General features: G+C 41.5%; 3 protein-coding genes and 2 pseudogenes across 8 annotated transcripts in view; 2 read left to right on the top strand and 3 right to left on the bottom strand.

The window, feature by feature from the left end:
* Positions 1–23191, bottom strand: part of LOC116275835 (unconventional myosin-Vc-like) — an 80513-nt gene extending 57322 nt beyond the window's left edge. Inside the window, exons 1-9 of the mRNA XM_031668674.1 lie at positions 22231–23191; positions 18963–19128; positions 18014–18158; positions 14422–14578; positions 11462–11605; positions 10651–10732; positions 8736–8843; positions 3208–3314; positions 1–173 (exon numbers count right to left, since the gene is read on the bottom strand). The exon at positions 1–173 is cut by the window's left edge and continues 93 nt beyond it. Coding sequence (XP_031524534.1) covers positions 1–173; positions 3208–3314; positions 8736–8843; positions 10651–10732; positions 11462–11605; positions 14422–14578; positions 18014–18158; positions 18963–19128; positions 22231–22389 — 1241 coding nt within the window. The 5' untranslated portion in view covers positions 22390–23191. The remainder of the gene's footprint in view (positions 174–3207; positions 3315–8735; positions 8844–10650; positions 10733–11461; positions 11606–14421; positions 14579–18013; positions 18159–18962; positions 19129–22230) is intronic.
* Positions 23192–49246: 26055 nt separating this feature from the next.
* On the bottom strand, positions 49247–262722 carry LOC116268656 (unconventional myosin-Va-like). Its single transcript, XM_031668673.1, has 41 exons — positions 262596–262722; positions 179322–179432; positions 174288–174459; positions 171924–172068; positions 161959–162115; positions 156127–156270; positions 153841–153922; positions 153079–153186; positions 151046–151152; positions 142786–143051; positions 141889–141970; positions 131712–131852; positions 129068–129193; positions 127641–127724; positions 123976–124137; positions 122910–123007; positions 120332–120418; positions 120135–120243; positions 116848–117059; positions 115805–115961; positions 111429–111668; positions 109523–109771; positions 105119–105212; positions 102673–102821; positions 98046–98159; positions 91621–91764; positions 91355–91408; positions 89026–89253; positions 86291–86299; positions 83843–83943; positions 80569–80649; positions 77344–77542; positions 73064–73157; positions 66985–67131; positions 64076–64230; positions 59605–59694; positions 57818–57968; positions 55115–55397; positions 53090–53264; positions 51537–51617; positions 49247–51268 (listed from the first exon to the last, which is right to left on the bottom strand). Exons 1-41 carry the CDS (start codon positions 262620–262622, stop codon positions 51116–51118), a joined length of 5568 nt encoding a protein of 1855 aa, XP_031524533.1. The 5' UTR covers positions 262623–262722; the 3' UTR covers positions 49247–51115.
* On the top strand, positions 214438–215861 carry LOC116275833 (annotated as a pseudogene). Its single transcript, XR_004185154.1, has one exon. The product of XR_004185154.1 is annotated as a lys-63-specific deubiquitinase BRCC36 pseudogene (transcript).
* LOC116275834 lies at positions 239537–240677 on the top strand (annotated as a pseudogene).
* An 18174-nt stretch (positions 262723–280896) lies between the features above and the next one.
* The window catches only part of LOC116268508 (cAMP-regulated phosphoprotein 19), a 36807-nt gene continuing 29345 nt past the window's right edge, over positions 280897–288358 (bottom strand). For all 5 annotated transcript variants that reach the window (XM_031668668.1, XM_031668672.1, XM_031668670.1 and 2 more), the window contains one exon: positions 280897–285743. In XM_031668668.1, coding sequence (XP_031524528.1) covers positions 285573–285743 — 171 coding nt within the window. In that variant the 3' untranslated portion in view covers positions 280897–285572. The remainder of the gene's footprint in view (positions 285744–288358) is intronic.

The raw sequence follows: 288358 nt of genomic DNA, 5'->3' as shown, positions 1-288358 counted from the left end.
GCATAGATCTTTTTGGCCAGAGCATCCCTGGCATTGACAGCCTGAGGCCTGGTCATGGGTTTTACCACCGTCTCAGAGCTTGTGACGATTTTGCGATTGCACAGCCACTGAGCAACTCTGCCACTCTCCAGGCCCAGGAGCTCACAGAACACCTTCAGGTGACTGTCATCCTCCTTCAAAAACAAGCACAAGCCCCGTCAGGTGGCCCAGCCATCCAAAGCCACACAAACCCACCCGGCCCAGGCCCCTGTGCCCACACTCAGGCCTGTGCAAGAGCTGACTAGTAGCTGGCACAAGGATGTCCAGGCCTCAGGAGGTGGAGACAGACCTGGGAGTAGAGCGAGAGGGCTGCACCGGCACGGGTCCTGCACCTGGCCCTTGGAGGACCACCCCTGCAGCAATGCCGGGGAGTCCAGGGCTGCATCCCACACTGATTTTTCATGTTAACCAAAGAATGTCCGCGGTGACTAAGGCCATGGAGGTCATCCTCCCTAGACCCCGCCCTGTTCCTGTGGATGTGGATGCAGCCCTCTCTCTTCCCTTTGTACCATCCTGGGCCACTTGTCAAGAGTGTGCATTCACCCTGCCCCACCTCGTGTGGCCAGGGGTTTGCCTGGATGATGGCCCAGGAGGTACCTGGGTGTTGCTGCCAGGCAGAAACTGGTGCGGTTCCCGTGGCTGAGCTAGTGCCTCAGCTGACATGAGGCCTGGGGTGGGACTTTTCCTGCATGCACAAAGTGAAATCTTGCTTCTCCCCCAAGCCCGGGCATGAGAGCTGCCCCGCTGGTCAGCAGATGAAAAGAGGGAAGAGGTGCTCCCATTTCCCTTCAGCCGGTGTGGACAAAGGGCTCCTGTCCTCAGGCGAGGATGTGACTCCCAGCTCCTCTGTCAGTCAGGAAAACTCCCAAGGCAGGCTCCCCTGCAGGCACCATTCCAGCCCACCAGGACACCCACGTGATTGCACTAAAAAGCCTCAGGACACAGTGGAGGAAGCCATGGAAACAGCCCTGCCCCTCCCTGGCTCTACCCACACCCCTGCAGACCAGCATCACAGTAACACAGAGCTGGCTTTGACGTGCCTGACCTCATAAGGGAGGGGACTGGCAGAGGCATTTGGTTTCCTTCCTTCTAAGAACCAACGAAACCTTCTGAGTCAAAAACAATTCAGCTGCAGGTGCTGCTATGGGAAAAAAATGCAAAGGGCAGCAGCTTTTCAGAAAGTCAGACGGCTTTGTCCAAATTTAACGTGTCCAACGTTTCAAGTTCCTGATACAAATGGGTGGAAATGGATCCCAAATCTAGGACCAATAATTATAGGACTGGGAATTTTCCACAGATATTCTTAGAACACAGAAAGGATTTTCTGCCAGTCAATGTTAATTCCTCCTCCAAAATGCTACCTTCACAACAAGCTTCACGGGAGAGGGCTCAGTGTGGTGGCATTTGTTGGGCAGAAACCACATTTTTAGTCTTTGGGGGTTTAGGGGAAAAAGGGCAGAAGCCCAGCTTCTCTGAGGTAACTGAGCAAAGAAACAGAGGGACCTGCCACTTCGGACACGCCAGACTCTCCCCCAGGCCTCTCGTCACTTCTCTCCCTGCTTTCCCACTTGGGGAACTGACTCATTCTGGGAGGTCTGCACACCGCGGGGGGATGGGAGGGGTGCTGAGGTGAAAGCTGGAGGAGAAGAAGGAGAACTACTTCCTGGTCACAGTAACAGGCCTAAAACGCCGAGCCCAGGAGCTCATGCTCCACTCAGCTCTGCCCTCTCCCCAAACCGTTGGTAGCAGACAGCCAGGAACTCACCGGGTACACAAAATGATCAACTATTCCCATCAGTTATTTGAGGGACATGAAAATAGACATGGTTACGGACTGAATATTTGTGTCCCTCCAAAACTCAGATGTTGAAGTCCTAACCCCCAACGTGACAGTATTTGGAGATGGGGCCTTTGGGAGGTAATCAGGGTTGGCGAAAGTCGAGAGGGTGAGGCCTGCCATGATGGGATTAGTGTTCTCGTAAGAGGCATCACAGTGTCTGCTCTCTCTCCACCATGAGGACACAATGAGAAGGTGGCTGTCTAGGAGCCAGGAAGTCCTCACCAGAACCGAGCAGGCTGACACTCTGCTCTCAGACTTCCAGCCTCTAGAACTGTGAGAAAACAAATGTCTACTGTTGAAGCCAGTCAGCCTGTGGCATTTTGATATGGCATTCTGAGTTGACTAGGACAGACATGTCACTGTTAATGCAAAGCTTTAAAGGTAGGCAGATTCTGTGTTTCATAGAAACATTTTTTACTTGTGTTTGTTTTCTTCTTTACATGGACATTGATGAGACTAATTAAACACATACCCCTCCCCCAAGAATCACTACTCATAGTATGTGTCATAGAAGAAACACCCATTAAATTAACTTGTGTCCATTAAAGAAATCTATCACAAAACTTAAAACACATTCCCAGGAAGCCAGCACCACTGACGTCTGAGTCAAGCAGGTGTAAGGAGGTAGTGAGTGTCCTTCTGCTGAAAACTACCCAGCGTCCTTAAGGTCCTACGTGGTCTGCCATCCCCCTTCTCCCTCTGGTCTCATCCACACCCTCCCTGTCACTCACCCCTGCTGTATCTCAAATGACATCTTCTGCCTGGGAGTTTCCGCACTTGCTGTTCTTCCCCCATCCACAGGTACAACCTGCTTCTTCATCCCCTTCAGGCCGCTGCCCACCACCGCCTTCCCGGAAAGGCTTTCTCTGACCACCCCACATGAAAGGCACGGCCCCTCCGCATGCCCCCTCTGCTTTACTTTCCTCTGTGCCAGCCGTCACCAGCTGCCGGAGATCACATTTGCTTGTTGTGTCTCCTCCCTACCCCTGATCATAAGCTCTCTGAAGGGCTTCTTGCTTTGTGTCGTTCACTGCTGTTTCCCCAGATGCTATGACTGTCCGTGGCACTTAGTAGGTGCTGCATACGGACTTGTTGAATAAAAGAAAAACACACAGAAGACACATTTCCCCTCCTCTACTGTTGCAAGGGGAGGAGGCTTTACTCCTTGAAGGCAACCCCTGAAAAACCCTTGCTGCCTGCTTCCTGCTAAACCAGTCTACCCAGGAGGCCGTCTATGCCTGCTGCTAAAAAGCAAAGGCAGGCCAGCTGCGAACCGGTTCCACTATGACCCTCGGACAAAGGAAAAGTAAAACAAATGAGCATCTCACACTAACTGAGGACCTCTCGTTGCCCACCGCGGTGATCTGCACGTTGCCCAGATGTAGGATGGCTGCCAGGATTTTAAAAACGTCCATCTGAAAATCCTCCTTGAAACCTGAAAACAAACATTTTCCCAGATTAGGAATACTGCATCTCTTCTCTGACTAGTAAGATGGGCACCTGGATTCATTCGAGATATGCAGGTCGCATCAGTGCCAAGCTCTGGGACAGGAACGTGAAGTGGACCCAGGGGCCTCTGGTGCACTATTCCTTCTAGTCGACCTCTGTAGACACACGTCATATGTGTCTATACACAGGTTTTCCCTGTGCCATGCCTGCTAGGAAGTTCAACACAAAAATTAATACCCGAGTAACCGTTTCACTTCAGGTTCCTCAGACAGTCGTCCTGCCTTGATTCTGTGCTTGATTTTGAACGTTTTTCACTTTTCTTTTTGCTCACAAGCTCTCTGAATCCGTGAATTATTTTCTAGGTGGGATTGCTGGAGGGATGCCGTTTCGTCTGCTCTCCGCCCCAGGGGACTTGGTATAAACCAAGGCGATGGCCTTTCATGCCCTCTGGCCTTTGGTTGGGCTTGATTCATGGGGAGCCCCGGCAGGAGAACAGAGAGAGGAGCGAAGGTTCTGAGAGCGTCTTCCCCAGCCACTGTCCCTGGGAAGCTGCCTCCAGCTGGCTGCATGGCCCGAATGACAGGAGGTCACTACTCCTCTGGGGCTGACTTTACCCAACTCTCCTTCTAGGCTCCAGAAACCCAGAAACACTTGGATGCCCACATGGGAAAGAGCAGTGAACAGTTCTGCTGCTGCCCCCAGGTGCCCACTGCCCCTTGTATTAGTAGATCCCCTAGACTCCACTCACAACTTTGTAGTTGTAAATAATAAATAATCCCTCTTGTATCCTATTGTGAGCCTGCCCCATGTTTCCCATTGGGACTTTGATTGCAGTAAGTAGAATATAAATTATAACTACATACCATATTCAGTCACCATGAGGGCATTAGCACATTTCCTGGAGCCAATAAGAAAGCAAACCAGCTGCTAGAAAGGACTGTGTGTTCAAACCCTGCAAATCACAGTGTAGACCTGCACGCTGTGAGCCCGGTGATGCCAGGTCGGGATCCCCCCAGTGTGTGTTAATGACACTGTGGTGACCTGAGGAGCTGAGAGATGCGCGCGGGCTGGCAGGCAGGCTCATTCACACCAGACAGGCTGCCTGGTCCACCCTGGAATGGACACCGGAATGGAAGCCAGTGACCCCTCATTTGAGGATACCTGGAGTTTTCATTAGCAGGTAGGTCATGTTCTTTAACAATTTCAAAACCTACTTTTTTTTTTTTTTTTTTTTTAGACAAGGTCTCACTCTGTTGTCCAGCCTGGAGTGCAGTGGCATGATCATGGCTCACTGCAGCCTTGACCTCCTAGGCTCAAGTAATCCTCCCACCTCCACCTCCTGAGTACCTGGGACTACAAATGTGTGCCACCACACCCAGCTAACTTTGTGTAGAGATGGGGTTTCGCCATGTTGTCTAGGCTGGTCTTGAATGCCTGGGCTCAAGTGGTCCACCCTCCTCGGCCTCCCAAAGTGCTGGGATTATAGGCATGAGCCACTGCACCTGGCCCAGAGTCTCCTGTACTACAAAGATTAAATAAAATCAGTCTCAAAAGCTTTCAATCCAAGAACACAGGGAAGACTCCAGCTCCAGCTGAGTCCAGGCACTTGCTGCCTTTCCATGTGGAGGTAACTCCTCCATCTGAAGGACAGATGTGTCCAACAGAAGCATACCCCTAGGCCTCCACCACAGTAATGACAGGCAAGTGACCACGAGCAGCAACTAAAAACGCCAGGTGCAGGAGCCTCCATCCTGGCACTCCTCCCTGCTTTCTGTGATCCACAACTAAATCCCTCAACTACTCCAGGCCTTCCAGAAACGCAAAAGGGAGATGACAACTCCAAAGCAGTAATATGAAAGAAAGAATTCAAGACCTGTGTTAAGTAATCACCCTTAGTGAGCCTGTCACACAAAAGCAATGCCAGCCTGAATCAGATTTCCAGGGGGAGCTCACTGGTCAAGTTCCTAGCGCCTGAGGTCCCGGAGACAGCCTGATTCCAAGGTGTTCGTCCCATCAGAGAGCAAGGGGCATAGCAACACTCAAATGGCAGGGATCAGTGGATGAATCACGTGAGAAAGACACAGCAGAAGAGCAGAGGAGAGGGACTTTTTAATCAAAATGCATCCTCTCGCACTTCTCCAGGGGTAATCTCAATGCCAGCTGAGGGACCTCAGCAGCAGAAGCGAGGGGAAGGCGAACGGAACACCGCCTCAGGCACTGTCCTCGGTATTTTCCACCCATCAGCTCCTCTCATGCTCACTGCAACCACAGGAAGGAATCCTAGTATTGTTCCCATCTCACAGAAGAGGAAACTAAGGCACAGGAAGGTTAGGGAACTCACCCGAGGTCACACTGAGTAAGGCATATCTAAGCAGTTTAACGCCAGTGCCCACCACAGTATGAGAAAAGACCCACAGCATTCATGAGCCATCTAGCTTCACCCTAGCGTGTCTAAACAGAGAAGTCCCTGATGACCTCGTGCAAGGTGAAGGAAAAGTGTGAGCAGGGTCGCTTGCTGAGGTATCCTCATTTGACGGCAGAGGTGCAGGCAACAGGTGCAGTGGCCCCAACCTCTTACCACCTGCCCACTTCACACAGCACAGCAGGCGGCCATCACCATTAACGCTGTGAGAGGACACAGTACTCCACCTCTCTACAAAACTCCAGAGGGCTTTGTCTAAAACATCTAGGTCTGTGCACAGGCTAAGTGTCCAGGGCCAACCCCGCACATGCGGGGTCCTGAGGGTGAGTGCCTCTCTCGCCTTGTCTCAGTCTTGGCCCTGGGACTGAAGAATGTGATATGGAAATCTGTAAACATAACCTAAGTTGTGTGATACACGGGGGCAAATGGCTGCAAATTGCTTATCTCCAAAAATTAGAAAAGGTTTCATGGAAGAAGAGACGGTTTTACTCAGAGTATGGTGAGGGTTTGGACAACTGGGAATGTAGAGAGCTAGAAGGCAGGGAGTAGCAGTTACCACGCACCAGCTACGTGCTTGGCCTGGTGCTGGGGACTTTTACATACACTTCCTCGCCAGTTGTCACGAAAGGTAAGGTGTGCTGCCACTCACAGATCGAGACACCAAGTCTTGGCTGGGCACGGTGGCTCATGCCTGTAATCCCAGCACTCTGGGAGGCAGAGGCGGGTGGATCACCTGAGGTTAGGAGTTCAAGATCGGCCTGGGCAACATGGTGAAACCCCGTCTCTACTAAAAATACAAAAATTAGCTGGGGGCGGTGGCGTGTGCCTGTAATCCCAGCTGCTCAGGAGGCTGAGGCAGGAGAATTGCTTGAGCCCCAGAGGCAGAGGTTGCAGTGAGCTGAGATTGCACCATTGCACTCCAGCCTGGACGACAGAGCGAGACTCCGTCTCAAAAAAAGACACCAAGTCTCAGAGTGGTACTTAGACTCATACCAACTAGGATTTGAATTCACGTTCATTTGATCCCAAAGCCTACTCGATTTGCCCTACATTATCTTGCTGTGAGGAGGACATGATAGAGGTGAGAGACAGTAGAAGGATCAGGGAGATGACAGTGGGCAGGGCAGGGCATATCCTTCAGCCCAGCCAGAGTTTGGCCACCTGTCCCCTCCTCACGCACCGAGCCCACTCTCCATGCAGTAGATTATACAGAGATTGAAATGACGACTATAATTATTTTCAGAAAATGTGAATCAGTGCCAAAAGTGTTTATCTTATTATTACAAAATGTTCAAATTGCCCTTCTCCTTGAAGCAGGTTTGAGGGAACAGAGTCTGATGGTGATTTTGCTTAGAAAACCATCTTGTTTTCACTTTCCATTATCCAGCTGTGATCGTCTTACCTATTCCTTCGATATATTTAACCTGAAATTCTTAGCCTTTTACATTCAGATACAGTCAACTAGGCTACAAGAATGAAAGCACTTAGAATGAATTGGTGGGAGATTTCAGCAAGAGAGATTTCAGCAAGACGTAGAAATGACTGGCTGGGCGCGGTGGCTCACACCTGTAATCCCAGCACTCTGGGAAGCCGAGGCAGATGGATCACGAAGTCAGGAGCTCGAGACCATCTTGGCCAACACGGTGAAACCCTGTCTCTACTAAAATACAAAAAATTACCCAGGCATGGTGGTGCGTGCCTGTTATCCCAGCTACTTGGGAAGCTAAGGCAGGGGAATTGCTTGAACCGGGGAGGCAGAGGTCGTGCCACTGCACTCCAGCCTGGCGACAAAGCAAGATTTCGTCTCAAAAAAAAAAAAAGAAAAGAAGAGAGAAAGAAAGAAATGGCCAACGGCCTCACCCTGATCAAAAGCTTTGACTGGCAGCTTCATGTGGATGTCTAGACTCATACAGAATGGGAGAGCGAGTGCCTGTTTCTGTAAACACCATCTGGTAGACAGCCTTTCTGAACATGAGCTCTGTGTGGGAAAAGTAAGGCGAGAAGGACTGGGAGCAACTGGCTGTGCTGTGAGAGTCGTGCCTGCTCCACCTGTGCCGGCATCCGAGCAACAGAAGATGGGGTTTTCTGTACAAAATGAGATGCTTGAAGACCCTGGAGTGCAAAAGCCAGTTCTACTCTGAATCCGCCGCCTAACGTTGGGTAAAATCACTTCCCATCTCTGTGCCTTAGTTTCCCGCTTATAAAATGGGAGAAACAGCAGCACTGACTTCCTAGGGTGGTTGTAGGGATTGAATGAGTTCACACAGGGGTATGAAGTGCTTAGGATGGTGCCCAGCACATTGTAAGCTCCAGATAAGTGCTGTCATTACTGTCATCATCAGGAGACCTGTGAAGGCCACAGAGGGCCAACGTTCCACTTCTGAACCGAATCGGACCTTGGCTTCACCAGTCATCCTTGTATTCAGCCTAGAAGAGCTTACAGCAGTCACATGGCTTGCAGCCCATGCCTCTGACAGTGAGCCAGGAAGGCTGAGGAAAAAAAAGGGTTAATTTCTAGCTCTTTTAAGGGAAAAGCAGTCTTGACCACTTAGTCTCCAAATACGTTCTGATGGTTTGTCCTAAAATTAGAATTGATTAGGAGCCTTCAGAACACACATATGCTGGGAATCCCCTTTTAATTTTTTTTTTGAGATGGAGTCTTGCTCTGTCGCCAGGCTGCAGTGCAGTGGTGTGATGTCGGCTCAATGCAACCCTCCGCCTCCTGAGTTCTAGGGATTCCTCTGCCTCAGCCTCCTGAGTAGCTGGGACTACAGATGCCCACCACCATGCCCGGATAATTTTTTGTATTTTTCATAGAGACTGGTTTCACCATGTTGGCCAGAATGGTCTTGATCTCCTGACCTTGTGATCCGCCCGCCTCGGCCTCCCAAAGTGTTAGGATTACAGGCGTGAGCCACCATGCCTGGCCTTAATTTTTTTTAAAGAGAAAATGGCTACATCCTCGGATGGGATATTTGCTCTTACCCAGTAGCGTGAAGGTCTTTTGAGTCTCTACCATTTCAGCTCGATCATTCACACCCTCAATGACAGTATTGCCTCCCATTCTCGTATAATTAAATTCTTCGGCACTCCCTGAAATCAAAAAGTAAGATTTGTTATGTCTGTAACACAGAAATTTGGACATACACATTTATCAGAAGAAGGGAAATTCATACTTAATAAGCTGTGTCATGCACTTTACACAGTTTATTCTATTTATTCCTTAGAACTCTGCATTACAGCCAGGTGTGGAGGCTCATGCCTATAATCCCAGTACTTTGGGAGCCTGAGGCAGGGGCTTGCTTGAACCCAGGAGTTCAAGACCAGCCTGGGCAAAAGGGCAAAACCCCAACTCTACAAAAATTTAGCTGGGCATGGTGGCACATGCCAATGGTCCCAACTATTCAGGAGGCTGACGTGGGAGGATCATTTGAGCCCAGGAGTTCGAGGCTGCAGTGAACCGTGCTGGTACCACTGCACCCCAGCCTCGGTGACCCTGTCTCAAAAAAACAAAAACAAAACAACATAAAAAGAATTCTACATTACAGACGCAGAAGCTAAGACTCAGAAAAGTGAAGTAACTTTCTCAAGTTCCCATAGCCGATGGCACGCAAGAATTTAAATGCAGGCCTAACTCTAAAGCTCATGGTTTTTGTTCCTGCACCCAACATTTTTATGTAGCTTTACTGAAGTTTACTGAATGTACAATAAACTGCATGTTTAACACGTACAATTTGATAAACTTTTGACATGCATATACTCTTATAAAACCATTAGAACAATCAGGATGACTATACACACACACACACACACACACCCCTAATGTTTAAATAGTAGAGGATCTTTCAGAAAGCCCTTCTGCAAGTTCGCTATTCATATTCTGTTTGGTAGACAAGGCCAAGGATATTACCTTCATGTGAAATCTGCAGAAATTTAGATTCTAAGAGCACAAGCAATTTCTCCAAAACTAGAGAGTGTGTGAGTTCAACTCCAACATACTAGAAGTTATCTCCGACAATTCTCATCTACCAGCATAGCACAAATGGCTAAGGCAGGAGAGCCATGACAGCACAGGGCTCGGGGCCTTTTGTATTGAAGGACAAACAGCCCTATGCTTTAGCCATCTCTGGAATATAATCAATTATGACTACAAATAATGAATGACCTTGAGCCATCAAATTATGATAGAGGTGGTTTGTTTTAAAAAATGGGTTAACATGTCATACATGTTAGAAAAACAACTATCTATGCATGTTCAAATAAAATGGAAGGTTTGGTGACGCCATATGTTCCAGCTGTCAGGAGCTCTTAATCAGGTGGTTCTAGCTGGAGGAGCACAAACACACAATGAGCTATTTTTTTTTTTTTTTTATGAGATGGAGTCTTGCTCTGTTGCCTAGGCTGGAGTGCAGTGGTGTGATCTCGGCTCACTGCAACCTCCCTCTCCCGGGTTCAAGCAATTCTTCTGCCTCAGCCTCCCAAGTAGCTGGGGCTACAGGTGTGTGCCACCACACCCGGCTAATTTTTGTATTTTTAGTAGAGACAGGGTTTTGCCACATTGGCCAGGCTGGTCTTGAACTCCTGACCTCAGGTGATCCGCCCACCTTGGCCTCCCAAAGTGCTGGGATTACAGGTGTGAGCCACCACGCCAGGCCCAATGAGCTTTAAAAATAACCTCAGGCTTAAGAGTGCCCTCTCTCTCTAAACTCATCCCCCCAGCCCTAATCCAGCCCCTTAATTAGATGCACCAATTCTGTCCTTGAAACCAAAGAATCTTATATCTTTGGGCAAATACTTAAAAAAAAAAAAAAAAAGACATATTAGTATAAGAAGAAAGTTAACCTAGAATTTAAGCCCCCACATAAAAGAGAGACCCTTCCACACACGATCCATCACATACCCAATTTAAGATGTTTAAATTCCGACTGCTGTGCAGATGCACAAAGCTGATAGAAAATGTGGTAATTTCGTTCATTTTCCGACTGTAAGATAAAGAAATGTCCTCAAAATTACACCAAATCCTCACAAGCAAAAATGCCATGTTTTTAACTAGAGAATCTTAGATGTCTAACCTGGATGGATAATTATCTGTCTGGGATGTGATCTGGCCAGTCCACAAGAGGCCCTTCCTCTCAACTGAGAACCGGGTGGCCTGAGATGGCCTTCCAAGTAACGAGTAACCCAGAGAAAGTGTTATTAAATGAAAATATCCTATGGAATAGGAATGACATAACTCATCCTAGTGAAATTTTTAGAAACTTCCTGCAATACAAGGTTTACTGTTGCTCTCCTCCTGGGCCAAAACGGTGAGAATTTTCTCCATTTTACTGGCAGAAAAGCCTTTCTCTTAAAACCGCCTCGATAGCTCTGATCCCATTCCCTTTCTGATAGGAAAGCCAGTCTGTCAGCTTTGTCTATTTCAAACAGTTTTTGTACTCTAGAAAGAGATACTTGATTTTTAAACTATAAGGATTTTGTAAATCCCCCAAATTAAAAAGTCATAACCTCTTCCTACAGTCATACAACTCACCTGATACTACACCTATTCACCATCAAGTTTTAATCAACAGAAAAAAGAATCCAAACTGCAAATGAAAGATAAGAAAACCCTAGTCTTCAATTCATAGCATAGTGTAGCCTGCCTGAGTATATATAATAAGAATGTAATTGTAAATAATGCTCAAAAAGTTGGGGAAAAATTTAATACTTACTTGAAAGACAACTCTGGATTTCTCCAGGAGGTAAGTTCTCATGTTGGCTCCTATAATTTGATTTTGTTCATCAAAACTGATTTCTGTGTATTTCCCAAACCGACTACTATTGTCATTGCGGGTGGTCTTGGCATTTCCGACGGCCTAAAAAAACATAACTCTTCTGAAATAACAACATTAAAAGATTTTTGCCTCAACGTTATTGCAGGAGTTTTTAGTCAAATGCAATTCCGTACCCGAGGGGAAGGTCTGATTGGCAGAGGGAGGTCTGGGGAAAGAAAGCAACCCCAGGCTGGCAGGGAACATGACCAGTCCCGAGCCTGCTGCTCAAACCTCTCCTCGGTCCCACTGGCAGACACTGGGGAGGACCAGAAAGAGCACAGGTTCTGATGTTTCAGGGCCCTGGGTTCTATCTTTGCTATCTGTGTAATGTCTTACAAGTTAGTTCACTGGCTAGGTGCGGTGGCTCACGCCTGTAATCCCAGCACTTCAGGAGGCTGAGGCGAGAAATTCACTTGAGGCCAGAAGTCTGAGACCAGACGAGGCAAAACAGTGAGACTCCCATCTCTACAAAACACAAAAAAATTAGCCAGGCATGGTGGCATGTGCCTGTAGTCCTAGCTACTTAGAAAGCTGAGGTGGGAGGATTGCTGGAGCCCAGGAGCTGGAGGCTGTAGTGAGCTATGATTGCAGCACTGCACTCCAGCCTGGGTAACTCAGCAAGACCCTGTCTCAAAAACAAACAAACAAAAAAGGTAGTTCATCTTTCCAGGTCTTAATCTCCCTATCTGTAATATGAGAATAATAAGCAACTTACTGTTATGGACTGAATGTTTGTGTCCTCCCAAAATCCTCATGCTGGAATCCTAACCCTATGTGTCGGTATGGTAAGGTGGGCCTTTGGGAAGTAATGATGTCACGAGGATAGAGCCCCTGGGAGTGGGATTTTAATGCCTATATAACAGGGATCCCAGACACCTCTCTTGCTCTCTTTCTGCCATGTAAGGGTACCGTGAGAAGACAGCAGGCAGGCACCCAGAAGAGAGGCCTCACCAGAACCTGACCCCTGCTAGCACCCTGATCTTGGACTTCCAGCCTCCAGAACTGTGAAAAATAAATTTCTGTTGTTTATAAGCCACCTGGTCGATGACACTAAAGTATATTATACTAAAGTATATTATACTTATTATTGTAACAGCAGCCCAGACTGACCAGAACACTTACAGAATTGGGAGGGTTAAATGAGAGAATATGAGGTGCCTCAACTCACTCAGGCCCCAAATGCCTAGGATGCTCAATTAAAAGTTCACATCTTTCATCCAACCTTTATTCCAATCCTTACTCCTTACTGCTTCCCTACTCAAGCTTTCCACTTAACCAAAACACTGCTCCTTCTCATCCCTCCCACTCTCTGGGCAGGATTTTTGCTTTTTACTTCTGTTCTTCAATTTCATCTCTCCTCTGCCCCTCCCCACCCTCTCTTGAGCACCCTCTTTCTAGATGGACCCTGCCCAGGTCATCATGCTGCCTGTCAACATGTATTTACTGAGCACCTACTATGTGCCATGCGCTCGGTGAACCCAATAGATATAGTCCTGCCTTCGGAGTGTACAGTCTAGTGGGGGAGACAAACCCTAAATATTTACACAAAATTATCCACTGGGCATTTAATTTGCCACTGGCTCTTGATAACTTTTATTTTGGGACGGGGTCCCGCTCTGTCATCCAGGCTGGAGTGCCAGTGGTGCAATCTTGGCTCACTGCAACCTCCACCTCCTGACTCAATCTACCTACCTCAGCCTCTTGAGTAGCTGGGACTACAGACATGTGCCACCATACCTGGCTAATTTTTTGTATTTTTGGTAGAGATGGGGTTTCATCATGTTGCCCAGGCTGATCTGGAACTTCTGAGTTCAAGAAATTCACCCACCTCAGCCTCCCAAAGTGCAGGATTATAGATGTGAGCCACTGCACCCAGCCTTGATAACTTTTCTACTGGTATCTTGGATTGTAATTTATGTTTCTAAGAAGGTTATGCCTCTGAACTATGAGCTTTGCAGTGTTTCTTAGTACCCCCTCCCCACTTATGTTTCTATTTAATTTTAAAATATTCTTACGTTAGGTTAGAAGAATCTTAACTTGGAGATTGGGTCTCATTCTTTTCCATCACTTCCCACATTAGCTACACAGTGGCTTCAACAGAGTAGATGGTCTGATAAATATTCACTGAGGATTTTGATTTGAGAAAACAGGGAGAAGAGGTCTACGAGTCTAATGTTCTTAATTATTTGCTTTGCTTCCAAAGAAATTCAAATCAATCCTCTTCCCATTTTGCAGGGCAGCTGGAGTTGGCTTGCGGGGCCCTCCTCTGTCCCTTTTGGGTGCCCCTTCTTCCTTGAGGGCTGTCTCCTCACCCCAGGGCACTGTCACGGTTGGTCTTGCCCACTCCCTGTCCCAGTCAGCAGTGTGCTGATGAACTGGCTCTTGGGGAGGGCAGGAGGAAGAGTCTTTACATGTGGCCTTTGCCAAGGCAGAAGGTATAAATTTTCCTCCCATGACTGACGTCAAACGACCAAAGGTTTATCAATCAGCTTGCAAAACTCCTGAATATTTTAACAATCAGCTCATGAAAGCTGATGCCAGCTGGTTGGAGAACACCAGTGATTTCAGTGCACCAGTGATGTTTGGTTTTCCCCTGGGACGTAAATGTAAACAGAGGACTCCTGGAATCTGATGGTAGACTTCCAGCCCAGGAGGTATAGCAGGAGAGAGTCTTGAAAGCAGCAATTCTGCCCCCATCTCCTTCAAATCACACCAGCAAATAGGCTTCCTGGGTCTTTCCTGCCCTCACTTCTTTAGTCTTTAAAGGGTGGGAACTTGAATTAGCCAGGAGAGCACAGAACCCAACCAACCCCCATTTCCATCATCAACACATGGCTGCCTTCCGCAGCGGTACGCACCTCGGTGATGGGATTGGACGCCAGGACCTTGTCCTCCACGTGAGCGTTGCTGCCAGATTTGCTGACGGTGGCGAAGTACCTCATGGCATAGCGAGCTGACACTGTCTTTCCAGCACCCGACTCTCCGCTTACAATTATGGACTGGTTTCTGTTGTTTCTAAAGCAAATAAAAGAGTTTTCAAATGTTAGTTTCTTTCCATTAAAGAGGCGATGTGTGCTAATTAAGACAAATGCGGACAAGACAAAAGAGGGAAACCGTTTCGTCACTCTACTATTTTAAAATCTCAATCAAGGCTGGGCGTGGTGGCTCACGCCTGTAATCTCAGCACTATGGGAGGCTGAGGCGGGCGGATCACGAGGTCAGGAGATCAAGACCATCCTGGCTAACACAGTGAAACCCTGTCTCTACTAAAAATACAAAAAATTAGCGGGGCGCGGTGGTGGGCGCCTGTAGTCCCAGCTACTCGGGAGGCTGAGGCAGGAGAATGGCGTGAACCCGGGGGGCGGAGCTTGCAGTGAGCCGAGATTGTGCCACTGCACTCCAGCCTGGGTGACAGAGCGAGACTGTGTCTCAAAAAAAACAAAACAAAACAAAACAAAAAAACAACTCAATCAATTTCCTTCTAGATTTTTTTTTCTATCTTTCATCCAACCTTTTACTCCAATCCCTACTCCTTACTGCTTCCCTACTCAACCTTTCCACTCAACCAAAAAACTGCTCCTTCCCATCCCTCCCAGTCTCTGGGCAGGATTTTTGCTTTTAAACTCTGTTCTTGAATTTCATCTCTCCTCTGCCCTCCCCACCCTCTCCTGACCACCTTCTTTCTAGATGGACCCTGTGCAGGTCATCATGCTGCCTGTCGACATGTATTTATTGAGTACCCCCAAATTACTGAGGGGCCCCAAGACCAACCCCAGGTTCAATGTCCCAGTAAGAGAACTCACAGGACTCAGCATACAGTCATCCTCACAGCTAAGACTGACTGCAGCAAGAGGATACAGAGCAAAAGCAGCAAGGGGAAAAGGCATGCGGGGCGAGGTCCAGTGGAACCTGGGTGCAAACTTCCAGGGGTCCTCTCCCAGTCGGGTCACACAGGACACGCTCAATTCCTCCAGCAAGGAATTTGACGGCACATGTGAAATGCTGGCTGCGAGGAAAGCTCATCAGAGATGCAGTGCCCACCTTCTGCCTGGCACATGCCAACATTCCAGACTCCCAGAAGGAAAGCGGGTATTCAGCATAAAGCACATTGTTTACACAAACAGCTTGAGTTTAGGTAAAATGAGCCACTTTATCAACCAAGAAATGTCAGGAACCGTCATGAAATCAGAGGCCAGCCACGGGCCACCTTGCAAGCAGGCCTCTAAAGATAGCAGCCTCAGGCCTTATGTCAACTCCTTTCTGCACATCCCACTTAAATATAAAAACATTTCAAGGACATTATTTTGAGAGCAATTATTCAAAAGATGCTTGGGAACATATGCGCTCTGTAAGCCAACATGCTCTGTTATATAATTTAGAGATTTTAAAAAATGCACTAAACTTTTCATGTCATAAGATCGTGACGGTGGAAGCTTCTAACGCGGCTCTGTGGATGTGGCACCGCTCACATGCCAGGTGCTGAGTGAATACAGATTCTCATTTAAGCTTCACGAAAATCCTACGACATACATCTCTCTCTTACAGAGGAGTAAAATGGTGACCGTGGGTGGAGTGACTTGACCCAGAGCACAGAGCCACAGCCTCCCATGTGAATGCTGGAGAAGACTTTGGGTACACAGCCCTGGTCCAATATTTTCATTTCAGAGACAAGATGAAGACTCCGAGAAGGGGAATGACATGCTCAGTGTCCCTCAGGGCATAGAACAGGGCTTCTGTAATCCCAGTCCTGTTCTACAGCCCTGAGGGACACTCCCTGTCTAGCATCAAATAAGGCCAACACGAGCCTGCTTTAGGCTCTGTTCTGTTACTGCAGTTACACAGACCGTCAAGGAGAAACTGGCTCTTCAGAGCTGAACTGAGCACAGCCCTACAGCGCCCAAGAGCTCATCCCACTGATACCCAGACCCTAATCACCATAATACCTGGGAGACCTGCAGGGAGCCAGGGAAAAATCTCAGAACCGTGGAGGTTTTAGGGTTAGAAGGAATCTTGCTGCAGCAGAAGCTACTAATTCTCTATCCAGTATTCACTCGCATTCTCCTCATCCTTCTTAGGGACTAGGCCCCAGTGGCCAGGCAGTGCCCCGCTGTGCATATGAAAGACTGCACATCCCAGCCTCCCTGTGTGAGTGAGGTCCTGGCCGATGAGCTGTGAGCAGAAGCGCTTTGTGGGGTTTCTGGAGAATCTCCCTAACCTGGAGGGCTGTACCCCTTCCCCTCATATGCCTTGTCACCTAGAATATGGAAGACAGAGCTGAGCACTAGCTTATCCCTGAGAATGCCTGCCCCACCCCAGGGACAGGGAGCTGCACAGCACCGGGTCTCTGATGACTGTGAAGAAGCTCGGTCTATCCCCAGACTGCCCATTAGACGGCTCTGCAGGAAAGCAGCACATGTTCTACCTCATGGAAGCTACCACCTGCCCCCTCATTATAAGCAGCAGAACCAGGAATGGGTGCCCTCTGAGAGTCCAGCTCACGGACGAAGACATAAAGCAGAGGGAGCTCAGGAGCTGCGGCTGGGGTTATGCAATAAAGACTTAGCTAAAGAGTCAGCAGGTCCAGGTCCGGTGCCTCGGATTTCCTATCTGTGAAAAGTGCGCAATGAAGTCAGTCGACTTCACAGGAGTGCTGTAAGACTCAAGGGAGACCACTGTATGCGAAAGTTCTTTTGCAAACTGTAAAGGCAGCTACAAAGATAGGGTGGTGTTTTTATTCTCCATACTTTACAGATGAAGACACTGAAGCCAAAAGTGATGGTTATGGGAAAAATAAACTAGAGTGTAAACATCCAAGCACAAATCCCAGGATCTGCCTTTTACTTGCTGCCTAACCTCAGTTGGTTATTCCCTGAAACTGTTTACCACCCACACATCTGCATCATGGGCTATTCTGAGGCCATCCCAGATGACATATGGGAATGTGTGTGTGGTGCCTCATTCGCAGGAGGCTTTCCATACATGTGCGCTAGTGAAACAAGAACTCCATGGGGCCCTACAAACACCTAGCAGTGAAATCAGGATAAAACTCCAAGTCTCCTGCACCTAAAACCTCCTGCAGCTAAATCCCCTGTCATCAGATTCTGCTTCCTGGAATGGGTTAAAAAAAAAAGCTTAAACATCTCATAGCAGAGAATAAATCAACACTCCTCCAACCAAACACACTACAAGAAAAGGATCTGCTATTCCCAAACTGGTAGGACTGACTCGACTACCTTGAAGGAACAAAACCCAGGAAACTCAGTCTTGACAGGTCAGGTGCATGGAACAGTCGTTTGCTATTCATTCCAGGTAGTCGGCTCGACAAAGCACCATCTCTGGCCTATTTCTTTTAATGAGCCCAACCTAGGTATCTCCCCTCCACTGTGATGGTCTGGCAAATGCAGGGAGCATTGGCAGAGCAAGGGGAAGTCCAGCTTGGCAGGAAGCTACCTGGCCATCTGCTTGTATGCCTCTTCTGCCACGGCAAATATGTGTGGGTCCATATCGCCCATGTTCTGCCCGCTGTAGGCGTGGATGATGGCATCTCCGTATATTGGCAACTGCTTGTAAGGATTCATGGCCACCAAAATGATTCCTGGGGAAAGATGTTAGATGCAGTTAAAAGATTCTTACTGCCACCTGCCTCTCCAGTTTGTTTTTTTAAGAAACCCCAGCTCTGTCACTTATTTTTTTTTTTTTTTTTTTTTGAGACGGAGTCTCGCTCTGTCGCCCAGGCTGGAGCGCAATGGCCAGATCTCAGCTCACTGCAAGCTCCGCCTCCCGGGTTCACGCCATTCTCCTGCCTCAGCCTCCCGAGTAGCTGGGACTACAGGCGCCCGCCACCTTGCCCGGCTAGGTTTTTGTATTTTTTAGTAGAGACGGGGTTTCACCATGTTAGCCAGGATGGTCTTGATCTTGTGACCTCGTGATCCGCCCGTCTCAACCTCCCAAAGTGCTGGGATTACAGGCTTGAGCCACCGCGCCCGGCCCTCTGTCACTTATTAAACCTTCTGTGTGACTTTGGGCAAGTCACTTCATGCATTGAATTAATTCCCTGCTAGTCACCTACACCCTCCGGCTGGTCTGATGGTTGGATGACAGGACAGGTGGAAATGCTCCCAAACGGAGACCTTTTTGCAGTTCACAATGTAAGTAATAGCATTGCCCAAAATAAGTAATAAATGTATCAAATCCGATGAGAAACCCAAACACAAGCTTTGTTACATCTCTTTTTCTCGGTAGTCCAGTCTTAGTTCTTGTTGAAGACTCTCCCCACCTAGATACTTCTTTGTACAACAAACTCTGGGTGCTCAGTATAAACATAAAACAACCAGGAGGCTCCAGACAGCAAGCTTCCATTCCAGTGCCTTTCCTGACTTCCTAGAATTGCTCTCCTTACCACTGTAGGTGTAAATGAGTTTGGATTCTGCAAAGCGGATCCTGAGGTTGTGGAGCACCGCGGGCTCATGGAGATAGCTGAGAGCCGTGAGGTCATTCTCGCCCACGAGGATGTCAGGATTCCGAAGTGGAGGTAGAGATTCTGGATTGACGGAATAATCCAGCTCCTATGGACAAAGATAAAAGGAAAGCTCTGGAAATAGAAGATTTTTGGCGTTCTGTTGAAGCACTGTTTTTATTTCCAGAGTCATCACTGACACTAAAAAGCAAATGTATGTATAGCAACAAGAAAATCTTCACAGCTGACTCCTGGAATGATGAAAAGTAGGAGCAGGGGACTAGGGCACTGGCTATGTGCACTGGGGCAAGTCACTCGCCCTCTCTGGGCCTCATTTCTCTCATCTGCGAAGAGGAGCTAGACCAGACCACGGGTCCTTAGAGCTACAGAGGCCTCAATAAGGGGTGCTGGGGAAGCTACATGGGCAGAGATCCAGGTGCCCCATTCCTGAATCTCCCACAGGGGCTCTACCTGTATGTGGTTTCAATGTTGAGGTCATGCAAGTTTTCGTTTGAAAACAAGATGCTGCAGCTAAAATGACACAATGACCTAAGGTCCCTTTAACTCTAAGGTTGTTGAGTCTCTGCTCAAAGTTGACACACTTGGTGGTGACAGATACCTAAAGGAGTCGGTGCAGGTGGTGGTCTCTCCGTGACAGGCCCCTGGTGCAGGTGTCTCCTGTCTGCAGTCGCCCACACGCCCGAGGGCTCACGGCTCCCCCAGCAGGGCTGTCTATTCCTATCACTCTCAGCCCTGGGCCAGGGAATCTTCCCAGGCTTGCTCCTCTTCTGCTAAATTTAACCTAGTATTCCTAAAGCGGCTGCCTTCGCAGAATGAAGGTGAGGCGAGCAGGTCCCGTGGCATCTGTGCCACAGACGACTGGGCCTTTCCAATGTCAGAGTATTCTAATTCTTACACTCCTGTTTCACTGCTGGGGGACGTGAAGCCCAACTAAAGCGACTTCAGCAGGTCACCTAGCATGCTTGTTTCTCTTCTACCTTCCCAGGCCACCGCCGCCTTCCTGGTATTCAGTCAGTATCTCTGGATTCCTTCTGATCTCTGGTCCTGGGCCAGCTCCACAAGGTGGCCCAGCTGCCCCTTAGCAAGTGCCACTGTGCAGACCCCATGCCAAGCACTCAGCATGGATTGTTTCATTTAATCCTCAAAACTGCCTTCCAGGGAGGACGTGACTACCCCAACCAAGAAAGTCAACGAGACAGGTTCAGAAAGTAGGAATTTGTTGTCCAAGGTCACACAGTGAATCTGGGCCTCACTCTGAAGCCTGTGCTCTCTCACTAGCACAGTGCTTCCTTGTCGACGGCAGGGGTTTCGCTGGCTGGTTGGTCTGTTCTGCGTAAAGCGAGCAGCTCAGGGCAATCCACAACTGGACACAGATCCTCAGGTCAGCTCCTGCTCCCCTGTTACCAATGCAAGTGTATGGCGACCTAACCCCGACCAGAATATTCTCAACCTGAACACTTTTGAAAATAAAATCAGGAACAATGATTCTCATACCTACTGACTTTCCTTGTCTCTGTTTTTCTATTGTAAATCCACAACCCCCACTTCTGGTTTGGCCTCTGCATGTGTTATGTGTGAAAGCAACAGGGAGACAGAAAGGACAGTCTTTTGGAGGAGGGGAGAAAATGTAACGAACATTATGTTGACAGGTGGAGGCAGAGGTGACATTTTCCTACAGCACACAGGCCTTTTCTCTTACAGTATTGACAAAGGGTTGAGTTAGAGAGTGGTCTGGCTGTCCGCCATCCTACTCGCCTCTGCAGCCGGGTCAAGGCTGGGAATGTAGCCACCTGAAGCCCTGCAGACATGACCAAAGCAGCAAACTGACACCGCAGCTGCTGCCTGGAGATTTTCCTCCCCAGACAAAGCCACCTGATCCCTAATTGGAGCCCAGACTGTGCACAGGAGACACTCAATAAAAGCTGTGAGAGCTCCTGCTGGGCAGGGAAGCCCCAGGGAGCGAGAGGCTCTTCCCAGAGCTCCTGCCTTTCTTTACACATGCACACAGGATTGTCTCATCGCACTTCAGCAACCCTGGGATGGTGCAGTCATTACCTCCTTCGTACATATTGGGAAACTGGGGGCTTGCTGCCAAAGACTTAACAGGCGGCCATGCCAGGATCTGAAGCCAGATCATCTGATTCTAGGGGGTGTGTCTTTAACTGCTATGTTCATCTGCCTTCCCAGGATCTCAGGAAATGTCTCCCAAATCCAGGACAGTCTGATTAGAAGTAGTGTGCCCTGTCCCTGCAGAACCCATTCACGTGCTTTGTCAATTAATCCTCACATGATGTTCCCCAGACCCACCTCTGGGATCTAGATGGAGCACAAATCCCCTGCCCAGGTCTCTATCCAGATACTTGATTCTAAACCCATCCAGTCATCCTAGCTATAAATCCAGTGGAATGTCACTACAGCAATGGTGGGCAAGGACGACTCATGAGGGACACTTAGAGCAAATGCAAAGTCTTCAGAAGCTGCGTCATCAGAAGGTACATGCAGCCTTGCAGGGAAGCTCCTCACTAGCTCATCCCACCACAGGAGCAACTGCTGAAGTTCATCCTCACCTCCCCCTCACCACACCAGCACTAACAGAGGCACCTCATAATGTCACACAAAGACAGCGTCCCTGTCTTCTTGTTCCTGCCACACTCCCTCCCTTACACATTTCTGTACATCCGTGGACCAGCTCCCTCCAATCTCCTCCCACTCCTCCCTCTCCCTGCCTATTTTCTATCTCCCTCTTCTCATTTTCCTCCCCTTCGCATCTTGATGTTTTTCTTTACCAGTGTATGCCTTGGGCTCAAACGACTTCTCTCCAAGTTTTTCATCTTTGCCCAATCTCTGGGCTGAGACTCAGGAAGCCAAAATGGAGAATCACTTTTCAGCAGTCTCCCAGTAATGCTGGGTGCCTGGAAATGCAGTGCCGTGGCACAGACCTGGCTCCTGCAGCTGGGCCCTCTTCACAGAAAGAGGCCCGGTGGATGCAGGGCAGCATAGGGGAGTGAGGGAAGGAGTACAGACACATCAGTGAGTCCTGGTGCCAGGGGGCCGTTTGGGGATGGTGCTGGTGCCCACTCATGTGCCCTCCCTTGGGTGCCTCCCACGGGGTCCACGTGCCCCCATCCTCACACATACCCCAGCTACCACTTTACACATCGACGCAGCCGCAAACAGCAAGGACCCTCACCGTTCCATCCTCCAGCAGGAGTCGCAGGACCTTGTCACCAACTCTGTAGTCCGTGGCTATTTCAGCAGACTTCCAAACTTCTTCAGGATCGGGAATCCAGACCCTGTTGTACTGACCAACAGGATGAGAAAAGCTGAATTTCAGAACTTTCAAAAGCATGGATCAATGCATGGTTAGACGCAGGAAGGTTTCTTTCTGTCCACTAGGTCAGCTCCTTTATGAGGAATACGTCTACCTAATTTTGCTTATGAGGTGATCTTTCATGCATTTGCAACGCACTGGGCCTGGCTGCCTCAGTTTACAGGCAATGGAAATCCCAAAGCCTTCTAGATAAACCTTGAATGCTGAAAGCCTGGACGTGGGAAAGAAAACTGCGAGTACCTTAATGGAAACATCTCATGGCTGTCTACAGGGTTAGAGGAGAGGGATTTCTTTTACCACTGATTGACTATGGAACTCTGGGCCAGACACTTAACAGTGCCTCATTTTTCTCATCCACAAAATCACCACAATAATATCTATTTCACTAGTTCCCTGGGAGGTTAAATTAGACTTCGTACTTGAAAGAACTTTGTAAAATGCTATGAAAGTATTGTTACAGCAATGCCATCACAATCTTACCACACCAGTGGGCTGCCAAGGACTCCCACAGTGGGAAATGCAGAAGTCCAGACACAGCCACCCAGCTCAATTCCCAGCAGGCAATGGGCACGCCTGGCTCAGTGCTGATGTACAAGTCTTTGGGTAGAACCATGTTGCTGTGGGCTGAACTGTGTGTCCCCCAAATTCATACGTTGAAGCCCTAACCCGCAATTGACTACATCTGGAGATAGGGTCTTCAGAAGGTAATTAAGGTTCAATGATGTCATGAGGGTAAGGCACTCACCCAACAGGATTTTCTTTTTTTGAGATGGATTTTCACTCTTATTGCCCAGGCTGTAGTGCAGTGGCATGAACCTGGCTCACTGCAACCTCTGCCTCCTGGGTTCAAGTGATTCTCCTGCCTCGGCCTCCTGAGTAGCTGGGATTACAGGCGCCCACCACCACGCCTGGCTAATTTTGTTTTTTTAGTAGAGACAGGGGTCTCACCATGTTGGTCAGGCTGGTCTCGAACTTCTGATCTCAAGTGATCCACCTGCCTCAGCCTCCCAAAGTGCTGGGATTACAGGCATGAGCCACCATGCCCAGTAGGATTTTAAAATTAGTGTCCTTATATAAGACACCTGAGGCCGGGCACGGTGGCTCAAGCCTGTAATCCCAGCACTTTGGGAGGCCGAGATGGGCGGATCACGAGGTCAGGAGATCGAGACCATCCTGGCTAACACGGTGAAACCCCGTCTCTACTAAAAATACAAAAAACTAGCCGGGCGAGGTGGCAGGCGCCTGTAGTCCCAGCTACTCGGGAGGCTGAGGCAGGAGAATGGCGTGAACCCGGGAGGCGGAGCTTGCAGTGAGCTGAGATCCGGCCACTGTACTCCAGCCTGGGCGGCAGAGCAAGACCCCGCCTCAAAAAAAAAAAAAAAAAAAAAAAAAAAAAAGACACCTGAGAGTTTGATGTATTTTTCTACAATATGCATCTATTACTTTTATAATCAGAACAATAAATATTAATCTTTAAAGGCAAATATCAAAATATAAGCCCCCCTCAAAGAATGGTACATTAAATTCTGTGATATGGGACATAGTAACTTCATTTATAATGGACAAAAATTGGAAACAGACTAAATGTCCATTAATGAGAATTTTTAAAAATGCCTGCAGTATACCCATACAATGAAATACAACTTACCCATAAAAAGGAATGAACTACTGATGCAAGCAAAAGCATGGGTGAGTCACCAAAGCACGCTGAGTTAAAGAAGCCTTACACAAATGAGTACCTCCCATGTGAGTCCCTTCAAATTGAGAGGTGATAACAGGCTAGCAGCCCTCGCTCTCGGCGCCTCCTCGGCCTCAGAGTCCACCCTGGCGGAGCTTGAGGAGCCCTTCAGCCCACCACAGCACGGTGGGAGCCCCCCTCTGGGCTAGTCCAGGCCGAAGCCGGCTCCCTCTGCTTGTAGGGCGGCGGTGCGGAGGGAGAGGCACGGGCGGGAACCGCGGCTGCGCGCGGTGCTCGCGGGCCAGCGCCGGTCCGGGAGGCCGTGGGCTCGGCAGACCCAGCACTCCGAGCGGCCAGCCGCAGGTCCGGGGCAGTGAGCGGCTTAGCACCCGGGCCAGCAGCTGCAGAGGGTGCCTCGGGTCCCCCAACAGTGCCGGCCCGCCACCGCTGCGCTCGAATGCTCGCAGGGCCTCAGCTCCCTCCCTGCCGGGCAGCGCTCCGGACCTGCAGCCCGCCATGCCTGACCCTCCCCTCCTCTGCCCCTCCCCGAAGAGCGCCGCCCCCTGCGCCGCGGCTCCGGGTCCCATCAACAGCCCAAGGGCTGAGGAGTGCCGGCGCAGGGAGCGCGACTGGCAGGCAGCTCCGCCTGCAGCCCTGGTGCGGGATCCACTAGGTGAAGCCAGCTGGGCTCCTGGGTCTAGTGGGGACCTGGAGAACCTTAGGTCTAGCTAAGGCATTGTAAATACACCAGTCAGCACCCTATGCCTAGCTACCCTAGTGGGCATTTGGAGAACTTTTCTGTCTAACACTCTGTGTCTAGCTAACGCATTGTAAATGCACCAATCAGCACTCTGTGTCTAGCTCAGGGATTGTAAATGCACCAGTCAGCACGCTGTCAAAAATGGACCAATCAGCTCTCTGTAAAATGAACCAATCAGCAGGATGTGGGTTGGGTCAGGTAATGGAATAAAAGCAGGCTGCCGGGGCCAGTAGTGGCAACCTGCTTGGGTCCCCATCCATGCTGTGGAGGTTTTGTTCTTTTGCTCTTTGCAATAAGTCTTGCTGCTGCTCACTCTTTGGGGCTGCATTACCTTTATGAGCTGTAATACTCATAGCAAAGGTCTGCAGCTTCACTCCTGAAGCCAGCAAGACCATGAACCCACCAGGAGGAACAAACAACTCCAGACGCACTGCCTTTAAGAGCTGTAACACTCACTGCTAAGGTTTGCTGCTTCGCTCCTGAAGCCAGAGAGACCACTAACCCACCAGAAGGAAAAAACTCTAAAGACGTCCAAACATCAGAAGGAAAAAACTCCAGACACACCATCTTTAAGAACCGTAACACTCACTGTGAGGGTCTGCGGCTTCATTCTTGAAGTCAGTGAGACCAAGAACCCACCGATTGTGGACACAAAATCAGGTTCTGGAACAGCTAAAACTAATGCGTGCTGGGAAACAATTCACAGCAGTAGTTGCCTCTGAGGGTGGGTGGGGACAGGGAGTGACTCCAAAGGTGTGTGAGGGGGTCTTCTGGGAGCGATGGTAACAATATCTATCTTGATGGGGCTTGGGTTACATAGGGGCTAAGCACTTTTCAAACCTAAGACAATGCAGACTTAAGATTGGTGCATCTCATTGTGTGTAAATTTTACACACAAAAAATACGGAACTCTAGTTAATACGCATACTGAAATATTTAGAAGGTGTGTTGATATATGACTTAAAGAAGCTTCAAAAAAGTGAGATGAATTGAAGGTCAGATAGAACAGAAAGATGGATAGACATGGGATACAATGAATATGGTAGACTGTCCACACCAGAATCCAGGTGGTAAAACAGGTGTTCACTATAATTTTTTTTTTTAAAGAGACAGGATCTAGTTTTGTGGCCCAGGCTGGAGTGCAGTGACATGATCACAGCTCACTGGAGCCTTGAACCCCTGGGTTCAAGTGATCCTCCTGTCTTAGCATCCCAAAGTGCTAAGATTACAGGTATAAACCATCGTGCCTGACCTGTAAAGTTATTTCAACATTGCATTATGCTTAAGATGTTCATATAAAAATGCCGGAGGAAATAAAGAATAAGAATAAAACAGCCTGGGCACGGTGGCTCACATCTGTAATCCCAGCACTTTGGGAGGCCGAGGTGTGTGGGTCACATGAGGCCAGGAGTTAAGGACCAGCTTGGCCAAAATGGTTAAACCCCATCTCTACAAAAAATACAAAAATCAGCTGGGTGTGGTGGTACGCACCTGTAATCCCAACTACTCAAGAGGCTGAGGCAGGAGAATCGCTTGAACCTAGGAGGTGGAGGTTGCAGTGAGCTGAGATCGCACCACTGCCCTCCAGTCTGGGAGGCAAGAGTGAAACTCCATCTCAAAAGAAAAAAAAAAGTTCACGGTACAAGTACTAGACTAGGCCAATGTTGGATGAGGAACACATCTATTAATATAAATCGCCTTGCTTACTCAATAAAAAAGTCACTGGATGGATATCAATCGTGACTACCCCTAAATCATTTGAATTGCTTTAATCCTTAACAGCTAGCAAAAAGCAGGAGCTTGCAGAAATGTGACATGGATGTGTAAGTTTTGAGAGAGCGAGAATGGAAGAGGACTTTGGGAGGCCGAGGCGGGCGGATCACCTGAGATCGGGAGATCGAGACTAGCCTCACCAATGTGGAGAAACCCCGTCTCTACTAAAAATACAAAAAAATTTAGCCAGGTGTGGTGGCAGGTGCCTGTAATCCCAGCTACTTGGGAAGCCGCGTGCCCGGGGAGGGCGGGGGTTTCGGGGACCAAAAAACATGCCATCCACCCACGCCGGGGGGAAAAGGAAGAAAATACCACCAAAAAAAAAAAAAAAAAAAAAAAAAATGAAGTTGTGCGGCTGGCTAAGCGAAGCAGGCGAAAGTGGAGGTGTTCTGACGGAGCTGGAGCGGAGGGCCCTGGGGGCAATCCAAGGAAGCCTGGGCTCTGAGAAGTGATGTGAAAGTCACTAGGCCAGTCAATCCTTTTGTTTGACAGAGCCCCTACTTGAAGCCCAGAGAGAGCAATAACTCACCAAACAGCACACAGAGTCTCAAAGGACCAGGACTCCAGTGGAGCTAGGGCCTGTGACTCCTAGTTTGAACTCCTTGTTAATTAAACGAATCTGGCCCTGAAAGTAATCCTGAACTCTGAACTGCAACCATCTACTTTAGAGTCCATGTGCTCTCCTAACTATAGTTTAGGATTGGTTTCAGCTAAAAGTGGTATTAAATGGCAGGTAATATTAGGACATATGTAACCACTGGCGGCTTCTCTTCTGAAGACCAGTGACTCCTCAGCCCAGTACCCCAGGCTGCCCACACCCTGCGATCCTGGTGCCTTTGCTGGCATTGAGTGCCCTTGCAGCTGAAACCCAGCCTGGTAAGTAAACAAGGTGAGTTTACTCAGCTCCAGGTAAGTTCCACCCATTCATTCCCGTCCCCTCCTCCCTCACATTCCTCTACCCACAAAGCAATGCTTCAAACTGGAGGAAGACCTAACTTTACAGCATTCATTCAAATAGACACAGTCCACAGTCCATGCAAACAATGTAACCAGCTGTCAACTGACCTTCAGAATATGGGGCCTTCCCATGAGGCAGGAGCCTGTGGACTGGGATGGAATGGCTTGCCAAGCCCTTCAGCAGAGCCAAGAAAGAGAGGGCCACCTCCCACCTTCCCTGAGTGCCCTCCCATGCTAAGGCTCCAAGCTGAGGCAGAGCCTTGGGACCACTGAACCTTATGAGCTCAAGATCATGTCAGCCACGCCCCCAGGCACACAGGTGAGATAAGAACAGCATCTTCTCACGCCGCCCACTTTTCTGAGGGATATTCTGGCATCAGCCACAGAAATGACTTGAAGACTTATATGGAAGATGGGACAAGATGGGACGACATGAGTTCCCCTCCTAGAACCGCTTTCTGGACTGAGAGTGTCCACACTCCAGGTCGGCCAGGCCAGATTGTCACACCATGCCCCTCTCTTCCTCCTCCTCTTCACTCACTCCTCACAGGCCCCTTCCCTGGTTCCCCTGTCCCTCCCACTCCCCCCATGTCCGTGTCTCCCAAGGTCCTTCCAGCCTCTTCTCATGATGGGCTGTTTCTGGAGAGTTCCACCCAATTCCAGACCTTCTGCAACCACCTGGCACCTGTGCATCTGAGACCTCCCACCCAGATCGTGCACTGGAGCTCTACACCACATTTCCAATTGCCTCCAAGATGTCAGCCCCTAAATCTCCTCGAAGACTCATAAATTCCAAACTCCAGTGATGCGGACGCTCCTCCTTCCTAGCTCTCTTGCCCCTCATGTCAGAAGCCTGGGACAGTGCTGGATGCCCCCCGTGTCTCCACCCCAACAGCCTAACGGTCACCAGGTGCTGGAAAAGACTGCCTTTTAAAAGCTCTCTGCTGTCCGCCCGTGCCCACCAGCCCCCTTGCCATGGCCATAAGTCAGCCCCCAACCCTACTCCCACCGATCTTCTCTCGACTGGTGCAGCAGCCCCCAGGGGCTTCCTCAGCCAGGCTGAGCACGAGGTTTCTTTGAACAGACAGACTCTCTCAACTGTACTTGATTGGAATTCCTGTGGGTGGGGCCCGGCAAGAGAAAAGCTTTGAAAATCAACCCCCCATGGGTTTCGAGGAAGAGCCAGTCCTGGACAACCAGCATTTTGGCTGATTTTCCTACTTAGGCCTCACCCTCTTTTCAATCCACCCTCTGCCTGTGGTCACCCAAAACCACTAGCACTTTCTGGAACATGGCAGGCCTTCTTTGGCTTTCTGCTGTGTACTTCTGTTCCTTCCACCCTGGCCCCACCCATCCTCTCCCCATCCATGGGCAATAGTGTGGAGTAGCCGGATACAGTCCTCATACGGGCACTCTCCTTGCCACTTGCCTTCTAGCAGAGCTGATGCTTCCCCTTGAGCGCTCTCTGCCCCGCCCCCAGGTATCTGGGCTGCCTCCCATCTCCCCCACTGGCATTTGAACTTCAAGAGCCTAGTCTTTGTGCTAGGAATCCAATGCAATGACTTCCCATAGCTAGCACTCCATAAACAACTTTTGAACAAAAATTCAAATTCACAGTGGTTCAGTTCCACCAGTTAAAGACTAAACTTAGGATTTCAGTCTTTTCATCCCTTTTTTTCTCTTTGAACTACCCATACATAATACAATGGATACATTTAATTTTCCAGAGTTGTTAATGATATATAAAAGTCTAAAAACTATTTAGAATTAGCCAAAGTAAAAAAAAAAAATCATTACACTGAACTTTGACCTCATTTTAGACAGGGGCCCTGGACTGCTAGTCAAGACACTTCTTTGGACCTTGCACATCTGAGTTTCGGCAGACTTCGAAGATATTTGTGAGTTCCTCTTGCACAAGTGAAAGAAACAGATGGTGGAATGACTGTAGGGAATCTGTCACTAAACACTCATAACCTGAGTTCTAATTAATGAGCAAAGAGCAACCTTTAGAAAAACAAAAAGGTCTCCAGAGGCATGCCACAGAGCTCTACTGCCTCCCCTTTCATTCAACGCTTTCACCAGTATCGTAATGAAAAAACAAAACACATGTATCAAATAAGCAGATGAAATGATTGATTAGCTAAAGATGATCAAGATTCAAAAGGTTTTTACAAGCTTCAGAAACGCTGGGCGCTAAATAAAATGGAAAATTTTATAGGGATAAATGTAAAGTCTGTATTTAGGTAAAAAAAAATCAACTGTATTATGATAGCATCCGTATTCGAGTAACCTTTATTAAGCATTATGTGTCAGGTGTTGTGCTAAGGATTTTACACGCATGAATCTTCATAGTGACCTCCTCAGCTGGTAAGCACGATTTGGTCCATTATACTGGTGTGGAAACTCAGGTTAAGTAACTTGCCCGGTATCACTCAGTTAGTAAGGGGCAGGACCAGGACTTGATTTGACCCACCAGGGGCAGAGCATGTACCAGCTCTGCTGAAAGTACTAACATCATGCCAGGATGCACTGCGGGATGCTCACAAGAAGTTGCACCGTACTCATGGCTGAGTAGACCAAGGCTAGAGAATAGTGCCACTAAAATGGGCGTCAAGGTGTGAAAATTCACCCAGAGGAAGGTGGCCTGGATGCTGAGGGTCTCAAATGATGCTGTCAGAGAAAAGGTTGGTGGCACTGTCACTCTCAAGCCCTCCGTCCTACCCACCCTTCCTCCTCAGCAGCCGCCAAACTCTCTGGGCTGTCTTCCTTCTCTGTCAGTATCTCTGTGCCTTCAACTCCTGCCACTGCGGCCTCGGGCGCTCACTCCTTTCCAAGGTTAACCCGTGCCTGGTGCCTTTCTTACATCTTCAGACCGCAGTCCTCTGCCAGTTTCCCTCCTTTAGCGGGTCATGTCAGGGTCTCCCTTTCCCCTTCACAGTTCTACCTGAACAGAAACGATGCCGGGGACCAAACCTAGTGGCCAAACCTAACGACCCATCCCCAGCCTTCATCCTTGTTGACTTCTCTGCAGCTACTAGAAAAAAAGACCGTCCAGTCTTTCGGCAGTGATATATGTGGTCTTTTTCCTTTGTTTGCATATTTTATGTTTATCCTCATACAGTATATACAATTGTTGTGCCCCATTTTTCACATAACCATGTTTTCATGTTAGGAACTCTTCAGAAATAGTACTTTTAATGGCTTCGTGCTGTTTTATCATGTGAGTCTTCCATAATTTACTCAACTTTCCCCCTCTCGCTGGACACTGGAGTTGGTTCCAATTTAGTTATTATAAGGAATAATATAAAAAAGCAGGTGTCAGGAGAGGTAGCTAGAAAGTGGAGGAACTTCCCACAAGCCCACTGTGTGTGGGGAAAAGGTCAGATCCCTTGAAGAAGAGGAAGACAATAAAGGCGGTTGAACCAAGGTGGTGGTGGTGAGGGACACTAAGAACATAGGTTTTCACCTCTGGCTCCATCACTTGTATGTTACCTTAGCAACTTACTTGACCCGAGCCATTTCTGAAAGTGTGAGATCATCTAACACACAGAGTTGTTTATTCAGATTAAACGAGAGAGGGCACATGAAACTCTGAGGATGGCATCTGGTACATAGAAATAAAAACAACCACCATCCCCATCATCGTCTCCATGGTCCTAGCTATTTCTGTAAGCAGAAACGTTCAGTCATGCACACAGGTGCACAACACACACTTACGAAGCCCCCACTGTCCCCTGCTCACTGAAAGTTCTTGGTCAATGGGGGAGACAGAGGGTTCACGAGCTGTTAACAGGCAATATGGAAGGCACCGTGTGGAGGCGCTGGCTGCAGAGGCTTTCTCAGAAGAGGCTATGCACAAATTGAAGGTGGAAGGTGCAGGTGCCGTGGGCAAAGGTGACAGACAGAGCCTCGGACAGGTGGAGTTCCGTGCACCAAGGCACGCAGCGGCGACGTGCTGGCAAGGCATTGAGGGAATGGCAAGGAGTCTGGCAGAGCGTGAGTCCAGGTGAAGGCAGGGAGACAGGCAGGACCTCGTGGCTGGTCAGCGAGTCTGAATGCAATGGGAGCCGCTAGAGGTGGTCGAGCAGAGAATGCCAGACCAGCTCTTCTTAGAGAGATTTCAAATAGGGGAACTGCTGCTCTGAACATTTCTAAGGCATGGCCCCTGTAGCTTTTGAAAAGCGATGGATGATTTTACACCTCACCTGGCAGCGACTGCTGCCCTCACCAAGACTTCTCCTGGAGTTCCCTCTTCCCTGTTCCCACAGGGTGCCTCCCAGCAACCCTGTTTGCTCCTCCTCTGGTTGGCTCCATCTCAGCCCTTCTGCTTCCTCTCACTCCTTGCACAGATGCATTCCCCGCTAGTCTGTCCCTGGCCCTCTTCTCTGTCTGCCTTCTCCCACCTTGGTGCGGCCCTCAGTGTCTTGTTGGTTCAGTGACCACCTCTGGGCAGAAGACCCTTGGCAGGGCCCATCCCCTCCCTCTGACACCTCCCACTCTGCAAGGCACCTTCCCTTGGAAGCCCCCTCACCCCTTCAACCCCTGCACATACAGAACTTGCCTGATGACTTTTCTAAGAAATAGTTCCTCCTCAGGTCACATCCTTAATTCACTCAAGAGCACCACCCTGCTCTCTCTCATACAGACTCTGACCTCAAATGTCATCCTTGGCTGGTCCCTCCAACCCCCACCCCACTCCCCAGTCCGGCCTCTCAGTCTCACCTGCCTCCACCCTCCACGGCCAACACTGCAGCTCTAATGATCTTCCAACAGCTGGAAAGACCTGAGAATTCAGCTACGTGACCCCAGCCCCTCTCCTCCACAGCCCAAGGGCGCTGCTGGCATACATAACAAATCTAACAGTCCTAGCACACCACCCTTGATCCTGCCAGCCCCCACTCAAAACCCGCACTGGGGAATAAAGCCCCGACCTCGCTCTCTGGCTGCCATGGCCCTCCCCTTCCCACCTCTAGAACAGACAAAATGGGGGCTAACTGCCTACCAGGAAGGGAGGTGGCAGCCTAGGCACACAGGTGTCCACCTGGACACAAGGTCGGTGGGGATGGCCATCGGGCTGCGTCAGTCTCTGGGATTCTCAGATTCTCATTCCCTCCAAGCTTGTACCTTTAAACTCCTTCCTGTCAGCTTTCCTACGTTGTGCCTGGTACTTACTAGACGTTTAATAAATATTTGAAGTTTGAGGCACCTGAGGATGGGGCACTTGCACCTGTGTGCTTCTGCTTCTGGAAATACTCTCACCTCAAACAGGTTCCGCAGCAGCATTTTTCTGTGTCCCCCAAAGTATAGTCTAAGACTAGTCCAAGACTTTTCTTTCACTTCCAGTAAACTGAAGGCTGAAGAAGCGCTGTTGGCTATCTGAGGGCTCACACTCTCACTGGTGAAAATATTCTAGAACAAAACTAGGGCAATTCAAACACCGTCCATTTAGAACTCCAGTTAATGGAGATGCAATAGAGGAGAAACTACAATTTGGTTGCTTTGTGTCCAGACTGTTACTAAGTAATCGAAGTAGAAGAAAAACGTTTGCTTAAACCATTGAAACAGGATTATTTTCACGACTATCTTTTCTATCTACAGCAAAAGCGTCTTTTAAAGTAGAAAGCTAGAGCATATGTCCGGGGAAATGGATGGATTCTAGTCCCACTCGTCTGAATACTGAGGTCTCTAAATTTCTCCACTGGTGTATAGGAGGATCAGGCTTTATGGCTATTCAAACGGATTTTTTTTTTTTTCAAAAGTGCTAACACTGTCACACTCTTTATCCAAATAATTACCCAAGCCCATCTCAGAGGGCTTGGAAGCCCATCTCAGAGGGAACGCTGCCCTTCCGAGGTAAGAGGTGGAGCCCTAGCCAGCAGAAAGGAAGTTTCTGAGGAATGCTCTAGTGTTTCCCAGAGTCAGGGTATAAGAAAGGCGCTTTAGAAACTGTAGTGTTTGTACTGTTGCGAACAGTACAGATGTTAGGCAAAGAGCCTACGACTGCAGCATTTTTTTTTGTGCTCGTGGCCCCTGGGCTCCCCAAGCGCTTGGTGCCACTGCAGTGCCCTCAAGCCTGTGACCCAGGCTGCTTCAGCTTTAGGCATCTGATGAGCCTACATGCACGTTCACGCACTTTGAAGGCACAGAATTCTAGAAAGCAGCCCGAACACTGCTGCCATAAGCTTCTGTGCCAACTCGTTCAAGGGGGTCCCAGGAGACTCGCCGGCGTCTCAGCTTCTACGTCCGCATGGGCAACTCTGATTCCACCCGTGGTGTGGGAGGAAGGGGCCGAGGCGCTCCAGTCCCGGGAGATGGGGACGCACGCGCGACCCCTGGGGATTGGGGATTCTAGGCCCCGAGGCCGGAGCGGCGGAGGCGGCCCCTCCCACAGAGTCTTCCCTCCCAGGGTCTTCCCACCCGCAGGGCACCCAGGCGGGGCGGAGCCAGGAGGGGGCTTACCCGCGGGCAGGGACGGAGTACGTCGGGGCCCTGGAGGGGCGACGCTCGCTCGTGCCCCCGGTCCCCGCGGCCCCTCCGCGGCCCCCAGCGCGCGCCCGCCCGCCCTGCCGTGTCAGGTGCGCAGGTGTGGCCCGGGCGCCAGGTCGAGTCAGCCTTAGCAGGGCCGGCTCCCCCACAGCGCTCCCGGGAGCCCAGCGGACCCTCCTACCTGCGTGTACAGCTCGGCCACCGCCATGGGCAGGAGGGGTCGGGGCCAGGCCGGGGCTGCAGCACGTGCGAGGCTTGGGGGCTGGGCCTGCGGCGCAGAGGCCGGGCGCAGGAGAGACGGGCGCGGAAATCAACGCCGGGCCATCTTGCCCAAAGTTTTCCAATGGCCTCCTGCTCCCGTTCCCGAGTTGGCGGCGAGGGGAGGCGGCAGCGGCGGGATTGGTCCCTCCAAGCCCGGCCCGGCTAGTCCGCGCTGCCATTGGCCGGGGCCCGGCGGTGCACCTGGCGGGAGCGCGGGTGGAGAAGGCTGGGGCCCGGGGCGCGCTGCCAGGCAGGAACAGATGCATCCGGAGGCTCCCCGGCCCGAGTGTTAGCTCCTCAAAGAGCAGAGGATACGACCATTTAAATGGAAGACCCAAGGGAATCAACGAACTGAACACAAAGAAAAGTGTTAAGAGAGTCCAGCAAGGTCATCGTATTCAAAATCCAGTACAAAAATAAGTAATGGTCCTTTATATGAGCATTGGCTATGCAATACAAGATATTTATGGCCGGGCGCGGTGGCTCACTCCTGTAATCCCAGCACTTTGGGAGGCCGAGGCGGGCGGATCACAAGGTCAGGAGATCGAGACCATCCTGTGAATGGTGAAACGCCATCTCTACTAAAAATACAAAAAATTAGCCGGGCGTGGTGGCGGGCGCCTGTAGTCCCAGCTACTTGGGAGGCTGAGGCAGGAGAATGGCGTAAACCCGGAAGGTGGAGCTTGCAGTGAGCCGAGATCGCGCCACTGCACTCCAGCCTGGGCGACAGAGCCAGACTCCGTCTCAAATAAAGATATTTACAATATCGGTAAAAGTATAAAGCATCCAGACATTACACTCGCAAAAATGCCCTTGGCCTTTGTGGGAAAATCTTTAAAATTCTCTTAAATATCTTAAAAGGAGGCCCGAGTAACCGGGAGACATACCATTTTCCTGGCTGGGAATATTTAATATGGTCAAGGTGTCACTTCTACCCAAATCAATATATATGCCTAATATATTGGGATCAGAATCCTAACAGAACTTTTGGAAAATTGTACAGTGATTCTATATTTCATTATAGAATAAAAGCCCTGTATAACTAAGACAATTCTCAAAGAGGAGAGATGTGTCCTGCCATATATTTAGTGACATAACAAAGCAGTAGTCATTAAAATAGCGTGACACTTGCATGAGAACGGATACGTGAGTAATGGAACATGCTGGAGCCCCCCCAACAGGGCCCTACATTATACGGTAGGCTTAAGGACCAGATAGTGAAAGAAAAGAATATTTATTAGGTGGGCCTGTTATGTGGAAAAACAATAAAAGCAGATCCATGGCAAACACTGCGTCCAAAAATAAGCTCCAGATGGATTCACGAATAAAACTTAAAAACAGGAAATTATCAGGAATAAAAGAGAGATAATATCTTTAAAATGTTGGGTTATAGTAGTTTCCGTATATAAGAATTGTTAATTCGTTAAATAAAAGAAATCCGATTTTTTAAATTGACAAAAATTAATAGGCAATTCACAGATGGGGACACTTCAATGGCTTGTTAGCATATAAGGAGATGTCAGCTTTAGCAGTAATCAGATAAATACAAATGCAAACAACAATGAGATCTTGCTTTATACCCATCATATTGGCAAAAACATTTAGGTTAGACAATATCAGATACTGCCTAGGATGTGAGAAAATAAAAACTTGTTTTGCTCACATAACTGGTAGGGATTATACTGCCAGCCTAGAAAGCAATTTCAGAATACTTATGAAAATAAATGTAGGCAGAAAAATTCTCACATAGTCACCCAAAGAGACAGTTAAGTAGATGTTCATCACAACATAGCTATATCTCGAAGAGTTGGAAGCATCTAAATGTCAATAGGGGAATAAATAAAATAGTATATACATGGCAGACAGCAGAGAAAAACAAAAAAAGAAATAGTATATACATGTAAAACTCTACAGCTGCTAGTAGGAATAGACACGATCTACTTGACTCAGAAATAAAAAACAATGTTGAATAGATGTCTAACCCAAGTCTTTAATATTTAAAATCTCACAAGAACTGCAATACTGAATATTGTTCATGGGTACAACTATGTGTGAATAGAAGTGTGGAGGATAAATTACAAAGTCATTCATTAAATATGCAAGAGTGGATACTTATGAGGGAGAGAAATGGAGTTGGAGATTTCAAAAAGGAGATCAAAAAATATAAAGAGGGACCAGCATGGATCAATAATGATAAATGCCACAAAGAAAGGATTATGGTAAATTTAATATTGTATTTGTTTATATACAAAATTATTTATATTATTGCCCCCAAATAATTATATTTTATATAAAGAAAAAGAAAAGCTATAAGGTGAGTAGTGACAGCTGCCTGATTGCTCAGAGTTAAAAAGAGAATCTAGCTGCTTTTATTATTTAAAGAAAACTTTTATTGAAGGATAAAATTATATACAGAAAAGTGTACAAATAATAATTGTACAGCTCAATATATTCTTTTTTTTTTCTTTTTTTTTTTTTTTTGAGATGGAATCTCGCTCTGTCGCCCAGGCTGCAGTGCAATGGCATGATCTCGGCTCACTGCAACCTCCACCTCCCGGGTTCAAACGATTCTCCTGCCCCAGCCTCCCGAGTAGCTGGGATTACAGGTACGCATCACTACACCCAGCTAAGTTTTTGTATTTTTAGTAGAGACGGGGTTTCACCATGTTGGCCAGGATGGTCTTGATCTCCTGACCTTGTGATTCACCTGCCTTGGCCTCCCAGAGTGCTGCGTGCCTGGTCTAATATATTCTTATTCACGGAACACATCAACACACCAAAGTAACCACCACCCAGATCCAGACCACCATGCCTGGCTAATTTTTTGTATTTTTTTAGTAAAGATGGGGTTTTACCATATTATCCAGGATGGTCTCCATCTCCTGACCTTGTGATTGCCCGCCTCGGCCTCCCAAAGTGCTGGGATTACTGGTGTGAGCCACTGCACCTGGCCACTGTGCCTGTTTTTTGTTGTTGTTGTTTGTTTTTTTCTTAAATCCAGTCTGATAATCTCTGCCTTTTTATTGGGGCGTGTAATCCATTCACATTTAATGTAGTCTTTGATATGGTTGGATTTATGTCTGCCATTTGTTGTTTTCTATATGGCACATGTATTTTTCTTCCTCTATTTCCCCTTTCTTGAATTTTTTGGTGATAGTTTTTATTAAGTGCATAATTTAAATTCCCCCCCCTAAAAAGAACTCTATTTCTTAATTTTTCAGTGATTCTTTAGGGATTAAGTAACATTCCATTGTATTAATTAATGGATATTTGGGTTGTTTCCACCTTTTGGCTATTATCAGTAATGTTGTTATAAACATTTATGTACAAGTTTTTGTATGGACATATATGTCTTCATTTCTCTTGGGTATTTCCAGGAGTGGAATTGCTGGGTAATAGGGTAACTCTGTTCTTTAACTGTTGGGGGAACTACCAGACTGTTTTCCAAAGTGGCTGCACCATTTTACATTCCTACCAGCAGTGCCTGAGAGTTCTGATTTCTCCACATCCTTGCCAATTCATGTTATTACCTGACTTTTTGGTTCTAGGCATTTTGGTGGATGTGAAGTAGTATCTCATTGTGGCTTTCATATGCATTTCCCTCATGTCAGGCATCTGCATCTTTTTATGTGCTTTTGTATATCTTCTTTGGAGAAATGTCTATTTAGATCTTTTGTTCATTTTAAAATTAAGTTGTCTTTTTATTATTGAGTAATAAGAGTTCTTTGTATATTCTAGATATGACTCCATTATCAGATATATGATTTGCAAATATTTCTCCCTATCATACAGGTTGCCTTTTCATTTTCTCGACAGTGTTCACTGAAGCACAAAAGTTTTCAATTGTGATGAAGTTCGGTTTATTTTTTCTTTTGTTATTTGTGCTTTTGGTGTCATACCTAAGAATCCCTTGTCAATAGAAAGTCAAGAAGATTTATCCTTTTGTTTTCTTGTAAGTTTTATAGTTTTAGCTCTTACATTTAGGCCTGTGACCCATTTTGAGGTTTTGTTTGTTTGAGACAAGGTCTCTCTGTTACCCAGGCTGGAGCACAGTGGTATGATCATAGCTCACTGCAGCCTCAAATTCCTGGGCTCGAGTGATTCTCCCCTTTGGCCTCTGTAGTATCTAGAACTTCAGGTGCATGCCACCATGCCTAGATAAAGTTTTTTTGTAGGCCGGGCGCGGTGGCTCAAGCCTGTAATCCCAGCACTTTGGGAGGCCGAGATGGGCGGATCACGAGGTCAGCAGATCGAGACCATCCTGGCTAACACAGTGAAACCCCGTCTCTACTAAAAAATACAAAAAACTAGCCGGGCGTGGTGGGAGGTGCCTATAGTCCCAGCTACTCGGGAGGCTGAGGCAGGAGAATGGCGTGAACCCAGGAGGCGGAGCTTGCAGTGAGCCGAGATTGTGCCACTGCCCTCCAGCCTGGGCGACAGAGCAAGACTCCGTCTCAAAAAAAAAAAAAAAAAAATTTTGTAGAAATGGGGTCACTACCTTGCTAAGGCTGGTTTTAAACTCCTGGCCTCAAGTGATCCTCCTACCTTGGCCCTCCCAAAACACTGGGATTATAGATGTGAGCCACTGCATCCAGCTGAGTTTTGTTTTTTGTACATGGTATGAGACAAAGGCCTAACTTTATTATTTTGCATTAGCTATTCAATTGTGTCAACATTATTTGTTGAAAAGACTATTCTTTCCCCATCAAATGGCTATGGCACCGTTGTTGAAATCAATTGATCATAAACACATAGTTTATTTCCCTACTCTAAATTATATTCCACTGATGTCTCTGTCTATCCTTACTTTCAGAGCCAGATGGTCTACTTTGCTGTTGCTTTGTAGTAAGCCTCGAAATTAGGAAGAGTCATCCAACTTCGCTATTGTTTTTCAAGAGTGTTCTGGCTATTTGGTGTCCCTTGCAATTCCACCTGAATTTTAGAATCGCTTTGTAGACAACATGTAGTTGGGTCTTGTTTTTGATCCACTCTGACAATCTCTGTCTTTTAATTTGTGTACTTAGACCATGGACATTTACACTGACTACTGATATAGTTGGATTAATATCTACCATATTTGTTACTGGTCTATTTGTTGCCCTTGGTCTTGTTTCTACTTTTTGTTTTCCACTCTTTTTTCTGCCATTTGTGGTTTTCATTGAGCATTTAATGTAATTCAATTTTTTCTCTTAGCATATTAATTATACTTCTATTTTTACTTTTTACAGTGGTAGCCCTGGAGTTTGCAATACACATTTATAACCAATCCATGCCCATCTTCACAGAACATGGTATCACTTCAGTGTATAAAGTACAGTACAAGTACCTTATAATATCAAAAGGTTCCTATTCCTCCCTCCTGTTCTTTTATCGTTGTTGTCATTCATCAAATGTATTCTTTAACCATAGTTTCCTTTAGTTCTTTGAATATATTTATAATGGCCATTCTGAAATCTTTGTTAATCTAACACCTTGTTATTCTTATAAGCAGTTTCTGTTGCCTGATTTTTTTTTTCTGCTTATAAGTCACACTTCCCTGTTTCTTTGTATGTCTTGTAATTTTTTGGTTATAATCCGGATATTTCTGATAATATATTGTAGTAGCTCTGCATACTGGTCCTTGTTTTTGTAAATAAACTGGGCTTGTTTATGTTTTAGTGATCAGCTGGCTTATTTCAATAAGATCTATTTGGCCCTCCCCCACCACCCCATAGTGGGAAGCCTCTGATGTTGTTTCTCAGGCAGTGTAGCCTGTCAAACCTGAGATGACAATGGTTTTGGCTAGCTTCACTTTGACTGTGTTAACATTCAGCTGTTAAACTCCACCAATTACGATTTTCAACAATGCTATAAGGAACATATTGTTTCACAGACAGTATCCTATCAATTTTGGGCTCCTTTGAAAGGATAGTTCTTGAGGTCAATGTTTGAGACTTGTTCTGATCCTGCAAGGACTCCTCCTGGTGTCTCTTCTCCCAGTTCTCTCCAGGAAAGTTATAGCCTAAAGTTTAGCCTATAACTCTAATAAATCTACCAATCCCCTCCCAATCCCCAGTCATTGCAACCTCCACTGTTTTTGAAGTGCCCTTAGGCTTGAACTTCTTTACACTCTTTTGCAAATGAAGTCAGTTCCTTTAGGAAGAAATTTGGAGCTTTCTGCTCCTGGTGAAAACCTCTGAGCCATTGTTCTGGAGCTGGAGGTGGGGACAGTGGTTTGCATCTCTTTGAGTGATGGGAGCCAAATGCTCAGTGGATGGGGGATAGTGGCCTTAGGTCTTTTTGGTTGGCCTTTCCCAGCATGAGAGCACCACCTTACAAGCCTGAACGAGATCCACTGGGGTCCCAGTATTTTCAGCAGTGATATCCCCAAGGTAGGGCCTGTGAGCCATGAGTAGGGGCTGGGTAGTAGGGAGTCCCCACCTGTTGACTCCATTTATTTGAAACTTAGCTTAAGCAAGAGGTGGCTGGGAGCAGGATGAGAAGTGCTGACATCCTACCCCTCCCAGGAAGACAGCCCTCCTACTGTGAGCTGGCAGAGAGGAAGCCCTGAGTTCTTGGCTATACCAGTCTAGAGTGGAGTTTTTGTCTCATTGACCTGGGAAGATGGAAGGAGGGAGGTTCAGATACAACAAGCTTACTCTTCTTATCAAGCTTTAGTATGTTTTCTTGAATAAGCGTTTCTTCATTTAGTGTATGCCCTTAGGACCATTTCTAGAGACTTTAAAAAATTGCAGGTTTGGTTTGTTTTTAAAATAATTCTCACTGGTTTCACTGGTTTCCTTAGGGAGTTGTCTGCAAAGCTCCTTATGCTATCATGTCAGAAGTGGAATTCCTAAAAGCTACTTTTGAAATGTGAGAAATATTTCTCCTCTTGTATTTAATGTCAACTCAAGAATGGTTTTCCATGGGCTTTTGGCCTTTCTTTGCCCATTTCACTTCTGTTGACCAACCCCATTCCTACCTGTATTTTCCTCCATCCTAGCTAGGGTCATCCTAGATACAGGCCATTTAGCCCAGAGACCTATTTTTAGCAGACCATGGGTGTCCTGTGAAAAGCAACCATTTGTCTTCCTAGATTATAACCTGAAGATTTGACATAACCCAGATCTTCTCAGTGGAAATTTTTTTTTGGTCACAAGTAGCATTGACTAAACTCTCTTCAAATTCATTTAGCTTTCTTGATAATACAGACTCTTAGGAAATGAGTTTCAGAAGTCTATGGTTGACAACATAAACTAGTATTTTATTTCTTTTTCAGTAACTGAAGTTTCAAAATTTGTCTGTTTACCATATTTAACTTTTGGTAGGTAGTTCATGTTTTCCTTAACTGTGCCTAGCATAATTTTTTTTTGAGATGGAGTCTTGCTCTGTCGCCCAGGCTGGAGTGCAGTGGCACAATCTTGGCTCACTGCAAGCTCCGCCTCCCGGGTTCACGCCATTCTCCTGCCTCAGCCTCCCGAGTAGCTGGGACTACAGGCACCTACCACCATGCCCGGCTAGTTTTTTGTATTTTTTAGTAGAGACGGGGTTTCACTGTGTTAGCCAGGATGGTCTCAATCTCCTGACCTTGTAATCCACCCGCCTCGGCCTCCCAAAGTGCTGGGATTACAGGTGTGAGCCACCACGCTCGGCCCAACCAAGCATAACTTTTTAGTACTTGCCCACATTCTTACCTTCTTGGCATTCATTTCTCTAGGCTGAATTGTCTCAGGATTTTCAAACCATTCTTATGTGTAGTATCCTTTTCCTTCAATTATCTCTTTTATTCTCTTCTGAACCTCTTATATTCCCTTGCATTTTGTTTGAAACCCAATGACCAGAACTGCCCATAGCTGGCCAACATGGTGCTAACAAGCTCTGTATGGCAGGTTTTATTTCTCTCCTTTTGAATAATGTCCATTATATTTTGGTTTCAGCAGCAAGGTGATCAACGCGAACAAATCACATGTCTTCCCAGGTCCCTTTCTGGGGTGGTAAATTTGATTTCAAAATTCTTCAGTTGTGTAACACTTTGCTTACTTCTCTGTGCACTTATGCCGACTGCTAAGACCCAGGAACCCACCCAGCAGCTCCACACTTTCACATGCATGGCACATTCCCAGTGCTGCACGCAATTCGTGTCCCTTTCTTTCCCATTCAAGAAAAGCGTTACTGTAGACATACATTGCTTTCATTTCCTCTGTTAATTATACCGTTTTACCTCTGGTGAACTCCCACTACCACCTAATCAATCCTGTGTTTTCTGTGAATGATCCAATTTCTAGTTTCAGTGGGGGGTATGTCAGGCTAGGACAGTCAGAGCACTCCACTCCTCTGTACACAGTGATTATTCGGAGGATGCAGGTAGAACTCGAGCCAATGAGACTCCACCCTAAAATGTCTTACTGAGAATTACTGAAGGCAGAGCCATAGAATGAAGCCAAACACTACTGAGGGCCATCTTTGTCACTTGGGGGAGAACATGACTAAGAATGAAGCCAAAAGTAAGGAAAGAAAGGGAGAGATCCCTGATGTCAGTGTTTGGGCACCTGGATATCTCTCTGAACTTTAGTTCTGTTACATAATACATTTCCTTCTTTTTTTTTTTTTTTTTGAGACGGAGTCTCGCGCTGTGTCACCCAGGCTGGAGTGCAGAGGCGCGATCTCGGCTCACTGCAAGCTCCGCCTCCCAGGTTCACGCCATTCTCCTGCCTCAGCCTCCCGAGTAGCTGGGACTACAGGCGCCCGCCACCGCGCCCGGCTAGTTTTTTGTATTTTTAGTAGAGACGGGGTTTCACCATGTTAGCCAGGATGGTCTCGATCTCCTGACCTCGTGATCCACCCGCCTCGGCCTCCCAAAGTGCTGGGATTACAGGCTTGAGCCACCGCGCCCGGCCTACATTTCCTTCTTGGTTGGGTCAGTTTGAGTTTGATTTTTGCCATATGCCCCAGAAAGAATCCTAATGATCATACCAAAATGCAACTGGATGAGAGTGATTTTATTATGGGGAAATAATCTTGACTTGGTTCCAATTAATTTAGAAAAAGAAACTGTTGGCTGAGCACGGTGGCTCACACCTGTAATCCCAGCACTTTGGGGGGCCGAGGTGGGCGGATCACGAGGTCAAGAGATTGAGATCATCCTGGCCAATATGGTGAAACCCCATCTCTACTAAAAATACAAAAATTAGCTGGGCGTGGTGGCACGTGCCTGTAGCAGCTACTCGGGAGGCTGCGGCAGAATCACTTGAACACAGGAGGCAGAGGGTGCAGTGAGCTGAGATCACGCCACTCCACTCCAGCCTGGTGACAGAGCAAGATTTTGTCTCAAAAAAAAAAAAAAAAAAGAAAAGAAAAGAAAAACTGTTTGCAAATTTTGACATTTTATTGCTTGTAACATACTGGTGTTCTGCTGTGGTTCATGGGGCCAGTGATTGAATTTAATTTGGAAGCTGATATATTTCAAGGGCCTGTTGCAGTGCTCAGAAAAGTACTTAACAAATGAGTTGAATGAATGTGTCATGGAAGTAGGAAGTGTATAATCTACATGAAAACCATGTACAGTCATATAGTCATGCATTACTAACAAAGGAGATATGCCCTGAGAAATGCATCATTAGGCAATTTCATCATTGTGCAAATATCAGTGTTCTTACACAAACCTAGATGGTATAGCCTACTATACACCCTGGCTATATGGTATAGCCTATTGCTCCCAGGCTAGAAACCTGTATAGCCCATTAGTGTACCGCAAATTGCAGACAATGGTAAGTACCTGTTTTTCTAAACATAGAAAAGATAACAATAAAAATACAGTATTATAAACTTACGGGACCACTGTCATATATGCGGTCCATCATTGACCCAAAATGTTATGTGGTACATGATGATATTAATTCCTTCTTACCATCAATAAATATGAGACTAATTCCATCATCACAGGTCTGAATAACTGCTCTGTTTCCTTACCCAAAAAAGCACATCTGCATACTTCTTTGATCTATGTCCTACGCCAAAAAATGTCTACTCTCCCACTATATTAAAAGTAGAACTTTTGACACAAATGACACCCTCAACCTTTTGAAAGTCTAAGTAGATTATGTATCTCAAATTCCCCTTGGTTATGTCTATTTCTCTGTCAGAGAATTCCAACATATTTAGGCACGACTTTCCCTTGAAGAAAAGACACTACCTTTTCCTCAGCTGTTTCTGTTTGCTTAAGTGTTTGGCAGTTCTCTTCTTTATCATATATATTACTAGGTTGTCCAGTTTAGGAGGGGAACTCGTCAACTTTTAAATTTCCAAGACTTCTTAGAATATTCTCATGGGGAGAGACTGTATTTACATTCACCAGTCTTCAGGAAAACAACTTGTTTTGTTGTTTTAAAATGTGCAGTGGAGTTATTTATAAGACACTGACAAAAACTCTTTATATCCATATCTTTATTTAAACAAGTTTCTATAATAGCTAGGAGAATACAGCATTAATGACACACATTTACTAAGCACAACATTGGACAACTACAAATTTAGAGCATAAATGTAATTCTGATATTGTTTTGGTTTTTATCTTAGCACTAGGTGGTATCTAGTGAAAACCCATGTTTCAAAGGCTTTTTTGATATGAGATGAATTATTAACTTATTTTTTAAAATTGCACGTGAGATATGCTAGAACGGGTTCTAGAGTCTAGAGTTAGTTGATAATGCCTTTCATGTCTCAGTATTTCTGCTTCCTTTTTAATGGGTAAATGTTTCACCTAAGAACTCTCAAAAAATTGTATCAAAATTTTCTATGCAGATCAAAGTAGAATTCCTTTTCCAGACCCAACAAGGAAAATATTTGAAAACCGCAATGTTCAATTTCATTTTAGTTAAAAGGCATGTCAATTTCGTAGTAAATTAATGAACTTAATAATTAAAATACAATATGTTAAATGGCATGAACTCATTTCTGTGCAACATTGTTAGAGCAATTTAAATTTCCCAAAGACACAAAAAAGTCAATTTTACTGCAGGATCCCACAAAAATACATAACTAGGAACCATAAATTACAACATATATATCCACATTTAAAGAAAAAATTCACCATTTGTTGGGAAAAATAATGGCTCAAATGATTTAGGGAGCCTGAAATGTGGGCTAAAATTTTGTAACACAGTAACAATAAGATTTGAAACTGCTGACGCTGAAAAATGCATAAAAATATACTGACCTGCCAAGCACTGAATTATATATACCAGTTTCAACTAAAAAACAACATTTTTTCTTTCAAATATTTCAAGCATTACAATACTGAGGAAATGTTAGTCATATGAATCCAATAACATCCATTAAGTTAAGCTAATGAACATTTTAGATAGACCAAATTACAAATAAAAAAAGTATAAAAAGCATTTTGGAAGATATTTTACATAGTATTTTTCAGTTCCTGATCTACTGAGAAATCTACTGTAATTCAGGTTGGTTTATTTAATTTAGGGTGATACAACAGAACAGAACTTATAGAACGCTTTCCTGTTTTTACTCAACCTTTTATAGTACAGGGTTCTTAAAAAATTTTGAAAAGAATGTCCACAAAAAGTTTGAGTTATACCCTTTACCTTTAGTAACAAAAGGTTAGTAGAAAGCAAGACATTTAAGTATTACCAAGAATCTAACTTATCTCCATAATTTCTTTCACATATTCATTTGCTTACTTGTGACACAGGGTCCCACTGACTCAGAAGCATTCTCTCAGCTGGCCTCTCACTGGCTCTGAGACTGTCGCTGCCCCACAGTTCCAGTTCCCATTTGGAAAGGAAAGAGGAAGTACAGGAGAAGAAGGGTCATGCAGGGCCACACCCAATCCAAACTCTCACAAAACCTTGAGAAACAGGGCAAGATATCCCTTCCAGGCAAGATATCCTTTACAGAAGAAAAGTTCTGGAGAACTTAAGGCAGCTCTAGAAGGGAAGGGAGCAAGGGTTAAGGCGGCCCTCACAGCACAGCCTGAGAACAAATTACAATGCACTCATCCATGAGCAGAGGCGACAGCAATACAGAGCCTCTTCAACGTGCATGCACACAGCACCCCTCCTAGCACCCGTCAACACCTGTGGCATGCACACACTGCAGCGCCCACACACACACTGACATGTATATGGCCTGCCCAGTGACAGCTCTCAGAAGGTACTCGGTGGCTTGGGCTCCCCTGTGCTGAGGACCTAAATTGGGAAGGTGGCCTATAGCTGCAGGCCTGTCCAGGCTGCACAGCTCACCTGGTGGCTCCAACAGGGACTCTGATGGGTGTGTGGAGAGTAACTTTCCTCTTAATTTCAGAGAGACTTTTGCTGCTTCCTGTCTTTTTGGTTGAGATAGTCTGCCACCAATTAATGCCCAAACAGAATATTGCACCCTCCCAGAGAGCACTGATTCACGACAAAAGTCAAGCCTAGTTATAGCAAGTAACTACGACAAAAAAGAAAACCGCCGGGCGCTGAGCACTTGGTCCCCTTAAAACAAGTAACTTGGTACTCGGCACTTGGTCCGTTCCCACATGCCAGCTGCCACCTCGGACAAAAAACCACCCCTTGCTGGCCAGGTGCATTCCACATGTACCAGGAGGGGCAGCACGTGACCTCACGACTTTTTAAAGTCTCCTGCCTCACAGGTGCCCACACCACCACTGCTCCGTATGGGAAAGCGGGACAGCCAGAGGGCTGTGCGACATCAGGCAAGTCACTGCCCCTATCTCTATTCCCAAGCTATTATCGGCAAATGATTGTAGAAGCAACCCCATCCACTGTCCATGCTGCTGTGAGGATGAAACGAGGTAACAGAGAAAAGCGCTGCAGGAAAGCATATCTGGACCCAGGTACTGTTTCTGCATTACTTTCAACAGGATGCACTAGTTTTGGCTCTGTTTTATCATAAGCAGCTGACATTACCCGGAGGATCCTTGACTATGCCTGCTAAGGAACTCTATGAATTAGTGATGTGTGTGTGTGTGTGTGTGTGAGAGAGAGAGAGAGCGAGCGCACTGTGTGAGGACTTCTCAGGATGGTGGCAGGTGCTCATTTTCCTAGGGTTACCAGGAAAGTAATTTCTCACAACAATCACTACACTGAAATTATAATAATATAGTATTTTCATAGCCTCCCCTAGCATGTAGCTATAACCTTACTAACATATTTGATCTATATTCCACGTAGTCACCCAGAAAGAGCCAACTATCAGCTATCCATGGAAATGAAGAAATAACACAGCAACTCATCCAAACTGACAATAATCCCCAAATCTCCTATCAGTTGGCTTTGGAATATGTTTTTGTGCTTCTGCACCTGATGAAAGAAGCATTAGATACGTGGACATTTTTTAAACTTCCAAAGGAATTAGAAGCTGCACTTTGTGGATTTTATCCCATATTTATCTTCCCTTCTTTTAGAGTTACTCTCGGGCAGATCAAAGCCTTAACCTGAGGAAAAGCTGCAAGAAGGGAAATTACTTTTAATTCTTCAGCTTCAAGTTGTAAGGGTGTGAGGTGAGTCTGTATGTAGTAAGGTGAATGGGGAGGGGATTATTGAGATAAAGAACTGTTGTGACTTTTAAGATCACTTCCTTTGAATTCCCATTGTGTGTCACAGAGGAATTAAGAAAAAGTCAATGACTGATCTTCTGAAGGAATGTATTGCAGAGAAGCAAGAACAAGACCAGCGCAAAGACTGGGCTGATGGTAAGCACCAGGAAGGCCAGCCGGGGCAACTGAGGACTGACTCCATCCACCTGCCGTCAGTGCACAAACAGCAGGCAACGGGAGAGACTATTAAGTTGAGGGAAGCGGAAGAGTGAATGTGTAGGGGAAAGGGTGGCAGGGTGTGTCTGAAGTTGGGTGAGAAAGTGTGGCTGACAGAGAGAAAGAACCTCAGAGGGAAAGCAATCCTCAAACTGGCCCAAAGATCCCCATAGTCAGCAGAATCTTCTTTTACCTTCAATAAAATGGTATACAGAGTCATTTACTGGACCTTAGGGTTTCCTGGTTACAAGGATTCTTGTGAACGACTAAAAATCTCCAGGCCAATTAACCAAGAGAGGTTAATTCAGACCCTCATCTGGGGCTCTGGGTAGGCCTGGGAGGAAGCTGGAGCCTGGAGTAGCAGAACCTTTGTGCCACCATCACTGAACAGGAGAAACCAGCAGGGGCGGCTGTGGGAGCTCTGGCTCCAGCACTTGACAGGAGAAAGACAGGAGGAGGGAGAGAAAGGCTCAGACCATAGCCTTTCTTTCATGACGCTTCAGTACATGAGCTGTCTGGAGTGAAAAAAAGGGCTGCATGGCAGTGAGAGCTACAGCGTGACCTGGAAGACCTGAGAAGATTCAGGGTGCACGTGAGTCGTGCTACACAGGATGAAGCTGGGGGAGGTCTGGGAGATTTCCAGGGCTGAGGTGGACAGCCTGTACCACGGTTGCATTTTCTTAGCAAGTCCCCAACTTACAGCCTATCGGATGCTGTTAGATTCTGACACATTCAGTACAAACCAAATGGCTGTGACTAAATTGTGCACTGAAAACCGCCTTGACAACCAGGAAAAACTGGGAGAATCTGATGCAATTGGTAGTGCTTCTGGTTGATATTGCAAATAAATAAATAAATGTATTCAAACTGAATAAAGCAGTATATGATGTAATAAAAATTAAACTAATTATAATACAAATATAGTAGGACCTTCTAAAAGCATGTACATAAATCATGTACATTTAAGAAAGGTTACGGTCACAAACCTGTGATTTTACATTTGATTAATCCTAAGGAATTGACAGGCACTACACACTGGTCTTTCCATCAAAGAATGAACTTACTGAATAACTGCAGCTTTTTTTCTCTAGAATCTAAGGGCTGAGAAGAGAGAATTTTAAATGTGGAAGAGACATTAAGAATCAGTGTCCAACTCTCTTATTTTATAAACAAGGAACTTGAGGCCCACGTGAATTAACAGACAGTATTCATCTTTTAATAACAATCTTTATCACTGATATGAAGCTGTTTGACTTCCATAAATATTGCACATATTTTAATAAGATTTGTCATTTTTATAGACCATCTAACAGTTAAATGATATAATCTATGATTGTAATTCAGAACCAGAGTTTCTAATGAAAACTAATAATTTGCTTTTGTGCAACCTGAAGGATTTATTGTATAAGATTCCTAAGAAAAATGGTGAATATATTTAACTAGAATTTCAGAATGACAACTTACAGAATCTGGGTCTTAATGAACCAAATCCTCTGTAAAATTCAACAATCTTCTATTTCTTATATAAGTCTTCTTAAAGTATTTCTAATATGATGTTTTTAAAAGTATCTAGTGGCATCTGAGAACACTTATAGAAGTTGCAAAGCCTTAAAAACTGAATCATAATGAAATATTTATTATATACCTTCTTTTGCATAATCAAAGTTTCAAGACCTGAATCATGAATATTCTGACAATCTTTTCTGGATAGTGAGTGATATTAAATCTTTTTTTTTTTCCCCCAAGGCAGTGTCTCTCTCTGTCACCCAGGCTGGAGTGCAGTGGTTCAATCTCATTGCAATCTCCGCCTCCCAGTTTCAATCGATTCTCGTGCCTCAGCCTCCCAAGTAGCTGGGATTACAGGCACGTGCCACCACGCCCGGCTAATTTTTGTATTTTTAGTAGAGACGGGGTTTCACCATGTTGGCCAGGCTGGTCTCAAAGTCCTGACCTCAAGTGATCCACCCACCTTAGCCTCCCAAAGTGCTGGGATTAAAGGCGTGAGCCACCACACCCAGCCTAGATTAATTCTTAATAAATTAAGAAGAGAGAAAACCTGTCAAGGTTGAAAATATGCACTGAAGGAATCGGATCTGGTAATTAAAAATAAGTCACTGCACAGAACACTGTACCCTGATGCAATATCCACCCAGGGAAAATTAATGAGCACATCAGTGTAATACATCCTGAATAAATAATGACATCAACAATAGCCACTTTGTCTAATCCTACCCCTAAATGTCAAGCATTTTGTCATATTATTACATGACTTTCCAGTGTCTGCTACTTGTGCAGGTGAATCTGTAGGTATTTGCATATAATCCAGTTAAAACTGTGATCTGATTGAATTGTAAACAGAGTTGATAAGAGAAACTTATTGTTGTAGTGCCTAATAAGAATATCACTTACATTTTAAGAAGACAGTATGTAGCAGCAATTTAAAATGCTCAGTAAACTATAGTACAAATGGACATCTATACTATTTAGCAAACCAACATTCCTTTAATATCTCTATATAATAGTGACACAAATGAGGAATTACTTTACATATTGCCAGTTTATTTCTTTGAACCAGTTTGACAATATCAACATAATTGATTCCTAAAACTGATATGATATGTACTCAATGGAGACTTTTCTTTCCATTCTCCTGTTTAGTGCAGAGGAGATTCTTTGGTGCCTTCCTAACAACAGCTCATCTATGGAAGTTATGCTTTTTATACCATTCAAATGCAGTGCTAAGGATTTAAAATAAATGCTGCCAGCTGAAGACACATTTTTCTCCTCCTTTCCTTCCTCCCTCCCTCCCTTCCTTCCATCATTCTCCTGTATGTAAACTCAGGGTACCTAGTTGGTTAAGGATGAGTGTTGCTATAAAGATAACACAGCACAAAAGAGCCTATCTTTGTTTCCAAAGTGATGAAAGTATTCTAGGGAGATTTCCAGTTAATGACTTCTCATATGGGAGATAATCAGTACTGTCTCTTTAAAAATGCATTTTCAATAGCTCACTGGAAATAATGGGTTCTTATTTCAGGCAAGAGATGTATTGTCAATGTTTGCCTGGGCATCACTTTCAGACCCGTGAAATGAAGCCCAGGCCGAGGCTGGCTGGAATCTGGATGGTTTCTAGCGCGAGGGAAGATGGGTTGAAAGGAAAGGTGACAGGAAAGATGTGTTTAGCATCCATGAGCAGCTGGGGAGAGTCTTTCCTGTCTCGTAAACGCATCTGAGAAGATTAAGAAAAAAAATTAACAGAGCATCAGTTCTTTGAATCTAAAAGACTTTTTTCTACTAAAATTTCTACCCTCAAATTCTCAACTAATGAAGAATGTTTACCTTTGTTTTAAACTCACTTCATTTTCCCAATAAACTATTATCAAAAAAGTTAGTGCATTGTAAAATAAGATAAAAGATAACACATTATCCTTCAATAAATCACAAAATGTCCATTCAAAAGACTGTGTTGGTGAATCAAAGAAGATGGGAGCTCTTACCTGTATAGTACGAATGAATGACACAGAGACTCTTTCTTCAAACTCATTAACAGGAGTATACAAATTCAACACTTTCACAATCTGTGAGAAATGAAATGATCAAAGTTTTTGGCATATTATCAAATACACACTGGGCACCTATAATCTGGAAAATTAAAAGGATCTGTGCATACGGATTTCAGTTCTACTCAGTGGTGGGCTGGGACCAGAAGGAAGGAGGAGCTGGTCTGCACATTTACGTTTGTTATTTGAATTTTTACAGGAGAATGTATCAATGTAATGTTTGTGTAATATTGTAAAAAGCCGTGTACATTTAGAAGAATATTCAAACAGCACAAGAGAATAAAACATGAAAAATAAATGTCCGCACTCCCATCCTTCCAGTCTCCCAAAGTGGTAACTGTTAACCAAGGGTGGCCAGGCTGGTCTTGAACTCCTGACCTCAGGTGATCTGCCTGCCTTGGCCTCCTAAAGTGCTGGAATTACAGGTGTGAGCCACCATGCCCAGCCTACTGATTTTTTCTGTCGCCCAGGCTGGAGTGCAGTGGCGCGATCTTGGCTCACTGCAACCTCCGTCTCCCAGGTTCCAGCGATTCTTCTGCCTCAGCCTCCTGAGTAGCTGGGATAACAGGTGCCTGCCACCATGCCCGGCTAATTTTTGTATTTTTAGTAGACACGGGGTTTCACCATGTTGGTCAGGCTGGTCTTGAACTGATTTTTTACTGTATTGGGCAAAACTGAAAATTTCATGTTATAGGACATATGATGAACATTAAGAAAATCTAAGACTTAGCACAGAAAATAACTGGGCAAAAAGAAAATTGGGCATGTTCTTGCCTGTGCCTTGCTTCATGCTGTCACTATCATCCTCAAATGCCCTTCTCATTCCCTTACTTCTTTAAATTCAACACCCAGATTAATAGGATCTTTCCTGAATACAGTTATCTCCCCTCAGCACTTCCTTTAGACATCTTACTATAGAATTTGCTAGAACCTCTACGGTAGAGTCAGTTGGATACGACTCTGTCTGCCCTACTAAACCGTAAGCTCCTTGAAGGCAGGAATTTTTCCTTATTTATTGAAGCATCTTCCCCAGCAATAAATATGGTGCCTTGAGATGGAGGCTCAATTAGTCATCTGTTGAATTGAAGTAACAAGAATTATCTGTCTCTAAAAACAAAGTCATTACTTGATAATCCACTCAATTATCAAATAATATAGAAAGCTATTTTATGGAATAGAAGCTGCAGAGACTGTATACTCCATGAGAGCAGGGGCTTTGTTGTGCCTTTGGGTGCATCCCAGTGCCTTCAATGTTATATAGAACACTGTAAGCACTCAATAAATACTGGCTGAATATTAAATATATTTAACTATAATTAGCACTGAAATGTATTAATTTCTGGCAAAATCTCCTTGCTTTAAGATCGGCACAGGTAAATATCTTCTTGGACACAGATGAAGTCAGCTCAGAAATACAAGCAATAAGTAGGAGACTTCTTTACTTCCCTAAAGAATGTTAAATTATTTCATAACAGGGAAAGTTGCTCTACCTGGGCAGTAGTTAAAGCATTGCACATAGAACAAATGGCTTCTGCATCATCATCTGTTTTCTTTTTCACTTGCAAAAGTTGAGCAGCCTGAATGAGAGGTTCTAGGGTTTCTTTAGCCCCACTGTTCATCAGATTCTTGTCACGCAGCCATTCTTCAAGTTGACTGACATTGTACCTATTCCAAAAAAAAAAAAAAAAAAAAGAGAGAGATACAGAGAATGCAAATTTGCTGAATGTTGTCAAAAATGTCTTAATTTTTTTTTGTGTGGCCTTGTCAGGATTTATGTTAAAATGACAGGCAGTATTTTTGTTCAATTTTCTTAAATCTCATCAGCTGTGCTTAAAAATTTATTATAGTCATGAGGATTATAATCATCATTATATAAGATTAAATGACAAGATAATGTAATTCTCTTTAATGGAAGATGGAAGTGAAGTCATTATGGCAAAAGTTATTAGACTTGCTAATAAACAAAATAGAATACATAATGTAGCTCTGTCTTTATTGGTGGGCTGGCCAGAAAACACTTTGTAGCTTCTCTTACAATTTCAGAGCTGGGTTACTGTTGCAGGGTGAGACTTGATAATCCTTGAAGTACTCTCTCTTAAGACAAACTTCAAATCAGGTAACTGAATAACCAGAAGCCCTACATATACCTGTGCTCAAGCCTTAAGGGAAGAGCCTAGGAGATGAAGATGGTGACCTGAGAAAGCTCCGGGATGAAGGGAGAGAGAGGCAAGGGAGGGCCACTGGAAGAGACAAGGACTCCAAATGGGGACAGAGACAAACTACAAAGACACTGAGGTTTCACGAAGCAGCCAACCAAGTGGCAGCGGTCCGAAGACTGAGGCCAATGGACACACAATCAGCACTTAGCACCCAAGCAAATAGGGGCCAGCATAATATTACCACAGGCGGCTCCACACTTCCATGCAGACCTTATAGAGAAATATGTTCCACTATCTGAGAGGAAAGCATTATTGTCTTAAAATTCACTACAATTCAGTGTGAGTCAGGATGGAAAATTTGAAAAGAACACTAAGAGTTCCTGAGATTGAGTAACTACTAAGACTTTCATAGGAGAAATCATTTTTCTCTCCTCTTGGTGAATATTCTAGCTGTTTTAAAATAAAAATTTGTGTCCCAGTGCGGTGGCTCACACCTGTAATCCCAGCATTTTGGGAGGCCAAGGCAGGTGGATCACCTGAGGTCAGGAGTTCGAGACCATCCTGGCCAACATGGGAAACCCTGTCTCTACTAAAAATACAAAAATTAGCCAGGCGTGGTGGTGCATGCCTGCAATCCCAGTTACTTGGGAGACTGAGGCAGGAGAATTGCTTGAACCTGGGAGGCAGAGGGCGCAGTGAGCCAAGATCATGCCATTGTACTCCAGCCTGGGCAACAAGAGCGAAACTCCATCTCAAAAAAATAAAAAATAAAAAATTTGTAAAAAAAATTATGTTACAGTAATGAGGTTATGTTGAGGAGTAGTGGGCATAAAATTAAGTGTAGCTTTTCTTAAAATATAGAGGGGGGATATTGTAATAATTAGTAAAAGATCTATTAGACCTGTTCTTGTTGTCATAGGTACAAAAAGGTATTTTTCCAAAAATATGTTTCTAAAAGCAATCAAACAATACAAATATTCATTATTATAATTTAATAATTTCTTATTGTATAATTAAAACACACACATAAGGAGAGGAAGCAGCTATCTCATCTTTGTGTATGTTTGAATCATCTCTTCACTCCCCCAAATAAGCAAGCTTCACAGTGGAGTAGGGTTTCCTATCAAGCATGTGAAGAACCTGTCGGCAGGGTACAAACAGGGAGCAATAATGAGATGTGAAGAAATCCAGCCAGGCAAGGGAAAGTGGCTCCGTGCCAGGTTCCCCCTTGCCGCTTGGCCGCATGGCATCAGACATGAGATGCAAGGACTGAAAACAAGCCATCAGCTCTCCACAACCCTGGCAGGCCAGCCGGGCAGCAAAAAGAGACTGTCGCAGGTGTTGGCGTTTGCTCACCTGATCTGCATGCCTTTACTCCAGGAGCACATGTCCTTCCGCAGGAGTAGGTTGTTCAGGGTGATGGCCCCCACGATGTAGAACATCTGCTTGACCACCTGCTTGATCAGTTCAGGGTCCATGCCGTGCTGACACATAACTGAGTGGAAGGAGTTGAGCTGCCGGAGGATGGAGTCCAGTGTGTAGGTGCCCTCATCGGCGATACTGGAGGTTCGCTTTCTCAACCCCGTGGGCTTCACCCCAGACACGCCCTGAATCGTTTCATGTTCCAGCATGCCTGAGACTGCAGGAATATTTCAATTGTTAGAGGAGAAGATGTGGAAGGAAATCTTTCACGTGCACACATCCATGTGCACACACACACACACATTCAACTTAGGAAAATTAGCTGGGCGCAGTGGCTCACGCCTGTAATCCCAGCACTATGGGAGGCCGCCGAGGTGGGTGGATCACTGGAGGCCAGGAGTTCAAGACCAGCCTGGCCAACATAAGGAAACCCCATATCTATTAAAAATACAAAAATTAGCCAGGTGTGGTAGCGTGTGCCTGTAATCCCAGTTACTCAGGAGGCTAAGGAAGGACAGTCACTTGAATCTGGGAGGCAAAGGGTGCAGTGAGCTGAGATCGCACCTCTGGGCTCTAGGCTGGGTGACAGAGCGAGACTCCATCTCAAAAAAAAAGGAAGGAAGGAAGGCAGGAAGGAGGGAGGGAGGGAAGGAAGGAAGGCAGGAAGGAGAGAGAGAGGGAAGGAGGGAGAGAGGGAGGGAGGGAGGGAAGGAAGGGAGGGAGGGAGGGAGGGAGGAAGGAAGGAAGGAAGGAAGGAAGATCTGGGTGCCAAGATACAGGGAAAAGGAACTTCACTGCAAAAGGGCTTCTGGATTTTAAACTTTACTGAAGGAATAATTCTTAAATGCAAAAATTTACTATAAATTTAAGTAAACTTAATGGTGTCTCTTCTAAAATAAGAAGAGTAAGAAGCAGTAGCCTTGTGATAGCACAAGTGTGTGTGTCTTGGGTGGGCTTTTGAGAGTGATTGGTAGCAGTTAGGGTTAAGATAAGCATTCTCCATGTTATCTGAGCCCCACAGGCAAAAACAGTAAGAAAGGCAGGGCACTGACAATCATCTTGGAGAAGACATGGGAGAGGGGAGTGGCTGGAGAGCTGGGCCCTTCCTTATTCTGGGCTTCCCACAATAGCAGTGGGCCCTTGGGCTGACCTCCGTCTCCCAGGATTCGTCTTCTCACCTGTGGCCTGGCTGCTTCCCTGTTGTGCTCTCTTAGCATTTGGCTTATGCCTCCCCTAGAATGTTTCTGAGATGTCCACTCCCTGTGAGTCCCTTGAGAGCAAAGGCCACGTCTGGTTCATCTTGCTATTTAATTGTGCTAAACAGATTCCCTAGAACTGGCACGTTTGTTGTTGCTGTTAAATGACTGGGAGATGGGGGTAAGGATTTAGATTGGGGCTTCTTTGAGGTGAACTTCTTTTTTTTCTCTTTTGAGACGGAGTCTCACTCTGTCGCCCAGGCTGGAGTACAGTGGCGCAATCTCAGCTCACTGCAAGCTCTGCCTCCCGGGTTCACACCATTTTCCTGCCTCAGCCTCCCAAGTAGCTGGCACTACAGGCGCCGGCCCCACGCCCAGCTAATTTTTTGTATTTTTAGTAGAGACGGGATTTCACCATGTTAGCCAGGATGGTCTCGATCTCCTGACCTCATGATCCGCCTGCCTCGGCCTCCCAAACTGCTGGGATTACAGGCGTGAGCCACCGCACCTGGTCCAGGTGAACTTCTTATTCAGCCAATAGAAACAGGCAAAGCAACAGAAAAATTGGCTGAAGCTGACCTTCTTGGTATCTGTGTTACCTCCTATATTTTCGCCCACCTAGAGTGCTTTACTGACTTTTTAAGGGACATCTGAAGAAAACATTGCCATCTCCCATGGCTTCCTCAGCTTTTGATGTCTCAAATAGCTAGTTAACTGTGGCCTATGAAAGCAAAGGAAACACTATGAGCCCACAGAAGGGAAATGAAGAAGTTGTGGAAACATGGAAAATGCATGGATGGGGAAAGAAAGTGTAGCTGGAAGTAGCCTTAAGAGCCTGCTGATAGGCTGGGCGCAGTGCTGGCATCTGTAATCCCAGCACTTTGGGAGGCTGAGGTGGGTGGCTCACAAGGTCAGGAGATCGAGACCATCCTGGCTAACACAGTGAAACCCCGTCTCTACTAAAAATGCAAAAAATTAGCCGGGCATGGTGGCTGGTGCCTGCAGTCCCAGCTACTCAGGAGGCTGAGGCAGGAGAATGGTGTGAACCCGGGAGGCGGAGCTTGCAGTGAGCTGAGATCCGGCCACTGCACTCCAGCCTGGGCGACAGAGCGAGACTCCGACTCAAAAAAAAAAAGATAACAGTGTTTGGTAACTTAAAACAATTTTTTAAAATTCAATGCATTAAACTGAATTTAAACATTAAATATTAGGGAAGGAAACCAGAAACTACTGTTTCAGTCTTGTGGAAGCAGTGATTTTCATGCATCCCAGTTAATTATGGCTGGGTTTCTGGGATTCCTCGGCTAATTTTAGCCCTGTATCTTACTACTTTATGCTCCCCAAATGAATAGCTGCCCTGAAACATGTGCCCCTGGAGGCTACTTATTGATGGGCACGAATGATAGGCAGGCTGCAATGCCCAATGGGGCCCTGGCCTTACCAATCATTGGCTGAAGGATGTTCTCTAACACCCGCACGAGCTGCTGGTAGATCTGAATGGCCAGGTCACTCAGCACCTGCCGATACTCAGCCAGGTCAAAATTGGTGAGGCAGTGTTCATTCTGGCGAGATGTGTTGTGCTTCATAAAGCCCTAGAGTCATAATGCAAAGTTAATGATACACGTGAAGTAACCTGTCTCTTCAGTTTAACTATCTCCGATTTGATCAGCATCTTCATGTTCTTTTCTGCTCTGTCCAAGGAGCTTCCCCACTAAAATGCCAGGACTGACATTCTGCAATGCTGACGTGTGTTTGTTCGCTTCCATCACACCCCCCCTCCACTTCTTACTAGCTTTTCAACAATACCTAAACTTGGCAACCTAGCATTTAAGTCTTCCCAACAGCAATGTCAATGAAACAAATTGGAGGAACTTAACTAAAAAAATAAAATAAAATAAAAAGGTGTTTCACTTCTGAAACAGCAGGCTTACTGTCAAACACTAAATTATCTAGAGTACTAATCTCTTAACTTCAGTTCATTATAGTCCTGTTCTTAAAAACTACACCCAAAGGACATATATAATCTTGAAATAGACCAATTTCTACAGAGACTGGTGAATACATACAAAAAGTTCCCTTTACTCTATTTCGTGGTACCCACACCATGGTTTTCAGTCAGAGGTTAGAAGGGAATCTTTGGTGGTATCTGTTAAAATGGAACTGAATGGGCGGCCCTTTTTCCAGTCATTTTGCAGTTTAACACGTTGCTTGCCTGACGCTACCTGATAAAGGCAAGTGCTTACTTTGAGGATTCTCCCCACAGCCAAGCATCTGCCTCCTTACCACCTACTTAATGACTGGTCCAAAAGTGGGGACTGACAGGATGCGGTCAACAACTCCTCAGGGGGATTCTGGTCTGTTGGCCCCGTCTTCTCAAGGACCGGGCCTTGCTCATCTCTGTGTTTCCCATCATCTGCCAGGACAGGCCTGGGTCTTGGGGTGCTCGGGAAATGCTACTGGGCACCTTCTCTGCTGCCCTCCTGGCAAAGGGATGGGAGGCATGGAAGGCAGTTGGTTAGGGTCATGGGCCCTCAGCGGTGCCAGATCCAGGATCCCAGCTCTGCTCCTTGTGGCCAAGAGGACTTGGGCAAATCAATGAGCCCCAGTGAGCCTTGGCTTCCTCATCTGTAAAAGTGGGCTATAATTCCTACCTCACAGAGATGCTGTAAGAATTAATGATCATAAATAACACCATGTACAGTAAGTGCTGTCTGACACATACTAAGCAGCCCTTAATGATCATTATTAACATTCTACATAGTTTTGAAATATTTGAAGTCTATCAAACAACTAATGAACACATCCCTACAAACAAAAACAATAGAGATTTTTTTGGACAAATTGAAAGACATGATCTTTGATCACCTTTTAAGGTATTGTGGCAAGCCAAAATTGATTAGTTTCTTTAAATAGTTCACTATTCTGATACTAGCTCTTGAAATGCCCACTAAAACATACTGACAAAAAGTTTCACTTCTGGTAACTATTCACTGACCAATGCTCATTTTATTTTCTCTATGCTTTCTCATAATGTAAAGAAGAAGCTGTCATTCTCCAAATCACTGTTTCATAGAGAGTGAACATTGAACAAAGCAATGAACTTCCAAGCCACCTCTGAATTTGGGTTTCTAAATAAAGAAATGGTTAAACATTTTGTGCTTTTAAATTTTTCCTTAAAAAGGTCAGAGAAAGTATAACATGCTGGTTTTGTAATCAAGGTTTTCTCACCTCTTCTCCACTGTACTGCGTCAAGCAGTGCAAAAATCGGCATGTGTTAGAGAGCCAGAAGGAGACGGTTTCAAAATCATCACCTCTTTTCTGAAAGAGAGAATAATTCTAAATTTGCCTTTTCCTTAGGGAAATAACCTAAAAAAAATTGAACAGATACCAAAAGACCCATTTCTTTCAGTTACCATTATAAACAATTATAAAAATAGATCACATTACAATTGTAAAGTCTTATGTCATTGCTAGCAGAATGTCAGCCACCAGGTTCATTAGTTGTTGCTTTGCTTACCATTCACTTTTTTGGCATAGAAAATTAAACCGATGTGAATTTAGCTGTTCCTTTAAGCAGAAAAAAATTCACCTGGCCGGGTGCGGTGGCTCACACCTGTAATCCCAGCACTTTGGGAGGCCGAGGTGGGTGGATCACCTGAGGTCAGGAGTTCGAGACCAGCCTGGCCAACATGGTGAAACCCCATCTCTACCAAAAATACAAAAATTAGCTGGGCATGCTGGCACATGCCTGTAATCCCAGCTACTTGGGAAGCTGAGGTAGAAGAATCACTTAAGTCCAGGAGGCGGAGATTGCAGTGAGCCAGGATTGCGCCACTGCACTCCAGCCTAGAGACAGAACAAGACTCTATCTCAAAAAAAAAAAAAAAAAAAAAAAAAATTCCCCTAGCCACCGCTGACCCAACCTCATGTCCGTCTTGGGGTTAATGATGGGAGTCAGAACTAAAAGCAGAAAGAGGAATAACTAATATTGTGATAGAGAATTTGAAGCACTTAAACCCAGACTAGATTAAAAATCTTGTCAAGGGTAAGACAAAATTTCTGAGCTGTGAATCCAGAGATGAGATGGAGGAAGTCCTGCGATGAGCAGTACAGTCAGGGGAAAGCTGGTTGGCTCTTCACCAGGACTGGGCTACCGTGGCAGGAAGAAGAGAGACTCATTGTGCCTGAAAAAGCTGTGAGGGCTGGGAATACTTCCCAGGAGCTTCATGGCAGACATACTTGGAAGGACCATGCATTTGTCAACTAAACCATTTGGATGAACTAATCCCAGTTTATATATGGGAAGTCACAGAAATATCAATGTTTGCCTACACTTTTTCTCAGAAAACTTTGCAAAGGAAAACCAGAATAGTTTACCTAGGACAGGTGCCTAGCATTAAATGGTCTTAGAAGCTCATTTTTTTTTTTTGCATGAAATAATATATTCCAATAACTCTACTACCATATCACAACAAAACCCAGGTTCTTAGAAGCTGTGTGAGAATACCTGCCTTTGGTTTCTTGGTAGTGGCTTTATGCAGTAAACGTGCACAGGATATATCATGGGGAAAGATGGGTTTCTCATCTTTTTTTTTACATAAATAAAATCACCTTTTTAAGAAAGTACAAAGCACCCTTGAATTTTGTAGAATACTCCCCTAAAAAGACTTTTAAGAAAAAAAATCCTAGAGGATATCAAACCTAACTAAGTCTTTTCAGCTGAGACAGAATTACTGAACTCAGGTCCTGACTTTACCACTAAGTAAATATCCGAAAGACCTAGCTATGTAGTCTTCCAATGTCAGAGGACTGTGAATAAAATAAATAAAATAATAAATTATTTACTGCCAGTAAATACAATTTTATTACATTCCCAAACACGGAAAATCATCCTACAGTTTAAGTGCAGATTTGACTAAAAATAACTCTGCCTCTTCCAAAAATCTGGATTACAACTGTTCCTAGCGGAGGCTCTGGCCTAAGCTGACAAAAGCAATGAATGCAGATTGGGAAAATGTGCTGGTCATTGTCAGGCTATGGGAGAGCGTCACTAAAGCACCAATCTAGACTGTCTTCACTGACGTCTACACAAATCAAACTGCAGAGATCCTCAGAATAGTCCCAGCTGGATGTAACGGCACGTATACTAAACAGTTACCAGATAAAGGTGATTAAAACCTAAGGAGAAGACTTCATTCTAGAAATAATCCAGCATCTGTTTTCATTAGTGGGCTCCAGCCTTTGCTAAGCCACTTTTTTTTTTTTTTTTGGAGACAGAGACTCACTCTGTCTGTCGCCCAGGCTGGAGTGCAGTGGTGTGATCATGGCTCACTGCAGCTTTGACCTCATAGGCTCGAGCGATCCTCCTACCTCAGCTTCCCAAGTAGCTGGGACTGAAGGAACACGTCACCATGCTTGGCTAATTTTTTATGTTTTGTAGAGATGGGGTCTCGCAGTGTTGTCAGGGTTGGTCTCAATTTCCTGGGCTCAAGCAGTCCTCCCACCTCTGCCTTCCAAAGTGCTGGGATTACAGGCATGAGCCACAGCACCCAGCTCACTTTTAAACAAAATAACTCAACAAATACAATTTGAACACTAAGGGTATCCTCTGTCCTCATGAAAATGAGATACTCTATATTACTTCAAAATAAAAGAACATTTGCTTCTTTGGAAATTAAAAAAACATTAAAATAGAATGCCAACTCTTTACCTAAGAGAGGTTACTAGATTGAGTTTGTCGAAGTAATATTTTTTGCAATAAACAAGCTGTATTTGATCAAAATTAATAAATCCATGTTAGTTCCTACTCTACCCCATAGGAAAAACAAGTTGAACTCAAAGCTATTTGCAGTTTTTGATTTATTAGAAAAGATCATAAGCTAAAAACTATGGATTCTCTACACATCTTCGGCTAGTTATGCTGCTTAGGGCCGATGGCAAAAAACCAGTTGCCAAAGTTGAAACAGGTATGCAACACAAATATACAATTCAAAACTGGGATGTGAGACAAATGCACATTAATTTTAAATGGTATTAAAGAGTGTTATGTTCTAGTGCCCACTCACTTTTAATCTTTACAGAATTTGGTACAATAGTCAAACCAGATAAGTATCTTCTTGCAATTATGATGAGAGAAAGAAAACTTTATGATTTAGTTTTTTCTCTCTCTAGGAGTTGGTCTAACAAGTAGCAAAACTTGTAGTTTATCTAAGTACAATATTGCATCAACGCACTCAAAATAAAATGAGTTATGTTGGGAAGACATTCATCAACTTTTAACTGTTAAATCTTCAGAAACTTCATGCTTTAGTAACCACTGTAGAATGTTAACTACAGAAAGTATCTGCACAATAGGGACCAACAGAGAACCAGCATTTATCAAAAGTTTGCTCCCCAGGGCTGACGGAGGGAGGAATGGGGAGTTAGCATTTAATGGGTACTGTGTTTCAGTTGGGGAGAATGAAAAAGCTCTGGAGATGGATGGTGGTGATAGCTGTACAACAGTGTGAACACATTTAATGCCACATAACCGTACACTTAAAAATGGTGAATATGGCAAATTTTATGTTATGTATGTTTTACCTAATTTTTTTTTAAGTTCCTAAAAGAAGTCTTAGATTTGAAAGAGTGGCATGCTGACTATCCACTTATCTTTACCCTAAAAGCTCTCATTAAGTTTGATAATCCGAAAGCAAAGTACCTGGAACACATGATCTCAGCTCCTCACAGCAACACTGAGTTAAAACTAAGCCTGTGCTCACTGTTTCTCTGGAGTCAAGAGGGGGATTATGCAAGTGACTCAGTGACTACTGAGTTGTGTAGGCTTTCTGCTCAGTTATATAACTTTGCTGTCTTTTCCAAGTCTCCTCTCTGATTAGCATCTGTGTGTTGCTTCCCACATGGAACCAGGCATTTTAGGTAACAGGGAAAATTATGGGGTGAGGTGGAGAAAAAGTTGGAAGAAAAATTGTAATATTTTATCAGACATCTTTTTATATGAATGAGCCATATCTTAAACTTATTTAACATCTATTTTAATTTCAGCATCACATTCCCTGTATATATGAACTCTACTAAATATTTTTTAGTTCTAAGTAAAACCTCAAACTATATCTGTCCATGAATAAACTTAGTTTACTGCACAATTAAATGCAGTTATGTCAAGTTGATTTTGATTACTGTTCAACTTGAGCCCTGTTTTGAAAGAAGGCAGACAGACATGTTCAAGGAAGAACATTTCCTCCAGTGGAAGTTTTCACTCAAGACCGAAAAGTGGCTGGGTGCAGTGGCTCACGCCTGTAATCTCAGTACTTTGGGAAGTTGAAGGGGGAGGATCACTTGAGCCTAGGAATTGGAGACCAGCCTGGGCAACACAGTGAGACCCTGTCTCTACAAAACATAAAAAATTAGCTGGGCATGGTGGTGTACAACTGTGGTCTCAGATACTTGGGAGGCTGAGCTGAAAGGATCGCTTGATCCTGGGGTTGCACTGGGGCTGCAGTTGAGCTGAGATTGCACTACTGTACTTCAGCCTAGGTGACATAGCAAAACCCTGGCTCAAAATAGATAAATAAGTAAATAAAAATTGGAAAGTTAGTAACAAGCAACTTAGCTAAACTCTAAGGAAGGAAAAGCAATCAGTGCAGATTCTGTCATCATTAACAATTCATGATGAGAATTTTGTTGAACAGGAACTGACCTTCAATACTTTTTTGATGCTGTTAATTGTTGATGTTAGCAACGACCTTACTTTCTGATCATCATTCAGGTAGTCAGCATGTCGAACACACATAAACAGGATATATGCCGGTAATCCTGGAATCAAATTGACTGCTACACCACGTGGCTTCAGTTCTAAAAAAAGAAAAAATAATAATTTTATATAACATGGAAAATTTTCACAAGGCATGCATTGTGAGATATAAAAGCACAGTTGTCATGTAAGAGTTCCATCATTCAAGGTAAGTAGGTAATATAAAAAGTGTATTTTAATAGCTCTTTAAGCAGAAAAATTCTGGAGTGTGGGGCATGTCTATGTAATGACAACTCCCAAACTGATATCTCCTGCGCTGACTTTTCCCTTGAACTCCAGTCTCACTATCAACCGCCTTCTTGACAACTCTACTCAGGCACATGAAACTAAGCCTCTCCCAAACCAAACTCTTGCTTCCCTAAGGAACCTCCTTTTTTGGAAGTTGTCCCCATCTTAGTAAATACATGGCAGCTCCAGTCTTCCAATACCCTAGATTACAAACCTCATCCTCATTTTTGACTCCTTTCTCTTCTTGTACCACATATCCAATCCATCAACAAACCCTGTTGGTTCTATCTACAAAATACGTCCAAAATCCAGCTACTTCTCACTGCTTCTACCAGCTACAGATGTCCCATGGAGGCCACCATCATCTCCTGCTGGGCTGCTGCAATAGCTCCCTAACTGGACTCCCTAATTCATCTCTCGCTCCCCAGTAAGTGCATTTTCCATACAACAATCAGAACCATTCTTTCAGAAAATGTTGGTCAGATCATGTCACTTTTGTTCTGAGAATCCTTCAAGCAGCTTCTCATGTCATGCATTTATAAAAGCCAAAATCCTCACCATAGTCCATGGGATCTGGCCCTATTCCCCTTCCCCACTCCAGCTCACTCTGCTTCAGTCAAATGGGTCTCCTTGCTGTTGGTTAAACATGCCAGGTATGCTCCCTGCCCAGGGCCTACGTGCTTACTGTTTTTCTGCCTTGAATGTTCTTTCCTCAGATATTAGCATGACTTGTTCGCTTACTTCCTTTGGTGTCTGTCCAAAGATCACCTTACCAAAGAGTGTTTCCTGACAATTTTACACAAACCAGTACACCTGCCTTCACTCTTTATTCTTTTTATTCCATCATATATTTGTTTATTTTGATTTCTTTATTTCTCCACTGGAATGTAAACTCTGTAAGACTGGGTACTTCACTTTGCTCATTACCTAGAAAATGCTTGGCACATAAGAGTTCATTAAACATTTGCTGAATTGATAAATCTGTTAATTCTGTGCTTAAAAACCAGTGGCTCCTTAACATTTTTGCTAAATGAAATTCATGTTGAAACTTAAGCACCTGTGCAACTATATATAGTACTAAGTTTAATGCCAGGAACATTCAATCAGGTATAAGTGCCAACCCCATTGCTGTCACCTTGGCACCTGGCAGGAGGAATGCTGTGCAAAGGCTGAAAGGAGAGGTTTTTAGGATTTTCACTTCACAGCTTACGGTGTGTGCACTCTAATCATTTACCACCACCCTCTAAAAAGTCTTCTTGCAAAGCCGGTGGGCTCAGACCCAATCTTAAAGGCAGTGTGCTATTCTGAAATGCTTTTTCCACTCCCATCTCATTTGTTCTGTCCATTCCTTCCTTTGTTAGAATCTTTTCCTTTTTTTGTTTTTTTTTTTTTTGTTTTTTTGTTTTTTTTTTGAGACGGAGTCTTGCGCTGTCGCCCAGGCTGGAGTGCAGTGGCCGGATCTCAGCTCACTGCAAGCTCTGCCTCCCGGGTTCACGCCATTCTCTGGCCTCAGCCTCCCGAGTAGCTGGGACTACAGGCATCCGCCACCTTGCCCGGCTAGTTTTTTGTATTTTTTTAGTAGAGACGGGGTTTCACCGTGTTAGCCAGGATGGTCTCGATCTCCTGACCTCGTGATCCGCCTGTCTCGGCCTCCCAAAGTGCTGGGATTACAGGCTTGAGCCACCGCGCCCGGCCGCCTTTTTTTGTTTCTTCCCTATTATTACACTGCTGTACTTGACCTATTTAGTTGCAAACCTTTCTAGGGGAGTAAGGAAAAACTGAAATTCGGGAACCTAAATGGCCTAGAGCAGTTGTGCTCAACTGTGGTTACACTTGAGAATCTCTTAAGCTTTTTATTTTTATTTTTGAGACAGACTCCTGCTGTGTAGCCCAGGATGGAGTGCAGTGGTATAGTCATAGCTTACTGTAGTCTTGAACTCCTGGGCTTACATGATCCTCCCACCTTAGCCTCTTGAGTAGCTAGGACTACAGGCATGCACCAACACCTGGGTAATTTTTTTCTTTTTCTTTGGAGAGATGCGGTCTTGCTATGTTCCCGAGGCCGACCTTGAGGGGTTTGTTTGCCTTCCTTCCTTCCGTACTTCCTTCAGCCTTCCTTCCTTCCGTCCTTCCTTCCGTCCTTCCTTCCTTCCCTCCTTCCTTCCTTCCGCCCTTCCCTCCCTCCTTCCTTCCTTCCTTTTTTTTTTTTTTTTTTCTTTTAAAGTACTAGACATTGCCAGCTTCTTCTCTATAGAGATTTTTATTTAACTGGGCAAGAGGGAGAGATACATCAGTATGGGTCAAAGCTTCCAGGTGATTCTAATGTGCAGCCAGGGCTGAGAAGACCTGATCTTGAGCAATCCTTGTAGGTGGGTCTGAGGCATGTGTCCCTGCAGTTGGACTGAAAGCGCTTGGTGTGGTCAGAACACTACTGCAACACTAGAATACATGGTACATGATGATGTCTAATAAAACCTATGCTGAATATCTCAAAAATTAGAGACTAGTTTTTCCCACCATTGACCCATGTGCCAGAGGAACTTTTATCCAATGCAGAAAATACTTGCCCAGAATCAGGTTCTTAACAAGTTTTTGCTCATCCTCCTTCTTGTATTCCAGCATTCCTTGGAAATCCTTTTCTTTCCTGGGAATGTTGACTGGTCGAATGGGTTCATCAATGATCTGTCCTGGGGATATGTTCTCCATCTGGCCCACTTTATGAGAAGTAAGAAAGGAGAAGAAAATGTTTTCCATATAAAAAACATGAGAGGTCTCCAAGTTCCTATAATTTTGAATGCATTCTACAACAACTGAAACTTGCCATATTTGCCCCTTAATTGCCTCCTCTTAAAATAATTTTTTTTCATTAAAATTGGGTGAACAGATGGCAAAATTATATGGTAATCTTACTCTGAAAGCCACACCTGCCTAACTGTAAATTAACATCAAATAACCTTACATGATCCAAAACCTTTTTTATGTAATAAGGTTTACTTTTTAATAAGATTAAATGTCCAAAAAGTAAGTGGTTTAACAGATTTGTTAATTAATTGATACTAATCAGAAATGATTAAACATATTTTGACTTTAATTCACAGGAGGAACAATCAGTATCCTACAAAGGGGCAGAAGGAGCAGAAACAATTCCCCCTTGCTCTTGGCTCAATGACTTTAGTCGTTAAAAGCACAAGAATATTTACTTTAAATGTATTATTACAATCAGTTCAAAACACATACAGATAGCTGGTAGAAGAGTGTTTCTTCATACCACTTGGTCCAAAATGTATTATTTTTCACAAAGGACTCATATGGCAAAGACCTAATTTTCTCCTGCCACCCACATTCCCAGAGAAATCATGAACACATAAACTATCTCTATGTAGTATGATTTCCTAAATGTTATTATTTTTTATTTCTTTTTAATAGAATGTTAAAAATTCTGCTTATGAAGTTGCAATCAATGAAGTAAAACCACTGGCTTACAATGCTTTCAGATGTTAAAGACAGTCACTATTGTCAAGGGCAGCAGCTAGAGAAGAATTATGCTAAAGGTTCAAAAAAAAGGTCTCCAATTTCATCTCAAAATTGAGACTTGAGTGGGAAATCCAACGGAAAGTAAAGGGACATATGAGTTATCACAGCCGCTGTGGAGATACAGGCTAGTAACCAGGTTTTTTATCCTTTTATCTACAGGGAGGGAGAGTGGTTAAGAGATTTGTTTAAGGGCAGATTAAGTTTGAGTTCTGAGAGAGCTCTTAAACAAAATGCAGATCAGATGCAAAAACATTAGAAAGTTTAATATTGCTGACTCCACGAGGTGTCAGTAGTGCTTCTTGTGCCACTCTGGGTAATTTCCTGGGTTAGTTCTGAGAAGCCAGTCCTGCAGGAAGAGGTTATCCCAGAGAACATCAGTACCTGCCAGTGCTCTTGCTTATGTGGCACGGAGCCTGGTGACACACCGTCCACCTCATGCTGCAGCAGCACACACTGGGACTATCAGCGCTGAAAATCTGGTTTAGGTGAAGTCACCACCATCCAGCAACACTATGATATCTAAAGAGTGGTCAGATTGTGATTGGACAGATCAGGGCTATGGCCATCTCCCATAATCTAGTTTTTCATATGTATGATCCAGTATGAAAGCCACGGGACTAACTCTAAAGTGTATTCTTCCATACAAGAGAAGAGGAGACTCAAGCTATTTGGTTTTACGTAATTTCTGGTGTCAGTTTAAACATAATACCACAAGGACCTCTGAAGCAGCACACGGTGGCCTCTACAGATCATAAACCTGCAGCTGCGTGTAAAAAACAAAATAATAAAACCCCTGCCATCTATGCCACTAGTAACTTTAAGCTGCATGTACAATTCCAAAAGGGGAAACTGGGAGAAAACAAGTTCAACACACCAGGTTTATCAATAAATGCACATATTTGGACTCCATGTAACCCAAAGAGCATATTTTAAACCTACTGATTTATCAAATCTTTGATGCTATCGGTTATGAAATACAATATTTTATGTAACACTAAAAAAATTGCCAACTAAACTATAATCCATCAACAATTGTAAGATACACCCCAATTTCAGAGATGTTAAAATGAGAAACACTGTGCATCTCAGAATTTGTGAAATACGATGGATACTTTTACTAAGAAAGTTATGTTTTAAAAGGAAGCTTTCCTTTTGCAAAATCTCTAACCAGGACATTTTTGGTGCTGTATAAAAATGTCAGATAAAATTTACCACACTCTCATTAAAAATTTTCTCTCTGCCTCTGAATTCTCCCTAGGGACTTAAGTCTTTGCAAAGCTCACAAATGAAATATAGATGTCAGTTCAACATAACCTTGATTGGTTTAGCAGTATTATCCACTAATTAAAATAAAATGTTGGCCGGGCACAGTGACTCATGCCTGTAATCCCAGGACTTTGGGAGTCCAAGGCAGGCAGATCACCTGAGTTCAGAAGTTCAAGACCACCCTAACCAACATGGAGAAACCCCATCTCTACTAAAAATAAAAAAAAGTTAGCCAGGCATGGTGGTACATGCCTGTAATCCCAGCTACTTGGGAGGCTGAGGCAGGAGAATCGCTTGAACCTGGGAGGCAGAGGTTGCAGTGAGCCGAGATCACACCACTGCACTCCAGCCTGGGTGATGAAAGCAAAACTCCACCTCCAAAATAAATAAATACGCAACTAGCTAAGCCCTTTGCCTTTCTGCCTTCTGCCATGTAAGAACACAGCATTCGTCCCCTTCGGAGGATCCAGCAACAAGGCACCTGCCGTCTTGGAAGCAGAAACCAGATCCTCCGAACTTGCCAGTGCCTTGATCCTTCAGAACTCTGAGAAATAAATTTCTGTTCTTTATAAATCACCCAGTCTCAAGTACTTTGTTATAGCAGCACAAAGGGACTGAGGAGCCCAGTGATCAATTCTTCTAGGAAGGCCTGAACCAAGACTCTAGTTTCATTTTCTATATTCTTTATAAACTTGAGGGAACCATTTTGTCCTCAAAAAGGAAAGAAAATTGGACAGTTTTAAAAAAATTTACTTTAGTTTGGCACCAGGAAGATCTTCATCTCAAGTCTGAGACAATCAGATAAATTCCTAACAGCAGAAAATTTCTGTGGGAAAATCTGACACAAAGGAGAGAAATCAGTGGCCCTCAGAAGGTGTGTGTTCTAGTCCTGCCATCTCACCTGCTGCAGACATGGGTCACTTACAGGCCTTAGTTTTTTCCTCTTATGAAATAATTAATTTCTAGAATCCCTTCAGGTCTTAATTTCTTGATTCTATGAATATTAAGATGGATGACAATATAGCACAAAGCAGACTAAAGTTTGAAACTCTCTTCATTTAGCTATATAGTTTCTGCTAAAAAATTATACATGCTAGCATTTTTTTAAAAGTCTCTGTTGGTTTTTTTAAAAGCCTCCTTAATTAAATATAGCTTGTAGGAGGAGGCAAGAGTTGTGCTATTTTAAACCAAAAGGATTTAAGTGTATTGCAATACATTTAAAGAAAAGTATAAAACAACGTTTAGTTATTAGAAGGTGGCCGTACTTTCTGTGTAACAGGGACATACGAGGATGAAAAGTATCACCTTGATTCTCTTCATTTGGGGTAGAAGCAGGGACACTGCACTCAGCAAGTGCCCAAGTCACATAAATCTATTTCATTTCATCCTCTAGATATGTATCACTTAACTCAAAATGTAACTCTTCTTAAGAACTATTATAATGTTTGTTTGATCTATGAATTGCTATTCTCAAATGCTACTGATAGCTTTATAGCTGTCTGGATAGTTTAAATGATGAGGTTGATTTCTGACTGACAATGGCTTAAGAGTAGTAATATCTTAAAATAGTCTAACCTGTCTCTTCAATTAAAAATATATATATCAAAGAAAACTAATAAAAAATTATGTAAAATAATGAATGGCTTTTCTGTTTATCAAAATTTACTAAAGTATGGCAAAGGAATCATTAGGAGTTGAACAAAAAAAGAATCTCACATGTCAATACACTTAAAATCTGTTTTTTTCAAGCAAATACTCTGCTGTCTGATTATCATCTCATGATATAATTAGTGCAAAGTGCAAACAGTTCTCTGAATAAAGATTTTTAAGTTCTGCTAATAGACATTATAGCTTGTGTGAGATTGTGTGATTTAGAGGCTCAAATTTTAATGTAATACATGACTCACATAATGCTAAAGGATTATATATAAAGTATGACTATAAAAATAATCTTTCTGATTTCTAAACAAATATTTCAATATTTGTACATCCAACAGAGTAATATCCTTTACAAAGTAAATGTCGATGTTGCCATGTTATAAATATTTCTGAAACTTACTCATTCACTCAACAAACATTTATGGAATGACTATGAGATAGGTCGACACTATGCTAGGTGCTGTGAAAACCAAGGGAAATAGAGATGTTTCCTATGCTCAGGAAGCTCAGAGTCTATTATGGAAGCCAGTAATTCAAACAGAAAAATTGCTAAAAATATGACATAGTGAAGACCATAAAAGATGTCAGCCAAACTGTGGTACACGGAGAGCAGAATCATAACGTCTGTCTGGGTAATCAGGAAAGGCTGCTCTTGAGGATGTGACATATGACTCTGGTCTCAAAGGCTGAGCAGGACTTAACCAGGAGAAGCAGGACGACCAAACAGAAGGAGCAATTATGACAAGGCCTGGTATGTTGGAGGAATGAAAACCACACTTAGAGTTAATCATGATAGATTCTTTTGAACATCCTCAGTGATGGGGAATCTTCACTGCTTGAACCAAGCAAGAATTAGATGCAGAATGACAATGAGAGAAAATGATCAACATTTCACACAGGTTTGAAGGCAATTCCAAAAAGTGTCTCAAAATCCCTTAAGCAGTGAGAACACTGAAATAACCTTAAAATTTGGCTTTAGGCTGGGAGCAGTGGCTCACACCTATAATCCCAGCACTTTGGGAGGCTGAGGTGGGTGGATCACGAGGTCAGGAATTTGAGATCAGCCTGGTCAACACGGTGAAACCCTGTCTCTACTAAAAATACAAAAATTAGCTGGGCATGGTGGCATGCACCTGTAATCCCAGCAACTCAGGAGGCTGAGGCAGAATAATTGCTTGAACCCAGAAAGCAAAGGTTGCAGTGAGCCGAGATGGCACCACTGCACTCCAGCCTCAGCGACAGAGTAAGACTCTGTCTCAAAAAAAAAAAAAAAAAAGAGTTTGGCTTTAGTCTTGTTCACTGCTAGATCCCTGTACCTATAACTCTTAACAAATAAACACACTAATAGAAAAGATGAGATTCATTTCTATATAAATAATAACAACAACTGATATTTGGTTATTTCTCAAGGAGTTTTTTCATCTTCATCATACAGAAATCATGAGATGTTTTTTAAAATCTTATTTCTTTATCATAATTTATATTTTTCTTTTTTACTTCTCTTTTTTTCCCCCATTAGACTGTAAGTTCTTTGAGGACAGACTCTGTCATACTAATCTTAGTATCCCTAACACTAAGAATAGTAGTAACTAATAACTAAGTCGCATGAAGCATTTTTACTATGTGTTGATAACTCTTCTAAGTGTAATATACTTATTAGGTTGATGCAAAGGCATTTGCGGTTTCTGCCATTAAAAGTAATTGCCTTTGGACCAAACTAATAGCTCATTCAATCCTTATAAACCATGTCAGATAGATGCTATTATCTTTCTAATTTAACAGATGGGAAAGTAGAGGCATACAGAGGTTCAGAAACTTGGCCAATATCATATGATTAATAAGTAGAAGAGCTAGGATTTGAACCCAAGAAGCTTGACTCCAGAATCCACATTCTTAACTCCTATGCTATACTGCCTAGCACATTGTCTGGCATATAGAAGATATTCATTAGATGCTTACAGAGTAAAATCTGTAAATTATTACTACCATGAAAAAGAACACTTTTCTTCATCTAAAAATGTAAAATTCTACTTGACAGAGGTTAGGTTTGCCAAAAGTCCTATTTTGTTATTATCCCTAATATTTGCATGAAAACCTCATTAGGCCACTTATATAGCCTAAAGACTAGTCTTTAGGCCAAGACTCAAACCAAGACTCAGCAACTGTCATAAAAACATGTTTAAATACCTTCTAGTTCACCAATTTTTTTGGCAAATACTTTCAATTGCTTTTTCAGTTTACGGACCGTCTTATCCTGTTTTTCAAGTTGTTCCATCAAATCCTAAAGATCCAAAAGAGAAATATATCAGAAAGATTGAAGCAGGTCTTCTAAAATGCATCAAGGGAAAACAGACACATATCACAGAAACAACACTGTTAGTTTTACATAAAAGCTCCAGAAAAGCTCGTTGGTGGAGCCACCGCCTGGCTAAAACTGGCAGGCATGGGAAATGCAGCTACAATAAAAGCCGTATGTTAAGATATACAACGCAGTAAAATCCTTTACAGCGTGATGGACAGCAGGCTCACCGCGGAGTCTTTCCAGTAGACTCCATGTGGGAAAAATCAACTGAATGCTTTGTAAAATGTATTGTTATTCCAGTAGAATGTTTTTTTTTAAAGGAAGACTGACTAGGCAAAAATAAATTTTCATGAATGCACAAAAGGTCTGTGAGAAGAATGGTTGAACTTAGGTAGGAACTGACACTCCCCATGTGTGAAGCACTGTCTCTATGAGAGCCACCCTATGAGATTCTAAGAGTAGCCTTGAAACTTAAGAAGAGTTCAGAAGTTTTGGGAATTAAAAGTTAAGTTGAAAAAAATAATCACAAAGAACAGGATAAAGAGTGGTCTGTTTACCTAGGACCAAAGTGGCAAGTGGCATAAGGCATCTATAAAATCTCGCAGGTGATATAATTTTGCTTATACAGAAGAAAGGGGTATTTATGAATGCTTTATGCAAAAAGAGAAACAAAAGCAGTACACTTAAGGAGGAAGGTTAAAAAAAGTCCATGATTATTGGCTATTTAATAAAGAATTTGCTCAAATGACAGGCATGGTTAAAAACTCAATAATCAAAAAGAAAGTGGACAACAGAAGGCTCAGAAAGAGCTTAGAAGGGCTATGAGTCAGCAATGATGCGTGTGGTTTTTATTCAGATTATGGAGAAGAAAGGCATTCCAAATACAAATATTCATTTTCCAGTTTAGACAGGAGTAGATTTAGCTACTAGGCCAACCATTCAAGGGAATAGTTGCTATCTCTTCAAAGTGTTAAGTTGTGCTTCTTGGATTTTACGTGATGTTTCAAATCACATTTTGCTTCCATCACACTGTAAGCCTAGTGTTAATAACAAACCAAACATAACAATGGACTCAGGACACTGATAGAGGTGACACCACTGGCTAAAAGACAGCTGTGGGGAGAAACAGGTTTCGTGAAAAATTTGAAGAGACTTCCTGGGAGGGGGCAGGCAGCGGTGTGCTCTTCAGTTACAGAGGGCTAGAAGTAGCGAGGAAGACAGTGGAAAAGCACTATGGTTTTACATACAATCATCCGCTTGTAAAGGGAAATCCGATATGATTGATACTTCTTAGGTTCATCTGCATATAATTCCTCAAAATACTGAAAAAACAGGCACAATGGATATTTGTTTTTGTCTGTGTCTTTGAGGGGAATGCTATCTTTCAGCAAAATCAATTTTAAAATATTTTAAAACACAAATAGTGAAACTATATATACTCGAAAGGCTCTGATTTGTCACCTTCCATTACCCTTTTATCTTTCTAGTATAGACTATTATAATTATACATGTACAGATGTTTCTTGTGTGATCAAAGGAAAGAGGCTGTGGCCAGGATGCCATCACTTAGCAGGCCCAGATAAGGCTGTCATTTCCCTCCTCCAATCTCCTGCCTTTTTACTCCCAGCCTCCCCCACGCATGATGCTAACAATTTGCTGCACCCTTTTTTTTTTTTTGCTGCCAGCAGCAGTGGCAAGAATAGGGGAGGCAAATATAATAAAAGTGAGAATAATAGCAATGTTAGCGCGTGAAGTTGGAGAGGCTGGTGGGAAGCTGTGCGTCTTCCTTCGCTGAAAGACAGCATGGGGGAGGCTTGTGAAGCCTGTTCACTAGATGAGGTAGAAAAATCATTTTTGTGTTTTGTGTTGGTGGCAGGTAGGTGGGCAAGGTAGAGTTTCAAGAACACTAAGCCCAGGTCTCCTGCTGGGCTTTAATATCTTGCACAAGTATTTCTTATAGAAATGCACAATTAAGATTAAGAAAACAATGATTTTGAAAAAGCGTATCATTTCCTGTACTTATGTTTGAATCCATCCTCCTGAATTAGTAGTCAGAATAATGGCAGGAGAAGCAGTTGACCTACAAAGAGTTTTCCCCAAACTCAAATTCATTAACTGGGCTCTCTTAGCTTAGAATATAGGGGCTCAGTCTATTTTTTGTATTAGCTATGAAAAATTGCCAAGAAAATTAATATTGCAAACAAGGTTGCAAGGGAAATGTCTGACCAACTTAGTGAAAAAAACCCTGGAAATCTGCCACCCAGAAGCATCTTTATTTCACGATTTCACCTTGTATTTTAAAACAATAATTTAAAGCACAGAATTTGTATGCCAATCAATCAACTCATTATATTTTTCAGTATATTCGGTAATACTTAGTCATCAAAGCATCGTTAGTTTAAGCAACAATATACTTGAGCGTTGTAAAATGACACTTCAAAAATATTTTATGATTCAGAAAAATTTCCCCACAAATTAGTGAGATTTCAGTCACTTTGGAAAAAGCCCACACACCGCCCCCACCCTCCTCCTTCATTCCCTCCTCCCTCATTCCCTCCTCCCTCATTCCCACAGTGGAGCCTCATACAGACAGACAGACTGTGAAAAGAATAGCTTTGCGTTTTGCTTTTAATTCATATAAAAGATAGTTGAATAAATGACACTAGAAAACTATTTGTAATGTAAATTATCACTAATGGAGTAATGGAGGGATAATTCAGATTGTTAAATCTTCAGAGGAAATTCATACTATTTTATTATAGGTCATTAAAAATGTTAATTTAAAAAAGACGGCCGGGCTCGGTGGCTCAAGTCTGTAATCCCAGCACTTTGGGAGGCCGAGACGGGCGGAACACGAGGTCAGGAGATGGAGACCATCCTGGCGAACACGGTGAAACCCCGTCTCAACTAAAAAAAAAAAAAAAAAGCCTCCAGGCATGGTGACTCATGCCTGTAATCCCAGCACGTTGGGAGGCTGAGGCGGGTGGATCATTTGAGGACAGGCGTTCGAGACCAACCTGGCCAACATGGTGAAACTCTGTCTCTACTAAATATACAAAAAAAAAAAAAAAACTAGCTAGGCATGGTGGTTGCATGCCTGTAATCCTAGCTACTTGGGAGGCTGAGGCAGAAGAATCACTTGAACCTGGGAGGCAGAGCTTGCAGTGAGCTGAGAGCACACCACTGCACTCCAGCAACCTAGGTGACAGAGTGAGACTTCATCTGAAAAAAAATAAAAAATAAAAAATAAAAAAATAAAAAAGACACAAATCACCATCAATCCTAAACAACTTTTCTCAAAATCAGGCTAGCACTACAATATAGACTTTATATAGAAATGTGAAATTATCACTTTTTAAGGATTTTTAATATAGTAAATATATTTGTCAAAAAACTGTAAATCTGTAATAAAAGTTATTAGGTGACTGAGAGAAATATTTTAGAAAATATTTTTGGCAAAAAAAAAAAAAAAAAAAAAAAAAGGAACAAGGCAAAAAGAAAAAAGAAAAGAAAAAACTCGGACTCCATGCCAGGGTTTAGAATCTGACAAGGAAAAAACCAATTTCCTCATTTGTTATACAAGTTTTGTTTAAAATAACAGAAAATATGTAAACCTGAATCCTAACACACACCTCCCTGGCATGGGAGCTCCACCCAGCATCAACCAAAAACCGCTGCTGGTTTTGCCAACTGCCTTTCTCAACCTCAACTCTAACCGTACTTGTCTGCTAGAGATGGAGCCTGGCATGGCCTCAGTGGCTATTTGGGGACCAAAGGTAAAGAAGCCTGTCCCCAGTCGCAGTTGTGACAATCACATAACAAACCTCCTAGGATGGCAGAGGATCTGCAGCTGAAATGGAGGAAACAGATCACCTGAGCCTCAAGGCCATCAAAAACCCAGCCTGCACCCAGGTGGCTGTCTGCCTCCAGGGAAGGTCTAAGAGCACTCAGCCTTCTGTGATAAATAGAACTCGAGCACGTGCCTTTTTCCTTCCTACCAAAGTATTCGTATTTTCCTTACTCTGTCTCTGCTGGAGTAAAAGGGGTAACAAATACAGAGGGGTGAGTTTTTCCAGCAAGAAAAAAACCTGTGTTTGATAAAAAAGAAACTAGACTGTCGGGCAGGCCAGGTTAAGGAGCATGTGGACCCAGCAGCTCTCCTTACCAAGTTTTCGTTGGTCAGCCGGGTGATCTCATGCTGCAGGCTGGCCTCGATGCGGGCCTCTGGGGGCAGCTGCAGGTTCTGGGCCAGCAGCTGCTGCTGTCGGTTGTTCTCCTCCTTCAGGCTCTGGATCTCCCCACGGAGGGCCTCGGCCTCATTCTCATGGCTCCTCTTCTGTGACTGGAGCTGGGATTCCAGAAGCCTGTGGAGAGGACACACAGGTCGGAAGGGGAGATGACACCCCAAGTCGCTGCCTAACGGGTGTAAGGCATCATGTTCACTTGCAAGAGTAGGAAACGCAGATACTCTTTAGTATCTGTATGTCTTCTGGCTTGATTAAAGTCAAGAAACTTAAACAAGAAGCAGAAATAGAAATGGATGCTCTCACATTTGTGTCTTTCTGCATTATATAAAGTTCTCAGAGGCCCTAAGAATCAGCAGAGTTTTAGTTCTTTTGAAAGGTTCATAGGAGGCCGGGTGCGGTGGCTCATGCACTTTGGGAGGCTGAGGCGGGCGTATCACCTGAGATGACAAGTTTGAGACTGGCTAATACAGTGAAACCCCGTCTCTACTAAAAATAGAAAAAATTAGTCAGGTGTGTTGGTGCATGCCTGTAATCCCAGCTACTCAGGAGGCTGAGGCAGGAGAATTGGTTGAACCCAGGAGGCAGAGGTTGCAGCAAGCTGAGATCGCACCATTGCACTCCAGCCTGGGCAACAAGAGCAAAACTTCATCTCAAAAAAAAAAAAAAAAAAGGGGGGGTCATAGGAAATGAGGATGTGAAAAAAAAAATCAGTTGGAAAAAACAGCTTTAATTTGCCTTCCATTTGCATTTATAAATTAGCAAAGACAGTACACCTTTGCCACAAAACAACTCTGCATTATAAAGGGCAACATTACAAACTTCCAATCTAACTAAATGTGCCTTCAGAACTACAGAGTTACTAATTCCAGGCAGAGGGTGGGACCAGTTTCCCATTTTTATATTCTACTCCTATTCTGAAAGACAGAAAGGCTGAAACACCACTCCAGCCTTATCTATACAGATTTACCCAAATTCATACAAATAGTTCTGAAATTTCCTACACATATTTTAGATCTGTCATCTTCTCTCTCCCCATAAACGTACATATCAGAAACAGAATCCTAACAAGATGTGGTTTTAGAACACAAATATTAATAGGACCAACAAAGTGGTTATTGCTTCTTCAAGCAAACATACAGCCAGCTGTGCCCACAGAGCAGACCAGGCATTGGCAGTGAGAACACCAGAGTCAGAGCATCCTCCCTTTGCCACGCACCCCTGCTTCTACAGTCACTCTTTTCCAAATGCAAAGTTATGGTTAAGAACTAGCTAATATGAAGAAAGAAAAGACATTCTTTTATTTCAGTCCCTTGATTGCCAACTGCTGAGTAAAACTGATGCCATTGCAAGCAAACTGTTAACAGTGGACTAAAAATATTTTAGTGATTAAAAAATTTCAAAAAGATCTGCAGCAATAACACCCCAAAGTTAATGACAAGAGTTAATGATGAGAACAAACAAAGCAGAATAAGCAGAAGCCCCTTGAACAAATATTTGAGTATTTTAAAAATTTAATCACTAAAATGGAATTTTAATGAGAGTTCAAAGACAAATATCACTAGAGTAGATGAATGTCTGTGTTAGAAAGGTGCTGCTGTTTCAATTTTATTTTCTCTCCTCTGAACATATTTAACGTGTTGAATTTGGGTAATTATTCTGAGCTATAGCAATGCAGAAAACTCTCCTGATTTGCTGTTTCACAAATTTGAATTTCATAATAACCACACAGAGTGCCAAATCATGCATTTCATCTTGCTTTTAGACAGCATGATAATAATACATAAGAACGTAGGCTGGGCGCAGTACCTCACTCCTGTAATCCCAACACTTTGGGAGGCCAAAGCAGGATTGTTTGAGCCCAGGAGTTTGATACCAGCCTGGGCAACAAAGTGAGACCCTGTCTCTACAAAAAATCAAAAAATTAGCTGAGTGTGGTGGCACATGCCTGTGGTCTCAGTTACTCAGGAGGCTGAGGCAGGAGGATCGTTTGAGCCCAGGAGGTCAAGGCTCAATTAAGCCGTGATCATGCTACTGCACTCAAGCCTGGGTGACAGAACAAGACCCTGTGTCAAAAAAAGGAAAAGAAAAGAAAAAAAAAATGTAGCCACATTGCCATAGGCACATATATCCTGTAGATTTATCTATAGGATATGACAAGCCACTGTCTAAGTAATAAATCTCAATCTCTTCCCCAATAGTTTGTGCCCTAATTGAAAAATTTTGTTTTTCTTCTAACTCTCGGAATAGAGAGATTCACAAATTTTAGTGTCTGAAGGGGAGTGTCTTATATTCACCATGAATCCATTTTAGCTTTAATAGTATCTTGTAGTGAAGGTTTTTTTTTTTTTCTGAGACGGAGTCTTGCTCTGTCGCCCAGGCTGGAGTGCAGCGGCGAGATCTCAGCTCAATGCAAGCTCTGCCTCCTGGGTTCACGCCATTCTCCTGCCTCAGCCTTCCGAGTAGCTGGGACTACAGGCACCTGCCACCACGTCCAGCTAATTTTTTATATATTTTTTTAGTAGAGACGGGGTTTTACTGTGTTAGCCAGATGGTCTCGATCTCCTGACCTCGTGATCCGCCCGCTTCAGCCCCCTAAAGTGCTGGGATTATAGGCGTGAGCCACCATGCCTGGCCAATGAAGGTTTTTAAAGGTGTTTGGACCGGGTGTGGTGGCTGATGCCTGTAATCCCAGTACTTTGAGAGGCTGAGGTGGGCGGATCACCTGAGGTCAGGAGTTCGAGACCAGCCTGGCCAACATGGTGAAACCCCGTCTTTATTAAAAATACAAAAAATTAGTCAGGCATGTTGGTGCATGCCTGTGGTCCCAGCTACTCGGGAGGCTGAGGCAGGAGAATTAGTTGAACCCAGGAGGCAGAGGTTGCAGTAAGCTGGGATGGTACCACTGCACTCCAGCCCAGGCAACAGAGTGAGACTCCGTTTGAAGAAAAAAAAAAAAAAAAGGTGTTTGGCTGAATGTTCTCAGTTTTACTGAAAAGCTTTGGACAAATAACACAATTACTAACACTAATTTACCCAAGAAGACAATCAATGCACAAGAAATACAGAGGTGAAAGTCAGGAGGCCACTGTTAGTAAGAAAAACAACACATTAATAACATTCCATTTTGAGGAGACAAATATAACCTGTTGGCTTGTTTTAACCCTTCATAAACCAGCCACAGCTCTCCATCCTCATTCAACTCACGGTAATCCAGAGCAGATGATCTTCCATGCAAAAGGAACAACAATGCAAAACACAAAAGGACAGAGGATGGTGATGAGGTGACGATGGTCAACAGCAGCACACAGTATTTCAACATTTTATAAGTGAATAAGACTGTTTTTATTCATTATGACAACTTTAAGACATTACCACAAAAATTATTTTTGGTTAATTTTTAAAAATGGTAACATGTAGCATCACATGTAAATGGGTAGAAATTAAAGCAAAATAATCAAGGATGTAGAGTTACTTTTCCTGTAAAATAAGAAACTACTGGAAGGTGAGAAAGAGGTTTTGTTTTTGATGTTTTATTCGGCTAGCAAAGTGACCTAATATATCACATATTATATTAGAGGTTATGACACATATAGAACGAAAATTTCAGCTACTGTCTTTGTGTGGCAAACTTCATAATATTTTTCAAAATGAATTTTTAAATCTTCTAGGTAGGAACGTTTTTAACTTAATAAAACATAATTTCCCACATTAAAAATATCAGTTTAAAAAATTCTTATAGCAGTAACATAAATCAGAACATGTCCAAGGTTCTCAGCTTTTATGACATGATTTTTAAAAGCTTTTTTGTGTCAAAAATTAATTGTAGACCTGGAAAAACTGCTATATTAGAGATGTATCACATCTTATTAAAAATATGTGTAATTAGTAATTATGATAATGTTAGTAATCATTTATTTTCTACTTAGAATATAAACATAATATTTTTTGAGTGTTTGCTCAGTGTCAGATGCTGTTCTACATTCTTTCACATGTACTATTTCATTTAGTTTCCCTAGTAACCCAACATAAATCATTTGCCACATTGCAAAGGAAGACACAGAGGCTTAGAAGTAAGATACCCATAGAGGTTACACAGATGGTAAGTAGTGGATCCCAGCACTGACTCTGGAGTCCAGGTTCTTACTCCTGCTATATTGTTGTTACGTTTACATAACCCAAATTCCAGGCATTGTCTTCTACTTTACATCTAGAAAGTTCATCTCTCTCTAAAGAATTCATCTATTTACATGGTTTCCATTGTATTATTATATTCTGATGACTTCAAAATTTATATCTCAGTACACACTGAGCTACAGATTTACATATTCTCCTGGCTACAGATTTACATATTCAACTGCCTAATATATTTCTTTCTCTGGATGTTTTCCCGGCTCCTTAAATCCAGTATGTATAAATCTACTGATCACCTTCACTGTGTATTTCCCCGCACTCCAGTCCCACCATCACAAAATGGTATCACCACATCTAACCAAGATAGCAGAAACCACGGAGTTGCCTTCAGGCTTCTCTATCCCTCGCCCACACATCCAATAAGCCAAACATTTTTCTGACCTCATCTTCTTATGTATCTTTCAAAACGTTCCATTTATGTCAATCCTAACTGGTACCCGCCAAGCCCAAGTCACCATAATCCTTGGGTTACAGGCATACTCTCTGGTCTTTATGCTTTCAATTTTGTTCTACTGCAATCTATTCTCTAACATAACAGCCAGGGCTAGCTTTCCAAAAATCAAATCTCATCACACCATTCTCCTACTTAACACCTTTCAGAGGATTCCATTATCTTTGGAATAAAGTCCAAACCCTCTCAGCTGTCTCCCCAGCAGCCTAGAACCTCGGTGAGAGTAGGAACCGCATTTATCTTGCTTATTACTGTATTCCCAGTACGTGGCACAGGGCCTGGCATGAAGTAGGCACACTGGTGATTGAATAGCTAAGTGGATGGAAGAACCGTGTGAGACAATACAGCTCTTTCTATATTAACACATTCTTAGATATAACATATGTTTATAATTTACACTGATAAATTAAAATTTAAGTTTAACCATATACTTTTATAAGCATTCTCCACCTTTGTCCATAAAAGAAGATAAGAAGTATAGTCATCCTTCAATATCCATTGGGTTCCAGGTCCTCCCTTGGACAGCAAGATCTACAGATGTTCAAGTCCCTTACATAAAATGGCATACTATTTGCATATAACCACGTACATCCTCCACATACTTTAAATCATCTCTAGATTACTTATAATACCTGAAAATTTATAATATGTAATCTCTAGATTACTTATAATACTCTGTAAATAGTTTTGTTTTAAGAAATAATGATAGGGCCGCGCACAGTGGCTCATGCCTGTAATCCTAGCACTTTAGGTGAAGCAGGTAGATCACCTGAGGTCTGGAGTTCGGGACCAGCCTGGCCAATGTGGCAAAACCCTGTCTCTACTAAAAAAAAATACAAAAATTAGACAGGTGTGGTGGTGGGCACCTATAATCCTAGCTACTCGGGAGGCTGAGGCAGGAAAATCGCTTGAACCTGGTGGGGGCGGAGGTTGCGATGAGCTGAGATTGTGCCACTTCACTTTCAGCCTAGGCGAAAGAGGGAAACTCCATTTCAAAAGAAAAAAAAAAAAAAGAAAGAAAAGAAACTAGAAAAAAGTCTGTACATGTTCAGTACAAATGTAATTTAAAAAATTTTTTCCATTCTCCATTGGTTGACTCCACAGATATGGATCCAATGGATATTTAGGGCTGACTGCACCTTACTTTTTGTATGGCAATATTCTTCAGTTTATAAAGTATTTATGCTTACCAATCCTGAAACTATCCATCAAGAGACCTAGACCAATAGACTAAGGCTTTGCTGGAAAGGAGGGTGGTAGTAAGGCCAAGGGGAATTCCAGATATGAGCCTTCATTCTCCTATCCTAGAAGTCATGGTGCCCTTTTAGAGTTACATGGCCAACACCAAGTGATTCCAGATACCTCATCACTCCTCTTCACTCTAAGTTTCAACTATTGAAAACTGCAGTTGCCCCTACAAACCTTCACAAATAACCATCCTGAATAACAAATGATAGTGACTACCTAAGACAGTACAACCTGAGCAGGTGGTTTTCTTCACAAGGCAGCCCCTTAAAGCTAAGACATTAAATATTTTAAAAATCTTCCTTTGATTTAAAGCATATTTTCCCTGACACCTTTTGTCAATACTATTACCTTATATTATAAATGAAGATCTTAACTAGAAATACATTGGAAACCTTGGATTCCCTTTGAAGGCCAATTAATGTCTAATATAAAGGGATGTATACACACTTTTACTGTGCAAGAGGCTGGCTTGAAGGCTAAAGATCAATACAGTTAAACCAAAATGAATAAAAGAAGGATCAACTTACCTGTTTGTTTCTTTCAAACCAATGTATGCTTGTGCTATTTCACCTTTATCTTTCATTTTTTGTACATCTTCCAAAAGTATTGTGGAATCTGTCATTGTATTCTGAGGGGGGAAATAACACACTTATGCATTAAGATTCAACTCAAAAGCTGTGGACATATAACACATTTATTTGGTATAATTGGGGGACAGGGGTTATGTGCTCCACCACACCTGTGACCCACCAAAGCATCAGCCCCAACCTCATGTAACTGCAGAGGGGAGTTTGGCCCAGGTAGTTAAGAGAAAGGTACCTTCAGTTTTTCTCCTGAGAAACACTAGCACTCTACTACAAAGGTGGGAAGATTCTAGAGTGCCACAGCCCTGTAAGTAAAATCACTGATGGGCCATATATGTGTTTTACATTATGTGAAAAAATATATATATAATTTTTATAAAGTATATAATATAGTATATATACAGCATTAGAAAAATCACAAGGCACCAATTTAATGGAATGTACAAAGCCATTCTTTCTACTACTTTTTGACTAGTTACAATGAAGCAGATGCCCCAACAAAACAATGAAAGTTTAACATAAAGTTCGCTTTTTCATTAAAAACTCAGAAAAAGAAGGTAGTATTCAGATTATATGCTTCAGCAAAATTAAGGTTTTTTTCTCAACTTCAGTTCTTTTTTCCTCTAGTATAATATAACATAGTACTTAAGCTTTTGAAATAAACATCTGGCAGGTCAGAATTATTAATGATTTTATATAAAAATAACTTTTTTGCCAACATTTTAATTTTCTTTTTAATTTTCTCCTTTTAGTCAAATCTATCTGACAACCAATGTAAGTTCAAAGTCTTCTATTCAGCTACTCTATCTTTCCAGACAAGAGTAAGAGATAAGAATCACTGCTGTGCAAACCACCATGGAACATGTATACCTATGTAACAAACCTGCACATTCAGTACATGTATCCCAGAACTTAAAGCAAAGAAAGAATCCCTGCTCTGTAGCCTCTAAAAAATAATATACTTCAGAACCCAATGGCTTTGATTAAATGGAAACATTTCCACATAAAATTCAACTCAAAAGCTTTTGGACCACATATTTGTCTAAATAGTATACGTCTGATTCTTTAGTAAACATGATCTAAGTAAGCTCAGGCCTTGCAATGAAACAGACTTAATAAAATACACTTCAAATACCATGATCTTAAAGACAAGTTCCAAGATAACTTTAATGCCAACTAGAGACTTACAAATGCTTGTTTCTGAATTTCAACGTGCATTTTAAAAAGCCTTCAAAAAAAAATACCACTTTTCTCTTAATGTTATCCTTTTGTAAGTTTGTAAATGCTTCCTCTGAAAAGACCAACTATAATTTCACAAAATATACTAATACATAGTTTAGATTTTACTGAATTTTAAAAATCTTTCCCATTAATACCACATAATTTTTTTAGCTATATTTTATAAATATTTTAGTACCTGTTTTACAGAGAGCTTCTTTTTTCTCTTTCTCTGAAAGGAATAAAATCTTTCTGTTTTATAAAGGGCCATACTCAGATTTTTAAGACCCATAAGTAATAACTTTCAAAGACCTGATTGTTTACATCAAATAATGCTATCTGTGTGCTCTGATGTCTCAGGACTTACACGGTATGGTTTTGAACTTTTAGCAAATGAGGTAACTTGATCAAATTAGCTAATTCAAGACAAGAAAGCTTTCTTAGTATGCTTCTCTCCTGGGTAGTAAGTTCTTCCCTCATTCTGCCTACCTTAGCTAAAAAGTGGCACTTGGGGAATGGGTTCAGACTTGGGCTACAGCATTTAGGAAGTTCCTGACTCACTGCTCAAACTTTGTCTCTCTCAAGCCTGTGACCAGAAGTTCTAAAAGGGTTTTGCTATATAGGAAAATCACAGCAATATCTGTCACTCAGTATAAAGAGAAACAAGATATGGTAGAGAAATCTGACTTTGCAACCTCGTCACGAGCCACTTTTCATTCTAGCTGTGGACTCTACACTCAGGGAGATAAAAGTGGCAGCAAAGAACAGTGTGCTCAGCTCCTCAGGCTCCTCTTCACCCTTAGCCAACAAGCCTGCCACTGGTAGATATGAGAGCTCAGGAGAGCCTGTGCTTTGGAATGTACTCCAAGTTCAGGGCTTCCCTCCTCAGCCTCTGGATGGCCTACCAGAAATACGGCAATGAGTCATAGAGCTGCCTATAAATTAGAAGTCATGGAGTCCCCTCCATAATCCAGACTGGAGCCTACTACAACCACTGTTTCCCTACTGACTTCCCAAATCAGAAGGAGTCAAATTGGAAATTCACTTATAAATATCAAAATATCAAAATAGACTTGGTCAGAAAGCATCAACTGCTTTTATTGGGGGATATTTGTAAACTAAAGTTAGGATTAAATAGAAGTATTTACTAAAAAACCAAAAATGTATAATTACCTTGTCATCCTGAAAATCACAAGTCAGCAAGCACAAAAAACAGAGAAAACAATAAACCCTTAGTTTCATAAATAAATTTCATCAGAGTGCCTATCATAACAGATAAAAGCTAATTTAAAAACAGCCATGAGTTGTTTCTCTAAAATTAACTCTGTAAATACATTAACATTCCTGGAGCTATCATAAAACAGATACTAATATGTATTTATGTGTTGACAACTTCTATTTCCAGGAACAAAAGTTTGAAATTCTTTTAAAATTGTTTTGATTTTTCTGGTTATAAAATATCTTTGAGTATGGGAGAGAATGACCCTCCTGTTAAGGTATGTGGGTGAAATTCTTATCATAGGTCTGTGGAGTTAAAGTTATGTGCCCCGTAGGAAGTCATTTGTCCAAGGGAAGATTCCTAGAATACTCTAGAGGTGGAGCCAATACACAAGACCTGCCTGGGCTGGATCATCCCCTAGCTCTCAGGGTGTTGCTCATCACTGCCCTGAAATGGAGTGGTGACACGATGGGTCTCTCAGACTAGAAACTGAGAGGGACAAATAGCCCCGGGGAGTCTGGAAGATCTTAATTAGTGTCATGGGCATTTCTCCTAGGAGGGGACATGAGTGCTGCCATGTTTAGGCTGGGAGCTGAGCGAGCCGGTACGTCAGTTGGACAGGGTCAGCCCATTAGGGTCAGGAGAGCAGCTGTCACACGGGGTATGTGAGCTGGACAGGGAGAATGTGTGATAGTAGAACTCCATGCTCTGTTAGCTGGATTGTTTTTACGCCCTTTGCTTCATTTCTCTTTTCCTTTCTCTTGATTTTTACTAAAGTTTCTTGTGAGATTACCGCATTGCAACCCCATAAATATATACAACTATTATTTGTCAATCAAAAATTTTTTTAGAAAGAATACTAATTTGTGTCAACAGAACTAGAGAAAGGAATCTTGATTTTGGACTCTGCTCAACCAAGACTGCTAGCCTTGTTTTCTGAGGCCCAGCCACAGTGGTAGCCAAGGGAACCAACTGAGACAGCCCGGGAGTGAGGTGCGACCTATATGGCCAAGTCAAAATGGGGTCTCTTCTCATTTCTGGCTTAAGGTGTTTGTGATTATTATTATTATTAGTTTTTGAGACGGAGTCTCGCTGTGTTGCCCAGGCTGGAGTGCAGTGGCGTGATCTCGGCTCGCTTACAAGCTCTGCCTCCCGGGTTCACACCATTTTCCTGCTTCAACCTCCTGAGTAGCTGGGACCACAGGTGCCCACCTCCATGCCTGGCTCATTTTTTATATTTTTAGTAGAGATGGGGTTTCACCATGTTAGCCAGGACAGTCTCGATCTCCTGACCTCGTGATCCACCCACTTCAGCATCCCAAAGTGCTGGGATTACAGGTGTGAGCCACCACATCTGGCCTGTGATTTGTTTTAAAGTAAGAAAGCCCATTTCTCTATATAATCCACTACTACTGGAATTTTATTTCCCCAAATTAGTCAAACATCTTGTTTTTAGAATTTGATATTTTTTGGACCAGTGTTGATCTCAGGTGTGAGTTGCCTTCATCAAGTCCAAACATACGTGCCAGGCACAGTATCTAAACTGCACGCAGAAATACCATTTCTAAGAGGAGTACTCTCAGATTTTCAGGCATCCAGCTCATTATATATCATGGATTTTTTTTTTTTTTTTTTTTTTGAGACGGAGTCTCGCTCTGTCGCTCAGGCTGGAGTGCAGCGGCCAGATCTCAGCTCACTGCAAGTTCCGCCTCCCGGGTTTACGCCATTCTCCTGCCTCAGCCTCCCAAGTAGCTGGGACTACAGGCGCCCACCACCTCGCCCGGCTAGTTTTTTGTATTTTTTAGTAGAGACGGGGTTTCACCGTGTTAGCCAGGATGGTCTCGATCTCCTGACCTCGTGATCCGCCCATCTGGGCCTCCCAAAGTGCTGGGATTACAGGCTTGAGCCACCGCGCCCGGCCATGGATATTTTTTATATGACACACCACACAGCTGGGACTCTTGATTGCCTCGAGTCCTGTGATGCTCTGCTGCATGCACAAGGGCAGGGAGGCAGGCCAGGTTTTCAAGATGATCACTCAGATTCCCTCTGATGGCAAATGACCGAAAGGCCCATCTCTCATCAGCATATGGCAGCGCTGGGTCTCAAATGAAGGCAGGGAAGGACTTCAAAGGGCCATCTATGTCCTCAGGGCGGGAGTCCTTTCTGTTGAATCCTGAAACAGCCCCTCCCACTGGGACAGCACCCCCTACTAAAGAGAACTGCCTGAAGTGAGCAGAAATCATCTCCATGTAACTTCACTCACTGATCTCACTTCTAACCGGTTCATCTATTATTTCTCCAACTAAACCAGCTATTTTCAACAAATGATTTTAAAGTTGTATTTAATGCCTTCCCGCAGTAAGAAAATTTAGAGAGTTTTGTATTTAATGAAATTTTATTTTAGATCAAAATTTATTGTGGCCAGATTACTACAAAAAGATTAATTTTAAAACTCATGAGAGATGAAACTTTGATGATCATTTGGGATTCTCCTTGCTTTTTGCTCATTCCAATTTATGCTTACAATAGTTTTAAACAACACTGGGATTTTTTTTTTAAATGATGAATCCTCAATTAGATTAAAAATGCTCTTAAGTGTTTGCTGCACTATAAACTGGAGGGAAATGATAAGAAGACATTGAGGCCAGTCCCCGAACACCCAGTTTAGTTGTGTGCTTGTGCTTACCTTGGGATGGATGGCCTCTTTCTGGCTCACCAGTTGAGACCTTAAGATGAGGACTTCTTCCTTGCGGACATCAAGCTCCTCACTCACAGAGGTCAGCTGCTCCATGAGGACACGGTAGGCAGGTGCACCTGGGGCGGTCACCTCTGGTGCACTTTTCTCACTGAGGGCCTTGCGCAACTCATTTAGCTCATTCTTCAGTTTTTTGTTTTCCGATTCTAGTTCTTGACGCTGTATGAAAAGACAAAGAAAAGTTCATTGCTGTCATCCTCAACTTTATATTGGATGCTCAAACTTCTCCCAAGCTGGTAGAAGAATTCTGCTGAAAAAGTTCATCAGAATTATCCTAGTGAATGGCTTCCTAGGTTCTGCCAGGAGCTCTGCTCTGCAAATTAAGGAAGTCTGACATCAAGTAGAATTGAGCAAGGTCAATGGAAGTTTGCTTCATCAACCCAAATTCCAGAGACAAATGTATTCTGGCCTGCCCAGGGTGTGTTCACTGGCATGGAGAGATTGCTGAGTCCCAAGGGGCGAGTTTAGCCAGTGCTATGGAGCCCAGCTTTTGTTTGTAAACAAATATATGGGAAATCTGAGGGTCCAGCTGGCCAGGATATTTCCAATGAATGAATCAGATGGGTGGATCCCTGAAATCTTTAGTAGTCTCCTCTTATTTCCTTTATAAAGTAGAATGGAAAGACTATTGAAATGTTAGGCTTTAACTTCTAATTTTAAAAATTTACCATATCGTTCAAACTAGTAAAACTCCCTTTAGTGTCTAAATGACAATAAATAGCGCATTTTTCAAACTTCTTTTCTGTGTGACATGCTTGCGACATTGTGGGTGGAGCCTTGGGAGGCAGGAGGCAAGGTTGAAGGCCTTACTCCAGCCACCCAGAAGGATATGCACATCCTCATCCCCCCAATATTTCATGTCCTACCAGCCAGCCCCTGCCACCAGTTAGTGCCGCCCACTCCATGTTCAGTTCAAACAATGGCAATAGGAACCCAGAACAGAGTGACATTGACACTAGAACACAAGTGTCACAAGATGCTGGTTGGGAAACATAGATGTAGACAGGCACTTAAAAGCACCATGGTGCCTCATTTAGCACAGGACACATGGCCTGATGATACTGAAACACTTGTGTATAAACACTGCATATTTTAGTTTCTTCCCAGAGACAAAAGCTTAGGTTTGTAGCACCATATCAGTCCTTTCAATGTGTTATATTAAAACTATTTAGGCTGGGCACGGTGGCTCATGCCTGTAATCCCAGCACTTTAGGAGGTCGAGGCGGGCGGATCACAAGGTCAGGAAATCGAGACCATCCTGGCTAACACGGTGAAACCCCGTCTCTACTAAAAATACAAAAATTAGCTGGGCGTGGTGGTGGGCGCCTGTAGTCCCAGCTACTCAGGAGGCTGAGGCAGGAGAATGGCGTGAATCCAGGAGTCAGAGCTTGCAGTGAGCCGAGATCGTGCCACTGCACTCCAGCCTGGGCAACAGAGCGAGACTCCATCTCAAAAGAAAAATAAAAAAACTATTTAAAGTCCTTCTTTTTTCTAGTTTAAGAATATATAACCTTTCTTTCATGAATTAATCTATTCTTTTATAAAAATGAATGCTCCCTCCCTTCCCCGTTCTCCCACCAACTGGTAATCAGATTCTTATTGCTTATTTCTGTAACAGAAGACACATAAATGTCATTACTTTGACGTGTAAACCACAAATGTTTCCCAAGTTTACTGTGTATCAGAATCACCCAGAGGTCTTGTTCAAACACAGATTGCTGGGGTCCACCCTCAGAGATTCTGATTTAATAAGTTTAGTAGTGTGAGGCCTGAAAATTTGCATTTCCAACAAGCTACCAGGTGACATTGATCCTGCTGGTCCAGGGACCATGTTTTGAGAGCCACTAATCTAATGCTTTGTGAATCGCGGCTTCATTCATACTACAGAGAATGTTTTTATTCATTCATTATTGTGTGGGGCAGGAGAAGATCTGGAGAGCAGATTCCTACTTCTATGTCTGGTCTGCCCCATCACACCCAATTGGATTTTTATAGTGGCCGATGCTAGAGTCCACATCCTTTACTACCACAGCCTCGAATGGCAGCTACTTCTCCTGTTCCTATTTAGACTGAAGTATAGCTTATATGAAATGGAATTTATAAAAAGAAACAACAAGAAGTAATGTGGAATAAGGCTGAAGCTAGGACCTCTGGTGCAACCTCCAGCCCTTAAGGATGTTCTCTGAGAAAAAGAGAGGCTCTGAGTGGGCCTCTTGCCAAAACAAAATATTCAAGGTCTTGAGCAGAAACTCCCCATTACCTTGAGTGACTCATATTCCAGTTCTGCACCTCTAATTTGTGGTCTTTCTTCTTCCTAGGGAAAAGTTAAAGTTTTATATTTTAATCGTCACATTTTTACTCTTAAAATATTTACTTGCTCTACAGAAAACAGGGAAGAGAGTTTAGCCCTCACTATTTTAACCAAGTGCTGCTTGGATAGGCTGGGCTGAGTCCCCACTAAGGAAAAGACTGCTGAAATGGACATAAAGCCCCGCCTCAGCTCTGCGGACGGGCTGTGCTGTGCACCTTGGCCTTGCTGCGGAGCACCTGCTCCTCCTTGCGGTCCAGCTCATCCTGCATCACCTGCTTCTCCTGCTCCAGCTCTGTGACCCGCTTTTGGAGCTTAAGGAACAATGACATGTCCAGAGGTACCTTCTTCTCACTTGGCTCCTAAACATCAGGAATCACAAGATGGTCAAGACAAGCCAGAAGACATACAAGTCAATGAGAAAATGACAAATAGGTCAATGGAAAAATAGGCAAACTTACAGAATAAGAAATAGAAACATCTAGAGAATATATTTTAAAAATGCTCAACCTAGCTAACAATGAGAGAAATGCAAATTAAACAACACTGAACTGCTACTTCTCCCCTATCAGACTGGCAAAGACTAAAAAGATTCATGATGCTCTGTGTTAGCCACAGTGTTTCATATGATATTGGTGGAAGTAAAGGTAGGCCTTTGAAAAGGGCGATTTTGCTGAACTTACTAAAATTTAAATGTGCATACCTTTAACGTAGCAAATCTACCTTTAGGAATTAATTCTACAGAAATACTTACACAAGTATATAAAAATATATGGAAAAAGATGTTCATTGCAGCATTTTTTTTTTGTAATTGCAAAAAACTGGCAAAAATCTGAATGTCAGTCAATAGGACAGTTGCTTAAATAAATTACGGTATAGCCAAACTGTGAAATATTTTTTAGCTGTTAAAAAGAATGAAGTAGGCCAGGCGCGGTGGCTCATGCCTGTAATCCTAGCACTTTGGGAGGCCGAGGCGGGTAGATCACAAGGTCAGGAGCTCAAGACCAGCCTGACTGCAACATGGTGAAACTCCATCTCTACTAAAAATACAAAAATTAGCCAGGTGTGGTGGCACGCGTTAGTAATCCCAGCTACTCATGAGGCAGAGGCAGGAGAATCGCTTGAACCCAGGAGGCGGAGGTTGCAGTGAGCTGAGATCGCGCCACTGCACTCCAGCTGGGGCAGAAGAACGAGACTCCGTCTCAAAAAAAAAAAAAAAAACAAAAAAAAAAACAAAAAAAACAATGAAGTATATCAACATGAGCAGATAAATATGTCTTAAAGTATTATATGAACATACAAACTGCAGGACAGAAAATATACCTTGTTTTTGTTAATAAAACACAAACGTATGTGACTTTTAAATGTATACCTAGCACATGCATATAAAAATTTGGAAGGCCATCAATGGTTATCTCAGAGGATGGAATGTACTATGGGAAAGTTTCATTTCTTTACATTGTACATTCCTATATTTAAATTGTTTACAATGGGCAGGTTCTACATTTGCAATCAGGAAGAATGATTTTTGAAAATATGAAATGCCAGCATAAATATATTGAGATCACACAGAGAAAACTGAAATCTGAAAAACCAAAACATATACAGTCAGCCCTCCATATCCTTGGGTTCTGTATCTGTGGGTTCCACATCCTCTCAGATTCAACCAACTGTGGATCAAAAATATTCCCAAAAAAACCTCCCAAACAATAAAAATAAAAATGATTATCACATTTTTACTGTTAGATTATTTACTGCCTCTTCAGAAAACAGTGAAAAGAGTTTAGCCCTCACTACTTTAACAAAACGCTGCTTGGTTAGGCTGGGCTATGTCCCCGCTAAGAAGAGACTCCTAAAATCGACATAAAGCCCAGCCTTGGCTCTGTAGATAGGCCTACACTGCGCACCTTGGCTTTTTATTACAAATAAACAACAATACAGTATCATAACTGTTATACTGCATTGTTTACATAGCATTTATATTGTCTTAGGTACTACAATATGCTATATTTGTCTTAGGTATTAAATAATGTTTTATTTAACTATATATTTTCTTAGGTATTAAATAATGCTATAGTTACATAGCTTGTCTTAGGTATTATAAGTAACGTAGAGATGACTTAAAGAATATGGAAGGATGTGCATAGGTTATATGTAAATACTACTGCATTTTACATAAGAGACTTGAGCATCCTTAGATTTTGGTATTCATGAAAGTCCTGGAGCCAATCCCCTGTGGAAACCAAGGGACGACTGCATAGTTCTTAATAAACTGAAGAATAACCTAATAACATTTTAAAAGTGTGTCAACTGGTTCCAAAACAGAATCACAGTGAGACCTACTAGGATAAATAAAGGTACACTAATTAAAGCTTAAAAATAATGCAAACAACTAACCATCATCATGGAAGTTGTGGGTGCCATAATTGTTTTAACATGTTTACTTAAGGTTTTAATTTTTAATGAGGTAAGAAGAGAAATAATTGTACTATTAGAATTAATGTAGTAGAAGATAAAGAGTCCCTTTGTTAGAGAGACAGAAGTGAGGATGGAGGAGCAAGAGAATGACAGCAATCATCTATTTAACTAAACAGTCAATGTATAATTATTAAATGATTGGCAAATCTACCCAATTGTTTAAAAAGAGAATATTTACTTTTGCTTTTCTGATATGAGAGCAGAATAAGCTTTTATAGAAAATTTAGGAAATAAGAAAAGTTCAAAGAAGAAAAACACACCATAATCCTATCTCCACAGAAAAACTATAATTTTTTCTTAGTCTTTTTCTCTATGCATCTATAGATTTAAAGAATTAGAATAATATTGTCATTATAATTTTATATGATCTTTTAAACTTGGCATTGCATTGTTTCCCAAATTTATGATATTTAAATATACAGTCAGGTGTGTCACCATTTGCTTAGCTATTATTTGATGGGTGTTGAAGTTGTTTCTAATTTTTTGCTATTGGAATATTACTAAAATAAACACTCCAGTATACAAATATCTAAACATTAACTTCTTAAAAGTCCATCAAATTGGCCAATTTACACTTCTATCCGCAACCACCACCTTGAACAGTAGTGACTGTTATAATTAAAAAAAAACATTTAGCTCAGTTAATAGACCAAAAGCGGAACTTTGTTGTTGATTTAATTTGCATTTCTTTGACTTTTTTTTTTTCTTGGACGGAGTTTTGCTCTTGTTGCCCAGGCTGGCATGCAGTGGTGCAATCTCGGCTCACTGCAACCTCCACCTCCTGGGTTCAAGCAATTCTCCTGCCTCAGTCTCCTGAGTAGCTGGGATTACAGGCGCCTGCCACCACACTTGGTTAATTTTTTGTATTTTTAGTAGAGACAGGGTTTCGCCATGTTGGCTAGGCTCGTCTCGAACTCCTGACCTGAGGTGATCCACTGGCCTAGGTCTCCCAAAGTGCTGGGATTACAGGCATGAGCCACTGCGCCTGGCCTTCTTTGACTTTTGAAGAGACGGAATAATTTTTATTTTCAGGAATTGTATATTCATTAGCTACCTTTGGTCTTTTGTGAATTCAGAGTAGTGTTAAGTGTTATTCCAGTTCTAAAAACAACCCAAGAAGAATCAACTGAACAAAGAAGTAGGCATTTACAGGCTGTCAAAGTCATTTGTCCACAAATTAATTACACCTGAACTTTTTCTTTCCGCCTACTTTGTAATACTCAACAATTAGAAAAAGTTTAGGTATATAATCTTTATAATAAAGTCTGTCCTGACTTAGCAGAACAGATATAACATCTTGCCACAACATGAAATCACTATAGAATTTCATTCGTATAAAAATTCTTTTCTATATGTCCCCCATAAAAATTAAGCATAAAATACTTATATTGACGCTTATTTACAATTTAAACATTCCATATTATATATTTTAATGTTTGTTCATTATGAATGATGTACATGTCCCTGAAATTTTAAATTATTTCATCTTTTCTTACACTGTCATAGAACCTTTCGTTCCAGAAATGAATGTAATATTTCATTCATTATACCTAAAATATCATTTGGAAATCATTCCTTTGAGCCTTGAATGGGCACTTTTTGTTTAAAAGGAAGCCTCTTATTAAAATGGGATGGTGTTCTGACAACTAGAAGTAGCAAAAAAAAAAAATGAAAAGAAAAAAATATGATGGGGTAACTCTTCAGACATCAGTTAATACTACATAAACAACTAGTTGATTGCCGGACAAGAGCAAAATTCTGTGGATAAGAGTATTAAAATAGAAGATAGAAGATCACAAAAGATTACATGTGAAAAATGCAAAATGACTTAAGGCATAAATATTGGTAATTATTTAAGGGTGCTCCCGATGGTGCCCATTCTGAGCCCTGATGACACGTCTAACTAAAGAGATGTCCTCGCTATACCCCATGAACAAGAAGGAAGATTGGGCCATCTGTCACAGAGAAGTTTCTGAGGTTTTGTTTTGCTTTCTTGCCTTAGTAAGGACTTTGTCACCCAGGGCTTTTCTAAGACAGTGAAGCTCTTTAACTGACCTAAAAAATAACACTAGTCTCTCATCTGAGGAAAATCAAAATAACTGAATGTAGTCACAAAATTACCACCATTACAGGCCTGGCAGTCATTCTGAAATAACTCCTAATGATAGCTGAGAAAGTTCTGGTGACCCTTCCCCAGATGTGAAAGGTGTGAGAAAGCTTGAGAGCAGAAGCAGAACAGGGATCATCAGTGAACGGCTCCTAGAAGAGGTGCACACCAAGCAAGAGGAGCACTGGTTCCAAAGCAGCATCAACCCAGCCCGTGAAGATCTGTAAGCGCGGGAGGGCTGCAAAACAAGTGGGGCCGGCAGGGGAATTCTCCAGAGAGCTACAGACTGGTTTCCAGCAAGCACACCTTTTTTATTATGGCTTCCCCCTACCAGCAGGAGCTGCTAAAGTGGTACTACACTGGACTGGGCAGTTTGTAAATGTACTTCCCTCCGACTATTGCAAGTGAGTACTCCCACTGAGATCAATAGGATGCAATCCTAAAACCTTCCTATCTATCGAAGGCTCAGAAGTCCTAATTTTGAAGTCTTCAAAGTCTAACTTTGTGGTATGATGGCACCAATGATTCTTCTCAACATACAAGTCTTTCCTCCCAACAAGAGATGGAATCTATCCTCTTTGCCTTGAATCTGGGCTGGCCTTGTGATTTTCTTTGACCAGAATGTGGCAGAACTAACACTGGGCCAGTTCTGGGCCTAGCTCTAAGAGGCCTGGTATCTTTTAGCCTCTCACTCTTAGAACCCACCTACCTGCTGCTGAAGAGAGGCTACATGGAGAGGCCCAGGGAAGAGAAGCAAGCACTCTACAGAATGCAGCTACATGAGGCACTCTGACCACCACCACATGGAGCAGAAGAACTCCTCAGTCAAATCCCACAGAATTATGAGTAATAATAAATTAATTAATAATAAATAAAAAATAATAAATTACTGTTTTTAAAAATTTGAGATCAATTATTACATAGCAATAGATAACTGGAAAAACCTCTATCCTGCTATATACTGGCCATACTGTTATATCCATGGGCCCAGCCAATGTTAGCTCTAGATAGAAAAGGGATTTGGAGACTTGCAGTGTAGAATCCCTGGATGAAGTCAGTAGAATACAATGGCTTAAGAACATGAATTCTAAAGAGACAAGCCTCAGTTAGTATGCTGGATCTACCACTGATAAGCTGTGAACCTGGACAAATTCCTTAGCCTTCTTGTATGTATGATTCCAATGATATGACATTCCAACTATAGAACATTTTTCTTCAAAACAGAATGAGATGGCAGAAACTTCATTCTTAAGTAGAACTGAGACAAGAAAGGAAAGAATCACTCAATTTCTCTAGCTATTCTGCCAGAAGCAGTCTATTTCTGATTTGGTCATTTTCAAAGAATATAATATAAAAATAGTACGGTTGTATCTGAATTATCCATTATTGAAACTATATCATATTTAAAAAGATCTTAGAATTGGTTGGGAATAATCTAACTAGAAGTCACTATACTCTTGGAGTTACAGTAATACATCATTTTGGTTTCATACAACATAACACAAAACATTAAAGCAGATTTCTAAACTATTTTCCATGCATTTTGTAGAAGAAAGTTACATTGGTAAAAACTGGCAAAAAACAGGCAGCAGTTTTGCTAAACTCTGGGGCGCCAGTGTTTATGATATTCAAGGACAAAGGGCTTACTTGAAAAATAATTTACCTCTGTCTACAGCGGTGGTCTATAGATATAAAGTAAATAATAAATAAATAAATAAATAAAATAAAATAATTTACCTCAGTCTGAAATAAAATCCTGTATACACACCATGTTAGGGGTAAAAGAGAATTACAAAAATAAAATCTCACCATCAAAATTGCATTAAAAATTAAAATTAAAATTTGTATTGACAAAAAAATATGCAATAGGTATGTATGTACATAGCACTTAAGTGTACAAAAAGGTAAATAAGATAAGTTTGTATCTACAGGTCACTTATGAAGAATAAATGATTCAAACAAATACTATGTTTATGGCCAACTGGAGTCTGCTCTGCAATGGAAATGTTCCTTGTTAACAACAGCATGCTCACATCCTACTTTCAGTCTAAACTGTACCTCTGTCCTCGATGGAATGTCTTCCATTTCTGCAATTTCAGAGCTAAAGGTATATTCAGATTCGTTGCTGCTGTGGGTGGAGTCTGTCCTCCTGTGTCCAGGCTTAGGCACATGCTGCAAGGCAAATAACCCAGGTATAATTAACACAACATAATTAGTCTAGGCATAGTTAAGACAGCATCCACCTTGACTTGGTTCTTATCGCTACTGCCTGACTTGTATTGGTGCCCAAGTGATCTGTTCCATATTGTTTTGACCAAATAATTACAAAAAGGTCACCTCTTCAAAGAAAAAGGTACACTGGCATGACATGACAGGAACAGTTGCAAATCCAAATGCCCAAATAAGAATCACTTGTGATTATTAGTGGAGTACCCTTTGGGTGTTGAAAACTTTGAGCGGTCAGTCACACTGGGTGAAGCAGTGCTCAGTGAAGCACTGGGTAAAGCTTCCAAGTACTGACTTTAGTGCTATAATCAAATAAAACTTATCAAAAACCTCATAAAATATATTGAAATGGCATGCACAGTCATTTTACTGCATGGTAATTAGGCAAAAATGGTTTAAAGGAAAGATGAAGGAGTTCACACAGGCAGCTCTAATTTCTGTCACTTTAATACGTGCAGTTAAATCTTTGGAGTGAGCAGTGGGCAGGATGGACAGTACAGGGGAGGTAAGAAAGCCGCTCTAGTAATCCTCCGAAGAGCCCTCGGTTATTACCTCAGGACATCCGGGTGGCATTTTTATGACATGTAATACCTAGGAAATTAGTGTTCAGAAAGCTCATGGGGAATAGAAAAGTTTAGCAATGACACATCCTTCCCTCCTGTAGGAGAAGGGGTTAGAGAATAACCTGAGGGAAGAAGGAATTAAAAGGCTGGGCTCTTAGCATGTCCCCAGCAGGAGAGATGGAAAGATCCAGTGGCCTTAAGCTTTCAATGTTACAGTCCTGAGGGCTTCAGAAAGGCCTCCGAGAACTTTCTCACCTGTCCAGTTTTCTTTGTACCTTTCCCCAGCTGCTGGAAAAGAGCTGGAAGCCACAAAGAGCTTCTTTGTCTCTTCCCTTCCTACACCCAGGCTTATGGAGAGAAGACTCATCCAGAGACTTAAAAGTCTCCCAGGCCAGCCCAACCTGTACTGCAAAGCGAAGGGAAGATCCAAGAACACCAGCACCTCTGAAACAATCCAGAAGCTGGGGTGCACACTAAAGGGGGTAATCATCACAGATGAAGTCCAAGGCACTCAAATTCACTGTCTGTTTACAGACACAGGCACTCTTACTTAAAATTTCCAGCCCAAGACCACAGTTGTATGAATGGCATTTATTGAATAAACTGGTTGTATCACTAAGAAAAATAGGTAGTCCAGATAAACACCAGGACAAAGATTTTTAATAAGCTTATTAAAAATGAGAGAGATCCCTGTCTTCCCACATATATCTATCATTATACAAGGAATACCTTAAGACATTAATAGAAGCAACACTGCTTGTTGCTATTTAATGTAACTTTTGGATACAGGGCAGTGGTTAAGTGCTCTGGGTCTGAAAGGAGACAGAGCTAGGCAGGAATACCAGCTCTTCCACTTACTTGTCCCTTACCCAACTTTTCTAGGCCTCAGTTTCATCATCAGGAAAAAAAGGGTAGTAATTTCTATCTCATAGGGTCTGTGTAAGGATTAAATAAGAGTGTGCAAGTAAACAGTCTGGTGTGGCATACAAAGCATTCAATGAATGTTAACTGCTGCTGCTGTGATTGTTAGGGGACTGCAGTGATTCAACAACTTCCTTGTTGGTAACTTTTCAGTTCTCTGTTTTTAGGATTTTGCTCCCCTGTTTATATGTTTTTCAACTACAAGGATATATATTTGACTGGATCAATATGTTCTCCTTCAAGATCTGCACCTCCCTCCTCTTCTGCTCCTGATTTCTCCCATGATTCCTTCTTTTCCAGAACCTGTTTTATTCCCTTTGCCAAGACTAATGACCTCACGATTGACATGCTGGTTTCCCTCCACTCTCTGGAATTAATTTACCTTTAAACACTTCATAAGCCTGTATTCCCATGCCTTGTCATCTTTTCTTCATTGGCTTGAAACTCCTTAGCCCTAGATTGGTCCTTCCTCATTGCCTCTGCCCCTGTATTGTCTGGACAACCCAATGTTCTTGGAGAAAAATGCTACAACACTTCTTGTACTAGGGCCAACAACTCTAGAGGCTGGTAATAAGTGACACTATTAGCTTACTAGTGTTCTTTGGCCCATGTATCACATAGGTTATGGGAAGCGCTGGAGGCAGCTTATCAAGTCCCCTCCCTAGAGTTTCCTCCATTCATATGACAACTCTGTTTACGACCAAATGCTTCATTAGCTCTGGATAGAAGCAGTGAGAATGCCATTTCCAGAAGAGTGTCAGTCTAATATTAGTCAAGTACTCATCTGTTAGCTGTTCAGTTGTACCTAAACATTAAAATAAGATATTGTCGCTAATATTTTAATTGTCTTGGGTTATAAGATCAAGTTTTTTATTCTCTGCAATTCTGGGCAAATATTTTCTGCAAAACCTGTGATCTGGACTACATCTGGAGCTAGGAAATGAGATCTAGTGAAGAGATGAGTGGAAAGCAAGCGAGCTCTTATCTCCCTTCCTCTGCTTTCTCCTTTTCCCTTCCTCTGACCATTTTGTCTCCCAAGGCGAATGACAGTGAGTCACAGGCATACACAATGGAGAGGACACACGACTGAGAAAAAAGAAATTCAGGAACTAAAACTACCCCTAGAGCACTGCTGGGAACAGATGGAGAGCAGGCAGACTTGCTTAGAAGAAAGGAGGAGCTGTGTCAAGCTGCTGGAGGATGGCGTCACTGGAGGGCCCTTCTAGAAATGGCCACCTCCTTGACTAAAGAGACCCATGACCTCCTCACAGATGGATGTCTCTGGAATATGCTCAGAGAGGGATACATGTATGGTACCTGCTTCTCTCATTTTATTTTCTGAAATTCATATTGCATGCACTATTAAAGAATCCAAGAAATTCTGCAGAAAAGACATCTGTTTATCTCTGTTTAACCTGGTAGATTACATTTATTTTACCTCAGAATTTCTTCTCCAATGCCACTTATTAACATCCCAAATAACTAAGGGGTCTCAGAAACACCTACTTATAGGTTATAAAGTTTAGCTCTAACCATAACTGAAACAGAGATTAACCATAAATGTTGGCAAGGTCATCTAATAAATACAGTGAACAAAAATATACCAAAGAATGGAACTGGGGAACATAAACACTGAAAAAGAAGAAAAGAATTCTAGAGAAAGCTAAGAATTACAGAATGTGAAGGAAGAAAGGTTTCAATGGGACCAAGGGGAGCATGGTGATCAAGAAAGATGAAGCTTAACAAGGGTCTTTAGATTTGTCAATTATAAGAACAGTTATAATGGTGACTTGCATCTACTTCTAATTTCTCTTTGTCACACATAAATCAGAGTAGTGAGGGTTGAAATAATGGTCCAATGTGGGATTTATATTAGCTTTTTAGTCTCTTTTAGACAGGATTTTCTCATCTGCAAGGTGATGAGAGCCTATCTTTCGTATTACATAATCTCTTTTATTTTGACTTTTTAAGTGTCATATTGTAATGAACTTTGTCAGTAGGTCCAGATAGAAGCAAAATTTGAAGCAAATACTCTGCTCCACAGATACTGAATTATCTGGCTTTTTATGAGATATTTCAAAGTATTTCTGGTCATTTGTATAATTAGGTTACCTTTAAGGCTGGTACTCGTAGGCAGCAAGAGAACTTGGGAACTCTTTGTTTTCTGATAGCAGGATATGTGGAATAGGGAGGATGTGCAGAATTATTACAAGTATGAAAGGTACATTGGTAAATGCAGAAGAGTCCTTGAAATAGATAATTCATTATAAATGGAGTCTGAATTTTCTTTTCATAGGAATATGTCTTCGAAATTATAATCAAAATCAGTCTACATGTAAATGTTTCATTAGGCCATTCAATATATGAAACAAAGTCCAACTGACTGGGCGCAGTGGCTCATGCCTGTAATCCCAGCATTTTGGGAGGTGGCCAAGGCGGGTGGATCACTAGGTCAGGAGATCGAGACAATCCTGGCCAACATGGTGAAACCCCGTCTCTACTAAAAATACAAAAAATTAGCCAGGCATGGCAGTGGGTGCCTGTAGTCCCAGCTAGCTACTCAGGAGGCTGAGGCAGGAGAATCAATTGAACCTGCGAGGCAGAGGTTGCAGTGAGCCGAGATTGCGCCACTGTACTCCACTTGATGGCAGAGCGAGACTCCGTCTCAAAACAAAAACAAAAACAAAAATTCAACTGTACTGACTTTATACTATCATTTAGCCCAGTCTTTAAAGTGTTTGACTTTACTGAAGTACTTGTGCATAAAATTATATTATTTCTGAGATTTGCTTTAAAATAATCCAATCCATTGGATGGAGCGGGTTGGGGAGATGGAACGGGAGGTGAATATGTGTTGAACATTCTGGAATTGGGTGGTAGGCACACGGAAGATATGGAGGTTCATTCTACTATTCTATTTACTTTTGTATATGTTTAAAATTTTTCATTAAAAAAAGCAAAAGTGTTTGACTCACCACCATAAGGGTCATCTCTTCTTTGAGGTCATCATATCGTTCTTCTAGGCGACTGAACTCATTCAGAAGGTTCTGATATCTCAGTCTTTCATCATTAAGGTCGAGCTCCAGTTGTTTGGTTTCTTCTACTAACTTCTTCTCCATAGTTTCTGAAATTAAAAAAAGGATATGCATACCAAAGATGGCCCCTTGAAAATGCAATTGTGTAAACATGTATACTGATTTCCAGTTTCTCTGCAGGGAATTTTACTTTTAGTATCACTGTGATTCATGAAGAGTGTCTTAGTAAAATTTAGGTAAAGAAAAAATGACCAAAAAATGAAATAATTTATTAATATTAACAATCATCTACTGAGTTATTGCCCGTACTCTGGCCTTAGTCCCACTAATTGATACACTGGTTACAGCACATCCTTGAAAAACTTCCACTAGTCACTGTCTAGTAACTAAACTATATGTATTTTTATTCCAGTGGTATTTTATTCATAAAATTCTTTTGCCCAAAGTAGTATACTCTCTCCAAAAGTCAGAGATATTTCTCAAGAGAATGGCAACTTTTCAGTGGACCCAGCTGTCCTACTCTACAGAGTCTCTCTTCATTTACCATCTCATGGTTCTATCTTACATTTTCTATGACTTTAACCTCCCGTGCTGTCCTATTACTCTGCAGCTTCTAACCAGATAAAATGCTCAGGCTGGCCAGCTGTGTTGTGTGTTTCTTGGTCATCCCCCACGCGCTGCTGAGGAAACCTTGTCTTCTTTATTTACCTACCCCCTCCACCCTCTCTGTGGCTATGGTTTGTTTTTGGCTAGGACATGATCTGGAAATTGGAGATTAGCCCTTGACTGCAGATGAAGTAAAGTAACAAAACCTCAAATCTCAGCTATATGTCTTAACTCAATCAGTCAACCAGTCACATTTATAATATTAAGCTTCCTACCACTTTGCTCCATTTTACCCATATATTTTGAGGTTAAATCTTAATCTGCCCTGCCTGCTTCTATAGCTTCACCACTGCTTTCTCTGTGAGCACCATGAGGCAAGGGCTACAAGTGTCCTGTCACAGCTGCTTTCCTGGTGCCCACCACAGTGCTTCCTTAGAGTAGGGCTTTAATAATTTGTACATGAATGAATGAATTTCTTCTCTCTAAAACATTCTACGAGTTGCCTTTTATTCTCACCAGTTTGCAGAAGCTGTTCTGAGGCTACCAAAAAATTTTCCTTTGGCAAATTCACTGACATTTCTTTGTTCTTACAGTTCACTTTCAAATAACATTTTATATTTTCCTAGAAGATTCTCATCATTCTGGATCCTTCTGTTACATGCTGCCTCCCAGCAGCCTTCTTTCCAGGGCTCTGTTTTCTCCTTCACCTCTTAATTTTATTTTCTGACTCCTTTTCTTTACCTCATCCCTTAGTATGGTCATTAATTCCAGGTTTTCTTCTCTTTCCTCTCTACTACCCCCTTCAACTAGGAGAGGTGAGGCAGTCTCTCTTACCACCACAGTTTTAATGGGTATCTTTAGGCTCCCTTCTTATTTTTTCTCTAATCTTTAATCTGGATTTGCTTTCTGAACACCTCCATGTTGAGGTCCTGACTGACATCTCAAACTTAACACTCCAACAACTGGCCTCATTAATTTGCCTCATAAATGTGTACTCTTTTCTCAATATCCCTATTACTAATAACATACCATTATTGTTTTGTTATCTCATTGTAAAATCTTAGAACATTTTTGCCTTTTTTGAATACCAATGTAATCAACGGAATGTATATGAAAATGTACTATTTTCATATAATAAATCCCCATTCCCAACCATCTTTTCTCTTCCATTTCCACCGCTAATTACTGTATAGATCTGTATCTTCTTACCCCGTATTTATATATATGTGGATTCCTTATTAATTTATCACCTTTCTAACCTACCCCACAAACAGAAAACAGAAGAAATGTCCATATCTGGTTAGTTCTCTATTTAAAAAATCAGTGTTTTTTTAGTTTAATAGCAAAAAGTGGTGAATCTTAGAATAACATCCATTGATTTAGTCAAAAAAAAAGACAACATACACACACACACACACAGAAATATACACATAGTAGCTCAAAAATTCTTATTAAAACATTAGGAATCCTATAAGCCTTAACTAACGAATCGTACATGCAGAACAAATTTAATTTTTAAAAAAAATTACTTACGACACTGACTGAACCTGAGTTCACATTTGTACCTAGAGATACCAGATTTACAAGTTTATCAACCAACTAATTCAACCAAAATACATGATCTCTTGCGTCTTGGAACTTTGTAAATTTGCTGATGATAGCCTCAACTTTTAAAAATATTTAAACTCTAAATAACGTTGTGTAACTCATCAAGTAACACCGTAACTTATACAACTTTGGTGTGAGGTTGGTTGGTGTGTAGTACACGTGTAAGCTTTACCTGTCATCTCCTTAGCCTGCTCCACGATGCGGTGATTGAGGGCTTCTTTTTCTTGCTTCAGCAAAGTATTTTCTTCCTTCAGATTTGATACCAGCTATGAAATGAAACAATAAAGTGAGATGGCTGCAATGGACAGAGGAAGCCTGATGACCAAGGATAAAGACTATAAGCAGTCATTCCTTACTTCCACCACCTCTGTGCTTCCTGTCTTTGCCTGGTTATGTCTAGTAACCTTACAAACTGGCTCAAGCATTACTCCCTCCCAAGAGCCTTCCTGAAACCCTTTTTTCAATTAGTTGTCTTTTCCCTGTGCTACCACAAGACCCTGTATATGCTCTTTATATCCGTCACAAATGATTTACTTTCCTCTTTTACAGAATAGACTAGAAATTCTTGAAGGATAAGGATGGTGATGGTTTTTTACTTTACACCTTAAACATTAAAAAATTGCCTGGCACTAAAGTTAGCATTTGCTCTCAAAGGTAATTGATATTACCTTCTCATTTCAATGCTTTCACATAAAGCTTATGTGTACCCATGATTCAAGTGGAGAGATTAAGGAGGTTAAGAAGGATGTGAGGATATTTTAGTTTGGGAAATTCACTGAAAACCTTCTGATTCTCCCTGATATCTATGTTGAGAAAGAGAATTTCTTTTTCATCTCTCTTTAAGAGTTTTACAAGGCTGAGGCTGGGTGCGGTGGCTCACGCCTGTAATCCCACCACTTTGGGAGGCTGAGGTGGGTGGATCACGAGGTCAGGAGATCAAGACCATCCTGGCTAACACGGTGAAACCCTGTCTCTACTAAAAATACAAAAAAATTAGCTGGGCATGGTGGCGGGTGCCTGTAGTTCCAGCTACTTGGGAGGCTGAGGCAGGAGAATGGTGTGAACCCGGGAGGCGGAGCTTGCAGTGAGCCGAGAAGGCGCCACTGCACTCCAGCCTGGGCGACAGAGTGAGACTCTGTCTAAAAAAAAAGAGTTTTACAAGGCTGAGAACTAGTCCTTTTATTCCATGTTTAAATAAGCATTGACATTACAACAATGTCAGTGTACTTAATGCCACAGAACTGTCCACTTAAAAATGGTGAAAATGGTAATTTTTTTTATAGTTTTTTCTTTCTTTTTTTCTATATATATATATCCTTTTCTCACCAGGTCTTCTTTTTTTTTTTTTTTTTTTTTAATTATAAAGTTCTAGGGTACATATGCACAACGTGCAGGTTTGTTATATATGTACACATGTGCCATGTTGGTGTGCTGCGCCCATTAACTCATCATTTACATTAGGTATATCTCCTAATGCTATCCCTCCCCCCTCTCCCCTCCCCACAATAGGACCTGATGTGTGATGTTCCCCTTCCTGTGTCCAAGTGATCTCATTGTTCAATTCCCACCTATGAATGAGAACATGTGGTATTTAGTTTTCTGTTCTTGCAATAGTTTGCTGAGAATGATGGTTTCCAGCTGCATCCATGTCCCTACAAAGGACACGAACTCATCCTTTTTTATGGCTGCATAGTATTCCATGGTGTATATGTGCCACATTTTCTTAATCCAGTCTGTCACTGATGGACATTTGGGTTGATTCCAAGTCTTTGCTATTGTGAAAAGTGCCACAATAAACATACGTGTGCATGTGTCTTTATAGCAGCATGACTTATAATCTTTTGGGTATATCCCCAGTAATGGGATGGCTGGGTCAAATGGTATTTCTAGTTCTAGATCCTTGAGGAATCGTCACACTGTTTTCCACAATGGTTGAACTAGTTTATAGTCCCACCAACAGTGTAAAAGTGTTCCTATTTCTCCACATCCTCTCCAGCACCTGTTGTTTCCTGGTTTTTTAATGATCACCATTCTAACTGGTGTGAGATGGTATCTCAATGTGGTTTTGATTTGCATTTCTCTGATGGCAAGTGATGATGAGCATTTTTTCATGTGTCTGTTGGCCTATGAATGTCTTCTGTTGAGAGGTGTCTGTTCATATCCTTTGCTCACTTTTTGATGGGGTTGTTTGCTTTTTTCTTGTAAATTTGATTGAGTTCTTTACAGGTTCTGGATATTAGCCCTTTGTCAGATAAGCAGATTGCAAAAAGAAAATGGTGAATTTTACGTCATGTATATTTTAACAAACACACTCACAAAAGCTGACTCTTAACTTTCTAATTCTTTGCTGGATAAGGATTCCCAGGAAGGAAAAATCAAAACCAAAGGTAATTTTACAAAGTACATAATTTTCATCTTTGGAATAAAATGTGTGCTTATGATGAGTAAAATCTGAATTCCTTTTTCTAAGCAAAAGTTTAAGAAACTCTGAAAACAAGAGCTTTAATAATAGGGAGAAAGCTGGCAGGCAATCTCTCATCATGTCAGGGGGCTTAGGACAGGAAAAGAGGGCTCCGGGGAGCAGGAAAGTTGGATAACCACACTGTGCCACACACAGCAGACATCAGTCCAGAACGTATCCCTTCCTAGGGCTGTCTTCTCTCCGCACTGATCTTGCCTTAACATCCACTCTCAGTTAAAAAAAAAAAAAAAAAAAAAAGCCCCAGCTCTCTGTGGGCTTTCAGGAGAGGCTCTTGTTTGGTAGGGGTACACAAGTCACCTATGGCGCTTTTTCAAAATAATCTGCCTAGCCCACACTCCCAGAGTCTGGATAGTTCCCTTTTTATATAAAAACTCCTCAGCAGTTTTGATAAATGCTCTTGGTTAGGAACCATACATAAATCTACTGTAACTTCAGGGCTCCTTGATCAGACGGAGAATGTCATTTTCCTGACCATGAAGCTGACTGTCACAGTGAAATGTTTTCATTCTTTCCCTATCACTACATTCCATCAACAGAACTAATGGGGCCGGGTGCAGTGGCTCACACCTGTAATCCCAGCACTTTGTGAGACCAATGTGGGAAAACAGCTTGAGGCTAGGAGTTCAAGACCAGCCTACACAACATAGGAATGTCTGAATTAATGGTAGTCCCTACAGCTATCTCTGTGAAAAGAGGAGAAAATGAAATGAAATGAAAGAAGACATGTGAATCTGCTTGTGTGTTTATTCTACCAGACTAGAAAGGCAAGAACTTGGCTTTAAAGTGGAAAGGAGAATCTTCCCACCACACTTAAATACTGGACGGATTCTGAGGAATCAGAAGCTGGAAAGCTTCCGTGGTTTTGGGAGACTTAAAGGAAGAAAAGAGATCTTAAACATTCAAGAGTATCTTTATGAGTGCACGTCTGAGTTCTGAGGGAACAAACTTGCCGTATCAAAACAACATTACATAAAACAGAAAAGAATCTCACCTTTTGGCACTGCTGTTTCTATATATAGAGTACAGATCTAGAGATATAGCAGGAATTACTTTATTGGAACCTCGAATGCGATGGAAGGACTGCAATTTTACCAGCCACCCTACCCTAACCGACCTGCATCTAAGTTCCTGCTGTGGTTCTCACTGCATATGCTGCTATTCACATTTAGAAGCCAGTACAGACAAACCATATCAGGATTCTTGCCAGCAGTTACAGCTGACACAGGCAAGTCTGTTTTCATTTAAAGTTGGTAATACCAGTGGAATCTCTGAAAATTGATTACTTTTTTCCAGGAAGCCTAATGTTGAGGTACTTTTACAAATGTTTCAGCAGTACATCTCATTACTACTTGATAATCTTAATGTCTTCTATACTTAATAAAGTTTTGATATGTTAATACAAATTTGTAGCATGCAAGTACTGGTCAATCTGAAAGCATTTTGTGGGGAGGGTTCCATCTGCATAAAGCTATTGGTTGCAATCACTGTGCATTTAGATTTCTCCTGCTTGGACTTCTTAATATAGCCTTAATGCAGGCTTCCACAAGGATCCCTACCATTAGGTACTAAATATTATGCCTAATGTTCCATTATTGGAACACTAAGTATGTGGGAGTTATTTATATCCTACTGCTCAAGGTCATTGCCAAAGATTGATTCTGCAATTCAAAAAACTGCAACCTTAGGCATAAATGGGTTAATCACATTAACCTTACTGAAGAAAAAGGAGTCTATGCCCCAGACTGACTGTTTTTTTTTTTTTAAAGGAGTCTATGCCCCAGATGGACTTCTTTTATTTTTATTTTTATTTTTTATTTTAATATACGAGTGTTAGTAGGTACTTGGCCATTCTCTCCTAAAAATACTGCTCTGCCTCTGTTCTTATTAGAGTCAAAAGTTCTGCTAAAAGACCTGCAGCCCACTCATTCATAATGTGAAATAAACACTTAGGAAACAGTAATAATTAACAGTAATTCAACTAAAATTTGTACTACATTTCTAATAAAACCAACAGTGAGTCACATGGACCAAGTCATGATGACAGCACATTTCCTTTGTGTATGGAGTAGACAGGGATATGGACATTATTCCTACCTGCTCTGTTTCTTGTTTGTATTGATCTGCACGTTCCTCAATGCATTTTTTCTCTGAACGAGTTTGCTCCAGGTCTTTCCGGAGCTTGGCAATTTCTTCCTGCAGACTAAGAACCCGCCCAGTGGCAACTTTCGCTTCCTCTTCACTTAGTTGAAGACGTTCTAAGTCACTTCGTAGTTTCTCAGTCTCAGAGTTGTATATTCCTTCCAGATTGGTTAGTTTCTCCACAAGGCATTTGTAGTCTTTGTTCTTTAAACATACACACAAATAACAATATGTATTTAGTGAGAAAACCATGCTTATTCATCATATTCATGCTGTATCATCATAACACTGATATAGTATCTAACCAAAATACTAACTACAACATTTGCAATAGCACAACCAATACCTTCTAGGTGACACAAAGAAAGAGGAAAACAGGGACAAATAATTCAATTCTGTTTGATGGGGTAAGCAAGACAGATGTGATTTTCTCATAGTCACAAGGTGAATTACATAGTAAATTCTTAATTTCCTGATTCTTAACTCAGAAATAGGAGGATCTATACTTGTTTTTGAAAACAGAACAAAATGTTGCTAAAAACCATGTAGTAGCTTAGTGATGCATAAGAATGATTAAAACAGCCTCAAAATCACAAGTTGGCCAGGTGTAGGGGCCCACACCTATAGTCTCAACACTTTGGGAGGCCAAGGCAGGAGGATCACAAGACAGCAGGAGTTCAAGACCAGCCTGGGCACATAATAAGACCCTGTCTTTATAAAAACTTTTAAAATTAGCTAGACATGGTGGTGTGCACCTGTAGTCCTAGCTACTTGGGAGGCTGAAGCAGGAGGATCACTTGAGCCCAGGAGTTTGAGGCTGTAGTGAGCCGTGACTGCACCACTGCACTTTAGCCTGGGTGACAAGGTGAGACTCTGTCCCAAAAAAAAAAAAAAACACACACACGCACACACAAATTTCTCACAAATCTTTGTTTACTACCTCAAAATTTCTCCCTGCTACTCAGAAAATCTTTCCTCCCATTTCATTCTGATCTCTGTTTTGTTTTGCTCTCCTTAGCATTTTTATATTCTTAACTACCTTTATATCATTTACACGTGCTAAAATATTAGTAACTATCTTCAATCAATCAAACTTTTATCTCTGCAACAGACTGCAAGTTCATCAGAAGCATGAACATCTTCCTGCTTCTTTTGCTATTTCAATGCTAAACAACTCATCTGTAAAATAAACATGATACCACACGAAAATAAATGATAATTATGACAGAGCATTACAAAGTATAAAATACAGTATGCCTGGTTCGAGCTGGTGTTTGAAAAATAAATAACATACAATGTGACTCTTGATCATAAAGGTTTGAAGCATTAGTAGATCTGTGTTCTCAAAAATAATTTCCTGCCAGGCATGGTAGCTCATGCCTGTAATCCCAGCACTTTGGGAGGCTGAGGCAGGAGGATTGCTTGAGACAACAGCCTGGCAACATGAGATCCTGTTTCTACAAAATAAAAAAATTAGCTGGGTGTGGTAGTATGTGCCTGTAGTCCCAGATACTCAGAAGGCTGTAGTGGGAGGATCACTTGAGCCCAGGAGATTGAGGCTGTAGTGAGCTGTGAACATGCCACTGAACTGTAGCCTGGGTGACAGAGAGAGTGAGACCCTGTCTCAAATAATAGTAACAATAATAATAATAATAATAACAACTTCCTGCCTTAGTTTTTGCAATTGTGATCCACCTTATGAGTTATAATTACTTTCATGCTTATTATAGAAATAAATACGGTCATAATTTTACTTTTTACTAAGACCGAAGGGTAAAGTCAAAGAAAAACAACATTGAAAATAATCCCGGTGGATTTCTTCGGGCATACCCCACTCTCAGGGCCCCTCTGTGAAACACACCTGCTCATCAACTTTGCGCTGCAGCTGCATGATCTTGTTCTCCATGCCGATGTGCAGCTTCTTATAGCGCTCCACTGAGCGAGCCTCGATTTTGAGCTTCTTTAGCTCACGCTTGGCCATCATCCGCCGGAAGCAGCACTGAAGGTAGATGATGGCATGCATGCTCCTCTTGTAGTGTGTGCGGGCCAGCCAGCCCCGGACTCGCTTTTGAATGATGACTGCTTTGTGCTCACGGAGTATCTGCAGAAAAGGATAAGGGAAAGCAATGTCAAGACCCTGGACTACACTCGAGATTATCAATCTATGTTGGGCTGAAAATCCATACATTACCTAGAAGAAAAGACACAAAAGTTGAATTGACAATGTACTAGGTAGATTATACATATCATAGATATATGGAGGCCACAAAATTATTTTTAAAAGTGATCTGAAAAGTAGACTTTAGAAGGTGATTTCAGAAACATAATAAAAAGTGTCATATGCACATATTATGTGTTTAATTCTAAGCAGAACATAGATTTGGAAGCTGTCTAAATAAAAAGCACCAGATTACCAAAAGAAAAACAACTTTAATAAGAAAGAAAAAATATATTAGGTTTCTTATTAGTATATGACTTCTGCTGGCAACAGATGATCCTCTATAAAATTAACAGAATCAGGCATCCTGTAAACTATGTGCTACTAAAATAAGAGATATCCCCACCACCCTGACTGCTGATACCACCTCACTACGCATTATTAAGCCTGTGCATGAGGACATGGGGTATGGGCAGCAAACTGTCTGTAGAGGCCAACACTTGAGGTGCTAAAAAGTTTGTAGTGATTTATTGCTTTTTGTTTTTGTTTTTGTTTTTTTTTTTTTTTTTTTTAGAAACTAAAAGATGACACTGTTGTTTACCACATTTGAGGAATACCATTCTAGTGAGGATTTTCCACTGCTATTTCAAATGTAGTAAGGATTCACTTTTGGGATTCAAAGGCAGGAGGGATGGGGCTTTAAAATGAAAGGTAAAAGTAACAAGATGTGAAACAAACTAATCTTACTTTTGATTTCATGTTACATTTCCTAAAAACAATCATGATATTTCCCTAAACTTACAAACAACTTACAACAAAAGTTTGCCTTATGAGATGAATTTGTTGTCACTAAAGAACACCAAACAGAGACCGTGTAAACATTTTCTAGGACAGATGGAGAAGAAATTCTTGAATTTAAGAAGAGGTAGCCAGGCGCAGTGACTCACACCTGTAATCCCAGCACTTTGGGAGGCCAAGGTGGGTGGTTCACATGGGTCAGGAGTTTGAGACCAGCCTGGCCAACATGGTGAAACCCTGTCTCTAATAAAATACAAAAATTAGCTGGGCGTAGTGGCGGGCACCTGTAATCCCAGCTACTCAGGAGGCTGAGGCACGAGAATAGCTTGAACCCAGGAGGGAGAGATTGCAGTGAGCTGAGATCGTGCCATTGCACTCCAGCTTAGGCAACAAGAGTGAAAAGCTCCATTTCAAAAAAAAAAAAAAACAAGAAAGAAAATAAAAGAAAAAGTAAACTAGAAAAATCTGGCACCTGTAGATTTTTATGTTTATAATTTTATGAAGTAACTCTTCCATGATATAAATGATATTTAAATATTATATACTTAAATACTTGTTGGTGATTATTACAAATAGACACAATACACCTCCTATCAAACTCTTTTTTTTTTTGTCTTTTTGAGACTAAGTCCCATTCTTGTTGCCCAGGCTGGAATGCAATGGTGCAATCTCGGCTCACTGCAACCTCCACCTCCCAGGTTCAAGCGATTCTCCTGCCTCAGCCTCCCGAGTAACTGGGATTATAGGCGTGTGCCACCACGACCTGCTAATTTTGTATTTTTAGTAGAGACAAGGTTTCATCATGTTGGTCAGGCTGGTCTCAAACTCCTGACCTCAGATGATCCGCCTGTCTCGGCCTCCCAAAGTGCTGGGATTATTGGCATGAGCCACCGTGCCCGGCCTTATCAAACTCTTAAAATGTAAAATCTCTGAAAGCATCGATTCATATATATAGCAGTTTAATAAGATCATTAAAAGAATACTTTCTATTTTTAGGTTATTGCACTTGATAAAAATAATGACTAAAATGTGTCATCCTAGAAGATACATTTAATAAATAAGTGGTTAACTTTTAAACCATCAAATACAAAGTGAACACAGTTGTTCAGGAGATCTGAGTAGTGTCTTCAGCCCCCTCAAGCCTGCCTTCTGTGGTTGTTTTCCTAATGCGAAGGTAGCCTTCAGTTTTCCTTCAGTGTAGCCACTGCATCGCGCTGCACTGAGGTTGGGAGTTCTGAACGTTCACTGAACATCACAGTCTGGAGGGAGGCCTCTGTCTTATCCGGATGAGTAAGGAGCAACTGGATGAGTCTCAGTGATGGCAAATTAAAGACTTTTAAACTCAAGCAACACAGAGCAGCAAAGTTATTAATGCCAAGTTTCCTGTTCCATTTGCTTCTCCCATGCAACTTTGGACACTGGTCCATTTTTGTAATTTTAGTCAAATGGAAACATTATCTAATCAGAGCTTCCATTTTCAATCTCACTTTCATCATGAGTGAGAGAAATTAATCAACACCTGTACTCTCTTTAAGACCCCCCCCCAAATCTCATGAAGGGGAACCTTGGACCTGAAATACAGCTAGAAGGAGTACTAATGTGATGGCTGTTGGCTTACATGTGAAGAAGCCTCTACGCTGCTACCTTCCACCCTGTCCAGTCACAGTGGGAGCCTGAGCTGGCCAGAGGCTGCTACTGCTAAACCAGTGGCCTCAAAACTCAGCTCAAATGTTCCTAAGGAGAGTAGTGAGGAACACAGGAAGGTAACTAGTTTGGTATATCTGAAAAGCCAACTTCAAACCTCTTCCCTCCCTAAAATCTCACGCCTATATAGAAAGAGCATGAGACTACATAAAAGAGGGGTGAGCAGAAAGATCTGGAGTAGCTATCTTCAAAACACAGCTATTAAATACACTCATTCAAGCCTCATCAGTTTCGAATTTTTTTGTTGTCTAAAATCACTTCAAATAAAAAAGTAAAATAAATAAATAAATATATAAATAGGGCCTAGGTCACACCCATATACTGCCTATGCTTAGAGACCCAAATCACCCTATTAATGCTCCTTCTAATGGTAATGTCCATAGAGTTCTAACATCCAGGATTATATTTCTTGCTTATTTGAAATATATTCTATAGGATAGATTCCCAAACCTTGCCAAAATGAAAGAGATAAAAATCGTTCATCAATGGTCACAGGTGATAATTAAGACTACTCTGGTGACCCCATTAATTATCGCTAGATATAAGATTATTCGTCAAACACTTTTGGAGCATCATACCTGTCAATACAATTTTAACCACATTAATGTTGTAATTTGCCTCCTCTTCACCATGGTAAATTCTTCCAAGGTTGTCTCATTCTTGGAATAATCTTCAACCTGTTTGTCATATATTCTATCTATTCAAAGTTCTCTGTAGTCATCTGAGTAGTGGGCCCCAAAGAAATTAGGTGCTAATCCCTGGAACCTGCAAATGTTAACTTATTCAGAAAAACGGCCTTTGCAGATGTGATTAGGTTAAGGGTCTTCAGATGGGAGGATTATCCTGGATCACATGGGTGGAACCTAAATGCTATCATAATTATTCTTATAAGAGGCAGATAGAAGAATCAGATACACAGAGGAGAAAATGCTGTGAAAACAGAGGCTGAGACTGGACTGATGCGGCTACAAGCACAGGAATGCTGGCAGCCACTAGAGGCTGCAAGAGGCCAGGATTCTCCCCTGGAGCTTCTAGAGGGAGAGCAGCCTGCTGACAACTTGATTTTGTCCCAGTGATAATGATTTTGGACTTCTGGTCTCCAGAACTCTGAGAGAATTCATTTCGGTTGTTTTAAGGTAACAAGTTTGTGGTAATTTATTATAGCAACCATAGTAAACTAACATACTTTTTTTTTCAAATTATATAAACAAAGAGAAAAAAGGAGGTAAAAGATTTTTTCTCATTTCTTTTTTAATAACTATATGTGATTATTTAGTATTTTAAAATGCATTTCAGGCTGGGCATGCGCACAGTGGCTCACACTTGTAATCTCAGCACTTTGGAAGGCCATAGTGGGAGGACTGCTTGAGGCCAGGAGTCTGAGGCTGCAGTGTACTATGACTGCACCACTGCACCCCAGCCAGGGTGACAGAGCGAGATCCTATTTCTAAAAAAGAATTTTTAAAAATAAACAAATAGCATTTTAATAGCTGGTTGTCCCCATACAGTTCCTACATTCATCGTAGCCCCTGTAATGCTAATAGAATGAATAAACAAAGTTGAAAATAATGCCTCACCTTGCGATACCTATTTCTGGCCAAGAAGCCTCGCAAGTAAGACTGAAGAACGATAGTGGCAGCTCGTCTAATCTTGTACCTCCTGCAGACCACAAACATGCGCCAGTACTTTTGAATGATGGTTGCTGCCTTGGTTCTGCGCAGAAACTTAGCATAGCTGGCCAAAGAAAATAATATTATGTTGTCAGTAATCAGAAAAAAATGCAGGAATACATGCTAGAGAAACGTAAAGAGTGTCACTGTTTTAGGCATAAAGAGTAGTACCTCCATTGTATTATTCTAATAATGTGCATGCTAAGTCAACATTTATATTTACTTACATTTGTATAGCAATTTACAGTTTCCCAAAGTATTTCTGCATTTATTATCTCATCTGAGCCCTCCCTAACTCTGAAAAGTAGGATGGCCCACATTGCCAGATTTTACAAGAAAGCAAAATTCATAAAAGTTCATTCTTTCTACAACAGGATCCATTTACCCTGGGCCATGCCCTCTTTATAGAGCAGACAGACATACACAGTAATCTCATACTTAGTTATCACCATCTTTCTTGGATCTAGCCATTATTAATCTACCATATTTTTCCTGAATTTGTGAGGGTATAAGTTCATGATTAATTCATTTCTACTTATACTTCTCAATTAAAATTAACCTAATATGTAATCACACTAAAGTGTAACTCTCTTCCAGACCCTCTCAGTTAACTGCTCCTGAAAATTATTCAATGAAGTCATTGTTAACTAGCTCATATTCATGACTGTTTTAATTTATACACGATTTCCTCAAGCCCAATATAAAAGTATCAAAAATAAAAATTTTGAGGACATAAGTAAGCAGCAGTTTGTAAATGTTTTGAAGATAAATCTGAATCATTCATATAGCTGAGTGAAATTTTATTCTATTTAGCTGTCCTATGAGTTAATTTGTTGTCCCTTGGAACTAAGAAAAGGTGAGGTGTTATCTTTTCAGGTATGGTGACCACTCAAAACTGTCCTCCGACAGTCAGTTAGATGTGCACTCTAATCTGTCCCCAGGAGACCTACCATCGGGCCTGGTAGCCCCGCACGTATCTCTGCACGGTGATGGCTGCCTTCCGCATGCGTAGGTACTTCTTCCTCAGCAGCCACCCTCGGATGGTCTTCTGGATCCGGATGCAGGCAGCCCTCAGTTTGTCCGCTCTCAATTTTTCTAGATAGGCCACTTGACCGGCACGGAAAAAGATCTTTGTCTTACCAAACTGGTATTTGTCCTTGTCCTATTTTTGGAATAAATTGTATATTCAGAAATAATAATCACATAAATGAAATTTAAAAGAAAAAATGTCTAAAAGCAGAATCAGTAAAGGAATGAATCTATTAGCTAAAACTTGGGCTACATCACAATTAACTAATGGAGCCAGATTTTTAATCCTATGCAAGTTGAGCAAATAGAAGGGATTTTAAGAAAAACTGCAGTTTAAGAGTTATTTTCCAGAATTATTCTACCTGGAATTATTATCTGAGGCCCAAAACTTGGTTGTGGGTTATAGGCAGTTATTATTTGCTTGTTTGTGTTTTAAACATCTCAAGGAAATGGAGATGTTGACTCTCTCTGACTGACCCAGGTTGTAAGGATTACATCGGGCTGTATATTCCATGAGAAGCTGAAGGGACAAAAACACCAGTGTGAAGAATAAGGCAGGAAGAAACGCATATGAAATAAAATTCAAATAAAAACCAAAAACCAAAATTCTTGGGTATTCATATTGAGTTACATTTCTAAACAGTTATCTCTTGGCTTTATCAATAATATCTGAAAACAAACTAATAAAACCCCATTAATATGTTTAAAATCCTACAAATTGGCCAGGCGTAGTGGCTCACGTGTGTAATCCTAGCACTTTGGGAGGTCAAGGCGGGTGGATTGTGAGGTCAGGAGATCGAGAACATCCTGGCCAACATGGTAAAACCCTGTCTACTAAAATACAAAAAATTAGCTGGGCATGGTGGCGTGCACCTGTATTCTTGGAGGTACTTGGGAGGCTGAGGCAGGGGAATCGCTTGAACCCAGGAGGTGGAGGTTGCAGTGAGCCAAGATCGCGCCACTGCACTCCAGCCGGCAACAAAGCAAGAATCCGTCTCAAAAAAAAAAAAAATCCTTTTAAACTCCTTTTACAAAAATATAACCATTTATATTACATTGTGATTCACCTTATCTAGAAGTATACAAATCATTAACCATTCTTGCATTAAAGAATGGAATGTATGTATAAGAATCATCACTGTGATCTCAAATTCTTTCTTTTTTTTTTTTTTTGAGACGAGTCTCACTCTGTCTCCCAAGCTGGACTACAGTGCTGTGATCTCGGCTCACTGCAGCCTTCGCCTTCTGGGTTCAAGCGATACTCCTGCCTCAGGTTCCTGAGTAGCTGGGATTATAGGTGAGCACCACCACGTCCAGCTAATTCTTATATTTTTAGTGGAGACAGGGTTTCACCATGTTGGCCAGGGTGGCCACAAACTGGGCCTCAAGCAGTCCACCCGCCTTGGCCTCCCAAAGTGCTGGGATTAAGGGCATGAGCCACCATGCTCGGCCATGTGATCTGAAATTCTAACGGAAAACAGAGAAAACCATTTTTCCCTATAAGTAGATATCTTGTCATGTCTCATACATGAAACCAAAAAATCAAAAACATCCACATATACCTAAAAAATCTAAAATTATTTCAATTTAAATCAATAAAGTTTACATAGGAACCCTAGCTAGAAAAGCGGTCCTTACCCCTGACCCGCTTCACACCTCACACCAGTCCTGCCTCCATCTTTCAGCCTCCTCTGCCTAAATTCCCGCAAAGCCCTGATCAGGCCTGAAGTGGCCTGGGTGAGGGGACCAGGCATAGGCCTGTTCCTACTTTCTGCTCTACATTCCCACCTGAACACAGGTTAGAAGGGGATTGGGCAGGCTGTGCACAGTGGCTCACACCTGTAATCTCAGCACTTTGGGAGACTGAGGCAGGCAGATCACGAGGTCAGGAGTTTGAGACCAGCCTGGCCAACATGGTAAAATCCTGTTTCTACTAAAAATATAAAAATCAGCTGGGTGTGGTGGTGCACACCTATAATCCCAGCTACTGGGGAGGCTGAGGCAGGAGAATGGCTTGAATCCAGGAAGTAGAGATTGCAGTGAGCCGAGATCATGCCACTGCACTCCAGCCTGGGTGAAAGAGCAAGACTCTGTCTCAAAAAAAAAAAAAAAAAAAAAAAAGGGAATTGGTACAAACTTAAAAAGCCCCAGTTAAAAAAAAAAAAAAGCATTATTGAGGAAGTGAACTTAGCTCTTTCAAGGAAAAAATATTACTAACAACAAAGGGGCATTACATTTAGTTCAGAGCTAGTAATTATCATCAATTAGCTCAAAGTGAGGTACTCCATCTAGGCTAGTGTTAACCAAGTGAAAATATTTTTTTAAAAACCTTTCATGAATCTTTAATTCTCTAAGACCAAGATCAGTAGTTCTCAAAATGTAGTCCTCAGACAGCATCAGTATCACCCGGGAAATGCAAATTCTTGCGCCCACCTCAGACCTACTGAATCAGAAATTCTGATGGCGGGGCCCAGAAATCTGTATTTTAACAAGCATTCCAGGTCACAGTAAAGTTGCAGAACTCTTTAGCCTGGCCTGCAAGACTCTCTGTAACATCAACCTACATTTCCTAACCATTTCTCTACTGTCCCATACACAAATCTCACACTGCAAAAAACTGTTTTCTCAGCAAACCCTACGCTTACCTTGCTTTTTACTCCCTCTTATAATATTCTCCTTCCATTTTTGCATAACCTTACCCATTCTCAGGGTCTGACTTAAAACACACCTCTTTCATGAAATCTCTCCTTCCCATAGCTAGACGTGGCTTTGTCATCCCAATTTCTTGTTCCACTCATTCAGCATTTGATATAGACACTACGGTTAAGTATTATACTTGTCTTCAAAAAGTATTACTTTCCAAGTAAGACTATATTACCTGAGAACAAGACTTATTTTTTCTTAATCACACAGCATTTGGCCTGGTGTCTTCCAGAAGTAAGTACTAGGTACATTTTTATTAATAATAATCAAACTGTCTAAGAAGAATGTGTCTCAAGTGTGGGTCCAGGCCTCACAGCTCTGCCTCCTGACAGTGGACCATCATCCTCACTAGTTTCAGCATTCTAAACACAGTAGCGTGCCCCTCTCAGATCCCACCCTGAAATGATCTGGACTAGGAAAATTTTATACAAAAGTTCCTGGGGCTCTCCAAGGTCAGAACCACAAGGCCTTCCGCTCAGATGACCGTAAGTGAAATCTTTCTTACCAGTATCAGTTTCTCTAACACATTCTTGCATGTTTGCTTTCTGTCACTCAGCACATCTTTCTGCTTCATTAGGACACGGTAGCGGCTGAAAAATTCTTGGTAAGTCCACCTATTAAAAGAAAACCATCTGAGTTTACTTAAAGAACTAGGATCTTCTCCCATTAGGACCCCTTACATCTGAAAAATGCCAGGCTCACCGTGAGGGGAAACCAGCCGCACTGATTCGGATGGTTTCCAGGACACCGCAAGCTCTCAGTTGCTGCACTGCCCTCTTCTCATCAAACCTACACATAAAAATTAAAGCCATTAATCCACAAAGAACCTGGCTGGTGGCCACAAATTACTCTCCTCAGTCAGGGTGTAATTGCGCCACTGCACTCCAGTCTGGGCGATAGAGTGAGACTTTGTCTCAACAACAAGAAGAAAGTCCACTGAGCACATTTAAAACAACACAACATGGCCAGGTGCAGTGGCTCACGCCTGTAATCCTAGCACTTTAGGAGGCTGAGGTGGGCGGATCACGAGGTCAGCAGTTTGAGACCAGCCTAGCCAACATGGTGAAACCCTGTCTCTACGAAAAATACAAAAATTAGCCAGGCATGGTGGCGGGCACCTGTAATCCCAGCTACTCCAGAGGCTGAGGCAGGAGAATCACTTGAACCTGGGAGGCGGAGGTTGCAGTGAGCCGAGGCCGCGCCATTGCATTCCAGCCTGGGCGACACAGCGAGACTCCGTCTAAAAAACAGCAGCAGCAGCAACAACAACACAACATTCCTTTGTACTTTGCCCATACTCATTTCATGGCATGGCCTGACAAGAAGCTCTCAGAAGTCATTAGATCAGTATACAGAGCTCCCCTGGAATAAAGACTGGTCAACCCTGGAAATTTCTCTAACAGGAAGCACAAATTAAATATGCCTCATTCAGTTATATTTTTTAAAAAATTACTACAGTTCTAAACCTCGTGTCCACATCAATGAACAAGATTTTTATTTTGTATTACATTTTGTATTTATTTCACTCTAGGCAAATGGCATCCTCAAGCTAAATTGGCACTGAAGAGGAAGTATTAAGGTTTCCCTTCGGCCAAATGATTGCTCCTGTGACTTCCATAGTTAAGCTCTGAGTGATCCATCTAGGCCTCCCCTGTGCTATCTTTTCAGGTGTTCTGTTGGTGTGGAAGATGGGGTTGGTTGATAAAAAGTCATGGTCCTGAGGGCTGTCCAGGACAGAGACCCAAGTGTAGCAGCTTCTTCCTGCTTCCCACTTCTTCCATGAAGGACTTCTTGGTGATGAAGCAGACAGAAAGACAGCAGTCCTTCAGAACTGCCCTCCAGTCTAAGGCAGAATCTCCAGACAGCAGGACTGGCACAGGGGTATGGAAAAGTGCACTCATACACTATGGAGGGGGTGGGGGGTGGGAGCTATTACAACCTTTTTAAGTGTGCCTGGTCTTTGACCTATAAATTCCAGTTCTAGAATCACATTATTCCAATGAGATAATCAGACAAATACACAAAAATGTTTGGCACAGGATGTTTATTATAGCATTGTTGGAACAACTTAAATGGCCATCAGTAGGAACTAATTTAAATAAATGATACTATGTCTATACAATGGAATACTCTGTAGTCATTATGATTATGTGATTTTTATTTACCAAAAGGGAAAGTGTTCACAATCTATTAAAAGTAAAGACTAAACAGCAATCATAGCACAAGGCCCCTCCTTTTGTGTGTGTGTGTGTGTGTGTGTACTTTTAGTAGAGACAGGATTTCACCATGTTGGCCAGGCTGGTTTTGAACTCCTGACCTCAAGTGATCCACCTACCTTGGCCTCCCCAAGTGCTGGGATTACAAGTGTGAGCCACTGCACCCAGTTGATGGATGCTTTTTCATTTATTTTTATACTATTCTGTATTTCCTGAAAACTGTCTTTACAATGTACATGTATTACTCTTAAAATTAGAAAAATAGGCTGGGCATGGTGGCTCACGCCTGTAATCCCAGCACTTTGGGAGGCCGAGGGGGGCAGATCATGAAGTCAGGAGTTCAAGACCAGCCTGGCCAAGATGATAAAACTCCATCTCCACTAAAAATACAAAATTAGCTGGGCGTGGTGGTGCATGCCTGTAATCCCAGCTACTCGGGAGGCTGAGGCAGGAGACTTGCTTGAACCTGGGAGGCAGAGGTTATGGTAAGCCGAGATCACACTATTGTACTCCAGCCAGGGCAAGAAGAGCGAAACTCTATCTCAAAATAAATAAATAAATACATAAAATTAGAAAAATATTTCTGTTTTGTAAAAACAAATCTCCAGAAAGATTGATTCTCCCTTCATGCATGGTATCTAAAGCAGGAGGAGGTGTGGTAAAAACAGACACCCTTTGATAATTTCAACAGTGGAGAAGCAGCAGGTAAGCATTTGCCAAACAGCCTTGTCCTAGCCAGCGCTGGTTCCACCTAATGCCCAAATCAACAAAAATCCCAGAGAGATCAACTGAAGAAAATTCAAAACAGAAAACAGAACCAGAATGCTTGGTTGACCTCAACTTTTCAAATCTTCAGAAGGCTGATAATTTATTCTCACATTCTCAAAAGGGACAAAAACTGAAAAAATAATCTACTGACTAATGGTTTCCCTCTACAAGACATGAAGACTTACCCAAGTATTTTTTTCGTTATAAAAATGTAAGGAAAATATTGGTTTGCTTGGTTGGTTTGGCACTTCTTACAAGATATATACTTTTTCATTGGGTAGTTCAGAAATACTTACGTGAATGGGAACTTGAAGTCATTAGGCTTGATACAGCGCACATAGTGAGGGGTAGTGGCATTGAGTGTCTCCATAAGCAGGTGCAGGGAGTTTCTGAACTGCATGAAAAAGGGCAGAAGCGGGTATCAAGGATTTGTCCAAAGTCAAAGATGAGGTAAAACCATGGGAAATTCTCTTCCTATGACACTAATGGAGATAACTCTGCCACTTATAAACTTGACCCATCTTCAGAAGAGGAGCTGCCACAAAACAAGAATGCTAGGGCTTTTGGTTAAAATTTGCCTAAATTCTACCATTTTCATGCTTACTCTAGTAAATATAGATTCCTATACTCCCACTCCTTTTCCCCACAGGAAGCTACAGAAATCTGTTATGAGCTGTCATATGTAACTAACAATATAACCTTCCTTTAAGGCCATTTAATCACATAAAGTGGGAATTTTGATGGAAGATACTGGAAAACGTAGCAGATGACTTAAAAGAGTATAGGTAATGAGTGAGAGAATGACAAAGGATAGGCAGAGAGGAGTTAAAATTAGGGACCTAGGATCAGGACTAGAGGCTGTGGACCTGGGTCAGGCCCTGTTCCTATCTACACCAGGCACAGGGTCACATGCACAGGAGAGCAAGCTGAGGAGCGCTCAGCCTCCATTCAAAGCCCTACTCCCTGTTCAGGCACTAAGCATGTATGTAACATTTCCCACTCTCAGAGAACATAAGACATCAAAGAAAGGTGAGGGCCCTGTTCTGAAGGAGCTGACTGAGGCACCATACAAATACAGAGACAAAACAAACAGAAAACTAAGCAAAGATGGGGTGGTCTGAGAGAGATGACATGCACTAGAAGAATTAAACTGTAGAGGAAATTATTCAGGGAAAGGCTTATGCAGTCACAGGTCTAAAATTGGGTGGAGAAGAGTTTTAGTGGATGGTGTCGTATGATATTACAGTGAAAGCTCTAGGCTCTCCTTAACTGAGGATCCCACCTGGGAGGCTGAAGAGGGAAGATCTGAGGTTTCAGATGAGCCAGAAAGGAAGGAGCCTGGCAGCAGCTCCCTGAACTCACCTGATGCCCCACTGTTTTCTTGTGCTCTTTGGCCATCTGGCCTGGTCTGCCTTTGGTGGGCTTTGCAGGAATGCGTGTAAGGGGTGTGTGCCCTGAGGAGGTGGCTGAGGTTGGACTGATGGCCTTCTCATCATCTTGAAATAGTTCTGGTAGCATCTTAAACTAAGTCAGAAACAGTATAAGGAAATTACATTCTAAACCAAACTTGAACATAAACCTTCACAAAATACGTATTACAGAGATTCCCTTCCTTAAGTAATCACTGTCAGAGTTACAATCCAGAAAGAGTCACTATCTATGATAAGATCCAAGAATATGAGAGAAAGGTGAGCTAAAAGCTATAAAAAAAAAAAAAAAACATGGAAAAATGCAATAATTCTACAACCGTGTCTGGGGGAAAGCAAAGTCAGAACTACTGCACCTGGACTTGAAAACCTAATCCACAGGAAATGACAAATTTAAACATATTAATGGGCTTGAATTATAGTTATTTTATGGGGAAAATAGTAATTGAAAGCCTTATCACTTCATTTCCACAAACTGTTTTAGCATCAGGTGGAGAAAAACACTAGTCCAAGTTTGCATGTTATTTATCAAGTGTTTACTCACCTGCTTTATTTGTCCGCCTACTAACTTAAGTGCTGAGCACTAACTCAAAAACATCACCGAAAATCTCAGCAGGAAAGGGTCATAAACAAATTCTACAATATTAGAAGGTTTTAAAAGTTATGAATAATAATTTTTGGAAGATAATTTGGGTTACAGAAAAAAAAGTTTAAAACCCTACCCATATCCTATACATTTGATATTTGTTTTCGAGGGATTTATAACTTCAACAAATAATTCCTGTAATCAATTTTGTGTTCTATCAGGTTAGCAATGTGAAAGACTATTATAAGATCTGGTACTCAATAAGCAGGTAGATGATACTAGTCAATACGGTTGGGAGAAATTTTATGGAAAAAAAGAGACTTCAAATGAATCCAAAGGAACATCTTGATGTATGTATATACCTTTACAACAGTGCCACATCCCATATAAATAAAACCAGTTCTTCTAATTAGTCAAGCTATATTTGCAACTACAATTATTTATCTATTAACCTTAATACAACCCATTTAATCTTCATAACAATTCCATAAATTAGATGCTATCATGATTCTATTTTATAGATGAGAGATCTGAGGCATAAACTCAGTAGATGAACTGTGCTTCCCCTTATTAATCAGCTATACGGAAAGTTAAAACTCATTTTAATGGTACTCGGTAGAACTGAAATTTAGTGGTATTTAGTCAAGTTGCAATTTATTTATATGCTTCCTGATATTAGATGTGGCAATGGAAGATTTCTTTATGGTAGAAAAATATCAAATAAGGCACCTTCTGATAAGTTTATAATTCCATATATATATATATTTTTTTTTTTTTAATTCCTTTTCAAGTTGTAAGCTAGAGGCTGCAGGAAAAAAAAGACAAAACACATAAATACACAAACATACTCTACATTGTATTACCACAAAAATAATTCTACTCAAAACACATAACACAGATATTAATCTTCTAAAATTAGTACTTTCAAGAGAACACATTTACACTATGTGATACTGGCTTCTATCAGGTGCAGTGAAATTATGAAGTTCATACCCCTAGATTGGGTTTCAGCAAAGACTGGGAGCAGAGGAAGCCTCCAAGCTATGTTAGGTAAGTCACACACTGTCCCCACTTCAATGGCAACAATGTTACACAGACTGGTGGTCACTGCAAATGATTTGTCAGAACGCATACCCACTTTATGACGACTAAGGACTCAAAAGCCAATTAGAAAACTAAATCAGAATAAAGACAACTGATCAAGGATGCCTCAAGAATGAGAACCTGGCCAGGTGCGGTGGCTCATGCCTGTAATCCCAGCACTTTGGGAGGCCGAGGTGGGTAGTTCCCTTAAGACCAGGAGTTCAAGACCGGCCTGGACAACATGGTGAAACCCCGTCTCGACAAAAAATTAGCCAGGCATGGTGGCGTGCACCTGTAGTCCTAGCTACTTGGGAGGCTGATGTGGAAGGATCACCTGAGCCGGGGAGGTCGAGGCTGCAGTGAGTCCTGTGATCATCACATCACTGCCCTCCAGCCTGAGTGACAGTGAGACACTGTCTCAAAACAACAACAACAACAACAAGAATCAGATGAAAACCTGTGAATGTTCTGTTTCAGCTAAACTACTTTGACAAAGTAATAAAACTAGAATTTTATCATTATTTATAAATCAAATCAATAAAGATCTTTAACTGAATAATACTTAGAGACTGGCATTGTGGGAATTTTCTCTTACATATCAATCCTATAAAACTATAAACAATTAATGCCCAGTGACTGTTAGACACTTTAACCTTTTTTTTTTTGGAGACAGAGTCTCGCTGTCTCCCAGGCTGGAGTACAGTGGCACAATTACGGCTCACTGCAGTCTCAACCTCCCAGGCTCAAGTGACTCTCCCACTCAGCTTCCCAAGTAGCTGAAACTACAGCCATGCACCACCATGCCCAGCTAATTTTTGTATTTTTTTGTAGAGATGGGGTTTTGCCATGTTGCTCAGGCTGATCTTAAACTCCTGGGCTCAAGCAGCCTGCCTGCCTCAGCCTCCCAAAGTGCTGGGATTACAGGCATGAGCTACCACACCTGGTCTCACCTTATTATTTTCTGAAGGTTAAAACTGGGATTTGGTCTTTATGTAATCTTTATATTATCAAAATAATAGATAGGAAAGGTTTTTATTCTAAAAACAAGTCAAAATATTCATATACTATTCCACTGAAGTTAAAAGGATTCTCTTAGAATAAAATAGAAAAACAAAGACTGCCAGTCAGTAATCTAGAAGAATTCACATGAAAATTTTTTATTTTTAGCTGAATACCTGAATATTCATTTTGCTGATCTAAGTAACTGGCTTCCTGCTCTGCTCTCTGTGGGATGAACATGAGCCATGCTCCCCTCCCCATTCTTTCCAGATGGAAGGTCAAGGGATGGAGGAGGGGATCAACCTAGTCATCAATACAATGTAGCCATCACAGCTCTTACCATCTAGAACATTCTTTTCCCTCTAGAAAGCAGTGTCTCTAGTACCTATGCCTAAGAAAAATAACTTCAAAGTGCTTTGGGCCACACCTGGAACTGCACTCAGTGATGATCCAGAGATCAGTTTCCATCTTGATGGAGTGTGTAAGGCCATGTTTCTAGCACCTCCCTTCAAACTGACAGGGCAGAAAGACTGTTTTCTCTCATGGCCTCTCACCAAGGCACAACAGAGTCTAGAACCACTGTGGAGGCAATAATGTCACACAAAACTGAAAGAAACATTGCACAGGAGTTAAAAGCACAGACTCAGCAAGACAGCCTGGATTTTAATTTGGCTTGAAAACTCACTAGCCATGAAGTCTCTGTGTCTCAGGTGCCTCATCCATAAAATGAGAGTCATTAGATGAGTTAGCATTTTTAATACATTTAGAACAGGACCTGACATGCAGCTAAAATAACTTTGACTAACATACTAAGTCTTATATATTTGGTAAACTAAAAACTAAAACTGATTTTTGTTAAAAAATAATTTTTATTGTTAAAAATCTAATGCTTTGAATACCCCCTGGATTACAGTAAGCCTATCCATAGTTACCTTGCTTGATTTAAGAACTTTAATTTGTTCTTCAAAAACGGTGTCTTTATTCTTTTCGAGAAATCCTTCACACTGGTATTCCACCTGAAAACACATGGAAAAATCTCCTTAACCGATAAAACTTTTGAATAGTTATTATAATCATCAATAACAAGAATATTTATTAGTCTCAGGCTATACGATCAGCTCTCAACAAATGGGTATTATCAGTCTTTTCTAAGAAACCAGGGCAATTCCTGTTAAGAAGCATGTTAACTCTAGAATAAAACTCCTCAAATATTGTTTTTTCTAGGAAACAGTGGTAGTGCTGAGTAACTGTGATCTAAAAGATCCTTCCTCTCAGTTAGTGGGTGAGCAGATTCATAAGCAGATCCTCTTCTCCCATGCTGGCCAGAGAGCTCTTCCAAGGCTGACTCCTTGTATCTCCTTCCAACCTAGGTCACCATCAAGCAGGGGTGTTTCCTCTTAGAAGAGATTACAACAGGAGAGAGAATCAGAAGGAACAAATGAGGGTCTGATGGGGACAGAGGTGAAGAGCTGCTGATGGATGAAGGTGAAGGCTGGGGAAATATTGTATGATTTGGTAAAATGGGACTACTTGAGAAGGGACTATTTCTTTTCCAAAACTCCAGCAACTTCAGTTGTCTGCCACTCAAGAGGGTCAAAGCTTGCAAGATAAAACCTTTAGGTGGCCCTAGGGTCATCTCAAGGCTTCTAGATGGAATTAGGGCAGACTTAGAAAGTCCTCAATGCCTAAAGGAGACCCTGTGAAACTTACCCCAAAGCCTACACCACAATCTCCTTGAAATATAAATTACTCTCATTGCTTGTGATTTGCTAAGTACACTATAGAACTTGTGAAGCAGTAAGACAGTATGCCTTATTAGAAGGGACCCAGTGAATCAATTGCAGAGGGTGACAAAAGTCCACAATTGCTATTCTGAAACCCTTGAGATAAGCTATGCTTTAGGACTTGGAATTTTTCAGGCATTTAAGATGTAGTATGTACATGCACCATTTTTTCATATTTCCAGCAAAATGGAAGGCAATGATCTGTAACAAAACATATTCATATTTCTACTGTGAAATATGTAAATATCCAGCCTAACTGTGATAAAGATAGACTATAAATAATCTCATGTTAATTCAGATCAGAGATCAGGTTTAGCTAAATGAGTTATAAAAAAAAAACAACTTAGTTTACAGAGTTTCCTCGATTTCAGAATTATAGACCCATACTTATTTCACAAATAACTCAATGTAGGTTAAAGGAAGAGAAAACCAACATGTCAACACTAAAGATTGCTGTCCCTTGAGCCCTGAAGAATGCAAACATCAGCAAAAGGAAAAAAAAAGATACTCTTGACTATTGACTTTTTTCCACATTTAAGAATTCAAAAAGAAAAAATGATATAAAGCTTCCTTACTTTGTCAGCAAAATGTTGGATGATGAAAGCTTTGTTTGACAGACGAGGCTTTTCAAAGAGTGTACATTTGTTCAAATGTGTGTTGTACAATTTTTGGGCCCAGGTGTCATCTGTGCCTTTAGGCATCTATATTCATGGGAAAAAGGAAGAAAGAAAACAAGCTAAATACTGTGATTCTTCTAATGCATCAGCTGTCAAAAGATCTTTTTTTTTTGGCTTTACCTAAGAACTTTTACAATTCAGTTTAGGAGTTCATTCCTTCCACATTTCATTGTTAGACGCCAACAACCAATTACTAATGAATACCATGACTCAGACCTTCTCATGGGCAACCCAGCCCAATCTTGGGGCAGTTCAATCTGCCTATAAGAAAAATCATGAAACAAATTTTTTGTTGTTGTTGTTTTTTAAACAACAAAAGCTGGCCGGGCATGGTGGCTCAAGCCTGTAATCTCAGCACTTTGGGAGGCCAAGGTGGGTGGATCACCTGTCAGGAGTTTGAGACCAGCCTGACCAGAATGGTGAAACCCCATCTCTACTAAAAATACAAAAAACTAGCCAGGCATGGTGGCGGGCACCTGTAATCCCAGCTACTCAGAAGACTGAGGCAGGAGAATTCCTTGAACCTGGGAGGAGGATGTTGCAGTGAGCAGAGGTCACACCATTGCACTCCAGCCTGGGCAACAAAAGTGAAATTCCTTCTCAAAAAAAAAAAAGCTTCCCATGAAATATCAGGGCTATTATATATGTTTTCAAAATTTTTTTAAACAGAAAGACAAACATTACATGTTCTCATCTATTTGTGGGATCTAAAAATTAAAGCAATTGAACCCATGACTATAAAGAATAGAAAGATGGTTACCAGAGGCTGGGAAGGGCAGCAGGAAGATGGGGGATGGCTAATAGATACAAAAAAAATTAGAATGAATAAGTCCTAGTATTTGATAATAATTTAATTATACATTTAAGAACAAGAATATAATTGGATTGTTTATAACACAAAAGATGAATGCTTGAGGGGATGGATGCCCAATTTTCCATGATGTGATTATTATACATTGCATACCTATACCAAAATATTTTATGTACCTCCATAAACGTATACACCAACCAGGTACCCACAAAATTAAAAATTTAAAAAAATTCTGCCAAATAAAGGTAACATTTGTACATAGTGAAACATTTCTATAATTCAGAAAGATATAAAACGGAGAGTAGTCTTCTCTTGCCATTTCCTCCAACTTAATTATTTCTTCCCCTCTCTCTTTTTTTTTTTTTTTTTTTTTGAGACGGTTTCACTCTTGTCACCCAGACTGGAGTGCAACGGCACAATCTCGGCTTACTGCAACCTCTGCCTCCCAGGCTCAAGTGATTATCCTGCCTCAGCCTCCCAAGTAGCTGCGACTACAGGTGCACACCACCATGCCCAGCTAATTTTTTGTATTATTTTGTAGATGGGGTTTCACCATATTGCCCAGGCTGGTCTCAAACTCCTGAACTCAAATATCTACCCACTCAGCCTCTCAAAGTGCTGGGATTACAGATGTGAGCCCACCATGCCTGGCCTTCTTAAGTCTCCTTGAAGGCATGTATGTGAATAGGGTAATTTTACACACTCCTTGCATTGTTTTCAGCTTTGCAACAATAGCATTCTCTGCGTTATTTATGGCTACTAGATTGTTACTGATTTTTTTGTTATTATTATGACAACTGCCATAGTTTTCTTCTTACATGTATATACCTTAGATACTTTTGCAAGTGTAATCAAAGGTGGAATTCCCAGCAGTTCCATTCCTGGGTCAAGGGTATGTAGTTAAAATTACGATAAATGTTGTCAAATGTCCTATAAAGTATGTTGAATGAATTCATGCTTTTCATCATGAGTATATATGCAATATTCATTTAGTATTATCAAATGAAAGTTATCAAGTCTAAATTTGCCTACTGGATGGGTAAAGAGTGGTGTACCACTTTTGCTTTGGTTTGCATATTTTTAAATCTCAAGTGAGGCTGAGAACCTTTTTGTTACATGCATCCTTAATGTTGTAGGAAGTCTGGGTGCTTAGGAGGGTACACCTGTGCTAAACTGTAACTTCCTGCATATAAACTAAAGAAAAATAAAGAGAAAGAATAGGTTTGCCTAAGATCACTCAGTGGTAAAGCTGGGGATCTAATACTTTTTTCCAACATGCTGCACCTTTAAATATTAAAGATACAACTCCATCCCTTTCAAATATGTCAGTAATATGGAACAACTAGTTAGTTTTACAATTATAACTATTTAGAACTACTATTCAAAATATCTTCTGCACAGTTTCTTGCATTTCTTTAAATAAATTCTATCGCCGAACAAAAAGTATTAAACATAAACAAATTAATAACAAAAGTGGCTAAAATTGGTAGTATCTAGTGTCAATTTTTCATGTAATTTAGAATCGACTGAAAAGAGGAAGGAAATTCTCCTATTTTCACCTGTAATTAGAACTCTTGGGGTCTAGTGTCCCTTCAGAATGAAAGCATTTTCCCTACTTGTCACCACAATGGCATTCCATGATATACTAATGAATCTCTCCTTGAACCCCTTACCTTCTGACCTTGATACATCTATTTTGATAAACCAAGTACCCCAGGGAATCATACTTACCTTGCATTCCTCATCCAGTAAATCTAGAATGCCTAGTTTTGATTCTATAAGATTAATACAAGGCTGATTATCATAAAAATCTATGAGTGTCCATGGAATTTGTTCCTTCATATATTCTTCTTGCTCCAATTTGAAGACATGCTGAAATGAAAAAGAAAAAAAAGCAGTCATTACTGGATCATTGTAACAAAAAATGTAGTCAAGAAACAATGTTTATATAAAACACTAAGATGATACCAACATAATTTGAGATAATCTATGGCTTTCAACAACAACAACCTCATGGGAGAAGCATGATTTACACACAGAGAAAGCAAATAAAACAACAGGAAAACCTCAGCTACGTAGGATTCTTGGTGAACAAGTAAATCTAGGTATTTTAAATAGCTGATCAATGTAGCAATCTTTGTGATCTTTTGATTATGTGTATTTTCAAAGCCACACTATGTATTTTTGGCTTCTTCAGTTATCGTACTGTGCTGCTAACAACATGGGACACAGGAATGCCTTGGCTGGCATTTAACAACTATGTTGATGCCCTCCAGGCTACTGAACCACGCTGGGCAATGCTTTCAGCATAACAAAGTACTTCTCCTAAGGGACTGTGGTGCTGAAGTTCACGTGGCTCAGAATTAGTTAATAATTGGCCTTTCTCGTGACTGCCCTGATTATCTTTGATAGTCATGGAGTCTATGACTCATTTTTCTGGCTTCAGCCACTGTGCTCACCATTGCTTCTCATCTCCATTTACACAAAAATATATATTAACTGTCTACTATGTGCCAGTCACTGCACATGGTTAACAACACAGATGTGGATGCTGCCCTCATGGAGCTTGGAGACAAGTGGGAGAAGCAGACAGAAACCAAATAACCATAAGGAATATAATCACAAGCTATAGTAATATTACAAAGGAAAATAATATGAGCTATAAGAGCAAGAGTCCTCATCTAGTTTGGACACAGGCTGGTCAGGGGAGGGCTGTGTGATCTAGTCTCTAAAGATGAATGGGAGGCAAGCTAGTGCGGGTGGGAAGGGCAATCCAACCACCGCCACAGCTCCTGTTTCAGGCTGCTGCCCAGCCACTGCCCAGCCAATGCAGCTGACACCACCACTTCTAGTCTCTACAGATGCTAATGACTGCGACTCATTCTTAGGGAGTTTCTGCCTTCCTTTACTTATCTCTTTGATCTCCTTTGGTTCTTTCACAAATCTTGCTATTTTTGTGGGAAGAAAAGACTTTTGTGATGACGATCAAACAACCCATATTTTCTAGGACCCCATGCCCTGTGAAACTTACATGCCACAAGATCTCCAATGAATACTCTCCTCATGTGTCTGGAACTTTCCCACTTTATTCTGTACTTATTGTAATGCTACTCTTGGCTCATTTGCACTTTTTTTTTTTTTTGAGACAGAGTCTTGCTCTGTCACCAAGGCTGGAGTGCAGTGGCACAATCTCGGCTCACTGCAACTTTCACCTCCCAGGTTCAAGCGATTCTCCTGCTTCAGCCTCCTGAGTAGCTGAGACTACAGGCATGTGCCATCACGCCCGGCTAAATTTTTGTATTTTTAGTAAAGACGGGGTTTCACCACGTTAGCCAAGATGGTCTCAATATCCTGATCTCGTGATCCACCTGCCTCTGCCTCCCAAAGTGTTGGGATTACAGGCGTGAGCCACCACGCCTGGCCTCATTTGCAGTGTTTACAGTCTAACGAGCTATTATAAGCTTTAACAAAAAACAGTCATCCATAAGAATATTTATGTCATGCTAATAATGAAGAAAGAGAGAGACCCTCTCATATTGTTTTATACTCAGTACCTGTTTTAAGAAAAAAACAAGGAAGTAAAACTAAAGACAGGCAGCCCAGCGCCAGGCCCAAAACCAGGCCTGGGCCTGCCTGGCCTAAACCCAGTAGTTACAAAACAACTCATGACTTAGAAACCGATGTTCCTGACATTGTAGAACATTGTGAAACTCCCTGCCCTGTTCTGTTTCACTCTGACCACCGGTACATGCAGCCCCTGTCACGTACCCCCTGCTTGCTCAAATCAATCACGACCTTTTCACGTGAAATCTTTAGTGTTGTGAGCCCTTAAAAGGGACAGAAATTGTGCACTCGGGGAGCTCGGATTTTAAGGCAGTAGCTTGCTGATGCTCCCAGCTGAATAAAGCCCTTCCTTCTACAACTCAGTGTCTGAGAGGTTTTGTCTGCGGCTTGTCCTGCTACATTTCTTGGTTCCCTGACCGGGAAGCGAGGTAACTGTCGGACAGCCGAGGTAGCCTCTTAGACAGCTTAGGCCTGCCCTGTGGAGCATCCCTGCGGGGGACTCTGGCCAGCCTGAGTGACGCAATCCTAAGAGCGTTCCTGAGTAGGCAATTGTCCCAGTGGAACACCTCATCAGAGGAGCGCGTAGCAGGCCCCCACAGAGGATTAACACAGTGGCTGAACACCGGGAAGGAACTGGCACTTGGAGTCCGGACATCTGAAACTTGGTAAGACTAGTCTTTGGAACTTGCCCCACTCCATTTGAGTGGAAGCGTGGCCTGATCGCCCACGGTGTGCCTGTATCGGCACTTTTGTTCTGGTTTTGACTTGACTTGACTTGGTAAGACTAGTCTTTGGAACTTGCCCCACTCCATTTGAGTGGAAGTGTGGCCCGATCACCCACAGTGTACTTGTATCGGCACTTTTGTTTTGGTTTTGACTTGACTTGAATTGCTGGATACTTTGGTTTTGGTTTTGACTTGGATTAAATTTCTTGGTACTCGGATTTTGAATTTCGTGGTGTTCTGATTTTGGTTTAGTATAAACGATAAAAGCGTGTGTGTGTGCCCTCTTTACCTGTTCTTTGCTTTGTGGCGAGTGTGTGTGGTGTGAGTGTGGTATTTTGTCTTGCGAAAACATGGGTCAGGTGCAAAATAAGCCCACCCCACTAAGAACTATGTTGAAAAATTTTAAGAAAGGAAAAAAGCGGGGGGGAAGCAGAATTTATATAAAAAGAATGTTATATGGTAAATTCTTGTCCTGAAATAAATTAACTGGTTATTAAAAAAAAAAAAGTTTGTAATAAGTCAGAAGTTGAGACATGTCAAAAAAAATTGTCTGCAAAAGACGTAAAAAAAGAAAAGTTATAAAAAAAATTTTATGCAAAAAAGTTATATAATTTAGAATACTACTGAAAAAAAAAACCAGTTTATGTGCAAGGTGTATAAAAAAAGGTAAAATATACCTTTAGCAAAGAAATTATAAAGAGGCATAAGAATGTGGATTTTTACCCTACATTAAAAGGTCAAAAAATTATTGTTTTGAAAGTTTAGGCAAATTTTAAAACATTAACTGTAAAGAAAATTTTGTGTATAAACATCATAGCTAAAGTTAAAAAGGTATCATCCAGTTTTTCTGTGAACTGGACATTAAAGTAAAAATGCAACAGGTTTTTCTTAAAACATCAACCTGCTCTTTAACAAAAATTGTAAAAGGTTAAAAAGAGTCTATAAAATCTCACCTTATGGTGAAACATGAAAAATTAGATAACTATGTCTACAAAGTTTTATTAAAATTAATAACACACTAATATAAAGGTAAAATTTAGCTTATCTGGTATAAAAATCATACAAAAAGCATTATTAAATATAAAATGGTGTTTAGCTTTTTTTTAGTCTAAAAACTAATAAAAATAGGTGCTAAAGGAAACATTCATTTTACTAGAAGATCATAGAAGTTAAAGAATTAAAACAAACTTTGGCAATTAAGACAGCATACCAGGATGCAAATGTCTGGTTGGAATGGATCAAATAATCCATCTGCACGTTAAACAAAAGCAATTGTTATGCTTGTGCACATGGCAGGCCAGAGGCCCTGACTGTCCCCCTTCCACTGAGGTGGTCCTCCAGTTGACCAGGTGTGGGCTGCATCGTAGCTCTTTTCCAGAATTCTACAGCCTAGAGTAAGAAGTCATGCCAAGTTCTCTCTGCTATATCCTGAAGTCCCTGCGGGTCAGCCCCCGAGGGCCATCCAGCTTCCGTCTCCTAACACTAAGTTCACTTCGTGTCTCTCATGGCAGGGAGGAGACTTAGCATTCCTTGGAGACTTGAAGGGATGCAGTGAGCTTAAGAATTTTCAAGAGCTTATCAAGAGCTCTTATTCATCCCCAAGCGGATGTGGGGTGGTATTGTAGTGGACCTTTACTGGGCACTCTGCCAAATAACTAGAGTGGCACTTGTGCTTTAGTCCATTTGGCCATCCCTTTCACCCCCGCATTTCATCAACCAGAGGAAGAAAAAATAATAATAAGACATCGTAAAGCAAGAGAAGCCCCTTATAGGTCTTTCAACTCTCACATCTATTTAGATGCAATTAGAGTCCCGCAAGGAATACCAAATCAATTTAAAGCTTGAAATCAAACAATTACAGGATTTAAGTCAATATTTTGGTAAATGACAGTCAATAAAAATGTCAATTAGAATAAACTACATCTGTTACGACCAACAACAATGAGCTTTTCATGAGTTAAAAAGAAACTCATGTCAGCCCAGCCCTGAGGCTACCTGACCTGAGAAAACTCTTTACACTCTATATGTCAAAAAAAAAAAAAAAGGCAGTTGGAGTTTTAACCCAGACTGTAGGGCCCTGGCCAAGGCCAGTGGCCCATCTCTCAAAAAACTAAACGGGGTTTCCAAAGGCTGGCCCCCATGTCCAAGGGCCCTGGCAGCAATGGCCCTGTTAGCACAAGAAGCAGATAAGCCAACTCTTAGGCAAAACCTAAACATAAAGTCCCCCCATGCTGTGGTAATTTTAATAAATACCAAAGGACACCATTAGCTAATAAATGTTAGACTAACTAGATACCAAAGCTTGCTCTGTAAAAATCCCCACATAACCACTGAAGTTTGCAACACCCTAAACCCCACCACCTTGCTCCTGGTATCAGAGAGCCCAGTTAAACATAATTGTGTAAAAGTATTGGACTCAGTTTATTCTAGTGGGCCCAACCTCCGAGACCATCCTTAAACAACAGTAGACTGGGAGCTGTACGTGGATGGGAGCAGCTTCGCCAACCCCTGCAAAGTGACTCTGAAAAAGACAACAAGCCCTGCTCCAGTCACACCCGGAAGCTGACTGGTCTACGCATGGCTGAACCATGAGGAAACTCATCGCAGGACTCATTTTCCTTAAAATTTAGACTTGTACAGTAAGGACTTCAAATGACCTTCCTCAAACTGAGGGCTGTTCCCAGTATATATATATATATCAAATCACTGAGGTAGGACAAAAGATTGCTACTGTCCTATTATTTTATGGTTATTATAAGTGTACCAGGACTCTAAAAGAAACTTGTTTATATAATGCTACTTTATCCAAGGTATGTAGCCCAGAAAATAACCAACCTGATGCGTGTTATGACTCATTTTAAGCCTCCCATGATCACAGTTTTTAAAATAAGACTAAGGACTGATCCTTTTCTAAGTGACACAAGTAAAGTAATAGCTAGGACAGAAGAAAAAGGGGTCCCCAAAAATATAACCTTAAAATTTGATGCCTGTGCCGCTATTAACAGTAAGTAGCATAGATTGGGATGCAGTTCTCTAGATTGAGAAAAAAGTTACACAACAGAAAATAATTATATCTGTCAAGAATCATATTTATGTGAAATGTGTCAATACTGGTCTTGTGTCATTTAGGCTACTTAAAATAAAAATAAAAAAGATCCTGTTTGGCTCCAAAAAGAAAAAGTCAGCCCCTCCTGCACGAGTGGGAGCTGCAACCCTTTAGAGTTGGTAATTACAAACCCCTCAGACCCAAAATGAAATTTAAAAAATACATAACATTAGGCATTGATGAAAAAGAACTAGATCCTAGCGTATGCATCCTAATAAAAGGCGAGGTTCAAAGACACTCTCCAGAACCAGTATTTCAGACTTTCTATGATGAACTAAATGTGCCAGCACCTGAGATTCCAGGAAAAAACTAAAAATTTGTTTTTGCAATTAGCCGAATATGTAGCCCAGTCTTTAAAAGTCACTTCATGTTATGTTTGTGGAGGAACCGTAACAGGAGATCAATGGCCACAGGAAGCCCAAGAATTAGTTCCTACAGACCCAGTTCCTGACGAATTCCCGGCCCAAAAGAACCACCCTGACAATTTTTAGGTTCTAAAAGTCTCAATTATTAGACAGCACTGCATAGCTAGAAAAGGAAAAAGATTCACTCATTCTGTAAGGCAGCTTAGTTGTCTTAGGCAAAAGCTGTATAATAGCACTGCAAAAACAGTACCACCCAGAATTCCACCAGGACTAGACTGCCCCCACAGGGTTATACTGGATATGTAGACATAGAGCCTACTGTTAAGCTGCCTGACCAGTAGACAGGTACTTGTGTTATTGGCACTATTAAACCATCTTTCTTCTTACTGCCCATAAAAACAGTTGAACTTCTGGGCTTCCCTGTTTATGCTTCCCGTGGAAAACGAAGCATAGCCATAGGTAATTAAAAAGATGATAAATGACCTCCTAAAAATTTATACAATACTATAGGCCTGCCACTTAGACACAAGATGGCTCATGGGAACACTGGACCCCCATTTACATGCTTAACCGAATCATACGGTTGCAAGCTGTTTTAAAAATCATCACCAATAAAACCAGTCAAGCCTTGACTATTCTGGCCTGGCAAAACAAAAAACAAAAAACAAAAAACTCAGATAAAAAAATGCTATCTATCAAAATAAACTGGCTCTCGACTACTTGCTAGCAACTAAAAAAGGGTCTATAAGAAATTTAACCTTACTAATTACTGTCTACACATAGATAACCAAAGGCAAGTAGTTAAAGACATAGTTTAAAATATGACAAAACTGGCACATGTACCTGTGCAAGTGTGGCACGGACTTAATCCGAGAACCATGCTTAAAAATTAGTTCCTAGCACTAAGAGAATTTAAAACTCTTATAATAAAAGTTATAATAGTAATAAAAACCTGCTTACTGCTCCCTTGTTTGATACCTGTAGTTCTTCAAATGATTAAAAAAGCTTCATCACTACCTTAGTTCACCAAAATGCTTCAGCACAAGTATACTATAAAAATCACTATCAATCTATTGCACAAAAAGACTTAAGTAGCAAAAATAAGAGTGAGAACTCCCACTAATAAAAAGTGAGAGTCTCAAAAGGGGGGAATGAGGAAGAGAGAGATCCTCTCATATTGTTTTATATTATTTTATACTCAGTACCTGTTTTAAGAAAAAAACAAGGAAGTAAAACCAAAGATAGGCAACCCGGCGCCAGGCCCAAAACCAGGCCTGGGCCTGCCTGGCCTAAACCCAGTAGTTACAAATCAACTCATGACTTAGAAACCGATATTCCTGACATTGTATAGAAGAACATTGTGAAACTCCCTGCCCTGTTCTGTTTCACTCTGACCAGCAGTGCATGCAGTCCCTGTCACGTACCTGCTGCTTGCTCAAATCAATCACGACCTTTTCACGTGAAATCTTTAGTGTTGTGAGCCCTTAAAAGGGACAGAAATTGTGCACTCGGGGAGCTCGGATTTTAAGGCAGTAGCTTGTTGATGCTCCCAGCTGAATAAAGCCCTTCCTTCTACAACTCGGTGTCTGAGAGGTTTTGTCTGTGGCTCATCCTGCTACAATAAGAAAGCAAATTTCTTCTGTTCTTTTGATTAATGAGAAGGCAAATAGGGCACCATATGTCAGCAGGACACCCTGACTGATGGTATGAGTATCTTCCAAAACAATGCGCTCTGTTTTTAAAAATTTCATTAATTTATATGCAGTCTCAATATTGACAACAGAAACACTGCTCTAGACATTAAATAGAGCATTATTTCTCACACACCATGTCTAGTTTGGAAAAGCTCCTGGGGTCTTTAAAATTTTGGATGCTCAATTGTCAAAGAATACAGGCATGTAGTTCAATATGGCAAGAGATTCTTGGTCAATATAGTGATGCCTTCAAACACTAAGCATGCCAGTCACGGCGTTTCTCATGCTGACTGCCCCCAACTACATCCCCAGATCGGGTAACAGCCCTATGCAGTCAAGTTCTTTATACTATGAGACCCCACGTTCCTAGTCACAGCTGACTAAACCAGTGTGGGTATGTGAGGGCAGTCTCCTGCTAGAGACCTCTGATGAAAAACTCAACAGTGTTAATCAGATTCTCTCTCTCTCAGGTATTTGAACTGGGAAACAAGAAAATAATCAGGCAATTAGTAATGGGAGTTGAAGCTGAAAGAAGCCAAAATGAATGGGAGATAAGCGAGTTAAGAGGATGAGAAGAGTATTCCAACCACTGCTGGGTTCACAGGAAGTTTAAAGTGAGTGAGAAAGGAAAGAGCTTGAGGTGGAGAAGATGTATACAGACTAGAAGGAAAGAACCTGCCATAGGATAGGAAGAGGGTGCAGATCAGTTGTGCAGAGAGAATCAAAGATGCAGAATGTAAGGGGGTATGTGAAGAGAGAAGGAGAAACAGGTGGATAGAGACAGAAAGCAGGAAAGAGGAGGAGACGCAAGAGACCAAAACACACATGCAGACAGGAGGCCCCTGAAAAACACACAAACTAGCCAGTTCCTAAAGAGGCTGGCATTGCTTCTTCCATTCCAGTCACTCTGTGTGGAAACAATCAGAAAGAGTGGAAGGCTGTGGCATTAACTAAGTATTAAGAAACTCAGAAACACCTTGAGAAACGGTAATGCTCAGTTTAGTTTCTGATAGGTTTTTATTAATTTTTTTATGCAGAGATGAAAATCATATTAGTAGTCATCTTATATGGAAACAGTCATAGGCCTAAGGTTTTAAGATCACTTCTACATTATTTCACTGTGGTAGGAAGCTTAATTTGCTAAACAAAGATGGTTCAAGTTTTTATCATAGTATATGGAACATGTAATCAAACAGTCTAAAAGGTTTTATAATGACAAGCAGCAACTCCTTGTCCCATCTCTCCCCAACCCCAGCCTCGCTCCCTGGAGGCAACCATTTTTAATTCCCTTAGCTATTTCTTCTGATATTTACCTACATATTTCTAAAGAATATGCTTATCAGCTACCTTCTGATTTATCACTATGAAACATCTACTGATTACATTATGACACAAAAGAGGCTAAATTCACATACACCACCTCCGTCCCACTCTTCCACTATTCTCCCCATATTACTATTTTTAGACCCTCTTTTGTTTTTTACCAAATTTGTAACTTGCAATGTCTTTAAACATCTGGTTTTTGTGCATCAACTACAAACCATACCACTTGACCTCTCTCTTTACAAGTGAGGATTTATTAAGGGTGTCTTTCCTGCCCTTCGGCTCTATCTTCTAATTCCTATGGGTGTCTCATTTTAATACCCTCTTTCATCAACACTAAGAATCACTCCCACTCTTGCACTTAGAACTGTGCCTGGCACATGATGGACACTTTACATATTCCAACCCATTTAATCCATAAAACCACACACAGCAGGTACTATTATTACGTCCATTTTATAGATGAGGAAGTTAAGGCCCAGGGAGGTCAACTAACTTGCCCAAGATCTCCTGGATAACTGACACAGGGTAGGATTCCAACTCACACAGTTCACCTCTGGGCTCTGTGTCCTTCATTATTACAATCTGCTGACTCTGATTTTTAAGCATTTCTGAATCTCCCAACACCATGGTACTCCTCTAAGATATTTAATGTTACTACTTCACAAGAGCCACTCAAAATATTCCCATTGCCATTGCCTCAGTGAATGTCCCAGACTGTTGAAAAGAGAATATGTAAAATTCTGCATTTTAGTTCTGACATCTTGCTAATATAGCAAGTAAGCATTAAGAAATTCCACATACAATTAACTTAAAAACAACAAACTGAAAGATATCCCTGGGCTCAAAGCTTCATACTCCCAAGAAATTACCTAACACACTGCCTGCTTCTTTCAATCTATTTGTTCCAAATTTTCATTATTATCAGACAGCAATCCAAGGATAGCCTTGAATCCCACCTGGCCCATAAAACATTTTTCTAATGTTGTACCATTCATTAATCATCAGTTCTAAATTCCATATAATAATTATAATTCACAACTTCATTTCAGGGATAAGCTTTTAAACAAAGACTAGGAATTCAAGAGAATAATTTATAGCAGAATATTATTTAAGGAAGAACATTCTTACCATATTGAATTGTTGCTGTAGTTTTTCATTTGCATAATTTATGCAAAACTGTTCAAAACTATTTATCTCAAATGTTTCAAATCTGTAACCACGAAGATAATATGGAAAGGGGAGAAAAGGAACAAAAAGCTTTTTAAAAATATTCAAAATATACACATTAGGAAGAAAGAAATGGGACATCCCCCAACATTGTAAAACTTTCTTTCCATATCAGTGAAGATAAAGATTTATAAGTCAGTAACAAGAAATATGTACCCAGCAGATAAGCATCAGCCATGCAGTAGAGAGGCTTTTTTTGTTGTGTTTTGTTTTGTTTTGTTTAACGGCCCTAGCATGCAGAGGTGTTCAACACTATGAGTTTTTGAGGGCTCATTCACCCCCAAGTGGGGAACATCAGAATTACGATAAAACCATTGCTCTTGCCAATTTACTGACTCACAGTGTTACACACACATAGGAGGGAAATAGGAACAGAGATCCTACAGGTTCTTTTAAAAAAGAGAACCAGAGAATGAAAAATTAAGTATGAAACAAGCACAAATATGAGGGAAGGATTTTAACAGCTAAAGACAGGTACCCAAATAAGGCAAACTAGCAAATAAAATTAGATTTTTAGAATTTCAGTGATAATTTACCACATGAGCATCTGAAAACCAATTAAGTCTATGCACTAGCTAAGTAAATTAGCTTCAGATTTGAAGCATTTTTTGTTTGTTTTACTTAAATTTTAAGCAACATGCAATTGCATCACCATCATCAAGGTATTCTTCAATTGTCGTAGGCAAAGTCTCCCTTCTCTTTACCAGTAAGAAACAGAATCAAATGCCCACTTAGGCTTACTAGGTAAGTTCTAGAAAGGAATGCTCTCTGGCAGACCAATTAGCCAAATATACTCACCCGTAAATGTCCAGCACACCAATAAAAGAGTGCTGTTTGACAGCAGAATGGAGAGCCTGATTGACATTATCTACAATCCAGTTAAAAAGCTTGGCATAGATGTGCTTGGCCAAAGCATCACGGGCATTTGTGGCCTGCAGCTTGGAGATGGGCTTGATGTACGTCTCTGTGGCAGTAGCCAGCTTCCGATGGCAGAGCCAGTGACACATCTCCTCATAGTCCACACCCATGAGGTCACAGAATATGCAGAGAGGTTCATGCTTGGGCTGCCAAAAGATAATGAGTTATTTCCTATGACCAGATAAATCAAATAAGAATCTCCTAGAAAATGTTAACAAAGAGTTAACAAATAAAATTCAGCAATTTCTTTGTTACAGCAAACACCAAGATAACTCAAAGTTGATTCGTGATAATAAACACATTCATCCATTAAACTGGTATCCAGGCAGCATTTTGCAATCTCTTCTGGGGCTCACTTCAAAAATTACCTCTTCCTTTAACTCTTCATAGTATTTGTTTGTATCTCTCTTAAAGTACCTTCATTCATTCAATCAAAAAATCAGTCAGTTAGTCAACAATTATTTACTGAGTGCTACTATGCGCCAGACAGCAAAAACAAACATGGTCCCTGCCCTCCTAGAACTTACAGTCACTCGGGAAAAATGGATATTAATCAAATGATTGCTCCCTAAAATGAAAAATACCACAAAGACCAAGGACACTATGCTGAGTCCATGTGAGAGGAATATGCTCTGTTTAGGAAGCAGGAGACAGTTCTCTTGAGAAAAGGAAGGTGCTAACTGGGTGAAAGGGGGAGAAAAGGACTTTCCAAGCCAAGGAAACAGCTGGCAAAAATATTCTGTGGTAGGAAGGAAATCACCTATAGGAAGGATTGAAGCTGAATGAAGGAGAAAATGTGAACTGAAGTCACAGAAACAGACAGAGGCTATACCCCAGCTGGTCTTTATCCTTAGAGAAATGGGAGACCACTGAAGGGTTGTAAGCAGGTAATTTGACAGTTATCTGTGTGGCTTTTCAGATCAGAATGACTTTCATGACTTACATATCCCTGTACCCCCTAGAATATCTTCCAGGAGCCTTGCATGAGTAGGTGTTTGATAAATACTTGTCTATTTTAATCCATGTTAGTACATTATATTTTTCAACATCTTCAATCACATGTGTCAGTGGAATCTGACAACATTTCTGGGGAACAGGCAGGGTGAACATTGTCTCTGGTGGATAAATGAGGAAATAGGATCCAAGATAACAAATAGCTTGTCAAAAATCAGCTGGCAATTGACGTCAGAGTTGGCATTAGAACCTGAGTCTCCTGACACCCTCATCTGTAGACTCTTCACACTCAAGCACCCCTTCCTTCTTTCATCCCCCTTTCGCCCAAGTAATCACTTTAGATACAAACCAGCACCACTGCCTGCTCAACTCCCTTACATAAGCAGCCATATACATGTACGTGTTTAGAGTCTGACATCATTTAGAAGTGGGTCAGGCGGGGCCAGGTGGCTCACGCCTGTAATCCCAGCACTTTGGGAGGCTAAGGCAGGAGGAACAGCTGAGCTCAGGAGTTTGAGACCAGCCTGGCCAACATGGTAAAACCCTGTCTCCACTAAAAATACAAAAATTAGCTGCTTGTGCTGGCGGACACCTGTAATCCCAGCTACTGGGGAGGCTGAGGCAGGAGAACTGCTTGAACCTGGGAGGTGGAGGTTGCAGTGAGCTGAGACAGCACCACTGCACTCCAGCCTGGGTGACAGAGTGAGACTCCATCTCGATTTTCTTAAAATTAAAAAAAAAAAAAAGTAGGTCAGCATTCTGTAAACATATTCTACTTGAATGTTGTTACCATATTGTTCTATTACATCAAGATGGTTAACTGGTTTAAATTCTCCACAGCTTTACTCATTTTTGGACTTCACCTATCAATAATTGAGAGAAGTCAATCATCTCCCACTCTGACAGCAAATTTGTCTCTTCTTGTGGTTTCTGTTGATTTTTGCTATATATCTTTTGAGGCTATGTCATTAAGTACATAGAAGTTTAGCACTATTACATACCCCTGGTGAATAAAATCTGTTCTCTTTAAAGATGGGATTTCATTCTGTTGCCCAGGCTAGAGTGTGGTGGTACAATCGTATCTCACTGTAGCCTCAAAATCTTGGGCTCAAGAGATCCTCCTGCCTCAGTCTCCTAGGATTACAGGCAGACACCATGCACAGTGAATAAAATCTTTATCATTGCAAAGTCACTCTATTTCCTTCTAGCACTGCTTTTGGCCTCAAAGTCTATTTTGTTCAATACCCGCACAGTGCTGCCAGTTTTGCCCTAGCTAGCATGTCTTTTCTAAACTTTTTTTTTCAAACTTTCTGTACCTCTATAGTTTAGGAATGCTTCTTTAAAAAGTATATACCTGAAACTTTTTTTTCTTTTTTCGACATTTATTTTAGAATCGGGGGGTGCATGTGCAGGTTTGTGCACGAGTACATAATAAAGGAATATTGTGTGATGCTGAGGTTTGGAGTATAAATGAATCCATCACCTAGGTAGTGCACATAGCCGCCAACTGGTAGTTTTTTTCAACCATTACCCTCTCTTGTATTCCCCCGTGTCTGTTGTTCCCATTGATGACCATGTGCAACCAATGTTTAGCTCCCACTTACGTGAGAACATGTATTTGGTTTTCTGTTTTTGCATTACTTCGGATAATGTTTTCCAGCTGAGTCCATGTTGCTGCAAAGGGCATGATGTCATTTTTTTTATGACTGGGTAGTATTCCATGGTTATATCTGAATTTTTTTAACCAGTCTAACAATCTAAGTCTTTCAGCTGGAGCATTTAGTCCATTTTTAATTATTTCTATCTTATTTTGTTCTTTTGGTTGTCCTGTTATTCAACATTTCTTTTTCTCCCTCTTTCTTGCCATATTTTGATTTTTTTCAATGCATTTTCCTCTCCACTAGTTTGAAAGGTTTACTTTGTTACTATTCTGTTATATAATTAACATAATGTAACTAGGTAACACTAACTCCAAACACCCCATCCCAATTTATCCTCTGTTATTCAACACTTTAGTTCTACCTTTTGTGTGTGGGGGCAGGGTAGGCGGCTAGAGATTCATTTCATATTTTAAACTTTTTATCTAATTTTAGACTAACAGAAAAGTTGCAAGAATAGTACAAAAAATTCCCTTCACTCAGATTCCCTAAATATTAACATTTAACCACATTCCCTTTTATCACTCTCTCACTTTTTAACACACACACACACACACACATATATATACACACACACACCATTACTTTTTCAGAACTTTTTAAGAGTAAATTTCAAACACAATGCCCCTTTTATCTAAATATTTCAGTGTGCATTTCCTAAAATACATGGACATTATCTTACATAAGTGCAGTATAATGAAGAAAATGAGAAAATTAGCAATGATACGACCCTATAATATAACCTGCAGATCTAAATCAGTCTTTGCCAGCTGGCCTAACAGTGTGCTCTACAAAAAATAATTAATTTTTATGGTCCAGGATTCAATCCAGGATCATGCATTGAGTTTAGCTATCATGTCTCATTAGTCTCCTTTAACATGAACAGTTCTTCATTCTTCTTTGTCTTTTGCGACCTTGACTTTTTGAAGAGTCCCTCAGTTTGTGTCTCTATGATATTACCTCATGATTAGATTTTGGCAGAAATACCAGAGAAGTGGTGTCGCACACATCCAAAGCTATGTGATATTGATTGGTCCAAATATTCGTACTATCAATTGTGATCACTTGGTTAAGGGAATGTCTGCCAGGTTTCTTGACTGTAATGATAACTATCTTTCCCTTTGTAATTAATACATGTCTTGCGGGGAATTCTATCTTTTACCAGATCAATATACTATTATTATTTTAATTAATCAAATTTTACCTACATTTGCCCACATTTTACTAACTTCTTAGTTCATTTCTTCTTGCATCTTAGCTCTTCTAACTGGGATCACTTTCCTTCTGCCTAAACTATATCCTTTAATATTTAATATTTCCTCTAGTGAGGGCTCACTGGCAACAGCAGATTCTTATAAGCTTTTTTTTTTTTTTTTTGAGACAGTCTCACTCTATCCTCCAGGCTGGAGTACAGTGGCACGATCTCAGCTCACTGTAACCTCCGCCACCCAGGTTCAAGCAATTCTCATGACTCAGCCTCCCATGTAGCTGGGATTATTGGCATGCGCACAACGCCCAGCTAATTTTTGTATTTTAAGTAGACAGAGGGTTTTGCCATGTTGGCCAGGCTAGTCTCAAACTCTTAGCCTCAGGTGATCCACCCGCCTCAGCCTCCCAAAGTGCTAGGACTACAGGTGTCAGCTACCACACCTGGCCGCTCTTAAGTTTTCAATTGTCTGAAAATGCTTCCAACTTTAATTCATTCTAGAAAGATATTTTAACTGGATATATAATTCTAAGTTAATAGTTTCCATTCTAAGAACACTGAAGATATTATTCCACTGTGTTCTGGCTTTTATAACTGCAGCTGGAAAGTGAGCTATCAGATTAACTGCTATTTCTTCAAGGGCAATCTCTTAATCTCTCTGTTTGAAGTTTCCTCTGTCTTTGATATCATTATGATGTGCTTAGGAGTAGATTTCTTTTTATTTATCCTAACTGGGATTTTCTGTGGGTTAGTCATTTTCACAAGTTCTAAAACTTTTTAGTAATGATCTCTTGGAATATTATGTCTGCTTCATTCTCTCTCTTCTCTCCTTTATGAATTTTCATTAGATTAAAATTAGACATGATTACTCTATCCCTCTCTCTTGATTACTGTTTCAAGTGCTCTATCTTTGGGTCTTATCTTGCATTTTGGGCAATTTCTTCACATCTATCTTCTAGCTTATCAGTTTTCTCTTCAGTTGTGCCAAATCTGCTGTTAATTTATTTTGGCATTCTTAGCAGGTATGACTCTGCTATCTGTCATTTCTCCTAGCTCCTTCTATTTTGTTTCACTGGGGGACTTGTGATTTCTGATTGTGAATCAATACTTCTTGTAACTTTTCTGATGGGACTCCACTGAGGCCTAGACTGAAGGTGGGTCCTCCAAAGTAGATTTGCAGTTGCTTCTGTCAGGTGCCTAGGCCACTACCGGCCCAGGATCAATTTAAGCTATATTTTCTTTATGTAGTTTTTTGAGACCTTCCAGGAACTGAAATCAGTCTGGGAATGAATATGTGTGAGAGTCAGTTTGCTGTTATAAATTTTTAGGGAGCTAGTTTTCTGCCTCCACTTGGCACCAAAGTATGGGTCAGGTTAAGTTTTCTTTATACTCTTGGAGTGGGTGGTGGGCAAACTGATTACTAGCTCCCCACTTAGGGTCTCAGCTTTAGGCAGGAGTCTTTGTGTTCCCCTGTTTGTATGGGTCCTATGCTTTGTCTTTGTCTTCTGTAGCTCACTTTGCTATGAAACCCAAAGCTCAAGGTCACTGGGTTCAGCAAATGCCTTCAAGGTGGAGCAGAACTATCAAATAGATATGTCTTACCAGTAACTTCTAAAGCTCATTTAAGGCCAGGCACAGTGGCTCATGCCTGTAATCCCAGCACTTTAGGAGGCCAAGGCAGACAGATCACCTGAGGTCAGGAGTTCGAGATCAGTCTGGCTAACATGGTGAAACCCCGTCTCTACTAAAAATACAAAAATTAGCTGGACGCGGTGGCACACACCTGTAATCCCAGCTACTCGGGAGGCTGAGGCTGGAGAATAGCTTGAACCCAGGAGGTGGAGGTTGCAGTGAGCCGAGATCACATCACTGCACTCCAGATCAGGCGACAGAGAGAGATTCTGTCTCAAAAAGAAAAACAGGAAAAAACAAAAAACAAAAAGCAAAACAAAAACTCATTTAATCTCCGCCTACCCCAAATAGTGAAACTGTAGTACTTATAGCTATCATCAAATCAATAAAGTTGACAAGCACTGGTTAGAAAGTAAAAATAACAGAATTACAAGAACTGAATGGAAGTAACTTCTGGACAAGTTCCATACATTGTAAATACTATTCCTCCAAGATGATATTAATAACTTCTAGACATCTCAAATAGGAAAATAGTACACTCAAATTTTAGGTAAGACTCATAGTGAAGTGATACATGTGATATAACATTAGTCACGACTTTCTTGATCAGGAGAAGCCTGACATTTGGGGAAAGGTCACAAGGGCAAAGATGAAAGATGGTGATGCAAAAATCAATTGAGTTCTTTTTTAAAAATCCAGTTTGTATGCCAACATTCAGAGTAGGGTTATTCATAACAGCCAAAAGGTGAAACAACTCAAATATCCATCAATCAACCAATGGATAAACAAAATATGGTATCTCCATATAATGGACTATTATTCAGCCATATAAAAGAATAAGTATTGACACATGCTACAACATGGATGGATTTTGGAAGAAGCCAGTCACAAAAGACCATATATGATATGATTCCATCTATATGAAATGTCCAGAACAGGCAAATCAGCCAGAAAACAGATTTATGGTTACTTAGGGCTAGGGAAATTGACACATAGGTAACAATAAGTAAAGGGTACTGGGTTTCTTTTTGAGGTCATGGAAGTATTTTAAACCGACTATGGTGATGGTTGCACATATCTGTGAATATACTAAAAGCCACTTAATGGTACACTTTAAATGAGTATGATATGTGAATTATATCTCAACAAGGCTTTTAAAAAGACTAGCAATATTTCATTAGAAGAAATCGGGGTTTAAATTAGAATTATCATTTTGCCTTTTACAAAATCACCATTAGAAAAAAACAGGCTGGGAGAGGGGAGGAGGAATCATGCATCTAAAATTAGGACCAATGGCTTAGGAAAATTACACCTCAAATATAATCATAAAGAAAATAATGAGGATCAAGCTTTCTGAAAACCAAACTCTCTGCCCATCTAGCTCTTGGCCCTTGGACTAATAAATAAGTTACAGGGCTGGATGCAGTGGCTCACACCTCACACCTGTAATCCCAGCACTTTGGGAGGCCAAGGTGGGCAGATCATCTGAGGTCAGGAGTTCAAGACCAGCCTGGCCAACATGGTAAAACCCTCTCTCTACTAAAAATACAAAATTAGCTGTGCATGGTGGTGTGCACCTGTAGTCCCAGCTACTCAGGAGGCTGAGGCAGAAGAATCGCCTGAACCCAGGAGGCAGAGGTTGCAGTGAGCTGAGATCATATGCCTTTGCACTCCAGCCTGGGCAACAAGAGTGAAACTCTGCTTCAAAAAAAAAAAAAGTTACAGAAAAAGTTTTCTTTTCAAATCATAAAGTCACTTATTTTATATTATATCATGTCTCACACATCTAATATAGTATCAAAGTAGTATATCCAGAAAAGACAAGAAATAGATTCTTTTCTTACAGGAGTAGAGAATCTGTTTTTACACAAGAGGCTACAGATCCAGAGAAAAAAGGCAACTGAGTTGAATAAATGCCATTTAAATTAAGGCCTTAATTAAGAATGCCAAAATGAATAGCATGGCTCTTTCCACAAGGACCTCAAATCCTAGTAGGTAAAGGCAAGCAAGAGAGACCTTTATGGAACAATGTGATTTGAGCTACAATAAAGGAAAGCAGAAGGGGGAGTGTGTATCTAAGAAGACATGCTAGAGATCTGCCTGTGAGAAGTGAGTAAGAGCTGGCTAGGGAAGAAGAGCAATCTACGAACCCCAGCAGGGAGAATCTGAGCAAAGCCAGGAGAGACAGCCAGCCTGGCATGGAAATGGCTGGATGTGGAGTGTGCAAAGCAATGAGAAAGAAGCTCAACAGGAAGTCAGGTGTCAGTCATGAAGGCCTTTCATGTCATGTCATGTCATGCCAAGTAAGGTGTTGGGTCTGCTTCTGAAGGCAGTGGGAAGTCCTGAAACATTTCAGTAAGGGCATAATATGATCCCTTATAGCTTTAACTTCCATGAGTTTCTGATCTTGTGGGGCCACAGCTGCATCACAGTCACTAATCTCATCTATCCAACCCTCTTTCTTTCACTCTCTATCTCTGTCACACACACCACAAAATCACTATGCACCAGGGATTAGAATCCATATTTCTTTATTCTCAGTTTGAGATTCTCCTTTTGATAATATATGTCTTTGATAACTATATTTCTGATAATATTGAGAGAGAGACTTTATATTGCTTCTTTACACAATCTACAAATCTAAAACACAATTCAACTGCCATCCCACTAAAGCTTATTCTGAACTTACAGGTATTGTGCAGCTGTCTGCGTCTCGGGATGTAAATCCAACATTGCCTAAGTGAAGGATGCCAGCAAGTATTCGGAAAATTCCCATTTGATGAGATTCACTAATTCCTGAAACAAGAGAGTGAATGAACAAGTGATTAATTTCAGAATAGCAACTAAACAATTATAGTAGACAATTTTAAGCCTATTGTTAATTCCTGAATATTGGCAGATGTTGTGCATATTATAATGTGTCATAGCTAACAACACTTTCATCTTTGTTGACATTAACACATTAGGCAGTTTAGCATCATGGATGGATAACATGGCTGCTGACTGTGGCTGATCTGGCTTGAGACCTGGCTCTAGTACAGACCTATCATCTCAAATGGACAGGTAACGTCAGTATTCTATGCCTCCATTTTCTCATTTGAGATATGAAAATAATAGTGACTATTTCAAAGTATGTGAAGATTAAATGAGATAATGCACATAGCATACTTAATACACAATGTGACATACAGTAAGTGCTAAACAAATTATTGTCATCATTGTCACACACTGGGTTTAAAATTAATAGTATTACCATTTCTATTTATCTCTGCTCCAAATACAGCCCAATAAAGCTGTTACTTCTTAAGGCTGTTTAAAAAGTAATTATTTAATCACTTCTTTAAACTACAGACCAAGTAAAAGTCAAAGACACCAAGATTAGAAGCGTTTGGGCTGGTGCTATATCCCAGCCTGATGAGTATGCGTCCAAATACAGCATCAGAGCAGAAGTTGAAGGATAAGGCAAGATGAGAAAGCTGGACAGCTTTTGGCTTTTATCAGATCTGGCTTCATTTTTAAATAACATAAGAATCTCATGAAAATTAGATACAATTGCATGCAAATAGAAGCAGTGAAATCATTTCCAAATATGTAATCTAAGAAAGGATAATTCAGTACTGACCCTATAATAATAATAATTATTATTTTTTACCATCTCCTGCATTATGACTTTTTCTTTTTTGCTTTTCGACACACAGTCTCACTCTGTCACCCAGGCTGGAGGGCAGTGGTGTGATCTCAGCTCACTGCAACCTCTGTATAGCTTTTTCAAATTCACAATTTACTGTTTACAAATAGATTTAGCCCGAGAAGAAATGCAGCGATTTTCAAACTTTTAATATGCATATGAATCACCAATAGATTTTGACAATATGCAGATTATGTTTCAGTAGGCCTGAGAAGGGATTCAGGATTTTGCATTTCTAGCAAGGCCCACAGTGGTCCTGGTCCATACTGTAATTAGCAGTGCTTTTAAATTAAGTTAACTCACCTGAGGGTACTACTCAAAATGCTATCATATGATTTTAGAGTTATTTATATTCTGAGGTTTTTTTTTTTTCTTTAAGTTGTTGATGACAAGTTCTAAAGATTAATTTATTCATATGTAGGCCCAACATTTTTTAAATCCCAGAAACAAGATAGTGACATCTGAGCTGCTTCAGAAGTGTTGGAACAGAAAAAAAAATGCTGGAATAAACTACATGTAATGTAATATTCTGTCATGATGCCAACTCAGCCACATTTCCCAGCCACAGAAAGATCCCCAAAACCAAACAAACAAACAAACAAACCAAAAGCTCCTACAAAAATGCGAGCTTGTAGAGGAGCCCATTTCACTTAGCTTCATGTTTCAGATTTTGTAAAAATTTAAGCAAAGAATTACAAGTAGCCCTCCCCTGATGCCCCAAATATATTTTGAACAGTTTTATTGAAGGCTAATTTGCATACTATAAAATTCACCCATTTTGAGTGTGCAATTCAATGATGTTTTAGTAAATTTACAAAGTTGCACAACTATTACCACAATCTAATTTTAGAACAGTTCTATCACTCCAAAAAGAAACCTCCTGCCCATTTGCTGTCTAAATGTGTTCTATGTGGAATATTAAATCTTCTAGCAATACTCGCCACTTAATATAAAGTCAAGCCAATATTCTAAACAAAGGTTGCTTGAGTAAAAAAGCTATTCCTCAGAAGAGCTCAAGAATAAAGTGACATTACCTAGCAAAGTGCAGGCCTGTCTGGTGTGTGCCATCTCCTTTGCATCATCCACTCCTTCAATCACAGGACTGCCTCCTTGTTGCGTGTAATTAAAGTCATCTGCATTTCCTGTAACGAAGAAAAATAAAAGTTTTCTGGTTTATGAAAAAGCCTTGACTTCTACCCTTATGTCCACTCTGAATCAGAGGTGGTGATAGCACAGTTGAGTGTACAGGGTCTAGAGTTTGACTGCCTGTGTTTTCAATTGTATTTTAATAAAAAACTAAAAATTAAATAAAATTTAATTAAATGGGGTAAAATATTTATAGTTTATTTATGTTAATTGGTAAAACAAATAGTCCTTTCCTAAAGGTTTTATTCCAATCTACACACTAGAATAATTTCCTCAAATCCTTTACTCCCCTCATAAGAAACCCTACTGGCCTCTAACAAATCAACTCCTTTAATTTTTTTTTTCTTTTAATCAAGGCAAATATCAAACATATACAAAAGTAGAGAGACTAACATAATGAGCCCCTAGGTACTCATTACTCATCTTAATCAGCCATCTAAAATCACCTCCAGGCCAATACTGTTCCATTTATACAGCTACTTACTCCTTCTCTACCCTATGGGTTATTTTGAAGCCAACTGCTGACTTTTTATCATATTATCCATAAGTATTTCAGCATGAGATAAGCTCCTTTTTAACAAGTAAATTCAGGAACTTGGAAATTAACAGAAAACAATACTAGAACAATAAATTTAATGCCATATTCATACCTAATCGTAGCATTTTAAATTCAGGTAACTTTGCTGAGGCACAAAGCTGATAGAAGATATGATAGTTTCTCTCCTCTTCTGCCTTTGAAATAAGAAGAGTTTTCAATTACAGCATTTTAATCTAAAATTCAGAAAATTCTATCATAAAATAAGATTTTAATATTTAATTATCTCAGTTGGTTAAATAAATTATACTCTCCAATATTTCCTAATACTTATTTCTGATTATTAAATCTTCTGATTTATAGTCTATATGCATATATATGAATATGTGTGTGTTGGTCAAATTCAACATAAAATATTGGATAGTAATGCTTTCTGAACTAGTGAACAGCTTGATATATGTCTACAATCATAAGATAATCAGTGCTTTTGGGGGGAAACTAAAACCATTTTTTTTTTTTTTTTTTTTTTTTTGCCATACTCAATACTATTTTCTAATGGTACCTCTTAGATTCACAGTCTTCCAAATGCTTTGAAAAAAGAATAATCCCATTCTTGCCATATTGTAGACTGGACCATCTACTGTGTTGTTTGTAAGAAAGCCACAAATGTACATCTTCTATATCATTTTAGTTTATACATTTTAAATCAATAACTTTTATAAAATAGAAAATAAATCACATATAAATTCTAAGATAATTTTTCAGTATTTCCTGAGAGTCTTTTCCACACATATATCTAAAAAATACAGTTGCAATAATATTGTTCATACACCTAATAGTTTATCACTATATCCTTGATTTTTACAGTAGACTAAGTTGGCTAATGAATCTTATTAATAAGGCCAGGGTCAGGTTTGATGCCCACAGGGGGCTGATGTCTGGAAAAGAAAACCTATTATAGGGACAGAAGCCACTGAACAAATTACCAATATACTAATGACCACAAGCATGATTAAATAAGAGATCAGGTGGTTCAGCACACAGAAACTACAAAAGCCTGAGAGTCTGCAGAAATGCTTAGGTCCTCTTTGTACATAAAGGACAGTACAAGTATGCCTCTTCTGATTGTGTGATTCATTTTGACAAGCCAAACATCCTTGACATTCTATATCTCTGGAGACTGGGAAACTGCTAGAAATGGTTCAGTGTCTCTAAACAAGACAATAAGGATTGGGCCTTACCATTTTATATTAAGCACTACTAGCCTTTGGTCTCATACTGACCAAGGACCATCTTTCCTCCCCGCTTACTCACTTACCTATCAATCAAACCTCTACTATTTGAACTCTAACATTTGAATCTTCTCTTAGATCTACCTCTGTTTCACCCATTCTTTCTTCTGGTTATCAAAGTAGACACTTTTCAAAAAAACCTACACAAATGGCCATCAGTGTAGTAACACTGTTCTGTATGTACCTAAATATTAAATATAATACTTCATTTGTATTGCCTTACTATACAAATCAAGTATTATATTTTAGGTGGCGACAAACCAGGCACAGCCCCAAAGTCAAAGCCAGAGCAACTTCAGACTGCTCAAATTATCAGACACTTTCAAACCTATGACAGACCTGGGCTATGGAAATTGTGGATGCTGTTACATGGCAGTGCCAGGGGCATTTGAACCTCAATGCAGTGGGCATGCAGTTGAGGTTAATGAAACCTAAATCTCACAGCATGAGGGAAGCAGTAGGTCTACAGAAGCCCTATACTGAGAGTGTGTGATAAATCCATACCTATAAATATATAAATGTATGCCTGTTAGTGATGTAAATATATAGTATCTCCCACTTTCCAATCAAAAGGGATCAAGAGCTTACATGTGAATGTAAACCCTACACAGATGCATCAACTGTTTTTTTTGATAGCAGTTCACAATTGGGTTGTGAAGATTTTTGTAACCCTCACTATTCTACCTGAACAATAATATATTCTAAGAGAGGAGAAGAAGGAAGGAAAGAGGACAAGATAATTTTTTTTCTTGAACCAAGTTCAAACTGTAACTTATTGAAAGCATGGAACAATACCTTCCCTATCATTTGGAAATATGAGAGACAAGACTAAACTAATAGCACCTGTTCTCAACTAAGCTTTCCTGCAAGCACCTGTAGGGAAAAGCCAAACCTAAAAGTGACCAGCCCCAAAGACTATTAGCGTTTAAGTGGTACTCCCCTGCCTCTAACAGGCACCATTTTCCATGCTTCAGTCCAAGTGTGGTTGGAGGTAATATTGTCATAATATGCTCAAAACTATCTAGAAATAAAATGCATACCAGCAAGCATGGACTCAACAATTATACAGCAATCTAACACAAGTACATTTGTGAACATGGCTGGCTTACCTGGAATACCACTCTGGATTTCTCTAAAAGATAAGTTCTCATATTGGCACCAATGATTCGATATCTCTTATCAAAACCAATCTCAATATACTTCCCAAAACGGCTGCTATTATCATTCCTGGTTGTTTTAGCATTTCCAATTGACTAAAAAGCAAGAGAGAAAATAAGATTTTAGACATGTAATTAACAACATGACATTTACAGAATCTGCTCAGAGAGAGAAAAGATGGAGTAGAACACAGGTCCTTAAAACTGATTTTTTTTTTTTTTTTTGAGACAGAGTCTTGCTCTGTCACCATGCTGGAGTACAGTGTCACGATCTCGGCTCACTGCAACCTCCGCCTCCCAGGTTCAAGCGATTCTCCTGCCTCAGCCTCTGGGATTACAGGCACATGCCACCACGCCCAGCTAATTTTTGTATTTTCAGTAGAGATGGGGTTTCACCATGTTAGCCAGGCTGGTCTCAAGCTCCTGACCTTGTGATCCACCCACCTCGGCCTCCCAAACTGCTGGGATTACAGGCGTGAGCCACTGCACCCAGCCAAAACTGATTCTTTTAAGAACAGAAACACTTTTGCCACTGCAGGCACAGGTGTATCTTTTGCTCACTGCACAATCACACAGATATATACTAATAGTTCTTATTTGTCTTGTTAGTCTCACAAAAATGATTTTCAGAAACAGCAGACCTGAACTCAGAGGTTAGAATATTTTCATAACACCTTTTGGGTTATCTGAACGTTCACGCCAGCAAAGAGAACAAATGACAATGACAGCTGCCAAGGCATGGGCTTTGTTAGGTAAGTTTCAGGTTTTTATATTTTTCCAAAAACTTCACCTGCTTTACATAAATAAAATGGTTAACACCAATTAACATTTCCTGGAAATGCTGCTCTGGTGCTCAGGGTCTCTTTAGCCTGATATTTCTATCACCTTATCCTGTGGCAACAAAGGTCCAGTTAGACTGTTTATTAGCAGAGTATTAGTATTACCCACTCAATTTAAAGGCCATTTTCAGAACCAGAAAAAGAAACATTTGGCTCTGGATTTTGACAGTTAAATCTAGCTTACAAAATATCAGCTACAGAATGCAGAGAATATAACTCACTGCTAAATGTTTTATATAACCTTAAAATTTTTAATGCCATATGTCTTTCTGATTTAGGTAACTCGCTTCTGTAATTTTTTTTAAAGGCAAAGCAAAAAAAAGGTGTAGTCAGAAAAGCAAGTGTTTACATAATGCATATATTAAATGTTTAATAAGCAAATTTCATAAAAGATTAATCTCTTTCACCTTCACAAAGCCTATGTTAGGATTAGTATATTGAAACTACAGCAGAGAGAAAGATGTGAAAATACAATGTAGTTTTAAGAGTGATACAAATGTAAGTAATGAAAACAGTAGTAACATAGCCATACAAGTCAGCACATTAGATTCTTTGATCAATCAAAGAAAACATATTTTCACTTTCTGAAATAGAGTATAGATATCATCCTATTTTGTTTTGGCAGTGAGGACACTGCTATATTTTATATTAACATTTTAAAATCTTTTCTAGAAAAATAAGAATAAGAATATCTTCCTGGCAAAATTACAGAAGGATCTAATGTAGCCTGAGATAATTTATCTATTCATTTACTCAGATGTTACCCCTCTTGATATTACAAAACACCACAGCAAAAAACAGTCTGTACACTGTCTCACTATTTTATTTAGAAAAGGAGATTAATTATAAATGCAGACTTTTCTCTCAACACAATATATTCTTCCAAAGAGCAAACGAAAGGTCACATGCGGTAGAAGTAGCAGCAGCTACTCAATAAACACTCAGCAAATATTAGTTACGGGCCTAAGCACTTTCCTGCCAGTAACTAAGCAAGTGGAGCAAGGGTGGGCCACAGCTTCTCCTCCTTCCTCAACTCTTACCCCACCTTCCACATATCATCTCTCTCCATCTACTCAGACTGGGCGTCAGAGTGGCCCACCTGTCGAAACACCACCACATTGTGAGAAGAGGCAGGGATTGACTAGAGTTGAAGCAGATCCTTTTGTTTTCAAGTAAAATGCATTTAAACATAGACAAACAATGGTGGAAAGAACAAATGAATTAAAAGCCCGAAGACCTATCAGACCAGACCCTATTATCAACTTGCCATTATTTAATCTCTTTGAGGACCATTAGTATCCTCAAATGTAAATTGACTAGGATAGTGGAGCTCTAGGATTCTTTTTAAAAAATAAAATTATTTTATTCTAAGTCCTGAACCTGATAGCGAAAGAAATTTCTATACACAAACAGTACCTTTTGTCCACTCCCTCAATTGTTGCCTCGGCCACATAAGCACTGTATTCACAAGAGACTCCCTAATACTATTTTCACTTTAATTAGCAAGAAGCCACTAAAGGAAAAAATAAATTTTATAATCTTGGTAATCTTGGTTTTACTATTTTAATGTAATGATGCATGAGCCACTTCTTTGCTAAATGGAGAGGAAAATCTTCAATTATGGTTATTGAAATTAAAAAGGAACAATTGGCCAGGTGCGGTGGTTCATGCCTGTAATCCCAGCACTTTGGGAGGCCAAGGCGGATGGATCACCTGAGGTCAGGAGTTCGAGACCAGCCTGACCAACATGGTGAAACCCCATCTCTATTAAAAATACAACAGTAGCTGAGCGTGGTGGCATGTGCCTGTAATCCCAGCTACTCAGGAGGCTGAGGCAGGAGAATAGCTTGAATCCAGCGGGTGGAGGTTGCAGCGAGCTGAGATCATGCCATTGCACTGCAGCCTGGGCAACAAGAATGAAACTCTGTCTCAAAAAAGAAAAAAAAAAATTAAGATCCAGGCCTGGTACAGTGGCTCACACCCATAATCTCAGCACTTTGGGAGGCTGAGGCAGGAGGATTGCTTGAGCCCAGGAGTTCATTTGAGATCAGCCTGGGACAGGCTGAGACAGAGCAAGACCCTGTCTCTTAAAAAAAAAAAAAAAAAAAAAAAGGTTTCAGTGTGCTATTCCCATCTTATGATGAAAATTTCCAGGAAAAAATGAAAACATCATGAAATGGAGCAAATAGAGTAATTATCTGTACATCATTCACATTTTGCAAAAGAAGCCTACGTTGAGAATGAGGAGCTTCCTTTTTGAAGAATAATGTGCATATCTCTTTAGACACTGGATTATAATGTTAACCGTGTAGGATGCTCATTATCCTATGAGGAGTTTCAGCAGATCACTGGAGACGCAGATATATCTTTCCTGACATCACAGCAAAGGGCTCTGATATAGGGACATAGTCTTGAAATGATTTAAAGCTACAAATTTTTCAGACTACATACTCAGTATTTTACCTATGTTTTCTTCCAGTAACTGATCTTCAGCTCCATATTACATTTCCATCTTTCAAACTGAGATGCCCTTTTTTGTAGTTATTGAAAATTAGTTCAACTCTTTACCAAATTTTTCTTAATCCAAATTCTTATAGATGAACAATTTCAAATTATTTAGACAGACTAAATAACAGAGAAGGAAGCAGGTGAGCATAGCTGATCCCTTTATCTTTTACGTTCATCCCAGCAAGCAGGGCATAGTCTTTATAATTGCGTATTGTAAGTATTATCTTTGACTGCTGTGGTTTGGATATAACATGTCCCCACCAAAATTCATGTTTAAATTTGATCCCCAATGTGGAGGTGCTGGGAGGTGGGGTCTAGTGGGAGGTGTTTTGGTCATGGGGGCAAATCTATAGTGAAAGCCTTGGTAAAGTTCTCCTGCAGTGAGCTCTCCCTCTGGTGAGACTGGATTAGTTCTCTCGGGACTAGATTCATTTCCACTGGAGTGGGTTGTTATGAAGTCAGGAGGCCCTCAGGTTTCCCCTGTTTGCGTGTGTCCACTTGCCCTGTGACATTCTCTGCCATGTTATGCAGCACGCTGGCCCTCACCAGAAGCCTAGCAGATGCCAGAGCCATGCTTACTGTATAGCCCACAGAACCATGAGCTAAATAAATCTCTTTTCTTTATAAATTACCCAGCCTCAGGTATTCTGAGGCTACAGTTACAGCAACACTAAATGGACTACGACAGTGGCTATTCCAAATTTTTAATATCACTCCTACTAATACAATTCAAATCTGTGTTGCAGAAAAACCAATAAAGTTTTTTTTTTTTTTTAAATAAAATAGTTCACTCTACTCATGAAAAATTCTAGAAGGTTCATTCTAGACTTCAGTTATCCTCAAAGACAACTTCAAATCCTGGTATTATATGGTCCAGGCCCAGAAGAAATGGGATTACCTAATGCTATCACATTCAAGACTTTGGGATATTCCAGTGCTAGGGACTAAAATGGCTGGAACTGTTGTCAAATACCAAGAATCTGTCATGACCAAAACCAGTCAAAACAACAACAGCAAGAAAAGAAGCCATACTGTTTGCTGACCCCAAACCAAAAACTGGCTCCACAGATTCTATTTCCCCAGTATTAACACCAGTGACATCCAGCACTGTATCTGTAGCTTACATTCTTTCAAAATCTTAACATCTGCTTAACATTTTCACTATTCTCTTTTGGTGCAAGCATCTGTTTCTTCCTGTTCATCCTATTTCAGAAAGCATTCCCAGTATTTTTTTCCATAGCACATCCAGCCCAGGAAACCTCTGAATTTCCCCATCATATCTTGTTTTTCGATCCCAAAAAGTAGAAGTCCTGCTGCTCTAGAGGGCAGCCCTACAGATAAGAGGTCACAGCACTCTGTTCTGAAGTGTCACACGCAGCACTGCAAACCAAGCACAATTACCTCTAGATAGATTATTGCAAAAACCACTTGTACCACAGGTGCACCAGGCCGATTTTAACTCCATCTGTGTTTGGGTGACAAATAAGGCTTGACAAAGGAAAAAGACAGGAATAAAAAAATGCCGATTTGAATTTTTAACAAGGAAAGTTTGCTTCTGCATGTCCAAACTAATTTCTCTCCATTTAACAAAATTAATTTTTCTCCATTTAATAAGTCTTCATATAAAACTATAACTTTCCAAAAATCATATTAATAGATAAATAATACTCTACAAACCCTAAAATACTCAAATTCTCACACAATCAGTTCCATTTTCATTGGCGCAGGCATTTCTACTTTGTATATGGTGCACTCGAATTTTGAAAGCACATTCTTTCATAGTTCTTCCCCTGTCAAAACCTTATAGTTACTGAATGTCTTTTACAAACCTATAGCTGTGTTACATTCTTGACAGAACAATAACAACAACAAAAAAGCTTATAGAGATCATATTTAAGTTTACAGTTCAAATCTGGAAAAAAATTAAAACTTTAGCTATATTAAAATTTAAGCCAACTTAGGTTGGACTAAGTACAGAAATGAAATATGGGCAAAGGAATAATGAAACTCATTCATACTTGAGCATAACAAATCTTATGTTTTAGAAGGAGCATAAATAAGAACTCCGGACTTGGGGGAAATGAGTAACTTGTACTTCTGGCACAAGGAAAGGAACAATAGATATGAGTCAGTTAATGAGGAGAAGGAAACTTAATTGTTGCCTGGTATTTAGGGGCAACAATTTCACTAGTAGGTCAAAAATTCAGGATTATAGACTAAAGCAGATTCCGCTATAGCTGGGCTTTATTAAAAACGTCTACCTTACCAAATTTTTACTTTTCCTAGATTTTTTTATAAACATGTAGAAAAATATTTTCTTAATTTTAGTGGCTGGGAGACCCCGGGCTTTCTTGAGACATGCTGTATCAATCAGTTTTTTGAGCATGTTTCTTATCGAGAGAATATAGGAAGAAAGCCGAAGACTCTGCTGTCTTACCTCCATGATGGGGTTGGAGGCCAAGACCTTTTCCTCCACGTTGGCCTCACTGGCAGAACCACTCACAGTTGCAAAGTATCGCATGGCATACTTAGCTGAGACTGTTTTTCCTGCCCCAGACTCTCCACTTACGATGATGGACTGATTTCGTTCATCTCTGTAAAATAAAAAAAAAAAAAAAAAGGAACTGCCAGTGCTGCCTGTAGCAGGATTGATAAGGGAACCTATGGTCTCTATGGAAGTAGGGGGCCAATTAATGGATTTTTTTGGTCAATACTGGTGCTGATAACGCCAAGGTTGCAGGTTCAATCCCCATACCAGCCACCAGAAATGTTTCAGGAATTTTTTTTTTTTAAGGAATCAGAGAGACACATGGGGTTGAGGAGGATATTTATTATTTAGGTGCACTAGCCCAGTCGGATTAACATCCAAAGGACAGCCCTGAACAAAGAGTTAAGTTACCTTTTAAACATTTCATGGGGTTGGGGGGAGATCTGTGCAGGGGAAAGCATATTACAGAAGCAAGAAACAAAGACAGTTATTCAATTAATTGAGACATACATTACATCATTTCTTACTTTTCAAGAAAAAATATGTTTTATGACTTGGGTTTATCTGTCTAGTGACTTTGCAGCTGCACAGCTAGAGAAACAGGGTCTTCACAATGCCTGGGAAAGAAGGAGAGATAAGGCTCACTAGCCAAAGAAAAACAGGCAGTTAATTTTTAAAGGACTCCAGCTCTTTCTCTTTCTGAGGAGGAATTGGGTTTTCTTACATACAACTGAGTTTCTGCTTACACATTCTTTAATTTCTTTTAATTCCTGTTCCACTGCCCACTTGGGAATGTGATTAACATTATTTCTTCTCTGTTCTTTGTGATAAGGCACAGTGAGTTTTTGCTGGTTCATACATGCAACAATGTGGAAAGGAACATAAGAATGATATTTCCATTAGCTGGGTGCGGTGGCACAAGCCTGTAATCCCAGCACTTTGGGAGGCCGAGGCAGGTGGATCACCTGAGGTCGGGAGTTCAAGACCAGCCTGACCAACATGGAGAAACCCCGTCTATACTAAAAATACAAAATTAGCCAGGGTGCTGGCGCATGCCTGTAATCCCAGCTATTTGGGAGGCTGAGGCAGGAGAATCGCTTGAACCCGGGAGGCGGAGGTTGTGGTGAGCCAAGATCGTGCCATTGCACTCCAGTCTGGGCAAAAAGAGCGAAACTCTGTCTCAAAAAAAATAAAAAGAATGATATTTCCTAAAAATAATATCTACTTATAAATTAAAAAGTAACAGAGAAGAAGAAGATATCAAGCATTAAATTAGAGAGCATCACAACTAAGGATGAATCTGCAATAGAGGGCCTCTGAATTCTTACGCATACAAATTTCAAACATATTATTTCGTTACTAAAGAATTACTTCAATGTCTTACAGTACTGTTGTCAACCACTTCAGGAGATACTCTCTGGAGCCACAGAAAAGAAATTTAAATTTATACTATTTAATTAAAGTTACAAAACCATTTAAAATATTTTAAATTATCTACCAGCTAACAATCCGCAAAATAGTGTCTTCTACAAATTCCAGTTCCTACTAAAGTATCCTCATCACTAGAGAAGAAATAGTCCATTTGCTGGCTTGGCTTCATTCAACTATAAGTTAAGTAAGGTCATGATTGTATCCTCATGTGGTTGATGGATGTTGTGGTTTGAATGTTCTCTCCAAAATTCATGTTGAAATTTCATTGCCAACATGATGAAATTGGGAAGTGGGGCCTTCAAGAGCTGATTAGGTCATGAGGCCCCTGCCCTCAGGAATGGATTAATGGCATGAATGTAGGAGTGAGCTAGTTATTATGGGAGTGGGCTCCTGATAAAAGGATGAGTTTAAGCTAATTTTCTCTCTGCCTCAAACGCTCATGTGCCCTCCTACTACTGAATGACCTTCACCAGATGCCAGCACTGTGCTCTTGGACTTTTCAGCCTCCAGAACAGTGAGTTAAATAAACTTCTGCTCTTTAGGAATCACCCAGTCTGTGGTATTCTGTTATAGCAGCAGAAACTGGACTAAGACAGTCATCTAATAGGAAAGACAGGCCAGTAATTCAAGATTGTAATACACATGATGGGGCAGTGAGAGGAAGAACAGGTTATCAGGGAAGGTTCCCTAGAGATGACAGCTGTACAAGGTCTACAAAAATGAGTAAGAGAAAGCAAACAAGGACTACAGAAGGCAGGAAGGGTACATTCCAGGCAAAGGGGATAGCATAAATGAAGGCTCCGAATCAGAAGTTTGGAAAGAACAGATCACTCAGTTTATCTGGAAAATGAAGTAATGACAGATTTATGATTTCTGGCTTGGCCACTCCTTTCAAGGGCCTCCACAGTGATCCTAAATAGGCTGGGTACTGGCTGCTTTGTAGTGGAGGTGAGCTCTTCTGACCTGTTTCCAGAAGCTCTAATGTGAACTAAAAGCCCTCACTTAAAAATACAGCTTCATTCATTCATTTAACAAACACATAATGAGCAGCCACAATGTGCTAATCACTTTATGGAAATAAACGACTCTAGGGTCATAGTCAATTGAGAGAGACTAGAAAGGACACAGTTAAAATGCAGTTGGAAGTAACTGCTATAAAAAAGGCCTATCTAAGATACTATGAAAGTAGAAAGGAAGAGTATGGAACCAGTAGGAGATGTGAGGAGAGATGTCAGGAAAGCATTTCCAGAGAAGGTAATACCAGAATTGAGAGGGTACTACCAGAATTGACTCACATGATCATTAGGAGAAAACCAGGTTCTGTGAGAATAAGGAAATGGAAGTTAAATTATGTAGAAGCACTTGAAACCCCAGGAAACAATTATTCAAGGATGAGCAAGAGAGAGAGAGAGAAAGAGAGAAAGAAAACGAAAGAGAGAGAGAGAGAGAGGCAGGGTTGGAGAGGGTGTCTGTTAGACTTTATTTTCCTCTTATGGTCATCAGTGACCTTATATCTATTTGGTCTGTTGGGTCTCTCCTTATAGTTTTCATTTTATACAACATATATTATTTTATAGATTTTCCTTTTGAATTTTATCCTTTAAAATATGTAATCCCTCTAGTTTATCATGGTCATACCAAACACTATTCATATCTTCCAAGATCATCAACTTGTCCTCTGTAAAATTAATAAACATACTTTCAGTTACATCTATGGCATTAACACGGAAATTAAGTAATGCGTGCCTCAGACCTGAGTAATGCAGAACACAATTTAATATCTCCACCTATGTTGATGTTAACTCTCTGATAACCACCCATTGAGTGTTGTCATGTACCATGATGAAGTGTACACGCATCTGCACCTAGGTCTAAATTTTTAGCTTATAAACAAACATGGCCATGTGAAACAAAATCTACAGCTTTACATTTTTGCAGGCAACCAATCTGTTTCTCCCTTTATTTGATCCCTTGTTAAAAAGAAAAAATATTAAGTTAGTGTAATAAAATGCTTTCTTTCAAAACTGTGTTTTTACCGTGGTGTCTTAAAGATGTGGCTTCACTGAGACTTTAATCTCTCTCTTGTTAGAGAGATGCTAAGTTTTTCTATATTATCACTCATCAAAACAAGCTGCTCTGCTCTCTGTGTCTCTCTGATTTCTACTTTTAATTAGTCTCAAAAAGAAAATGCTTAAACCCTAAAGTTAATACTAGACAATGAGTTTACAATTATAATATTAATTTTATTTTTGAAGCATAACTATTTACTATGAAAAAGGTTGCTGGCACTGTTGAATGCTATGCTATAGAGAGGCAGACAGACTCCTCAGGAAATGAAAACAAGTGTTCCCTAGAGATACTTGCTGAGGTCACTCAGTTCCTGGTGAGAAGCTTGTCACATGGCTATCAGATCCCCTCAAATCAACCCGAGTTTTCTATTCCATCAGTACACAGCCTATACACTATATAAAGATGCTACAGCAGAAATAGCCAATTATATTTGTTTATAAATTTTACACACTCTAGTGCTCTAATATGTACTGTATTTTATTCCTACTGTAACCTTCTGGGGGAGAAAATAGTCAGTAAGTCCCAAAGTAGTAGTTTAATGTTATGGTTTGAATGTGTTCCCCAAAGTTCGTATGTTGCAAACTAAATCCTCAACGCAACAGTGTTGAGAGGTGAGACTTTAAAATGTCACTAGGCCAGGCATGGTGGCTCATGCCTGTAATCCCAGCACTTTGTGAAGCTGAGGCAGGAGGATCACTAGAGCCTAGGAATTTGAGACCAGCCTGGGCAACATAGTGAGATTCCATCTCTACAAAAAAGAAAAAATTAGCTGGGCATCATTGCACATGCCTGTAGTCCTAACTACTTGGGAGGCTGAGGTGGGAGGATCACTTGAACCTCGGAGGTTGAGGCTGCAGTGAACCATGACTGTGCTACTACACCCTTGCCTGGGTGACATAGTGAGACCCTGTATTTAAAAAAAAAAAAAAAAAGGGTGACTAGGTCATCAGGGCTCTGCCCTCATGTATGGATTTATGCAGTCATAATGGAAGTGGGTTAGTGATTGCAGCAATGGCATCCTGATGAAAGAATGAGCTTGGCCCCCTTCCTGTCTCTGTCTTACATGCTGTCTTACCCTTCCACCTTCCACCATAAGATGACGCAGTAAGAAGGCCCTCAACTAGATGTAGCCCATCAACCTTGCTCTTTCCTGCATCCAGAACAATGAGCCAAACAAACTGCTGTTCACTATAAATTACCCAGTCTGGTATTCTGATATACCAGTATAAAACAGACTAAAGTACTCATAAAAATGGAGAACTCTAAAGAGAAATCATTTACTGTGAGCTGGGGTCATCTGAAAGTAAAACCTGAGTGGAATAATGAAGTATAAATATAAATTAGACAGATAAAAAAGCATGGAGCAAGATATTCTATGCTAAACAAAAGATGCAGAAATAGAACTATGCCATCTTAATGTGAGGGAACAGACCTGTTAGAATAGGGCCAGGTAGTTGAAAGTAAGAAAACTAAATGACAAAGAAGAAAGGCTTCAGAGTCTCAAAGCTGGATTCAAATTTCAGCTCTCAGATACCATTTATTAGCATATGGCCTGGACAAGTTACTTTCCTTACCTGTAAAGCAGTGGTGATCTGCTCCAGGGATGTAATGAGGATTACATGCCTTGCACCATGTTTGGTACATAGTAGACCTCTAAATATGGTAGCTATTTATTAATTTAAGTTAACCCACCTTTATATAACATATATAAAATTATCCTTATGAGGTACCATGTATTACTTGAAGTCTATTTGCATAAACGGGATACTTAGCATCACAGGGCAGCTGAGTCTCAGCTGAAACAGAAGAGATTTTATCATCTGTAATAGCGTGCACTTGGCCAGTGAACCTCTGCACAGTGGCGCACCCTGAGACCACATAACCAAATGATGGAAGGGGCCACTCTAAGGAAGGGCCTGGTAATAAATAAATTCAGAAATAATGAAACCAGATGAGAGGCTCAAGTCAATGAAAAGAGAAATGTAGACATAAGACCCCATAATGATGACAACTATGATGATAAGAACAGATCATATTTGAATAGAAGTTAGTATTTTTCGAAGGGCTTCTGTGTGTATCACCTAATATAATTTTCACCTCCAAAGTAAGCAGGAGAGACATGTTTTCCTCTTTGGAGGACAGAGTAACACCAAGAGGTTAGATGGTTTGTCCAAGGCTGATGACTGGCATAGAGTAGAGCTGGGTTGTTACACCCCACATCTCTTGATTTCCAGGAGAAAATCTATGTAATGCTGCTTCTGCTTTGTTACACAGCTACCTACAATGGTCTCCCCTCAACTAAAAAGAAAAATGTTTATGCATTAGTTCTCATCAAATATAAAGATAACAAATGCATACCACAGAAACCTATACATGTAAAACTAGACCATCACTGACACTGTTCCATTTTATAGATGATAAAATGGAGACAGAGGGAGACTAGATTTGAGCTTATATGGTCAGTTATTGGTAGATAGTGACTAGTACAGATGTCTTTTTCACTAGACCAAAGTTAATTGCATATAACTAACTTATTTCAAGAAAATTTAAATAAATGAAACTTAGTCAATGAAACTGATTTACACTATCACTCACAGTGGAGAGAAAACACAGCAAAAAAATCCATCAGCACTACCTGGTTTTAAGGAAACAACACAAAACAAAACAAAAACCCTAGTTCCAGCATGAGAAAAGACTGGCAAGAATGTCAAACAAGAATAAGAGAAAAAAATAGGTATGGCAGTCCACTGAGTTTTTCTCCATGGTAAGTCAACAAGGACAGTTAAAATTAAAAGGCTATTCTAGGAAGGTATTTTATGAGGGCATTGTACTCTCTAAGGAGCATGTTTAAAAAGAAGCCATGAGTCAAGGATCCTGCTCAAGGATCCTGGTTATTGCTGATGTCACCGGACATAGATCTGCTTGGAAAGAATCCCTAGTATGAGTTTTGTTTTTACGATAGATGTCAAAAACATCTTTTCAACCTTAAAGATCTAAATTAGAACTCTGCTCCTTTCCCCCTACTCCCCACCCCACAACACACACAAACTGCTCTTCCTGCCATCTTCTACATCTCAGTAAACAGCAACTCCAACCTTCTAGGTGCTCAGTCCAAATCCTTACTGTCGTCCTTAACTCCTCTTTCTCTCAAATAACCCCACATAAGCAAGCCTTTGGCGGTTCCGTCTTAAAAACATACCCAGAATTCATCTATGTTTTACCACCTCCACTAATTAAATGATCATCTCTTGTATGGATCAAGGCAATAATCTCCCAACTAGTCTCCTGGCTTCTAACCTTGCTCCAGCACAGTATGTTCTTTAATTTTTTTGTAACTTTACTTTTTAGTTTTTGTTTTTGTAGATAAGGTCTTGCTCTGTCACCCAGGCTGGAGTGCAGTGGCGCCATCTTGGCTCACTGCAGCCTTCAACTCCCGGGCTCAAGCGATCCTCTCACCTCAGACCTCTGAGTAGCTGGGAGTAAAGGCACATGCCACCAAGCCTGGCTAATTTTTGTATTTTGTTTGTAAAGGCAGGGTCTCATTATGTTGCCCAGGCTGGAGTGTAGTAGCACAATCATAGATTACTGTAACCTTGAATTCCAAGGCTTAAGTGATCCGCCTACAGACGCGCGCCACCATGCCCAGCTAATACTTTTATTGTTAATCACGCCTGACTTCATGGGGTAGGAATTCCTGTCTATTTAATTTGTATCCCCCATGCCCAGAACAGTGCCTGGTGTTTGGACAGTGTTCAGTAAATCTCTATTAGATGAACGATGAATTGTACCTTCCCTGAAGACATGAGGGATCCCTAGAAATGATGGTAATGTGAAACACCAGGATTTGCATCTGGAAAGATGACATCTTTGTTTGACAAGAAAACAATGGCAACAAATGATCCTGCAGCAGTTATTCCCTACTGTAAGCCTAAACAGATACAGTCTATTTAACTGTTGTGGCAGATGTTATGGGTACAGATCTATTTATATAAATGGTAAATATAATACCATATCTGATTGAGGCAAATTTTAAAACTGTCTGAAAAAGAAAACCAAGCAAAAGGAAAAAAGACAACCTGCAGTTAAGAAATCACCTTGAGTGACTGAGTCACAACAGATCATAATGAGAAGAAGAAACTACAGGAAACCAAGGTAAATCTAAAGGTAGAAAGCCATAAATATTCATATAAACCTAATACTATCTGTGAATGACCAGTAACAAAGATGGTAAGAGCTATGCTTTTGTATTTAAGACTACTACTTTCCAAAGAGTCATATAATTCTCTGAGCACTATACAATTTTCTGAGATTATTTTTAGAGTCTAGCCCTCCATGTGATTTTTTTCTCTGCCCAGTAGTTCTCAGGTTGTACTAAGTGGTGTTGAAACTGTACTGCAATGCTCTGATACTATACAAATCAGCTATTGGTAGATTTTTCCCTTATAGATGGAATTTTCTAATTTTAAGCTTAAAAAGTAATTTTTCTTAAGCTTTGAACCCTAATTACTATTTTATAGCAGAAGCTGGCATAATATGACATGTTTTGTAGTGCTAACCTATGTTTAGTCATTTTATATTTAATACATTAATATTTCATAATGTCAGACTAATTGAATTTGAAAACTGGTCTTCCTAGTTATGTGACTTTAGAAAAGTTACACAACTTCTCTGTGCTTCATTTTTCTCATTTGTAAAATGAAAATTAATAATAATACCAAATTCGGAAAGTTGCTATGAGAATAAAATTAGTTAATAAATGGAAAACAATTAAATAATGTCCTTCACAGAGCACATGCTAGCTGCTATTAGAAGTATCCACATTAATATTATTTTATTATTAAAAGGGCATAATGATTTCTAGGGCTTTGTCACTGAAATAATTCTAAAATTCTGTCACATGCTGGACCAATCATGTATACTCTCCCTGGCTGGACAGGAGAAAATAAAAACCTCTGCAGTATTCGTTTTCTTTCCACCTTATAAATTACTCATGGGTTTCCCATATTATATTTATAATATGTTCTGCTTTACAGGCTGGAGAAATGAATTAAACTTAAGCTATTCTTCTACACATTCACAGTTTTATATTTTATTATGTTATTAAGAGCATAATCTAGTCTTGAAAGTAGCATTTTTCTCCCATTTTCCACCCTCAAAATTTTGGGGTTCCATGGTTAATATAAGAGACATTTTGCCAGGTGCAGTGGCTCACGCCTGTAATCCGAGCACTTTGGGAGGCCAAGGCAGGTGCACCACGAGGTCAGGAGATCAAGACCATCCTGGCTAACACGGTGAAACCCCGTCTCTACTAAAAATACAAAAAATTAGCCCGGTGTGGTGGTGGGCACCTGTAGTCCCAGCTACTCGGGAGGCTGAGGCAGGAGAATGGTGTGAACCTGGGGGGTGGGGCTTGCAGTGAGCTGAGATTGCCACTGCACTCCAGCCTGAGCGACACAGCGAGACTCCGTCTCAAAAAAAAAAAAAAAAAAAGAGACATTTTGTAGATGCTGTTCAGGATAACTGATGCCCTATCATAGCATACTAACATTAAAATTCACACTTTCAGTTGGGCATGGTAGTGCATGCCTGTAGTACCAACTACTCAGGAGGCTGAAGAAGGAGGATCACTTGAACCCAGGAGTTCAAGTCCAGCCTGGGCAATATAGCAAGATCCCATCTTGAAAGAAAAAAAATTCACACTTTCCTTTAGATTTAATTCCTTAGGATTCAGAAAGATTTTTTTTACAGCTCCTAGGCCTTTTAGTTCTGGTCTATTACTCATTAACTGACTGACATTGGGTAGGTCACTACACTAATCCCCTCATCTGTAAAACATAACATCTGCATCTGTCTTTTCCTAGTCACAGGATTATGATGAAATTTCAAAGGCAGTTTTTAAAAACTCTATGTCCCTTTATAAATGTGAGGCTTTTTTTTGTTTTTCTTGGGTTGGTTGGTTGTTTTTGAGATGCAGTCCTACTCTGTGGCCCAGGCTGGAGTGCAGTGGCACAATCTCGGCTCACAGAAACCTCTGTCTCCCAGGTTCAAGTGATTCTCCTGCCTCAGCCTCCCAAGTAGCTGGGATTACAGGTGTGTGCCTCCACACCCAGCTAATTTTTGCAATTTTAGTAGAGGCAGAGTTTCGCGATGTTGGCCAGGCTAGTCTCGAACTCCTGACCTCAGGTGATCTGCCCACCTTGACCTCCCAAAGTGCTGGGATCACAGGCATGAGCCACCGTGCCCGGCCCACTTTATTATTTAATATAATCCAAGCCACCTGAGACAAACTTGTCAAGGCTGCTTATTTAGTAATTATTTACAAGGTTGCTATCCACTTTAAAATATATATGACTCAGCAAGAAGAAATTATCATATCTAATAGCCATAAAATAACAATGAAAGCTTCTACCAACCTGGCCATTTGCTTGTAAGCTTCTTCAGCTACTGCAAAGATATGTGGATCCATATCACCCATGTTCTGACCACTGTATGCATTAATAATATCTTCTCCATAAATAGGCAGCTGTTCATAGGGATTTATAGCTACTAGGACTATACCTGGGAATAGGGTGGGGGACAAGAAAGAAAAAGAAGTCAATGATACCCTAATGGGCATATCAAACTTAGTAAAGTCAGACTCACAGTTAACATAATCTTTCATTTCAATTTAGTTAATATTAAACCAATAAATTGAGGATCAAAATGTATCATAGTCTTTGCCTCTGAACCCATTATACATAGTTCTGCCTAAAACACCATTTAAAAACTGGACTAGGGGGCTTAAAATAACGTGGCAATGTTATAAGAACTTTAAATATCTTCATATATTTAATTCAAAAATTCCACTTTACGTCTACAATTTATCCAAATGAAATAATCAGAAATTCATGCAAAGAGGTTTTTTTTTTTCCCCCCCACAAAGATGGTTATCATAATGTTATCTGTAACAGTGAAAATGGAAACAAAATATTTAGGGCAAGGAGACTAGTTGAATGCATTCTGTTACATCCATATGATAGACTACTAAGCCACCACCAAAAATCATGTTTGTTTGTTTATTTTGAGACAGGGTCTCACCCTGTCACCCAAGCTGGAGAGCAGTGGTACTGTCTCGGCTTACTACAGCCTAGACCTCCCAGGCATATGCAATCCTCTCACTTCAGCCTCCCAGGTAGTTGGGACTATGGAACATGCAACACCATGCCTGGCTAGTTTTTGTATTTTTTTGTAGAGACAGGATTTTGTCATGTTGCCCAGGCTTGAACTCCTGGGCTCAAGTGATCTGCCTGCCTCAGCTTCCCAAGGTGCTGGGATTACATGAGCCACAGCACCTGGTCCAAATCATGTTTTTGAAGGATATTAAATGTCATAGGAAAATATAATGCAAAACTATATATAGACTGATTCCAATTGTATATCAACTTATACCTCTCATGCATATAAAGAAAAAGATGTAAGTCAATATTAATACTGGCTATTTTTCAGTGGTGAGTTACATATAATTGTTTTTCCTTTTTTATACTTTTCTGTATCTCCTAATAATTTTTCAGTAGGTATATATTAACTTAATGAAGTCGTTCATTCAACAAATGTTTATTCAGTTCCAACTACATGTAAAGTCTTTTCTAAATGCTGAATTTACGACAGTAAACAAAACAAAACAAAAAGGCTAATCTTTACCCTCATGGAACTTAAATGCTAGTGGGAAATTCAGACAATTAACAAGATAAGTAAGAAAATATATATATATACACACATAATCACAGATTAAATAGTAAGGAAAAGAAGGCAAAAAATAATGCAGGGAAGAAAGACAGTAAGGAGGGGTTTCTGCCTTGATAGGGTGGCCAGACAAGACTTCACTGAGAAGGCAACACATGTGCAAGGAAAAAAAATGGACGAAAAATAAAAATTGAGAAAAAGAAATAATTACCAGTAAAGAAAAGTTACTATCAATGATATAAAGGATGTCAATTATTTTAAGAAGAAAAGGTGGCTGTTCCTGTCTAAAACAGGAGAGTAATGAAAAAATCATGAACACTGAGTTGGGTATACCACACGAATGAATGAATCCAGATTTGCGCTTCAGAGGACAGAGTGATTAGTGAAAGAACGATAAGACGTCAGTGGAGAAAACATAGCCAGAGGAAAGGGAGAAAATAAAAGATAAGAACAAACCAGGAAAGAGAGAAAAAAGAAGGAAAGCTGGAGAAGGGGGAAAGGAACACAAACATACACACATGTGGAAGCTTTATTTCTTGGAGAGATAAAAATCACCATGAGCTGGGTGGCTGGCAGCTAACACTGCAATGAGCAGAGGCCCAGGCAAGCAGGAGTGAGCAAGACGAATCACCAGAGTCAAGTTAGTTCTGCATGGCGAGTAACTGACCACAAGATAACACTAAATCTCTTGAACCTGCTCCAAAGATAAGTCCTTGGACATCTACTCTTCGTGTAGTAGTTTTTGGAAGAGAAGAAAATAACTGATGAATTTGGCACCAAATCTGACATATGACTTCTGTGAGGGAAAAAATTTCCAAAAGATGGGCCCAGTCTTTTTTACTTTTAGCAAAATTATGTAAGCTCACAAGTGAGTTTATTCAGCATAAATGTAACTTGGCTAATAAATACTGGTAAATCTTTCAGATAATGCTCAAGTGATTTTGTCTCTCAGAGAAAATCCAGCCACAGCCTGCTTTCCCCATGTACAATATTTCCATGGCTATGTCCATTCAGGAAAGAGTACACAGTCTATTCAGAAAGCAAAGCATACTTACCACAATATGTATAAATAAGTTTGGAATCAATAAAGCGGACTCTGAGATTATGGAGCACAGCAGGCTCATGAAGATAGCTGAGGGCTGTGAGGTCATTTTCACCAACAAGTATGTCAGGATTTCGTAAGTGAGGCAGCTCCTTGGTCTTTGGATCTAGACGGTATTCCAAATCCTGAAAATGCACAAGGCACAGAATCTAGATAAATTATGGCAAGGACTATGAAAAAGAGCCATGAATTTTGCTCACTTCCTATTCCTGATTTGCTTCTCAGCTATCAAATGCATTATTTTCCTAGCACCTTCCAATATCACAGAAGCTGGTGGAGATGGAAAACAGTATGAATTGCATTTTCATCAGACCTACTAATTTGTATTAACAATTTTTGCTAATATAGTTTGAAAAGTTATAGCCTAGACCTTTTTCACCCACCTACTGAATCAGAAGTTTTAAATTTTTAAATACGTTTCTCTCCTCCATCCCCTTTTACCTATAAAAAAGTGGCAGACAATACAAAAGAGTGGCCAAGAGCTTGACTCTAGGATCAGACTGACCTGGATTCAAATCCTAATACTAATACTTACTTTTTATGTGGTTTTGAATTACAGTATTTAACCCAAATCCCTCCTTTGTAAAATAAGCTAACAGGGTTATGGTAAAAAGTAAATGAGGCAAGTCTGGCATGTGGTAAGTACTTAGGAACCCCTAAACCACGAGACCCAAGAATCCCCTGAAATTATGTGCAACACTCTGTATGTGCACGTGTGTACTTTTTTTGAGGCAAGGCAATTCATAGTTTTCATTAGATTTTTGTTTTGTTTTGCTTTTTTTCTGTGCATAAGCTGATTCATTCATTAGAGTTAGGCTGGGTGCGGTGGCTCACACCTGTAATTCCAGTACTTTGGGAGGCCAAGGTGGGCGGATAAACTGAGGTCAGGAGTTCGAGACCAGCCTGGTCAGCATGGTAAAACTCCGTCTTTATTAAAAATACAAAAATTGGCCACGTATGGTGGCTCACGCCTGTAATCCCAACACTTTGGGAGGCCAAGGTGGGTGAATCACCTGAGGTCAGGAGTTCAAAACCAACCTGGCCAACATGGTGAAACCCCATCTCTACTAAAAACATGAAAATTAGCCAGGCGTGCCAGGCGTGGTGGCTCACGCCTGTAATCCCAGCACTCTGGGAGGCCGAGGTGGGTGGATCACAAGGTCAGGAGATCGAGACCATCCTGGCTAACACGGAGAAACCCCATCTCTACTAAAAATACAAAAATTTAGCCAGGCATAGTGGCAGGAGCCTGTAGTCCCAGCTACTCGGGAGGCTGAGGCAGGAGAACGGCGTGAACCCAGGAGGTAGAGCTTGCAGTGAGCTGAGATCACGCCACTGCATTCCAGCCTGGGCGACAGAGCGAGACTTCGTCTTGGAAAAAAAAAAAAATTAGCCAGGCATGGTAGTGGGCACCTGTAATTCCGGCTACTTGGGAGGCTGAGGCAGGAGAATCACTTGAACCCTGGAGGCAAAGGTTCCAGTGAGCCAAGATCACGCTACTGCACTCCAGTCTGGGTGACAGAGCAAGACTCCATCTCAACAAAAACAAAAACAAAACAAAACAAAACAAAAATGACATTTTAATGGGGTTCCTGGTCCCAAAAGTTAACAAGCATTATTCACTTAACTTTTAATAGAGATGGGGTCTCACTATATTGCCCAGGCTGATCTTGAACTCCTGGGCTCAAGGGATCCTCCGACATTGGCCTCCCAAATGCTGGCATTACAGGTGTGAGTGACCACTACTAGCCACTACTCACTTTAAAGTCATGGGAATATGGCTTTATGGCATAGCCAACCACGAATATTGTCACTTAACTATATATTAAGGGGAAAATAACATAGGACAAGTGAATAGGAATAAAAATTCAATTTAGTGGTAGGGAGGGACAAGGTTTTGTGAAAAGCCAGTTTTGTTAATACTGAAAATATATACAGAGGTCAAACAGTCAAATCATATTTGAATGAATTATGCTAAAGGAGAGAAAAATTAACAATTTACCCCTTAGCATTTCTTGCTGCCTGCTTATCAGAGAGTATCACCCTTGCCTGGGGCTGACTGGTCCTTGCATTGGCCCTGTAAATACACAATTGTCTGTTCTGGTGTTAGCGAGAAGACTCCAGGATGGCAGAAGGGCAACCCAGAGCTCTTTTCTCAGTCTTCATTACAGGGTGGGGTTGTTTGTGGCGAGTGTGGGGAGGAGCTGAAATTGAAATATTAGAGAAGACACTAATTTAAAAGGTAGAGAAGATCTGTAACATCTTCACAGAAATTTCTTTCTTGGAGTTAGCCTTTAAATGAATATAACCTGCTCTTCTAGAATCAATGGACATCATTAAATAAATATACTCTTCTACTATTACAAAAGCCATGCTTTCTCTATTTTAATCTAGGACCCTAAGTGACTATAGTTTCTAAAAAGAGAATGATTCTTGAATAGTTAGTGAATTTCATAATTCTTCTTGTTTGACCCCTGTCCCTATTCTTGCTTTTATTAAAGGTATGTATCATTCTATTTCTATATTTTTAAAAAATACTAAGGATTAATAAAATTAAACATAGACACTGTACTCTGGTTGGCAAATCTGCTTCTCATAGGGGTATGGATTAGCAATTCTGAAATAACTTTACATATGTAATGAATAAGTAATATATTATAGATAATGAAAACCAAAGAGAGAAGTTACAGTATACATAATCAAAGGAAGAATAATAGAATGAACCTGGTGGCATTGGACTGGAGAAAAAAGGATCCCTATTAACTCACGGGTTTTATTTTTTTAAAAGAAGGTCAAGGCTGGGTGCGGTGGCTCACGCCTGTAATCTCAGCACTTTGGGAGGCCAAGGTGGGTGGATCACTTGAGGTCAGGAGTTCGAGACCAGCCTGGTCAACATGGTAAAACCCTGTCTCTACTAAAAACACAAAAATTAGCCAGGCATGGTGGCATGTGCCTGTAATCCCAGCTACTCAGGAAGCTGAGGCACAAGAATCATTTGAACCCGGGAGGGGAGGCGGAGGTTGCAGTGAGCAGAGATTGTAGACTCCATCTCAAAAAAAAAAAAAAAAAAAAAAGGTCAAGTGCGTAGCTACTGCCTTTAATCCCAGCACTTCGGGAGGATGAGGTAGAAGGACTGCTTGAGCCCAGTAGTTCAAGACCAGCCTGGGCAACACAGCAAGACATCCATCTCTAAAAACACATTTTATATATATATAAAATGTATATACAAACACATACATATGTAAACATAAAGTAAGTATAGATGGTTGAGTATACATTAGTATAGTATGCATACATATTAGTATCTATCTATCTATCCATGTATATATTTTTCACGCTCTGTATGCTAAGAGGGCCTAGAAGTGGTGTCATCTTAATAGCAATGAGCACACCTAGTGCAGAGATCTTGGTTGTCAAATACTATCCTCCGATATAAGGTACCAGGGTTGGGAAAGGGGAAATACAGGGTAAGTGTCTTGGGGTACCAGGAGAAGTGTTATATCTTTAAAAAAAAAAAAAAAAGCCAGGCACAGTGGCTCATGCCTATAATCCTAGCACTTTAGGACGCCTAGGTGGGGGGACTGCTTGAGCCCAGGAGTTCAAGACTAGCCTGGGCAACGTATTGAGACTCCATCTCTACTAAAAATTTTAAAAATTAGCCAGGCATGGTAGCTCATGCCTGTGGTTCTAGCCCCTAGGGAGGCTAAGCTTGGGAGCCATGATCAAGCCACTGCACTCCAGCCTGGGTGACAGAGTGAGACACTCTCAAAAAAAATAAAAAAGGATAGGGACCTGTCAAAAAAGGCAAAGGACCCAATCTAAGAGAGATCTCAATGACCAAAGCTGGAACAATGTAACTAATAAAATAAGTAATGACAGTAATGAAGAATAAAAGAAATACCCATGAGTCCATAATAAACACATGATTAAATTAATAAATAAATGGGACAGAAGAAACAATACTTCCTTCCCTATAGAATAATTCTAGTTAATAAGTATACAAGGAAGGAAAGAAATGGAGAATCACCACTAGAACACAGTAATACTTGCTGCAGGCAAGACACAGTAATGAACACTGGGCAAATATTAGCAGGCAAAGTTTAAGGAGAAGCACGATATATGAGTGGCCTCAAAATATCTGCCCCAACACAGTGACATTCACTAATTACAAAGGGAAAACAGTAACTTTACAGTGAATAACATGGCAGACATCACCTTAAGCAACTGCTCATGACCAGTAATCTGCAAAACTCCAATGTAGTCAAATAGTATAAGCCCTCATCTTAGAGTCATCTGTGTTCAAATCTCTCTTCAAATTCCAAAAGCCACTTCCTGGCTGTGTGACCTTGAGCAAAACTACTTAAGGTCTCTGAGGTTTGGCTTTCTTATTTGGAAAACAGTGATTATATCACCCGCCAACCCATAGGGTTGGTGTGAAATTTAACATGAGAAAATCCACTCCAAAGTGCCGGACATTTTGCCTAACACGGAGCAGATGACCAATAAATGTTAAATAAGTTAATTCCCTAGTTTGGTATTCAATGCCCTCCTAATTGGCCTAATTCTTCCCTGCCTTCATCCCAGCTAGTGTCTTCCCCTCAGTTTTGCTCTCCATGCTGCCACCAATGAGTCTTCTCTAAGACCTGGCAACATGCCTCTTTTTAAAACCACTACAAGCACTCCCCATAGCACACCAGTTTAAATGCAAGAGTTTTAGGATTAGATATGAATCTAAACCTGACAATCGTAACAAATTCATAGGTCAAAATAAAAGCTTTTAAAAGTATCTGCTATTTTCACTAATCTATGCCATTAAAAACGCTATCAGGATAGAAAATTGAGTTTGCCATTTTTACGAATTTAGTAAGTAAAAATTCTAGGTAAGTTCAAAATTTAACTTCCATTGAGAGTTTACTTCACAGTAAACTTACTCTTTTGAACTCCCTTCACTTTATGCCAAGGACGACAAATGAAAGTGAGATCTCACCTTTCCTTCCTCGAGGTGAAGTAGCAGGACTTTATCTCCTGGCTTATAATCTTTGAGCAGCTCTGCTGACTTCCAGACTTCCTCTGGATCAGGTATCCAAACCCTGGCAAACTAGAAGACAAAAAGAAAAAATTTAAACTAGCAAACCAATTATTTTACAATAATATGTAAACATATAACTATTTATAATTAAACAATTTACGAAAAAAGACATCTTGGCCAATATGAAATTTCCTTTTTTTTTTTTTTTTTTTGAGACAGAGTTAAGCTCTTGTCACCCAGGCTGGAGTGCAGTGGCCCGATCTCAGCTCACAGCAACCTCCGCCTCCTGGGTTCAAGCAATTCTCCTGCCTCAGCCTCCTGAGTAGCTGGAATTATAGGCGCCCGCCACCACGCTCAGCTAATTTTTGTATTTTTAATAAAGACAGAGTTTCGCCATGTTGGCCAAGCTTGTCTCCAAACTCCTGACCTCAGGTGATCCACCCGCCTTGGCCTCCCAAAGTGCTAGGATTACTGGTGTGAGCCACCATGCCCGGCTGAAATTTACTTTTTAAATTAGTAAACAAAAAATATTTTAGCCCTCATAGCACCACCATTCCCAAATTATACAAAAAGTGTGTTCTGACAAAACAGTTATGATCAAAGCTTGACTTTGCTTTATACAGTAAATGCCACCTGAAAGTATAATTTTAGATTAAAATGTACATATAAGATCTATTTTTGAAGCTATGGTATTGTGGTTCTGCCAGTTTCAATAGCTCAGATATCTTTTTATGGCTGAGTTTACAATTTGGAATTGTTTTTTTCTTTTGAGACAGAGTCTTGCTCTGTTGCCCAGGCTGGAGTGTGGTGGCACAATCTTGGCTCAATGCCACCTCTGCCTCCCAGGTTCAAGCGATTCTCCTGCCTCAGCCTCACGAGTAGCTGGGACTACAGGCATGTGCCACTGTGCCCAGCTAACTTTTGTATTTTTAGTAGAGACGGGGTTTCACCGTGTTGGCCAAGCTGGTCTCGAACTCCTGACCTCGTGATCCAAAGTGCTGGGATTACAGGCATGAGCCACCATGCCCCGCCCACAATTTGGATTTTTTATTGTGGTTTGCATCCTGTGTTCCGCAAAGCCTTAACGATTTCTCAGATATCCTTCAGGAGCCATCACAGTAGGGAGAAGAGGAGAATAAAAATAACAAATTTTTAAAAACTGAAAAAACACTGTTGTTCAGCATTTTGCCTTCATTATTTTATAAAGATGAGTGGGAAATGGTAAAAATGGCACAGCCAGTCACTAATAAACTTAGCTCCTGCAGCCTCAACACCATGAAAAAGGCATGGTAATCATCAGGGATTCCTAAAGCAGCAAATATTTTGCCTCAACTAGACACTCTCTGGACATAAGCCAGAAGATTATGTGGTCAATTTTGAAGAAAAAGAACAAAATATACTAACATGCATAAATCTTTCAAATACCTCATTGAAGAAGTGTTTTATGTGCTTGGACTCTCTGGGAAGAAATTTCCCTTTAAAACACGCATAACACTAAACCTAAATGCCCATTTTCATGAACAAATCACATATGAAAACAGGAATCCTAGATTCAGCCAGCAAAGGAAAGACATGATACAATCAATCATGGCTGGCATGGGCCCGACTGAACCTGGTCTCTGGCCTGTATCTGTATCCGCATTTCATGTAAATTCACCTCTACATTTCATTTTTAACAATGATCAGGGTACTAATTTACTTGGAGCTTTGAGAAGGAGCATCTGGATTTGAGTATGTTAAATGTGGGGCAACTTCCCAAAGAATTGTGATAATGTAATGACTATTCTAAGTACTGGGCACAAAGTTCTGGAAGTTTGTAACAAGGTCATTCCCAAGAACAAGAGAAATTTATATGACCCAGTGATGAACTTACAGATAGGAGAAAGCGAAAAGAAAGTGGGTGAACGAAAGTACAGGTAGATCTGAGATTCAAGATAATTTAAATTAAACGTCTCCTATAAGAAAAACATTTCAGCATGCCATGCCACTGTCCTGGATATTATGTTAACCTCTTCTTTTTTTTTTTTCTTTTTTTTCTTTTTTTTTTGAGACGGAGTCTCACTTTGTCACCCAGGCTGGAGTGCAGTGGCGCAATCTCGGCTCACTGCAACCTCCGCCTCCTGGGTTCGAGCGATTCTCCTGTCTCAGCCTCCCGAGTAGCTGGGACTATAGGCACATGCGACCACGCCCAGCTAATTTTTTTATATTTTTAGTAGAGACAGGGTTTCACCTGTTAGCCAAGATGGTCTCGATCTCCTGACCTCATGATTCGCCTGCCTTGGCCTCTCAAAGTGCTGGAATTACAGGCATGAGCCACTGTGCCCAGCCTATGTTAACCTCTTTACTGACAAATATTTTCAAGCCTTCCTGTTAGGAAGCTGCTGTGGTATATTGCCGTAGTTTCCAAACTACCAGATTTCATGGCTGGTAAAAATTTTTTTTTCAAGTTTGGGGACTGATATAAGGTTATTAACTAACTTTTAGTCTTGACAAGTAAGATTACAAAACCATTAATTATTGGCAGCACTTACAGACAAGTAGAGGCTAAGGCCCTCACACTCAGCACAGGCAACATAAATACCAATCTACTATCTAATATCACCGTCGTTTTATAAAATGAAGGACATTTTAACAAGAAAACAGTAGGACAAATAGCCATCATAGTTTTTTCGTTTTCTGTTTTTCGGACACGGAGTTTTGCTCTTGTTGCCCAGGGTGGCTCACTACAGCCTCCAGTTCCGGGATTCAAGCAAGTCTCCTGCCTCAGCCTCCCAAGTAGCTGGGATTACAGGTGCCCGCCACCACGCCCAGCTACTTTTTTGTTGTTGTTTTATTTTTAGTAGAGACAGGGTTTCACCATGTTGGCCAGGCTGGTCTCAAACTCCTGGCCTCAGAGAGTGATCCTCCCACCATGGCCTCCTAAAGTGCTGGGATTACAGGCCTGGCCCTCACAGTTAACACACAAATCCCTTACCATGGTCTACAAAGGCCTTCATGACCTGTCCTTTCCTTCCCCTGCCAACCTCTAAGCCGGAGCCATGCAGATCTTATTTTAGTTCTTCAGGAACACAGTTTTGTTTGCTCCTGTCTCTAGACCCTGGCCCTTGTTAATTCCTCTATAATGTACTTCTCCCAGATCTGCTTATGCCTGCCTCCTTCTCACTTACATGATAGCTCAAATGTAAACCTCTTCAGAGAGGCATTCCCAGATCTTTCTAGCTAAAATCAATCCAAACTACGATTACCGTTCTCCATTTTACATTCTTCAGCGCTGTTATTCACTATCTGAAATCACTTGCTGTTATGTTGTCTATTTACTTATTTACTGTCTCTCTTCCTTCATTAGAACATAAGTTCCGTGTCTGTGTTGTTCAACACTCCAGGCAGTACTTAGAAGAGTACCTGACACACAGCTGGTGCTTAGTAAGAATTTATCAAAAGAAGATCAGAATAAAAGGCATCTCTTTAAATTGAATATAAGTAGTACGATTAAAAGCTCACTCAATTGCTTTAATTTTATCTTATTATTACCAACACATACAAACTTTTAATCTAAACAGTTTGCAGAGGAAAGAGTATGGAACTAGACTATGGGTTCTAGTCCCAGGGCTACCGGATGGGCCTTGGCCTTTATTTCAGGCAACAATAAAATGAGGATGACAACAATAGTCTTCCAGTTTATTGCAAAGGCTTACACATATAGAAACTTCATGAAAAGCATAAACCAATATATAAGTACAGGGTGGGGTTGTTACTGTTTTTTCCCATAGGAAGTGATTTCTAAAGTCATATATCAAACATGTCACTGAAATTTGTTTTACAACTTTTTTCCCAGGTACACAGTCCATAAACTGAGTAATATCTGTACATATCACTAAAGCCTTACTCATGCAATACATATTTCTATGTACTAACTGCTCCCAATCTGAAGCTTATTTACAAAGACAACATTTTTGTAGCTTTCTCTGGAAGGCATTACTGGTTCCAGAAAAGATATATAAATATAAAGAGATTAAGAGTCGGGATGGGCACGGTGGCTCACGCCTGTAATCCCAGCTCTTTGGGAGGCCGAGGTAGGTGGATCTCTTGAGCTCAGGAGTTGGAGACCAGCCTGACCAACATGGTGAAACCCCACCTCTACTAAAAATACAAAAATTAGCCAGGCATGGTGGCTCGTGCCTGTAATCCCAGCTCCTCAAGAGGCTGAGGTGGGAGGATCACTTGAGCCCAGGAGGTGGAAGTTGCAGTGAGCTAAGATCACGTCACTGCACTCAAGTCTGGGGAACAGAGTGAGACTCCATCTCAAAAAAAAAAAAAAAAAAGAGAGAGATTCAGAATCATGAAATGACCTATTACATTGACTGATGAAAACACAAAAAAGGAAAATGTGTCCGAGTGAGTTTGTAAAAGCATGACTGACCAGTGCCTAAACATGAGGAGACTTGAAATCTAGAAAGCGCCTTCATGCTCTGTGTCAGTAGGGAGCTCCAGCTCAGATTTCCACAAGTATTTTGCAAACAGTAGATACTTTGCCAAAGACTAGATTTCCAAGGGCTAGATGTTAACAACACTTACAGATAAGCAGTAGAAGGCTAAGGCCCTCACATTCACCAAAGCAAGATATTTAAAGACTGAACACCACTCTCTGTGCTGCTCACTTTTATCTTAGCTTTACCTCTGGGAAAGCATACAAGGAAATAGGTCGAAACCATTCTATTGTTGTGCCTTTCTGTGTTTCTTTTCCATCTTAACCAATGAGATCAGTGACTGCAGAAACAAGCTATGCCAGAGAAGGGATGAGGTGAGGATATAGATGCTGAAGCAGAAATCTCAACCTGACCGCACTTCCTACTGCGCTTGTCTTCCAACCCCTACCTCCCTCTTCCATCCAGGCAGCGATGCAAGACCTGCGGCAGGAATAGAACTAAACTTGTCCAGTCACATCCAGTGAGAAGACCGGGGGAAGGGAGGCAAGAAGACAAGGCCACTGGAACGCATGAGAAACCTAGAAATAGGACACAGTGTGAGTCGGGCAGGAATCAGAAACAAGGATAGACACTGCCCACTAAGTCTGAGGCCCTCCTGATGAAAAAGAAGCAGTTATAAAACGATAACCCTGGCCAAAGTGAATCAAACTGGACACAGCCCCCAGCAAGGCAAGGGAAGGCCCCTGTTGAGAGACAGGACTAGCTGGATTTCCTAGGCCCACTAAGAATCCCTAAGCCTAGCTGGGAAGGTAACCACATCCACCTTTAAACACGGGGCTTTAAACACGGGGCTTGCAATTTAATTCACACCCGACCAATCAGAGAGCTCTCTAAAATGCTAATTAGTCAAAAACAGGAGGTAAAGAAATAGCCAATCGTCTATCGCCTAAGAGCACAGTGGGAGGGACAAGGATAGGGATATAAACCTAGGCATTCCAGCCGGCAACGGCTACCCTCTTTGGGTCCCCTCCCTTTGTATGGGAGCTCTGTCTTCACTCTATTAAATCTTGCAACTGCACTTTCTTTTGGTCCGTGTTTGTTACGGCTCAAGCTGAGCTTTCGCTGGCCATCCACCACTGCCGTTGCCGCTGTGGCAGACCGGTGGCTGACTTCCATCCCTCCAGATCCGGCAGGGTGTCTGCTGTGCTCCTGATCCAGCGAGGCACCCATTGCCGCTCCCAATCAGGACAAAGGCTTGCCATTGTTCCTGCACGGCTAAGTGCTGGGTTCGTCCTGATCGAGCTGAACACTAGGTCACTGGGTTCCATGGTTCTCTTCTGTGACCCATGGCTACTAATAGAGCTATAACACTCACCACATGGCCCAAGATTCCATTCCTTAGAATCCGTGAGGACAAGAACCCCAGGTCAGAGAACATGAGGCTTGCCACCATCTTGGAAGCGGCCTGCTGCCATTTTGGAAGCTGCCCGCCACCATCTTGGGAGCTCTGGGAGCAAGGACCCCCTGGTAACACAGTCATGTAACTGGATTCTGTCATGATTAGCTAACAAAGGGTTAGGCTCTCTTTCAGTGATCCCCGTTTCCGCTCTTTCAGTGATTCCCGTTTCCTCTTCTCCACTCACACTACTCTAGATCTAGTCCCTCATTATCTTGTGAGAGTCTCTCAAACATCTCACTTACGCTACCTGAGACCTTATTTTAGTTATTCATGAATCTACCTACCTTCCATACCAGACTATATACTCTTTCAAAGCTATCTTTGAATCCCCTCTGAAGTCAGCCAAGTTCCTGGCCCACAGTTTGTGGGCAGCACATATACGTTGATTTTATTTAAGACTGAGATAAGGCAAGGCAAGGAAGAGAGATGAGAAAAATTGGAAACATTCCACAGGCTTAGCTCAGGAGTTTCCATGAAGTCATACCAGAGTTTGAGGCCACCAAACAGGGTTGGGACGGGGCATGAATCAGAGGCTTAGAGAAGAGAGATTCATGAAGTAGTAGGTAAAGAAAGAGTAAATAATGATGTAGAAACTGGTAGAAGAAGGAAAAAGAAGAGCCTGAGATTTGAGGTACTGTAATTAAAAAAGCCTAGGGGAGGGAGAAATGAGAAAATAAACTTAAATTACATAAAACTTAAGCACACAAAGATTTGTGACAATTCAAATGAACCACTTGATAAAAAATGAGAATAAGAATAAAATGAAGATGGACTAAATTTTATAATAGCTAAAATCTGATAAAATAATGCTAACACAGATTTAACCTGCATAACAGCTTGCAAGGAAAATAAGGAAAATAAAAGACATCTGTCCTTCCACAATACAATTTAATGAGGCCTGCCTGGCAGCAATGAGGTAATTTTGACAGAGTCTAAAAGAGCACTAGAAAGGCAGGTTCAAGGGACATGCTGGCACTGGTACATGCCAGAGAGGGGCACCAGTGTTGGCTCACCTAGCACTGCCCTTGCACCTTCTTGGGGGTTACACTCAGCCTTGCACATTTAAGGAGGCACCAGTCTGTTTTTGTTTTTTTTTTTTTTTGAGATGGAGTCTCGCTCTGTTGCCTAGGCTGGAGTACAGTGGCACAATCTCCGTTCACTGCTACCTCTGCTTCCCAGGTTCAAGTGATTCTCCTGCCTCAGCCTCCCGAGTAGCTGGGATTACAGGTATGCCCCACAACACCTGGCTAATTTTTGTATTACTAGTTGAGACGAGGTTTCGCCATGTTGGCCAGGCTGATCTTGAACCCCTGACCTCAGGTGATCTGCCCACCTCGGCCTCCCAAAGTGCTAGGATTACAGGCATGAGTCACCGTGCCTGGCCCACCAGTCATCTTTCTTTCGGTATCTTACCACAATGACAACACGGAAGAGGCCCTTGATTGATGCAGATGACTCACTGGAAGTTTTGCTAACTTGCATTTTGTCTGTCAAGTAACACTGAGGGTGTGGGCACCAAAAGCAGTTGCTTCTGATGCCCCAGACACTTTGGGAACAAGACTAACAGCACTAACAGAGTAAACTGAGCAGCCCTCAAAACCTAAAGAATTTGACCCATATGATTCTCTCTTCTTCCCCTAACTCCCATATACATTGTTTGCTTTATAGCACATGTGCACATCTTTATTAGCTTCTGTATTAAATCATGAGCAGCTTGGCAATTCGGAATCTGCCATGGCTCACTTTTGACAGCCCATTGTGAATGTTTGCAAAAATGAGTGCTTTATGTCACAATTCAAACAGGCCTATTACAAAAACTAAGTGCCCCTCTGTGCTTTGAACTAAAGCAGGAAAGAAATCCTGAAATGTCACTAATACCCCCTCCTCTGAAACCTGACATTAATGTGGGTGTTCCATATGATTACTAAGCAATTCATATAGCCCTTAGAGCATGTTTTTGGCATAAAAAAATCAGGAACTACTATTCTAAAAGGACATGATGAGCTCTCCAGAAAAAAGGAAACAAAAATTATTAAAGAAACAAATTGCCCCTCTTAGTAATGGTATATTTTGTATTTTTTTAATTTGTTATGAAATATATCATATGAGATGTGTCTGTGTGTATGTGTATACATAGATAATTTGTTGAATGAAAGAATGATGTAATGAACTTCCATATGCCCACCATTTAGGTTCAGAAGTAGAACATTACTTATACTATTAAGGCCCCTTGATGGAATATATATATTTTTTTTTTGGACAGAGTCTTGCTCTGTCGCCCAGGCTGGAGTGCAGTGGCGTGATCTTGGCTCACTGCAAGCTCTGCCTCCCAGGTTCATGCCATTCTCCTGCCTCAGCCTCCTAAGTAGCTGGGACTACAATACAAGTGCATGCCACCACGCCTAGCTCATTTTTTGTATTTTTAGCAGAGAAAGTGTTAGCCAGGATGTTCTCGATCTCATGACCTTGTGATCCGCCTGCCTTGGCCTCCCAAAGGGCTGAGATTATAGGCGTGAGCCACCGTGCCCGGCCAAAACAGTAGATTTTATTATGAAGGAATTTCCCTCCTCCACCCCCAAATTGTTCTGAGTATCATAATAAAAACCAGCTATTAAACTGGCCCATGTCATCTGGTGAAACTTAAGAATGTCTCATCTAAGACAACATGTCAAAGACACGCCAATCAGCTTGCCATCCATCCTGCAGTGTTCCAGTGGGCTCTGACAACACAATGAAGGCTCTACCAAAAATGAGGTTAGTCAATAACCACAAAAAACAATCTGAGGATGCTGAAGACTAAAATTTTAATGAATGAACGAGCTCAGGTTCATGAATTTCTATAAATGAATAAAATCATAGGGTTGACTTAAAATTTTTAATTTTTTGCTGACTCTGCAAGTCACCTTGCATATACTGTGAAATGTACCTGGTTTAAAAGTAAATCACATGTCACTTTGGGAGGCCGAGGCGGGTAGATCACAAGGTTAGGAGTTTGAGACCAGCCTGGCCAACATGGAGAAACCCCGTCTCTACTGAAAATACAAAAATTAGGCCGGGCGTGGTGGCTCAAGCCTGTAATCCCAGCACTTTGGGAGGCCGAGATGGGCGGATCACAAGGTCAGGAGATCGAGACTATCCTGGCTAACATAGTGAAACCCCGTCTCTACTAAAAATACAAAAAACTAGCCGGGCGTGGTGGCGGGCGCCTGTGGTCTCAGCTACTTGGGAGGCTGAGGCGGGAGAATGGCGTGAACCCGGGAGGCGGAGCTTGCAGTGAGCCGAGATCACGCCACTGCACTCCAGCCGGGGAGCACAGCGAGACTCCGTCTCAAAAAAAAAAAAAAAAAAATACAAAAATTAGCTAGGCATGGTGGCAGGCACCTGTAATCCTAGCTACTCAGGAGGCTGAGGCAGGAGAATTGTTTGAACCAGGAAGCAGAGGTTGCAGTGAGCTGAGATTGCGCCATTGCACTCTAGCCTGGGCAACAGGGCGAGACCCCGTCTCAAAAAAAAAAAAAAAAAAGTAAATCACACTTTGGGAGACCAAGGCGGGTGGACTGTCTGAGCTCAGGAGTTCGAGACCAGCCTGGGCAACATGGTGAAACCCCGTCTCTAATAAAATACAAAAAATTAACTGGGAGTGGTGACACGCACCTGTACAGTCCCAGCTACTCAGGAGGCTGAAGCACAAGAATTGCTTGAACCTGAGAGGTGGAGGTTGCAGTGAGCTGAGATTGTGCCACTACACTCCAGCCTGGGCAACACAGCAAGACTCTGTCTCCAAAAAAAAAAAGAAAAAAAGAAAGAAAGAAAGAAAATCAAGTTCAAGTCAGCTCCCACCAGACATTGAAATTATCTTTTTAAATTTAGGAAGAAAACAAGAACTTGCAAATTAATGGATATGCTTTGTTACCATTAAGTAGCAAAAATTAAATATTCTTCTTTTTCTAAAATTTGATATGAGATAACAGAGCTTTGGAATGAATATTTTTAGACACTGTAGTTATTTAACATTCATGCAAAGATTATTTTCAGAACTAGATCTAACTTCTTAAGAACAGTGTTAATATGCACATCAAGAAAAATTAGTATTTCCATCTATAATTAGCTGGTGGTATTTTAAACCACAAAATTCTAAATAAGTAAAATAATCAAAGGTAAAACAGAATCACCAACAAGGAAAGGAACCATATAGGTTGTATTCATCAGAGCTTTGATTAGGATAAAGAAAAGTCCTAACTTTACTTAATCTCATAATATGCTTTGTAATTATTATTAAAGAAGTCCCTTATTCAACAAAACACCTGAGAGAAGTTAGATAACTTGCCCCAAACGTACTCAGCTAATAAATGACAGAAGCAGAATTCAAACATAGAAAGATCTCTGATTTCAAGATGATTAGGGTGTATAAGGAAGAGTAAGAAAAACACAACGTCACTGAATCACTTTCTCCTGATTGTGACCGAAGTTGCTCAACTAAGCAAAACAACTCACACTTTCCTATCATTTTCAACACTTGCTCTCAATGTAGACAAAAGTATTAAATGGAAGTCATGTTAAACATGTACAGGCCTCTTTATACAGGGGTCTTCTTGTCACATAGAATATCTATCACTCTGATAAATGATGTAGTGATGAAAGAAGTCATGGATAATTTTTAAAATTTTAACTAAAATGTCTTAACATGGTAAGATTTAAGGAATCATGGAATTAAACATCAAACAACACATACATTATATGAGACAATATGGATAAGGTGCGAAAACAGTACCTGGGGAATAATAGGTAGGTGCCGGTATGTATTTCCCTCCCATTTATAACAGGCAGCTCCCTTTGTGTTGCTCCCCAGCTTTGGGAATCGACACTTCTAGGTCTGTTGCTAACTTGGGAAATGACACAGTTTGGATATTTGTCCCTGCCCAAATCCCATGCTGAAATGTAATCCCCAATGCTGGAGGTGAGGCCTGGTGGGAGGTATTTGAATCATGTGAGCAGATCCCTCATGGCTTGGTATTGTCTTTGTGATAGTGAGTTCTTGTGAGATCTGGTCATTTAAAAATGTGTTGCAACCTCCCCTCTCCTTCTCTGTCTCTCGCTCCTGCTTTTTGCCATGTGATGTGTCTGCTCCTTCCTTGCCTTCCACCATGAAAGCTCCCTAAGGCCTCCCTAGAAGCAGATGCCACCATGCTTCCTGTATAGCCTGCAGAACCGTAAGCCAATTAAACCCCTTTCCTTATAAATTACCCAGTCTCAGGTCTTTCTTTATAGCAATGCAAGAATGAACTAACACAAAAAATTGGTACTGGGAGTGAGGGATTGCCTCACATACAGATAAACTGAAAATGTAGAAGCAACCTTGGAACTAGGTAACAGCAGAGGTTGGAAGCATATGGAAGGCTCAGAAGAAAACAGGAAGAAGAAAGAAAGTTTGGAATTCTTAGAGACTGGTTAAATGGTTGTGACCAAAATGCTGATAGCGATCCGGACAGTGAAGGCCAGGCTGACAAGGTCTCAGATGGAAATGTGGAACTTACTGGAACTGGAGCAAAGGTCACGTGTGTTATGCCTTGGCAAAGAACTTGGCTGCACTGTGGCCACTGCCCTAGGGGACCTGTGGAACTGAACTTCAGTGATGATTTAAGGTATCTGGCAGAAGAAATTTCAAGGCAGAAAAGCATTCAAGATGTGGCCCAACTGCTTCGAACAGCCTACACTCAGGTACAGGTGCAAAGAAGTTACTTAAAGTTGGAATATATATTTAAGCAGGAAGCAGAGCATACAAGTTTGGAAAATTTGCAGGCTGGCCATGTGGCAGAGATAGCTTTTTCAAGAGAGAAATCCTAATTTGCATAACTAAAAGAGAGACAAGTGCTAATAGCCAAGACAATGGGGAAAAGGTCTTGAAGGTATTTTGGAGACCTTCCCAGCAGCCCCTCCCATCACAGGCCCAGAGGCCTAGGAGGACATTATGGTGCAGAGGGCCAGGCCTAGGGCCCCACTACCCTGCACAGCCTCAGAGTTCTGCTTCTTCCGTCCCGGCCGCTCCATCTCCAGCTCCAGCTCCAGCCAAGGGTCAAAAAGGTTGGGGAACAGCTCGAGCTGCCACTTTGAAGAATGCAAGCCATAAGGCTTAGCAGATTCCATGTGGTGTTAAGCCTGTAGATGTACAGAATAAAAATTGAAGAATGTTTGGCAGCCTCTGCTTAGATTTCAGAGGATATATGAGAAAGCCTGGGTGCCCAGGCAAAAGCCTGCTGCAGGGGCAAAGCCCTCATTCCTCTACTGGGGCAGTGCCAAGGGGAAATGTGGGGTTGGAGGCCCCACACAGAGGCATTTCCTAGTGGAGCTGTAAGAATGGGGCCACCATCCTCCAGATCCCAGAATCGTAAATCTACTCTGTACCTTCAGCCTAGAAGTCACAGGCATTCAACTCCAACCCATAAGAATGGCCCTAAGGGCTGAACCCTACAAAGCCACAGACAAAGAGCTGCCCGAGGCCTTGGGAGCCCACTCTTCCTATCAGTGTGCCCTGGATGGCACGTGTAGTCAAAGGAGATTATTTTGGATCTTTAAGATTTAATGACTGCCCTGCTAGGTTTCAAATGTGCCTGTAGCCCCTTTATTTTGGCCAATTTCTCCCTTTTGGAATGGGAGAAATGTCTATACCCCCACAGTATTTTGGCAATAGTCAACTTGTTTTGATTGTATGGGCTCAGAGGCGGAAGGAGAAAAGTCTCAGATGAGACTTTGGACTTGGACTTCTGAGTTAATAGTAGAATGAGTCAAGGCTTTGGGGGACTGTTGGGAAGGTATGATTGTATTTTGCAATATGAGAAGGACATGAGACTTGGAAGGGGTCAGGGGAGGAATGATATGGTTTGGATATGTGTCCTCACCCAATCTCATGTTAAATTATAATCCCCAATGCTGGGGGTAGGGCCTGGTGGAAGGTGTTTGGATCATGGGGGCAGCTCCCTCATGGCTTGGTGCTGTCTTCATGATAGCGAGTTCTCACAAGATCGCTATCACTCACTCACACTCTCGCTCGTTCTCTTGCTTTCTGTCTCCCCTATCTTTGCCATGTGACGTGCCCACTCCCCTTTTGCCTTCCACCATGAGTGGAAGCTTCCCGAGGCCTCCCCAGCCATGGTTTCTGTACATCCTGCAGAACCATGAGCCAATTAAACCTCTTTTCTTTACAAATTCCCAGTCCCAGGTATTTCTTTATAGCAATGCAAGAATAAACTAATACAGAAAACTGGCACTGAGGTGTGGGGCATTGCCATAAATATACCTGAAAATGTGGAAGTGGCTTTGGACCTGGGTAATGGGCAGAGGTGGAAACAGTTTGGAGGGCTCAGAAGAAGACAGGAAGATGACGGAAAGTTTGGAACTTCCTAGAGACCTATTGAATGTTATGACCAAAATGCTGATAGTGATATGGACAGTGAAAGCGAGGCTGAGGGGATCTCAGATGGAAATGAGGAACTTATTGGGAACTGAGGTAAAGGTCACTCATGCTATACTTTAGGAAAGAGACTGATGGCATTGTGCCCTTGCTCTAGGAATCTGTGGACCTGTGAACTTGAGAGAGATGATTTAGAGTATCTGGTGGAAGAAATTTCTAAGCAGTAAAGTGTTCAAGAGAATCAATCTGACTAGATTTAAGAAGATGTATGGAAAAGCCTGGAAGTCCACACAGAAGGCTGCTGCAGAGGCAGAGCCCTCATGGAGAACCTCTAGCAGGGCAATGTGGGAGGGAAATGTGGGGCTGGGCACTGCCTAGTGGAGCTGTGAGAAGAGGGCTACTGTCCTCCAGACCCCAGAATGGTGAAGTCAGTGACAGTTTATACCATGTGCCTGGAAAAGCCAAAGGCACTCAATCCCAGCCCCTGAGAGCAGCCACTGGGGGCACAGCCCTGCAAAGCCACAGGGGTGGAGCTGCCCAAGACCTTGTGGGCCCACTCCTTGCATCAGTGTGCCTTGGATGTGAGACGCAGAGCCAAAGGAGATTCTTTTGGAGCTTTAAGATTTAATGACTGCCCTGCTGGGTTTTGTACTTGCATGGGGTTTTTAGGCCCTTTCTTTTGGCTGATTTCTCCCATTTGGAAAGGGAGTATTTACCCAATGCCTGTACCTCCATTATATCTTGGAAGTAACTAACTTGTTTTTGATTTTACAGGCTCATAGGCAAAAGGGACTAGGCTTGTCTCAAATGAGATTTTGGATTTTTGAGTTAATGCTGGAATAAGTTAAGACTTTGGACTATTGGGAATGTATGATTGTATTTTGCAATGTGAGGACATAAGTTTTGGGGAGGGGCCAGTGGCAGAACGATACAGTTTGAGTCTGTATCCCAACCCAAATCTCATGTCAAATTGTGATCCCCAGCGTTGAAGATGGGTCCTGGTGAGAGGTGACTGGATCATGGCGGAGGATTTCCCCTTTAGTGCTGTTCTTGTGATAGTGAATTATAGAAAGATCAGGTTGTTTAAAAGTGTGTAGCAGCACCTCCCACCCTCTCTTGTTCTCATGCTCCAGCCAGATGTGCCTGCTTCCCTTCACCTTCTGCCATGATTGTAAATTTCCTGAGGCTTCCCCAGCCATACATCCTATATAGCCTGTGGAATTGGGAGCCAATCAAACCTCTTTTCTTTATTAAGTACCCAGTCTCAGTCTCAGGTATTTCTTTTTTTTTCTTTTCTTTTCTTTTTTTTTTTTTTTTTTTGGAGACAGAGTCTTACTCTGTTGCCCAGGCTGGAGTGCAATGGCACGATCTCGGCTCACTGCAACCTCCGCCTCCCGGGTTCAAGCGAGTCTCCTGTCTCACCTTCCCATATAGCTGGAATTACAGGCATGCCACCATGCCCGGCTAATTTTTCTATTTTTAGTAGAGATGGGGTTTCGCCATGTTGGCCAGGCTGGTCTCAAACTCCTGACTTCAAGTGATCCACCCGCCTCGGCCTCCCAAAGTGCTGGGATTACAGGCGTAAGCCACCATGCCCAACCTCAGGTATTTCTTTATAGCAGTATGAGAATGGACTAATACAGAATGTTACACATCTTTCATGATCTGGCTCTGTCAACTTCTCCAGTGTCATCTCTCACCTCTCCTGGCCTTGCATTCAACCCTCTAAACTGCAAACACCAGCTGATTCCTCCATATCTATCTCTACTCAAATTGCCCAGCAAGCCCTTTCCCCATCCTCATCACCCATATAATGCCTATGTATCCTTTAAGGGCCCACCTTTCAGCAGTGTTTCACCACTGACCCTGGCAGCCTACCTGGAACATTCTGGCCTGGCATGGTTCCTCCCTGCCTCTCTAATCATTCTTTTCCCATTTCCTGTGCCAGCTCTACCTTCTCTATCCTATCTGTAACCATTAGAATTGCCCAGATCTCTAAGCTAAGTCTCTTCTCTCTTTTAATGTGGTGTTAAGAATTCGACTTGCTAGGCATAGTAGCTCATGCCTGTAATCCCAGCACTTTGGGAAGCCAACGGAGGAGGACTGCTTGAGTCCAGGAGTTCAAGACCAGCCTGGGCAACATAGTGAGACCTCCCCTCTACAAAAAATGAACAGAATTAGCCAGGTGTGACAGCACGTGCCTATAGTCCCAGCTACTTAGAAGGCTGAGGTTGTGAGGATTGCTTGAGCCCAGGAGGTCAAGGCTACAGTGAGCCAAGATCTTGCCACTTCACTCTAGCCTGAGCGACAGGGCTAGATCCTGTCTCAAAAAAAAAAAAAAAAAAAAGAATTCAGGCTCAGGCTTTAGAGCAGAGCATGGTTGTGCACACACCTGTAACCCCTGGTACTTGAAAGGCTGAGGTGGGAGGATCACTTGAGCTCAGGAGTTTGAGACCAGCCTTGGCAACATAACAACACCCATCTCAAAAATAATAGTAATAATAGTTCAGGCTTTAGGAGAAGACTTGCTGGGTTTACTAGCTCTGTGGCTTTCCTATCCATTGTCTACAATGAGGGTAATAATACCTACCACATAGGGGTATCATGAAGATTAAATCAGTTATACATGTGAAGTACTCAGAACAGTGCTTAGTATGTAGAAGGCAGTTGGTAAGTGTGAGCTATTCTCATTAATAATATTCTTTAAAAAAAAAATAGAGATGGGGCTGGGGGCAGTGAATCACATCTGTAACCCCAGCACTTTGGGAGGCTGAGGTGGGCAGATCACTTGAGGTCAGGAGTTCAAGACCAGCCTGGCCAACACGGTAAAACCCTGTCTCTACCAAAAAAATACAAAAATTAGTCAGGCATGGTGGTGCATGCCTGTAGTCCCAGCTACTTGGGAGGCTGAGGTGGGAGAATCACTTGAACTCAAGAGGTAGAGGTTGCATGAGCCAAGATTGTGTCACTGTACTCCAGCCTGGATGACAGAGTGAGAACTCGTCTCAAAAAAAAAAAAAAATTTAGAGACAAGGTCTCGCTGTCACCCAGGCTGGTCGTGAACTCCTTGGCTCAAGTGATTCTCCCATCTCCGCCTCCCAGAGTGCTGGGATTATAGACATAAGTCACCACACCTAGCCTATGTTAATATTATTCTTATGATTAGACTGCACTATTGGGGTGGGTTTTTTGTTTGTTTGTTTCTTTTTTTGATACAGGGTCTCACTCTGTCACCCAGGCTGGATTGCAGTGGTGTGATCATCGCTCACTGCAACCTTCACCTCCTGGGTCTTATTATTTTTATATTTACATTGTATCCCACCCACTCTCATGAGTTTAAATGCCAATTTTTCCCAAATTTCTATCTCTACCTAGACTTTTCTACTGAACTCCAGACCCCTAGATCCACATAACTTCCTAAAATCTCTATTTAGATGTCTCATAGACATCTTAAATTCAACAAGTCCAAAACAGAACTCTTCTGCTACCTCTTTTTAAACATGTCCTTCCTGCAGCATCCCCATCTCACACAGGCACCTCTACCCAGCTAGTTAGTTGCTCTTGGGGAAAAAACTGATCCTTAGGACTGCCTTCTCCTTCACTCCTATATCAAATCCATCACTAAATCCTACCTGCAATATTATAACTAAATTTTGTCCCTCTCTCTCCATCTCTACAGCCACCACCCAAATCCTAGCCAATATTCACTATAATGCTAGAAATAGCTCTGTATCAAGCTTTCCTCCCCCAACTCTCTATTCAGCAGCCAGAGTGATGTTTTTGAAATGGAAAAACAGGAAGAAAAATGGAAAAATGTCTCATCCTTGCTTAAAACCCTTTAACAACTTTGGCTAAAACATTCACATAACCCCCTTGAGCCCTGTATTATTTGGCACTTGCCCTGAACCAATCCCATCTCATGGCACTCCCTACGACCTCACTACTTAGCCCTTCTCTTCACCCCACCAAGGGCCATCTGCACCACCTGTCCTTTAACTGCTTAAACAATCCATGCTAGATCAAGCCTCGAGATTTTCTCTCTTGCTTTTTCTTGGCCTAGAATCCCTAGTTCACTTGTTTCCTGACTGACTTCTCCTTATCCTTCACATCTTATGCTTTAATATCCGTTACTTGGAAAGACCTTCCCTGACGTGTCTATCCAAATTAAGCTCCACTGTTACGTTTTCTCAGATAACCCTGTACTTTCTCTTCACGATGAAAACTATGAAGATAGGAAGGTGTCTGTTTTACTCAAACTGATGCCCACAGCCCAACATAGTGTCTGATCTGTAACAGATGCCCAGTAATTACTTACTGAATAAACGTATGTCATATTTCATTAAATCTAAGACACTATCAATAAGATGCATTCCTACTATTTAAAACAAGTGTCAGAATTGAGTAAATATAGACAGATTCTTCTCCAAAATGGTGGCACAGATGCAAGCTGGCTTCACCACCCCCTCCCCCCACTGAAAACCAAAACCAAAAATATAATGCCAAGATAATCACCAGCAATATCCCAGAATTAAAATGAGAATGAGACAGTTCCCAGGACCACAGAGAAGTATAAAAAAAACTCTGAGCAGATGGTAAGATAATCAGACTCCTATATCAATGACGCAGCTCCACCAAATCTGTCTGGCACCAAGTGCAAGGAAAATTTCCCCCGACTGAGTTTCTACACTGGAAAAAGTGAGATCAAGGTGCAACTTCCCCGCCATCTTGGGTTACCTGACAGAAGACCTATCTTTGCCTCAACCCACAGGAAGCATCACGAGTGCCTGAAGAGTGAAATACCCCTGAGGACAGCCAGAAACAAAGAGAGGATATAGGATCATCATCCCGGGCCCTGGAAACTCTGCTCTTAAACTCAGAGGAGACTCCAAATCAGAGTTCAGCAGCACCATACTGTAGGAGGTATATTCCACAATTCCCCTGGGCACAAATCCCTAGCCAGCCTTTCCACACTGACAGGATATTCCCTTTGGGACCACCCCCATTCAGGATGGGCAGCACTCAGGTCATTTACTAGAGCCAGGTGTGGTGATGCACACCTGTAATCCCAGCTACTCAGGAGGCTGAGGCAGGAGAATCACTTGTACCCGGGAGGTGGAGGTTGCAGTGAGCCAAGATTGCGCCACTATACTCCAGCCTGAGCAACAAAGTGAGACTCCATAAAAAAAAAAAATACACAGCCATAGGAGAAACAAAACAGAATAAAAAGGAATGAAGCTCTGCAAAGGAGATATTGAAAATTACCCTAAAAGACTAAACCTAAGAATTATTGGTGTTCAAGAGGGAGTTAAATGAGGGAAAGAAAGCTTATTCAAAGAAATATTAATAATAAGAGAAAACTTTCCAAAACTTGAGAAACGTATAAATATCCAGGTATAGGAAGGTCATAGAATACCACATAGATTTGACCCAAATGAGGCTACCCCAAGACATAAAATAATCAAACTCTCAAAGGTTAAGGACAAAGAGAGCGTCCTACAAGTAGAAAGGGAAAAGAAGCAAATAACATATAAAGGAGTTCCAATTCATTTTGCAATAGACTTCTCAAGCAAAAGTATACGGGCCAGAAGGGAGTGAAAGGACATTTTCAAATGCTGAAAGACAAAAAAAACCCTGCCATCTTAGAATACCATATTCAACAAAGCTATCATCCAAACATGAAGAAGAGATAAAGTCCTTCCCACAAAACAAAAACTGAGAGAATTCACCACCACCAAACCTGCCTTATAAGAAATACTAAAGGGAGTTCTTCAATCTGGAAGAAGAAAAAAAAAGCAAAACACTAATGTGAAAAAACAAAACACGTGAAGGTATAAAACTCACAGGTAAAAAAAGGTACACAAAAAATCCTCAGAATAATTAAAACTGCAATGGTGATGTGCTTTCAACTCATAACTAATATAATGTCTGGAAGATAAATCAAAAAGAAATAGCAGCAGGAACCTGTTAAGAGATAAGCAATATTAAATATGTAAATTGAGAAAATAAAAAGTGAAAAGGTAGGGGGAAAGGAATTAAATTATAGAGGTTTTTCTAAAAAAAAAATTATTTCTGCATTTCTGTCTTGTCCTTGTGATCTAAGATAAACAGTCATCTCCTTGATATAACTTATTATGTCTATAAGATGTTTTCTATAAGTCTCATGGTAACTACAAAGTAAAAACTTATAAAAGATACAGTAAAAATAAAATGCAACAAGTTAAAACATACTACTAGAGAAAACTACTTAACCACAAAGGCCGAGGCCGGCGGATCATGAGGTCAGGAGATTGAGGCCATCATGCCTAATACAGTGAAATCCCGTCTCTACTAAAAAAATACAAAAAAATTAGCCGGGCGTGGTGGCGGGCTCCTGTAGTCCCAGCTACTCAGGAGGCTGAGGCAGGAGAATGGCGTGAACCCGGGAGGCGGAGCTTGCAGTGAGCCTAGATTGCGCCACTGCACTCCAGCCTGGGCGGCAGAGCGAGACTCCGTCTCAAAAAAAAAAAAAAGTTGGATCAAAACCCACAATTTCTACTTTATGGCATTAATATTTTTAAATATGTACTACAGGTTAGGCTAATAATACAAGGCTGCAGTGTTCTTCTGATATCCTGAAAGCACAACTGTATGAATACTAAGTACCAAAAAGGCAGATCACTGAGAGAAATCCTGAAGGAAGAGGAGAACACAGAAGTGGTGTTAGACCCAAGCCAGCTGCTGGCCAGGCTTGCATCTTGATCATGATGAGACAATTACTAGAGAACAAAGCAGCAGAAATAATTAGGTATTAAGGTTACTGGCCAGGCGCAGTGGCTCACGCCTATAATCCCAGCCCTCCTGGAGGCTGAGGCGCGCAGATTGCCTGAGGTCAGGAGTTCCAGACCAGCCTCGCCAACATGGTGAAACACCATCTCTACTAAAAATACAAAAATTAGTTGGGCATGGTGGCACACACCTATAGTCCCAGCTACTCTGGAGGCTGAGGCAGGATAATCGCTTGAACTCTGGAGGTGGAGGTTGCTGTGAGCCAAGATTGTACCACTGCACTCCATCCTAGGCGACACACCAAGAATCCGTCTCAAAAAAAAAAAAAAAAAGTTATGCAATTCTCATTCAGTAATTTCCAAACGTCTAGAGAGACCAAGAGTACACTTTGCTTCCCTTAACTCTGACAGCCCTAAGATGTTAAGTGGTATGGTTGAATTGATAGAGAAAATCATCCAAATTGGGTAGTCGCGGGTTGTCAGTATGACTGAGAGAAACTGACAGGACAATGGGAATCATAACAGAAAGATCAAAATTGATTGTCAGTCTATTTTAGGTTGTAAAAATCTCATGAACTAAAGGACATTTTTTCTTGAGTGAGAGGTACTCCAAATGTATACGCTGAGAGGGTATTTTGAGAGAGAAATGCAGCATAAGCAAACACATTCTAAAAGAACTTGGGCCTCAGCCTTTTCCCCAGATGTCAAGTCAGCATCCTGGCAGTGACTTGATCACACTTTCCAGATCAAGATGGATTTCTCTAGAAATAAGAATTTCATTCTGTCTGTAAAAACTAATAAAGGATATTATTTCCTTTACCCCTCTATAGTGGCTTTTCAGTTATATTTTAAAAAGTCATCCATGAGTTAAGTGTTTCTTTTCTTAAGACATATAAAATGAAAATGTTTAAATATTATAAAACTTACAACTAAAATTGCTTTCATTTTTTATTATTATAAAATTTCAGTTTCCCTGCACTCATTTTTTCCTCATTTTCTTAGTTATTTAAACTTCTCTTACAGACATTTTCATCAGTATTTTAGTATGCTTTATACAGAAGAGGTTTTCTGTTTTGCTAACTTGTTCTACAGACTTCCTAAAAGCTACTGGAAACATTGTTAATCTGTATCTGAAATAATCAGCTACCAACAGTATCAAAAGCACTTCCTTTTATTTGACCTGTGAATTACTTCTCTGAAGCTTCAGAAGATGCCCAAGTTATTTTTGTAGTGAGTAAGTCAGCATTGCCCTCTTCAGGTGCCTCATAGTGTTAGAAGCTTCCACCAGATAGAAAGTTCATTCTTGATGTTTCCAGATGGAAGAAGAGCCTAAATTATTTGAACAGTGCCTCACATCCTCTTACTCATTCTAGCTTATTTTTAATTTTTCTGAATCTCAATTCCCTTACTTACAAAAAAAAACCCACTTAGACTGTATATACAATTAAATTTGAGAACATGGGCTCTAGAGTCAGACCAATTCAGTAGCTCCAATACTTTCCAACTGTGTGACCTTGAACAATTACCCAACTTTCTTCCTCAGGATTCTCATCCATAAAACTGGTTATTAGTAATACCTACCTCAGAGAGTTGTGATGCAGATAAATTAGATAAGGCTTAAAACCACTACACAGCTTGTCACCAGCCTGACCCCAGGCCAAACCCCGATTCAGCTACCTCATCGTGCTTCATCTGAATTCCTTCACTACACTCTACAATGTACTATGTGATCTGGCCCCTACCCACAGGTTTAACAGCAACTCACTGGGGTCTTCTCCCTTCCCCTGAGCTCTGGCTGTGCCAGCCTTCTGTTGTTCCTAGAACAGCCAAACTCTGCAAGTTCAATACCATTGCTGTGCCCACTGCCTAGAACACCCTCCCCTCATTTCCCATCTCTTTTTAGGACTAGTTCCTTCTCAATCCTCTGGTCTCAGTTTACATATGTGTTTTTCTCAGAAAAAGTCCACCCTGACTACACTAAAGATTGTTTCGCTTACATGGGATTCTCTGTGTCCCTAACTAGCCAGAAAGCCTGTGAGGGCAGGGACAACTAACACCGAAACCTAGAACAATGTTTGGTAACTAGCAGGTACTCAATAAATAAGTGTGAAATGAAAGTGCTTAGCACAGTGTTTAGCTGGCTGAAAAAATAGGTTAGAAGCAGGATGTGAAAGACCTCATGTGCCACGGTAGGCAGTTTGGCCTTTATACTGCACTAGACAGGGATTCATCACAGGCTTTTAAGCAGAGTAATGAATGACCAGATGTTTCCAACACCCTGGTTCTAATCAGCAGTCTTTTAATCATAAGCAAAAGTAAATCTTGTACAACTCCTGCTTATGATCAGTCATTTTCCTAGTTATGTATATATGGCTATCACTCACATTTTGCCTGTAGACTGGATTTATCTAATATATACATAATTGTTTCCAAAATATCATCCATATTAGGCAAATAGAGACTGTATTGGCCATACTGGGAGTCAGCTTTACCTACGGGCAGGGGAAAGGAGGGACGTTTCACTGGTATTACCTCATTAATGATGAGCACTAGAAGGGAGATTCTTGACCTGAAAACAGCAGCCTTGTTAGTAAGGTCAGGGCAAGATTATTAGGGAATTCTATAATGAGCTGGCTTTGAGAGGGCAAATGAGTAGGCCATCTTGCTGCTGGCTGAGACACCTTAAACAAAAAAGCCCTGTTGGCCTGCATCTTTAAGTGGAAGTGTCAAACTCCGGGCTGCATAATGCTTTCTTATTAACTCCTCCCATGATCTCCTATCCCTAACCCTTTTATTAAATGTCCTTTTGGCTTAATTTTAGCTGAGAAAAGCAGCATGAAAGTTGATCTAGGTCTTATAATTTTGAAAGAATGGTTGGTACAAAATATTTTTCAGAAAAATAAAAAACTTCTGGGTGCCAAAATACATCATAAACAAACCCAAAATACAGGGCGACCAAAAATACATTTGTAAAAAAACCAAATTCCCTTAATGTATAAAGAACTCTTGCCTGTAGTCCCAGCTACTTGGGAGGCTAAGGCAGGAGGATTACTTGAGTTCAGGAGTTTGAAATTATAGTGCACTATGATCATGCCACTGCACTCCAGCCTGAGCAACAGAGCAAGACTCTGTCTCTAGAAAATAAATAGAATAAATTTTAAAAAACTTTTTAAAGGAACTCTTACAAATCATTAAGAAAAAGACATATCTTGGGGTTTTTTTCCCCCAAGATGGCTGACTAGAGGCTTTTCCAGCACACTTCATAAACTTAGAAGAACCAAAATAGTGTGTAGACAATTATACTTTGAACATATTATCCATGATAATATGTTTGACATGAAAAGCAATGAGTCCAACAGAAAAGCAAAAAGAAACTCCAAAATCTGACAAGAAGGAAGGTAGGTATCCCGTATGGCCAGGACCAGCCAAAAACCAGGAGTGAATCCCCAATATGGGAAAGGGTGGGTATCTCTCTGTGGTCCACTTTCCCACTAGGGAATTGAGCCATCCAGACCATAGGAAAGTACCTTGCCCCTTCTAAGCCCTAGATCTAACATGGGGAGCAGCCAGGGGACTGTGAGAAGGAACTGCTTGAGGAAGTATCCCAGGCATTCTTTTAGACCTGGACACCTACAGCAGGACACTATTCTCTTTCCCAGCTCTTAGCAAGCTGCACCTCACATGCCTGGAAGCTAGCCATAGCAGCAGTCTTTGGCATTAGAGAGACTCAGGCTGAGGCTTGGGGAACTGAAACCTGTGGGAGGGGCTCCCACAGCCAGAACTGAGAAATGAGTGTGGTATGGGCTGCAGCCGCTGGTGCTGAAACTGGGCTCCCCTCAACCCCACCCATGGACCAGAGGAGGAGAGGTGCCAGGGAGGTGTAGTATTGAGCTGCACAGTGACTCCTATAGCCAAAGACTGCACTGCAGACGAGAAGCAAACGGTAGTGACTAAGTGAACAGCCAGACTGGCTAACATAGGTGAGATGGGGACATGAACCTTGCCAAGACTGGGGTGTAAGAGGTAAGCAGGTCCCATGTTGCCAGCAAAGGCTGTGAAGTTGGAACCACCCTCCCTTCCCATGCTGAGACATCAGCATAACAGTGGTCAGCCCTAACCCAGGTATTTTACCAGAGGCCTAAATCAGGGTAGGTGACCACCCCCATCAGGGTAGGTGGTCTGAGTGCAGGCCTAGCTAATTTAGCTCCATTCCAGCTTTGCCCCCGACTCCAAAATAGGGTGCAGGATCCAGGCCCCTGGGGATTACATGGCCCAATGCACCATCTGGGACAGCCTGAACAGCCCACTGCAACAATTAACACAAGAACACAGCACTTGAGAACGAGAAGAGCTTCTCACAACTACTGCCCCCATCACCCATGCCATCACAGCTGCACAGAAGGTTGTGTGCCTGCTCACCTGCCTAGTACACCACTACAACCAGCATTCAAGAAAGCTACCACATTCAGGCTATGTATATCCAAGGAAATCATACACAGTCTTTGCCACTGCATGCAGACAAATGGCCCTACCCAATCAGCATCATAGTCACATCTTTAGATACACAGAAATCAACATATAAGAAGTATGAAAAAGCAAGGTATTATGGTACCCTCAAAGGAACATAATAATTATTTGAGCCTAAACAGAAAAAAAATCCTTGAAATGTCAATAAATAATTCAAAATAGTGATTTTTTTTTTTTTTTTTGAGACGGAGTCTCACTCTATCACCCAGGCTGGAGTGCAATGGCTTGATCTTGGTTCACTGCAAACTCCACCTCCCAGGTTCACGCCATTCTCCTGCCTCAGCCTCCCGAGTAGCTGGGACTACAGGCACCCGCCACCACACCCAGCTAAGTTTTTGTATTTTTAGTAGAGATGGGGTTTCACCGTGTTAGCCAGGACGGTCTTGATCTCCTGACTTCGTGATCTGCCCACCTTGGTCTCCCAAAGTGCTGGGATTACAGACATGAGCCACTGCACCTGGCCCAAAATATTGATTTTAAAGAAGCTCAATGAGATGCAAGAGAAATCTGAAAACGAATATAAAGAAAATCAATTTAGGATACACATGAGGAATTTACAGGAGACAGATTTCAAAAACAAACAGAAATTGTGGGTCTGAAAAATTACTGAAGGAATTACAAAATACATTAGAAATGCTTCGAAAATAGACTAGACTAAGCAGAAAAAAGAATCTCAAAACTTGAAGACAGGTCTTTTAAATTAACATAATCAAACAAAAGTGAGGAAAAAAGAATGAATAAAGACATCAAGATATTAGGGTCTACATAAAGCAACCAAGCTTACGAATTATTGGTATTCTCAAGGAGGAGGAAAATGCAAAAAGTTCTGAAAACCTATTTAAGGAAATAATTGATGAAAATTTCCCAAGTCCAGAAAGAGATTTAGACATCCAGCTACAGGAGGCCCAGTAATCCCCAGGAAAATAAACTGCAAAAAAAACAAACAAACAAACAAAACAAACAAACAAAAAAAAACACCACAGCATATTATCATCAGACTGTCTAAAGTCAAAGTGAAGGAAAAAAATTTTAAGTCAGCAAGAGAAAAGCACACTTAGTTGCCTATAAAGGAAACTCCACCAGACTAATGGCACACTTCTCAGCAGAACTCTTACAGGCCAGAAGAGAATGAGATGGCATTTTCAAAGTAATGAAAGAAAAAAAACCACCTAGCAGTCAATAATTTTATGTCCAGCAAGATTAACCTTCATAAAACAAAACCTCATATATCAGCATATTAATAAGAAAAAGATAAATAACCTAGTAGCAAATAGGCAAAAGAAAAAAACAGGTAGTGAACAGAAGCACCATTAAAAATGTTAAACTAGGCCAGGCGCAGTGGCTCAAGCCTATAATCCCAGCACTTTGGGAGGCCGAGGCAGGCGGATCACGAGGTCAGGAGATCGAGACCATCCTGGCTAACCCGGTGAAACCCCATCTCTACTAAAAAATACAAAAAAACTAGCCGGGCGAGGTGGCGGGGCGCCTGTAGTCCCAGCTGCTCGGGAGGCTGAGGCAGGAGAATGGTGTGAACCCGGGAGGCGGAGCTTGCAGTGAGCTGAGATCCGGCCACTGCACTCCAGCCTGGGTGACAGAGCGAGACTCCGTCTCAAAAAAAAAAAAAAAAAAAAGTTAAACTAAGAAAAGATGGACCAGGCGCAGTGGTTCATGTCTGTAATCCCAGCACTCTGAGAAGCTGAGGCATGAGGATTGCTTGAGCCTAGGAGTTGCAGACCAGCCTGTGCAATATAGTGAGACCTCATCTCTACACAAAATTGTCCCAACTATTCGGGAGAATTGCTCGAGCTGGGAAGGCAGAGGCTGCAGTGAGCCAAGGTCGCACCACTGTACGCCAGCCTGGGTGACAGTGAGATCCTGTCTCAGAAAAACAAAAAGTAGAAAACAAAAAAGATGTGCAGTCTCACTAATAATTAAGCAAATGCAAATTTAAAATACAATATTAGGCCAGGTGCAATGGCTAACGTCTATAATCCCAGCACTTTGAGAGGTTGAGGTGGGAGTACTGCTTGAGCCCAGGAGTTCAAGCCCAGCTTGGGCAAGATGGTGAGACCTCATCTCTGCAAAAAAAAAAAAAAAAAAAAAATTTTAATTAGGTAAGTGTGGTGGTGCACACCTGTAGTTGCAGTTACTTGGGAGGCTGGGGTGGGAGGACCACTTGAGCCCAGGAGTTCAAGGCTGTAGTGATCTATGATCATGCAGCTGCACTACAGCCTTGGTGACAGAGACAGACCCTGTCTATAAAGCATAATAATGTAATATCAAAAAGTTGCATATTAAATTTGAAAATATTTAAAGGATTGATAATAACCTGTGTTACGAAGAAAGTGGACAAACAGGTATTTTCATATATTGGTGATAGAATAAACAGGTACAACCTTTTAGACAGCAATTTGGCAATTTCTTTAACAATGTGAAATACATATTTCAGGGATGCATACTGAAATAGGTGGTGAGGGAACCTTCAATTTTGTACTTTACATACTTCCATATTTCTCATTTTTTCAGGAGTAAGTACTATTTTTACAATAAAACCAAAAGTTTAAAAAATATACATATCCTTGAATCAGAAAGTTCATAAAATTTTCCCATGGAAATACTAAAAAATACAAATAATTATTTCTAAAAATGTTCCGCAGCATTGTTGTAAAAGTGAAAAACTGGAAATTACACAAAGGTTAATTCATATGTGTACATTAGTATAAAGGTTAATATAACTATAATAATATACAGTTGACCCTTGAACAACATGTGGGTAAGCAGTGCCAATCCCTGCAGTCGGAAATTTGTGTGTAACTTTTGACTCCCAAAAAAACTACTACTAATAGCCTCCTATTGACCAGAAGCTTTACTGATAACATAAACAGTTAATTAACACATTAACATTCCGTATGTACATGTATTAAAATATCATATTTTTACAATAAGCTAGAGAAAAGAAACTGTTATTAAGAAAATCAAAAGGAAAAGAATATATTTACTATTTAGTAAGTGGAAGTGGAGCATCACATAGGTATTCACCTTGTCATCTTCATATTGAGTAGGCTAAGGAGGAGGAGGAAGAGGAGGGGTTGGTCTTGCTGTCTCAGGGATGACAGAGGCAGAAGAAATAGAGGATATAGAAGGGGAGGCAGGAGAAGCAGGCACACTTGGTGTAACTTTACAGAAATACATCATAATTTCTGTCTTTTTTGCTTTTCCATTCTCTAAGAATGTTTCTATAAGGGTACCAATCCTTCTGCAACTGTTTGATTAGTTTCAGTGCCCACATCATAGAAGGGTCCATGTTGTAAAAGAAGTCAAAAGCAGTCTTGAGAAATCTGAACTCTTCTGCTAGTTGTCTAATGTCAATTTGCTTCCTGACACTGCTGCTTCTACATCTTCTTCCTCACAGTCTGGCACTGGTTCAGACATACTCATCTCCATCAAGTTGGCTTCCGTTAATTCCTTTGGTGTGGTGTCTGTTTGTTCTTGAATTTCTCCAAGATTCATAGCCCAAAACTCTTCCCTCCCCACCCTTTTTGCCACATCCATAGTCTCTTTTATGATTTCCTTGATTGGCACTGTTGTAAATCCTATGAAGGCATGCACAACATCTGGATAATTTTCTACAGCACAAATTTATTGTTTTGGGCTTCATAGCTTTCAGTTTTTCCTATAACAATAATGGCACCTTCAATGGTGTAATCCTTCCAGACACAATGACGTTCTCTCTGTTGGGGGTCTTCTTCCATAGCGTTGACAATTCTTTCCATAGAGTACCATGTGTAATGAAGCTTAAAGGTTCTTACGACCCCCTGATCTAGAGGCTGAAATAGAGATGTTGTGTTTCGGGGCAAGTAGACCACTTTGACACTTCTGGTGTTGAATTCATGGGGTTCTAGGTGGCCAGGGACATTGTCCAATATCAAAGGAACTTTAAAAGGCCATCCCTGGGCCAGGTGCGGTGGCTCAACGCCTGTAATCCCGGCATTTTCAGAGACCGAGGTGGGCGGATCACCTGAGATGGGGAATTCAAGACCAGCCTGATCAACATGGAGAAACTCCGTCTCTACTAAAAACACAAAATTAGCCGGCATGTTGGTACATGCCTTGTAATCCCATCTACTCGGGAGGCTGAGGCAGGAGAACTGCTTGAACCTGGGAGGGGGAGGTTGCGGTGAGCCAAGATTGCACCTTTGCACTCCAGTCTGGTCAGTAAGAGCGAAACTCCATCTCAAAAAAAAAAAAGGCCATCCCTCATTGACAAGGTACTCCCTTACATCAGGGACAAAGCATCAATGGAACCAATTCAGGAAAAGGGTTCTTGGCCAGGCACGGTGGCTCACACCTGTAATCCCAGCACTTTGGGAGGCCGAGGAGGGCAGATCACTCGAGGTCAGGCATTCGAGACTAGCCTGGCCAACGTGGTGAAATCCCATCTCTACCAAAAATACAAAAATGAGCCGGGCATGGTGGCTGGCACCTGTAGTCCCAGCTACTCGGGAGGCTGAGGCAGGAGAATTGCCTGAACCCAGGAGGTGGAGGTTGCAGTGAGCCAAGATCATGCCACTGCATTCTAGCCTGGGTTGTAAAAAGGTCTTGTTGTCCAGACCTTCTTTTTGTCCACTTAAAAGACTGGCAGCTGGTATTTATCTTTTCCCTTCAAGGCTCACGGATTAGCAGTTTTATAGCTAAAGATAGTCCTGATTATAAACTTGACTGCATTTGCATAAAACAGTAGAGTTATCTTGTCCCTTCCTGCCTTAAATCCTGGTGTTCAATTCTCTTCCTTACTAGTAAATGTCTTTTGTGGCATTATTTTCCAGAACAGGGCACTTCTGTCTGCATTAAAAATCAGTTTAGGGCCAGGTGCAGTGGCTCACACCTGTAATCCCAGTACTCTGAGAGACCAAGGTGGGAGGATCGCTTGAGCCCAGGAGTTTGAGACCAGCCTGGGCAACATAGTGAGACTCTTGTCTCATTTAAAAAAAAAAAAAAAAAGAAGAAGAAGAAGAAGAAATCTGTTTAGCCAGGCATAGTAGTGTACACCTGTAGTCCCAGGTACTTGGGACACTGAGGTAGGAGGATCGCTTAAGCCCAGAAAGTTGAGGCCAGCCTGGGCAACAAAGCCAGACTCTGTCTCTGAAACACACACACACACACACACACACACACACACACACAACAAAAACAAAAAACAAAACAAAACAAAAACAAAAAAAAACTTATTTCAGGCAGATATCCTTTCTCCTCAATTTTCTTTTTTGGGAGAGCTGGGGTCAGGTGGACAGGGTCTCATTCTGTTGCCCCAGGCTGGCATGCAGTGGTGCAGTCACGACTCACTGTAGCCTCAACCTCCCAGACTCAAGTGATCATCCCTCCTCAGCCTCCTGAGTCGATGGAACTACAGGTACACACCACCATGCATGGCTAATTTTTAAATTTTCTGTAGAGTCAGTGTCTCCCTATGTTGCCCAGGCTGGTCTCAAACTCCCAGGCTCAAGGAATCCTCCTGCCTCGGCCTCTTAAAGTGCTAGGATTACAGGCATGAGCCACTGTGTCTGGTCCTCAGTGATTTTCTTAATGGTAGCTGGCAACTCATTTGCTGCCTCCTGGTCGGCAGAAGCTTCTTCTGTTATCCTGACTTTTTTTTTTTTGAGATGGAGTCTTGCTCTTGTCACCCAGGCTGGAGTGCAGTGGCACTATCTCGGCTCACTGCAAGCTCCGCCTCCCGGGTTCACACCATTCTCCTGCCTCAGCCTCCAGAGTAGCTGGGACTACAGGTACCCGGCACCACTCCTGGCTAATTTTTTTGTATTTTTAGTAGAGACGGGGTTTCACCTTGTTAGCCAGGATGGTCTCGATCTCCTGACCTTGTGATCCACCTGCCTCAGCCTCCCAAAGTGTTGGGATTACAGGCATGAGCCACGGCACCCAGCCCTATTCAGACATTTTTAAAAGAGTGAACCTCTTTCTAAAATTATCAAACTATCCTTTGCTGGCATTACGTTCTTCAGCTTCAGTTCCTTCATCTGCCTTTTGCCTTAAGTTGTCAGGTTTACTGTATTGCACTAAACACAATGAAAAATACGTGAGAACTGTGAGATCACTTTTTGCTGTGATATGCAATGTACTGGAGAGACAAACTGCTCACACGGGGATGATCAGTGTCACACATTTTAAGGGAATACTCACAACCTTTGAGCTCACTCAAGCAATAGCAATATGACATGGCTACAGAATTACTACAGTAGTACCTTGTGTACTACAGTTAATTTTGTGTGGTTATGTCTTTACGTCTGTTTACATTTCTCTCAACTGTGAAAAGTGCCATGTGCAGTCTATGTCTGCTTAAGTTTTTATAAATTTTAACTTTTTTTTTTCTTTGAGAAGGAGTCTCGCTCTGTCACCCAGGCTGGAGTACAGTAGCGTGATCTCGGCTCACTGTAACCTCCACCCTCTGGGTTCAAGCAATTCTCCTGCCTCAGCCTCCCTAGTAGCTGGAATTACCTGGCTAATTTTTGTACTTTTAGTAGAGACAGGGTTTCACCATGCTGGCCAAGCTGGTCTCAAACTCCTGGCCTCAAGTGATCCACCCGCATTGGCCTCCCAAAGTGCTGGTATTACAGGCGTGAGCCACTACGCCCAGCCAATTTTAACTTTTTCTAATAGATTTATGTGTATTCTATGGTAGTAAATGAAAAAATAGACTAGTATTTACATATACTTTATGCATTTATGACATACCTTTTTCTTATTTTTTAAAATATTTCTATGCTACATAATTCTCTGAGAATTTTTTCAAATTGTTGCAAATCTCAAAAAATTTTCTAATATATTTATTTTTAAAAATCCATATGTAAGTGGACCCATGCAGTTCAAATCCAGGTTGTTCACAGGTCAACTGCATAGTTCAGAGGTTGTGGTTTATCTATATAATGGAATACTTAAAAAAAAAGTTAGGTCTATATGTACTGACATGGAAAGACACTGTTGGCTTGGAATTCACAGATTATCATTTGTGGTTTCCCCTCTTTGTGAACCATGCTGAAAGTCCATGGCATCTAAACATGTATCATTCTGCCCTATCATGAAAGAGCCACACCTCTCTTAGACCTCTCTGAGTAAAGAAGAAAAGAGCTGGACAGTGAGTCTGGCCTTGCCCTGGGCTCCATCTCAGCATGCCTTTGCTCTTCTCCACCAGTTTGTGTGTGTCCTCCTGAAGTGATATAAACTGAAGCCATCTATCTGTACCTGTGATGGAAGTAAAGATTATGTAAAGAGCCCTCTGAATGTGACTGAGCTAAGCAATGCTGTCTGCTCTCTCCCAAACCCTACATCCCCACCTAGCATCACATCGTATACCTTGAATATATACAATTTTTGTCAATTATACCTCAATAAAACTAAAGAGAAATTAGTTCCCTTAATTTTCTACAGCATGTCTATTTGATTTATTCATATGTGAAGGAAGAAATAAAAACTAAATACTAATCACCATGGAAACTTACTGGCAAACATCTACAAAGTCTTTAGCTAAAATCCAAGGAACCTTAACTACACCATCTACAATTTGATCTATTTATAGTCAGCTTTAACTCATCTAGGAAACACCTGCAGAATTTAGGAAAACCCCTAACTATTTCAAACCCTACAATTGTTTAGAGAATGTAAAATCTCAGAATCAGAATAGGACTTAAAGATGATCTGGTCCAAACACCCCATTCCCAAGAAAACTAGAGCTCCAAGAACAAAGCTGGCTCAGACCAGAGCCCAGACCAGACCAAGGATGTCCTGATCCCTGATCCATGAGGCCCTCTCTGGCTCCCCTCTCCCTTCAGAAAAAAACGTAATGATCTGAAAAAAGTTGCACAGCTGCACAAATGGCAAGAAGAAAGCAAAATCAGGACTCAACTAAAATTCCACTTCATTGTAACACAACTTGGTTTCCCACATTCTCTTTTTCTTGGCAGTGTTAGTTATCATTGCAGACTGTGGTATAAGGAGGAGTCCCATGAGAAAATTCTTCCTTAGCATCATCTCCCCTAGCTTCAATCCTTAGCCATGCCTCCAGCACAATCAAAATCGACAGTGCTACAAAGCACCAAACCATAGCTTCCTTACATATAGCTAAATCCATTTACCCAAATGCAGTCATTCATTTAACAAGTACTTACTGAGTACCAACTTTGTAACAGGCACAGGTCTAGTCCTGAGATATAGCACTGCAGTTGCAGCTGGATTTATGGTTGTGTCCCCTTATACCTACCCACCTAAGATACTAGAGGGTCTGCTACAGCCATGGCATTTGGTAGTGCACTGTACCACACTATATGTAGGTATTAAGAGTCTTCATAATCATGTCTACTGCCTGACTTTGGAGGTTAGAACTAGCATTATTAGATGCAAGCACATTTATCTGCATTGCCAAAACCCCAGTCAGCCCCGGTGCAGTAAAAAACAGATGGTGTGCCTATAACTCATGATTGACACATTGCTGCAACAGATGCTAGGGATGTCCTTGCTGAAGATCTAAATAAGTGGTCTCTAGGAATGAAAAACAGATTTTAATGCAAACAAAGATTGCCTAGAGATTCTATAAGATTTTCTATTTTACTTTATACCCTAACTAATTCTGTTTGGTTCCACAAGTATTTAATATGTGTATATTCTATTTCATACACTGTTCTAAGAATTGCAGAAACAAAAATGGGTAAGATGTTTTCCCTTCCCTCAAAGTTCTGCTGATGAGATGGACACACAAAGACACTGTTGGTTGGGAGCAGAACCCCCCAAAATTTGGCCATAAACTGGCCCCAAAACTGGCCATAAACAAAATCTCTGCAGCACTGTGGCATGTTCATAACAACCCTAATGCCCACGCTGGAAGGTTGCGGGTTTACTGGAATGAGGGCAAGGAACACCTGGCCCGCCCAGGGCGGAAAACCGCTTAAAGGCATTCTTAAGCCACAAACAATAGCATGTGTGACCTGTACCTTAAGGACATGCTCCTGCTGCAGTTAACTAGCCCAACTCATTCCTTTAATTCGGCCTATCCCTTCGTTTCCCATAAGGGATACTTTTAGTTAATTTAATATCTATAGAAACAATGCTAATGACTAGTTTGCTGTTAATAAATATGTGGGTAAATCTCTGCTCGGGGCTTCCAGCTCTGAAGGCTGTGAGACCCCTGATTTCCCACTTCACACCTCTATATTTCTGTGTGTGTGTCTTTAATTCCTCTAATGCCGCTGGGTTAGGGTCTCCCCAACTGAGCTGGTCCCGGCAACTGTCTATACGACACACAAAGTTCTGTGATGGAGGAATGTGCAAGGTGCCATGGGAGCCCAGTAGAGTTTGCAAACCTTACCTGACTTGTGCAAAGAAAAACAGAGTACACAGTAGCTTCCCAAAGAAGGGGGACCTGGATTTGGGCTAGAAGGACAAATAGGAGTTAACCAAGCAAATGAACAGATTCATGTTCCAGACATGAGTGAAGACATGAAGATGTGAAACAGGATAAAATACACGTGAGGTATAACAAGTAGTTTAGAATCACTGTAGCAAGAAATGAAAGGCCAGAGAGATTCCCAGGGCTGAGATCATAAAAGGACTGGAACATAGTAGTACTCAATAAACACTTGATGAAAGAATTGGCTAGAGCTTTCATGAAGGAAAAGGTATAAGTATGTGGTTATGCATGTTGGACAAATTTTGTATGTCCGTTTTGTTAGTAGAAACAGGATATAATCAGTAGTACTCTACATCAGTAGAATTATAAGAACATGATTCAGTCAGCAAGAACTTGGCTCACTCAGCATGATAATTGGAGACTCAGGCGTAATAAAGAGGAAGTGGCTAGACAGTTTTTATATTCTTGTGACCACAAGAGAGAGAAGAGCTAGAGTGGTATCTGCACAGACACAGGCTAAGATCATATGGAGAAAGATAAAAGGGGCATGCACGGGATCTGTGAGTTTCAGAACTTCCTGGATATAGCAACCATCTCTTTTCTCCTATAGGCCATCTCTTTTTTTTTTTAACATAAATAAACCAAGTATCTGTGACTCTACCTGACCTTCTTCGTGGCATGATGTGGAAGAAACCCTGATCCAGAAGGGAATAGAACTCATATTCCTGGTAGTTGTTTTCTGAGAGTGGGCTTGGCCCTTTGCTGCTGCTGAAGAGGGAAGAGGATAGCCAGAGCGAAGAGAAAGAGGAGTCGACACGATCCATACTCTAACAACTCCATATTGAACATACTGAAACACACAGGAATCCTGGGCCAGAGTAGATTTCCAATAATTTTACAAAAACAGAAGCAATAAAGATACCATAAGTACTGGCTGTAAATTCTAAAAACTTTTCATCACACATCAAAAACAACTCAACAAGGTGAAATTTATTCCTTTTGATATCCCTAACATTAATTTCCTGTTCATAATTTTTTTAAAAAAAAATAAAAGGTAAGACTATGGAGGAGGGCAATCTGCTTAATTTTGCTGTGAACCTAAAATGGCTTTAAAAAAAATTTTGGGGGGTCCGGGCCAAGATGGCGGTGCAGGTGGTGCAGGTAGTGCAGGCGGTTCATCTCGAGTCTGACGCTTTCCTCGTTTGTCTCAACCACGCTCTGAGCACAGAGAAGGAGGAAGTGATGGGGCTGTGCATAGGGGAGTTGAACGATGATCCAAGGAGTGACTCCAAATTTGCATATACTGGAACTGAAATGCGCACAGTTGCTGAAAAGGTTGATGCTGTCAGAATTGTTCACATTCATTCTGTCATCATCTTACGACGTTCTGGTAAGGGGAAGGACTGAGTAAAGATTTCTCCAGAGCAGCCGTCTGCAGCTTCAACAGAGCAGAGAGGTTGGCTGAACTGACAGGCCGCCCTATTAGAGTTGCAGGCTGGTATCATTCCCATCCTCATATAACTGTTTGGCCTTCACATGTTGATGTTCGCACACAAGCCATGTGCCAGATAATGGATCAAGGCTTTGTAGGACTTATTTTTTCCTGTTTCATAGAAGACAAGAACACAAAGACTGGCTGGGTACTCTACACTTGCTTCCAATCCATACAGGCCCAAAAGAGTTCAGAGTATAAGAGAATCGAAATCCCAATCCATATTGTACCTCATGTCACTATTGGGAAAGTGTGCCTTGAATCAGCAGTACAGCTGCCCAAGATCCTGTGCCAGGAGGAGCAGAATGCGTATAGGAGGATCCACAGCCTTACACATCTGGACTCAGTAACCAAGATACATAATGGCTTAGTGTTTACCAAGAATCTGTGCAGTCAGATGTCAGCAGTCAGCAGGCCTCTCCTACAGTGGCTGGAGGACAGACTGGAGCAAAACCAACAGCATTTGCAGGAATTGCAACAAGAAAAGGAAGTGCTTATGCAAGAACTTTCTTCTCTAGAATAAAGCAGGAGACAAAATGGGGAAAGATGGAAATATCCAGGGTAAAGTTACTTAAGCTAAATCAATTTTGAAGAAGAAAAACTTGGAGGACTCATATCACCTGACTTCAAGACTTACTATAAAGCTATAGTAATCAAGATAGATGGTATTGGCAGAGGAACAGACACATAGATCAATGGAACAGATGAGAGAACCCAGAAATAAATCCACATAAATATGCTCAACTGATTGTGAAAAAGTGCAAAAGCAATTCAATGGAGGAAGAATAGCCTTTCTGACAAATTATGCTGGAGCAATTAGACACCCATAGCGAGGAGAAAAAAGAACCTCTACTTAAACCTCACATCTTATATAAAATTTAATTTACATAAAATATAAAAATGTATAATGGACTTAAATGTAATACATAAAACTATATAACTTGGAAAAAAGCCACAGGAGAGAAATCTTCAGGATCTTGGGCTAGGTGACAAGTTCTTGGACTTTGCCCTAAAAGCACATCCATACAAGACAAAAACTGATATCCTGGACTTCTCCAAAATTTAAAAACTTGTGATTTAAGAAGAGGAAAAGATAAGCTACAGATTGAGATGAATTTGCAAACCATATATCTGATCAATTTGGAATATATATAGTGTGCTAAAAACTCAACTGTAGTCAGGCTTGGTAGCTCATGCTTGTAATTTCACCACTTTGGGAGGCATGCTTGAGGTTAAGGGTTCCAGACCAGCCTGGGCAACACAGTGAGACTGTGTCTCTACAAAAAAATTTTCTTAAAAATTAGCTGGGCACCATGACACACACCAGTAGTCCCAGCTACTAGGGAGGCAGGAGGAACACTTGAGCCCAGGAGTTTGAGGCTGCAGTGAGCTATGATCACACCACCACACTCCAACCTGTGTAACAGTGAAGTCTTGTCTCAAAAAAAAAAAAAAAAAGGCCACAAAAGCTCAACAATAAAACAAACAGTCCAGTTAGAAAATGGGCAAAAGACATGAACAGATGTTTCACTGAAGAGGACATCTATAGATGGCAATTTAGCATATATAAAAAGCTGTTAAAATCCATAAGTCATGAGGGAATGCAAATTGAAACCACAGTGAGGCTGTGACTTACTTATCTGAATGGCTAAAGAAAAAATAGTGAAAATACCAAATACTGATGAGGATACAAAATGGGTATTTTATACATTGCTGACAGGAATGTAAAATGTTACAATCACTCTGGAAAACAGTTTATAAATTTCTTATCAAGTTAAACATAATTTTTTAATCAAGTTAAACATAAGACCCAGAAGTTGTGCTCCTGGACATTCATTCCAGAGAAATGAAAACCTATTATATTTGTACCCAAATATTCATAGAAGTTTTATTTGTAATAACCCCAAACTGGAAACAACCCAGATGTCCTACAACAGGTACATGGTTAAACAAACGATCCATAACTTGGAATACTACTCTGGAATGAAAAGGAACTGTTGATACAAGAACTTGGTTGTACCTCAGGGGTATTATGGTGAACAAAAAAAGCCAGACTCAAATGGTCACATACTGTATGACTGCATTTATATAACATTCTTGAGGTGACAAAGTTATTGAAATGAATAACAGATTAATGGTTGCCAGGGACAGGGACTGGAGGGGGTGTGGGATATGTATGACTACAAAGGGATGACGTAAGGAGTTCCTTTGTGCTGATGGAACAGTTCTACGTGATTATGATGATTATGATGTTGATTCTAACATTTGATTATGAGGTTAAGCATATGAATCTATACCTGTGCTGAAGTTGTATGGACCTACATACACACAAATGAATGCATGTAAAATCTGGTGATACTGAATAAAGTCTGTAGTCTAGACAGCAAAAAAAAAAAAAAAAAAAAATTCTTTAAGTGAATCTGGTCCATTAGTAGAGGAGCTGTGGCAGCTCAAGGCAGACAGCCTGAGGCCCAGATTCCTAATTCCTTGGCCCTAAATAGTGACTCTATCCCCTGATGCCCCTGGACTACCAACCTGCCCCTGGCTCCTCCAGGTACCTAAGGTCCCCTATGATTGGGCTTCTATCATTGCAATGAACTGATACTCAAGCTCACTCAGGTGAAGGATGAGCAGGGCACACATATGAATACAGAAGAAACAACAGGATAAGGAACCAGAGAAGGGCTAAGTTACACAGAGGCAAAAAACCGAAGCAAAGTGTTGGTTCCAAGGTAGGCCCTGAAAGCCCATGAGTAAGAATTGGTGGCTTTTCTGGTACACCACTGCTAATGGGGTCACAACTGTCAATGTGTCTACACCACTTCTCTGGTTTATCTTTTCCATACTTGTTATGGAAATTCCCAAAACAGGACACCTAAATTGCTCAGTTAAACATTGCTATTTCTGTTTAGACTGCTCTTCTGAAACCAGGCCACATCAAAAGGCCGTTACAAGCCTGTGAGTGAACCATTCTCAGGTCAGGGCCTCCCCTTGTCCAATCAGCTTGGCTGGATCATTTGGTTTCTTAGCAGGGGCCCTGAGTCAACAGGGAGAGTGAGGGGTACAGTTACCCTTTGAAGGGACCATGAGTATGGCAAGCACTGTGAATTCATTTATGATACACTGATGGTGGCAAAGCCTTAGAAGTTTCAGGAGTAGGGAAGGGAAAAAGTGACATCTGGGTGACAATAGAGACTCAGCAATACATTTTTAAAAAAACTATGGGTGCAATGACACACCTAGAAATTTCTAAAAAACCCATTCTCAGCACTCAGTTTTCCTTCCCCATCCATTCCAATCCATAATTTTGAAAAACATGTCCCACTCCCCAACATTCTAGGGATTAAGGTATTTTAATTGAACAAATGTTATGTTAAAAGACATCGTGGCAAGAATGTGAAGGTCCATCCCCAGACTAGATGAACTTTTTCCTTAGCTTATGGCTATGTCCACACCCTTACGACAGCCCTAATTATGGTTCTTGAACTTCTATTATTATAACACAACGATTTAGAAAAACAGTCTGCTCTATACAGCTAATGTCACACTATGGAAATGAATCATTCTGACCAAAAGCCTTGCTTCTGGCAGTGCCAATCCCTTCCTAAAGCAACTGCAAGCAGCCTGCCTCCCAGTCAGGAAGCATCTGGTAGCTGGGGCTCTAGAAGCATCCCTGGGAAGTCAGTCAGAACTAGGGAGACCACTAACATTTGTTAGGGGACGCTGGAATTGTTGAGCTCTGACACACGAACAAGTAGGCCAGGAAAAGTAACTAATCTTAGGAGCCTCATGTTAAGAAAAATTAAAGTGATTAGATCAATCCCTAAATGATTATAAAAGCAGAATCAAAAATATTCTATGATAATTGTAGCAAGTTGAACGTATTACAGGTATGCATTACATTTTCCTGAAAAGTGTATTTGAATTAGAATGCAAAGAACTAGAACAAAAGCAGCCCTGGTTAGTTAGGTAGCTATGGTAGAAAATACACATACACACACCCTTCCTTTTTGTTTTTAGAAAATAAGAATGTGGATCTGTTCCAGTAGCCAGGGAGGGTGGAGTAGATATTTAAGAGGAAAGTATTTTGCTCTCCTAGTCCTTTTTATTACCAGAAAAAGGACAGGAGATAAAATCAACACTAAGTTTAATCCTGACTTCTGTTTCACTCTTCATAGTATTTTGGAGATATAAGTATTCCAAAGTGATCATTATATGAAATGCCATATATGTTCCTGAATTAAAAAAACAACTTGGTAGAAAGAACCAAAAATTGCAGGTATTTCCTTATTCCTCCAAATGTTTTCTGATTTCCATGTTTGCTTGTGTGTTTTTGAGAAAGAGTCTTCTCTGTCCCCCAGGCTGGAGTGCAGTGGCATGATCTCAGCTCACTGCAACCTCTGCCTCCCAGGTTCAAGCAATTCTCCTGCCTCAGCCTTCGAGTAGCTGGGATTACAGGCACCCACCACCACACTTGCCACCAGCCTGGCCAACATGGTGAAACCCCATCTCTACTAAAAATACAAAGAAATACAATTTTTCACCGCTTCTGGCTGAATTTTTTTGTATTTTTAGTAGATAGGGTTTCACCATGTTGGCCAGGCTGGTCTTGAACTCCTGACCACAGTTGATCCGCCCGCCGTGGCCTCCCAAAGTGCTGGGATTACAAGTGTGAGCTACTGCACCCAGCCTCAATGTTGTCTTTTTAAGTAAGTAAACTGTCTGTTCTTTTGAATAATTATGAAAAATAGAAAGGCAGAGTTAATAATTACAGAACTTTTAATCGCTAGGAAGTATGTAAGTCACTACAAATGATTTTCATTTCTAAACAATTTTCAACTAACTTCCTAATCCCTTAAATTACCCTTCCCTACTGAAGATCTGTAAATGACAGAACATGAATCTTTTTTTTTTTTTTTTGAGACGGAGTCTCGCTCTGTCTCCCAGGCTGGAGTGCAGTGGCCGGATCTCAGCTCACTGCAAGCTCCGCCTCCTGGGTCCACGCCATTCTCCTGCCTCAGCCTCCCGAGTAGCTGGGACTACAGGCGCCCGCCACCTCACCCGGCTAGTTTTTTTTGTATTTTTTAGTAGAGACGGGGTTTCACCGTGTTAGCCAGGATGGTCTCGATCTCCTGACCTCATGATCCACCCGTCTCGGCCTCCCAAAGTGCTGGGATTACAGGCTTGAGCCACCGCGCCCGGCCCAGAACATGAATCTTTAAAAGAGAATAAAGAATTCACTATGTAAAAAAAAAAAAAAAAACAAGACTGTCAGGTGATTAATCACTTCTAATGACAAAAAATGTTTTAGGATATTGAATTTGAACAAAGTAGTGTATATTCCCAAACACTATTGGAATTAAGGGGACAATTAGAATCCTATAGAGTTCAAGTTTTCCGTCACATGAGTTAAGTAGCCTGTCTAAGTCAGTTGATCTCTGCACAAGACCTCTGATTAGATCATGAGATACTGAAGTCTAGAATAACAACGTCTCTTTTTAGAAATCCTTACACTAGGTAGTACTAAAGGAATGTTATTAAAATGAAATAAAAACATGAATCAGCATAATATTTACCCTTTTAAAAACAGATTAAGTAACCTCTTGTATGGATAACATACTTTCCACTATGCTAATGCAATTTTTCACATCATAGCCAGAAAGGAGTGGGCTTTACGTAGACTGTTAAAAAAGATAATAACATAAACATAAACTTTTGGTAGAAAAAGCCTCAATAACTTGAACAGAAAAGACAAGAATAAAGATTGTTGCCCTGTTGCATGATAGTAATATGCTAAATAAAGTTCTTAAATTTTTCTTCTAACAACACGCAAACCTATTTGTCAGTTCAAAATGCTGCTTCTTTGAAAACACTATAGTAAATCCTTTAGGCTGAATCTTAGGATTTCAAGAGCCTGGCATTAAGCATCAACACAAAATTATTTTAAGTTGGTAATTATCACTGTAAACAAGGAGTCCTGAGAGCACAGTTCTGAAACCCACATTTCCATAGTAAACGTTTTCATTTTTATGAACTGTTTAAATCACATTCCTCTTCTATACTTTTCCTATTCATTTTCAAATCAAATTCCAATTCAACACGTATTTACCAAGTCCCTCTTACGAGCGAGGTTCTGCGTTAAGCTGGGGGTTGGGGACGGTGAAACAAGGAGGATGAGAGCAGAGCCTGTTCTCTGCTTGCCATGTCCAGTCATCTCTTCCTGATCCAGGTCAAAAGGAGGTCAAAGAGCTATGTCCATTTTAATCCTAATAGCCCTATCGCTATGCATTATTACCTCAGTTTTATAGATGAAAAAACTCAGGTTGAGTGAGTCAAAATAGCTTGGTCAAGATGACATGACTAGTTAAGTGGTGGAGCCCGGATTTGACCAAAGAATGTTTAGCCCTGACTTTCATTCTCTCTCCACTACATTGTATCTTCCTTGTTCAAACCTCAGCTCAAATGTTACCTTCTCAGAGAGGCTGTGTTTTTAAATGAGTAGTTTTATTTTCTTCACATTTTAAAAGAGATTAGATCCATTAAAAATTCTAGAAATCAGACTTTTCCAGTTGAAAACAAACAAAAGACTCTTGGGGATTTTTTTTTTAATACTTTTGTCACTTAGGTAAAAGTCTTTAAAAAGAGGAGAAATAAAGGAAAGGAAGTAACACATAAGCAGAGAAAAATAAAGACGTTACAAAGAAGAGCAGTATTACACTTTCTCCTTTGTTGCTTCACTAAAGGCAAAGAGGAGTGGGGTCAATTCTAAAGGTCAAGGGTGTACACCTGGCCACATCATGCCCACTGGAGTCATCAAAGGCTTACAACTGAGGCTCTATAGAAGATTCCCACAAGGATACCCATGCCATAGGCACACGGGTGAAGGAAACACTCAGAGCTAGAAATGTCAGCCTAAGGGATATGGGCTTTCTTAAGAAAAGAATGAATTAGTATTTGTGTTATGTACAAATGCTTCTTAAATATCTTTATAGAAGACTCTGTGATTCAAGTTTTACCTTGATACTAAAAATTTGGAAGCTTTCAAAGAGGAGAAATAGGTCACATGACACAAAATTATTTACTGGGGGATATATGGAACACTGCGCTAAAATGGGTCCTGGGGCCAGGAGCAACAGCTCACTCTTGTAATGCCAGCACTCTGGGAGGCCAGGGTGGGAGGATTGCGTGAGCCCAGGAGTTCGAGACCAGCCTGGGCAACATATAGCAAAACATTGTTTCTACAAAATAAAAAGTTAGTTGCACGTGATGACACACACCTGTAGTTCCAGCTGCTCAGGAGGCTGAGGTGGGAGGACTGCTTGAGGACAGGAGGTCAAGACTAAAGTGAGCCATGATCACACCACTGCACTCCAGCCTGGGCAACAGAGCAGATCCTGTCCCAGAAATTAAAAAAAATTAAAAATAAGGGCCAGCCATGGTGGCTCACACCTGTAATCCCAACACTTTGGGAGGCCGAAGCAAGTGGATCACTTGGGGTCAGGAGTTCAAGACCAGCCTGGCCTACATGGTGAAATCCCGTCTCTGCTAAAAATATAAAAATTAGCCAAGCATGGTGACAGGTTCCTATAACCCCAGCTACTCGGGAGGCTGAGGCAGGAGAATCGCTGGAACCCAGGAGGCAGAGGTTGCAGTGAGACAAGATCATGCCACTGCACTCCGGTCTGGACGACAGAACCAGGCTGTGTCTCGAAAAAAAAAAAAAAGTTTTACACTATGACGTTTCCTGGTTTCAACTTTATGTTATCCTTGGCTGATTGAGGAAACCAGCATACTTGTATGGCCAGCATTCCTGATGCCCCTCACTCACTCTCCTCAATCCCTACCCCACATTCCCAAACAGCTTTATTTCAGTCTGCTGAGATGACCTGTCCACCAAGAGCCCATTCTTTGGGCTCCCGCAATACCTGACAATAGCAGCATAAACACTAAGACGGAAGCTTTCTAATTCTGGGTGAGGCCTCTGATTATCTCTCATTTCCATGGCCATGTATTTGTGAATTCTTAACTTCTACATAGTATTTCTATAGCAAAAAGTTCCCTTACTTTATTGAACTTTACTAAATTATCTAGGGTGGGGAAAAAAAAAACCCATAAGGGGTTGAAAGAATTATGGATGAGGTGAATGCTTTTGTTGCACAGTATCCACCAGGACTCAAAAGACAGGGAAGGAGTAAAAAAAAAAAGAGAAGCTTATTTTTGTAATCTTTCCAGTGAGTTTTCATTCTAAGCCACTTGTAAACGTATGTAGCTGATGTCTGTAAATAATGAATTCTTGGAAACCACATTTTAATGTGGAGGGCTGTAAAGCAATTCATATTTCCCCAGAAGAGCTAAGTTATAACTGGGGTTTGCATTTCTGAAGCGTATGCAGCATATTAGTTGTAGACATGATCAAATACATTCTATAAAGCAAATATGTGAACTCTAAAGCAAATTTCAAATATCAAAATTCTGCTGCTGGTGCCAGTCCCCAGTCCCAGGCTTTAAAACAACAAAATTAATTATACAAGAACTCTACTATAAAGTACATAGAAAGGCATACTCTGACATAACACACATTTGATTAGAAATGTCTGTGTTTACATTAAACATATAAATATGAGTGAAATAATAAAATGGTTGTGATTTGCCTTAAAATCTTTCAGAAGAAGAAAATGTTGGGAAAAAGAAGAAAAGAAGCAAATGTGCAGAAGGCTGTTATTTGTTGAAGCTGCATGCTTGGGGGGATTTGTTTTACTCTTCTTACTTTGTGAATGTTCTGAAAACTTTTCAAAATAAAAAGTTTAAAAAGCTAAGCTAAAAAGTATAAATAATACTTAATAACTAACAAATAATATTTAACAATTTCTCTTTCTTAAAACTTAAAACTCTCTTGGGAAAGATGAGATAAATCAGTAACAACTGCCTATGGGAGGAGGCATTAGAGCAAGATTTCCACAGCAAGCAGTTGTCAATAGCATAACTAAATTTAGAACCTTACATTATCTTCTACATGGCGTGTACATGCATCATTAAACCAAAGTGTAAAAGTGAAACTGCAGAGAATGAAGATAAACCTTCATTATACCACATAGAAAAATTAACTCCAAATGAACCAAAGACCGAAATGCCTAGAGCTAAAACTGTAAGACTCTTAGAAGAAAATACAGGAGGAAAACTTCATGATACTGAATTTGGCATTGATTTCTTGGAGCTGACACCAGGAGCACAGGCAATAAAAGAAAAAAGTAAATAAATTTAAAACGTCTCTGCATCAGCTGGGTGTGGTGGCTTATGCCTGTAATCCCAGCACTTTGGGAGGCTGAGGTGGGCGGATCACAAGGTCTGGAGAGCAACACCATCCTGGCTAACACAGTGAAACCCTGTGCCCACTAAAAAAAAACAAAAAATTAGCCAGGCATGGTGGCACACACCTGTAGTCCCAGCTACTCAGGAGGCGGAGGCAGAGGTTGCAGTGAGTCGAGATCACACCACTGCACTCCAACCTAGGCAACAGAGTGAGACTCTGTATCAAAAAAAAAAAAAGAAGGCCAGGTGCAGTGGCTCACATCTATAATCCCAGCACCTTGGGAGGCCGAGGTGGGTGGATCACGAGGTCAAGAGATCAAGACCATCCTGGCCAACATGGTGAAACCCCATCTCTACTAAGTAAAAAATCAGCAGGGCGTGGTGGCGCACGCCTGTAGTCACAGACACTTGGGAGGCTGAGGCAGGAGAATCACTTGAACCCAGGAGGCAGAGGTTGCAGTGAGCCAAGATCGTGCCAGTGCACTCGAGCCTGGTGATGGTGTGAGACTCTGTCTCCAAAAAAGCAAAAAACAAACAAAAAAAAAACCCTCTGTGCATCAAAGGGCACAATCAACAGAGTGAAAAGGAAACCCAATGAAAGGAAATATTTGCAAATTATATATCTGATAAAAGATTCATACCCAGAATATATAAAGAATTCTACAATTCAGCTGGGCATGATGGCTCACACCTATAATCTCAGCACTTCGGGAGGCCGAGGCAGGAGGACTGCTTGAGTCCTGGAGTTCAAGACTAGCCCAGACAACGTAGTGAGACCCATCTCTAAGTAAATTTAAAACAAAAATGAAAGAATTTTACAGCTGAACAGCAACAACAATGAACAACCTGATTTTAAAATGAGCAAAGACTATGAATAGACATTTCTCCAAACAAGATATACAAATAGCCAATAGGCACATGAAAAGATGCTGAACATCATTAATCATTAGGAAAATGCAAATCAAGCCACAATGAGATACCATTTCACACCTATTAGAATGCCTACTATCAAAAAACTACAAAACAACAAGAGTTGGACAGGATGTAGAGAAATTAGAACCTTTGTGCCCTGGAGAAAGTAGAACCTCTGTGCCCTGGTAATGTAAAACGGTGCAGTCAGTACAGAAAATAGTATGGTGGTTCCTCAAAAAATTAAATATATAATTCCTATATAATCCAGGAATCCCACTTCTGGGTATAAATCCAAAAGATCTGAAGGCAAGGTCTCAGAGATGCTTGCACACCCATGTTCACAGCAGCATTCTTCACAACAGCCAAAGGATGGAAGCAACCCATGACCGTCAATGGATGAACAGATAAACAAAATGTGGTATATTTCACAAAGGAATATTATTTGGCCTCAAAAGGGAAGGAAATTCTGAAAGATGTCACAACATGGATGAACCTTGAGGACATTATGCCATATGAAATAAGCCAGTCATGAAAAGACAAATACTATATGATTCCACTAATATAGAGTACCTAGAGTAATCAAATTCATAGAGAGAGAAAGTAGAATAAAGGTTGCCAGGGACTAGAGCAAGTGGGGAATAGGGAGTTATTGTTTAATGGGTACAGAAATATAGTTTTGCAAGATGAAGAGTTTTGGAGATTGGCTGTACAACAATATGTTGTTGTTGTTGTTATTGTTGTTTGAGACAGGGTCTCATTCTGTCACCAAGGCTGGAGTGCAGTGGTGTGATGATCACAGCTCACTGCAGCCTCAAACTCCTGGGCTCAAGCAATCCTCCCACCTCAGCCTCCCAAGTAGCTATAACTACAGGTGCATGCCACCACATCCAGCTAATTTTTTTATTTTTTGTATAGACGGGGTCTCACTATGTTACCTAAGCTGGTCTTGAACTCCTGGGCTCAAGCGATCCTCCTGCCCCAGCCTCTCAAAGTGCTGGGATTACAGCTGTGAGCACCATGCCTGGCCTGGTTGTACAACAATATGAATGTACTTAACACTACTGACCTGTACACTTACACATGGTTAAGATGGTTAACTTACATTATGTGTACTTTACCACAATTTAATTTTTTTTAATTTGAGTATACATTTACATTCTAAATGTTTATTAAATGCCCAACCATCCAGCTGTTTCAAAAAAGGCACATCTCCAAAGATGACCTATGATAACTACATTGGGCCTTGGCTGTTGGATTATTCCTACAGAGTTGAATTAAGAGGGGCTTAAGTAACTCATTAATTAGAACTTCATTACTAAGGTACTGAAGGATTTCACTGCATAGGAAATTAATGTATGTGGGGTCTACAATTTTTAGTAGGGTTCTGTCATTTTCTATTAATATTTTGTTTTTATAGAGTCTTAAAAAAATAAGAAAACCCCACATTTCCACCTATATCAGAATATCTGGTCACAATGACACTGTACCCACTCTAGGTCATTAAAGCCTGCTTTTGCTCAGAGATCACTGCCAGGGTTACCTCCTGAAAAGCAAGTAATGAACACTAAGCCTTTTTTTTTTTTTTTTGAAACAGAGTCTCACTCTGTCATCCAGGCTGGAGTGCAGTGGCGCAATCTCAACTTACTGCAAGCTCCACCTCCAGGGTTCACGCCATTCTCCTGCCTCAGCCTCCCAAGTAGCTGGGACTACAGGCACCTGCCACCACGCCCAGTTAATTTTCTGTATTTTTAGTAGACATGGGATTTCACCGTGTTAGCCAGGATGGTCTCGATCTCCTGACCTCGTGATCCGCCCACCTTGGCCTCCCAAAGTGCTGGGATTACAGGTGTGAGCCACCGCGCCCAGCCTAAGCCATGTATTTTTTATTGGATTCTCTAAAGTAAGATGAGTCAGGCTCCAAGTGTCAGAAGATCTGTCTCATGCTAATGAAAACAAAGATATTTACTGTTTAATCCCCTTTTATCCAAGTACATCAATGTTCTTGGCAAACATTAATCAAATGGAAATTAAGGCATGTCCTCAGGATATATGAAGGCATTGGGCTTTCAAAAACTCACACAAGAAGCATCTAGATCCAACAACTAATTTACAAAGCAACACACTGAACTACACCATGGCAATATAATTAGCAAAAACTAGACTGTGGGAAACTATGCAGGAAAAATTATACAGTTTTTTTCAACAAAATAAATTTCAAGGAAAAAAGAAAAGAAAAAGATAGAGTAAGAATCTATAGCTTGAGACTTACAATAAGTATCAACCAGTTGCAATACCTGAACCTTGATTAGAACAAAGTAGAAAAAAAGAGTATGACATTTATGAGACAATAGGAAATGCAAAAATTGGCTTGATATTTGATAATATTAACGAATTATAAACATTTTTAGGTGTCATAATGGTTTTGTGGTCATACATAGATATACAGATTTTTTTAAGTGCTTACGTTAGAGATAATCTGTTAGGGATCCCGAGACCACACTCAGGTTTGGTGATCTGGTAGCAGGGTTCACAGGACTCAGCATATAACTGTACTCGTGGCCAAGATTTATTATAGCAAAAAGGCACAGAGCAAAATCAGCAAAAGTAAAAGGTGCATGAGATAATGTTTAGAGGAAACCAAATACAGGTTTCGAAGAGCCCTCTCGCAGTGGAGTCACACAGGATGGGCTTAATTCCCCCAGCAGCCAGTTACAATAATGCTGTCTACCAGAGAGGCTCATAGGGACACATTGCTCAAAGTTTTTACTGAGGACAGGTTACATAGGCTCATTCTGTATAGCACTTACCAAGATTCCAGACTCCCAGAAGGAAAGCAAGTATTCACCATAAACCATGTAGTTTGCACACAAAGCTTAGGCGCAGTACACTACTACTAGTTAGGGTGCTTGAGAACCCTTCCAAAATCCAAATTCCCAGATGCTTGCCAAGGGCCAACCTTGTAAACAGATCTTCCAACGGATAGCAGTCAGGCCTTTCAAAGGATAGCAGTCAGGCCTGCTATGCTCTTTTCTGCACAGATACACTGTGGAATATTTGGGATGAATTAACAGTATGTCTGGGACTTGCTTCAAAATAATATGGAAAGGCAAAAGTGGGTGAGGGTATAGCTGATATAACACTGGCCAGGAGTTGATATTATTGAAGTCGGGGCCCAGCTACATGGGAATTTATTGTACTGTTCTTTCTACTTTAGTATATAGGTTAGATTTTCCCATAATAAAAACTTTTGGTTGTTTTTAAACATAGGGGAAAACTCAGAGTTAGTGCTTAGGCTATGAGTCAACAGAGCCTATAGGCTGGTGGGGATGAGAAGCAGAGTTTATGGAACCCTTAGTCTATCATCAAGGCCTGAGGGAAGAAAGGTTAGCGCAGGCCATACGTGAAAAAGGCTTTCGATTGGGACTCTCAAGAGTCAGTTAACATGTTTTGGAAGATAGAGATAGAAAAGGTAGTCTTTCGTCCAAGAAAAACTAAATCTCAGAGTCAGAAGTTTGAGAGTAATTTAATTATAGCCACAGATTAAGTGGCTGGCAAATGATCTTCAACAATCTACGGAGCATTGCAAATGAGATATATTATACTTTGAATCATTAATTCCAGAGCTATAAAGTAAATATGTAGCCACTCTTTCCCATAGCACATTAATGAAGAATGGAGAATGTTTCTTCCATTTCAAAAATTTATTACTGGAGCCGGGCATGTTGGCTCACACCTGTAATCCCAGCACTTTGGGAGGTCGAGGCAGGTAGATCACTTGAGGTCAGGAGTTTGAGACTAGCCTGGCCAACATGGTGAAACCCTGTTCTACTAAAAATACAAAAATCAGCTGGGCATGGTGGGAGGCGCCTCTAATCTCAGCTACTTGGGACGCTGAGGCACGAGAATCGCTTGAAGCTGGGAGGCAGAGGTTGCAGTGAGCTAAGATCGTGCCACTGCACTCCAGCCTGGGCGACGGAGCGAGATTCAGTCTCAAAAAAAAAAGAAAAAAAAATGTATTCTTTAGCACTAATACTTGCTTACACAACAATATTATACTCTAGAAGACATTAGGCTCAGTGTGTCTAAAACCTCGACAACAAGGTCCACACACTAGAAATATTGTGCATTCTGAGACTGTGACGCAGCCTCCACAGACAAGAATTAAAGGAAGTGACGGAAATATGGGCAAAAGTATATCCTTTATCTGAAACTATAAATAATCTGTATTCAATAATAAATTATCTGAAACACAAATATTATGAAACCATATTTTAGCTTGTATCATATAAGAGTAGAAAAAAACAACTAAGCCCAAGAGCAAACTTCCAGCATAGAAAGCTTCACCGCCTGGCCCCTCGCTTCAACACCCCACAATCTGAGATGTCGACCTGTAATAAGACAGAAAAGAATGAGGCAGGGAAGACCAGAGTAAATCAGCAATACAGGGTCAAACATCTTCCCTATATCATATGAAGGAAATACATGTTTATCACTGAATGGTGCCATCTTTGATCTCCAAACAAAAAGCATTAATGACTCATTATCAAAACATTCCCTATTACTAAGGATGGCTTTTCACTAATCCACCTGCAATCTGTTATCCAATATGAACAAAAATATAAGATGAAATCTCTGGCTGGGGACCAGAACAAAGCCCACAGATATACAAGGGACCAAGGGTCTTCTTGGTTCTCTGCTAACACCCACAGATCTTTCTTACCAATGGAAATCATTTAGTGTTGGGTTACAAATATACTATAGTATCTAGTCACAGAGGTCCTTCAAAATAACATGATTAAATAAAAGATCTAATGTTATTTCTTGTTGTTTTGTTTTGTTTTGTTTTTTAATAGAGTTTTGCTCTATCGTCCAGTCAGGAGTACAGTGGCACCATCTCGGCTCACTGCATCCTCCCTGTCACGGGTTCAAGAGATTCTCCTGACTAAGCCTCCCAAGTAGCTGGGACTTCAGGCACACACCACCACGGCTAATTTTTGTATTTTTAGTAGAGACGGGTTTTTGCCAAGTTGGCCAGCCTAGTCTCGAACTCCTGCTCTCAGGTCATCCATCCACCTCGGCCTCCCAAAGTGCTGGGAATACAAGCATGAGCCACTGTGCCCGGCCTTTCTTGTTATCTATTATCCTAGGTGCTAGGTGCCAAGCTATGGGCAAGTGTTAAGGATTCTGCTGAATGTATTTACCTGAGCACTTCAATGCATAAGCAAGAACAAGTATTGCATAGACTTTACAATAAATGTTAAAGGTTAACAATAACATAATTCTCAACAATGTCCAATTGGCAAATTAATTTTCCTTATACTATCTACAAGCTTCAATGTTAGCATTCATTCTTGAGATATATGATATATATATATCCATATTTTTTGACCTATATCAAAATATATTTAAGCCCAAAATACTAAAAAAATTAAATTGACTTTAAAATGTCTAAAATTCAACTATCCAAAGCAAACCTAAGTGTCCAGTAACAAATGAATGGATAATGAAAATATACTCTCTCTATATATACACACACACACACACACACAATAGAATACTACTATTCAGCCTTAGGAGGAAGTCTTGTCATTTGGGACAACATGAATGAACCTGGAGGACATTATGTTAAGTGAAATAAGCTAGTCACAGAAAGATAAATACTGCATGATTTCACTTATATGTGAATTGTAAAAAAGTCGAAGTTATAGAAGCAGAGAGTGAAATGGAGATTACCAGAGGCTGAGGGTCAGGAACACTGGGGAACTACTGGTCAAAAAACACAAAATTTCAGTTAGACAGGAAGAATAAGTTCAAGAGATCTATTGCACTTCATGATGATCATGGTTAATAACAATATATTGTATATCTGAAAATTGTTGACAGATTTTGTGTTCTCATCACAAAAAAAAAGGTGAGGTAATGCATATGTTAAACAGCTTGATTTAGCTATTCCATAGTGTATACATATATCAAAACATCATATTGTAAGCCATAAATATATACAGTATTTACTTGTCAATTAAGATAAGTAAATAGATAAACAAGTTTAAGAAGCAAAAATGGACACTGAGTGGTCAAAAGAGAAGGCATAAAGTCCTTGTATGCATTAAAGCTTTTCTTGGGAGAGAATCCCTTGTTTTCATTCAAAAACTCTACCTCTAGCCTTATTTTATAATTTTATCTGTTATACAGTTTCCAAGTTCATCTGAGTTTAAAGTTAGAACATTAATGTTGTCCTCAGGGTGGGGAACATCACACCCCGGGGCCTGGTGTGGGGTGGGAGGCAGGGGGAGAGATAGCATTAGGAGAAATACCTAATGTAAATGACGAGTTAATGGGTGCAGCAAACCAACATAGCACATGTGTAACAAACCTGAACATTGTGCACATGAACCCTAGAACTTAGAGTATAATTTTAAAAAAAGAGAGAGAGAAATTTTTTTAAAAAAAAGAAAATTAATGTTGTCCTAAGTAGCATAAACTGGCTTGAGTTAAGTTAAGGCAGGCAAAGAAGATTATAAGGATATAGGTCCCTTCATGAAGCCCAAAAACAGGAACAGTGCTTCAGACAGGACTGGAAACAGGGCTGAGACGGCTCATCATCCCTCTCGGTTTCTTGTCTCTGCTCATTTGTGTATATCTGCCCCCCGTGCTTTCTAGGCCACGTGGCTGTTAAAAGATGCCCACTGCATAGCTCCTGAGCTTCCAGTTTACAGGTGTAACTACAGACAGTAAGCCTCCTCCCCTGGAAACGTTACAGGAAATGGACACGGAATGACCGCGTTGCCACTCCCGGTCCAGCCCCTTGTGGCTGAGGTGAGAGAGGAAGTCAAGTTATAAAATGGCTGGGGATTAAAGAAGGTTCTTACAATCTAGGAAGACCCTCCAAAGAGTATTCGCTACAGAAGGAAAGCTGTGAAAATACAGGGATCTAGAGAAGCTTTGAAAATACAACAAAAAGTAAGGGTTGATAACCTTATAATGAAGGATACAGGCCCTCCAAATATTTTGACTTGAGGTAGTTTAGTATATGGGCAAATATCCCATAACACCTTAGTAGACTATAAGGGATTCATTGTACTATTGGACTACTGATGACTCATCACTCAGGAAAGTTTAAGTTGTATTAAATACACAATTTGAGAAGAACGCAATGCCTCCCTCAGTCAACCCCATGAGGTGCTGTGAAACCGGAATGCCTTTCCTTCAGGGTAGTTCTGAGTTGGCACAATGGGGATAGGCCTTTACTAAACCTGCGCAACAACCAGTCAGTCACTAGATATAGGCTGCCCTGCAAGAAGGTGTGATCTTGGGTGAAACAGCTTTTTTTTCAGACAGAGTCATCTTGCTCTGTCACCCAGCCTGCATTGCAGTGACACAATCACGACTCACTGCAACTTCCACCTCTCAGGCTCAAGCAATTCTCCCACCTCAGCCTTCTGAGTAGCTGGGACTACAGGCGTGCACCACCATGCCCAGCTAATTTCTGTATTTTTAGTAGAGACGGGGTTTCGCCATGTAGCCTAGGCTAGCCTCAAACTCCTGGGATCAAGGGATTCACTCACCTCAGCCTCCCAAAGTGTTGGGATTACAGGTGTGAGCCACTGCACCCAGCCCGAGAAAAAAATGTTAAGAGCAGCTGGCAGCAGATGGAATGAGGAGTCAGGATGGCAAGTCTCAACAAATTTCAAAAAATATACACAGATAATGGAGTATGTTCACTGTTCACAGCGAAATTATGCTAGAAGTTGAGAGCAGATGTCCTCAAATAGCTTACATACATACATACATACATACATACATACATAAAATTTAAATATTTAAAAGAAGAAATTGGCTGGGTGTGGTGACTCACGCCTGTAATTGGCCCAGTGCTTTGGGAGGCTGAGGTGGGTGGATTGCCTGAGCTAAGGAGTTCGTGACCAGCCTGGGCAACATGGTGAAACACTGTCTCTACCGAAATACAAAAAATTAGCCAGGCGTGGCAGCGTGCACCTGTAGACCCAGCTACTCCGGAGACTGAGGCAGCAGAATTGCTTGAACCCGGGAGGTGGAGGTTGCAGTGAGCCAAGATCATGCCACTGCATTCTAGTCTGGGCAACAGAGCAAGACTCCGTCTCAAAAAAAAAAAGAAATTGAGAGCAGAAGGATAACTTAAAAACTGCCAAATTTTTGGAAATAAACCCATTTCTTTATGAAATGATTCACAGAAAAACTATCAAGGGAAATTAATAAATAAATGAACAATAATAAAAATTCAACATATCAAAACCTGAGAAATATAGCCAAAGTGTTGCTTCGAGAGAAATTTACATCCTTAAATCATATATTAGAAGTGAAGAAAGGCTGAAAAGCAATGTCTGAGCATTCATCCCAAGAAGCTAGAAAAAGAATAGCAAATTAAAGAAAGTAGAAAAAAGAAAATAACAAAGATAAACACAAAATCAGCAAACTAGAAAATAATTGTACAATAAAGACAAATCAACAAAGCCAAAAATTAATTATTTGAGAAGACTAATAAAATTATAAAACACTAGTAGGTACAGATATAACCTATGTAAACAATTCCCTATTGCTGGACATCTACGTTATCTCCACTTGGATACACTATTCCACAGCACTGACATAATCATCCTTCCAATATTCAGTCATGCTTATTTCCTGCAAATAAATTCTTAAAATTATGACTGTTAGCTCAAAGGGTGTGAAAAATTCTATGGCTTCTGATACATATATTGTGCTAAATTGCCCTATAGAAAGATTGAACCAATTTTACTCCCACTAGCAGTTTATGATAGTATTCATTTCCCTAAGAAATAAGTATGATTTTAAAAAACATTTATTAATTTGTTTGGTTAAAAAAACCTCTTCATTTAATTTGCATTTCTTACATTACTAATGAGTTGAACACTTTCTCAATGTTTACTGGTTAAGTTTCTTTTGTGAATTGCCTTAGTGTTTTCTATTCTTCTATTAAGGTGTTAGCCTTTCTCACAGATTTTATTACTTTTTATATATTGATATTGAGCCCTGAACCAAAGAATTAAAAATATTTTCCTGTTCTGTCAGATTGCTTATTAATGTCCTTGTTGTTGTAGAGAGCTTGAAACTGTTTATATTCTTGTCAATTTTTTTCCTTTATGGTTTGCCTTTATTTGATGTTTAGAAGTACCAACCCCATACCAAGATTATTGTGTGAATACTCACCCATATTAACCCCTAATGGAAGAGCAGTGGTAAAGACTTGAATTTCTACAAATGTCTTGCTGGCTCAGGAATGTAGTCAGGAATTCCATAAAGCATATCAAAGGTAAGACATCATTTAAGATTTTTAAAAACTAGAGATACTACTAGATTCTAGGCTTTGTGGGGCAGAGTCAAGGCAAGGCAAAATTGTGATGTGACTGAAATTGCTTTTAGTGGCCCAAAGTATCTCCTTTTTTCTTTGCCTGTTTACTCCTGAAGCAGCTTTTCCTCCATCCCCAGTTCTAGCTACCTATCTCATTCTCAGTGAAGGAAGGACTGATACTGGTTTACCATAAGACATTAAAAATATTTATGCTTTTAAAAGAACAACTTGCAAAGAGCATGGCCAAGAAAAGTTTGGGGAAGATTCTTAAGCATTAATGGATTTTCTTTTTTTATTATTATTTTTAATTGTGATAAAATACACATATTTACAATCTTAATCATTTTTAAGTATACATTTCAGTGGTGGTATTAAATGCATTTACTTTGTTGTGTAACCATCACCACCATCTGTCCACAGAACTTTTTCATCTTCCAAAACTGAAACTCCATATCCATTAAATGAACACCCCATTTTCCCCTTCCCTCAGCCACCAGGAACAACTACACTACTTTCTGTCTCTACAGATTGTACTACTTTAGGTACTTCATGTAAGTAGAATCATACAGTATGTATCTTTTGTCACTGGCTTATTTCACATGGCATAATGTCCTCAAGGTTATCCATGTTGAGGCATCTTTCAGAATTTCCTTCCTTTTTGAGGCTGAATAATATTCCATTGTATAAACATACCACATTTTGTTTATCCATTCATCCACCAGTGGACACTGGGTTGATTCCATCCTTTGGCCATTGTGAATAATGCTACTGTGAACACAGATGTGCAAGTATCTCTTTGAGACCTCGCTTTGAATTCTTTTGGGTATATACCCAGAAGTGGGATTGCTGGATCATATGTTAATTATTATGTTTAATTTTTTTAGGGGGCCAGGTACAGTAGGTTACACCTGTAACCCCAGTGCTCTGGGAGAACAAGGCAGGGAGATCGCTTGGGTGACCACAGGATTTTGAGGATTACAGTGAGCTACAGTCACCCCTCTGCACTTCAGCGTAGGTGACAGAGGGATATTCTGTCTCTTAAAAATAAAAAATAAAATAAATAAAAATTTGAGGAACTGACGTACTGTTTTCTATAGGGGATGCATTTTATATTACCACCACCAGTGCACAAGAGTTCCAATTTCTCCACATCCTCTCCAGCACTTGTTATGTTTGTTTTTGTTTTGTTTTGTGTGATAATAGGCATGAAATGATATTTCATTGTGGGCTAGATTTGCATTTCCCTAATGATTAATGATGTTCAGCATCTTTTCATGTGCTTATTAGCCATTTGAATATATTCTTGGAGAAATGTCTATTCAAATCCTTTGCCCAATTTTTTTTTTTTTTTTTTGAGATGGAGTTTCACTCTTTTTGCCCAAGATGGAGTGCAATAGCATGATCTCAGCTCACTGCAACCTCCGCCTCCTGGGTTCAAGTGATTCTCCTGCCTCAGCCTCCTGAGTAGCTGGGAATACAGGCATGCGCCACCATGCCCAGCTAATTTTTTGTATTTTTAGTAGAAACCGGGTTTCACCACGTTAGCTAGGTTGGTCTCCAACTCCTGACCTCATGTGATCCGCCCGCCTTGGCCTCCCAAAGTGCTGGGATTACAGGCATGAGCCACTGTGCCTGGCCAGAAAACTTTTAACTCAAAAATGTCTCTTTGAAATACCTTTGGCCAGGTGTGGTGGCTCGTGCCTGTTATCCCAGCACTTTGGGAGGCCAAGGAGGGAGGATTGCTTGAGCCCCAGGGCTCAAGACCAGCCTAGACAACATAATGAGACCCCGTTTCTACAAAAAAATACACAAAAATTAGCTGGGCATGGTGGTGCGTCTGTAGTCCCAGCTGCTTGGGAGACCGAGGTGGGAGAATTGCTTTAGCCCAGGAGTTCAAGGCTGCAGTGAGGTATGATTGTGCCACCGTACTCCAGCCTGGACGACAGAACAAATCCTTGGCTCTAAATAATAAAAATAAAAATAAGATAAAATTGAAAAAGAAATATATTTGTTCACACTACTTGAAAAAAGAAAATATTTGTTTTTTGATTATAAAAGAATGTATGTTGATTATAAAAATTCAGATATTACATAATTGAATAAAGTATTAATAGAAAATGAAAATCCCCCAAAATCTCACCCACAGAAAAAACTCTTTTAAACAGTCTAAACAGTCTAGTATAAACTTCCATAACATAGGCATACACACAGACACACCCACACACACAAACACACACACACACACACACACTGTATTTTACTTTTCTCTGCTTAACAATATATCCTGGACATTTATCCATATTAATATGAGATGCTGTTAATTACCTTTTTAAAATAGTGGTCAAGATAGTATTTATATATATAAACTAATATTAAATTTTTGTTTGGGAGGCCGAGGCGGGCAAATCACCTGAGGTCAGGAGTTCCAGACCAGCCAGGCCAGTGAAACCTCGTCTCTACCAAAAACATGAAAATTATCCAGGCATGGTGGTGCACACCTGTAATCCCAACTACTCAGGAGGCTGAAGCAGGAGAATTGATTGAACCCGGTAGGCAGAGGTTGCAGTGAGCCAAGATCGTGCCACTGCACTGCAGCCTGGGCAACAGAGTGAGACTCCATCCCAATACATATATACACACATACATACATATATACATACATACATAAATTTTTTTTAAATTCACAAAACCTAAGACAAAACGGATTCTAATAAGATCAAAAGCATCTCAGGGTCTAACATTGAAGAACAGAGAGACAAAATATAAAATAAAGCTCGTAATTATTCTGTATCACTTGTACATAAAATCTAAATATTGAATAGTGCTATAATTGCAGACTTGCCATATTTACCTATAGCGCATTTACAAACTCTCTTTCTCTCTCCAAACCAGAAATAATGTAACCTCTGACCATGCCACATCTACAGAAGTGTCTGATCAGTAAGGCCAGCCATTTCCAAAGCTTTTAGTAAGAGAACAGAGAGGCTACCAATCTAGTTGACAAATGTAAAAGGCAGATGAACATATATAGGGGTTTGCAAGTGTCAGCCTCCATTTAAAGTACAATTCTCTCATTGTGCCATTAGTAAATAACATTTTGGTTGATTTCTTCAGTTACACAAAGAATTAGTGTCTTCCTTTATGATTAAGGAGAGATTGCCCTGTAAGTCTCAGCAAACGATACAAATTTAAGTACAAGTTGAAATCCTGTCATTTGGAGCAACATGGATAGAACCGGAGGTCATTATGTTAAGTGAAATAAGCTAGGCACAAATATCACATTTCTTATTCATATGTGAGAGCTAAAAAAGTAGGTCTCATGAAGACAAGAGAGTAGACTGGTGGATACCAGAGGCCAGGAAAGGTAGCAGGGAGGGGGAGATAAAGAGAGGTTGATTAATGGGTACAAATATTAATATACAGTTTGATAGAAGAAATAAGATCTAGTGTTCAACAGATCAGTGGGATGACTACAGGTTACAATAATCTATTGTATATTTCAAAATAGCTAACAGACTAATTTGAATGTTTCTAGCATAAAGAAAAAACAAATAGGGAAGGTGATGGCTATCCCAATTACACTGATTAGACCTTTACAAATTACATCAATGTATTAAATTATAACATTACCCTCAAAATATGTACATCTATTATGTATCAATAAAAAAATAAATTTAGGCTGGGCATGGTGGCTCACACCTGTAAATGCCAGCACTTTGGAAGGCCAAGGTGGGAGGATCTCTTGAGTCAAGGAGCTCAGGACAAGGGTTGAGCCTGGGCAATGCAGTGAGATCCCATCTCTAAAAAAAAATTAAGAAATTTGCCAGGCATGGTGGCTCATGTCTGTAGTTCCAGCTACTCAGGAGGCTGAAGTGGAAGGATCACTTGAACCTGGGAGGTTGATGCAGCGAGCTAAGATTGTGCCACTGCACATCAGCCTGGGTGACAGAGCGAGACCATGTCTAGAAAAAATAATAAAAAATTTACAAAAATAAATTTTAGAAACAACAAACTGATTGCAATAAAACCCGGAATCAAAAAATTAAGCAAGTGTATTTACATATCTCCTGATATGGTCAAATTTTCTTAATTTCCTAACTACTTTTTTCCACAAGGGTCCTGGGTATTTTCACTTTATGGTATTATCTACCTCTACTTAACTTTCCATACTAAATGAACAAATTTACTAAACATTTTATCATTAATCTAAAACTTAACGGAATGGTATGATCGCATATGGTTTACCATCAACTTCACATAAGTGTTCAGAAACCAGGTGAAAGTGAACTCCTAACTTGAAGGAGCTTTTTAATGCTTGCATGAATTTTCTAGGCCTTCAAAGGCTGTTACTGCTGTTTCTCCCCTTCCTTTTTTTTTTGTCTTTTAATATCTTGTTCTCTTCTTTCCCCCACTGAAATTCAAGAATATGTAGCTACCATAAGCTTGGGATATCCTAGAAACAATGATGGTTAGAAGACTGGTATGGTTTCTACACACTCATCTTTTAATTGATGTCTTCTACCCACTCACTCTTACTCATACCCAGCCCCATATTATTGAAACTTCAACTTGCCTCTGTTATGTTCAGGTTTCAAGCCTGGGGAAGATAACACTTTAAAATGCCGTAAGTGCAGTGGGAAGGGACTCAGGAGGTAGCCAGAAAACCTAGAAATTATGACTAGGACTGGATACTTTGGCATTAATACCTATGTTTTGCAATGTCCAAAGCATGACTAGAATTGATCTTTCACCCCCTGAATGCTGTCATATTCCCATATTACCTGTATTTCCGTGCCTAAATAACACCATATAGACAAATTCTCCAATTTTATATCAACTTGATTCACACTGAAGCTGCCACATCTTAAATTAGGAATGCTTTCAGCTACAAGAACAGAAAAGTCTGACAGAATGCTAGGCGCAGTGGCTTACACTAGTAATCCCAGCACTTTGGGAGGCTGAGGCGGGTGGATCATGAGGTCAGAAGATTGAGACCATCCTGGCCAACCTAGTGAAACCCTGCCTCTACTAAAAATACAAAAATTAGCCGGGCATGGTGGCAGGTGCCTGTAATCCCAGCTACTCAGGAGGCTGAAGCAGAGAATTGCTTGGACCCAGGAGGCAGAGGTTGCAGGGAGCCAAGATCACACCACTGCACTCCAGCCTGGGTGATACAGCGAGACTCCATCTCAAAAAAAAAAAGAAAAATCTGACAGGTAGCTTAGACTCTTAGTAGTCTGTATCCTTAACAAGAAGTCCAAAAGTTATCTCAGGGCTATTCTGGCAGCTCAATAATGTTGTTAAGAACTCAGACTCGGCAGTTCCCATCATCTTCAGGAGCTGTAGAGGTATGAATTTAAGACAGGCCTATTTTATTAATTTATTTCCAAATGCAGCGAAAGGTCCAACGACCATCTGTGGGCCACTTAATTCAGGGCCCCCAATTTGTACATGAAAAACTCTCAGATACAGCCAATGCCATGGGTTTTGCAGACCTGAAAAGCCCCACTGGCCTCCAGGTGCTCAATGATTACCTGGAAGACAAGAGCTACATCAAGGGGTATGTGCCATCACAAACAGATGTGGCAGTATTTGAAGCAGTGCCTGGCCCACTGCCTGCCGACTTGTGTCATGCCCTACATTGGTATAATCACATCAAGTCTTACGAAAAGGAAAAGGCCAGCCTGCCAGGAGTGAAGAAAGCTTTGGGCAAGTATGGTCCTGCAGATGTGGAAGACACTACAGGAAGTGGAGCTACACAGATAGTAAAGATGATGATGACATTGAGCTCTCTGGATCTGATGAGGAGGAGGAAAGTGAAGAAGCAAAGAGGCTAAGGGAAGAACGTCTTGCACAATATGAATCAAAGAAAGCCAAAAAAAACCTGCACTTGTTTCCAAGTCTACCATCTTACTAGATGTGAAACCTTGGGATGATGAGGCAGATATGGAGAAATTAGAGGGCGTCAGAAGCATTCAAGCAGACGGCTTAGTCCGGGGCTCATCTAAACTAGTTCCAGTGGGATACAGAATTAAGAAACTTCAAATACAGTGTGTAGTTGAAGATGATAAAGTTGGAACAGATATGCTGGAGGAGCAGATGACTGCATTTGAGGACTATGTGCAGTCCATGGATGTGGCTGCTTTCAACAAGATCTAAAATCCATCCTGGATCATGACATTTAAATAAAAGCTTGAAAGATTGGGGAAAAAAAAAAAGATCTCAGACTCTTGTCTGGGTGCAGTGACTCACACCTGTAATCCCATCACTTTGGGGGGCCAAGGCGGGCAGATCTCTTGAGGTCAGGAGTTTGAGACCAGCCTGGCCAACATGGCAAAACCCTCTCTCTGCTAAAAAATATGAAAATTAGGCCGGACACGGTGGTACACGCCTGTAATCCCAGCACTTTGGGAGGCTGAGGCAGGCAGATCATGAGGTCAGGAGATGGAGACCATCCTGGCTAACGCAGTGAAACTCCATCTCTACTAAAAATACAAAAAATTAGCCGGGCGTGGTGGCAGGCATCTGTAGTCCTAGCTACTCAGGAGGCTGAGGCAGGAGAATGGCTTGAACCCGGGAGGTGAGCCAGGTTTTGCAGTGAGCCGAGACTGTGCCACTGCACTCTAGCCTGGGCAACACAGCAAGACTCTGTCTCAAAAAAATAATAATAATATGAAAATTAGCTGGGCATGGTGGCACACGCCTGTAATCCCAGCTACTCAGGTGGCTGAGGTGTGGGAATCACTTGAACCTAGGAGGCGGAGGTTGCAGTTAGCCGAGATCGTGCCATTGTACTCCAGCCTGGGCAACAGAGTGAGACCTTTTCTCAAAAAAAAAAAAAAAAAAAAATTCAGTCCCTTGGCCAGACACAGTGGCTCATGCTTTATTTCCAGCAATTTGGGAGGCCAAGGAGGGTGAATCTCTTGAGGTCAGGAGTTCAACACCAGCCTGGCCAACATGGTGAAACCCCAACTCTACCGAAAATACAAAATTAGCCGGCGTGGTTGCCTGCACCTGTAATCCCAGGTACACAGGTGGCTGAGGCATGAGAATCGCTTGAACCTGAGAGGGGGAGGTGGCAGTGAGCTGAAATTGTGCCACTGCACTCTAGCCTGGGCTATAGAATGAAACTCTGTCTCAAAAAAAAAAAAAAAAAAGAACTCAGTTTCTGTCTTTTCTTTCTGCTCTACCTTCTTAGCTTGTTAGCTTTTCATTCTGAGGCTTGTTGCCTTATAATTACAATTTGGCTGCCACAACTCCATACATCACATTCCACACTTAAGGATGGAAGAAAGAGAGTATACATACAAACAAATGTTTCTATTCCTTTTATGGGAGAAGCTACTTCCCCCGCCTCCCGCCCCCCTACCCCATAGAGGTCTTCCAGAAGATTTCTGGTTATATCACATGAGCCCGAACTAAATCACACAGCTAGCCCTAACTGCAAGAAGTTAGAAAAAGGCATATTTGTCTTCCAACCTCTATAACAGAAAGAGAAATGGGTTTGGAACTGGCTTTAGGATTCAAACAACTGTTTACGACACATGTCTATATTACACATAAAATGCTAATTATGCTAGTTAATTACAACTAGGTGCAGGACCTTTAAAAGTCCTGGTTTAGAATACAGTTCTCCTTTCCAGCAGAAAACCAGTTAAGAATGTTAATGAAGGAGACATTAAAAAGGGACGGGAATGAAAGCTACAGCTTTGTCAGATGGTGCTGACAGTGCTGAATTGTAGACAGATTACAACTGAAACAGTATCCATAGCCAAATCCTATCTAGAATGAAGGGAAAATTGTAATAGTGTACATAGCTGATGTCCTAAAATGTTCCAGAAGCTTTAAGAGTGTAATAAGGGCCTGGTGCAGGGACTCACACCTGTAATCCCAGCATTTTGGGAGGCCAAGGCAGTAGGATCACTTGAGCCTAGGAGCAGACAAGCCTGGGCAACATGGCAAAACCCCAACTCTACAAAAAAAAAATACAAAAATCAGCAAGGCATGGTGGCATGCACCTGTAGTGCCAGCCAAAGTGGGAGGATCACTTGAGACCGAGAGGTCAAGGCTGCAGTGAGCCATGATTCCGCCACTACACTCTAGCCTGGGCAACAGAATGAGACCCTGTCTAAAAAAAAAAAAAAAAGTGTGATAACTAGAGATCTATCTGGGGCTACCATTTTTCTTTAAATAAGAAAATAGATTTTTACAAAGTATTTAAAATAGACAAGCCAATAATATTAAGAGTTAACACTAAGGGACTCTATTATGATATGCCAAGTACTCAGCTTTACATATATATGTATGTATCTAATCTCTCAATTGTCCTATCAGGTAAGTACATTCACTAATTTGCTTATGGTCACACAAGGAGAAGCTCAACCTAACTCTAGAGATCATGCCCTTAACCATATTACATTACTGTTTGTTATTTTATTTGTTCTCCTCGGTGTTTCTTATTCATTTTATGTATTTGTTATTTAATCATTCAAATTTGTAAAGTTTAACTCTTGTTTATAAATCGTAAATTGTCTTTCTCTACTTTCTTTCCATAGTATTTCTAGTTCACAAAGTCCTAAAATGGCAAAGCTGTTTCAATATCTTTCAAAAACTTAGAATCAGATAATCCAAATGGATTTTGTAGCTAGTTTTATGAAAGCTTTGATAACATTACAACAAACCTTGTTAGGGTTTTATAAGAAAAAAAAAAAAAAGAACTAACCCGACAAAATAAACCACCAAAAAAGGCATCACAACACACAAGGTACAAACAACAAAAGTAGAAACATAAATATACATCTATATTAGTCCTATGTGTTCTAAATCCCTCCTCTGTTTCATCTACTGTGAGTTTGCTACCTCCACAGCACACTGGCATACCATTGGTTCCCTGAATTATTGGGCTATTATTCCCCACCTCGCCCCCAACCCCCCGCCAAAACAATAACCCTGTTTGCTCCACACATAGCTGGTAACACACATGTGGTTAATTATACCCAAATCTCTAGTCTCAAACTACCATACTTAGCTTTTTATTTTAGGTTTTTATGCTTCCTTTTTTCTTTTACTGTGTTTTTCTTTACATCTTTATTATTATGTTCCTAGAAATTTAGCTCCCAAACACACATAAGATCCTTCCATACTTTCTTTTTTTGTTTGTTTGTTTGTTTGTTTGAGACGGAGTCTCGCTCTGTCGCCCAGGCTGGAGTGCAGTGGCCGGATCTCAGCTCACTGCAAACTCCGCCTCCCGGGTTCACGCCATTCTCCTGCCTCAGCCTCCCGAGTAGCTGGGACTACAGGCGCCCGCCACCTCGCCCAGCTAGTTTTTTGTATTTTTTAGTAGAGACGGGGTTTCACCGTGTTCGCCAGGATGGTCTTGATCTTCTGACCTCGTGATCCGCCCGTCTCGGCCTCCCAAAGTGCTGGGATTACAGGCTTGAGCCACCGCGCCCGGCCAGATCCTTCCATACTTTCAACAATACAATGAAATCTGTATCTTCTTACCTACCCAAAAAAACCATAAGCCATATGTTATATGTTATTTTCTCCTATTCTCTCCTCATGTATTATTAAAATTAGAAGTGGATTAAACTTTTTTGTAAATTTTTTTTTTTTTGAGACAGAGTCTTGCTCTATCACCCAGGCTGGAGTGCAGTGGTTTGATCTCGGCTCATTGCAGCCTCAACTCTCGGGCTCAAGCAATCCTCTCACCTCAGCCTCCTGAGTAGCTGGGACTACGGGCATGTGCCACCACACCCAGCTAAGTCTTTAATTTTTTGTACAGACGGAGTCTAACCATGTTGCTCTGGCTTGAATTGAACTCCTGGGCTCAAGCAATCCAACTGCCTCAGCCTCCCAAAGTGTTGGGATTACAAGCATGAGACCTAGGCACCTGGCCAGATTAAACCCTTTTTTTAGTTTACTCAAAGGTAGTGTCCTCATATTGGGTTGGAAAACCAAGATGATCACATATAAGGATCTTCCTGCTTGTCTCTCCAGCTGTTTTTCCCAACTCTGGCTAATCTCTGTTTAATAAGGCATCTTTCTTTAACAATTTAGAAGAAAGACAAAAACAAAAAAACTCCAGGACAGCATGATCAGCTGACAGACAGCATGATTAGCAAAGAAAACAGTGATGGGAACATACAAGCCTCTTCTCTCCCTCCAATAACCTGGCAGACAACCCCACCTGGTATTTGTCCCATACTTGTAACACACAAATGTTTGCTTGCTAGGTCGACTGTATTTAAACTAAAATATGACAGCTGTAAATAAGAAAATAGAATAGGTGCCATTTTTAGATTCTAACAAGCCAAAGTTCAGGCACTGCTCTCTTGAAAACTGTCACCAAAGGCAAAGAGAGAGCAGCCTCAAGACGAAATAAGAGAAAATCACTACATGGCCTGAATGATTCACGTTGAAATCAGAGGCATCAGATGAGGACTTAAGATGGATCAATAGCTTAAAAAGGTCTCAAGTGAACAGTCTGTGCCATTCTCCTTCTCTAATCTCTTGGAGAAAAAAAAAAGAGCACAAAAAAGCTCTAAGGTCTTTTAATGAGACTATTATTCCATTAATTATTTGAGGCAGTTTTTGTTTCACTAGAATTAATTAACATAACCCTTCTACTTTCAGCTCCAGCTGCATCTGATGTCATTGCTATGGCCGTGAAGAATGAAAACCAAAGGACAACTGGCTACTTAAGGAATTAAGCTGACTAAAATGAAAACCATTCACCACAGCAGTTCCAGTACTCTGGCTGAGACTCTGTTTTTCTACATATAGCCCACACATTCTGACCAAACTCAAATCTACGCAATTTCAAACTTAGAAAACTTTAACTGCTGCCCCACTGAAGCCATTTTCAAGCTGGAATCATGTTTAATAAACTACTCCATCTATTTCACCATATATATATTTTAAAATAATTAATTTAGCCTCTACTCATTCAGATCTATTAAGTTTCACCATAGTCTATCATGGTTACCTTATAAAATCCTCTTAAACATAACCAACAGATAAATCAAATAAGAATTTTTGGAAATGTTTAACCTTAAGGACAATATTATTTTAAGAATCTAGGTCAAGGGTCTCCCATCCCCGGGCTGCGAACCAGTATCAGTCCCTGGCCTGTTAGGAACCGGGCCTCACAGCAGGAGGTGAGTGGTGAGCTAGTGAGCAATACCGCCTGAGCTCCACCTCCTGTCAGATCAGCAGTGGCATTAGATTCTCGTAGGAGCATGAACCCTATTATGAACTGCATATGCGAAGGATCGAGGTTGCATGCTTCTCATGAGAATCTAACTAATGCCTGATGATCTAAGGTGAAACAGTTTCATCCCAAAACCAACCATTACCATCACCACACCCGCTCCCCAGGTCTGTGGAAAAACTGTCTTCCATGAAACCGGTCCCTGGGGCCAAAAAGGTTGGGGACCACTGACCTAAGTCTAATGTATAGAATGGCACAGATTACAAATGAGTCTTACAGATTTGTGAAACAGTCACTGACTTTCATTTAATTGTACCCCTCACTTTGATTTTTCATGAACTCAAATGAGACATCCTAATCCTCAATCTAACCAGTTAAGCTGTACTATACAGGTTTTGTGCAGGTCCTTCTTAAACACACCCTAGCAGAGGCCCCAGCTCCAAAAGACAAATTGGACCTCAATGACTCCCACAGGCAGTGACTGAGGAGGCAACTTCTGCATTGTCCACAGACTATGCTCATTTTCCTGAGACTAAGGCACCGCTCCTTACACAGACTCAGAAAACTCTTCAGCCCTAGGAGATGCCACCTTTGACCCAAGGGAAGTGAATGCCTTCTGAAGAACCAGGCTCCTTAAAACCCCTGGCCAGTTTCCCAGACACATTTCAGTTGTAAACTCATTATGAGAAATATTTAATTATGGAATCTGCAAACCAGGGGAGCTTATTTGAAATACATTAACTAAATAACTCCTTTTCAGATCTTTCAAGATCACAGTCTGTCTCAGAGATTATTTCCCACATTACTTCTCCTGATTCAGTACATGTGCTTTTTTCTTGAATAACTGCCTCTGCTATATTTCTCCTTCCTTTAGCCTAAGTCAACCTTTCCATTTCTAAAGCCAACAGCTTCTGAGTAACCAGGCTATCCTCCCATTAAATATGCATGCAAGAGCTTGACAAATCTTGAGTGCCTTTAATTACTCAGGGATAGTCTCCTCAGCTAACACGAGAATACAACTCATGCTCGTATGGCTTCCAAAATACTGGAATAGGAAGGGATCCTTTAGCCTCTCAGGTTGGAACTAACTGGCCCACTGATTAATAATCTTAACCTATCTACCTCTGTAGTTTGGAGAACTGCCTTCTAGTAAGCTGTTGTGCCTGGCATACTCTGAGGTTCCAAATACATAACTATTTTTAAGGATTTATTCCTGAGTTCTTTGATATTTCTGTTTGTTTTTTGGCCTTCTAAGATCTAACTAGATTTATCTTAACATTGATACCATAATTCACCAAGTTTTTATACCAATATTGTTATAGTAGAAAAACGGGATGTTTTGCAATTACAGTCAAATTAATTAATGACTACAATTTATTTCTTTGTAAACAAACACACAAAGGCTTTGGTTATCTTCAGTTTAAATGTAAACTGTCAAAAAATTAGAAGTCCTTATCACAGGGGTCTGGTTGAGTAACATATGACTAATTAATGCAATATAATACTCCGAAGTCATGAAAAAAACACACTGTGGAATAACACGTATTGGCATGGGAAAACCTTCACAATCGACTTCTTAGAGAAAACAATCTTGCCACAAAATAATGGTCACAAAGTAAAGCATTTTGCTAAAATATATATATATAGAGAGAGAGAAAAAGACAAGAAGGACATACATCAAAATATTAAGAGTATCTGAGGACAGTGAGATTACATACAATTTTTCTTTTGCGTTTCAAAATGTTCCAAGATTCTACCCTGGGCATTTATTATTTTTATACTTTTTAAAATAGTTTATTTTAAAGGAAAAGAGTTCCCAAGTAATTTTGCGAGTGATTTCCTATACTGTTTCACACCCATTTAATATTAGCAAAGGTAATGGAACATCTTTTGCCACAGAAGACTCTCAATTATGTTTTAATATAAGTGAGGCAGTTTTTCCAGTTGCCTTTAAAAATAGCAAAAAGAGCCAGGTGCAGTGGCTCACGCCTGTAATCCCAGCACTTTGGGAGGCTGAGGCGGGTGGATCATGAGATCAGGAGACTGAGACCATCCTGGTAAACAGGTTGCAGTGAGCCGAGATCACACTGGTGCACTCCAGCCTGGGTGACAGAGCAAGACTGTCTCCACAGGAAAAGAAAAATAAAAAAAGTATTCCAGATGATCGCTACACATAGTAAAGTCTCAGAAACTCTAGTGCTGTGAAAGATCAAGCCAAGACAGTAGGTTTAGAAAAAGATCATAATTCTTAATCACCAGGCTACAGAATAAGCTGGCCAGGTGCAGTGGCTCCCACCAGTAATCCCAGCACTTTGGGAGGCCGAGATGGGCAGATCACCTGAGCTCAGGGGTTCAACACCAGCCTGGCCAACATGGAGAAACCCCATCTCTACTAAAAATACAAAAAATTAGCAGGGCGTGGTGCCCTGTGCCTACAATCCCAGATACTGGGGAGGCTGAGGCAGAATAGCTTGAACCCGGGAAGCGGAGGTTGTGGTGAGCCGAGATGGCACCATTGCACTCCAGCCTGGGCAACAAAAGCAAAACTCCATCTCAAAAAAAAAAAAAAAAAAAGAATAATTATTTTATTAAAAGAAAATAATTCTTTATAAAGAAGGGGAATGGTGGAAATCAGAAGAAGGCAAAGTTGGCAAGCTCCTGACTTAAAATAAAGACTGAATGCCAGGAGGGAAACAGGAGAGATGAGGCAGGCCTAGGTCGAAGGCAGGTCATACAGAGCCTGTGTATTACAGCCTCACTGCTCAAGGTGTGGTTCTCAATTCAGCAACACAGGCATCACCTGGGAGTTGTTAGCAATGCAGTCTCACGCCCCATCACAGACCTACTGAGTCAGAATCTTCCCTTTAACAAGATTCCCAGTAATTCAGATGGACACCAAAGTTCAGGAAGCATTACACTAACAAATTTATTTTCAGGACAAAATCCTATGGGGAATCATAAAGGAATTTCAAGCCAGGTAGTGGCATGATCAGATATGTGCATTACAAAGATCTCACTAGTAACAGAATGAAAAAAAAAAGATTATAGAAAGTAAGACCAAAGATTGCTTAGGAAGCTGTTTCAGGAACCAGGAAAGAATAAGGGACCAAGAAAAGCATGGTGGCTCATGCCTCTAATCTCAGCACTTCGGGAGGCCAAGGTGGGAGGATCACTAAAGCCCAGGAATTCGAGACCAGCCTGGGCAACACAGTGAGACCCTGTTTCCAAAATACAAAAAATTAGCTAGGTGTGGTGGCATGCAGCTACTATAGTGCCAGCTACTTGGGGGGCCGAGGCAGAAGGATTACTTAGCTCACAAGGTTGAGACTGCAGTGAGCTATGATCACGTCACTGCACTCCAGCCTGAGCAACAGAGCAAGACCCTGTCTCAAGAAAAAAAAAAAAAAAAACAGAAAGAAAAAAAAAAGATAAGGGCCCCAAATAAAGCAGCAACAGTACTAGGAAATAACTGATTAGGTGGGGTGCAGGGGTGCAGGGGAAGGTAAATCAAGACTATTTCTAAGTTTTGTGTTTGGGTTACTGGAGGGATATTGATGTCATTCACCAGACAGGAACAAGAAATAACAACAACAATTACAGTAGCTAACATTTCTTAAATATGTGCCAGGCATTATGCTAAGTGCTTCCCATGAACTATCTCATTTAATCCTCATAACAACCCTATGAAGTATTATCCCATCATATAGATGAAGAAAGTAAGACACAGAGAAATTAAATCAGGTAGAGTAGTATGAAGAAGGAGGGAGGAGATGACAATCGATTTAGAATATGCTGGGTTTGGGGTGCTTGTGAAGATGTCCACAAGGCAGCTGTCTGTAGGGATCTAGGTTTGTAGGGAGAGCAAGTGGACTGGAAACAGGTTTGGAAGTCATCAGCACAGGGCTGGCACCTGACTCTTCAAGACTGGCTCAGGCCACAGTGGGAGGGAGTGTAGGTCAAGGACAGAGCCCAGGAACATCAATATCTAAGGTGCAATAGGAGGTAAGTGAGCTTATGAAGACAAGAAAGCAGACAGAGAGAAAAGAGAATGACAGCTGTAACAGCAACCACAGTAATAACTAATACTTGTAAGAATTTACTAAATACCGGCCAGGTGTGGTGGCTCACGCCTGTAATCCCAGCACTTTGGGAGGCCGAGGAGGGCGGATCACGAGGTCAGGAGATTGAGACCATCCTGGCTAACACGGTGAAACCCCGTCTCTACTAAAAATACAAAAAATCAGTCGGGCGTGGTGGCGGGCGCCTGCAGTACCAGCTACTCGGGAGGCTGAGCCAGGAGAATGGCGTGAACCCAGGAGGCGGAGCTTGCAGTGAGCCGAGATCACCCCACTGCGCTCCAGCCCGGACGACAGAGCAAGACTCCGTCTCAAAAAAAAAAAAAAAAAGAATTTACTAAATACCGGTCACTATTCTAAGCATTTCTTAATATATTATAACTTAGTCATCATTAAAACCACATAAGGTAGGTTTTATTATCACCACTATAAAGATAAGGAAATTGAAGCATAAAGAGGTTACGCGGCTTAAGGACACAGAGAAAGTGAATAGCAAAACCAGGATTCAAACCAAGATCCAGTATCTAGGTGTGGGCTCCACGCCCTTGACTTCTGTGATGCACTGCCTCGCTTTCAGGACCCTGGGAGGGGTGGAAGGCAAGGAAGGAAACAGTTGCAACAAATCTCTCAGAATAGCATCTGGCCTACAGTAAAGCCTCAGTAAATATTAATCACTATTACTTGATAATTTACTGCCATGGAACCACACATTTGACTGAGCCACAGTTTTTAGAAGAAAACAAGTAATAACTATATAAGGTTTAAAAAAATCAAGGTTTTAGTGGAGGAAGAAAAGCAACTTCCAAGGCTGCTAAGGCTTTCAATTCAGTTTCCTATGCCTTTAATGTCTAAGGCTCCACACAATCAACCCCTGTCCGGGTCTGTGGCTACTGCCATGATCCTAGTCCTTCGGAAGGGCTGCTACGCACAGCAATGACCTGAAGGCCTCACTAATCCCAAAACACTTTCTGACTGCTATAAAGATTCCATTCTAGGGCGCTCCTTTAGCATTGGGCATCTTTTGCTCCATTCTAATTGTTTTACAAAGCAGGTAGTTGATGCTGAAGGACTCTCAGGTTCTCAACTGTCCCCGAAAGCAAATGCATAGCCTCCTCCAGACACTGTTAATTTGTTCTAATTAGGAGGACATGTCTACAATGTCCTGATAACATATTATCAGGTAGTTTTCAAACTAAAATTATATCATGTATAGTAATTCAGAAGCCTCATATTTTTTCTCTTTTTAAAATTCTTTCTAGTTCAATTATTCTCTCTGGCACAGATCCATCCAAGATCAAGAAACAGAGTGAATAAAACCAACAATAATGACAATGGTCAGAAAAAGAAGCAGTCTACCAATTTCCAAAAGGTTAAATTTTTGAAATGAACTTATATGTTTCTAGTCTAAGAAATTTCTCAAAACAGAATAAAGATATTAAAAGGCAGAAAGCATCTTCTAGAAGTGGGACATCTGGTCACCCTATCCCTCAGGCAATGCACATAAAGAGTGCTATTTTTAAAATGAAGTGAATGTGAATGCCCTATCCTGCATAAATACAAATGCTAATTCTTGCTAGGGAGACTTGAATTCTATAATTAACTAAAACTGACTAAGCAGACTTATGAACAAAGACACTGTAGCATATCACTTCCATTAGTGAAAAATGCCCAGCAGTAAATACATTTTGGTATACCCAGATGATTGAATATTATGCTGCCATTAAAAATATTTTCAATGGGCTGGGCACGGTGGCTCACACCCGTAATCCCAGCACTTTGGGAAACTGAGGTGGGCAGATCACCTGAGGTCAGGAGTTCAAGACCAGCCTAGCCAACATGGTGAAACCCCATCTTTACTAAAAATACAACTTAGCCAGGCGTGGTGGCAGGCACTTGTAATCCCAGCTACTCCGGGCACCTGTAATCCTAGCTACTTCAGAGGCTGAGGCCGGAGTATTACTTGAACCTGGGAGGCGGAGGTTGCAGTGAGCTGAGATTGCGCCAATGCACTCCAGCCTGGACAACAAGAGCGAAACTTCATCTCAAAACATACATACACAGATATATTTTTTCAATGAATATTTATTGATATAAATTCTCACAATACATATTAAGTTTAAAAATTATTTTAAAAATCATTACCACTTGTGAATATAGACAAAAGACTTAAAATCAATCATTAACAATGATTATTTCTAGGTGGCATAATTAGTTTATTTTAACTTTCTTCCTTTATATGTTCTGTATTATTCAAATAATCCAGATTAGCTACAAGGCATCACTTCTGTAAGCAGAAAAATAATGCTTATAAATCAACTTTTTAACAAGTTTTCCCTATTAATCCTAATTTCCCAATTAACTTCTTCCTACTTGTTCTTACCCTAGTTGAAGGCTTATCATCTAGTTTAGTGGTTTGAAGGGCATGTGTGATTCTCCCCCATCCCCACCACCCCAAGAGATATCTAGCAATGTCTGTAGGCAATATTGGTTGTCACAACTAGGGATGTTAGGTGCTACTGGATCTTGTAGATAAAGGTCAGAGATTTGGCTAAACATACTACAATACATAGGAGAGCCACCCCTCCCACAAAAAAAAAAGAATTATCTAGCCTACTATCAGTGGTGCAGAGGTTGAGCAATTTTGGTCGAGGATGAAAAAAATTAGTATAAACAGTACGAGTGGGTTAAAATGCAATAGTAACTCTAAGGGGCTTAACTTTTTCATTTCTAAAATAAGAAATACACATTCTGACTTTATGAAAATTTAATCTAGGTTGTGGACCAAAATTCCTTATTATTAAGATATACATTTCCCAATTTTACAGACAACGTCTCCAGAAAAATTCTGCTCCCAACCCAACCATGCTGCTTATCAAACTAGAAGTAAGATTTTTTTTTTCTGAGTTTAAGCATAGAGAGACCAACCCTGTGTAAAAGTTGTTTAAGTACTGGCAGAAAAATGTTTTAAGGTGAGATCATATCTTTAAAGGAATATCCAGTCATCTTACTGTAATGTAGACCAGTATGGTAAGCTAAAAAACTAAGGTTGAACTAGTCTAGTCTAACTAGTCTAACACAAAAGTGTTTGTTTGAAACACACTCACATACACAGAAAATGATTTACGCATACTCGTAAAAAATTACTTTGTGATGTCAGATCAGGGAGTGGTAATAAAGCAAAAGCAAAAATGAAGTTCCCTCTTCAATCTAAGTTATGAAGAAAAGATTCACTCTTTATTTATTTATTTATTTATTTATTTATTTGAGACGGAGTCTCGCTCTGTTGCCCAGGCTGGAGTGCAGTGGCACGATCTCCGCTCACTGCAAGCTCCGCCACCTCCTGGGTTCACCCCATTCTCCTGCCTCAGCCTCCCCAGTAGCTGCGACTACAGGCGCCCGCCACCACGCCCAGCTAATTTTTTTGTATTTTTAGTAGAGACGGGGTTTCACCGTGTTAGCTAGGATGGTCTCAATCTCCTGACCTCGTGATCTGCCTGCCTGGGCCTCCCAAAGTGCTAGGATTATAGGCATAAGCCACCGCGCCCCACAAAAGATTCACTCTTTAGTAACCTATTTTATTCCATTATAGTTGTAGGGTGTATATATACTTGGTTATAACAAATCATAACAGGGCAGAAGGGGTGGGTAGATAAAATTAAATAGTAGGGGGATAAAGAAGATGAACAGATGGGAGGAAGAGAACAGAAGGCAGACTACCACCAGACATGAACAAGGGATGACGGACAGACAAAAAGAAATTTTGCACAATTCTGCTTCCCGGGCTCAAGCAAATCTCCTGCCTCAGCCTCCCGAGTAGCTGGGATTACAGGCACACGCCACCATGCCCGGCTAATTTTTGTGGGTTTTTTTGTTTTGTTTTTTTGTTTTTGAGACGGAGTCTCGCTCTGTCACCCGGGCTGGAGTGCCGGACTGGTGTGCAGTGGCCGGATCTCAGCTCACTGCAAGCTCTGCCTCCCAGGTTTACGCCATTCTCCTGCCTCAGCCTCCCGAAGAGCTGGGACTACAGAATTTTTGTATTTTTAGTAGAAAATTTCACCATGTTAGCCAGGCTGGTCTCAAGCTCCTGACCTCATGATCTGCCCGCCTCGGCTTCCCAAAGCGCTGGGATTACAGGCGTGAGCCACCGCACCTCGCCTGGCTTTTATTTTTCAATCCAAAATGATTCTCTAGGGGAAAGATACCTAATGTCCCCTGGTCAAGCAAAATCTCCCATTCTTCTGCTCAAAGATCAGAAAAGGAGGGCTAGAATTCACTGACTATCATTTTCGGTGACCTATTCATAGCCGACAGGCCCTGAGGGTAGTTGTTTATTTAGTCTACCTAGCACTTTTCCTTCCAATGGCGAACAGCTCACAGCCATCCTATGAGGTTGGAGTGAAACTATCAATCACGGTGTGCTGTCCTCCCCCAGGCCTCTGGGGTGAGCACACACTTGACCACTCATGGTGCTCCTCTCCTACTGCCTAGAGGCCACAGTGAAAGGAGAAGGCACATGACCAGAATTCCTCTCTCAGGCTCTCTTCCTCCAGCCCCAGGGCTGTAAGATCACGTGATCTGCAGGTGCCACTGACCATCTTTTCACCCCTAAAAAAAGCTATCCTGAGGATGAAACTAATGTCAGACAGCATGTGAGAGTTAGTGAAGAGAGCCCCAAAGACCATGTCTGAGCCTTGATTCCGGCCATGCCTAGATTTTTAAGTCACATGAGCAAATAAACTACTTTTTGGCTTGAGTTGGGTTTCTGTTTCTTCCAACTAAAACAGCTATGGCTGGTAAACTGATTGACACTGTTAAAGAGAGGTTTGGTAAGTCAGTGTGCCAAATCTCTCATCCATAAATTACCTAGGCCCTCTCTATTTACATCCTGTATCTCAGCTAATACCATAACTTGAGGTAATGACTTTCAGAAATGTAAAACTTAATGTTGAAAGTAGAAATTCATTTAAAATGGCATATATTGATTTGTTTCAAGATCTAAAACATATCCCTACTAAACTGAGATTTGATGTTACAAACTTCCACTATTCTAGATGTCAAATAGTATACTGTAGGGTTGGGCACGGTGGCTCATGCCAGTAATCCCAGCACTTTGGGAGGCCGAGGCAGGCAGATCACGTGGTCAGGAGTTCGAGACCAGCCTGGCCAATATTGTGAAGCCCCATCGCTACTAAAAATACAAAAATTAGCCGGGGGTGGTGGCACACACCTGTAGTCCCAGCTACTTGGGAGGCTGAGGCAGAAGAATCGCTTGAATCCAGGAGGCAGAGGTTACAGTGAGCCAAGATGGTACCACTGCACTCCAGCCTGGGTGACAGAGCAAGACTCCGTCTCAAAAACAAAACAAACCACTCTACTGTATTCCCGGCTCACCTTCATCTTTCTAAACTAGAGAGTTCTACACTGTTAATCTGTCTAGCCTCTTCACTGTTCTGATCATTTTACTTCTCCTATTCTGAAATTTCTCTGGTTTCCGGTATATTTATCAAGAAGTAGAAACCCCAACCACACATGCAGGATTCCTGGCCAGGACTATATGTTTTTGTATATGTGACAAAAGATGGACAAAACCTATCTTTTTTGTGCATCCAGTCTCCCTCTAGTCCAGCATCTTGCCCACATTTTTGGCCACAGTAATACATTAGGCCAAAGGAGGTAGACACACGGTCCTCACGAACATTCATGAACACTTAGTGCATTATGTACAATGCACTTCTCCCTTGATTTCAATCAAATTTAGAATCATTATTTTAAAATCAAAAAATAATTATATCATCCCTAAGTTTTACAATTGGCAAAAACCTTTGCTGTACAGGGAGATACTTAATGCTAATGTCTGCTAGTTAAAAAGAATTCCAAGTAAGGAGGGCTTAGAAGAGAAATGGAGAATGCCTAAGGCATGAAGAAGCCAGGGATAAGTTTCTGCAAAGTTTAGGTTGTATCAGCACAAACTCAGACTGACGTTACAACCAAGACAGATGGGGAAGAGGAACTGTTAAAGGGCAAAATTAACCAAAGGGCATTTCAGAAGGCATCAAAGGCAGATATCATTAATAAAGGCAAAGTGGTCAGTGTGTGAACGAAAGATTAAACAAAAGTCATTTAAACTCCTTTTACATCCACTTCCGCCTCCCACTGAAAATGAAACTCCACAGCCATGACCTCCAATGCCAGGCCTTTGTAGTAAGTATCTCTATTGGTTGGGCTAAGGTGGAACCATAGCATTCATTTCGGAAAAACCAAAAAGAAAAAACTTCCTTCTGCCCTAATGAGCAAACAACAAACTCCTTGAAGATGTTGGGGAAGATAAGAGACTAAGCACAAGGGAACTTTAGGGGTGATGGAAATATTCTGCATCTTGTTTGTGGTGGTGGTTACATGACAGACTATATGTCAAAACTCATCAAACTGTACACTTAAAATGAGGGACTTTTCATGTATATTATACCTCAATAAAGTGGATGCAAGATTGGGAGTGGGGTGGTGCTGGGGAGGAAAGGACAAACTCCCTAGGAAGACAAATAGAACAAGTCTAGGAAGACCACTGTAGGATGGAGGACATGCCTTCGGGTGGGGTGGAAGAAGTGGAATTGCTCACGTAATATTTTGCCTATGGCCAGACCTTACTCCATAGATCAGCCAGAAGTTTATACTTCCAGCAGTACCTCATACTTCACTGGGAATTGCCTGAAGTGAAGACAAATACAACCAAGTCTATCCTCTAGTGGACCACGTACTCCTGAATTCTTCCAATGGAGGCAAAATTCATCATAAAACGAAAAACAGAGAAACTAAATTACCTTCTGAGGTAAGAAGTAAGGCGGATCATCTCTCCCCTCCCACATTCTCCCCTACAGGGGAAGGGTTAGGCATTCCCTGTCACCCCTCCCCTGAGGTTGTTGTTAAATCCCTGGAAGGCCATTCATAAACCTTCCTCCAGTTCTCTTTCATTATTTAAAAAAAAAAAAAAAAAAAAAAAAAGCTAAAAGTACCAGTAAGATTTAAACTATGTGACAGCAGCAATTCTCATTAGAATCAGAACCTCTCTGTAATCGTTTCTGGGCAATACACAAAACTTTCACACTTCAAGAAACAGTAACAAATTTCAAGAGGAAACAATGGGCATTTTGCTTTGTCAAGCTGTGTAAAGAAGTATTTCTTAGTAGGATTCAAGTTCCACAGAGGCAGTCAAAATTTGTGATGAAACAGGAATTAACTTTCAGTTTCCAAGGCTGGAGCTACTGGTATTATTTCAACCTACTCCTGCTCCTTCCCATCCTATATGTAATCCACCTCGGAGAGACTGTCTCTCAAATTTGTCCTCTTCTTTCCCACACCTTCTGCCCCTGCCTCAGTCCACCAGACCTTCATCACTTCACACTTCGTTTCCTGAAAGTTTCCTGGTCTCCCTGGCTCCCAGTTATATTACTCATCCTGTTCAACATGCCTGAAAATGTGTTTACTTGTTTAACCACATCTTTATACCCTGCTTCGTCCCTACAAGTGGACTAATCATGCCAAACCATTATTTTCATTCCATCCCTCCCCTGTTTAAGTATTCATTCAACAAATATTCAATGAGCAGCTATTCTGTGTAAGACACTGTGCTGGGCTCTACAGGAGGTAAACAAAATGGCATCTCAGGGGGCTTACAGTATGGTGGGAGTGGTAAACATATACACAGATACAGTAACCATAATAAGACAGAAACATGTTTGGGACATTAAGACAGAGAAAAAGAGTACTAGTGGAAGTTCCAAATCTGAGCTATCAGCTGGATGTCAATTGAAATTAGAATTGATACAGAAAAAGTCAAATGTGAAAGATAAGGAAAAAAGATATGGAGGTTTCCAAGCTGAGGAACTAGGAGAACAGCAATGCCTTTAACAGGCCTAGGAACACCAGGAGGAAATTCAAATGGAAAGGGCGTGACAGGAGACTTGAGGACAGCTAACGTCCTTGCCAAACTCCGAGTCAGGGCACATGATCAGAGATGAGATTTCTGTTCCTCTTTAAGATGTTGAAAGCAGTCTGAGAAATACAGTCTCAATATGAAAATATTAGAATTTCCAGGATCAATAGTTTGAAGAGACAGTGCCATAGAATATAAAAGTGGATCTATCCCAGAAAACATCTAGGCCATGTGGCTCCTGTACATGTGAGAGGATATGTTGGGAATCAAAAGTTACACATATACAATCTACCAACCTTAAGAGCTGTTTCATCTAGGCAAGTTAACATGCTTTGCAAATGTGGAATTTTAGATTGTCTTTGCACTGTTACAATACTCAGCATCTTAGCACACATGGGAACCTCCTAATCAAACAGCTTCAGGTAAAAACAAAACAGAAAAGTAAACAAAAAAATTTAAACTTTTTAAAAATTAAAAATAAGCCAGGCATGGTGGCTCATGTCTGTAATCTCAACACTTTTGGTGGCCGAGGCAGGAGCATCACTTGAGCTGAGGAGTTAGAGACCAGCCTGGGCAACATAGCAAGACCCTGTCTCTATAAAAAGTACAAAAATTAGCAGGGTGTGGTAGCACGTGCCTGTAGATTCAGCTGCCTGGGAAGGTGAGGTGGGAGGATGGCTTACGCCTGGGAGGTCGATACTGCAGTGAACCATGTTCACACCACTGGACTCCAGCCTGGACAACAGAGCAAGACCCTGACTCTAAATAAATAAATAAATAAATAGGCTGGATGTGGGGGGCTCATGCCTGTAATCCCACACTATGGGAGGTGGAAGCAGGAGCATCACTTGAGTCCAGGAGTTTAAGACCAGCCTGGGCAACATACTGAGACCATCTCTAGAAGAAATTTAAAAATTAGCTGGGTGCATAACTGTGGTCCCAGCTACTCATGAGGCTGAGGTGGGAGGATAGCTTGAACCCAGGAGTTAAAGGCTACAGTGAGCCATGTTCACTTTCACTGCACTCCAGCCTGGGTGACATAGTGAGACCCTGTCTCAAAAAAAAAAAAAAAATTAAAAAAAAAAAAAAACAGCTTCAGGTAATCTCGACCATTCTACAGCATTTATGGTGCTATCCATGGTGTCTGGGAACGTGATGAGAGGAGGAATAGCATGCCATTCATTATAATGCTGCCGGTAATCCTTCTAGGTCTAATTGATAAACCCCACTCCACAAATATAGAATTGCTTCTAGTTACCAAAAGCACCTATGGGTGATATAAATATGCACTGACAAGTCAAGACTAGCAAATATTTTCAAAATCAGAAGCAATGAGATATCATAGTTTCCTTCAATTTTTTTGGGAGTAAGGCAGGTTGACCCACAAACAAATCAACATACTAACGTGTGAATAAACCAAAAACCATTGAATAGTACACTGTAAACGGTGAATTATATGGTATAAGACTCATATCTCAATAAAGCTGTTATTTTTAAAAATCAACAAAACATGTTTCAACCAAAATATTAGTTTCCAGAAATGTATCCCAAGAACCTAGCTATTGCCCTGAAAATGTTTATACTGCAGGAAATTTTGACAAAATGGAAGCCTTGTTAAATTGCTGTGACAAAACCATTATCATTCTGGCTAAAAAGAAGAAACTGAACAGTCTCTTGTCCTTCACTGTAATAGGAACTGATCTGTATCACACATCAAAATCTGCCCTTAAGATCTGAATGACATTTTTTTAAAGGGTACTTTTCATATTTAACCACAATGTTAAATACCATAATTATGGCATGTCACTAATACATCTTTCCTTGTAATCTATCCTAGAACTTCCTTCCTATAATCCTCTACAAGGGGAAGATCCTTGTGCTTATCCACTGATAATACTTCTAATGATTTTCCTATTCCTCTAGTAATTACAATAGTAGCTTTTATTTCTGGAATCAGCCCAATGTTCCCCATGTCCCAACCCATTCCCTAACTTCTACTAATAAGGTTATTTATGTCCCTATACATTCAAAGTGGGTCAAGAATGTAAGAAGCAGACTGTGAGCATGTTGAGGGAAAGGACTGTATTTGGTTCACTGTTATAAACATTAAGCAAAGTACCTGGCACATAGGATGCCAGGATGCCTGATAACTATTTCCGCTTGCCATTAAGCTAAGGCCCATTCACAAAAAGAATTAGCCAACAACCAACCAAGTAACCAGACTATTAATTAGGCATAAGTGTATTTAGAAAAAGGCAGTGTAAGCCCCAACTTCAGTCTTGATCTCTAAGCCAGTCTGTTTTAAAATGAGAAAGAGGTTAAAAAGAAAAAAAATTTTTTTTGAGACATGTTGTTGCTCTTTTGCCCAGAATGGAGTGCAGTGGCACAATCATGGCTCACTGCAGCCTCAACCTCCCAGGCTCAAGCAATCTTCCTGCCTCAGCTGATCCTCCTGCCTCAGCTCTTGAGTAGCTGGGACCACAGGCGTGACTACGACGCCCAGCTCATTTTTTAATTTTTTTTTTTTTTTAACCTCTTTCTCATTTGAGACCGAGTTTCCCTCTTGTTGCCCAGGCTCGAGTGCAATGTGCAATCTCTGTTCACTGCAACCTCTGCCTTCCAGGTTCAAGCGATTCTCCTGCCTCAGCCTCCTGAGCAGCTGGGATTACAGGCATGCGCCACCACGCCCAGCTAATTTTCTATTTTTAGTAGAGACGGGGTTTTGCCAAGTTGGTCAAGATGGTCTCGAACTCCTGACCTCAGGTGATCCACCCACCTCGGCAACGTGTTGGGATTACAGGCATGAGCCATCGTGACCAGCCTAATTTTTAAATTTTTTGTAGAGACCAGGTCTCACTATGTTTCTCAGGCTGTTAAAAGGTAAATTTTAAAATAGATTGTGATAAAGTTGTGACAGAAGCCCAAAACTTTACCATTTGCAAATCATAATATCTTTCCTATTTTTTCTCTCAAATCATCTTGGGGGGAAAAAGTGTTCAAAATCCAACAACAATTTATTATCCAATCAGTCTCTAGTTAAGCAGCCTACTATTAGGTAGCTCAAAGATGACTGCTCACCATATACAATGGGGGGTGTCCAATTTTTTGGCTTCCCTGGGCCACGTTGGAAGAACTGTGTTTGGCCACACATAAAATACACTAATGATAAATGATGAGCTTAAAAAAAAAAAAAAAATTGCAAAAAAAAAAAAAAAATCTCATGTTTTAAGAAAGTTTACGAATTTGTGTTGGGGCACATTCAAAGCGGTCCTGGGCCCGGATGCAGCCCACGGGCTGCGGGATGGACAAACTTGATGTAGAAGTGGAGGGGAGGGGCTACACAAAGTAACCAAGGAATGTTTACAGACCGATTATCTCTTCATGTGAAAATGATTTTGATATTTCTTAATATCAACCTCATAAGTCCCTTATAAGGATTATGAGTTCATATTTTTAAAACGCTTAAAACAGTACCTGGCACATAGTAAGCACCATATTAAGTGTCTGTTAAGTTACTTTTAATCAGTTTCCAATTGCATTCGTTCACACATCAGAGATCTGCAATGCCTAAAGAAATTACCAGGTTGAGAGAGAAGTTCCAATTGGACAGTCCTTAAACCTAAAACTAGAAAGAAAGAGGTCTCAGAGAATGTTTCATGCAAGTTCCTCATTTCATGGTTGAAGAAATTAATCATATTACCTCATATTTGCAGAGAAATTCATAGGTTACAAAAAGCTTTCACAACTATTATTAAGTTTAATTATCAGAACAGCTTGTAAGGGATGAAAGGCAAGTATAATTAACTCTATTTACTCATGAGGAAATCGAACCAGAAATGTTAAGTGACTTGTCCAAGGTCACAGTGAGTAAGTGAAAAGGTCCCAGCTTGAATCCAGGTCTCTCGATGCCCAGTCCAGAATTCTTTCCTCTGTAAAACACACTGCAACTTGGGCCCTGGACTTGAGTCACATTTGGAAACAATGATTCCAGTGATTACAGGACCCTAAATGAAAGTTCTATTGCAAATGCTAATGTGAAAAGGCAACTCTATTAACTGCATGTAGAAGTAATCAATAGTTGGCAAAATATCTACCTACACATGGGTGTATAGTATAAAATGCCATGATTACATATATTCACAAAGGTCATCACAAATCTGCACAGCACTCAAGTGACAGTTCTCCATAATAGGCCATTCAGAGATTGCCAGACCCTGAGAATATTGATGTCACTCTAAGAAAAGACTGCCACTTCCCTTAAAGCAAACCCAGAAGGGAAAGGTTTGCCCCAGAGGATGTGAAGACACGGAGCCTAACAAGGCTCTGCGGGATTACACGCAGATTGCCAACTCCCAGCGACAAATGAGTACCGACCCTCCCAGCCGGTGAATCAGCTCGCGTTCATCCGGCAACATCTTTCCCCGGGGCTCGCCACCCCCAGCGCAGCTAAACCGGGGAGCTAAAGGTGATACGGCCACCGTTTGCAGGATTCAAAATAACCTCACAGAAAGGCTGGCTGGCGGTACAAGCAGCACTGCATACCAACACAGGACGTTATTTTAAGCGTGTGTCCCCATGAGAGAAACCATCCGATCTACCGGAGCAAGCATCTCCCACCCGCCGGGAATTTTCCAAAGCCAAGCAGGAGGGGAGGCACGCCCGCCCTGCTAAATCCACATGGGCCCCCTTTCCACTCGGAAGCCCGCTCTGCCCCCAGCTCCAGCAGCGCAGCAGGAGCCGGGGAGACCCCCGAGGCGGGCCTCCCTCTGTCGCCTTAACCATCTCGCCCGAAAGAGGAAAGTGCTGCAGCGGGCGACCGGCGGGTAGGGCCGAGGGTTCTGAAGCGCTGAAGGGGGTGGCGCTGGCCCCGCCGCTCCCGCCCCCTCCCCAGCCTGACAGCTGGCGGCGAGGGCCGCGCGGCCCCAGTCCTCGACGCCGGCCACGGGGCGCCTTACCTTTGTGTAGAGCTCCGACGCAGCCATGGCGGGCTCCGCGCGCCTACGCCCCCCGCCTGTGCGGAGGCCGCACCTCGCCTGGGCGGCCGTCCGCGCGGACTAGGAAGCGCCCGCAGCCGCTGGCGGGGAGCAGGGCAGGGCCGGGCGGGGCCGGGCAGGGCGGGGCGCCTCAGGCGCTGGCGGCCCGCGGGGGCCTAGCCATCACTCCCGGGCTCGCGGCGAGCAGCCGCAAGCGCTCCACCTGCCCGGGGTCCTGGGGGTCGCCGCCGCCGCCGCAGCCACCTCGGCGGCCCGCGATGCTGCCGCCGCCGCCGCCGCCGCCGCCCTGTGCATTATGGGAGCGGGAGGAGGCTGCGCTCCAGCTGGGCCACCGCGGCTGCTCTGGGCTCTCTCAGGCTCACGCTGCCTCCCAACGGCTGCGAGCACAGAGCATCATCATCATCAGCCTGCCAGCCGGCGCCGCCGCCTCCCGCGCTACCGAGGCCCGGAAACCCGCCCGGGACACTGGCCCCGAGGGCGCGGCACACCCCGGGCGCAGGCCCCGAAGCGAGCCCGGGACTCTGCTGCGGAGCCTAGCCCCCGTGGTAGGGCAGCCATGGCGGGGGCTGTCACTGTGTCCGAGTAAACGATGGGAACCTCGAGGCTGTTCCTCCCGTCCTTCCAAGCATTCCTAGGGAGAGGATTAGGGGAAGCCCTCTTGAAAGACTGTAGAATAACCCAGAACTGCAGAAGAGCCTTGTCAGCAGGAGTGACCCGGGAGATGGGCAATGCAGGACCGGGAATTTGAGGTTAAGGATGATCACCAAGGTCATTCCGAGCACCTCGATGTCTGCAGCAAAGCCGTGTCATCATGCCGGGAGGGCAGGAGCCGCTTATAAGCTACAGAAACTTAAGTGACTTTGAAACGAGATAGCCTCAGGGGACAGCCCAGGTGCCTCTTTCCTAGACCTGTGCGTTTGCAGAGATGCAGCTACCCTTATGTCCCAGTCTTCTTTCCTATCCTGTTCTCTCCTGGTGATTGTCGGCTCCATGGTGGCACCTGAAGTTTCTCCAGTTGCCACCTGAAAATGACAGAGTACTTACATGGAAAATCTGTATCTGCAGTTTAACTCAGCATCAAAAGGTCAAAGCCGCCCTCACTCTCCTCACGGTGATCCTTGCACATCCAGCACAAAAATGTGGTCTTTCTACTCCCAACCCTGCGCAGTCTTCACCCTCTATCTTCTCCCCACCCTCATTTTCGTTCCTGGTTGAATAATCTTCATTGTTGTTGTTGTTGTTGTTGTTTGTTTAATCCCTGCCTCATCTCTGGTGTCTTTGAACTACAACTGGTCCCCAGTAGCCTGTTATAGTAATCTGGTAGACCATTTCTATCAAGACCAACTCTCATGGCTAGGGGCCCCGGTTGTGTGTGTTATGTGTGTGTGTATTTGGAGAAAGACCATTCATTCGCTGAAAGGAACAGGGGGCCAGTCCTTACTCCCTGGAACTCAGACCTCTCCTCTTCGCCCACAATCCCCACGGAAATACTAGAGGGAATGGTTACAGAGTCGAAAGCCCTGCAGATTTGTCTCTGTTCCTTTCCATTGTAAAACCAAATCGCTTTCATGTTTCTGGGACCCACCCTTTCTTCACCCAGACATAAAAAGAGAAAACGTGTGCAGTGACGACCAACGGAACGGAAGGAGCACTGGATTGAGATTTAGGAGGCCTGGCTCCTACGCCTTGCAGTTTCTTCATGCCATGTGCAAGGTGGTAACCACTCTGCCTGTTTTCTCACCATCAGATAATACCTACCTCCCAGGACTGTTGAGGAATACTGAGTATACTGAGAAAAAAAAAAAAAAACTAAAAACTGGAGGAGTTCTTGTAGGTGTGAATGCTTTCTTCGTTTTCTTTTCTTTTTTTCAAGTGACGAGGAGAAAAAAGAAATGGGAATTATCCTCTTTTAAGTCCAGAACACATGCATTCAACCACTCAAATATTTGGGGCCATGCTAAAAGAAAGGTAATGGAGATGAGGAGGAGAAGAGTTTTGTTTATTTATTTATTTATACTGAGTCTTGTTCTCTCGCCCAGGCTGGAGTCCAGTGGCACAATCTCGGCTCATTGCAACCTCTGCCTTCCAGGTTCAACCGATTCTCGTGCCTCAGCCTCCTGAGTAGCTGGGATTACAGGTGCCCACCACCACGCCCAACAAATTTTTGTGTTTTTAGTAGAGACAGGGTTTCACCATGTTGTCCAGCTTGGTCTCAAACTCCTGACCTCAAGCTATCCGCCCGCCTCGGCCTCCCAAAGTTCTGGGATTACAGGAATCAGCCACTGTGCCTGGCCAGGTTTTGTATTCTTGACCTTACCTTACTTCCTTCAGAAAAAAAGCAGAGTAAAAAGCCAGGAGCAGCAAAGGGAAGCCCTGAGGGGTGGCCTCTGCTAACTTCCACGTATACATTCACAGTTCCAAGCACTCTGTCACTAGTGAGGTGTAGAAATCAGCAATAGATACAGCTTCCCAGGGTTTGGGATCCCTCTCTCAAAGAGTAGCTAGAGGGTAGTATATTTTATTTTAAGTTGTTAAAGTTTTCCGTTATTGCTTTATTACTGGGAACATTTTTATGTAGATTGTTTTCAAATGAAAACAAGGTCTAGGTTTATATGAAAAATTCCATTCCTCATTTTCAACAAATATTGAGAGCTATCACATGCCTGACATTGTTCTACATGTTGAGAATTCATGCATGAGCAAAACAGATGAAGAGTCCTGACCCCATGGAGATTCCATTTTAGTCAGGGAGAAAGGCAATGATAGAGTTAGAAGGTAAAGGTGGTAAGTGGTGTATTAGTTTCCTAGGGCTGCTATGACAAAGTAATACAAACTGTGTGTAACCAACAGAGAGGTATTATCTCACAGTTCTGCAGGCTAGAAGTCTGAGATCAAGGGGTTGGGAGGGTTGGTTCCTTCTGAGGACTGTGGAGGAGAATCTTGCCTGTCTCCTGCTTTCTGATAGTTTGTGGACAATCTTTGGCATTTGACATTTTTTAGCTTCTGCGACATCCCCTAATCTCTGCCCTCATCTTCACGTGGCAGGCTCCCTGTGTGTGCACATGTCTCTATATCCAAATTTCCCCTTTTTATAAGGACACAGTCATAATTGAATTAGGGCCCAACCCACTGCCCTCATCCTAAGTTGATTATCTGCAAAGATGGTGTTTCCAAATAAGGTCACACTCACAGGGGTGGTAGGGTGGGGAGAGGTCAGAACTTCAACATTTTTTGAGAGACACAACTCAAACCAGAACAGTATGCAATGAGAAAAACCGTACAGAGAAGAAAGAATTTGGAGACAGAAGCAATTTGAATTAGGGTAGTCATCAAATTCCAATTGAATTATTTTTAATTGAGGGCTTATTATATGCCAGCACTTATGATAATAAAGATATAGAGGTGAGTGGAACGTGATCATTGGCCTGGAGGAGCTCACTGCAAGGGGTGGCTGGAGGGATAGGGGAAGAGGCAGTCCTTGCTGCACGGTCATACAAAATAGTAGCTAATTCTGTAAGACTGGCCCAATTCTAGAAGTAGAAGCACAGTGCTGTGTTACTGGTTATATATAGTACATCAGTTGAGATTGACATATCCTAATATTTAACTCTTCAGAGGACTAGATACTGAGCATAGGTGACATTTAAGTCAGTGAGAAAGAACTCCAAATAGTTCATTGAGAGATCCAAGTGGTGATACGGATAGGAAGTGGTTTATGGTTGAAGGGTATGTGGAGGAACAGCATGAGGAAATGAAACTATGGAACAGAAAAAAGTTAAGAATACGGTAAGGCTAACTGAAAAGACTTTTGAAAGATGGGAGGCAAGTATCAGGAACTGCTTGGTTTCCCACCTCTTCCCTTCCCCAATTCCAGCTAGTTATCCTAGCTGCCCCTCACCTGTGAGCTTAGGCAACGCTAGGAAAGGAGGCTCAAAAGGTACAATATTTAATTCAATATCAAATAAATAATATATGTGAAACTTTTATGTGCAAAGTATATTGTAAATGTAAATTATTTTATTTTTTATTTTTTGAGACACAGTCTCACTCTGTTGCCCAGGCTGGAGTGGAGTGGGGTGATCTCAGCTCACTGCAAGCTCCACCTCCCGTTCAGGCTCAAGCAAATCTCCTGCCTCAGCCTCCCGAGTAGCTGGGATTACAGGCATATGCCACCACACCCAGCTACTTTTTGTATTTTATGGTAGAAGCAGGGTTTCACCATGTTGGCTAGGCTGGTCTTGAATTCCTGAACTCAAGTAATCCACCTGCCTTGGCCTTCCAAACTGCTGGAATTATAGGCGTGAGCCACCGCGCCTGGCCTATTACTATTATTTTTATTCCCAATACCTATTACTATAATTCTAGATTATAATCTTGTGTGTCCTAACATATCTGTCTGATCTCTGGTCTTTTGTACCCCAGTCTTCTAGCCTGTGTCCTGACTACCTGCTGTTTGACCAGCTTCTGTATCTCTATGCTTAGCTCCATGGCACCTGATTGCTTCAAACAGTTGAATTTTTTTTTTTTGATCTTTAAATACTTCCAGCCCAATTCCATACGCTTCATATTGCCTTGATCTTCCTGAATGACATCATGTTATAGTACTTATGGACCCCTCTCATCCTGGACCTCCAACACCCACAGACACACACTTGCTTTACATGTCGTGGTGATGGAAGCTCTCGAATAGTGAAAATGACTTAGATCCAAATGACCTAGATTCTAGTCCCAGTTCTAACCTAGAGCAAGTCAGGTGAGCTTTTTAAAAATATAATAACAATAATAAACTTTTAAAATTTAGAACAGTTTTAGATTACAGAACAATTGCAAAGATAGTATGGAATTCCCATATATCCTGCAACCAGTTTCCTCTATTATTAATGTCGTACATTTTTATGGTTCACTTGTTATAATTAATCAGTCAATAGTGACTTGTTATCATTAACTAAAATACATACTTGATTCAGGTTTCCTTAGTTTTACCTAATGTCCTTTTTCTGTTCCAGGATCCCGTCCAGGATGCCACATTACATTTAGTCATCATGTCTTATTAGGATCTTCTTTATGACCTGAAGGCTTATTTAAATAAAATAAAAAAGAAAAAAAGAACAGAAGATCTTCCTAGCTGACAATTTCTCAGGATTTCTTTGTATTTGATGACAATTTTGAGTATAGGTCAGGTATTTTGTAGAATATGTCTCAATTGGGCTATGTCTTGATTAGACTGAGATTGTAAATTTGTTTTGCCTTTTTTTTTTTTTTTTTTTGGGGAAAAGGCTGTCACCCAAGCCCCAGTGCAGTGGAGCAATCTCAGCTAACTACAGCCTCAACCTCCCAAGCTCGAGTGATCCTCCTTCCTCAGCCTCCCAAGTAGCTGGGACCACAGGTATGTGCCACCATGCCTGGTTAATTTAAAAAAAAAAAAAAAATTTCTTTTTTAAATGGATTCTTGCTCTGTCACCCAGGCTAGAGTGCAGTGGCACGATCTCGGCTCACTGCAAGCTCAACCTCCTGGGTTCACGCCATTCTCCTGCCTCAGCCTCCCGAGTAGCTGGGACTACAGGCACCCACCACCATGCCTGGCTAATTTTTTTGTATTTTTAGTAGAGATGGGGTTTCACTGTGTTAGCCAGGATGGTCTCGATCTCCTGACCTCGTGATCCTCCCGCCTCAGCCTCCCAAAGTACTGAGATTACAGGTGTGAGCCACCGTGCCCGGCCATTTAAAAAAAAATTTTATAGAGACAAAGTCCTACTATGTTGCAGAAGGTGATCTTGAATCTGTGGGCTCAAATGATCCTCTCACCTTGGCCTCCTCAAGTGCTGGGATTACAGGTGTGAGCTACTAAGACCACAGAGTAAAATGTCATTTTCATCACATCACCAGGGTCACACTAGCAACTTGACTTACTGTTGTTAATGTCGACCTTAATCGCCTGGCTCAGGTTGTGTTTATCAGGTTTCTTCACTGTGAAGGTGCCTTCTCCCGCTGTTATGGGCTGCATTGTGTCCCCATCCAAAATTCATATGTTGAAGTCTTAATTCCCAGTACCTCAGATATGACTATATTTGGAGACAGTGTCTTTAAAGAAGAAATTAAGTTACAATGAGGTCGATTGCACTTAATTCAATATGACTGATGTCCTTATAAGAAGAAAAGATTAAGACACAGACAGGTACAGAGGGAAGACCATGCAGAGACACAGGGAAAACACAACCATCTATAAGCCAAGAAGTGAGGAAACCAGAAGACTCTGCCAACCCCTTGATCTTGAACTTCTAGTCAGAATTGTAAGAAAATTAATTTCTATTGTTTAAGCCACAGCTCTAGCAAACTAGTACCAGAGTCCTCTTCTTCATACTGTATTCTCAAAAGAAGTCACTATATGCAGCCCCCACTTAAAGACTGGGGCGTTATGCTCCACCTCCGTGAGGATGGAGTACCTAAATTATTTAGAATTCTTCTGCGTGGGAGATTTGTCTCATCTCCCCCCTGTATTCATTCATTCAATCGTTTATTGATATCAGTATAGACATGGGTATTTATGTTATGCTCTGGGTTATAATTCAGTTTTACTCTATCTTGTTGCTCGGATTGCTGATGCTATGGCCATGGGGAGCTCTTTCAGTTGGCTCCTCCGTCCCTTTGACACCCTCATCATTGTGTGTTATTTGGTTTTGGTTTCGTTTGTTTTCTTCAGAGTACTTCCTTACTTTCTAGAACTATGACATGCTCCAGGCTCATCCTATATATTTTCTCATCCAGTCCTATAGTCAACCATTTCTCCAAGGAGCCTTTCATTGGAGAATGGTATTAGAAACCAAGATTTGGGTCTTGGTGCCACTGGGGTATCGTTGCTTCTAGGCCCTGTCAGCTAGAGAGTGAGGAAATACTGTATGTATGTTTACTAACTCATCCATGTACACATATCTGTAAGGATTTCTGTATGTGGCCCTGTGCGTCTATATTAAGGTAAATGTGAGTTCACTCTGATGTCTCCCACTTTAATTCATTACCATATGAATCATTCTAGCCTCCTCCCCTTGCTTTCTATAAACTCTCATTCAGTGAAAAACCTGAGCCTACCTTTTTAGTCAGAGAAACCAAGACGGCCAGGCACAGTGGCTCACGCCTGTAATCCCAGCACTTTGGGAGGCTGAGGCAGGCACATCACAAGGTCAGGAGTTCAAGACCAGCCTGGCCAACATGGTGAAGCCCCATCTCTACTAAAAATACAAAAAAAAAATAGCTGGGCATGGTGGTACATGCCTGTAATCCCAGCTACTCAGGAGGCTGAGGCAGGAGAATTGCTTAAACCAGGACCCAGGAGGTGGAGGTTGCAGCGAGCCGAGATCACGCCACTGCATTCCAGCCTGGGCTACAGAGCAAGACTCCGTCTCAAAAAAAAAAAGAAAAAAGAAAAAAGAAAAAAAGAAACCAGGATAACTTTTATATGTATTATTATTATGGAGTTCAGATGAGATAATGAGAAAGTATATTGGAAACCAGACTGTGCTATACAATTTTAAGATATTATTAATCACGGGTTTTTTGTTTGTTTTTTTGTTTTTTTCTTGTTTTTGAGACAGATTGTCACTCTGTCACCCAGGCTGGAGTGCAGTGGCCTTATCTCGGCTCACTGCAACTTCCACCTCCCGGGTTCAAATGATTGTCCTGCCTCAGCCTCCCGAGTAGCTGGGACTACAGGCGCCAGGCACCACGCTCGGCTAATTTTTTTTTTTTCTATTTTTAGTAGAGACGGTGTTTCACCATACTGACCAGGCTGGTCTCGAACTCCTGACCCTGTGATCCGCCCACCTTGGCCTCACAAAGTGCTGGATTACAGGTGTAGCCACTGTGCCCAGCCATTAATCCTGTTTCTAATTCCACCTCCTCCTACATATTCTCTCCATGCCCTGGACTGCCCGTTTCTGTCATGCTGCAGGATCCAATGGAAGCTAAATCAATAACTGAGTGGCTTCTGAAAGAGCACTTTGATAGGGAACAAAATGAAGTTAGGGTCAGCCAGAAAGGATGAGTAACTCAACGATCAGGACTGTAAGAATGTATTGATATATTTGGGTATACAGTACTACCTGGCTGTAAGGGCCTCTTTTCATAACTTAAGGCATAGCAAATCAAAATGAATAAGGAGATATTGGATTCTTATAACTCTCTGAAGTTCTCACACACTAAAGTGGGTGACTGACAACATTGCAGTGTTGTAGTGAAGAGGCATATCAGAAGGTGTGACAGCTGTCATATTTATGTTTGTCTGTCATCTTTTCTATAATTAGGGGAATTTCTGTATTAGTCCTGCCTCCTGATAAAAATACCAGACTCAAATGTTCATCTCTTTTATAGCTCGATGCAGTCATATAACCTAGGCTCTAGCAACCTAGATTCTAGCAACCTTGATTCCTCTGTACAAGACAGGATTCAAAAGTGAGAAATGTGAGGAAAGAGGCTCTTCCCAGAACTTCCAGTGATCATAGCAGCAGAGATGAACAAATCTGGGGGATAACAGCGATTACAGCAAGGTTGGGCTCCTGACTTTCAGTTTTTTGTGGTGGCAATAGCAGCAGCAGCAGCAGTTTCCACGATCAGACCATTGCTGTAACGTGTTTCTGGGGTTGCTCCTGGAAGATTTACATAAGGCTGTTTCTCCCGTCTTTCCAACAATTTTGTAAGACATCCAGTAACTTTTAGTTTGTTTGTTTATTGAGATGACGTCTCGCTCTTCTTGTTTTAAAAGGCCCTGTCTCACTCTGTCGCCCAGCTGGAGTGCAGTGGTGTGATCATGGCTCACTGCAGCCTCGACCTCGCTGGGCTCAGGTGATCTTCCGCCTCAGCCTCCCGAGTAGCTGGGACTACAGGCATGTGCCACCACACCCAGCTACTTTTTGTATTTTTTGTGGAGATGGAGGTTTTATCATGGTGGTCAGGCTGGCCTCGAACTCCTGGGCTCAAGCATACCACCCACCTCAACCTCCCAAAGAGCTGGGATTACCATCGTAAGCCACGATTTCTGGTCATGAGCCGGTAGCTTCTGATAAATCTTTATCTGGTTAAATGAGCCAGAATTACATATTTGTGATTAATAACCCTGACCATTATAGAGTGGTATACTAGGGGTCAATGGAAATGACTATAATCTCAAGAATACAGTGTTTTCCAGAAAGTATTTACTGGGTACTCACTGTGACTGGGCACTGGACTGAGGGCTACAGCAAAATAATAAGACACTAGAAGGGATAGTAACGGAATGAAAGTACTTAAAGTACTTGTGATTCAGTGCTAAAACAGTGTTTCATGGAAATAGTTATTGTTTCAGAGGATGGAGCAATTAACTTGCTGTGGGGAAAAGAAATATTCAGCTTTCACAGAGGTGATGTTTAAGTTCTAAAATATAAGTAGTAACATATAAACAGATATCACCAACTCAGACAAGCCATGGATTGGAGAAGGATATTTATGATGCATATAACTATCAAATAATTTTTTAAAATAAAGAACTTCCACCACTTCTAGGCAACCTGACTGATATGGTTTAGCTGTGTCCCCACCCAAATCTCATCTTAAATTGTAAGCCAAATTGTAATCCCCACCTGTGAGGGAGGGACCTGGTGGGAGTTGATTGAATCACAGGGCTAGTTTTCCCCATGCTGTTCTCGTGGTAGTGAGTGAGTTCTCACGAGAACTGGTTGTTTGATAAGTGTCTGCACTTCTCCATTCTTGCTCTCTCTCTCCTGCTTCCTTGTGAAGAAGGTACTTGCCTCCCCTTTGCCTTCTGCCATGATTGTAAGTTTTCTGAAGTATCCCCAGCCATGTGAAACTGTGAGTCAATTAAACCTCTTTCCTTTATAAATTACCCAGTCTCAGGTAGTATCTATAGCAGTGTGAAAACAGACTAATACACTAACCTAAGACATGGACAAAAAGCAATAGCTGCCATTCATGTAATCCAGAAAATAATGAATTCAGTTCAGAGTTTTCTGTAGCAAAAAACAAACAAAACCCCACAAAAAACTCTACAGATGCTTGATATGACAGAAGATATTAAAATATTATGGCTGGCTGGGCACGGTGGCTCACACCTGTAATCCCAGCACTTTGAGAGGACGAGGCAGGTGAATCACCTGAGGTCGGGAGTTCGCAACCAGCCTGACCAACACGGAGAAACCCCATCTTTACTGAAAATACAAAATTAGCCAGTCATGGTGGCACATGCCTGTATTCCCAGGTACTTGGGAGGCTGAGACAAGAGAATTGCTTGAACCTGGGAGGCAGAGGTTGTGATGAGCCGAGATCGCACCATTGCACTCCAGCTTGGGCAACAAAAGCGAAACTTTGTCTTGAAAAAAAAAATCATTGTGACTGTGATAGAGGCCAAGAGTACAACGGAAAAAAATAATTAGAAACACCAGGTGTGTTGCTCCATTCTCATAGTGCTATGAAGAACTACCCAAGGTTGGATAATTAATAAAGAAAAGAGATTTAATTGATTCACAGTTTCACATGGCTGGGGAGGCCTAAGGAAACTTACTATTATGGTGGAAGGCACCTGTTCACAGGGCAGCAGGAGAGAGCATAAGTGCAAGCAGGGGAAATGCCAGATGCTTATAAAACCATCAGATCTCCTGAGAACTCACCTGCTGTTTCAAGAACAGCATTGGGGAAATGACCCCCATGATTCAATTACCTCCCATGGGGTCCCACTCATGACAAGTGGGGATTATGGGACTACAATTCAAGATGAGATTTGGGTGGGGACACAAAGCCTAACCATAGCATTCCGCTCCTGGACCCTCCCAATCTCATGTCCTCACATTTCAAAACACAATCATGCCCTTCCAACAGTCCCACAGATTCTTAACTAATTCTAGCTTTAACCCAAAAGTCCTAGTCCAAAGTCTCATATGAGACAAGGAAAATCCCTTCTGCCTATGAGTCTACAAAATCAAAAGCAAGTTAGTTAGTTCCTAGATACGATGGGGATACCTGCAATGCATAAATAATACTCATTCCAAATGAAAGAAATTGGCCAAAACAAAGGGGCTACAGGCCCCATGCAAGTCTAAAATCCAATATGGCAGTCATTAAACCTTAAAGTTCCAAAATGATCTCTTTTGACTCCATGTCTCATATCCAGGTCACACTCATGCAAGAGGTGGATTCCCATGGCCTTGGGCAGCTCCACCGCTGTGGTTTTGCAGGATATAGCCCTTTTCTCAGCTGTTTTCACAGGCTGGTGTTAAGTGCCTGTGGTTCTTCACAGGGTACAAGCTGTTGGTGGATCTACCATGCTGGGGTCTGGAGGACAGTGGCCCTCTTCTCACAACCCCAGAAGGCAGTTCCCCAGTGGGGACTCAGAGTGGGGGCTCTGACCTCACTTTTCCCTTCTGCACTGCCCTAGCAGAGGTTCTCCATGAGGGCCCTGCTCCTGCAGCAGTCTTCTGCCTGGACATCCAGGCATTTCCATACATCCTCTGAAATCTAGATGGAGATTCCCGAACCTCAATTCTTGACTTCTGTGCACCCACGGGAAATTGCCAAAGCTTGGGCTTTGCACTCTCTGAAGCAACAGGCTGAGCTGTACTTTGACCTGTTTTAGCCATGGCTGGAGCAGCTGGGATGCAGTCCAGAGGCTGCACACAGCAGGGGGGCCCTGGACCCGGCCCAGGAAACCATGTTTTCCTCCTAGGCCTCCAGGTCTGTGATGGGAGGGGCTGCCATGAAGGTCTCTGACATGACCTGGAGACATTTTCCCCATTGTCTTGGTAATTAACATTCAGCTCCTTGTTGCTTATGCAAATTTCTGCTGCCAGCTTGAGTTTCTCCCCAGAAAATGGGTTTCTCTTGTCTATTGCATCGTCAGGCAGCAAATTTTCCAAACTTTTATGCTCTGCTTCCTCTTGAGTGCTTTGCCACTTAGAAATTTCTTCTACCAGATACCCTAAATCATCTCTCTCAAGTCCAAAGTTCCACAGATCTCTTGGGCAGTGGCAAAATGCCACCAGTCTCTTTGCATGCCAAGAGTGACTTTTACTCCAGTCCCCAACAAGTTCCTTATCTCCATCTGAGACCACTTCAGCCTGGACTTTATTGCCCATATCACTATCAGCATTTTGGTCAAAGCCATTCAACAAGTTTCTAAGAAGTTCTAAAATTTCCCACATTCTTTCTGTCTTCTGAGCCCTCCAAGTCTCCAGGAAGTTCCAGACTTTCCCACATTTTCCTGTCTTCTTCTGAGCCCTCCAAACTGTTCCAACCTCTGCCTGTTACCAGTTCCAAAGTCACTTCCACATTTTTGGTATTCTTTGTTGTTGTTGTTGTTGTTGTTGTTGTTGTTGTTGTTGAGATGGAGTCTTGCTCTGTCACCCAGGCTGGAGTGCAGTGGTGCGGTCTCAGCTCACTGCAAGCTCCACCTCCTAGGTTCACAACATTCTTCTGCCTCAGCCTCCCGAGTAGCTGGGACTACAAGTGCCCGCCACCATGCCCAGCTAATTTTTTTTTGGTACTTTTTTAGTGTACAAATGCCATCAAGCAGGGGCTCAACCACTGTGTTAGCCAGGATGGTCTTGATCTCCTGACCTTGTGATTCGCCTGCCTCGGCCTCCCAGACTGCTGGGATTACAGGCGTGAGCCACCATGCCCGGCCATTTTCAGTATTCTTATAGCAGTGCCCCACTACCTCAGTACCAATTTACTGTATTAGTTCATTCTCGTGCTGCTCTGAAGAGATACCTAAGGTGGAGTAATTTATAAATAAAAGAAGTTTAATTGACTCACAGTTTTGCGTAGCTAGGGAGGCCTCAAGAAACTTATAATCATGGCAGAAGGCACCTCTTCACAGGGTGGCAGGAGAGAGAATGAGTGCAAGCAGGGGAAATGCCAGACAGTATAAACTGATCTGCAGTGACTTATATCAACCTAAAGATAGTGAGAGGAACTACTAATAATGGTTATAAGATAGAATGCAAATGTTATCAAACTTGATAATGTAATTATAAAAACACACATGACAAAACTTAAGAGAAGGGTAGAGAGTCAAAGAGAAATAATAAGGGCCTTAATATTGCCATCTTATACAATAGAGAGCCAAGAAACACTGTCTACAGCTAATGAAATAAGAAAGATAAAACTGTATTATTAAATATTATAAAGGAAGCCTATAAAGGAATCAAAAATAGTGATATTATGACACTAGAAGAAGGATGGGGAAAAAAGGAGGTGGGAAATGTTGTGAGCAAGATCATCATCTATTGGTCTGGAAAGCCATTAATTAATTATTAATATTATTAATATGTATTTTTTTAGAGACAGGATCTTGTTCTGTTACCCAGGTTGGAGTGCAGTGGCACGATCATATCTCACTTCAGCCTCATACTCCCAGGCTCAGACAATTCTCCTGCCTCAGCCTTCTGAGTAGCTAGGACTACACACCACCATGCCCAGCTAATTGGAAATTTTCTGTTTTTCTTTTAGAGATGGATTCTCACTATGTTGCCCAGGTTGGTCTGAACTCCTGACCTCAAGCAATCCTCCTACCTCAACCTCCCAAAGTCCCGGATTCCAGGTATGAACCACTGCACCTGGCCCCCATTAATGTATGTCTAAAGTTAAATTAAGAAAACAAGAAACAGTGGTATAAAATACTATTGAGAGATATGGAGGCAACTACCAGAAAAAAACCAAAAACACAAAATAGTTTGAGTGTTCCAAGTAGTTCTCCCTCTTGAAAGCTAAACTTGGTGGCAGAGAGGTGTATTTTGTAATTCTTGGGTTTTCACAATGTCCTTCTGTGGTATTCACTTCAGAATCACATGCAAGAACAATATTTGATGAAAATGATGAGAGGAGCAGAAAATGAAGTGTAATGGCAATTTAGAACCAACTTTCAGTTCTATCATTCTATATCATATTTTTTACCCTATGGTTGAGCCCCTGCTTGATGGCATTTGCTGCATTTTGTTCTCTTAAAAAAAAATAGTTATGGTAGTTATGAATTTAAGCAATGATCCCAAAGAAACTACTTTTACATTTTGAGATCCTTTCTGGATCTGCTAACGTACTTAAATGCTTTTACAAAGTTGTAAAGACCCTTCTGAACCCTCAGCACACTTCTCAAACCTCTCCCCTCTTCCCTTCATACCCCACCCTGGAAAATGACCTTACCAACCTTTCTCCTGTGGATGGAACTCAGGTCATTTAGCAGGCACTGTCCTCTACTGTCCCTTGTCCCCACCTGACCTTTAGTCACTCACCACTGACTGAAAGACATGCTAAGGCTGGTCATCCCAGCGCTTGCCCTCTTGCCTCCTCTCTGTCTTTGGTTTGCCTTTCATACTTTTTGTTTTGCCTATAACCATAATGAAATCTTTCCTACATTTAAAAGCAAAACCAAAAACCTTTTTTTTTTTTTTTTTTTTTTTGAGACAGCATCTCACTCTGTCACCCAAGCTGGAGTGCAGTGGTGTGATCATGACTCACTGCATCCTTGACCTCCTGGGCTCAAGGGATTCTCCCACTTCAGCCTCCTAAGTAGCTGGGACCACAGATGTATGCTACCATGCCTGGCTACTTTTGGGGTTATTTTTGTTTTTATTTATTTTTTGAGACAGAGTCTCACTTTGTTGCCTGGGCTGCAGTGCGGTGGCACAATCTCGGCTCACTGCAACCTCCACCTCCTGGGTTCAAGCAGTTCTCCTACCTCAGCCTCCCGAGTAGCTGGGATTACAGGTGCACGCCACCATGCCCAGCTATTTTTTTGTAGTTTTTAGTAGAGATAGGGTTTCACCATGTTGGCCAGGCTGCTCTCAAACTCCTGACCTTAAGTGATTCACCTGCCATGGCCTCCCAAAGTGCTGGGATTACAGGCGTGAGGTGGGATACAGTGATGTCTGGCCCTTGGCTAATTTTAAATTGTTTTGTAGAGATAGTCTCAATGTGTTGCCCAGGCTGGTCTCAAACTTCGGGGCTCAAGTGATCCTCCCACCTCAGCCTCCCAAAGTGTTGCGATTACAGATATGAGCCACCTCACCCAGCCTCTTTCACTAACTTTGAGCTTGGTTTGTTCATGCTTTTCTAGTTCTTTGAGGTGTATTATTAGATTGTTCATTTGGAAGCTTTCTACTTTTTTGTTGTAGGTGTTTATTGCTATAAACTTCCCTCTCAGCACTGCTTTTGCTGTATCCCATAGGTTTGCTATGTTGTGTGTTTCTTTCTTTCTGCCTTTTTTTTTCAGACAAAGTCTTGCTCTTGTCCCCCGGGCTGGAGTGCAATGGCACGATCTCGGCTCACTGCAACCTCCGCCTCCTGGGTTCAAGTGATTCTCCTGCCCCAGCCTCCCAAGTAGCTGGGATTACAGCCGCCTGCCACCACGCCCAGCTAATTTTGTATTTTCAGTAGAGACGGGGTTTCACCATGTTGGCCAGGCTGGTGTCGAACTCCTGACCTCAGGTGATCCGCCCGCCTCAGCCTCCCAAAGTGCTGGTATTACAGGCATGAACCACTTTTTTTTTTTTTTTTTTTTTTTTGAGACAGGGTTTGTCTTTGTCACCCGGGCTGGAGGTGCAGTGGCTTGATCATGGCAATACTCCAGCCTCAACCTCCTGGACTCAAGCCATTGGTCTTAGCCTCCCACATAGCTGGGACTACAGTGTGCATCACTACACCTGGATAGTTTTTAAAGTTTTTTGTAGAGATGGAGTGTCACCATGTTGCCCAGGCTGGTCTCAAAATCCTGGGCTCAAGTGATCCTCCTGCCTTGGCCTCCCAAAGTGCTGGGATTACAGGCATGAGCAACCTTGCCTGGCTAGTATGTTGTGTTTCAATTTTCATTTGTTTCAGGAAATATTTTTATTTCCTCCTTAATTTCTTCCTTGACTCAATGGTCATTCAAAAGCATGTTGTTTAATTTCCACTGTATTTTTGCAGTTTCCCAGGTTCCTCTTGTTACTGATTTCCAGTTTTATTCCACTGTGGTCTGAAAAGATACTTGATTTTTAAAAACTTGTTGTGACTTGCTTTGTGTCATAACATATGATCTATCCTGCAGAATGTTCCGTGTGCTAATGGGAATATATATTTTGTAACTGTTGGATAAAATGTGCTGTAAATGTCTGTTAGGTCCATTTGGTCTACGTGCAGCTTTTTGTTTTTATTTTTATTTTTTTTTGAGACAGAGTCTCACTCGGTTACCCAGGCTGGAGTGTATTGGCATGAGCTCAGCTCACTGCAACCTCTGCCTCCCCAATTCAAGAGATTCCCCTGCCTCAGCCACCTGAGTAGCTGGGATTACAGGTGCATGCCACCATGTCAGGCTCATTTTTGTATTCTTAGCAGAAATGGGGTTTCACCATGTTGGCCAGGCTGGTCTCAAACTCCTGACCTTAAGTGATCCACCTGCCTTGGCCTCCTGAAGTGCTGGGATTACAGGAGTGAGCCACCAAACCTAACCTGTAATTTAAATGCAGTTTTAAAATGTCCTGTCTAATGCTGAAAATGCAGTGTTGCAGTCTCCACTGTGATTGCATTAGTGTCTTTCTCTTTAGATCTGATAATGCTTGCTTTATTAATCGGTGCTCCAATGTTGAGTGAATATGTTTAGAATTGTTATATCCTGATAAAACTGATCTTTTTATCATTTTATAATGTGCTTCTCTCCTTACCATTTTTGACTTAAATTTTTTTAAAATCTGATTAAATATAGCTACTCCTGCATGCTTTTGGTCTCCATTTGCATGGAAATATCTTTTTCCATCTCTTTACTTTCAGTCTTACATGTGTCATTACAAGTGAGATGAGTTTCTTGTAGGTAGCATATAGTTGGGTCATGATTTTGAATCCATTCAGCCACTTTACCTCTTAACTGGAAAGCTGTAATCCATTTACAATATTATTATACATGAGGGCTTATTTCTGTGATTTTATTATTTCTGGTTGTTTTGTATATCATGAGCTGGTGTTGGCAGCTGATGCAATGGGCTGGGTTGGGCCAGTCCCCAGGCCCACAGGTGGCATATTAGGTGGGTGCCCACTGTGGTGGTAGCAGCAGGTTCAACAGGACTGACATCAGGCCCCCAGGAGTCCTCAGATGTCAACAATGGTGGACTCAGCTGGGCAGTCCCCAGGTCCCTGAATGGCATGCTTGGACACAGGATGTGGAGCCAGGCTGAGTGGACCTGTTCTCAAGCCTCCTAGTGGTGTGTGCAGGTGCTGACTGTGGCAGGCAGGGGAAGGGTGATCCTCAGGCTTATAGCAGGATGCTTGTGGTGGTGGTGGCGGGGCAGTGGCTACACTGCAGCTCTGATACTGTAGAGGGCAAGGTTGTTTTCAGTTGCAGCAGCCACACCCAGGAGACTATGAGCCTGCGCTTCACTCGTGCATCGGCCCTGGTTGCAGCAGCCTGCATCAGGCCACCGCAGGCAGTGGAGTTTGTCCTCGGGGCACACGAAAATGCGTGCCAGCTCTACTACTGGGGCAGCAAGGTCTTTGCCAATGGCTGGGCACTTCAGCCCTGTAGGGAGCAGCCAGCTGTGGTGGTGGCTATTGGGTGGTGAACATCAATGAGGTTCTAGAGATGTGGAGATGCAAGGGCTGTAGGGCCTCTCGGCAGGATGCAGTTTGGTGGGGGCTAAGCTCTCAATATGGTGCCTTGCTGTAGCTGCTTAGGGCTTTGGGTGGGGGGATAGTGTAAGCTCTCTCTCTGGAGCAGTGATCTTTTGTGGTCTCCAGGCAGCTCCCTATGTTAGTCTTGGGGTCTGCGAGGGTCTAGAGGCTTTCCTGAGGCTAGGATGCAGGAGTCTGGTGAGAATGTGGACTTCTGGGAGTCACTCTAACCTTTCCAGGCCCCCAGAAGATCCTGGCCCAGTAGGCTGCCTTGCTTCCCTCTCCTCCCTTAAGTGTTTCCTGTCCTTTCTCTGTTTAATTCCTAAGTTCTCTCTTGAATGATCTGGCTGAGGTGTTATCTCCTCACTATTGTGGCTCTCTATGGAGGAGCTGAGTACCAGATGTCTCTAGTCAGCCAAGTTGAAGCCCCTCCTCTGTAATGTTTTACAAATAAGATGAAAAAGACTCACAATCTGCAAACATTTAATCCTACCTTAAGTACAAAGCCTTTACAAATGCAAAAAAAAAAAAAAATCAAAGATTACAAGTCAATTTCTTTCTGCATACAGTAATAGCTGAAATGTAGACAGATCAACTTCAGAAAAAATACACAGAAAAACATACCACTTTAATAAGACAAAACTGCAAATTAAATCAATAGAAATTAGGTAGATCCATTTATTTTTTAAATACAAGTATAATTTTGGAAGGGGTATTTGACAAATTCAGCATTAACTGCCAACTCTATAGACATGTTTAACAAAAAACAAAACAAAAAAACAAAACAAGGCATTTACTCTTGGCCCTTTCAGTACAGGCGAAGTGTCCGACTGCATCACAAGTGCTAGTGATGCAGTAATAGATCCAAGGGCATAATATTAAATGTTTTTTTTTACTGCAATTTAGTTGAAAAATAACATAATACAAACATATATTAATAGCTATCAAGACCACCAGTGATCTGCAGAATACCTAGAGGCCTACCTACTTAGAAGGTTGAAACTTAGTAAAACTGTATTCAAGTCAGTGTTTTTATTCTTAGATTAACAATGACAGAATGAGATATCTTTGATTCCAACTTTATAAGGTGTGATGGGGAATTGAAAGGAGATATTGGGGAAGACTGGCAGTGTGTGCTGAGTTTGAGTTGGGAATGTGGCTCAAATTAGTCAATATTGATTAGGTTATTGTTCTAGAAAATTTTAAATGTGTCCTAAATTGTGGCATATTGAAAACAATATTAAGGAACAATGATTCATTAGCCCTAAACACAATTTAATGAGTGCCATCGATGGGCTTAAGAAATAAGCAGGGATGGGGGATGGCGAGGCAAAATGAGGTGAAAGAGAAAATGGAAAGTGGAAAATATGCTTGAACATTGGAGAATGTGAAAAGGCCACCAAAGAAACTGCTTTAGGTATCACTCAGAAGTGCTCTTCCCATTGGCTACCTGCTCCTGATCACCCAAACACCAATTTTAGAGCACAGGAGCAGTAATCCCCTTTATCTGCAATTTCACTTTCTGTAGTTACGCGAGGCAACCTTGGTCCAAAAATATGTGGAAAATTCCAGAAATAAACAATTCATGTATTAAATCACAAGCTGGCTGGGCACTGTGGCACATGCCTATAATCCCAGCACTTTGGGAGGCCAAGGCAGGTGGATCACCTGAGGTCAGGAGTTCGAGACCAGCCTGGCCAACATGGTGAAACCCCATCTCTGCTAAAAATACAAAAATTAGCTGGGCATGGTAGCAGGTGCCTGTAATCCCAGCTACTTAGGAGACTGAGGCAGGAGAATTGCTTGAACTCAGGAGGTGGAGGTTGCAGTGAGCTGAGATTGCACCAATGTACTCCAGCCTAGGCAACAGAGTGAGACTCCATCTCAGAAAAGAATAAAATAAATCACAAGTCATCCCGAGTGATGAAATCTCATGATCTCTTGCTCTGTCCTGCCTGGGATGTGAATCATCCCTTTGTCCTGCTTATCCACACTGTATACTACCTGCCCCTTAGTCGCTTAGTAGCCACCTTGGTTGTCAGATTGAAAAACATAGTCGATAAAGGGTTCAGTACTATCTGAGGTTTCAGGCATCCACTAGGGGTCTTGGAATGTATCTCTTGCAGATAAGGGGATACTACTGTATTACATTTCAGCTTCCATAAAACTTTAGTAATTTGGATTAAGAACACAAACCTGATTTAGTAAAAAGTATCCATAAATATTCAGAGGTATAGTTTTGTTTCATCAAGTAAAAAGAGCAACTAATTCCAACTGTTGAAGTAGTAACAAGTAAAGGTTTCACCAGGCTTTCCTTGACGGTTAAGACATATTTTTAGGTCATCAGCACAAGATTATTGAATAACTTGTATGCTACAAACATGCTGCTTCCACTCATCAAAACAACCCAATAATCCTTACTATTCCAATTGGCTGAGAACCATGTCAGATGTTGCGTTCAAGAATGAAATGTTCCTCAAAACTGTTCTATCAAATGTAGTAGCTATTGGACATAAAACAAGTAATTTATTTCAGACTTGAGTTTTCACGAAGTATTTATCATCAACTTCAGTTTATTCCAACATTAATTTATGATAGGACAGTTATTAAGATTAGCCATTTCTCAGACTGTAACTTTGAAATAAGAAGAAATGGACAATTAAGCTCACTAGTCAGAATCTTGATTGAAGTGGTGACACAGTAGCTTACAAATGTCTTCAATAAACTGAGCTTTGAGGCAGAACAAAAAAACCGAAAAATCTAAAACCTCTCTAACCCAAGCACCAATAATGGAGGCTAAGCAATTATATCTACAAATCCGTAACGACAGGTCTCTCCTAATGAAAAGTCCTGAGATTTAAGCACTGTGACTTACAGAAGGCAGGTTGGCTTAATGAGGAAATTTACTTTTAATAAAAAGACAATCAGCAATATTTTATTTTGGGCACTTAGCATTTCACAGATCCTCAATACGTTTTGAGGTAGGTCAAATATTAATAGTGTATTTTACAAACAAAACTCAAGCAGTTGTTTTGTTACTTGTCCCAAACCACAGGAGCAGTTCTATCATGGTCAGGAATAACACGGTCTGTCTGATCTTTCAGATTAGTCTTTCATGTGTGAATTTAATGGTAATTACTTGCAAATATTCATGAAAAAACCAAAAGACTAGATATAGAAATTCTACTCTGGGATATTTTAAACTTCTTAAATTGATCCTATAATGAGTATATACTTGCTCTCGTTACAAATATATATATAGCTGATCTTTACAATTACAAATGAGCACAGGAGTGACTGTGTTGCTTTTCTGCCTTTTGGGGTGAAGATAATCAGCAAGGAAGATAATCAGCAAGCTTTCCTCAGAGCACTAGGCAGCCTTTAACCGAAGGTGCTATGTTCGAGGCACCATTGAGTATGATTTGGGATCATAGGAGAGCAGGTATACTGATGGAACCAGGATTCAGAAAAGATGCCTGGATCCAAAAAGGGGAGGCTCTCTGCAAGTCGAAGACGAAGAGAAAAACAGTAACATCTCAAGCTGCTGATCCTGAGTATCATGCTACAGCATTACAACTACTTGTGAGAGGAGCTCCTACAAGAGCAGTAAACTTGTCCCAATAAAGTCTGTTAAGGTCTTACTAGATAAGCCACAAGTAAAACTAAATTGGTATTTTACTAAAGTGACATCTACAGAAGCAAATATCTAAACATTTTTAATAGGAGTTTTACCTGTCATGTAAATTACTCCCATTGTCAAAAGCCTAATTCAATTAGCTTGTCATAATTCCTAAAATAATTTACCAAAATTCAGCTCATTTTGACATAGGTTCTTGAGCCAGTATTCCGAACTGTTTCATTATGAAGTTCCTTTTATTTAAACAATTGTAGAATATTAGTAATAATACAGGATCAAGAATAGTTAACTTGAGCCTAGGAGTAAGGTTGCAGTGAGCTATGATTGCAGTACTGCACTAGAGCTGAGGTGACACAGCAAGACCCTATCTTAAAAAAAAAAAAAAGAGAGAGGTTAACAACTGAGAAATTAGAAGGAAAATGCCATTATTGTGTTATATAAAAGAGTAAGGATACAGACACCTATGCTTCCATATACGACAAACAGCTCAATACCATTTGAGTCAAAGAACAAAGGGGGAAAAAACAGGTAGCAGGGGGCATGGAATGCAGAGTACTGAAGCCTTTTACTCTAGTGTCTCCAAAATTGAGTGCGGAAGTAAAAAGTTTCTACATTTAAAAAGTTCATATAAATTACATGAATTGCAACTTTCATAAAAATCAAAATGAAAGGTTCTGCATAGGACAAAAGATATGCCTAAGCAACATATCGTATTTGCACAAGGCCACTGAATGTCATGGATATTAGTAACAAATGAAAAGCTTAAGTCTATGGCAGATTGAACTAAGATTTCAGTTTGGTATTCTATAAGCCCGAGATTGTAAACTACTCATTATACAAAAGCTATAATGATTTACAGAGTTTTGTGTAGGAACTCTTGTGCTTCTGGTTGGCACATTATCTACTTTTTAAGTATGTGAAATTAATACAGACATTTGTGAGAGGTTGTGCAAAACTACTGTATTTACAAAAATGGCACAAAAGTGAATTCAACAGTCAATGCACATGCATACTTCATTCACATCTTCAACAACAAAAGGTATTCTAACTCTACAGAACTGAATTATTAGCTTCAATGGCAGCTGTTAAGCACTAGAGTCACATAAGTTACACCAGAATGGGCAAATATTGCCCAAGTAAAATTCTACTGTTAAAGCTGAAACAGGTTTAAGGCCATTCAAGTTCAAGCACAGAGATACAAATCTTTCAGAGCCCCATCTAGTTGTGTTTGAAATATGTGACCTTTCTTCTAACTTGTGGTCTTAAACTTCTGTTTTACAAAATCCAAAAGGTAAATACAGAAGAAATCAATACAATAGAGATTATATTAAATAAGAGTAACATACAAAGCTATAATTAAGATGAAGTAATGAAAGCCAAAACATTAAAATTTTAAAACTTGCTTGTTACTTGTTAGAACCAGTACTACACTAGGAGTTAGGTAATATATACAATTTTTTTCAAGTAGTTTACTTATGTTGCTCTAACATGTCCTCTTCACCAGTGCACTGTTAAACTAATCAAAAACTCTACACATGTATATTCTACAATAGCAGCACACACTACTGCTACCTGCAAAGCTGTCAGTCTCAAATTACTTAGTGAATGAAAGGAAATAAAAAGTAGATAAGTAACATATTAAGGAGAAATAATGGGAATTAGCAGATTCATGCAGTTCAGCCTTTTAATCAGCCAGCCAGCTTGCTAGCAACAAGGGATGGTTTCCGTTGAGGAAGGTCCTGTGGAGTGGGAATGTGGTCACCAGTGACCTCCGTCTTATCTGGAGCTGCAGCAGGAAGTTGCTTGTTCTTCATTTTTGCTTTAGCCATGTTGTAATCCCCAGAATCAAAATATTTTTGCTATAAGTAAAAAACAAAGAACAATTCAGATTAGAGCTTAGCAATTACTGATTTAAGATGTCGATGCAACCCCATAGTGTCAGTATAAGGTTGGTCTAAAAAAATTTAAACAGGAATATTAATTAGACGAAATAGTCTCTGTACTGAGTTCCAGCATAAGTCAACAGCTGAGAAGCCCCCCTTCAGACCAGGCACAGTGGCTCATTCTTGAAATCCCAACACTTTGGGAGGCCAAGGCAGGCGAACCACTTGAGGTCAGGAGTTCCAGGCCAGCCTGGCCAATATGGAAAAACCCCGTTTCTACTAAAAAAAAAAAAAAAAAAAAACCCACAAAAATTAGCTGGGTGTGGTGGCGCACACCTGTAATTCCAGCTACTCCAGAGGTTGAGGCATGAGAGTCACATGAACCTGGGAGGTGGAGGCTGCAGTGAGCTGAGATTACCCCACCGTACTCCATCCAGCCTCGGCAACAGAGTGAGACTGTCTCAAAAAAAAAAAAAACCAAAAACAAAAACAAACAAAAAAAAGAACCTCCCCCTTCAGGCTTTCTTAAACCATTCTGGTTCTAATAAAGAACGATCAAGACTAATATAATATTAAGCTATTTGGGAAGTCCCAGACTCAGTGAAATAAAAACCTTTCATTTATTAATGGAACAACCAGGTTGAAACACTTGCTTAAATTATTTTATAAATAAAACACATAATTTGGCTGGGCATGGTGGCTCATGCCTGTTATCCCAGCACTTTGGGAGGCTAAGGCGAGTGGATCACTTGAGGTCAGAGGTCAGGAGTTTGAAACCAGCCCGGCCAACATGGTGAAACCTCGACTCTACTAAAAATACAAAAATTAGTTGTGGTGGCGTGTGCCAGTAATCCCAGCTACTCCGGAGGCTGAGACATGAGAATCGCTTGAACCCGCTGGGGTGTGGAGGTTGCAGAGAGCTGAGATTGTGCCACTGCACTCTAGCCTGGGTGACAGAGCAAGACTGTCTCAAAAACAAACTCACCCCCCCCATAATTACAGTTATTAAAACTATTACTTATAGTTTCTGGTTTTCTGTCATTTAGAGCAAGTGTTTCTGCAAGAATTTAATCATATTTATTTGAACTAGAGCAGTTCACCAAAAATTAAGGTAAAAATATAAATATTAGAGTAATGAAAGAAATAAACTCACTAGAAATTACTACTTAAAATGCACATCCCTACTCCATACCTCCTCCATTTTTCACATAGAGACACGAAGTATGACTACTGCTTTTTTTAGTTGCCCTTTACCACTAACATGCAAATTGTGATGAGAGCTAAATATCAACCTTAATACAACGAATCTACTTGACTTCCAGAGTGAAAACATAAATCTGCCTGGGTTCTGACTAACACCTATCATGCTGAGCCCACCTTTACTGAGTGCCTGCTACACGTGAGGCACTATGTGAGAGCTAGAGTCAGATACAAAGATGGGACAACAGTCAAGTAAATCAACGATCACAATACTGCCTTAAGTACAAACAGTGCTATATGGTGCTCAAAGAAGGGGACTCTAATCTCAGTCTTGGGTTGGCCAAGGAAATAATCCAGGTATGAAACAAGGGCTTGGACAAAGGGTGAAGGGGAAAAAAACATAATATTTATGGAATCTTATGCTAATATCTTCAGGGATATTTCATGTGATAAAACAAAATAGCTGGGAACTCACAGCTTAGTATAAGACTGTTGAGTGGCCTGAGGAAAGTCTCATTGGCTGCTTTCCTCCACCATTCTTTGATAAGCCAGACCTGGCCTGTGGCCCAAAGGCCTAAGGATAGAAACTGCTTTAATATATTACTGTATATGTACCATACAGAACAGTAACAAGGAACCCTGGACCAGGCCTAGCTAAAGCTTTCTGCAGCTTCACTTCTGTATGTTTTAAAACAAGCAGACAGAAAAACCTCAGAATTTTGATGCACTGTATTATATTAAAAAGCTACTTCTGAATTTTGTAGCCTCTAGAGGAGAACAAAGCAGCCTGCCAAATTTCTTATTTCGTCAAGAGTACATACTGAGAAATTTAACACACATGTAAATTTTAGGCAGATTTCCCCCCAATGTAATAAACCCAGTTTCTAAAGTGAGTAATTTTACAGTAAGCAAAAGTTCATCACAAGGGATCTCATTTAACTGTAGATTAAGCAAAAGTTCATCACAAGGGATCTCATTTAACTGTAGATTAGGCTACTCTGTTTGGGGGAAAGGAATTAAATTTAGTGTGACTAGAGATAAAACTAAAATCAATGCTTGACAATTAGAATTGCCTAAAAAGGAAAAGTTTACTGCAAAAGGCAGCAAATAATCAGAGATTCAGCTAAGACAATAATACAACAAAGATGTCAGAGAAAGAAGTTAATGCTTTAAGATAGAGAAGTGAACTAAATTAATGTTTCTCAAACTGGGATCCACAGATAACAATGATGATCATATCAGCTGTCTTTAACAATCTCTAAATTTCATGAGTTTGTAACGAAAACATTTAAAAATTAATTATGATCTAGATGACAATCTTATAAAAGCCTTCTCTCACCCAAATTTACAGGCCATACTTACATTGGCATTTACAACTACACTGACACTAA

Source organism: Papio anubis, chromosome 7 (assembly GCF_008728515.1).
Source record: "Papio anubis isolate 15944 chromosome 7, Panubis1.0, whole genome shotgun sequence".
In the NCBI taxonomy this organism is placed as follows: domain Eukaryota; kingdom Metazoa; phylum Chordata; class Mammalia; order Primates; family Cercopithecidae; genus Papio; species Papio anubis.
This window is presented reverse-complemented; position numbering and strand designations above follow the sequence as displayed.

Bases quoted from the DNA above. Each gene is read 5' to 3' on its own strand.
- LOC116268656 (XM_031668673.1), bottom strand. From the start codon at position 262,622: ATGGCTGCGTCGGAGCTCTACACAAAG. The intron at 153,923-156,126 runs GTAAGCCAGCCA...CTTATTTCAAAG, and splicing joins AATCCAGAGTGGTATTCCAG to GCAGAAGAGGAGAGAAACTA. The intron at 53,265-55,114 runs GTGAGCAAACGC...TTTTTGGAATAG, and splicing joins AGTAAAGGCATGCAGATCAG to GTACAATGTCAGTCAACTTG.